This window comes from Bos indicus x Bos taurus, chromosome 7, assembly GCF_003369695.1.
Source record: "Bos indicus x Bos taurus breed Angus x Brahman F1 hybrid chromosome 7, Bos_hybrid_MaternalHap_v2.0, whole genome shotgun sequence".
Classification (NCBI taxonomy): domain Eukaryota; kingdom Metazoa; phylum Chordata; class Mammalia; order Artiodactyla; family Bovidae; genus Bos; species Bos indicus x Bos taurus.
Window position 1 is genome coordinate 61,280,713 of NC_040082.1, and position 288,358 is coordinate 61,569,070.

Sequence of the window (288,358 nt, forward strand, 5' to 3'; positions counted from 1 at the left end):
CAGGCTCCTCTGTCCATAAGATTTTCCAGGCAAGGATACTGGAGTGGGTTGCCATTTCCTTCTCCAGGGGATCTTCCCAACCCAGGGATCGAACCCAGGTCTCCTGCACTGCAGGCAGATTCTTTACTGACTGAGCTACAAAGGAAGCCCTATAATATATAATTTATTTATAAATATATATTATTATATAAATAATTTTATAAATAAATTAATCAGTCGTGTCTGACTCCTTGCCACTCCATGGACTGTACAGTCCATGGAATTCTCCAAGCCAGAATACTGATGTTGGTAGCCTTTCCCTTCTCCAGGGGATCTTCCCAGTCCAGGGATCAAGCCCAGGTCTCCCACCTTACAGGCGGATTCTTTACCAGCTGAGCCACAAGGAAAGCCCATTTATTTATAAGCTTAACTGTAAGTTTATATACTTTAACTTTAATAACAACTGTGTTTAACAAGCAGTTTGCAAAATTCTGGTCTGTGTTGTTGTTTAATCACTAAGTCGTGTCTGACTCTTTATGACCCCATGGACTGTAGCCCTCCAGGTTCCTCTGTCCATGGTATTTCCCAGGCAAGAATACTGGAGTGGGTTTCCATTTCCTTCTCCAGGGGCTCTTCCCCAACCAGGGATTGAAACTGCATCTTCTGCATTGACTGGTGAGTTCATTACCATTGAGTCTCCAGGGAAGCCCATATCTGACTATACTGTAGAACATCAAGCGGTAAGTGGGATGCAATTAGTAAATGCACTGTATTCCACTGGAATGGTATTCATAGAGCTAGAGAGGAGTAGGACAGGATAATCCTGAAGGCCCCTTCCACCTCACGTTCCAGGATGTTGAGATTCCAGGAGTCTCAGGGGAGCACTGGGGGCAGTAATCAATGAGGAGTAAACCAGAGTCACCCTTGCTGTGCCCAGCTTTCAGGAAATCTAGAGACTATTTATAGAGCCACAGAGTGTCTAAGCTATAGGGCCCCATTTTTACAAGGATATAACTGAGGCCCAGAGAAAGAGAGAGAATTTACTCAGGGTTACAGAGTGAATTGGAGCAAAGAGACCTTGAGGGTACCATCCTGGATTGCCCAGGATTGAGGTGTTTGCAATGGTGTGGGACTTTCAATGCTTAAACCAGAACAACCGTGGGTAAACCAGGACGGTTGTTCACCCTTTGGTGACTATAGTATGTATCCTAAATTAATGCTTTCTCTTAATGTGCTTTCTCACTAAACTCCCCAAATCCCTAGTTCCCCCTCATTTCTTTTCCGGGCTCCTTTGCCAGGACTCTGAGATTAGAGGGGCTGTTTAGACTGTGGAGCAAGTTGTGGGGTGTATGTGTGGGAGTTGAGTGAGAGGGTGGAGGTGGTTGGAGAATACCAGAAGAGAAAGAGATAGGATTTCTGACTTTTAACACTCTTCTGCTAATTAGATAAGGGGCGGAGGTGGGGGTGTGGAGAGAATGAGCCTCCATGCATATTCTTCTGAGCAGTGACACTGAGCAGACCTCAGGAATTTTTAATCTCTGATCTCCACCCCTTCTCTCTGGAAGCTTGTCTCTTCCCACCCCCTGGTGACTCCCAGTCCAAATGCCACAGCTGCTTGACCCTCCCTTTTAGCTCCTGATCCCCCAGTTTAGCCTCAATGACTTGCAAAGTTCCTCAACAATATGCCCAGGGAAGGAAGAGGAGAATATTTCAGTTTTCCCTTTGAGATCTCGGGTTCCAGGTGTGGGGAAGAAAACAGGCCTTCCTGTGTGGAAAATGGGAGCAGTTGCTGGAACACATGGGCCTGTGAGGGCTGGGACATGTGAGAGAGGATAAATCTGCAAGCCGTTACTGGATGTTTCTAGCCTGAAGATGTATTTCTTTCATCACTTGGGAAGCTCCTTAGGACTTAGCATTGTCAATCCCAACCATATAGGAATCTCTTCAAGGATAGTAGCACATTCTCCTGTCAAACTGAGGTGCCCAGATGGCAGAAGCTGCATCACCTCAGTTCAGTTCAGTCGCTCAGTTGTGTCTGACTCTCTGTGACCCCATGGACTGCAGCATACGAGGCTTCCCAGGCACCAACTCCCAGAGCTTACTCAAACTCACTGAGTCAGTAATGCCATCCAACCATCTCATCCTTTGCCGTCCCCTTCTCCTCTCGCCTTCAATCTTTTCTAGAATATGGGTCTTTTCCAATGAGTCAGTTCTTCGCATCAGGTGGCCAAAGTATTGGAGTTTCAACTTCAGCATCAGTCCTTCCAATGAATATTCAGGACTGATTTCCTTTAGGATGGACTGGTTGGAACTCCTTGCAGGCCAAGGGACTCTCAAGAGTCTTCTCCAACACCACAGTTTAAAATAATCAGTTCTTCGGCACTCAGCTTTCTGTGTAGTCCAACTCTCACATCCATATATGACTACTGGAAAACCATAGCTTTGACTAGACAGACATTTGTTGGTAAAGTAACGTCTCTGCTTTTTAATATGCTGTCTAGTTTGGTCATAGCTTTTCTTCCAAGGAGCAAGTATCTTTTAATTTCATGGCTGCAGTCACCATCTGCAGGGATTAGCCTGAAAAGATTTGAAATTGGAGGGGCTCATCCTAGGAGAGATTTCAGTTTATTATATCTTGTATTATCTCACTGTTCAAAATGCCCATCTCTGGACATTGGATAAAACACAGAAATTCCCAGTTAATGTTTCTTGATTGATTGTTGGGGAAGAAAGTATGGAGATGATTGGGGGATTTTATTAGTTTTCTGAGAATATACATCCATCTGTTTATTCTAAAGATAACTGCCTACTTAGTTCTGGCTAATATTCCACAGTTATGGTCTAAGATGAATTATCATTACTTGTTTTTTATCCTGGGGGAGCTCTTAGTGTGGTCTGAGAGAGAGGGGTTTAAACAATTCATACTAATACAGTGAGATAAAGTACTCTGGAAAGGTTTGCAGGGAGTAGGGATAATCAGTTAACGCCATAGACAAGGACTTCTGATAGAGACCTGCCATCTGGTGGCAATGAATGGTATAACATGGCTTTGCTGCTCTGATGAGGGATCAATTCAGTTCAGTTCAGTTCATTTCAGCTGCTCAGTCGTGTCCGATTCTTTGCGATCCCATGAATTGCAGCACGCCAGGCCTCCCTGTCCATCACCAACTCCCGGAGTTCACTCAAACTCACGTTCATCGAATCGGTGATATAGGACCTCAATTTCAACCTTTACTGAGCACCTGCTTAATGGGTAGCCAGCCCAATGGTTGGCAGTGTGAGGCATATACATATGCATATTGTTTCTAAGATGACATTGGTCTTTAAAAAATTTGCAGTGTGCTTGTTGATATAAAGTATAATTGAAAATGTTGTCACTCAAATAGCATTTTTATACATGTATAACACTTGATATACACACATGAACAAATGTACTTTAAATAATATATGTGATTAATACTTGTTACCAAAAAGATAAACAAAATGGAAATATGTAATGTAAAAAATGAGAGTCTCCCTGTCCCACTTCCTGTGAGTAACCATTATCAACAGTTTAGTATGGATTCTTTTCTCTGCGTATACAATGTTTATAAATACATACAAATTTAAAAATAGAATTGTGCTATAATTCCTCAATTTGGTTTTTAAGCCTTTTTAATGTTTATTTATTTGGCTGCACCAGATCTTAGTTGCAGCATGTGAGATCTTCATCTTCATTGTGTCAGGCGGGATCTTTGCTTGCGGCATGTGCAATCTAGTTCCCTGACCAGGGATTGAATCCAGGCCCCCTGCCTTGGGAGTGCAGAGTCTTAACCACTGGACCATCAGAGAAGTCCTGGTTTTTAAACTTTTACGTCATGGACCTTTTTCTGTGATACTACATATCAATCTAACTTGTTTTCCCTTAATTTTTATATTAAATCAAAAATTAAGCATGTTATAATGAGTAAATACTCTATAAGGTTTGTTAAGAAAAGCAGTGAAAGTGAAGTCGCTCAGTCGTGTCTGACTCTTTGCGACCCCATGAACTGTAGCCTATCAGGCTCTTGTGTCCATGGGAGTCTTCAGGCAAGAATACAGGAGTAGGTTGCCATTTCCTTCTCCAGTGGATCTTCCCGACCCAGGGATCGAATGCGGGTCTCCCGCATTGCGGGCAGTTGCTTTACCCTCTGAGCCACCATACCCCCATTGTCCTCTCAAAGAGCTACAACTTTCAATTCTTTTATCTGGTGCTATTAGCATTATCTCCATATTTCTAAAACAAACCTATTTGTGTCCTATTTATTGATTATTTTTCGGTTTTAAGTATTATTTGTTGTCTTCCCACCATGGATGATGAGAATTGGCCTCTGTTAACTTTTTGCACTTATCAAATCCAAATGCATCTTTCTCATCTTTTCTTACCCCATGGACTACTGTAGTCCACCAGGCGCCTCTGTCCATGGAATTCTCCAAGCAAGAATATTGGAGTGGGTTGCCATTTCCTTCTCCAGGAGATCTTCCTGACCCAGGAATTGAACCTGGGTCTCCTACATTGCAAGCAGTTTCTTTACTGACTGAGTCATCAGGGAAGCCCTCATCTTTTCTAGTTTAGTTAAATTGACTTAGGTCAGTATTGAGTTATTTACATTGTGATCATGTATACTATTTAGAGGAGAGTCATGTAACGAATCAGGCTTGCTGTTCTTTCTCTATATGTCTTTTTATTTTCCCTGGAATTAACAATACCATTTTTTGTTGTTGTTTGCTTAGTTTTCTATGTAGTTGTCAGCACTTTAGGCCCAAATTCTGCCCTTAGCTAAAAGACCTCTTGTTTAGCTCCTGGACTTGCTCTAATCTGGCTTAGTTACTTCTCTATATATTGCATAGCTATCACCTTAGTGTCTTCTTTCACCATCAGGATGAAGGTTCAGTATATTTCTTCACTTTGTTGCACATCTTGTTTCTTAAATTTTGTGTCTTTCTACTTTTGTTTACTCCCTCATTTTGGTGGATAACATTTTGGTAGCTTCCTGAGAAAGGGTCATAGGAAGCAAATTTTTTGAGAACCCACATACCTGAAAAATCTACTCTCACTTGATTGATATTTAAAATCTTTAAACTACTATTTTGGTAGAGTTTAGAATTATAGATTGGAAATATTTTCCTATAGAATGTTGAGGTAATTGTTCTAACGTCTTCTAGTTTTCAGTGTTGCTGTTGAGAAATCTTGTCTTGGATGCTAGTCTTTTGTAGCTTACCTGTTCTTCTCCCCTCCCCTACCCCTTTAGAAGCTTTTAGAAACGCTTTGTTTAGCCCCAGCACAGTGAAATTTCCCAATGATGTGGCTTTGGTTTAGAACTTTTTAGTTTCTCGTGTTTAGTACCCCTGGACTCTTCCAGTCTATAAAAATATCTCTGTGGCCTGATAAACTTTCTGCATCTGGGGTGGACTGAGTAAGATCGATTCCTGCAGTTGCTTAGCAGAGACCATCTTCCAGCAGGTGACCTCAGGTCCTCCTGCCCAACTCGGGAAGTAGAACCAAGGACAAATCAAGGCAAATAACGAAAGGACCATTCTTAAATACTTGAAAGTATTGAAAAATGGAGTAGATAAAATATTTTGGTATTAACATTATAGTGAACAATGCTTATATCTAAATGTTTACAAACTTCTCTTAACTTTTTCTTTCACCCTCACCCTCCCATTGAAACTGCTTTGGATTACCAGTGATCTCCATATTGTCAAATCCAGATTGATGTAGATGATGTAGATGATTCAGTCTCCAACTTGTAACTTCTTTTTCTTGCAGCTTCCAGGACTTCAGAGATGATTGGTTTTCCTTTTACCTCTGGGTGCTCTGTTTCCATCTGCTTGTTACTCATCATTTCTCTGACCTACTAATGTTGGAAAGTCTTGAGGCTCCTTCCTCAGACATTCTCTATTTTTTATCTGTATTTACTCCCACATGGTGACCATCCCAAAATTATATCTTTTTTTTTTTCTTAAATTATCCCCTTTTGCCTTCAAGAGTTAGCCCTATTCTTAGGGCAGACCTCCTGAGAGGGAGATTGATGCATGTCCTGCCAGACTCCAGAGTTAAATCTTTATACCTCACCTAAGTTATATGTTTATAGCAGACCTCATCTAAGCTCTAAACTTTTTTTTTTAGCTCCAAACTTACAAAAAAATTTTGTTTATTTATTTTTGTCTGTGTCAGGTCTTTGTTGCAGCACTGCCATGTGAGGGCTTCTCTCTAGTTGGGGCTCTCTCTGTGGGCTCCAGAGAGCATACAGTTTGTGGCATGTGGGCTCTCTAGCTGAGATATGTGGGCTCAGTAGTTGTGGTGCGTGGGTTAGTTGCCTCGAGTCATGTGGGATGTTAGTTCCCTGACCAGGGATTGAAACCCCACATTGGAAAGCAGATTCTTAACCACTGGACCACCAGGGAAGTCCCTTTAAACTTGTATATCCAACTGCCTACTGGACATCCCCCTGGCTATCGAGCAGGCATTTCAAATGTGACATGTCCAAAACAGAGCTTCCTGTTCTCTTCCTCCTCACTCTCAATCTGATCCTCTAACAAGTCTTCCCATCTCGGTAAATGGCAACTTTATCCTTCAGTAGTTAAGGGCAATTCTAGACTCTTTTTCCTCACACCCAACATCTACCCGGATAGCAAATCTCAGCACTAACAGGCTAGATATTTTACATGCTAATCTTTATTGTCTGTTTCCTCTAACAGAATGTAAACATCATGAAAACAGAATTTTGTCTATTTTAGTCATGGTTGTATCCTCAGGGCCTACAATAGTGCTGGGAACATAGTTGACATTCAGTAGATATTTGTTCAATGAATTTTAAAAGATACACATTCTTAGGAATGTTTAAAAGTCAAGTTTAGTAAGGCATAACTTACACACAGTAAACTTTATCCTGTTTAAGTATTGCTATATAAAAAGTTCTGACAAATATACACGGTTATGTAGTAACCATCACAATCAACACACAGAACATTTCCATTACTCCAAATTCTTCTGTGCTCTTTATAATCAACCCCTCCCCCATCATAGTCGCTGGCAACCACTGATCTTATTTCTGTGTGCATTACATATACACATATGTAATATTTTTTAAAGACTTAATTTTCTTAGGGCAGTTTTAGATTTACAAAAAAATTGAGAGAAAAGTACAGAGATTTCCCATATATCCCCTGTCCCTGTACACATGTAACTTCTGTTATCAGTATTGCTTACCACAATGATACATTTCTACTTACACTGACCCTTTGTAATCACTCAAAGTCCATAGTTTACATTAGGGTTCACTCTTGATGTTGTTCATTCTATGGGTTCAAACAAATATATAAGGACATGCATCCATCATTATGGTAGCAAACAGTATTATTATTGTCCTAAAAATAACCCACAAGAGACTGACCCAGACTTGCCGGTGAGTGTCCAGGAGTCTCCAGTGGAGGCAAGGGTTAGTGGTGGCCTGCTGCAGGATTAGGGGCACTGAGTGTAGCAGTGCATGCCTGGGATCTTTTGAAGGAGGCCGCCATTATCTTCATTATCTCCACCATAGTTTGGCCCCAGATAAATAGCAGGGAGGGAACACAGCTCCACCCATCAAAAGATCTTTGGATTAAAGATTTACTGAGCACAGTCCTGCCCATCAGAACAAGACCCAGTTTTCCCCTCAGTCTCTCCCATCAGGAAGCTTCCATAAGCCTCTTATCCTTCTCCATCAGAGGGCAGACAGACTGAAAACCACAATCACAGAAAACTAACCAATCTGATCACATGGACCACAGCCTTGTCTAATTCAATGAGACTATGAGCCATGCCATGTAGGGCCAGCCAAGACGGACAGCTCATGGTGGAGAGTTCTGACAAAATGTGGTCCACTGGAGAAGGGAGTGGCAAACCATTTCAGTATTCTTGCCTTGAGAACCCCATGAACAGTATGAAGAGGCAAAAAGATAGGAGACTGAAAGATGAACTCCCCAGGTCAGTAGGTGCCCAATATGCTACTGGAGATCAATTCAGTTCAATTGCTCAGTTGTGTCTGACTCTTTGTGACCCCATGGACTGCAGCACGCCAGGCCTCCCTGTCCATCACCAACTCCTAGAGTTTACTCAGACTCATGTCCATTGAGTTGGTGATGCCATCCAACAATCTCATCCTCTGTTATCCCCTTCTCCTCCTGCCTTCCATCTTTCCCAACATCAGGGTCTTTTCAAATGAGTCAGCTCTTAGCATCAGGTGGCCAAACTGTTGGAGTTTCAGCTTCAACATCAGTCTTTACAATGAACATTCAGGACTCATTTCCTTTAGGATGGACTAGTTGGATCTCCTTGTAGTCCAAGGGACTCTCAAGAGTCTTCTCTTTGAACATCACAGTTCAAAAGCATCAATTCTTCAGCGCTCAGCTTTCTTTATAGTCCAACTCTCATGTCCATACATGACTACTGGAAAAACTATAGCCTTGACTAGACAGACCTTTGTTGGCAAAGTAATGTCTCTGCTTTTTAATATGCTGTTTAGGTTGATCATAACTTGTCTTCAAAGAAGTAAGCGTCTTTTAATTTCATGGCTGCAGTCACCATCTGCAGTGATTTTGGAGCCCCCCAAAATAAAGTCTGCCACTGTTTCCACTGTTTCTCCATCTATTTGCCAGGAAGTGATGGGATGGGATGCCGTGATCTTTGTTTTCTGAATGTTGAGCTTTAAGCCAATTTTTTCCACTCTCCTCTTTCACTTTCATCAAGAGGCTCTTTAGTTCTTTGCTTTCTTCCATAAGGGTGGTGTCATCTGCATATCTGAGGTTATTGATATTTCTCCCAGAAATCTTGATTCTGCTTGTGCTTCATCCATCTCCACTGGAGATCAGTGGAGAAATAACTCCAGAAGGAATGAAGAGATGGAGCCAAAGCAAAAACAATACCCAATTGTGGATGTGACTGGGGATAGAAGCAAAGTTTGATGCTGTAAAGAGCAATAGTGCATAGGAACCTGGAATGTTAGGTCCATGAATCAAGGCAAATTGGAAGTGGTCAAACAGGAGATGGCAAGAGTGAACATTGACATTCTAGGGATCAGCGAACTAAAATGGACTGGAATGGGTGAATTTAACTCAGATGACGATTATATCTACTACTGTGGGCAGGAATCCCTTAGAAGAAATGGAGTAGTCATCATAGTCAAATAAAGAGTCTGAAATGCAGTACTTGGATGCAATCTCAAAAATGACAGAATGATCTCTGTTCATTTCCAAGGCAAACCATCCAATATCATGGTAATCGAAGTCTATGCCCTGATCAGTATGCTGAAGACGCTGATGTTGAACGGTTCTATGAAGACCTACAAGACCTTCTAGAACTTACACCCAAAAAAGATGTCCTTTTCATTATAGGGGACTGGAATGCAAAAGTAGGAAGTCAAGAGATACCTGGAGTAACAGGCAAATCTGGCCTTGGAGTACAGAACGAAGCAGGGCAAAGGCTAATAGAGTTTTGCCAAGAGAATACACTGGTCATAGCAAACACCCTCTTCCAACAACACAAGAGAAGACTCTACACATGGACTTCACCAGATGGTCAACACCGAAATCAGATTGATTATATTCTTTGCAGCCAAAGATGGAGAAGCTCTATACATTCAGCAAAAACAAGACTGGGAGCTGACTGTGGCTCAGATCATGAACTCCTTATTGTCAAATTCAGACTTAAATTGAAGAAAGTAGGGAAAACCACTGGAGAAGGCAATGGCACCCGACTCCAGCACTCTTGCCTGGAAAATCCCATGGATGGAGGAGCCTGGTGGGCTGCAGACCATGGGGTCGCTAAGAGTCGGACACGACTGAGCGACTTCACTTTCACTTTTTCACTTTCATGCATTGGAAATGCATGAAATTCCTTTCATGAGAAGGAAATGGCAACCCACTCCAGTGTTCTTGCCTGGAGAATCCCAGGGGCAGGAGAGCCTGGTGGGCTGATGTCTATGGGGTCACACAGAGTCGGACACAACTGAAGTGACTTAGCAGTAGCCGCAGGGAAAACCACTGGCCCATTCAGGTATGACCTAAATCAAATCCCTTATGATTATACAGTGGAAGTGAGAAATAGATTCAAGGGATTAGATCTGATAGACAGAGTGCTTGATGAACTATGGATGGAGGTTCGTGACATTGTATAGGAGACAGGGATCAAGACCATCACCAAGAAAAAAAAATGCAAAAAGGCAAAATGGCTGTTTGAGGAGGCCTTACAAACAGCTGTGAAAAGAAGAGAAGCAAAAAGCAAAGGAAAGATATACCCATTTGAATGCAGAGTTCCAAAGAATAACAAGGAGAGATAAGAAAGCCTTCCTCAGTGATCATTGCAAAGAAATAGAGGAAAACAATAGAATGGGAAAGATGAGAGGTCTCTTCAAGAAAATTAGAGATACCAAGGGAACATTTCATGCAAAGATGGGCTCAATAAAGGACGGAAATGGTATGGACCTAACAGAAGCAGAAGATATTAAGAAGATGTGGCAAGAATACACAGATGAACTATAGAAAAAGATCTTCGTGACCCAGATAATCACGATGGTATGATCACTCACCTAGAGCCAGACATCCTAGAATGCGAGGTCAAGTGGGCCTTAGGAAGTATCACTACAAACAAAGCTAGTGGAGGTGATGGAATTCCAGTTGAGCTATTTCAAATCCTAAAAGATGATGCTGTGAAAGTGCTGTGGCCACAGGACTGGAAAAGGCCAGTTTTCATTCCAATACCAAAGAAAGGCAATGCCAAAGAATTCTCAAACTACCACACAATTGTACTCATCTCACACTCTAGTAAAGTAATGCTCAAAATTCTCCAAGCCAGGCTTCAACAGTATGTGAAGCGTGAACTTCCAGATGTTCAAGCTGGTTTTAGAAAAGGCAGAGGAATCAGAGATCAAATTGCCAAAATCTGTTGGATTATTGAAAAAGCAAGAGAGTTCCAGAAAGACATTTACTTCTGCTTTATTGACTATGCCAAAACCTTTGACTGTGTGGATCACCACAAACTGTGGAAAATTCTTCAAGAAATGGGAATACCAGACCACCTGACCTGCCTCTTGAGAAATCTGTATGCTTGTCAGGAAGCAACAGTTAGAACTGGACATGGAACAACAGACTGGTTCCAAATAGGGAAAGGGGTACGTCAAGACTGTATATTGTCACCCTGCTTATTTAACTTCTATGCAGAGTACATCATGAGAAATGCTGGGATGGATGAAGTACAAGCTGGAATCAAGATTGCTGGGAGAAATATCACTAACCTCAGATATGCAGATGATACCACCCTTATGGCAGAAAGTGAAGAACTAAAGAGCCTCTTGATGAAAGTGAAAGAGGAGAGTGAAAAAGTTGGCTTAAAGTTCAACATTCAGAAAACTAAGATCATGGCATATGGTCCCATCACTTCATGGCAAATGGGGAAACAATGGAAAGAGTGGCAGACTTTATTTTGGGGGGCTCCAAAATCACTGCAGATGGTGACTGCAGCCATGAAATTAAAAGACCCTTACTCCTTGGAAGAAAAGTTAGTTTGACCAACCTAGACAGCATATTAAAAAGCCGAGACATTAGTTTGCCAACATAGTCAAAGCTATGGTTTTTCCAGTAGTTATGCATGAATGTGAGAGTTGGACTGTAAAGAAAGCTGAGCACCGAAGAACTGATGCTTTTGAACTGTGGTGCTGGAGAAGACTCTTGAGAGTCCCTTGGACTGCAAGGAGATCCAACCAGTCCATCCTAAAGGAAATGTTCATTTTAAGAACTGATGCTAATGCTGAAGCTCCACTACTTTGGCCACCTGATTCAAAGAGCTGATTCAATGGCAAAGACCCTGATGCTGGGGAAGATTGAAGGTGGGAGGAGAAGGGGATGACAGAGGATGAAATGATTGGATGGCATCACCAATGCCATGATGGACATGAGTTTGAGTAGGCTCTGGGAGTTGGTGATAGACAGGGAGGCCTGGCATGCTGCAGTCCATGGGGTCGCAAAGAGTCGGACACAAATGAATGACTGAACTGAACTGAACTGAATAGTCACTTAGGTACATTAAAACCCCAAAAGGGATTCAGGGTGAAGATTAGGATGAGGCATTCTATGCTCTGGGAAAAGTGACGTAACAGGCTTTAGATGGTTAGATATTTTCAGGATACATTTTTTATGAACCTGGATTCTTGGTTCTTCCCATATTTAGAAAAGTACTAAAACTACTAAGATATCTGTTCCTGTTACCTAGCAGCAATCTTCCACCAGACTTGTGTGCTTGCTTAGAGGTGACTTTTGCCTGTCCTGTATATACTAACTGCATCCCTTATTCTTTGAAACAGTCCTCGGAACTCTCTGAGAAACTCTCTCCCAGGTTATAATCCTCAATTTGACTCAAATAAAATTTTCCATTTCTTTCTTAGATTGCCTATTAATTTTTTATTGTTGTTGATAGTGCTTACCCTGGTCCCTCATCCTTGATCCCCACCTCAGTGTCAGCATTTCCCACCCTTTGTGACTGGGGAGAGGCTGACGGTGTCAACCTGGGAAGTCAGGGCTTCACTTGATGAGAAAGGTGATGGCAGCAGAGCCCCATGGAAATGTTTCTTTGGTAGGTGGAAATTTGGTTAGCAGCTGGGGAGAGAGTACAAAATTTTGAAGGTCTTGATTTGGGAGTCATCTGTGGGGAGGACATAGCTGAAGCTGTGAGACTGTGTGAGGCATCTCAGAGACGGAAGGAACTGAGACAAAAGAGCAGAAGGCCAAGGACCAGCTCTCAGCGAAGTGACACTTGCAAAGGAAGCAAGAAGATGAATAGGGAGTAAGGTTGGGCTACCAGGGCAGTATGGAATCCCAGGACAATTTAAGTTGAGGGGTGGAATGCCAGCTGAACGATGAATGTCGTAGCTGTGTCACAGGGAGGAGCCATGGTGAGCTGCAGTACTCAGGAAGGCTTGTGGCAGAAATAGGACTTGAAAGATAGATAGACTAAGTGGGTGGAGAAGAAAGTGGGGGAGCCATCACTGGCTGTGAAATCCCACCTTTGCAGGAACTGTCTACCTATACAGAGGCCAGTTCTTACCTTCCATGGGCTGTGAGGGACGCTATTTCACTCGCTGGATATCATTTGGACCAGTCAGGTTTTCTTGGATTTCTAGAGATGAAATCATTCTCTCTTAGTTCCTAAACGACCATCATCCTACTTGCCCTGCAAACTCTGCTTTCCCAGAGAAAACAAGAGAGAGGGCATGAAGAGGAATGGGCAATATAGTAGGAGGACTCAGTCTTAACAATTCTGTGTGAAACTTGAAAGGGAAGTCAAAGGAAACAGACGAAGGTTTTTCCTGAGGCTGGGGCCAGGAGGGAATGATGCAGCATCATGAAAATATTTTAAGAAGCAGTGGATAGCCAGAACTAAGAGTCAGAGTGACCAACTCACCCTGCTTCTCCCTCAGCTTGCCCTATGTTACACCAGAAGTCCCACATTTTGGGAAATTTGGGACAGTTGATCATCCCGTCAGGAGACCTCGGCTTTAGCTTTGTATCTGCCATTAACTTCATTCCCCTCTGAGCCTCAGTTTCCTCCTCAAGTGGTAAAGTAAGGTACCTGGGCAAAATGATATCAAAGAGCCCCTCCAATCCTGATGGAGGAATCTGAAAATTTGCCCAAGCGGCCTTGTCATCCAGACTTTTTCTTGGAACCTGCCTTGAGTTTAGGCAGAAACATTCTCACCACAGAGGGTGCACCTGAAGGCTCCAGGTACAGCAAATTCCTATACAGACTCCAGATCCTTCTGTTAGTGACATAAGTTAATGTCAGCATACAAAGTACATCCCCAGCTGGTTCAACTTAAGATTTTTCGACTTTACAATGATGTGAAAGCAATATGCATTCAGTGGAAACTGTACTTTGAATTTTGCTCTTTCCCCAGGCTACTGATCATACTTCTTATGATGCTGGGCAGCGGCAGCGAGCCATAGCCCTGAGTCAGTCACATGATCTCAAGGGTAAACAACTTACAACCATTCTATACCCATACATCTGTTCACTTTCAGTATGATCGTCAATACACTACAAGAAATATTCAACACTTTATAAAATAGGCTTTATGTTGGATAATTTTGCTCAACTCTAGGCTCATGTTAAGTGTACTGAGTGCGTTTGGGTAGGCTAGGCTAAGCTATGATGTTCAGTAGGAAGATCCATATTATAATTGTTAGTTGTCACGTACAAAATAAACTGAAGGTGATTATTCCAGTTGTCAGATTTTCTCAAGGAATGTAAACTATATATAAACCCAAAATAAGAAACTTAGTAAGAAAAAGAAATTTCTTAACGCTCCCAACTGGTACTATATTATTGAAATTGTACCCTATACAATCATGCTGGAATGAAATGTGGTTATCATTTCTATTTAGAATTTAACTTGGCTACTAAAAGAATGTTTCTGTCTTTTGATTTCTATTAATATAAAACAGAAAATGTTTCTCTGTGTTGTAAATCTTCTCAGTACGTACTGTTCTGAAAGTAGCGTTTTATGTTAGCTTTACAAGGTCATCATCTTTTGGCAAGAATTTTGAAACCAATAAATTTGAAAATATTTACCTTGGACTTTTCCAGAGTCAGTGGCAGCACAACATAAGAGCCTAGACCTTGAAACCAGAATGCCTGGGTTTGTATCACAGGTTTGTATCAAGCACAATTTGGTGTTTCTACACCTCTATCTTCAGCTGTAAAATGGGAATGCTGTTAATAGTACCTACCTCATAGAGCTGTCATGAGGATTAAATGAGTTGATATATCTACAAGTGCTCAGACCTCTTCTTGGCACAAGGTAAGCACTAAGTAAGTGTCCCAGTGCAACGCCAGATCCTTCAATTCAGAGATTTTCATCTGTTTTGTTCACTTATATATCCCCAGAACTATGTGTTCTATATGTGCCTAGAAGTATGCTTGGCTTGCAACAAGCATTCAATAATAATTTGTTGAATGAAAGTATGTGTCTTGGTAATAGGTATTCAACTTGTGGCTATTCATGAGGTTTTTTAAAGTCCATGGGATTTATCTATTTTAAACCTTTGATTTTTACAAAGGAAAACTGAGGCCCAGAGAGAATGAATCTTTTCAATGTCACATGAGCTTTGCTGGCAATAAAATTAAACACCAAATACTTGTCATAAGAGAAACACACTAGATAGAACCTCTGTTTTCCCTCTTCATCTTTTTTTTACCAGGTGCTCCTGTCTCAGTAGTTATCAGAACGTCTTACATAGAGAAACTCAGCTTTTATCTGAAAGGATGCCATGGTACCTGAAGGCACAAGATCTGTTGCAGCAGGCAGAATCAGTTTATCCCACGAGAACAAAGTGCCTTGCACTGAAAGGATAAGGGTAACTATGTCCATGCTGTGTTCTTGGCTCCTGCCTGCTCCTCTTTCCTTCCTCAACAAGCTTGGGACTCACATGTGTAGCTGAAACTCCCACAGCCAAGCCAGAAGCAAGCATGACACTGGTTTTGTACTAATCCTGGTTTCAAATCCCATTTCTGCTACTTACTACCTGTTGTGCTACTTGTGACCTTGTTGTGTAAGTTATTTCACTTCTGTAGTCTGTGCATCTCTAAAATGGGTATGTCAACATACAGTGGAGGTAAATGTTAGCAAGAATACAGGGCCTACTGATTTGTTCAACATGATGGATGCAAACAAGACCCACAGCAAGGCTTGTTGTAGTTGCACGTTGGGTCCTCTGGGAGGAAACTCTCTGATGAAGGGCAGGACACTTAGGAGAGTGCTCTTGGGATCATTGTCTGTGGAAGGAAGGGGAAGGAGAGGGCAGAGGAAGCAGTTGGGCTGTGGTTCAGGCCCAGTGAAGACCTTAGCTGACCTCTCACAGGGAGCTCTACAGCTGGGATGGGTCTGCAGAATTGTCGCCAGTTGAGGTGAGAAAGCTGGACCGTCACCCTTCCCCTGACTTGTTGTCAGTTATTTGATACAGTCTGGTCCTGGACATTTTCTTCAGCCAAGGGATTCTCCAAAGAGGGCTGAAAGCTGAGGATCATGGCAGCATTCCCAGAAATTGGGGCAATAACTGTATTCTGAAGGGGTATCTGGTTAGTGCTACCCAGCTTCCATCACTTCCAAACTCCAGAACCAGGCATAAAGAAAAGATCCTGAAAGCTTCTAGATGGGAAACACAGGGCATCCACAAAGGAACAAGAATAAGAATGACATCAGAAGCTTTAAGAGCACATTAGAAGAGGCAATAAAGAAATGCCTTCAGACACTGCATAGAAATGAGTTTCTAAACTAGAATTCAATTCTGAGCCGAACTATCAAATTTGAGGATACAATAAAGACATTTCAGACATGCAGTTTTGACTTTTGACTTCCCATGCACTGTTCCTTAAGACGGAATTGAATAAGGGATTCAGGAAGAAGAGGATCTTCCAAGAAGACTTGAAGGGAAGTCTGAGTAGAAGTGTTGAGCCACAGCCTAGAGACAACAGGAGAGCCTGGAGTGGGAGGCTGGACCCTGGAGGGAAGCTGTTAGTAGTCAAAACCACATTTTTCTTATGAGTGTCAATAGTTGGTAAATCTGTAAAGAAAAATAAAGAAATGATGATTATAAAAGTCAAGATAGAGTTCACCTCTAGAAAGGAAAGTGAGGGGAGGAAGAGCTTCCAAGGTGGTGATGTTTTGTTTTTTGATCTGAGTGATGGTGATATTTGCTTTATTTGCTTTATTAGTGGTGGTATAACAACACACACACACACACACACACACACACACATATATATATATACATACACACATATATGTGTGTGTTTTATGCCATTTTCTATGTATATATTTTACAATAAATTATTTTAAAATATTAGAAGAATATAAATAATAAGGGTAGCCCTCAACACAGTTCCTGTTGGAGCTGTGTTCCTGGCCTCGAGCACATAGTACAAGTCCAGTAAGTGTTAGCTGAATATCATCATTATCATCATTATCCTGCTATCCATTCCTGAACAAGTACTTTCAGTTTTTGGTTTCTATAAGGGTGTGAGACATATTCCAAAAGAGCATGCAAAAGAGTGGACGATTAACACTTGGCCAGGAAATAGTTTTATGTTTGCACTAACAAAGAAACAGGGCTTCCTGTTCTGAAAATGTATCACTAGCAGAGACAAAATTAAGATATTTTCTATTTCCCCTGCTTCTTCTACAGCTGTCAAATGGACAGGAGGATGGGAAGAGTTACCTCCTGTTTCCCCAACAACAGCCTCTGACCTTTGGTGGGCACATCCTTTGCCTCTGACCAAAGGTGAACCCCAACATGCAAACTTATTATGGGGCAGATGTGTCTTGGACTCACTGTCGCCTCCTCTTACACTCATCTATTAGGAAATCAGGCTGATTGGATAGAGAGAGCTCTCCATCAGGAGTCTGGGGGCCTGGGCTCCAGCTTAAGCAGTGTGCATCTTCGTTATCTGTAAAGCCAGAGTTCTGGGGCTAGGTCACCCCTGAGATTCCTTCCAGCTCTGATAGTCTATGATTGTAAAATATCCTTCAAAGGTAGTGAAAGAGGAGAGAGGTAGCATAGCTAAGAGGAAGAGCATGTGAGTTTTGAGTCAGGCAGACCTAGGTTTAGATCCCAGCGCCACCACCTACTACTTATGTGAACTTTGTAAATCAGCCTCAACTCCCAGATCTATAAAATTGGAATAGTACCTGCAATGCAGAAATGTGAAGATGAAGTGAAATGGTGTATGTCCATGGTTCCCAAACTGTATGTTGAAGCTCCCTAAGGCAATGCAGTGAACTTACATGGGTACCACCACTGGATATTTAAAAAACTAAGGGAAACACAGTGATACATGTTGGGTACCAGAAGAAAGAGCTTAAAAATTAGGTTGGCTACATTCTGTGATGTCTTATGTTGTACCCTCGCAAAGCTGGGTTTTCAGTGTGATAAAAATCAAGTGCCATGTAAAAATCAGCGTGGAACACTAAGTACGAGTGGTGGTGTCCCATCTGACTAAGACGTTGAACAGTGTGAAATAGGTGCACACGTCTCACTAATAACTAGGTGTGGTTATTTAAGAAGGAAATATAGACAACAGTTTCCTTTCAATTTTCACGTATCATTTTTTCAAACAACTTAATTATTAGCATATAAATGCCTCTTTGCTTCTTTTGATGGAATTGTTTAGTAAATGGAGCTATTAGGTACTTCTTTTGGCCTAAGGGAATGGTGGAAAGCTTCCTGAGACACTGTGGGCTCTGGGAAAAGAGAAAGTTTGGGGACCTCTGAACATCATTCTCAGTGAATGATATACATTCATAAAAAGCAATATAATGTTCGTATATAATAACATAACTATACATTCTTACGGAGAAGGCAATGGCACCCCACTCCAGTACTTTTGCCTGGAAAAGCCCATGGATGGAGGAGCCTGGTAGGCTGCAGTCTATGAGGTCGCTAAGAGTCGGACATGACTGAGCGACTTCACTTTGACTTTTCACTTTCATGCATTGGAGAAGGACATGGCAACCCACTCCAGTGTTCTTGCCTGGAGAATCCCAGGGACGGGAAGCCTGGTGGGCTGCCGTCTATGGGGTCGCACAGAGTCGGACACGACTGAAGCGACTTAGCAGCAGCAGCATACATTCTTAAAGCAGTTCATAGTATCTCTTGATATTACTTCAAAAACACAGTTTTTACAACCACATTCTTATCTTTAGAAATTCACCCAAATAAATAATTTTTAAGGAATCAAAATTTGTATATATCAAATTTAATGAGAAAAGCAAGGCTAATTAAACAGTAATGCCTCTACAGCAGTTTACTTACAGGAGTGTGTCTTTGTTGTGATGGCCAGTTTGCCCCTTTTTCCTTTCCTTCATCTTATTTTGAGCAGATTTTGGTATCAATCATACACTTATTAATTTATTTATGTACCTACTCCCATAAAATAATTTCAGACAATTTATATTATTCCCAAGAATTGATGCTTTTGAACTGTGGTGTTGGAGAAGACTCTTGAGAGTCCCTTGGACTGCAAGGAGATCCAACTAGTCCATCCTAAAGGAGATCAGTCCTGGGTGTTCATTGGAAGGACTGATGTTGAAGCTGAAACTCCAATACTTTGGCCACCTCATGTGAAGAGTTGACTCATTGGAAAAGACTCTGATGCTGGGAGGGATTGAGGGCAAGAGGAGAAGGGGACGACAGAGGATGAGATGGCTGGATGGCATCACCGACTCCATGGACATGAGTTTGAGTGAACTCCAGGAGTTGGTGTTGGACAGGGAGGCCTGGCGTGCTGCAATTCATGGGGTCACAAAGAGTCGGACACAACTGAGCGACTGAACTGAACTGAACTGATGTATGGAAAAGTATTTGGTACACAGTAGGTGCTCAATAGATAGTAGAAATTATTAAGGAATCTTGCATAAAGGAACACTGAGTTGTCTTTTATAGTTTATGTAGTAGTGATGGGAGCCAAACTTGAATCAAGAGAAGTTGAAACATTTTTATAATAATAGCACATAGAAGACATTGATTAAAGGTCAGCTGAATGAGTGAAGATGTCAGATAAAAGGTTTTACAAGGCACCTGAGACATGACTATCAAAGAGAATAACCCATTTTTTTCAGAGTCCTTTTGTGTCCTCGTCATGGCCTATACATGAATAATTTGTCCCCGAATCAGAATCCATTCTCTCCAGAGGATTTTGGTCTTTAGTCCCATTTTAAACATGGGTAAATTGCTGGTATAGAATTCCAGTGTGAAGACTTTGCCACAGATTTCAACATGTTTGGAACCTGCTGATTACAGTCTAGTCTGGGCTCAAAGTAGGACTGGCTACAAAGCAGAAGAAATCTTGAGTGTGAATTACGTCATAGGTATGGTAAACTAGTCACTGGTTCAGACTACTTCACTAAAAAATAGCTGTTTTAAAGCCCCCAGGAAAACAACTACAAACCACAACAAATCTGCCCCTTACAGTCCATCAATTTTAAGTCTAAATCAGTTTAGAATAAAAGATTTAATTATGTTCCCAAACAGTCTGCCTAAGAGCTTCCCCGGTGGCTCAGCCTGCAATGCAGGCAACATCCACAGTTCGATCCCTGGGTGGGAAGATGCCCTGGAGGAGGAAATGGCAACCCACTCCAGTTTTCTTGCCTGGTAAATCCCATGGGCAGAGAAGCCTGGTGGGCTACACTCCGTAGGGGTCGCAGAGTCGGACATGACTGAGCACACATACGCAGCAATAATATGGAAACAGAACTCCCTTCTCAAATAGTCAACTCTCAATATTTGAAATTAGACTTGTTTTCATGGCATTCTTTATAGATCAGTTCTTAGGTGACAGCTAACTTTTATGTGATAGAAACAAATCTTAGATGTGCCTTCCTTTCCCTTTAACCACTAAATGCAAACAGTTTCTGAAGCACACATAAAACAAACTTTTGTTCTTGGTTCTGTTGAATATGGGATTTTGATAGTGGGAAGACAGGTCTACTGAGAGGTTTATTTATTACTGGATTTAAATCACAAACTAGAACTTTTGCTACTAATATTTATTTGCTTTAACAAAAAAACCAGGATAACTTTTGGCAGTTTTCATTAAAAATGCAAATTGTAGCTATGAGGATAACTGTAAAAATAAGTTGCAAAACAAGTCAGTGTCTTGTCAGTCTGCTCCAAGGTGTTTCAATTTTCCTTTTTCTTTTTGTTTCTTTGTCCCTCTGACAGCTCCCTTTCAGGTTCAGAACACAACTGATAATTCACTCTCTTTGCCGCCTCCTCTCCCACGCTCTCTTACCAATCTGTTGCAGGTGCTCCCCTCCCTTTTTTGTGTGTCCAAAAGGCACTGAATAATAATTTTGGGGGAGAGAAGAACTAAACCTTCTCATAACCATTGAATGCTTATGAAACATGTATGCTTATGAAACATGTTAGGCAAAGGTCTGTTCCCCATCTACCCCTTTTCTTACTTTTAAAATAAGAAGCAATAGGGAAGGAAAAGGGTCCCCAGTGGGGTATGAGTTCCCGACAAGGGTTAATTTACTCCCATGAAAGCTTTGCCAATAGTAATTTCAGCCAATGGGAACTCACCCTGATGAGGTAATGCTTTCAACCCACACTTGATTGGTTGGTCTCTTTCTTACTTGGTGTACTCCCAGAGGCTGAAAAGTGAGGCTGGTTTGTTTTAGGAATAATGTGAGCTTTTTCCTCTGGCCATTCACTCAGCTCCACTAAATCTTTCTGTAGCATGGCTGGTGCAGGGAGCTGCTGAAAACAGGTGGTGCTTACAGAAATGCTTCGAGCCACTGGGGAAAATCTCAGGTTCTCCTTCTCAAGCAATTAGATATCCTGCAACTTGAGCTAGCTCTTTTACCTGGGGCTATAGGGGTGTCTTCTAGTCTGGCCCTTTATCCCCATCTTGTCAGTGACTAGAGTTCTCAACAATGAGAATGTGAGTGAGATGAGGCTGATGCTAGACTGTGAGGAGCTGAGAGAAAAGTCAGCCCATCCTGGGACAAATATATCCCATAATGCTTGTCACACACCAACTGTGGAGCGCAGCAGTGCTTCACTTCTTAATGTTCTTTGGCTTGGGAGCAGTAGTGCTGTCTGTGAGTCAGGCTGATTGCCTCTTTAGCTCCCCCACAATGCTAAAGGGGTGAGATTAGGGAAACTGGGGCTTCTTTCCAGCCATCTCACCTCTGTCTGTTGCTTTTTACTATGTTTAGCTCCAGAAACAGACCACTCTTGGGTTTCCCTTATGGTTCAGATGGTAAAGCATCTACCTGCAATGCAGGAGACCTGGGTTCGATCCCTGGGTGGGGAAGATCTCCTAGAGAAGGGAATGGCAGCTCAAACTCCAGTATCCTGGAGTATTCCATGGACAGTGAGGCCTGGTGGGCCACAGTCCTTGGGGTCATAGAGTCGGATATGACTGAGCGACTAAGGTGCGCATATTAAGTATGGCTAAGCTCTCTGAAATTTTTCAGGGCTAACTGGTTAAGAGGAAGACATTTGTACACATGAATAGGACCCTAAAACCACATGGGGAGAAATTAGTGGGGAGAAACTTTTAAAAGAGAATTGAATCAGAACACATTCTGTGGATTTTCAGAACTGAGGCTAACAGCATTCCAAAGGTAAATGTATTACTTGGAGAGCTCTGTGGAGAGGGTAATCAATCTGATTTGAAACATAATTTTGATATAAGCATCAGTCCTCTGCTCTTTGTATTTGAGCTTCATGGAATAAGATTCTAGAGTCAGAAGGAATGAAATTTTACTCCATTTTGTTATCTAATCCTGGGAGAGTAGCTCTTTTTCTGTGACCCACTTTAACAGTCTTCAAAAAGGAGTAACAACCTGAATTCAAGGGAAGATTTTTTGAGTGAAAGGTTCACCCTAAGTGTTTAAAAGGGTGGAGATGGCACATAAGATTCTGATAATATTCTCTGAAACACCCTGAAACTAACTCCACCTACGTCCTTATCCACAGGATAAAGGTCTTTTCCTTATCTTGCTCACCCCTCCCACCCCCAGCCATTATCCATCTTGTTAGAGACCGGACCCTCTAGATTAGATTTATCCCAGAGAACAAAGACCAGGAAGAAAAGGAAGTATAAAAAGTAGGAGACTTCCAGGTTCAATTTGCAATTATGGTATGTTTACAGAATAAAGCAGCTAACACATATGAAAGTTAACATGGTAATGGGAAGGATTACTGCTCTCAGAAGAATAGGAGCTATGTTCTATTCATTGCTAGATATTCAGTGCCAAGCCCAATGTCTGACACGTAGGTTTTTTTTCTTTTTAATTTTTTTAATATTGCAAACTTTTAGTTACACAAAGTGAGACAGAATGGTTTACTGCATTTCCCTGTGGCCAGTTTCAAACTGTTACCAAGTCATTAGATAAACATTTAATTAATGTTTTTTGAAGGAAGGGATTGTTGAAATTTCTTAGATTTAATTTACCCCATCCTCCTTTTCTTTAGAAGATTATGGTCAGTATCAGAATGAACAGTAATATCAGAAAATCATATTTCCTATAGTAGTTCTCATTATGTTAATCACATCTAAGAAAAAAAAGGGCAAAAGTCTTAGGGATACTTTTCCTTCTAGGTTATTTGATTAAGGAATTAAAAAATAAACATCTTGATTTTATAAAGCACAGAGCCTCAAGCTACCTGCTACTCATGCTTATTATTAATAGTTCATCCAGCTTCAGAGTTTTAAAAATGTTTTGGCATGGGAGGTGACTGAAAATTAAACCAGGGCTGACTTGTAGGGCGATCAGCTCTCTGCTTTGACTGTGATATGGATGGAATGGGGCCAAGGTCTCCACGTTTCTTAGTGTTTCTATTTTATTTATCTTCAACCCTTGTCCTGTGGGTTCTTTATCCTTAAGGACACAGATAACAAGCTGCTGAGTCTAACATGTTTGCTTGAACAGCCTTTTGGCAGTCTTCAACTTAATTTTCCAGGAAGACCAGTAAAAAGCCCACCAGTGATCTGAATTGAGGTGATCATCCAAGATACAAGACTGTGAGTGTTTGGGTAAGTTGCTTCCCTTAGGGGTTTCTATGTTTCAGTAAAATGAGGCTTTTTGGTATAGTGATATAGCGCAGAAGGTGCAGCCTTTAGAGTAAGAGAGACCAGTGTTTGAATTTCCTCTTCATGTTTTTCATACTCTTCATCTGTAAAATGGATTATTTCAAGAAAAATATTTATTTGAAAGCACCTACTACAGTGGCTGGTACATAGCCAAGTACTCAATGTATATACTCTTATGATCAAAATGAAGAAGTTGCAAGCAGAAAAATAGGAAATGGAAATGGATAGGTAATTCACTCAATAAGAAATACAACTGGGCAGGAAGCATATAGTACTTCAACCTCACTAGTACTGTTTTTGCTCATCAAATTGAACAGAATAAGAATATATACAATGTCCACTGTTGGTGAAATTTTAAGCAAATAAGCATTTTCCTATATGTTCATAAAACCTCTTCTGAGGTACTTTTGGTAATACCTATCAAAATCTAAATGCATTACTCTTCATCTCAGCAAGTTTGTTTCTTGGTATCTGTTATATACAAATATACATGTGAGTATACAAATCTTTATTGCACTATTGTTTTTAATAGAGAAAACTGGAACAGCTTAAATTTACTAATATGGACAGATTTCTATGGAATATTATGTGCAAATATTTATATATAAAATGTATTATAGAACATTATAGTATGATCTTATTTATGTAAAGAAAAGAATGTGTGTATTTAATAAATGTGTAAAAAGAGGTCTGGGAGGATATACTTCATAAGGTTTACCTTCAGGGAAGGAAGTAAGATTAGGGAACAAAGAAAAAATTTTACTTTCTATTCTTCTACATGTTTTGAATTTTCCCAATGACTATATATTATTTTTTATTTGAAAAAATAATCTGAAAAAAGGGCAATGGTATGAATTAGACCGTCCCTCAGCCCCATGGTGAGTACTTGTTTGGATCCAACTTTAGAGATGGGTAGAGTCAAGCACTTCTTAGATCTGGAAGGGTGGGCAGAACTTGTATTTAAGAAGCAAAACTTTCTCTTTATGGTTTGGGGTTTGGATTGTTGAACCACTGAACCCAAGTGACCCTTTCTGAAGACAGTAGGACTGCATGGGAGTGAGGAGACATGTTTCAGGAAACTTGTATCCTACTCAAGGTGCTCTATTAAAAAAAAAAAAGATAAAAAGAAACAAAGAAAGGTCTTGGGCTTCTTTGGAAGAGCTCAGCCCCTCAGAGTCCAAGACTCCTGGGCTGGCACAGAACCTTCCAAGTTCATCTGTCTTTCTGCTTCTTCACAGGTCAGCATGTCAGGCATGCCAGTTCCCTAATGATGAAATTTCTCTTCAGGTCTTAGGGAGCTTTCTGGGATTACTGGAGCCCACCAATGTCACTGTGGTTGCATGTTTAGTTCCTACCACTGTGTACAATACCTGGGTGAGAAAACGGATAGGGATAGGAGGGGTTTCTCTGGTGGCTCAATGGTAAAGAATCCACCTGACAATGTAGGAGACATGGGTTAGATCCCCGATCCAGGAAGAACCCACGTGGAGTAACTAAGTCCATGCACCACAACCACTGAGCCAACTCACTAGAACAGACCCTGATGCTGGGAAAGATTGAGGGCAGGAGGAGAAGGGGGCAACAGAGGATGAGGTGGTTGGATGGCACCACCGACTCAATGGACATGAGTTTGAGCCAACTTCAGGAGACAATGAAGGACAGGGAAGCCTGGTGTGCTGCAGTTCATGGGGTTGCAAAGTTGGACACGACTGAGTGAACAACAACAAACCTTCACCCCGCTTAAGAAGTAGAATATTATAAAAGTTGGGAAGGTCCATGGTGGGGCTGCCAGCACTGTGGTACGAACTGAGCACTGCACAAAGGTCTTTGCCAAGGTGGGGTAGATTCCTCCTGGAGGATGGGACCTTTGCCTTGGGTGTAAAGGCTCTGCTGCTGCTAGGCTGTGGGCCCACAGAGAATGATCCTTTTTCTAGTTCCCAAAGAGACCACTTGCAGGCTTCTGCAGCCTTGTTCTGGGGAATGTTCTGCCTGTGTGCTCCATATCCTCTACTAGAAGCAACAGTTATACTGAATTTTGGAGTAGTTATTCTCTTATTTTTATTTAGCATTTTAGCATATGGGTATGTGGGAGTTCCCAGGTGGTGCTAGTGGTAAAGAACCCGCTTGCCAATGGAGCAGACATAAGAGACGAGGGTTCGATCCCTGGGTTGGGAAGATCCCCTGGAGGAGGGCATGGCAACCCACTCTAGGATTCTTGCCTGGAGAATTCCATGGACAGAGGAGCCTGGTGGTCTATGGTCAATAGGGTCTCAAAGAGTGGGACATGACTGAAGTGGAAGCGTGCAGTCTTACCCACTGGACAGCCAGGGAAGTCCAAAAGTATATGTATTTTTAAAAAGGCATTAACTAGTAGCATAAGGGGAGCTGAGAACCCTCTGTTCAGTCTTTGTAACTTTTTGTGTAAATCTAAAATTAAAAATACTATCTTATAGTTCTGTGGCAACCAGTATCTTACAGTTCTGTGGCTCCTGGTGGCTCAGAGGTTAAAGCGTCTGCCTGCAATGCGGGATACCTGGGTTCGATCCCTGGGTTGGGAAGATCCCCTGGAGAAGGAAATGGCAACCCACTCCAGTATTTTTGCCTGGAGAATCCCATGGATGGAGGAGCCTGGTCGGCTACAGTCCATGGGGTTGCAAAGAGTCAGACACAACTGAATGACTTCGCACACACACCTTACAGTTCTGTGGGTCCAAAAGTGTAACTTGGGTCATGCTGGGCTAAAATCATGACTCTAGGGGAAAATCTAGGAGTCTCTAGAGGAGAGTTAGACTTTGGTGGCTCAGTGGTATAGAATCTGCCTACTAAGCAGGAGATGCAGTTTCGATCCCTGGGTTGGGAAGATCCCCCTAAGGAGGGCATGGCAACCCAATCCAATATTCTTGCCTGGAGAATCCCAAGGACAGAGGAACCTGGTGGACTACAGTCCATGGGGTCACAAAAAGTTGAATGCAACTGAACAACTAAACAAGCAGAAGCAGAGGAGAATTATTTTCCTTGCCTTGCTTTGCTCCTAGAAGCTGCCCAAATTCCTTGGCTCAACGTCCCCTTCTTCCTCAAAGCCAGCTGCTAATGTTGAGTTGAGTCAGTCCCACATCTAATCACTCCAACCTCTCTCTTCTGCCTTCCTCTTCCGTTTAAATGTAAAGACCCAGATAATCCAGGATAATCTCCACATTTCTGAGTCTGTTGATTAGATACCTTTTCTCTCCTTTGCCATGTAACCTAATATATAGGTTCCAGGGAGTAAACTGTGAATACCTTTGAGGCATTGTTATTCTGCCTCCTACAATCATCTTTGTGTGCTCCTTTGTCACATGCTTGTTCTGCCCACCATCTAAAAGACTATTATTCTTTTGTTTCTTTTTTACAAATAGCTCGTTCCATATTTGTCTGAGTTGTTTTCTGAACAAGCGAAGAGAATAAATACTCTTATTGTGATATATTGACAGTGTTTGGACACAAAATGTCATTAATTATACTCTCTGGATGTTAAACTCTGGGCATTTATCAATACCTTCAAGTCTGAACTTGAAAAGCAAGTAAGGTAATTCAGATACTACCAGTTAAGCCCCCTGTTGTTTCCAACTTTTTAAGTTGCAAAATGAATACATGTAAATAAATTTTAAAAAGAGTGGAAACCATAAATGTACAGTGTGAAAAGAATTCTAAAGCAAACACATGTAGCCAGCACCCAGTTTAAGAAATAAGACATAGACAACACCTCTTCCCCAAAGTTGCCCTTGTGATTCTTGTTTATCCCTTACCACCTCCTCTCTTCTTAGAGATAAACCACTACCCACTTTTATGGTAATAAATTGCTTGCCTTTTTTTTTGTAGTTTTACCACCAAAGTATGTACCTCCAAACAATATACAGTAGTTGAGTTTTGTCTCATTTTAAACTGTATAAAAGAGTCATACTCTGTTTCTTTTGTGGTTTATTTACCTTATATATTATAAAATTCAGCCATGTTGTTATCTGTAGGTTTAAGTCTGATTCATTCATTTTTCATTGCTGTATGTATTTCATTGCATGGTCCATTCTTCTGTGGCTGATATTTTGTGTTGTTTCTACTGGGGCTATCACAATATATTTTTTGCATATATATTTTTTGCATATATATTCTGATACCTATATGCACATAGTTATCCAGGGTGTGCATTCAGGAGTAGAAATGCTGAGTCAGAGTTTTTTGGTCTTCAACTTTAGTGGATAATGTTAAATTTTTTTCCTGCTATCAGTGAATGACAGATTCTGTTGCTCTACGTCCTTGCCAACACTTGGTATTATCAAACTTACTAATTTTAGCCATTCTGGTGGCTGTATTGTTGTGGCTGTATAGTTGTATTTCATTTCAATTTGCTTTCCCCTCATTATTAATATCATTAACTATTACTCATATTTATTGGCCATTTAGATTTTCTTATATGTGCAGAACCTATAAAAATATTTCTTCTGGTATAATTTTATATTGGATTGTCTGTCTTTAAAATTTATTTGATTTCTAGGAGTTCTTTATATAACATGGATAATACTCCTTTTTGGGTTGAATGCTTTGTAATTAACTTTTCCAGTTCTTTGGCTTGTGTTTTCACTCTTTTTATGGGGTCAAATATAATGTAGTTGAATTTATTATGCCTTTCTCTATGGTGAGAGAATTTGTCTTTAAACAATTGTGAAGACATTCTTGTATAATTATCTTTTTTGAATATTGTTTTAAAATGTTTTTATTGTGAAATATTCATATAAAAAATGCCCCAAAGATATATACAGCTTAATAATAATTTATTACAAACACCCATGTAACTACCTCTCAAATCAAGAAATAAAACATTGTTTACAACCCAGACAACTCATTCTTGCTCCTCCCTTCCAAAGGAGCCATTATCATGACTTCTATGTTAGTCACTTTTTGGCCTTTTTTTTTGCTGTGCTGGGTCTTTGGTGCTGTGCGTTTGTGGCGAGTGGGGGATATTCTCTAGCTGTGTTATGTGGGCTTCGCATTGTGGTGGTTTCCTCTGTAGTGGAGCCTGGGCACTAGGGTGCTTGGGCGTCATTGTCTGCGCTCTTGGGCTCAGTAGTTGTGGCACATGGGCTTAGTTGCCCTGCAGCATGTGGAATCTTCATGGACCAGGGATTGAACCGTGTCCCCTGCATTGGCAGGCAGGTTCTTAACTAGTGGACCACCAGGGAAGTCCTAGTCTTCTTTTTTAAAAAACCTTTTTCTATCTTAGTATGTACCCTTAAAAATGATGATCCTCTAGCTTTAATTTTAAAAAATGTAGGGAGCTAATTTTTATTTAAAAAATCTTTGAAGTATAAAATACATACAGAAAAGCATTAAAATCATGACAGCTGAATAAACTGTCTCTAAGCAAATATACTTGTATGATCGCCTCCTAAATTAAGACATAGAGTATTTCCTTATGACTCCTCTCCCAATCATTGACTCTCATCCTTGAAATGTTGTTTCACTGAATTTGAAGTTGATGGCAGTTTTCTCTTAATATCTTGAAGATACATTCCAATGTCTTCTGACTTCTGCTGTTACTATTGAAAAATCAGCTGTTGGCCAAAATGTCATTTCTCTGAATATTAATTTATCTTTTCATCTGCTTAATTTTAATATCTCCTCTTTCTCTGATATCAGGAATTTTCACTATAAGATGACTTAGTATGGATTTCATTTAAATTTTTTGGCATTGAAGTTTTTCATCTTTCAGAATTTAGAATATTTATCATCAATTCTGGAGAAGGCAATGGCAACCCACTCCAGTACTCTTGCCTGAAAAATCCAACGGATGGAGGAGCCTGGTAGGCTACAGTCCATGGGGTTGCAAAGAGTCAGACATGACTGAGCAACTTCACTTTCACTTTTCACTTTCATGCACTGGAGAAGGAAATGGCAACCCACTCCAGTATTCTTGCCTGGAGAATCCCAGGGATGGGAGCCTGGTGGGCTGCTGTCTATGGGGGTTGCACAGAGTCAGACACGACTAATGTGACTTAGCAGCAGCAGCAGAATCATCAATTCTGGAAAATGTTCAGCCATTTATTTCTTTGAATACTGCCTTCCTCCATTCTATTATCTCCTTCTTGAATTTTAATTAGACATTGTTGAATCTTACCCTATAGGGCCTAGATCTGATAGATAGAATGCCTGATAAACTATGGAATGAGGTTCGTGACATTGTACAGGAGACAGGGATCAAGACCTTCCCCATGGAAAAGAAATGCAAAAAAGCAAAATGGCTGTCTGGGGAGGTCTTACAAATAGCTGTGAAAAGAAGAGAAGCGAAAAGCAAAGAGAAAAGGAAAGATATAAGCATCTGAATGCAGAGTTCCAAAGAATAGCAAGAAGAGATAAGAAAGCCTTCCTCAGTGATTAATGCAAAGAAATAGAGGAAAACAACAGAATGGGAAAGACTAGAGATCTCTTCAAGAAAATCAGAGATACCAAGGGAACATTTCATGCAAAGATGGGCTCGATAAAGGACAGAAGTGGTATGGATCTAACAGAAGCAGAAGATATTAAGAAGAGGTGGCAAGAATACACAGAAGAACTGTACAAAAAAGATCTTCATGACCCAGATAATCACGATGGTGTGATCACTCACCTAGAGCCAGACATGCTGGAATGTGAAGTCAAGTGGGCCTTAGAAAGCATCACTATGAACAAAGCTAGTGGCGGTGATGGAATTCCAGTTGAGCTATTTCAAATCCTGAAAGATGATGCTGTGAAAGTGCTGCTCTCAATATGCCAGCAAATTTGGAAAACTCAGCAGTGGCCACAGGACTGGAAAAGGTCAGTTTTCATTCCAATCCCAAAGAAAGGCAATGCCAAAGAATGCTCAAACTACCACACAATTGCACTCATCTCACATGCTAGTAAAGTAATGCTCAAAATTCTCCAAGCCAGGCTTCAGCTATACGTGAACCATGAACTTCCTGATGTTCAAGCTGGTTTTAGAAAAGGCAGAAGAACCAGAGATCAAATTTCCAACATCCGCTGGATCATGGAAAAAGCAAGAGAGTTCCAGAAAAACATCTATTTCTGCTTTATTGACTATGCCAAAGCCTTTGACTGTGTGGATCACCACAAACTGTGGAAAATTCTGAAAGAGATGGGAATACCAGACCACCTGACCTGCCTCTTGAGAAATCTGTATGCAGGTCAGGAAGCAACAGTTAGAACTGGACATGGAACAACAGACTGGTTCCAAATAGGAAAAGGAGTACGTCAAGGCTGTATATTGTCACCCTGCTTATTTAACTTATATGCAGAGTACATCATGAGAAACCCTGGACTGGAAGAAACACAAGCTGGAATCAAGATTGCCGGGAGAAATATCAATAACCTCAGATATGCAGATGACACCACCCTTATGACAGAAAGTGAAGAGGAACTCAAAAGCCTCTTGATGAAAGTGAAAGTGGAGAGTGAAAAAGTTGGCTTAAAGCTCAACATTCAGAAAATGAAGATCATGGCATCCGGTCCCATCACTTCATGGGAAATAGATGGGGAAACAGTGGAAACAGTGTCAGACTTTATTTTTTGGGGCTCCAAAATCACTGCAGATGGTGACTGCAGCCATGAAGTTAAAAGACGCTTACTCCTTGGAAGGAAAGTTATGTCCAACCTAGATAGCATATTGAAAAGCAGAGACATTACTTTGCCAACAGAGGTCTGTCTAGACAAGGCTATGGTTTTTCCTGTGGTCATGTATGGATGTGAGAGTTGGACTGTGAAGAAGGCTGAGCGCTGAAGAACTGATGCTTTTGAACTGTGGTGTGGAGAAGACTCTTGAGAGTCCCTTGGACTGCAAGGAGATCCAACCAGTCCATTCTGAAGGAGATCAGCCCCAGGATTTCTTTGGAAGGAATGATGCTAAAGCTGAAACTCCAGTACTTTGGCCACCTCATGCGAAGAGTTGACTCATTGGAAAAGACTCTGATGCTGGGAGGGATTGGGGGCAGGAGAAGGGAACGACAGAGGATGAGATGGCTGGATGGCATCACTGACTCGATGGAGGTGAGTCTGAGTGAACTCCAGGAGTTGGTGATGGAAGGGAAGGCCTGGCGTGCTGCGATTCATGGGGTTGCAAAGAGTCAGACACGACTAACCAACTGAACTGAACTGAACCCTATCCTTCACGCATCTTAACTTCTTATATTTTCCATTTCTTTGCTTCTCTGTGTTATATTTTGAAATTCTTCAGATGTATTCTTTGGATCCCGTGATCTTCCAGAAAACAAATTCTTCCTTCAGCTGTCAAATCTGATAGTCAAGTTGTCCTTTGAGTTTCTGCTTCAATTGCCATTTTAAAAAAATTTCTGTAGGTTCATTTGGCTCTTTTCAAATCTGCCTGATCAAGTTTGATAGCTTCTTATTGCCTCATTATCTTTATTTCATTTAATTCCTTTAACAATATTAATAAAGGAAAAACTTTCTCTACTCTTAACACTTTTGACACTAAACATATGGGTTTTCTGCACAAAATAATTCTTCAGTTCTCAGCAGACATCAACTGGGTATCCTATTAACACTATCTGGAGTTAACACAAACTTCATAGGTTAAAGGCTCAGTCCCACAAGATTGCTCACCTCCCTTCAGATACCAGTCACAAGTAGTGGCTCCTCAAGTTACCCACACTTTTGTCTGAATTGGCTACAAATGAGCGGTTCCCATGACCCGCTTCTCAAGTTTAATAATTTTCTGCAATGGCTCATGTAAACCAGGGAAACACTTTATTTTCTATTACTGGTTTCTTATCAGGGATATTTTAAAGGATGCACATGAACAGCCAAATGAGGTGCATAGGGTGAGATCCAGAAAGCTCTTGAACTTAAGAGATTTTGTTCCTGGGGAGTTGGCAGTATACCATTATCCCAGCTCATTAATGCATCCACCAACCCAGAACTTCACCAAATCTTGTTCAAGAGTTTTTATAGAGCTTAATTTCCAGCTCCCCTCCCTCACAGGAGGTCAGCTGTAGGGTTGAAAGTTCCAACACTCTAATCATTTGGTCTTTCTGGCATCAGCCCCATCCTGAGGCTATAGGGGCCCCACCATAAGTCATGTAATTAGCACAAACTCAGAGATGATGAAAAGGGAGTTGTTACAAATAACACGGAGGCTTCCCTGGTGGCTTAGACAGTAAAGAATCTGCCTACAATGCAGGAGACCCAGGTTCGATCTCTGGGTCGAGAAGACCCCTTGGAGAAGAGAACGGTTACCCACTCCAGTATTCTGGCCTGGAGAATTTCATGGATTTCGCAGCCTCTTTGACCTCGTCTAGGCTGAGTAACACATCCCCATTCTCCTTAAGGGGGGATCCCCCATCGTCTTGCCCTTATATCACATTGGAAACCTCCCCTAAACTAACACCTCCACAAAGCTGAAGAGCTATGTCCTCAACGGGAGGTGATTTTCTGGGTCACACAGGTAGTTTGAAATTCTCACCCCCACCTCCCAAACAGTATGCTTGCAAACTTGTTCAGGAATATCCAGAGGAGAGTTCTTTTTTCCTATTCCATGCACAGTTAAAGTGGAGACAGTCAGGTATCCTTTCCCTTTCCCTCTGTGAAAGTGAAAGTCACTCAGTTGTGTCCGACTCTTTGCGACCCCACAGACTATACAGTATGGAATTCTCCAGGCCAGAATACTGAAGTGGGTAGCCTTTCCCTTCTCCAGGAGATCTTTCCAACCCAGGGATCAAACCCAGGTCTCCCACACTAGGTCAGGTTTTCTCCCTCAATCTCCCATCGAGGACATAGTTCTTCAATTTTGTGGAGGTGTTAGTTTAGGGGAGGTTGCACTCCAGTACCCTTGCCTGAAAAATCCCATGGATGGAGGAGCCTGGTAGGCTGCAGTCCATGGGGTCGCTAAGAGTCAGACACGACTGAGCGACTTCACTTTCACTTTTCACTTTCATGCATTGGAGAAGGAAATGGCAACCCACTCCAGTGTTCTTGCCTGGAGAATCCCAGGGACGGGGGTGCCTCGTGGGCTGCCGTCAATGGGGTTGCACAGAGTCGGACACGACTGAAGCGACTTAGCAGCAGCAGCAGCACTATAACACTTCTCCCCTGCTTACACAATTTAGTTTCTCTCTCACTAGGTATAAGGCAAATCGTTATTCCCTTGTCTTTAATGGAAAAGACCAGTCAGGTGTAAACTATAAAAATGTGGTTGCAGTTTGATTGCAATGTGCAAATATTTGGGCTATCAGTTTGCCACAGAAGGTGTGGTCCTCATGAAAGGAGTTTGAGGAGCCAGGCTGGTCAGATGGTATGAAGGCTCAAAAATGTAAGGCCTCTAAGGAAGAGGTAGGGTATGCAGTATGGGAAGACCTTCCTACTTGAGTTTCTGGCTAAAGGGGCAACAGAAGGCCCCCGGTATTGTAAAGGCCCCAGTCTTTTTTCTTTCCTTTATGTGGATGTAGGGAGAGGGAAGAGGAGAAAGGAATATTCTTTATTTTTTCCTTTTTAAACAATGAAAGTTCCAATTGTGGAAAGAAAATCTAGTTGACTATAGGAATTTAATCAAGAAACCAAAACAATGTAGTCTTATAGATGATGATCTCAGTGACTTATACAACTGTCATATACTGAACTCTGAGATATCAGGCCAAAAATGTGGACTTGGCAAAGATGAGAGTTACTGTCAATTGTTCCAGCTCCCCAAACTGGATGGCATCAGTGGCTGTGTGAGTGATACAGAAGTTCAAATCAACATCATGCTAACTTCGGTTCTATTCTGAAAACATTCTATTTCAGATATATGTAAAAGGAAGCTTTTTCAGGGCAGAGATCATGGTTATATCCCGCAACACAGTGCCTGGTCTTTAATAGTTGCTCAGGAAATATGTGGTGAATAAATAAATGCACAAAGGTTACTCTGGGTTGCTAAGATCAGAACAGTATTTGCCATTATTTTGGATTTGGCGTGGGATTCGTACACCCTGGAACAGTTTCTTCTTTTTTCAGCTAGTAACATTTTTTTTTTGTTTATGAAGAACAAGCATACTTGCGCACTGGCACAGTGGTCCTGGGGAAGGGGGCACAGACAGACTTCCACTGTATTCTTTAGACGACCCAGCAATACCACTCTCTAATGGTGAGTGCTTCTTTATCAGAAGATTTAAATTTTCTTGGGGGAGAGGGGAGAGGTTTAGCCTTTTCTTTTTTTCCCAGCAGAGATGAATACTTCAAGAACAAAAGAATGAATTGGCCAAGTTTGATTGAATTTGATGGCATTTTACTGCTCTGGGGGAGTCAGGGTAGTTACAACCTCATCTCCCTGTGCAGTAGCTGTTCCCACACACAAAACTGCAAGTATCTTCTCATTCTTATCTACATGTATGTCTAATTCTCTTAGTGGGCACTGTAAATATGCTTTTAATTAGGGAGGAGGTGTGCTTGTATTTATTGTAATTCTCAAGGTACAAAAGATGTAAAAACAGTATCAAGAGTTTGGGAGTTTTGGGTGGTGCTTGGTTTTCATTTAAAAATAAACAGACAAGTATTTAGCGACTTCTGCTAAGGAAAATTTCCACAGAGGGCCTCATCCCTGACAATAAAAACCCAGATATGGTGGCAAAACATTTCCAGACACTTCTTTAGGTCTCTGAAAACAGTATAGGAGAGAGGAGTCAAAAACCTGTAGTATACACTTTTATGTATGCCAATTTATTTCAGTATTCTTCTTCCTGTTCTACCAATGGGGCTCTAAGGTACGTTTAGGTTAAGCACCTTGACCAGAGTCACATGACTAGTAAGGACAGGGCTAGAACTCAAATGTAGGTTTTCTTATTACAAGGTCAATGGTGTTATTCCAAGGCCAACATTCGTAAGTATTCAATGTTTGTTGTGTCCATTTATAAATAATATCACTGGTAGGGGAGAAGATGATTGGACATGTCTCCCTGGGTCTTGCTGGCTAGTGTGGCTCAGTTTCTTAAGACCATTGTACTAAAAAAGATGATAGCAGCCTTGACTGAACAAATGTTAATTGATATGATAGTACTCAAATAGCCTTGGTCAAAGATGAGATCAGTAAGGGTGAGGAGGGCACCTGAATAATGAACGTTTCCTTATTGATAGCACAAGAGATGGACTCACATCTTGCTACATCTAAAAGAGCCAAATTTAATCAAACTAATCCAGGTAGGGTTGGAACGGTAGGCAGGAAAGAAGACCATTTGCATTCACTTTGAGTAATAAGGGTATCTGTTGTAAAGTGACTACAGAGAGCTACTCCCTGACTTCAAGTCTCATCTCAGTGACACTGGTGACATGGGGGAGGCACACATGCTGAAGTCTTCCTGCGTATCTAGGACATCGTCTGGGGTTGCAGGAAATATATTTCTTTTATAGGGATGTGACCCATGACTTGACTTCTGAGAAGCATAAAGCCTCTGATCAGACCAGCTGGGTAAAATGTTTGTTTCCTTGGGCTATAAAAGTCATCTTGCAAAGAAATAACTAAAAAAACAAAAAAACCCCCCAAAACTCAACTCAAGTAATAATTTTCCTGGCAGGCCTAACCTTCAGGAGAAATCTTGGAAATATACCAGTCACTTCTTATCTTGGCCAAACAGCTATCTGAAATGCTGTTTCTAACACTAGTTATATATTAAATTGTGACCTCTACCCCTACCAGTAAAGCATTTGTAGGAGAAATGAAGAAAAAGTGATATAATCTTAAAGTAGTCTCTTAGTGACTGCCAAATGTAGACATTCTATTTGTTATAAGATATTAAATCTGAAGTTATGTTATCAGTCAGATGATTCTTTGTTGTGGAGAAGGCTGTCCTGTGTGTGGTTAGGATGTTCAGCAGCATCCTTGACCCCCATCCACTGGATGCCAAAAGTACTTCCCAGGTTTTTTTCCCCCCAATAATTTATTTATTTATTTTATTTATTTTTTTCCCCCAATAATTTATTTATTTATTTATTTTGTGCTGGGTCTTCGTTGCTACTCCCACGCTTTCTCTGGCTGCAGTGAGTGGGGCTACTCTTTATTGGGGTGCATGGGCTTCTCTCTCTGGTGGTTTTTCTTGTTGGGGAGCATGAGCTCTAGAGCATGGGCTCAGTAGTTGTGGTGCAAGGACTTAGTTGCTTCACAACATGTGGAATCTTCCCAGGCTAGGGACTGAATCTGTGTCCCCTACATTGGCAGGATTCTTATCCACTCACCACCAAGTAAGTCTGAGTACCTCCTGAGTTTTGACAACCAAAAACATCTTCAGACATGGCCATAAAAATTATCCCCAGTTGAGAACTACTGCTTTAACCAAAGCACTGGAGCTTGTGGTAAAGAATCTGCCTGCCATTGCAGGAGACTCAGGAGACATGGGTTTGATCCCTGAGTTGGGATCCTTTGGGAGTAGGAAGTGGCAACCCATTCCAGTATTCTTGCCAGGAAAATCCCATGGACAGAGGAGCCTGGTGGGTTACAGTCCATGGGGTTGCAAGGAGTCAGGCATGACTGAGCATGCTTGCACCAAGGTATTGCAGAGAAAAAAAACCTCTTTCCTCCCCTCCAAAAAAACTCTAAAGTGAATTCTGAAATGGACTATCCCTAGAAATGAGAGGATTCAGACAAAATTACGAGATGAATCTAAAAACTCACAAGTTGTGAAAGGTCAGGTGAGACTTACTGAGTGTTGTTTTGGAGACTGTTGCTGGTATGCTATGACTCTTAGCATAGATGCCTGCCTGCCTCTTACCTCAAGCTAAGTGAGAGGGATCTTCAGTGGAACTACTCAAAGTACTTGAGCTGTGTCTCTAGCAGTTAAAGGAAGCATGGTAGACTTGTGGTTGTCTCCTGCCTGAAAAATAGAGGACAAGAGACAGGCTGGGCTGACAGCTGGGCTGGTAGCTGTTCTGGCAGCAAAGAGGAACGCTGAAACTGCACTGGAATTAGCCTATTTTTCCAAGTTTGTTTGGGCAAGAAGTACGTGAGAGCTTCATGTGGACCAGGTGTGTGGACCTTACAAAGTTGGACTAGCCTAAACAGTGCCATCAGAAAAAAGCTCCCCCTCCTCCAGACACCTTACTTCTATTTGGAAAATACTCCCACTAATTTGGTTTGGACCAAACACTTTACTGCCACCTACTGGAAAATTGTCAAAATAAATATACAAATCCACAAGGATGATGTGAATGGCATTCCCTCCGGTAAGAAGTGTATAACCTTGCACAATGTGGGGTGGTCCCAGAGCCACTTACAAATGGGCCAGTGTAAGAGCTACCTTAGATCCTACCTGACAGGGTCCTAACTGAGAAAAACAGTTTCAAGAGACAAGAAGTTGGAGGTGGGCTTCCATGGTGGCTTAGATGGTAAAGAATCTGCCTGCAATGTGGAGACCCAGGTTCGCTTCCTGGGTCAGGAAGATCCCTTGGAGAAGAGAATGGCTACCCACTCCAGTATTCTTGCCTGGAGAATTCCATGGACAGAGGAGTCTGGCAGACTACAGTGCATGGGGTCCAAAGAGTGGGACACGACTGAGTGACTAACATTCACTTTTACCAGATTCTTAGGGATGGAAAGAGAGAGTAAAGAACTGCCAGAATAAAACGCTTTTGTTCAGATCAAGGTTACTGTGATAACCACCAAAGAATGGAGATGGTAGTGGTTTCTGAAAACCATCAAGCATCCATTAGAAAAAAAGGCAGCTTTAATCACCTGCCAGGCCCAGAGTGTGAAACCACCACATGGAAGTAAAAGTTACAGATTTTCCTGCTACCCAATCTTTCCTCTCTCTTCTTCCCTTTCTTGGTTTGTAAGCTGGGAGAGAACAAGAAAGACCAGGCATAATGCCTCTGCAGGGCAAGCAGTGAGCCAGCTATCCTAAGACCGAAAAGATTCACTCTTTTGTGACTCAATGACCACAAGACTTTCTATTCCTAATAGGAACCACAGAACTCATGGAACCTGAGTCAGGTATATGACAGATCGACTCCACTGCACAGGTTTAAAGGGATGATGAAATTTAAAAAGAAAGCTCTTTTGTTCTGTTTTTTAAAGTTATACCCCTAAACTCTGTATGTTGAACATATTGATTACTTAAAGTAGGATCTGGAAAAGATATCTTCCAAGGACATGCTCTTGAGTGTTATGGGGAAAATGGTCTTTGAATCAGTTCATTTGTTGACAGCCCATACTTTGGGAGTAGGGCACATGAGCATGCAAGGGACTCTGTGTCATCTGGGAGCTTGCAGTCTTGGGTTTCATACTCAGAGTAATGTAACTATTAATGTCAGTTATGTCAACAAGAGCCTGTGTTGCATAGGCAGAGCAGGTTCAGGAGGGTTTTTCCTCTAATGATTTCCTCTCCTATGAATTTTTTACTCACTTATGATTAAGCTTTAGAAGCAATCATGTTGCCCCCGTTCTTCAAGCATGGAATCACAGGTAAAGCTTCCATTTAAGATATTTAAAGAGAGGTGCAAGACTGAATGCATATAGGCTGCATCTTGATTGGGCTGCTTTGAAACCAGAATCTGCCTGGCCCTCAATTTGGCAGATTCAGACACTTATATTTCAATTTACTCAGGCTAAATTAGGCTCTGGGAATTTAACTTGGATAAGACAACTTCATAATTCACCCCAATGAATGGAAGTTGATTTATGAACCATGATGTGAATATACTGAGAAAAGCTGTATTGCTAGTGTCACTAGTACCAGTCATGTGCTTTGGACAATTGCTTCTTACTGGGTTTGTTGATTTAGTTGAGATTTCCTAAGTGATGGGAAGATTACCTGATGAGTGTGGAATCAGAGCATGGGTATTTGTGTGTTCTTAAAGGCTAGCTTTAACTTGTTTATTAGGATATAAACTCAATGACAGGGCTCTTATTTTCTGATGTATTCTAAGAGACTAAAATATAATAAGCATTCAGTATTTGTTGAGTGAGTGACTGAATCTGACCTAAGTTTTTTTAAACTGTTCTGTTAATGGATGGGTTATTGGTCCTGGTCATTAAAATCATAGCCTCTCTCCTAGACAGAGAGCCCACTGCTGCTGCTGCTGCTAAGTCACTTCAGTCGTGTCAGACTCTGTGCGACCCCATAGACGGCAGCCCACCAGGCTCCCCCGTCCCTGGGATTCTCCAGGCAAGAACACTGGAGTGGGTTGCCATTTTCTTCTCCAATGCATGAAAGTGAAAAGTGAAAGTGAAGTCGCTCAGTCGTGTCCAACTCCTAGCGACCGCATGGACTGCAGCCCACCAGGCTCCTCTGTCCATGGGATTTTCCAGGCAAGAGTGCTGGAGTGGGGTGCCATTGCCTTCTCCCAGAGAGCCCACAATACATTCTTATTCAGATTCTGTAGGTTCTAGACTCTTCATGGACCCCACCCCTCTCTTATGACAGCATCAATTGGGCATGTGACACTTAGGTGACAGATGGTTTATTTTACTCTAATGAAATTTGGGAGCCACCCTGTTCTTTATAACACATTTACAGATCATCTCACAGAGTGACTTTTCTTTTTTGTTGTTCCTTTTTTTTTCTTGGCCAATCTTGTTCCAAGTTCTAAGAGGTTTCTTCTTTTACATTTTCTGGGTTTCTGACTTCCAGCTCAGGCAGGTAGGGTAAAACTGAATTGTAGTGGTTTATATTTTCACAGGGGCCTCTCAGATGGCTCAGTGGTAAAGAATCTACCTGCCAATGCAGGAGATGCAGATTTGATCCCTGGATCAGGAAGATCCCCTGGAGAAAGAAATGGCAACCCACTCCAGTATTCTTGCCTGGGAAATCCCATGGACAGAGGAGCCTGGTGGGCTACAGTGCATGGGGTCGCAGAGTCCGACACGACTTAGCGACTAAACATTTTTACTGACACCCAGAGTTCTTTGTGCGGGAGTGATCTACCTACCGGCTATCAAGGAATCTAAAGGCAGAAAACTGCGTTTTACTCAAAGCCCTTAACAGACTAAAGCAAAAAAAAAAGAGAGAGAGAGAGACCGGCTGAATATTCATACCTTTGTGAAGGCGGTATGAAGGAAGGAACTGCACGGTCGATCTGGGTGGCTATGCAAGCAAGTCCAGATTTCCTAGGCTCAGAGAGCTCCTCATTCTTTCTGCCTTTCAGCTCTGCCTCTCAAATTCTGGATCAGTATAGGAAACTCTATGTAAGCATATGGTCTCTCGACTTTCATATTCCCCGATGCTTTCGGCACCAAAGGCATCTACATTATCTCTGGAGTCTAGGTCGTGTCCTTAGGTGAAGAGAAAGGGTGCGGGCGGACAAAGTCCCCAGTTTAATCTCCATCGCTGAGAAAGAGAACGTGAGTCACCGCTTCAATTTGCCCGGAGGTTTTCTGTTCAAGTCTCCGCGCTCCTCACCTAGATAAGGGTACCCGGGTTTTTCTGGTTTCCTGCAAAGTGGCATGTTCCCTCTGCAGAGACCAGGAGTGACCTCGGGCTGCGGAATTTGCCCTTCATGACTCCTACGTCCCCTCCCCACTTTCCTCTTCTTTCCAACCTCTCCAGACTGAGGACCCCTAGACATCTCCCTCGGGTCCGCGCCCTGCTTCTCAACTCTTAACTCAGGGCCCAAATTTGGAGTGAGGGAACCCCCTTCACCCCCTACCCGGGCTCTTAAGTGCACAGACTTCAGAACTGCACCCAGCGTCTGTGGCGGGGGGGGGGGGTCCCCAGCTTTCACTGCGCACTCGCCCCGCCCCCGCCCGCGGGCCCGCCCCGCCCCCTCCCACGCACGTCACGTCCGGCCCGGCCCCATCCCGCCCTGCGCCCTGCGCCCTCCGCCCTCCGCTCTCCTCCGCTTGCTGTTAGGGAGGCTCTGCGCCTCAGTCGCTGCCTCCGTGGCCGCTCCCGCCCCGTCTTCCGCGTCTCCGCCGCCGCCACGGCCGGGGGCATCCGGGGGTCGCCTACCGGGCTGGCCCCGAGCCACAGTCGTCGCCTCAGCCTCCCGCCAGTGGCCGCCACAGGAAGAGGCTCGCCGGTCGCGGAGTCACTTGGGGCCTCAGTTCTCGCCCTCTTGCAGTCGCCGCAGGTCCTGGAGAAGCGGCCGCGGCCGGGGAACGGGGCGTCGCGGTTCCAAGGGTAGGTGAACGGGCGGGTACCCCTATCTGCGCATGCGCCGGTCCCGTAGCCGCGGCCCTCACCCCTCTGCCGCCCCCCGGCGCCGTGTCCCACTCGCGCTGGGTTCTAGGGCTTTGCCCCTCTTGGTGCGTGGGAGACCGGGCAGAGCCCTAAAGGTGCGTCATTCGTAGAGAGGGCCCCCTTTCTCCTCTAGCAAAATACGGTGAAGCTGTGCCCCTGGCTTCCAGGGGGTGTGGCAGTCTTCGATATTTTCAGCCGCTGCGGTGCGCGTGAGCGGGTGTGAGTTCTCACCTCCTAGCTCCCGCTAAGTGGAAGCCACAGCTACCTACGCTTGTTTGCTAGCCTCCCCTGCACACCGGACCTGCGCCGCCTCCCTACCCTTTTCCTTCGTGCTGGGCAGTGAAGTTGATGCAGAAAAAAAAAAGTGTGGTTTAATCCGGGCTCTATTGCGCCCCTTTTTAAGATCACGTGAGATGAGTGGTTGCTTACTTCCTTAAATCGTTCGAGAATATAGCCAAAATTGGGCTGTTGGTGCACTGGGGACTTGTCTAGAATGCACTCTGCATAGACCAGGCTAGGGAGGGTATAGCACTGTCTCAGGGCGCCTGGTTTCCTAGATAAGGTAATGGGAAATTCAGTCAGTTGACACACATGCCCAGTGGGAAGTTGGTATACTTCAATTAAATGTCAATTAAAAACCAAACTGACATTTCATTCGGCTCCCCATTATGCCGTCTGATCATTGAAAAAAGTACCTACGATTGGGCACTTACCTTATTTTCAAGTTGATGATAATCTAAAAATGGCAACTGGGACCTCAGTAATGCAGATTACGAAGGCTAAATAACTGAGGTGCACTTACCTTAAAAGGCGGGCATTAAAGGGTGGTGTTGAATTACTGACTTTCTGGGTTAATGTGGGGCTGTGTCTTCAACTTTCGTTTTTGTAACCTTGCATGCAATACTTGATGGCCTGGGTGTCTCTCAGGTACTGTGCTTTTAGTAAGTGCCCGTACTTGTTGAATGGAATTAATGAACTGCTTCTCATTTGTATATCTGTCGGTAGCTTCTTACTTTCTTAATCTCTGCTTCTTCTAAAATTTGGGCCGTATTTTCAACGATTTAATTGTGTTACCGGTTAGGGATCTGGGACACTTCTTAAATTCTGGGAAAGATGTAGAAAGGTTTATCAGTGTCGTAAAATTCTTCCTTAGGTGAAGTAAATGTTACGTTGTATATGTGTTTTAAACTACATATATACTGTTTTATTTTTTGGTATTAATATGAGTATAGAATTCTCGCATTTTCTATGTCTTTAAAATTTTATTTATTTAAAAAATTAGTAGGCTATTTTTAGAGAAGTTTTAGGTTCACAAAAAAATTGATCATAAAGTACAATTTTGCTATATATATCTTTTCTCCTGAACACAGTTTTCCCTACTCTTTATTGTTTTTATTAGAATGCCGTTTGTTTTAGGACAGAGATAATGACTGAAATGAGTGTATTGTGCCATGTCAGTTTCCCCCACCAATAAAAGAGCTATTTTTATTATCATCTATGAATAACCTCAGTCTGAGCATGGCTTCCCTTGTTTAGTTGCTAAGTCATGTCTGACTCTTTCGACCCTATGGACTGTAGCCCACCAGGCTCTTCTGTCCTTGGGATTTCTTAGGCAGGAATACTGGAGTGGGTTGCCAAAGCCCCTCCCTCTTTGTTGTACCCTGACTTTAATATTGGAGAACATAATAATATAAATTGTAGCTATATTTTGAAAAAAATTGTAATAAATGTGTATAATGTAAAATTTACCATTTCAACCATTTTTAAGTGTACAATTCAGTGGCATTAAGTACATTCTCAGTGTTGTACAACCATTGCCTTCATGGGTGCTCAGTTGTGTCCAATTGTTTGTGACCCCATGGACTGTAGCCCTACAGGCTCCTTTGTTCATGGGATTTCCCTGGCAGGAATCCTGGAGTGGGTTTCCTCCTCCAGGGGATCTTTTAAACCCAGGGATTGAACCTGTGTCTTCTGTACTGAAGGCTGATTCTTTACATTGTAGGCTGAGCCACTGGGGAAGCCTTTGTGCAACCATTGTTAGTTTCCATTTCTAGTGCTTTTTCATCATTCCAAACAAACTGTAGGCAGTAATTCCCCATTCCCGCTTCCTTCTAGCCCCTGGTAACTGCTCTTCTTCTTTTTGTCTCTATAATTTGCCTATTCTAGGTACCTTACATAGGTGGAATCAAATAGCATTTGTCCTTTTTTTGTGTTTGGCATATTTCATTTAGTACGTTTTTCAAGGTTCATTCATATTGTAGTGTGTATCAGAATTTCCTTCCTGTTTAAGATTGGATAATATATTCCATCGTGTGTATGTATACAACATTTCGTTTATCCATTCATCTCTTGATCAGTATTTCGATTGTTTCTACTTTTTGGCTTTTGTGAGTAATGCTGCTATGAACATTGGTGTACAAGTATCTGTTTAAGTTCTTGCATTTGTCACTCCTAGGTATATACCTAGGAGTGAAGTTGCTGATAATTCTGTGTTTAACTTTTTGAGGAACATCTAAACTGTTTTCCAGAACTGCTGCACCATTTTACATTCCCATTTAGCAATGCACAAGGGTTCCAGCTTCTCTCCATCTCTTCAGCAGTTGTTACTTCCCTTTCTTTGTTTGTTGGTTTATTTGGTAATAGCCATCCTAATGGGGGTGAACAGGTATCTCATTGTGGTTTTGATTTGCGTGTCCCTAAGACTGATGCTGAACATTTTTCATCTGTGTATCTTTGGAGAAATATGTTTAAGCCCTTTGCTCAATTTTTAAAATTGACTTTGTTTCTTTGTTTGAATTACTTTGAAAAAGTCATTTTGTAAATGATTTAAATATTTTATCTGAAAACTTTAATGGTTCTTAAAAATGAAGTACTGAAATTAAAAAAAATAGAAATTGGGGAATTCCCTGGTGGTCCAGTGATTAGGACTCTGTGCTTCCACTGCAGGAGGCATTGGTTCGATTCCTGGGTGGGAAACTAACATCCTACATGCCACAAGGCACGGCCAAAAAAAAAAAAAAAGGAGGGGGGAGAATTTCTGTTTACAGATGGATAAACAGGGAAGAGATTTTTCATCTGAAAAAGGTTTCCAATTATTTAGTAAGTCACACTGCATTAAAAAGATCTCAGTTAGGTATATATCAAGATGGAGAACTTACTTGTATAACCTCAGCATTACAAAAGTGATGCATTAAATGAAGATCCTGTCCTCTCCAGTGAGTAGGGTTAATGCTCTTAAACTTTCCTTTCTTTATATTCTGTTAACACAGCTAGGAGCAGAGGAGGGGATTACTGGGTGGAGAAAAAGAAAGTGTAGTATGTACACATGAACTTGACCTGAAACAATGTTCTCCAAGTGATGCAGTAGGCTCCTATGTGGGGTGGTTCACTTTGGGACGTAATAGAAGAGCTGACTTTGATTGGAAATGGGAATAATGAAGGATTTTTAAAATAGAATGTAATAAAGGTGGGTTTAATGCACCAACTCCCAATCACATAGTACACTGTAACTGTACTGTAAGTCACTTCAGTTGTGTCCGACTCTGTGTGACCCCATAAACGGCAACCCACCAGGCTCCCCTGTCCCTGGGATTCTCCAGGCTAGAACACTGGAGTGGGTTGCCATTTCCTTCTCCAGTGCGTGAAAGTGAAGTCGCTCAGTCATGTCCGACTCTTAGCGACCCCATGGACTGCAGCCTACCAGGCTCCTCTGTCCATGGGATTTTCCAGGCAAGAGTACTGGAGTGGGGTGCCATTGCCTTCTCCACATAGTACACTAGATAGGTACGAATTGTAATGGTATGAAGGATAATTCATTATCAGATTTATTTATTCACTCACTGGATATTTTTCTTTTTCTAAATGTAAGCTACACGAAGGAGCAAAACCAGAGCAGTTACTTGATCATAGTTGTATAACCGTACATTTATTAAACATTGAATTATGCACTTGAAAAGAGTGAATTTTATGATATGTAAATTATACCTTAATAAAGCTGTTTTTTTAAAAAAGCAACCCACCAGTGGACTCTAAGGAACTTATATATTCTCTTGGGGGAAAGAGACTTTAAACAGACACGGAAGGGGATATATAATAAAACTTATGATGATTGTTTTAGAGCCGAGGAATAACGTGCCCTAAGAAAATTAACAGGGGATATCATTAGGTTAGATGGGTTGGAGAACCCCCTCCAAGAATGAGACTTGAGTAAGAGTGGAAGATGAGAAAGAGGAAGTAAGGGACAGTGTTTGGGGTAAATGAACCAGCATGTATAAAAGTCTTAGGTTGAGGGATATGCAGTGGGTTGACAAGATAATTTAATGAAATTTATTAGATTTCTACTAGAGAAGTAAATACCCTAAATCTTTTTGGTTGGGTTTTTACCTAACTTCAGTATATTTTTTCTTTTGTATATGATGTGTAATAATTCTATTCTCTGTGGTTTTAAGCATTTTTCAGAGAAATGTATGTCTGGTTTCTATTATTGCCCTTTTCTGAAATGGAAAAATAGAAAAACTTGAATTGTTTACTTAAAATATGTATTTTTGTTTTTGTGTAGCAGGCTGCTGTTCCTTGTAATTGAAAAGGAAAAGTGAAAATAAAGCTCATATCACTTGCTGATTGACATAGTAGGTGCTTCATATTTGGGGGAAAGACTAGGGGGAGGTCTTTTGGATACCAGTCAATCCGCCTGCCAATGCAGGAGACTCAGGAGATGTGGTTCGATCTCTTGAGTCGGAAGATTCCCTGGAGGAGGAAATGGCAACCCGCTTCAGTTTTCTTGCCTGGAAAATTCCATGGACAGAGGAGCCTGGTGGGCTATAGTCCATGGGGTCACAAAGAGTTGAACTCAACGAGCACCACACACACACAGTGGATGAAAAATTTGGAAAAGTGAAGGAGGGCAAATTAAGGATCAGATAAGAAAATATTTTTATGTTAAAAGCAGACTATATTGTGGTTCATTGTAGAACCACTTTTGAAACTAATAATTTCAAAAGATATATATACAAGTGTTGGCATAATGGTTTTTGAATAGCAAGTACAGAATATTTGCTTTATGAATTACCTTTATGAAGTATCATTTCATACATTTCAGTAAAACTTCAGACAGTATTTTCAGTGTTGGCTGCAGTCATTGTTGTCTAACAGCGCGTTAACTAAAAGGCAGCAGACTAGAGCTTTACTGACTATTTTAGTGACCTACTCACTAGTCAAGTGACTTTAAACCAGTTTCTTAAGCTCTGAAATTTTTTTTTTGTTATTCTTTTGAGAAAGAAAACGATAATCTACTATGCTTATTTCACAGGGAATGGTTGTGAAGATTCAGTTGGATAGTGAACTGGAAAGTATACCAGAAATGATAGCATCATTTCAGATATTAGAATTCTGCTGTTGTATAATATTCACAACCTGGGAAACAAAGTTGAAATCTTTTTTTTTTTCCTCTCCAAGTTCATAATTAAGTGGAAAAGACGTATACAAAAAATAAGTATAATCAGTGCTTTTTTGTTTGTATGTCACTCTTGCCCCATATCCCCCCAGCAATTTTTACACAGGTCTGTGCAAAAAGAGAGAAATGTTCTGCTCTCAAGGGATCCATTTGGTTAGAACAAGTTGTGGAATTACTTCCAATGGTTTAAAAAAAAAAAAGAAGTATATTGTAGTTTGTTATTAAAGAGCAGCAAGAAATGATATGCTAGTCTTAAGATCATACTCATTAGTAGGCCCAAGGTGAGCATGTTTTCAGTGGAGGAACGTGAAAGGTGAAAAGTTACTAGAACAGAGGAGTCTTGAAGAGTCAACATTTGTCACAGTTGAGATCATATGCATGATGTGATTGACTAGAATGTGTTCTCTTTAATGCATATATGCTTTCTCAGATATTTTGTGTCATCTTCTAAATTGTAGAGCAATTTTTTTTTTTTTTTTGAAAGGCTCAGTCATGTTGGTACTTAGTCAGAAGAACTAATTTAACATTTACTCAGTTTGACTTAGTAGAAAATCATGCTAAAGTAGTAACCAGTGACCTCGGAGTGCACGTAAAGGAATATTTTGGGAGCCAGCTTGCTCTAGCACACACTTAAACCGTTTCATGAGGAAACGTCATTTAAAGTGTCACATTTTCTCATACGTTAGGATTAAACATCACTCCAGCACTCTAACCTGTTTTTCATGCACTGTTATGTGAACTTTATAAAACTCAAGATCTGACTCCTGATAAATATCTTAAAAGGTCATCCTTTGAGGAAATTTCTTCATCTATCTTGGAGACTAACTTCAGGTACCTTATGGGTTCCTTGGCTTTTAAAATCAGATTTGTGGCTTATTTCCAAGTAGATGTGAGAGTAAATCTTTTTGCCTGTATAATACTGCTCATTTTCGTGTTCTAGTTTCTTAAGACTTAAATTACTTCTATTAGATTTGGAGTTAGATCCAGCAGCACATTCTAGCATCATTTACAAATTTTGAAGTTGAGCTCAGTGCCTTGAGGCTCAGTACCTGTAAAAGGGGAATAGTGCCTTTTATATTAAAAAAAAATAGCATTTTTTACGTATGAGAAATAACTTATGAAGTGCTTATAGATATAAATCAGAGTTTCTTTTCATTCTTTTAAAAAATTATAACTGATTTACAGTATTATTAGTTTCAGATATACAATAGTGATTGTTTCGTAGTTTTATATATTATACTCTAAAGTTATTATAAAGTGCTTTTCTTTCTTGCTTTGATTATCTTTGTTGCTGGAAGGAAATACGGCAGCCACTTTTGATGTTTTATTTAGTTTTTAATCACTTAAGGAGATGTTCAGTTCTTATTTATCTTCTTTGTGTAGCCAGTGTTATTCTTATTTATGTTTCTTATTTATGTCTTTATTCAACATATATTTTAAACTTTAGATTATGTGTTAGGGATTGTATGAGGCTATACAAAGATGAAATGACAGGGTCGCTACCTACAAGGTCCTCTCTTGAAAAAAAGAGACAGACGTATTTTTAGATTCTATGGAATCATTGCTAAAAAGGTAAGAAACACAATAGGAGTAAAAGAGGAGGAGAACTGTCTGCCTCAGGAAGTCACGGAGGGTTTGACAGAGGAAGTAAAGTTGAGACTTGATGGTGAATTGGAAGTTTGATGTACAAGATGAAATTTGTCATGGTGTTGAGTTAGGGCTCCAAGACAGAAAACAGAACGCACTCACAGCTTGGGAGGTGTGGTTTGTGAATTTCAAGTATTTAAATATTGTTGGAGAGTAGAGTGAGGTGGTGGAGAAGGCAATGGCACCCCACTCCAGTACTCTTGCCTGGAAAATCCCATGGACAGAGGAGCCTGGTGGGCTGCAGTCCATGGGGTCGCTAAGAGTCAGACACGACTGAGCGACTTCACTTTCCCTTCTCACTTTCATGCATTGGAGAAGGAAATGGCAACCCACTCCAGTGTTCTTGCCTGGAGAATCCCAGGGATGGGGAGCCTTGTGGGCTGCCGTTTATGGGGTCGCATAGAGTCGGACACGACTGAAGCGACTTAGCAGCAGCAGCAGCAGTGAGGTGGAGGAATGTCAGGAAAGGAGATTTTAGGTGAAGTACTTGTAGGCCGTGCAATAGAGTTTGCAGTCTATGGTGTATGTCAGAGGTTCATAAAACTTTGTATGTATTACAGTCCCTCAAAGAGCTGATTAAACATACAGAGGCCCTGGCCAGGTTCTCATGGATGCTAGGTTGGGGTTGTGGCTGTATACTGAATATCTGTGTATTGAACAAACCCTTCCCCATCCCCAGATGAAGTTAGGAAAGCAATGCTGTAGGTCGCTGGTCTCAAAAGTGAGGTGCTGGCACTTTGAATGGGCAGGATGATCTGTTAAAATGTGTGTGGAGGTGGAGGAATACAGTTTACATTTCTGTTTATTTTTAATGTTAATTTTTTTTTTCCTTTTGCTGAGTCGTGCTGCAAGCAGAATTTTAGTTCCCTGATCAGGAATCAAGCTAGTGCCTCTTGGGTGGAAGTGCAGAGCCCTGACTACTAAACTGCCAGAGAATTACCTTTAAAAATGTTATTAGAGTGTTATGTTTATTATGTTCATAATATCTTAGGGTATTCAGTATTTTACCTTAGATATACATATGTATGAGAGGTATGGTTGTGATCTTTTTCCTGATTGAAAAATTTGGAGCCCAGGGCTCTAGGCATTGGAAAACAATTGAGGAATTTTGTGCAGGGAATTTAGTAGATTTGAGTATTGAGGATATCAGTAAGGAGAATAGATGAGGGGACTTAGTCACAGGGGATTTTATCTCCCTTTGTCTTTATTACTTTTCTTCTGATTTAAAAGTTTGAAATCATGTAGATTATAAAATAGTTGACTGTGGCCATGAAACCTTTTTGAGAGTTACTCAGAATGAATCAGGCTATTTACTAATAGATTTTCTCTAGGGGCAACCAGTTTTTAAAAGAGGGGTAAATGAGCTGTCTTAAGGTGAAATGTTTTGTTTAGTGGGTTGCAGTTAGTAAAATATATGTGTTGCATCTAGCTCCATGATTTAGCGAGTGTGGTTATACAAAATATACTCGATTTCATTGCTCATTGTAGTTCTGAAATCACAGAGGAGGGTTGGTTGGTTATTAGATGTCTTGTCCCTGAAGTTAATCTCTCTAAAAGATCTTACATAACTTTGAAGTTGTTTTTCATGTAAGAGACTACATGTTTTAGCAGGCATTTCAGGATGTTTTAGAAGTAATCGTCTACTAAACATTTGTTGTGGGAATGTGGTTTTCCTTCCCCTCCGTTTTTAATGTTCCTCCTGGAGGTATGTGTTACTATTAACACATTTTTGAAAACCACACTGTATGATAATACTCTTCTGCTTACCTGAACCCTCTTGAGCAGGGACCTGCAGTGTACTGAGCTTATTAGAAGATTTTACATAGATTATTAGAATTTATAGAAGATGATGAGACCAAATATTAAACACATTGCCAACAGGTTTTCCCTGCCCTTCTGTCTCTCCACAGCCTCTTTTGCTGGCCTTTTAACAGTATGTAAAGAAAAGAAAGAAATTGATTTTCTTTCTAATGCATGCATGGATTTTCTCAGTAAAATGTAACATGTGTAGGTATTTTTTATATAAGGAAACCTAGGCTTAGCAACATGGAAGCTGTTTAGCATCACATCTACAGAGCTAATATTTGAATATGCACCTTTCTAGTGCTGTGTATACACGTTGCATATGCACTTTCTAGTTCTAGTTGGAAAACTCCTCTTTTCCAACATGCACTATTGCCTCTTCAAATTAGAAGGTGCGTACTGCTGTGTTCTGGATAACAGAATGTATCTTGTATACAAAGTAAAGTATGTAAGTGTGGTACCAAGCTCAAACTCATGTCTTTCACTCTGATGTAAAAGTGCTTCCATGTTTAGTTCTGAGTATATGAGTAAGGATGGAATAGGACTGGGTGGGATGTGTGTGGGTGTGTGCACAAATGAAGGGTCCATTGAGGAAAAATGTATTATGAGAATGGTGTAATCCCTGAAAATGTGTGCTGTCAAAGATTATCCTGTGCAATGCGTTTGTTTATCTTTAGCAGAAAGATTCATACCCAGGTTAGCCATCATAATTTGAAACCTTGTGTAAGATTTTGCCTCTTGTTCTCAGATTTTTTTAAAAATTATTCATCTATGTGGCTGCATCAGGTCTTAGTTGCGGTGTGTGGGATCTAATTCCCTGACCAGGGACTGAATCCAGGCTCCCTGCATTGGGAGCTTGGAGTCTTAGCCACTGGACCACCAGGGAAATCCCTCTCAGACAGATTTTTTTTAGGCAGAAGAATGCTTTTTGTTTTAGTCACCTTCCTGAATAGATTCACTGCTTATTCTAGTCTCTTCTCACAGTTAAAGATGTTATAGGAAATTAAAAGAATTTTTTTTTTTTCTTCTAGATTAACTGCTGAAGTACTGATCGAGTTCTGCGTTTCTTCAATGAGGAACTATAGGCTGATCTTCTGCCATAATCTCAAACAGCCATAAATGACAAAAGAATGCTTGCTCAGTGAGGGTAGCTGGTGCAGAAACCATTTTTTAAACTTAGGTGTTTAAGTACTCAAAGGTAAGTTTTCACAATAGTAATTATCCCATGCTTATATATCCACAGAGATTTTGGAATTAATTTCCTATTGCTGCTATTGACTAGTTAACAGGTTTTGTAGTTATTAGCTGACATCAGATGTGTTAAAGAATGGATTTTGCTTGTCTGAAACTGTTTACATTTATGGCATTTTGCTGTCCCTAAGTTAATTTTTACTATTTATATAAGTTTCATTTGTTCTCCAGTGGGTTTACCTTTTGTACATATGGACATATACATATACATTTATTTGTGTAAACTTTTAGAATATTGAGCTTTTTTTTGTTCTGCTCTTATCTTTCTCTTGTAGTGTGAAAGGAATTTTGTCTCTGGGGTGATGAAAAAAGCTCAGTTGGTGTCTTTTTGTTCATTATCAATTTTTGAAAAAGGTTTTTCTTTCCTTTATCCATGTAAATTAATAAATTTTTATTTCATTTTTATTTTTTATTCCTTTGGCCATGCTACATGGGTTGTGGGATCTTAGTTTCCGGACCAAGGATTGAAACCACGCCCTCAGCAATGAAAGCACAGAGTAGTAACCACTGGACCACCAGGGAATTCCCATAAATGATTATTTTAGAAAATGAATATTTATTGAGATTATTTGTTCTTTGATGATTCAGAAATTGGAAACATTGTTTTTGCCCACTGATTCTTTATTGATCACAAGTCCTACAGAGTTAAGATGAATTATTTATTTCTTCTGGACTAGACAGACTGTGGAAGTTTTTCTTTTGAATAATTATGAAGCAGCAGGATTGATAAAAGAACATTCTCATTAAAGGTAGATGCCTAGAAGAAGAAGTGAAGTCACTCAGTCGTGTCTCACTCTTTGTGAACCCATGGACTGTAGGCTATCAGGCTCTTCCGTCCATGGGATTTTCCAGGCAAGAGTGCTGGAGTGGATTGATATTTCCTTCTCCAGGGGACCTTCCCAACCCAGGAATCGAACCCAGGTCTCCCGCATTGCAGGCAGACGCTTTACCGTCTGAGCCACCAGGATGCCTAGAGCTGAAGAATTTCCTTTGTTTATAAAAACATGGCTGCTCTGTCATGTAGAAGTAAGAACTAGTTAATCTTGTTCTTATTAGCCTATCATTTTAAAAAAAGATTCTCTCCTGTTAGGTTGCTTATGAATTGAGTGGTTAGATGAGCTTCATATACCAGAGTCCAGAAATGATTAGGTTTGACCTTTTACTTGTGTCATTATTAAGCTTGGTCAGTAAGGTCTTATTGGTGCAAAATTTGCCCCTTAATTTGTCATTGAGACATTAATATCCGTTGCGAAGTTCAGTGATCAGTTTTGCCATTGTTTGATAAATAGGCAGTCATGGCATGGCATTAGTATTGGCTTCCCTGATGGCTCGGCTGGTAAAGAATCTACCTGCAGTGCATGAGATCCCAGTTTGATTTCTAGATTGGGAAGATCTGCTGGAGAAGGGGTAGGCTACCCTCGCCAGTATTCTTGGGCTACCCTGGTGACTCACCTGGTAAAGAAGTCTGCCTGCAATGTGAGAGACCTGGGTTCGATCCCTAGGTTGGGAGGATCGCCTGGAGAAGGGAAAGGCTACCTGCCCCAGTATTCTGGCCTGGAGAATTCCATGGACTATACAGTCCATGGAATCGCAACGAGTCAGACACGAGTGAGCAATGTTCACTAAAGGGAGCATTCAGAACTGACTTCACATAGTAGAGAAAATGTTTAGATGATTGTATTGAGCTTTAATTGTAGAACACACTTTGGGCCTGGTAACTGGAACATATTTAATAGATAAGAACACGTTCATGTGTAAAGCCTTCTTCTTTAATGTATGTAGTCATATTGCCACCAGTTAATCATTATAGTCTTTTTTTTTTTTTTTCCTTTCATTTGGCAGAAAAGACAGCTTTGATTTCTGGCTGCAAAAAAGATATGAGGAAGAGCTCCTCCCCTTCCTTGAGTAACTGCAACTCCGTTCTTGCTAACAAAATATTTGGAATTCCACTTGATGAGCTGCAGCAGGGAGGACATCCAGACAATGAGGTTCCGTTCATAGTCCGCCATGTAGTGGACTATATTGAGGAACATGGTATATATTTCTTTACTTTGAGGGCTAGCCTCTGTTTTAATAGACACAGCTTATCCCTTTTGGACCTTGGATTATTTTTTTCCTCAGTACTCCATGTCTACAATATTGTGAGGAAAACTGATGGAAATTATTTTTTTTTAGTGTATCTTTCATTTAAAGTTATATGTTCAGATATGCCTGATTTAGAGCATATTTTAGTGGGAGGGATGATAAGAATATTTTTTAACGAATATAAAAGGGTGGGATAAAGTACAATATCCCTCTAGACAGAGACAGTGTGTGTTTTTAGATGTGTGATTTGAAGGTGTTCAGCCCAATCGGGAGACAAGAATGGCTTTCTGAAAGTATGAATATTTTAAGTTCACTGGAGAATGAATATATATAGTAGTTGAAACTTACTTAATTTTTGTCTTGAACTAATTAATGTAGGAGGTCTGGAGCAACAAGGACTTTTTCAAGTCAATGGAAATGCTGAGACAGTGGAGTGGCTTCGGCAGAGATACGACAGTGGAGAAGAGGTGGATTTGGTTAAGGAAGCAGATGTTCCCTCAGCTATTAGTCTTCTTAGGTTTTTCCTTCAAGAACTTCCTGAACCTGTTATCCCTGGAAGTTTGCATATTCACTTGATGCAACTTTCTCAAGGTAACATAATCTGAATCTTACCAATCAATCCCTTAACATTTAATTTCAAAATCTTTATCTTTTAGAAATCTTGACATGTAAGCAGTAACTATAGTAATTCTGAGAATAATTTCTTAAGTTCCCATTTGAATACATATGCTCTTTGGGGCTGTATTGTCTAGTTAAAGGAATGGCAACCTCTTAGATTCCTGTAGTGATGTTTACTTTTTATGATTGGTCTTAGTGAGCCTAAGATATAAGATGAGAAGGAGGAAAAGCAGGAGATAAGAACAAAGAGAAAAGAAGGAACAACAACAAAAAAAGATGTGTGGCAGAAGGTCCCATAATAGCCAGTGATGTTGGTTAGTGGTGATGTTACTATGTTTATCCTTGGTTTGATTGAATATTCTAGCAAAAGCCAGAAGATAGCTTTGATTCTAAGTTTGGACTATACCTAAAACTTGTTCTTGGACGCCTGAAGGAAAGTGAAAGTCTCTCGGTTGTGTCCGATTCTTTGCTACCCCATGATAAAATATCAAATTGGACATCAGATTGCAGACCAAGTCAAGAAATTCATTGGTCTCTGTTGGGTTAATTTTTTGGTGGTGACTGAAAGTAGGGCTTAGCTGGGATGGATAAGAAAAATAAAAGTGAAGTATGCAGAAAGGTAAAAGAACCAAGAAGCGATGAGGTGCTTCTGTTTCTTGAGCCAAATGGTATTCATGTGTGTATAATAGTGTGACATGTTTCATTACATAGGAAAATTTATGAAGTTGACATGTAATACAGTTGACTCTTGAGCAACATGGGTTTGAAGTTACATTTTTTGTCAAAAAATTTGTACTACGAAAAAAAAAAAAATTTGTACTACGGTACTACATGATCTACGGTTGGTTGAATCGACACATGAAGAACTGTGGACTTGGTGGACCTGCTATAACGTTACACACGACTTTTCAGTCATGTGAAGGGTTGGCACCCCAACCCCTGTGTTGTTCAGGGATCAACTGTATTATCCATTTCCTTAGATTTTTTTTTAAATTTATTTATTTTAGTTGGTGGCTAATTACTTTACATTATTGTAGTGGTTTTTGCCATACATTGATATGAATCAACCATGGGTTTACATGTGTTCCCCATCCTGAACCCCCCTCCCTCCTGCATCCCCATCCCATCCCTCTGGGTCATCCCAGTGCATCAGTCCTGAGCACCCTGTCTCATGCATCAAACCTGGACTGGCGATCTATTTCACATATGATAATGTACATGTTTCAATGCTATTCTCTCAGATCATTCCACCCTCGCTTTCTCCCACAGAGTCCAAAAGACTGTTCTATACATCTGTGTCTCTTTTGCTGTCTCACATATGGGATTATCGTTACCATCTTTCTAAATTCCATATATATGCGTTAGTATACTGCATTGGTGTTTTCTTTCTGGCTTACTTCACTCTGTATATTTTTTTGGCTTTTCTTTGTATTGTGGAATCTCTTTAAAATTTTTTTCGAAATGGAACTTCTAGAGAAATTCAGTGATAGTAAGAAATTATAACTGCTTCCTTAATTCCTACTTGCTGTGAGAGCTGGATATTTTGTTTTATATCCTTAAGTTGTATATGGTTAGAAGAGGAGGATTTCTTTTTGAGAGTATTTTTCCATTTTATTTTTTTCTTAAATTTATTATTTTTTTTAAATTTAAAAGCAAGCCTAAGTTAATAGATGCCTCTTATTTATGTGTTAAAAGTCAATACAACGATAATTTATGATCCTGTTATGTATGTTTTTCTCTATACAGCTAGATGATTGAGCTCATTTTATACTTGATTTATTCAGGAATGGTTAGCCTGATTCAGTTTTGTTTCTTTATTGTGCCACCGGGATCAAAGAACAGGTTTCAGAATAAAGTATCAATATCGTCACCTTTTTTCAAAGTGTAATTTTCTTTTTTTGTCCCAAGAAATATTATTTTTGTTTTGAATTTCTGAATCTATTTCAAATTTCTTTTCTTGGAAGTAGGTATTTTTTCAAATGTTTATATTGAGTCATCTAATAAGCATTTTTGCACCCATTAAATATATATAATGAAAATGATGTGTTAGAGTTTTTGGAGCTTTTTTTATGTCTTTAGAGCCATTCATTTTGTTTTTATAATGATAGGATTCCATTTTCCCTGTGTTATAGAATTGTAAACAGGTCTTTTAAAGTTCTACGAATCTGATAATCTTTCAGTTTTGACTGAAAATTTATAAATGAATAAGTGGAATGAGATTTAGTGATAAAAAAGTTACTGCCTCTCACTGATGCTACCAGTCAGAAGCTGTTCTGTCAGTGAGATTGTCATTTTCACTGTTACTCATTTAAAAGTAGGACAGTATCATGTACTGTGTTACTGATGGAGTTACAATATATATCTTACTAATTATTCTGTGTCAGTATTCACTTGTGAAGGAATTTAAGATGTGCAGAAATGCTTTTGGCCTGTTTTCAGAAAACCACCATTCGCCTCCATTGCCCATGTATATAACCATTAGCACACACACCCATATACACACACACATGCATGCACACACACCCATATACGACACCCATTTCTTTAATAGGTATGCAGGTAGGTGTGGCGGTACTTGAGGTGATATTTGTAATTCTGTTGTAATAAAATCTATTCGTTCATCCTTTAATCATTCATTTGGGAAGGTGTCTGGGTCTCTGGACAGAATTCTCTCCATTTATCGTAGGTAACTCTTATGTTAATATTTTAATATTTCACAACCTTGGTACTCCTAATATTTTGGGCTAGGTAATTCTTTAGTATAGGGGCTATCCTTGAATTTTAAGATATTCAGTAGAATCCCTGGACTCTGTCTACTAGATCCACTGGTACCCCTTTCCCCCAGGTTATGACAATCATTCCACTCATTGGCAATGTTATCAGCCATTGGTTTAGCTCATGATAGTTTGTCCAATTGTTTATACATCATATTTTGGTAGAAAACACAATTCACAATTCTGTGAATTTGTTGTTACATTAAAAAAAAAACTGTTAACAATGGTTAAAAGATTTCCTAGTCAGGGGAATCTTCTTTGATATGTACATATATTTTTCTTGGTTATGATTTAACTAGGTAGTAGGCTTAAAATGGGGGAAGGCGGTGGCACCCCACTCCAGTACTCTTGCCTGGAAATCCCATGGACGGAGGAGCCTGGTGGGCCGCAGTCCATGGGGTCACTAAGAGTCTGACATGACTGAGCGACTTCACTTTCATTTTTCACTTTCATGCATTGGAGAAGGAAATGGCAACCCACTCCAATGTTCTTGCCTGGAGAATCCCAGGGACGGGGGAGCCTGGTGGGCTGCCGTCTGTGGGGTCGCACAAAGTCGGACACGACTGAAGCGACTTAGCAGCAGCAGCAGCAGGCTTAAAATGGCACCCCACTCCGGTACTGTGGCCTGGAAAATCCCATGGATGGAGGAGCCTGGTAGGCTGCAGTCCATGGGGTCACTAAGAGTCAGATATGACTGAGCAACTTCGTTTTCACTTTTCCTTTCATGCATTGGAGAAGGAAATGGCAACCCACTCCAGTGTTCTTGCCTGGAGAATCTCAGGGACAGGGGAGCCTGGTGGACTGCCATCTGTGGGGTCACACAGAGTCGGACACGGCTGAAGCGACTTGGCAGCAGTAGAAGCAGAAGTTTAGAAGAAAACAGAAATTCAAAAAAACATTCATTCAGGGACTGTTCCAACCAATTATAAAGACAGAGTACCTGGGCAGTCGATAATGTTATGTAATGTAGAAGAATTGTTACTGGTTGCATTTTAAATTTTAAGTAAAATTCATATGACCATAGCCGTTTCTGGTAACTTCTTAGAGTTGTGTTATTTTGTAGAGATGACCAATATCATGGTCATAACCTTTTACCAATAATTTTTCCCCCCAATAATTATTTTTAAATTAATTTTAAGGACCTCAAGAAAAATACAGAATGAAAGATAATTGGGTTAATTTTCCCTATTAGAGCAATTAATTACTTCATTTTGAGGTACTTCTGAGAAATTACTTCTCCTCTTTGGGACCCTCACCAGTCAGTGGGTTGATACAGACCTAATTTCTGTTAATGAAAACTTATTGACGTAAACACAGGACCTGTCTTCTGGTAGCTGAAAATTCACTTGGTAAACCGAGAAGAGGAATTTGGGTTTTGTTTTTTTTTTTGCTGCATCATGCAGCATGTAGGATCTTAGTTCCCTGACCAGAGATTGAACCTCCTGCATTGGAAGCCTAGAGTCTTAACCACTGGATTGCCAGGGAAGTCCTGGAATGCATCCTAATTTATTGATAGTTCTGTTGATATTGCTGAATTTAATTGTCCTTTTCAGAATGTTAAAAGAAGAAAGTGTTTTTTTACTCTGTTTCTTCCTTGTTTTTTTTTTTTCAGATACTGTTAGCTGGTTAAATTGCTTCTCATTTTTGCTTACTAGTGGTTGGTGTTGAATGGTATTGACGAGTACGTTTTGACTTCTTAGAGTTGGCACTAATTTGGAAACACATGTACAGTCATGCAAAAGACAGTATTTTGAGAATTAAAATAAGCTCTAGGATTGGAGCCAGTGAATAATAGATGAAGAAAACATTCTCTAACAGTTGAGGGGTTGCATTCCTTCTCCAGTTCTTCCACTTAATAAGTGAAATGCAGAGCCCTAAGGCATTTGGCCTCTAGTAGAGGAAGTGAAGAGGTTTTGAATTGTTATAGTAAACTGGTGATGAAGGTGGAGTAATGTGAATCTGGCAAAATATCTGAGCTTTGCTTTTGCTTCATTAAGAAAAAACCCTGTCATTATGTTTTATAGATTATAATAATGAAGATGAATTTGGAAGAAAGTTGAGGTTCCTCTTGCAACAGCTTCCACCTGTTAATTACAGTTTGTTAAAGTTCCTGTGTAGATTTTTAGCCAATGTAGCATCACATCATGAAGAAATTTGGTCAGCAAACTCTTTGGCTGCTGTCTTTGGTCCAGATGTCTTCCAGTAAGTTTTTCACAAATTTTTGTTTTATTAAATAACATTGTATTTGTGAAATAGAATCATCATACTATCTCCCAAGGGTCATAGGTTGCTTGATGAACCATCATTTTTTATAGTAGATCTGATTAATCCTCCCAGTATTTCTGTGAACAAGGTACAAATTAGGTTGGCTTTACAGATGTTAAAACTGTGGCACAGAATGGTGGCATAAATCACTCAGGTCTATAAAGTGACTCAGTTTCTTCAGACTTTATCTGTGATGGATTTAAGGACTCTCAATTCAGTTTGGACTTTTCTTTTAGTATTTACACAGATGTGGAAGATCTGAAAGAACAAGAAATAGTAAGCAGGATAATGGCTGGACTTCTGGAAAATTACTATGAGTTTTTTGAGAATGAAGAGGAAGATTTTTCATCTAATGATTTGAGTTCAATTACTGAACAGGTGAGACTATTTTAAATATTCTACTTGGAGGGAGGTTTTTTTCATTTGGTAAAGAATATGCTCTTAAAGGTTTGGCCCAAAGTTATGTGGACTTTTTAAGTACTAAAAGTTTAGGACGTAATTTTCTTGGTTATTATACATTATCATAGGTGGTATTTCCATGTAGTATATGAATGTGATTTTTTTTCTGAACAACTTCTTGTCGTCAGTTTGGATAATATGGAAAAGGAATCGAAACCAGAGATACGCTAGAGCTTTTGTGGGTTTTCTTGTGTTTTTCTTTTGTTAAATTAAGCATTGTTTATTTTGTAAGAGTAGTGTGTTTTTGTTTTTGCAAAGAAATTGCTAGCATAGAGGAATGTAGGCAAAGGTTGAGAATTAGAAGGTAGAGGGAAAGGTGGTATATAAAATTGACACAAACTTTTAAAAATGTTTTTTTGATTGAAGTAGCAAGTCAGTGCAGCAGTGTAACCATCATCATATTAATTCCCATTAGGGAAGCATCAGGAGAGTAATAGTTTAGGTTGCAGATGTTTTAAATTTTGTGGCTCTTGAATATTAAAACCCATTTCTCAACAGTGTATTTTGTTGTTACTGTTATGCCTTAATGGTTGAGACTATAAAAGGGTCCTCATTCATTTCTTCTTTATGAAGTGAGAATATTGATTCTGAGTAATTGTTTTTGACTGTAAAGCCACATTAATCCAGACTTCTCAGGTTTAGAATTCATGCTTTAGGTCTGTCTGGAAGTTTTTCTTGTGTACTTAAGTGAAATGATTTGTCAAGCAAACTTTTATATTAAAACCTATAATGTTATTTATATTTTGAGTGTGGGGTGGGGCTGCTACCTTTTTAAAAATAATAATTCACCTGGTTAAAAATAAATAAGGTAAAATATATAGTAAAATGTCCTATTCGTACCTGTGCCCATCCTCTCCCTCTCATTGGTTTTTGAATGTGTTTTTCCAGAATTTCTTTATGCAAATGTAAGTAAATATTTCTTAGAATTTTTAATATTTTTAATTTAATATTTTAATTTTTATGGAAAGTAGCATACTTTACATAGTATTCTACACATTGTTCTTTTTTAATCATTTGACAATGTATCTTGGAGATCTTTTATTGGAATGTAAAGAACGTAGTCTTTTTTTTTTTTTAATATCTGTGTGAGTAAGTTCTCTATTGTATGAATATAGCATATAATTTATCTGATTCATAGTATCTGTATCCACTTGAAATGGTGATAGCACATCCCAGTTTTCTCAGAGGCATCGTAGTTTATATCTGCTTTCTAATGTAATTATTAGAAAGAAATAATAAAAAATTATAATATAATATAATCAAATAATAAAAATTATTGTTATTTTAGTAGCTTCCCTTTTCACTTTCAAATGTATCCAAGTTTAGATGATAAATTATATGGTTATGCTGTTTATTGATGGACAATGGATTATTTCCCTTCATTTGTTCTTAAACTATAAAGCAGCATCTCTTGAATGTTTATCATACATATTTTCATTCATTCTTATAGGTGTTGGCTTTGATTATGTGAGGTAGGAGTTTTATTTCCTAGGTAGCCCAGCTTTTATTTAAAAGGGTTTCTATACCGTTGTGAACTTTTATAGATAAGTCTTTTTAATAATTGGGAATTATACTTTGCTTAGGTTTGTTTTGTGTTTTTAAATGAAGTTTAGTTAATTTACAGCATTGTGTTAGTTTCGAATGTACAACATAGTGATTCAGTTATACATGTTACACATTCAGTTATGTAGCTAACTTTTTTCAGGTTCTTTTCTCCTTTTTCAGGTTCTTTTCTCTTATAAATCATTATGAAGTATTGAGTATAGTTTCCTGTGCTATATAGTAGTGGTACACAGTTGTCCCAAACTCCTAATGTATCCCCCCCCCCCCCCACCACCTTTGGTAACCATAAGTTTGTTTTCTATGTCTGTGGATCTATTCTATAAATATTTATTTTTTTTAAGATTCCATGTATAAGTGATATCACATGATATTTGTCTTTCTCTTTCTGGCTTACTTCACTTAGTATGATAATCTTTAAGTCCATCCATATTGCTGCACATGGTATTATTTTGTTCTTTTTTATGGCTGAGTAATATTCCATTGTGTGTGTGTGTATGTATCAGTTACATGTGTATATATGTATCAATCACATCTTCTTTATCCATTCATCTGTCAGTGAACATTTAGATTGCTTCCATATTTTGGCTGTTGTAAATGGTGCTGCTGGGAACACTGGGGTGCGTGTATTTTTTCAAATTAGAGTTTTTGTCTTTTTCAGATACATGCCCAAGAGTGGGACTGCTGGATCATATGGGACTCTATTGTTAATTTTGTAAGGAACCTCCATACTGTTTTCCATAGTGGCTGCACCAGTTTACATCCCCACCAAGAGTGTAGGAGGGTTGCTTTTTCTCTACACCCTCTCGAGCATTTATTTTTTGTAGACTTTTTGATACTGATCATTCTGACTGGAGTGAGGTTAATACCTCATTGTGATTTTGATTTGCATTTCTCTAATAATTAACGATGTTGAACAGTTTTTCATGTGCCTTTTGGCCATCACATGTCCTCTTTGGAGAAATGTCTGTTTAGATCTTCTGCCCATTGTTTTTGTTTTTTTTTTTAATTTTTATTGTACTGTATGAGCTGTTTGTGAATTTTGGAAATTAATCCCTTGTGAGTTGCATTGGTTGTATTCCACCCCCCGCCCCCATTCTGTAGGTTTACTTTTGTTTTGTTTATAGTAAGTTTAATTAGGTCTCATTTATTTTTGTTTTTACTCTCAGAAATGAAGCCAAAAAGCTATTATTACAATATGTGTTAGAGAGTGTTCTGCCTCTGCTTTCCTCTAAGAGTTTTATGGTATCCAGTCTTATATTTAGGTCTTTAATCCATTTTGAGTTTATTTTTGTGTGTGGTGTTAGAGAATGTTCTAATTTCATTCTTTTACACGTTGCTGTCTGGTTTTCTCAACACAACTTATTGGAGAATTTGCCTTTTCTCCATTGTTTAGTCTTGTCTCATTTGTCATTGATTAGTTAGCTGTAGGTCGGTTCCTTAAATTTTTTATATTTTCTTCATGTAACCATTTTTACCATTGTCTGACTTTCCTTCCCTCTTTTTCTTCTTCCTTTCCTTTCTTCCTCTCCTCTCTGTTTTCCAGTATCAGAAACTATTAAGAAGACAGTAATAGATATCAAATTATAATTTACCATGTATAAACTGAGGATGAATACATATGTATACACACACACATATATATATGTTATATATGTATTTGTGAGATAAATCAAGTCCGTAGAATTTGTAGCCTGAAACAGTGCTCCATGGAACTTCTGGCATATTTTTTTGAAGGTTTCCAACTATACAGTATGTGACATAAGAAACTTGATTAAAATAAAGAACTGACACAGCTGTTCAGAATTATTTTTGCTGAAAAGAAAATGACAAGAAGAGGACAAGTGAATATATGTGCCTTAAATGTTTAATGCTTTTTGATATCCATATGAACTCTCACCTTTGGGGGATTCTGTGTGCCACCTTTCTTTTCATTTTAGTTCAGTAGTTAATTTTTTAAAATAAAGTTAATGGCTGCTGAAAATGAAACAACATAACACACATTTGTGTTACTCATTTTCTACTTTTCTGAGATGATTTGACTTATAAGAAACTGATGATGCCAATTTGATCTAAAGTTTGTATCTTGACTCTTCTAAAGTCTGCAGGGTATATTTTGATTATGTTTTACATTGTGGTATAATTCTCTGATATTTCTATTATCCTGCAGCTTTCTTACGTAAACTGAAATATATTCATAGCTCACATATATTGCATTTATATTTCTGTATTTTTTTAAGCACTATAAAAACTGACTCAAAATATATTGTGCTTTACATTAAATAGTTGTGGTCAATTAACACCTGTAAATAATGTTGAATTCTGCAGATTTGACTGTGAATAGAAAAGAGGATATTAGCATATTGAACAGAATATGCTCAAAAAACAGGGTAGTGTAATGAGTCCTGAGAGACAGCAAGGTATATCACTTATCTTGGCTCATGTTGCTAATCACCAGAATCTATTGTCTACTTTTCTTACAGTTTGAATTATAACTGGATTTCAATAGTACAGATTTCTGAAATTTCTTTTTTAAGGTAGATTTCATATCTTTCATATTTGACTTGTGAAGCTGAATTGATCAGATACTGAGTGAAAGTAAAATCTCCTCAAACTCAGCACCGTTTGGTTGCATTTTAAAGTTGTTATAACTTAAATGCTGCTAATTTGTTATCCACATACATAAAGAGGTGGGCAGACCCGGCCTGTCCTGGCAGTGCATTGGTTTTCCCCCTGATTTTGATATTTGAGGAAAGCAAAACTTATTTAGCACTCTCTACTTTCAGAGTTTTATCCCATTAATGCAAGTATTTGGCCATTAGGTCCTTTTCAAGGTAGTAGATTTTTTTTTTTAATAGTATGAGAGGTCTCCTTTGATTGGAGATGTTGAATAGGAAGTGTTTGAGTAATGACTCAGAGTCAGAGAACAGATTCTGTGTATGGGATCCTTAAATGATTGCAAATCCAGTAGAGTGGTTTGAAGATGTAGGTGATAATTATGTTTCTTTATACGTTTGAGAAGGCAGGTAGCAGCGTTCTCCACAAGCTGGAGTCTGGAGAGCAGGCATTTCACGAGGTCCTAGAGAAGGGAATTACAGCAGTCAAAGAAGGAAGAGATGTAAGTATGGCTGAGGGTTTTCCATAAGTGAAGTTGAGTCAGGTGCCTATATAGGGTAGGTTCAGAATAACTTATGAACAGAATATTGATAAGCAGAAGGTCAAGTTGATAAGAGGATCAAGAAGAACTTTTGAAGCTAAGTTGTGGAGTGATGGAGCATTTTTATCTAATTTTTACTCTTACCCAAACCAATTTAATGAATTTTTACTGCAAGAAATTACACTAGAAGGCCTGGGGTGAGGGGTGGGGGAGTGAGAAGAAAGACCCATAGGCAATTGATTGTGTTCATGTCCTATCTTAGTTGATGGTTACTGGTGAAAATGTTAGGAAATATCTATTAGTTTACATAAAGCTTATTGAATCAAATATATATTCATTATAATTGAGTGTAAAGTTTTAATGGAAAGAGCTATTGACCGTAGACAAACTGATTTTAAAATCGGTGATGTAACATTAAAATTGCAGTCCTTCTGAACCAAAAATGTGTGTACTGAATAGTTATCTATTCTCAGTTTAAATAGTCACGTTACTTTTTTTTTTTTTTTTGCAGTCATCTAATCTTGTACTCAAACCTAAGAACAGTATTTTCTTGCCAGTTTTTTTCCTTGGATTATCAAGTAGATATTAATTAAATACATTCTTGATTTTAAGTAATTTATTAAATACATAGATAGAGAAAGAGAGTAACTTTCCATTTCATCCAGTTTAAAAACTGACCTGTCATTTGAAATTTTCACCTTTATGTATAAATCTAACTTCTCAGTTAATCATTTCTGTGTGTGTGTTAGTCGCTCAGTCGTGTCTGACTCTTTGCGATCCTATGGACTGTAGCCCACCAGGCTCCTTTGTCCAAGGGATTCTCCAGGCAAGAATACTGGAGTGGGTTGCCATGCCCTCCTCAGTAACCACTTAGGCCAATGATTTTCAGTACTTGTTAATTAGGAGTTGGTAGAGTATCAAAGTATAATTACCCTCTGATTCAAATTTTCATTTCTGAGAATCTTGTAGCAATTGTTGTATTTGCCTGTCAGGAAAAACACTAGTGTTACATGTAGCAGTAATCATTCTAGGTATTGTCAGCCCATTTGGCTAGAATGGATAGAACTATTTATGTTTACTGTTTAATGTTTTTAATGACTAGTATTAATTTATAAAAAATGGTGTGATTTTATGGCTAGTTTCTTCTATGGGATAGCTTAATAAATGTTTTTCATTTGAAAATATTTTGTTCGTTTTCCTTCTTAGATATTTGTGTCTTTTTAATTAGAATGATTATTTACTTATGTAGCCAGTTTGATAATAGAAAATGTTTTACAGCCCCTGACAGAAAGAGAATTATAACCTTGAGTTGTGCTTCATGGTAAAAATAGTGAGTTCTTCCTTGTTGTAAGGTCCAGTTTCTGCATGAAGAGTTGAGTCTGAACCATTTAGAAGTTAGCCATCATTTTCTAAAACATAGTTAAGACCTTAAGGCAAAATTTCTGTGCCCTTTTTTTTTCTACACTTATTCTGTGTTAAAATCACTTGTTCAGTGCACTTGGAAATTGGAGAGGTCAGTTGAAATCTTCGTTGTAGCTCTTAGATTTACAAATCTGATTGGTTAGGAAATGAAGCTTTTTAAATGTTATAGTGTGCATGCTTTTTCATAGTTTGCAGTCTTATTCGTATTCCTAGTGATATACTAATATAATCATTACCTTCTGCTTTAAAAATATTATGTTTGGTTTGAAATTTTACTCTAATGTGGAGAAGTTGGCAGATACTTTGTAAGGGAAATTAGTCTTAAGGAAATGAAGCTGAAAATGAGTTGTGTTTAAATTTTTCTTAGAATAGTATGTTTTAGATATCAGTTAACAGTTTCATTAAATTTTAATTCTCGGTTTCCTCTTACTTATATAGGTTAATGAACTTTCTGAGGAAGAAGAAGAAGATGAAAAGCTGGAACATATAGAAGAACTTCCAGAAGAGGGTGCAGGAAAATCAGATGACATGCCAGAGGTGGTACAATTAAGGATGACTGAAAACATCCTGGAACCAAATAGTGTTACAGCATCAACAAGGTAGTATTTCATTTGAAAGGACTAATTTTTGAGCACTTCATTCTGGTTGTAAATTTACTCAAGCACTAAATTACACAGATTATAATGATATATGAAAGATTAATTTGTATATGAAAAAGAACAATAAGAATGTTTTAAAGAAATAAACTGGTTAAGGCGTTTTCAGCTATTAATACCTTCTAAAAAATAATCTCTTATGTATATTTTCTCTTAAAGTTAATTTGTTTTTGTATTATTAGTGTATTAGTTGGGTTGTGTAAAATTTCAGAACCTTTGAAAGTAGAATTGCTAGAGAAACATATAGTGGTTGAGTTGACTATATTTCCAGCTCCTAGGCACTAGATTGAACTAGGCTTTGAGAAGAGGACTCTGTGATTCTTTAAGATGGTGCTTTCCAATCCTTTCATGTGTAAAGTGCTATTAAAGATGGTAGGCTGGAGGCACTATCGTAGCACATGGGTAGGACCATTGGACACAATGTTTAGGAAGCATTAGAGAATTCAAGAACGCCCCATTCATAGCTCTAGGTTTGGTAAATTCTGTCCTAGTTCTCTGTAAAGCTCCATGGTTTTCTAATTAGGGGGACGGTTACTTGTTTAGGCCACTAGATGTTTTTCATTAAATTTGTGTTCAATAAAATAGTGATTTAAAAAGTAGAGAAAATAATTTGATTAAACAAATATTTAATTATTAATTTAAATATTTAATTACTAATTAATTCATTTAAATAGTAATTTAAGAGACAACAAAATATTTAAAAAATAACTAGTAATTTAATGAAAGAACTATTCATTGTCATCTAGAAAAATTATAAAGTAGTTTAAAGTGTATACTTCTAAACTTTTGTTTAGTTGCTAGGTCATATTTGACTCTTGTGATCCCATAGACTGTAGCCCGTCAGGCTTCTGTGTCCATGATATTTCCCAGGCAAGAATACTGGAGCAGTTTGCCATTTTCTTCTCTAGAGGATCTTCCCAACCCAGGGATAGAGCCCATGTCTTCTTTATTACAGGCAGATTCTTTATCACTGAGCCACCAGGGAAGCCCATACTTCTAAATACAACTATTAAATGTCTCTTTGGGACTCTATATTTTTATATTAGTTATAGTTTCTTCAGACAGGAAGATAATTTTGGTATATTAACATGTTTATTCACCTTTTTGGTTGTGGTTTAGTTGCTAAGTCGTGTCCAACTCTTAAGACCCCATGGACTGTATGTAGCCTGCCAAGCTCCTCTGTCCTTGGAATTTGGAATTTCTCAGGCAAGAATACTGGAGTAGGTTGCCATTTTCTCCTCCAGTTCACCTTTTTGCCCCTGGTATAATTTTTTGTTTGTACTTTTCTGTTTACATGATATTCTTAATTCTATGTTAGATATATATGAAAATACTTATAAGCTATATGCTAAAGTATTTAGCTATGTCTTAATTATGTATTTACTTTAATTCTTTTTTCTGATCTTTGAGTTATTCCAGCTTACTCTACAGCTTTTGTTCTTAGGTCCTTTTATCCTTCTTTTGGCTTTTTCCAAATAAATTTGGAAAATTCATTAGGCTCAAAGAGAAAATTTTCCTGTGACTTTTGATAAGTATTTCCAGACTGCTTAAAATACTTGTCTCAGTTTTCATTACTGTTAGCAGTATTTTCTTGAGCACCTGAAAACAATAGATTTAAACTGGTGTTCTTTATTTTCTTTGAGTTATGCTTGCCGATAATGTAACCTCTAGCTACATGTGGCTATTTAAATTTAAACTTAATTAAATAAAATTTAAAAAATTTCCACAGTTGTGCTAGTCACATTTCAAGTGCTCAATAGCCGTATGTGATGAGTGGCTAGCATAGTGGACAGTGCAGATATAGAGCAGTTCTATCACTGTAAAAATTTCTTTTGGATAGTGCTCATTTAGAGAGGTGAATTCGTTAGGCATATTATTTGTTTACCAGCAAGGTTAAATATTGTTTGAAATGCATGCTGCTAATAGTTTCTTTTTTTGGATCATCTGTCTAGCTTTATAGAGGATCCTCCTTCCTTCCAGCACAGCCATTTTTAGATGGAGTCATTGGAGATTTGAGGGTAGTCAGGATTCCTTAATTGCAAATCATAGAAACAGATCTTGGCTAATGGAAAGAAAAAAGATAATTTATTAGAAGAATGCTGGATAGGTACCAGATTTGAAAGGAAAAGCAGAGAGAAGAACATGAGAGCTCTAGAGAATTTAGTATAAAAGGGTCATGGAAGAATCTCTTCAGCATGTGGCTGTTGCTGTGAGATTTCAAACTACTTCCTTGCATCTGTCATTCTGCTCAAGATCAGATTCCTGTCGGGTAACAGGGGAGAGGATCTGGCATAAATTGGATTGTGTGTCCATTCCCCAACCAGGGTAGAGGTGAGTCATTGTAAATTATGCATGTATCAAGAGCATTGGATGGAGGGAAGAACTAGTTTGCCACTGAAAAATGGGGCTAATACCAAAAGAAAGGGGTCAGGGTATCAGGCAATACAAATAGATGTGTCTGTCACAGTGGTCTTCTAGATTTAGTGCTGACCCCTATAAATTTCAGTTAGTATTTATACATTAAATTTTAGGTTTGGCTGATTGAGAGCATAAAGGCAAAGAACACATTCATCTTAAAAAAATTTTTTTTTTAAATTTTGTATTGGGGTATAGCCGATTAACAATATTGTGATAGTTACAGGTGAACAGCAAAGGGACACAGCCATACATATACAAAAATACATTCAACTTTGATGAAAGAAAGGTAGGCAAGAAATATCCTAGAATGCATAGGACCTAGAAAATAGGGAGCTCTTAATAAATTCATTTTAGGGAATTAATGGATACTGTGTTGCATGAAGCTAGTGATTGAACTTTTGCTAACTAAATGTCTTGTCTTTTTTTTTTCTTATGTATTTTATGTATTTTGACTTTGCTGGGTCTTTGTTGCTGCACATGGGCTTTCTCTAGTTGTGTGCAGGGGCTACTCTTTATTGTGATGTGTAGTCTTCTCATTGCAATGGCTTCTCTTATGCAGAGCACGGACTCTAGGCTTGTGGGCTCAGTAGTTGAGGTCTGTGGGCTCAGTAGTAGTGGTTTGAGGGCTCTAGAGCACTGGCTCAGTAGTTGTGGCCCATGGGCTTAGTTGCTCCATGGCATGTGGGATCTTCCTGGATCAAGCATCAAAGCTGGGTCCCCTGCATTGACAGATGGATTCTTAACCAGTAGACCACCGGTGAAGCCCATTAAAGTTTTGTCTCTTTGAGTTTTCCTCTGAGGTAGCTTACAAATATTTTATGGAAGTATTAGATAGCCGACTTTGTATTTCTGTGGGAAGATATGTTAGAAACCTCAGGGAAATAAACATTAAGTGACAATTGAGCAATTCTTAAACATTTTGGTCTCAGATGTTATACTCTTACAAATCATTAAGGACTCCAAAGACTTTTGTTAATGTTGATTTTATACCTTTGGATATTTACCATATTATAAATTAAAATAGCATAAACTGCTGGGTGTATTCTTTGTTGAGTTGTACTTTGAAAGATGCTTAGGATTTGTAGCTGAAGTACAGCTATTTATGATCCAACAGGTTTTGTTGTTGTTGTTGATAGATTTCTCCTCCTTTGTTAGTTTTAAGTCATTGATTCTCAGACTTTTTGGTTTAGTTTGTGGACCACAAAGAATTGTTACTATGGGTTATAGCTATTGGCATTTACTCTTTTGGGAACCCAAACTGACAAATTTCTTAAAGTAGTAATGAACTCATTACATGTTAATGTAAAACTTTTTAATCAAAAGTAGCTTTTTCAGAATCTTCCAAGAATCTTTAGTGAGAAATTTTTTAGTGGCATTGTTTACATTTTTACAAATCTTTTTCATGTCTAAGTTGATAGATGGTAGCTAGATTCTCACATTTTCTTTGGCATTTAATTTGTTGCCATCTGTTATTTCGGTTTAAGTATGTGAAGAAAATCTAGCATTATATAAGTAGGTAGCTGGAAAAAGGTAGAGAATTTTTATAGTCTTTTCAGATAATTGTGGATATTCTTTGACAGTACACCAAAACTCAATAAGTTGTAGTTTATTAAAGGTTATTTGTAATGTGGAACCCGAAAGCATATCTGAATTTTTCATACTCTGATCCATTGGTCTCTCCTGTACTTTGAGAGAATCTTTTAGCCATGCTTGATTTTGTAATATGGTATATTGGTATTTTGAAAAATACTGCCTTACTGAGTTATTCAGAGTTTCCAAATAGTGATATTATATCAAAATATATATTCTTTAATATCACCACTGATTATATCAAAAGTATCTTTAAGTATTAGTATGCTATTAAGCTTCTGGTGGAGGATACAGATTTTCCAGAATTCTAATTTTTGTTGGAAAACCCAAATTTTATTAGTTCTGTCTTGCTTATTTTTGAGAAAATTTCTACCAGATATTCAAATTGGAATAACTATAATCTGTCAGTCTATCTTTCAAGTAAAAATGAGTGTTTCATGCTAAAAGTTAAGCTCTCAACTCAAACAAGACAAGCATCATTCCAAGCTGTGCAGCAGAATTTGCTTTGTGTGTACTTCCTATTTGTCACACCACATATTGAAGTATGTTCAAGGGCTGAGATAAAATTAATAATATGTATTACTTCTTCATCAAGGACTTGTTCCTTTTAAAAAAAGATTGCAACTGAGTAGTGTTGAGGAATGCACTGGGCATGGTTTGTTTGGTACCACTTGCCTGAACCTTATGCTAAGACCCAAAGCAGTGTTCTTCTACCATTGATTTTGCATCATCATGCAAATATCAGCACAGTGAAATGTTATGAAAAAACAGTTTTGATCTTTGGTTCACAGACCACTCTTACAGAACCAGTTTAAATATTTTCTACTACTTGGTTTAAATATTTGTGTATGGGTTGTACTGAGTGACTTATTTATGCATCTGTTATTTCTATACATTGTTTGCCATTAGCCATATTTTGTTAAGATTGAGCCAAGTGCAGAGTGGGAAAAATGGTGGGATTTAGGGTATGGGTAACCTAGGTTACACAAAAAAGCAGTTTTGGTTACTTCTGAGGCTCAGTCTTACTCAAGAAATACAAGGAAATCCCAAGCTTGTTTCTAAAGTGTGTTGTATCTGTTTAGATGAAAAATGATTGCTTTATATTCACACGTTTATATACGACTTGGCTTTATTTAGATATTCAAATGTTAGGGGACTCTTTACCTTTTAATAGAAAATAGAGAGTTCTGTAAGAGTTCTTTATTTTCACTGTGCTTTTCACAGTCTGTTTCCTAGACTGTATTGAAAAGGTTTATTTTGGCTTGAGGTTAGTTAACTTTTAATTTATATTGCTTCTAGAACTACAGATCAAAACCCCAGCTAATTGGCATTATTGTAAAGTTCATTTAAAATTGTACTTTTAATGCCTTGCTAAAACTTGGAATTTATAAAGAATAAAAAGTTTGATGCTCTTTTTCATGTGCTGTTGCTGCTAGGGCTTCATTTTTGTGAGCTCAGTAGTTTATGATGGTTTGATTTTAGGTGTAATGCAGGAAAGAAGATGTAGTGGTTAAGGAAGAATCCAAGTTGAGGAGTTTGAGACTGGTTTGCACTTCATTCTGTGGATACCTTATATGTTGAAATCCCATGGACAGAGAAGCCTGGCAGGTTGCAGTACATGGGGTCGCAAAAGTCAAACACAGCTTAGCAACTAGCACTTTCCTGTTGTTGAAGAAATGTCCCTTCAGCTGATTATAGGTGCACAAGAAATGTAGTAGTTACTTTTTCCTTTAAGCCCAGTAACTAAGCAGTTTGCAGAATATTTCAATTGGTAATCATTTCACCACATTTTCGCTAGCTAGGTTCCACTTAAAAGGGAAAAGAGGAAGAAAATGTACTTGGTGGGAGTGTCAGAAATGTTGGGTGGAAAAAAGTAAAATTTATGCTTTGGGTCAATAAGATAAATTGTTAAAGTAAAACAATTTTTGAAGTTTCAGAGCATAATAAGAACCAGACAGGTTCTCTTCCTCCTTCCTATTGCCCTGAAAATGATACATGGTATTTTAAAGACTTGGGGTTGTTATAACTTACTAACTTTCTAATAGTGAGGAATCTTTTCAATTTACTGTTGTCATAGGTATAGGGTATTCCCAGATTGATGGGGAAAGTGAAGAAATGGATTTTGCTTTTGATTGGAAAGGAATATGGGGCTTTTGTTTTGTTTTATATATTTACTTTCCAAAACTATAGTTTTTGAAATAGTCATTTAGTGGGGCTCTGGCATAAATTATCTGGAAATCATCCTTATTTTAGATTGTAAAAATTAACCATTAATGCCTTTCTGATTTGGATAATGAGTAGTAATAGTTCTCTATTGTTCATCTGTTTTAGCAATGTCGTATTTGTCATAATTTATAGCTCTTGATATAGTAGTGATTAATGAAAACAAACAGACTTTTTTCCTTTATAGTAGGTTATGCTTAAATATTTTTATAGAATAAGCCAGATTCAGAATTTTGTCCCCCTTTCCCTACCTCCCACCGAGTTGCATAGTACTTGGGAAAAAATTTGTGGACTGTTGATTGGGTCCTTGTCAATAGTGACCTCATGTTGCAGCCTGCTTCCGTTTAGACTGCAGCTCTGATGGCTCAGCAATTTTTGTAAGCCCATCACCATCGTTTATGGTATTTGAAGTTGCTTTACTTGATGTTTTTGTTAGGAGATTCTACCGTGTTCAGAATGGCTTGCAAGGCTCTGTTGCCCAGGTAAAGTGATCTTTTATCAGATTTAATTGAAACAGAGCTTCAATACTTTTATTGAAGTATTATTTGTAGTATTAAATATTTACAGTTGGGAAATTAAAATAGTAGTAGTTCCCTATGATAATTGTATTTGATTACAAAAAATTAGTAATTGGAATAAATGGCTGCAAGATTGATTTTATATTCTCAAGAAGGTCCTGTGATTCTAGGCAGATTTTAAAATAGAGTTCACAGCAGAAGGGAGAAAAAAGGTCAGAGAATCACTATAGTCTTCAGCGTTACACTTAGTTGTAGCCTGAAATAACGTGTGACCCTTGTGATTTATTGTTTGTCCTTTTTGTCTGATATTCCTTGTCTGGTGGTTTAATGAAAAGAGATTTTTAAGTGGTCTTTATGGCATCTGTCTATAGTACCTGAGTAATTTGACCTTGAATTTGTCAGCATTTATTCTTTGTGTATCTTTACTAATCAGAATTCACCTACTCAACATTATTTTGCTTCGGCTGCAGATGCATAGCCATATTGATAAATCTTTTTTTTTTTTTTTTAGCCATAGGTTTGTGTTAGCTTTGGTTTGTACATAAGTACTTTATTCCCCACAGAACGTGGCAAAAATCTGAAAATAAAGAATAATTAAATTCTTTGAAATATGAAAACTAAGTCAGTCCTTTGCTCTTGAGGAATTTTGAAAACAGTTTTACAGTCAACTTTGTAGCCTCAATCTGACTCATTCAGTACAAAATCTATGTATTTGATTTGTTTACTATAGCTTTTTGGGGGTAGGGAGAAGGTTCCTATTGAAAATAGCTATTTATTTGATTGTTCTAGCTTGTTCTTCAGGGCCAAAGAATCTTTACTTTCATTCTAATAATCTGGCTTGCTGATGAATATTTTTACATATATTTTAATTCCAATAGCGTTTAAAAAGGAAAGGAAACTGAAAGATCAAATCCTCTGGCTGCCCTCCAAATTTAAGACCATTAGAACTTTTTTTCTGTTTGACTTCTTTGGATAGGTGGAAAATATGATTAAAGTTTAATCTTTTGGGAGGCTAGATAGCTCTTGGCCAGTGTTTCTTACATTTATTAGTATGGATAAGAATCATCACTGATGCTTCTTAAAAATGTAAACTCTGAGGTCCTACCTCAGGTTTGGAGAGGAACTGAGGAATCTCCTTTCCTTTTTTTTTGGAATCTCCTTTCTTAAAGCTTTTTTTTTTTTTTAACTGAGAAAGAAATCAAAGTTACAGAAATGGGTGTAAAACAAATGTATATCAAAACAGGTTAGTAAGAGCAAGTATTCAAATATTCTAGAGTTGGAAATAAACACTGAAAGCACCCCAATAGCTCTCACAATCCTGATCTCCTTACTTTTATGGCAATCACTTTTTTCTATATTTTGGAGCTTCATGAAAATTATATCTTGCTATATATGTTTTCTTGATCCAGCTTCTTTCACTGAACATTTTATGAGAGATTTCTCTATGTGGTCACATGTCACTGTGGTTTATTAATTTCATTTGTAAAGTATTCCATTTTATGATTACACCATAGTGATTCAGTTTACTGTTGCCGGGCAATTAGATTATTTTTATTTTTGACAATTGTGAGTAACATGCTATGTACATTGTTGTACACATCTTCTGGTACTCACATGCATGCACATTTACTGTCTTTATACTTGAGTAACTATTGATGAATTGTTTTTCATGGTGCTTCTCCAGTTCACATTCCCATTAACAGTGTGTGAGCATTCCCATTGCTTCACATTGAGTGTTTCATTGTCATTTTAATAAGATTAATCCCCTTTTCATATTTGTGAGGTGCCTGGTCAAGCCTGTTTCCTATTTTTTATTGGGTTTTCTTTCTTATTGAAAAAGGAGCCCTTTTTAGGAGCCCTTAAAAAATAAGTGTTGTATTTTTCTCATTGTGTTATACCTTTTCCTTCTCATATTGTGCCTTCTGATGAATAATTCCCAATTATCTGCTAAACTGCTGCTGCTGCTAAGTCGCTTCAGTCGTGTCCGACTCTGTGCGACCCCATAGACGACAGCCCACCAGCGTCCCTGGGATTCTCCAGGCAAGAACACTGGAGTGGGTTGCCATTTCCTTCTCCAATGCAGGAAAGTGAAAAGTGAAAGTGAAGCCGCTCAGTCGTGTCCGACTTTTAGCGATCCCATGGACTGCAGCCTACCAGGCTCCTCCATCCATGAGATTTTCCATGCAAGAGTACTGGAGTGGGGTACCATTGCCCAATTATAATTGTAGATAAAAAATTCTGGCAGAATTCTGTTCTTTATTTTATGGCTGAGTAAGATTCCATTATATATATATGTGTGTATGTATGTATACATGTACCACACCTTCTTTATCCATTCTTTTCCCTTTGTGGTTAATGCTTTTTGTTCCCTGTTTAAGAAGTCTTTTCCTAACTATATACTCCTGTCTTGTAAAAGTTGCATCTTTAATCTTCCTTGTTTAGGTCTGAAATCTACCTGGGATTGATTTATCTGCAGTGTGTGGCAGATGCCAAGTTACCTTTTTCATCTAGATACTGTTTTTTCCCTGCTTTCTATAGTGGCGCCTTTGTTCTAAATCAGGCATGGGTCTGTTTATATTCCGTATGTCTGTTCTTGTGCCAGTGCTATACTGTCTTATTTACTTTGGTTTTATGGTTATTTGAAGTCTAGAATAGGGTCCAAATCTCCAATAAAATAACATTGTCACTTCAGGAGAGTCTGATATAAGAAGCCCATGGATTACATCCCTGTTTAAGGGGTAGTTAGAAAGCTTCCATATTCTAGTTTAATCTTTTATTAGTGTATGTGTATAATTATAAATAATTATAATTATAAAAGCATTTATTAAATATAAGCATTTTGATACATGGTTGCACACATACTTTATGTACTTTCTCATGTTATGTTTCCAAATTTTATGAACATTAGTAGTTTAAAAATGATACATTGACTCTGTGTAGCCTAGTCCATTTTATATATTTATTTGCTGATATTTCTTAAAAATAATTATGCAAATATAGTAAAATTTTTAAAAGTTTTTTATTGACATATAGTTGATTTATAATATGGTGTTTCAAGTGTACAGCAAAATGATTCAGTTATATGTATATATATTTTTGTCCAGATTTTTTCCTGGTTATTACAAGACATTGAATATAGTTCTCTGTGCTATACAGTAAATCCTTGTCTGTTCTATATGTAGGGTTGTGTATCTGTTAATCCCATACTCCTAATTTATCTGTCCGTTCTCCCCTTTCCCCTTTCATAACCATAAGTTTGTTTTCTGTCTGTGAGTCTGTTTTAATTTTATATATATATTCTTTTGTATTATTTTTTATATTCCACATATAAGCGGTATCATAATAGTATTTGTCTTTGTCTGTATGACTTATTTCACTTAGCCTAATGCCCTCCTAATCTATCCATGTGCTGCAAATGGCAAAATTCTTTTCTTTTTTTATGGCTAACTAGGATTCCATGTGTGTATGTATGTATACATGTACCACATCTTCTTTATCCATTCATCTGTTCATGAACCTTTAGGTTTCTTCCATATCTTGACAATTGTAGATAATGCTGTTATGAATATTGGGGTTCTTGTATCTTTTGAAATCAGGGGTTTTTTGTTTTTTGTTTTGGATATGTACCCAGGAGTGGAATTGCTGGGTCATATGGTAGTTCTGACTTTTAGTTTTTTTGGCATCCTCCATACTGTTTTCCATAGTGGCTGCACAAATTTACATTCCCACCAGCAGCGAGCTGTTGTTGTTTAATCGCGTAGTTGTGTCCAACTCTTCTGCATTCTCATAGACTGTATCCTGCCAGGCTCCTCTGTCTGTGGGATTTCCCAAGCAGGAATACACGAGTGGGTTGCCATTTCCTTCTTCAGGGGATCTTCCCAACACAGGGATCGAACCCACATCTCCTGCATTGACAGGCAGATTCTTTACCACTGAGCCTCCAGGGAAGCCCTAATAGTATACTTGGGTTCCCTTTTCTCCTCATCCTCACCAATATTTGTTCATTTGTATTCTTTTTTTGTAAATTAATGTATTTTTTATTGAAGGATAATTAATTTGTATTCTTTTTGATGATAGCCATACTGACAGGTATGAGGTTTCTCTTTGTGGTTTTGATTTGCATTTTGATCAGTGACATTTTACTGAGTGATTGTTTATCTTTTATTTGATTCTTTGTGAAGTGTCTGTTGTGCACATATCCACTAGTATTCCATTGATAACCTAACCTAATAAAAAAGAGGAAGAAAATCTTTCTGGGAGGATGAATAGATAGCTAACAGTGGCAAATTTGGAAAAATACAGGAATGTAAGCCCTATGAAAAATTAAAACATGGCACAAGGCTTTAGTAACAGATTGATGGAGTAAGCAGTTGAGAATTAGAACTTTTGGAGAATTTGTTGTAATATAAAGAAGGAGCTCACCAGAAATCACAAATTAAATGGCAACAAGAATGATGTTAGATTTATAAATTTTCTTCACATCAACATATATCAACATGTCAGTTGATATATGTTGGTATTAAAAGTATTAAAAGGTATTAAAAGTAAAACGAGTGTTTCTAGATAGGTCAAAAATTTACTAAACTTAGAGACTGCTCATCTTACTGAGAAAAATATACCAGATTTAACTTTATGAAACAGCAACTCATAATCAATGAAAAATCAACACATCATTGTAGTGGAATGTCAGAAAAGTATCTGATATCCTAGTTGACATTTAAACACTCTTTGGGGAAAGCTTGATTTGCCATATTTGGTTTTTTTTTTTTTTCCCTGTAAGTCACTAACTTTCAGCTCATCTGAAACTGCTAGGAAGAAACTGATGGCTACACTGTTCTTTGTGCACATATATGTGATTCCCACCCCCCACCCCAGCTTTTCCTGATTTCAGAAATGAAAATGATGAAATGATTTCATTTAAATATAAAAAAAAATTAGTTACTTTACTTGAGGGTATCAGCATGAAAGCATTTTGCTAAAAATAATTCATTCATGAATAATAGATTCAAGGGATTAGATCTGATAGACAGAGTGCCTAAAGAATAATGGATGAAGGTTCGTGACACTGTACAGGAGGCAGAGACCAAAACCATCCCCAAGAAAAAGAAATGCAAAAAGGCAAAAGGTTGTCTGAGGAGGCCTTACAATTAGCTGAGAAAACAAAAGTGAAAGGGAAAGGAGAAAAGGGAAGATATACCCATCTGAATGCAGAGTTCCAAAGAATAGCAAGGAGAGAGAAGAAAGTCTTCCTATAAGTGATCAACGCAAAGAAGTAGAGGAAAACAATAGAATGGGAAAGACTAGAGATCTCTTCAAGAAAATTAGAGATACCAAGGGAACATTTCATGCAAAGATGGGCACAATAAAGGACAGAAACGGTATGGACCTAAAAGAAGTGGAAGAGATTAAGAAGAGGTGGCAAGAATACACAACTATACAAAAAAGATCTTCATGACCCAAATAACGTTGATGGTGTGATCACTCACCTAGAGCCAGACATCCTGGAATGTGAAGTCAAGTGGGTCTTAGGAAGCATCACTATGAACAAAGCTAGTGAAGGTGAAGGAATTCCAGTTGAGCTATTTCAGATCCTAAAAGATGATGCTGTGAAAGTGCTACACTCAATATGCCAGCAAATTTGGAACTCTCATCAGTGGCCGTAGGACTGGAAAAGGTCAGTTTTCATTCCAATCCCAAAGAAAAGCAATGCCAAAGAATGTTCAGACTATGACACAGTTGCACTCATCTCACATGCTAGTAAAGTAATGCTCAAAATTCTCCAAGCCAGGCTTCAACAATACATGAACCGAGAGCTTCGAGATGTTCCAGCTGGATTTAAATAAGGCAGAGGAACCAGAGATCAAATTGCCAACATCCAGTGGATCGTTGAAAAAGTAACGGAGTTCCAGAAAAGCATTTACTTCTGCTTTATTGACTACGTGAAAGCCTTTGACTGTGTGGATCACAGCAAACTGGAAAATTGTGAAAGAGATGGGAATACCAGTCCACCTTACCTGCCTTCCGAGAAATCTGTATGCAGGTCAAGAAGCAACAGAGAACTGGACATGGACCAACGGACTGGTTCAAAATTGGAAAAGGAGTACGTCAAGGCTGTACAATGTCACTGTTCATATTTAACTTATATGCAAAGTACATCATGTGAAATGCCCGGCTGGATGAAGCATAATCTGGAATCAAGATTGCCAGGAGAAATAAGAATAACCTCAGATATGCAGGTAACACCGCCCTTATGGCAGAAAGTGAAGAGGAACTACAGAGCCTCCTGATGAAAGTGAAAGAGAGTGAAAAAGCTGGCTTAAAACTCAACATTAAAAAAACGAAGATCATGGCATCTAGTCCCATCACTTCATGGCAAATAAGATGGGAAAACAGTGGAAACAGTGAGAGACTTTAATTTTTTGGGCTCCAAAATCACTGCAGATGGTGACTGCAGCCATGAAATTAAAAGACACTTGCTCCTTGGAAGAAGAGCTATGACAAATCTAGGCAGCATATTAAAAAGCAGAGACATTATTTTGCCAACAAAGGTCTATCTAGTCAAAGCTGTGGTTTTTCTAGTAATCATGTACTAGAAATGTGATGATGTGAGAGTTGGACCATAAAGAAGGCTGAGCACTGAAGAATTGATGCCTTTGAACTCTGATGTTGGAGAAGACTCTTGAGAGTCCCTTGGACTTCAGGGATATCCAACCAATCAGTGCTAAAGGGGAGCAATCCTGAATATTCATTGGAAGGACTGATGCTGAAGCTCCCGTACTTTGGCCACCTGATGCGAAGTCTCATTAGAAAAGACCCTGATGCTGGGCAAGATTGAAGGCAGGAGGAGAAGGGGACGACAGAGGATGAGATGGTTGGATGGTATCACTCACTCGATGGACATGAGTTTGAACAGGGTCTGGGAGATGGCAAAGAACAGGAAAGCCTGGTGTGCTGCAGTCCATGGGGTCACAATGAGTCGGACATGGCTGATCAACTGAACTGAACTGAATTCATTCATGAAAAATAGCATAATATTGGCAGTTAAAAAAAACTTTTTTTTAAACTAGAGAGGTTATGTGTGCCAAACCAGGTTGGTTAGTGTTGTCTGATAAAGCAGTTGTGCAATTTGCTATTAATGTGTTTAAGGGAGACCTGAAGATTATTGGATGAATGGTAAATGGTGTTCATTTCGTTTCCTACAGACAATCCTGATAATATTAACCTCTGATAGACCTTCTTTCTTCCTCATGTTGGTTAGAGTTTGTGTTGGCACATTTTACAGAGTATTTTCATAGAACTGATTTAAATTTACTTTTAAAAATGATTCTTTTCATTAAGGAATCACATGCATACAGAAAAGTTCACAAATCATAAGGTCATTGAATTACCAGAATGAACTCAACTTGTATAATCATAGCATGGGTTCTTGCTTCTGTCCCTTCTCAAGTGCTACCAATCTCTCTTCTCCCACAGTAGCCACTATCTAACTTTGATTATTGTACATTAGTTTTTTTCCTCTTACTGACTTTTTTCCTTAGAAAATTGACTTTACTGAGACATATTTTTCATACAGTAAAATGTATTCATTTTATAAGTGCTGATAGTTGCTCAGTCATGTCCGACTCTTTGCGATCCTATGAACTGTAGCCCACCAGACTCTTCTGTCCGTGGAATTCTCCAGGTAAGAATACTGGATTGGGTAGCCGTTCCCTTCACCAGAGGATCTTGGATCTTCTCGACCCACGGATCAAGCCCAGATCTTTTGCTTTGTAGGCAGATTCTTTACCATATGTGCCATGGATGTATCTATTAACAACCATAGCATTCAAGATAGAGACTGTTTCTGTCTCTTCCCTTACTTCTTTATAATTGTACTCCCCCTGCTCCCTGCAATTTCTGGCCCCAGGCAATTACTGATCTGCATTCTATCACTACATAGATGAATTTTGCCTGTTTTAGAATTTCGTATAAATAGAATCTCACAGAGTAGGTACTCTTGTGTCTGGCTCTTTTTGCTTTGTATAATGTTTTTTGAGATTCATGTTAATGCATGTGTCAGTTATTCAAGACTGAATTCAAGACTAGAATTAAAAAAAATTCTAAGTATATTCCATTGTAGGGATATTCCACACTTTGTTTATGCATTTACCTATAGGTTGTTTATGCAATCAACCTATAATAGGATTGATGACTATTTTTGGCTCTTTTGAATAAAGCTGCTATGCTTTATTCATATATGTAGATATGAATAAATATATATATATATGTATATGTATATTTACATATACATATATTTATTTATATGTAGAAGTCTTTGTGTTGACTTAAACTTTCATTTCTTTTGAGTAAATACCCAAAAGTACAATTGCTGTGTCACATAGTAGGGTTTTTTTTTTTTTTTTTAATTAATTAATTTTAATTGGAGGCTAATTACTTTACAATATTTTAGTGGTTTTTGCCAAACATTGACATGAATCAGCCAGCCACAGGCACACATGTGTTCCCATCCAGAACACCCCTCCCACCTCCCTCCCCATCCCATCCCCCAGGGTCATCCCAGTGCACCAGCCCTGAGCACCCTGTCTCATGCATTGAATCTGGACCAGTGATCCACCTCACAATATGATAATATACACATTTCAATGCTACCCTCTCAAATGATCCCACCCTGGCCTTCTCCCACAGAGTGCAAAAGACTGTTCTTTACATCTGTGTCTCTTTTGCTGTCTTGCATATAGGGTCATTGTTACCATCTTTTTAAATTCCATATATATGCATTTGTATACTGTATTAGTGTTTTTCTTTCTGACTTACTTTGCTGTATATAATAGGCTCCAGTTTCATCCATCCCATTAGAACTGATTCAAATGCATTCTTTTTAATGGCTGAGTAATCCATTGTGTATATGTACCACAGCTTTAGTATCCATTTGTCTGCCGATGGACATCTGGGTTGCTTCCGTGTCCTGGCTATTGTAAGCAGTGCTGCACTGAACATTGGGGTACATGTGTCTCTTTCAGTTCTGGTTTCCTTGGTGTGTATGCCTAGCAGTGGGATTGCTGGGTCATATGGCCGTTCTATTTCCAATTTTTTAAGGAATCTTCACACTGATCTCCATAGTGGCTGTACTAGTTTGCATTCCCACCAACAGTGTAAGAGGGTTCCTTTTTCTCCACACCCTCTCCAACATTTATTGTTTGTAGACTTTTTGATAGCAGCCATTCTGACTGGCATGAGATGGAACCTCGTTGTGGTTTTGATTTGCATTTCTCTGATAAAGAGTGATGTTGAGCGTCTTTTCATGTGTTTGTTGGCCATCTGTATGTCTTCTTTGGAGAAATGTCTGTTTAGTTCTTTGCCCCATTTTTTGATTGGGTCGTTTATTTTTCTGGAATTGAGCTGCAGGAGCTGCTTGTATATTTTTGAGATTAATTCTTTGTCAGTTGCTTTGTTTGCTATTATTTCTCCCATTCTGAAGGCTGTCTTTTCACCTTGCTTGTAGTTTCCTTTGTTGTGCAGAAGCTTTTAATTTTAATTAGGTCCCATTTGTTTATTTTTGCTTTTATTTCCATTACTCTGGGAGGTGGGTCATAGAAGATCCTGCTGTGATTTATGTCAGAGAGTGTTTTGCTTATGTTTTCCTCTAGGAGTTTTATAGTTTCTGGTCTTAGGTTTAGATCTTTAATCCATTTTGAGTTTATTTTTGTGTATGGTGTTAGAAAGTGTTCTAGTTTCATTCTTTTACAAGTGGTTGACCAGTTTTCCCAGCACCACTTGTTAAAGAGATTCTCTTTTCTCCATTGTATATTCTTGCCTCTTTTGTCAAAGATAAGGTGTCCATAGGTGTTTGGGTTTATCTCTGGGCTTTGTATTTTGTTCCATTGATCTATATTTCTGTCTTTGTGCCAGTACCATACTGTCTTGATGACTGTAGCTTTGTAGTATAGTCTGAAGTCAGGCAGGTTGATTCCTCCAGTTCCATTCTTCTTTCTCAAGATTGCTTTGGCTATTCGATGTTTTTTTGTATTTCCATACAAATTGTGAAATTATTTGTTCTAGTTCTGTGAAAAATACCATTGGTAGCTTGACAGGGATTGCATTGAATCTATAGATTGCTTTGGGTAGTATACTCATTTTCACTATATTGATTCTTCTGATCCATGAACATGGTATATTTCTCCATCTATTTGTGTCCTTTTTGATTTCTTTCATCAGTGTTTTATAGTTTTCTATATATAGGTCTTTTGTTTAGGTAGGTTTATTCCTAAGTATTTTATTCTTTTCATTGCAATGGTGAATGGAATTGTTTCCTTAGTTTCTGTTTCTGTTTTCTCATTGTTAGTGCATAGGAATGCAAGGGATTTCTGTGTGTTAATTTTATGTCCTGCAACTTTACTATATTCATTGACTAGCTCTAGTAATTTTCTGGTGGAGTCTTAGGATTTTCTATGTAGAGGATCTTGTCATCTATAAACAGTGAGTTTTATACTTCTTCTTCTTTTCCAATCTGGATTCCTTTTATTTCTTTTTCTTCTATGATTTCTGTGGCTAAAACTTCCAGAACTATGTTGAGTAGTAGCCGTGACAGTGGGCACCCTTGTCTTGTTCTTGACTTTAGGGGAAATGCTTTCAGTTTTTCGCCTTTGAGGATAGTGTTTTCTGTGGGTTTATCATATATGGCTTTTATTATGTTGAGATATATTCCTTCTGTTCCTGCTTTCTGGAGGTTTTTTTATCATAAATGGATGTTGAATTTTGTCAAAGGCTTTCTCTGCATCTATTGAGGTAATGATACAGTTTTTATCTTTCAATTTGTTAATGTGGTGCATCACGTTGATCAGTTTGCGGATATTAAAGAATTCTTGCATCCCTGGCGTAAAGCCCACTTGGTCATGATGTATGATCTTTTTAATATGTTGTTGGATTCTGTTTGCTAGAATTTTGTTAAGGATTTTTTGCATCTATGTTCATCAGTGATATTGGCTTGTAGTTTTCTTTTTTTGTGGCATCTTTGTCTGGTGTTGGTATTAGGGTGAAGGTGGCCTCATAGAATGAGTTTGGAAGTTTACCTTCCTCTGCAATTTTCTGGAAGAGTTTGAGTAGGATAGATGTTAGCTCTTCTTTAAATTTTTGGTAGAATTCAGCTGTGAAGCTGTCTGGTCCTGGGCTTTTGTTTGCTGGAAGATTCCTGATTACAGTTTCAATTTCTGTGCTTGTGATGGGTCTGTTAAGATTTTCTATTTATTCCTGGTTCAGTTTTGGAAAGTTATACTTTTCTAAGAATTTGTCCATTTCGTCCAGGTTGTCCATTTTATTGGCATATAGTTGCTGATAGTAATCTCTTATGATCCTTTGTATTTCTGTGTTGTCTGTTGTGATTTCTCCATTTTCATTTCTAATATTGTTGATTTGATTCTTCTCCCTTTTTTTCTTGATGAGTCTGGCTAATGTTTTGTTTATTTTATTTATCAACCAGCTTTTAGCTTTGTTGATTTTTGCTATGGTCTCCTTTGTTTCTTTTTCATTTATTCCTGCCCTAATTTTTATGATTTCTTTCCTTCTACTAACTGTGGGGTTCTTCATTTCTTCCCTTTCTAGTTGCTTTAGGTGTAGAGTTAGGTTATTTATTTGACTTTTGTCTTGTTTCTTGAGGTATGCCTGTATTGCTATGAACCTTCCCCTTAGCACTGCTTTTACTGAGTCCATAGGTTTTGGGTTATTGTGTACATAGTAGGTTTTATAAGAAGGCTGCCCAACTGGCTTCCAGGGTGGTTGAAACATTTTACATTCCCATCAGCATTATGTGAATGTTCTATTTGCTTCACATCCTTACCTACACTTTAATTTTCAGTATTTTAGTAGTATATATATATCTCATTGTGGGTTTTAAGTTGTATGTTTGATAGCTGTGGTAAAAATGAGTCTATTATCTAGGTTTTTATAGGTATCAGTAGATACTGTGGTATAAAATTTGCTAAGGAAAATGTTACCAGCACAGTGAATGATGTGGCCTGAATTTTTGTTTCTAATTTGCCTTTTCATTTTGTAGCTTGAGAATATCCTCTGAGTAGTAGTGTGTACTATTACTTTTGGCACGGAGCACAGGCCAGCATTGAGGCCTCCATACTGTCCTAGGTGAATACTTTTGTTTGGCCCAGAAGTCAGTTTTTTTTTTCCTTCAGGCTTAGAATAGGTCAGTGTTTTTCCAGGTAAGCACCAGGTGAAGTAGTTGCATGCCCCTTCCCTCCCCCCCTCCCCCCCAACACAAATGAACCAACACACACAGACAATACGTATTTTAAGGGTCTTCTGTGAGAGTTTCTTTGGAAAATTAGAAAAGTAAAACTTAGTGCACACTCTCCTGGGTGTATCAAGGTAGTGTAAATGTGGAGTTTTTACCACATTTTGTAGTCATTTAGTATTGAAAATTTTACAGCTAATTTTTTTCTTTGATTACAGTGCCCATACATCACCCATCAGCATGTTACCAGCCTCTGCAGAGTAAGTAGTATACTTATAGAAGACAGCTTAAAAAGCTTTTAAAAATATTAATAAGCTGTAGAAATTAAAAGCATGTATTTATTGTAAATACTTACTTTAGAGGAAAGATTGTACATAAGGTAGTGAAACTGGTTAGTATTTTATGTACTTTAGTCAGAACAAATGAAGAAGGAATGCATTGCACTGATACACAAAGATGAACTTTTTTTCAGATGATTTTTTTTTAATCTTCTGAAATGACTGAACAATGCCAATAGAGCTTTTTTTTCTAGTAAAGGTTCCATGCCCCACCCACTCCCCCCACAAATGGCTGCTTTATTAATACTGGCTATGGTGCATGGCATGTGGCATCTTAGTTCTCCAACCAGGGATTGAACCTGTGCCCCCTGCAGTGGAAATGCAGAGTCCTAACCACTGGACCACTGGGGAATTCCCTGAGAAGTCTTTTTAAATGGCTTTGTTATGTTGTAGGGAGGAATGAATTACTGGGACAAGTGATCATTCCTGCGTCAGTAGTAGTATTGACATGATTGATTTGTGTAATGTCTGGGCAAATTTCATTTTAAAATTTAAGCAATTATCATGTATTCCTTTTCTGTATTTCTTTTTCCACTCTAGCCTATTCATTTGAATACCATTGTATATTTTTTTAAACTGGTTGTACATTTTAAAGTTTGTGTTTATGTGACCAAATAACCTAGTTAGGGTGACTGCTTCTCACTAAAATGTGTTCTGTTTTATAGCATTTTAGAAAGAACAATTAGAGCAGCTGTGGAACAGCACCTTTTTGATCTGCAGAGCAGCATAGATCATGATCTTAAGAACTTACAGCAGCAAAGTCTCGTGTGTAATAATGAAGCAGGAAGTGTTAATTGTGATGGGGAAGGATCTAATAACCAGTAAGAAACTTTTAAAACATTTGACTATTTTTTATTGAATTATAAAATTGTTTCACCTTTTAAAAAACAGTTTTTTCTTTAATGATAGTGTCTGATCTTACTTGACCATTTCTGAAAGTCAGTGTGAAAAGTGACTTTGTATATACTTGCTTATAAATTGTATATACTTCTTCACATTAAAAATCTCATAAGTCTTCTGTTAAGATAGTAGACATTGAGTCCAGCAAAGTCTGTGAACACCAGATGAAGTAGCGGGCTTATATAATTACCTTTAGGATCTATGTTATGTGAAAAATAACTTTAAAAAGAGTAGACCTATATTCTGTTTTCCAGATGGTCACACCATGGCATGTAGTTTTCCAGATAGATAGGTACTGGGACAGCAGATTGACATCACTCCTAGTGCACATGGTCATTGAATGAATTGGTGAATGGAATCATCCTTTGCTATTTAACTTGTTTTCCTGTCTCCAGGCTTTGCCTTCCCTACCCTCTGTTGTTTTAGGTTAGCTGTTAATAATTGGATTTGTGCAAGTTAAAAGTACCCCATGTACTGTGTGGTGTGTGATGTTACTCCACTCTTCATCTGACTTGTTATCTTTAGGTGACGAAAGCTTCATATCCTTTCCTGTTACCTCAGCCCTAGAGGTGCTTTCTTCTGAGTCTACAGATGATTTTTATAGTTTGCATTGGTCAGTTTTTGTTTTGGGGACAAATCTATAGAGCAGCATAGATCATGATCTTAAGAAAGACGTACCCAAATTTGGAGAATTCATAGGAAGGCCAAAAAAAAAAAAATAGATGACTAGGTAGAATTTTGTTTTTGTGTTAAGAATTAGATTTTTAAAGGCCAAATATGTCAAATACACCAGACTAGCTATCACATGTGGAATGAAACTGAGAAATTAATAGCTATAAATACCAATGCTGGGACTATGTTTATGGAATACCGGATTGTACAACTGCAGGTGTGCCATATAATCTGCATGGATGGCATCACCGCCAGCCTGTGCAGTGATGTGATGGCCCCGATTTGTGTGCTTTGAAGGCATTATTTGAACTATACAGGTGGATCTGTAGGAAGTATTTGAGTTGAATATGAAGGAAAGAAGCAGTATCCAAATGGTAGAAAGAGAAAAATGTTTCAAAGGATATAATATAAGCAGATTTCTTGGAGTTTGCCCTTTTGGCTTAGCTAGAGATCCTGAAAACCTATGTCTATGCTCAGATATTATTATAGAAATAACTCATATTCTCATGGTAGAATTCTCATATTGTCTGGTTGGGGTATCATCTTTATAAACAACCTGCAGTGTTTTACATATTCTAAATTATGTAAGATGAAAAAATCTGCAGTAGGAAGCTATTCCTGTTGTACTTGAAAAGGTGTTAAACACTGTTGCCCAGTGCTAGACTTGGGTTTTAATCTGCAGACAGGTCGTTACTATGATTTAGCATGTGCATTTGTAAGGGAGATCACTGTTTTGACACATAAATTATTTTTAAAGCCATTCATTTGCTGTGAAAATATTCAAAGTGGATAATAAATTAAGGTCCTTACAACATCCCATGGAGGGACAGAAATAAACTTTGAATCCTTTATAATCTAACTTGACATGCTAAATAAACTGGATCTTTATGAAAAAGATATGTTTTCTACTATGAGAAAAAGTTTCAGATTGTTACTTTTATTTATTTATTTTAAAGGCATTACATATTCAACATGTGGCTTGATCTGACTTTTTAATCTTCATTACTAGGGTTGATATTGCTGATGGTATTATTAATGCCAGTGAACATAACAGAGACTGTTCAGAACCTGTGGCTAGCACTAATTTAGACAATGAAGTTATGCAGCAAGATTTTGTATTTGAGGATGAAGAAAATAACCAGGTAAGAAATGTAGAGACTTAAAAATCTCTGTGTTAAGTGTACTAGATCAACAGTCCCCCACCTTCTTGGCACTAGGGACTAGTTTCATGGAAGACAGTTTTTCCATGGATTTGGTGGGGGGTGCTGGTTCCGGTGGTAATGAGAGCAGTGGCAGATGAAGTATTGCTCGCTTGCCTGCCTGCCTCTCACCTCTGCTGTGGGCTGATCCTCACAGGCCAGGATCCTAACAGACCGCAGCCCAGGTGGTGGGAACCCATGTATGTACTAGATTACAATTCTGATTGCTTTATGTGTTCCTTTGGTACCAGAAGCCTTAGTTCACTTTCTTTGCTGATACATGTGTTTGTCTTGATTCCAAGTCCCAAGAACATACATTGTTTCAGTGGAGATCAGGAACCATCATTGAATAGAGAAGTAGATGCAGAATACCTTATTTTTAAATACTTTTCTGGAAGGAAACAAATTACAGTGTCAGCTGAGGTGATTGTTGGTTTTATGGTTGAATTTTGTTCTTTTTAAAAGCCATGTATGTCCCAGATATTTTCTGAAGAACATGGACTCTTTTCATAATTATGGAAAGCCCATGAACATCATTTAAGAAGTAAATTATTTTCACTGTCAACATTTTTTAGTAATAACATTTAAAAAATAATTTCAGTGAGTGTACAAAGCATTTTTCTAAGACGTGTTTCAAAGCTTTGTTAACACTTTTTAAAATAAGATACTTAATGGATGAAGAAATTTTCTTCAGCATGTTTTCATTCTAAATCATATGCTAACATACATATTGTAACGAATCAAAGATTTGTGTTTAGGCTTTCCCTCTTAATAGCAGTATAACTTTGACTAGTTACCTAACTTTTCTGAATTTTTGTTTTTTGTTTTTCTTTATATAAGTGGGAGGTAATACCCACTCTAGAGGTTTGTTATAAAGATACAAAGAAGTAAAAGTACAAACCTATTTTATGAACTGGAAAACATTTCACAGAATTTAAGCTGCTCCTGGACTTAGTTTTATTGGACTCGTATGTAACTAATATTCTTACTTTCTTTCACTGGCATATTAATCTTTTTTCATCTGTTCATGGTTATTGATTCTGTTCTTGTCTCTTTGCTCCACTGATACACTTTCTTCACTTAGCTTTCAGGATATCTCACTCCTCTGTTGTTTTTTTCCCTCCTTGACTGGCTGTTGTATCCCTTTGCTGATTGCTTTTTGTGTTCTGAAATTAATATGGCCCAGGGCCCAGTTTTCTCAAGTCACTAATTTTCATTACTCCAGTGGTAATCTCATTTAGTCTAATGGTTTTAAATACCATCTCTCAGCTAAAGGCTCCCAAGTTTATACTCTAGTCCAGATCTCTCTCTTAACTTTAGATTCCTATACCTAGAAGCTCTGCTCAGCGTTGAATATCTTTGTTGTTGTTCAGTCGCTAAGTCGTGTCCAACTCTTTGCAACCCTATGGACTGCAGCACACCAGGCTTCCCTGTCCTTCACTGTCTCCCTGAGTTTGCTCAAACTCACATCCATTGAGTCAGTGATGCCATTCAATCATCTCATCCTCTGTTGCCCTCTTCTCTTCTTGCTCTCAATCTTTTCCCAGCATCAGGGTCTTTTCAAATGAGTTGGCTCTTCATATCAGGTGGCCGAAGTATTAGAGCTTCACCTTCAGCATCAGTCCTTCCAATGAATATTCAGGGTTGATTTCCTTTAGGATTGACTGGTTTGATCTCCTTGAAGTCCACAGAACTCTCAAGAGTCCTTTCCAACACCACAATTCAAAAGTATCAATTCTTCAGCGCTCAGCCTTCTTTATTGTCCACCTCTCACATCTATATATGACTACTGGAAAAATCATTGCTTTGACTATATGGATCTTTATTGGCAAAGTGGTATCTCTGCTTTTTAATACGCTGTCTAGGTTTGTCATACCTTTCCTTCAAAGGAGCAAGTGTCTTTTAATTTTGTGGCTGCAGTCACCATCTACAGTGATTTTGAAGCTGAAGAAAATGAAATGTCACCATTTCTACTTTTCCTCCATCTATTTGCCATGAAGCAATGGGACCGAATGCCGTGATCTTCTCTTTTTCAATGTTGAGTTTTAAGCCAGCTTTTTCACTCTCCTCTCACTTTCATCAAGAGACCACATTCTGCCATTAGAGTGGTATCTCTATATCTGAGGTTGTTGATATTTCTCCTGGCAATCTTGAATATCTTAACATCTTAATTAAACATCTTAATATCTTAAAACATCTTTTTAAAAAAAAAAAAACTCATTTATTTGTTTGTTTTGGCTGTACTGGGTCTTTGTTGCTGTGCAGGCTTTTCTCTAGTTACCAAGTGGGGACTGCTCTCCAGTTGTGGTGTGTGGGCTTCTCCTTGCGGTGGCTTCTCTTGCTGCAGAGCATGGATTCTAGGGCGCACAGGCTCCAGTAGTTTCCATGTGTGGGCTCAGTAGTTGTGGCTCTCAGGCTCTAGAGCTTGGGCTCATGGGCTCAGTTGCCCTGAAGCATGTGGCCTCTTCCTGGAGCAGGGATTTTATCTGGACCACCAGGGACCACTAGACCACCAGGGAATCCCTGATAAACATCTTATAAACATTTTATAATAAGCATCTTAACATGCTTAAACAAGCTGCATGGCAAGGTTTAAAAAAAAAATTCTATACCTTTATTATAAGCTAAATGCTTGCATAAATTTTATTATAAACTAAATGCTTGCATAAATTTGGCTGTTTCTCTTTCCTTCATCAACTGTGAATGATCCTTGCCAGTGTTTGGGATTTTGGCCATGCTAATAGGTATCTAGTGTTATCTCATTGATACAGTTTACAATTCCCTCATGACATAGGGTTCAGCATCTTTTCTGAAAATATGCTTATTTTGCCATCTGAATATCTTGGCTGAGTTCAGGTCTCTTGTTCATTTTTTGATTGAGTTGTTTACTGAGTTTTAAAAGTTCTTTACTATTTTGAGTAAGTCTCTTATCAGATATAAAATATCAGGTCTTAGGAAATCTTAAGGATTTTTATATTGATATGATGAGATTGATCTCTTAAGTTTTTAGTTATAACAAGTTCTATAGTAATTTGTACTGTTTGAGGGTGGAAAGTGTCGGTAAATCAGTAGCCTGATTTGAGTTCATATCAAAATATCTGATGTTATCAGTAAATTTCTCACATCGTGCCGTGCCAAGATGCTTCAGTCATGTCCGACTCTTTGCGACCCTGTGGACTGTAGCCTACCAGGCTCCTCTGTCCATGGGATTTTCCAGGCAGGAATACTGGAGTGGGTCTCTGTGCAGAGGATGTTCCTGACCCAGGGATTGAACCCACATCTGTGGCTCCCACAGTATAGGCGAATTCTTTACTGGTGAGCCACTGGGGAAGCCCAAATTTCTCATAAAAGCAGTTCATTTCCGGATTAGCAGACCTTCATGGCTGGCACCTTGCCAAATTTGCAATTATTTATATCTTCTGAACCCTATTTATATCTTCTGAACCCTGAGAAATTGCTGGAATTTAAGTACCTCCTTTCAGAAGTGAAGGCCAGAAGTATTTGGGAAGCTCTAGCAGACAACCAAGAGGAAGAAATAGCTATCAGTTTGACTTGAATTGTTATGAGACTCCACTTTCTTTTTTTAAACAGAAATACTCAATACCTCTGACAGGCAACAACCATTCAATAATGTGTTGTTTTTTAAATCAGTCTCTCTTTTTAAAACAGTCTCTCTTTTAAAATTAAAAAAATTGAGGTATAGTTGACATATTACGGTAGTTTCAAGTGCATAACATTGAGTACCTGTATATATTGTGAAATGATCACAAGTCTAGTTATTAGTATCTATTACCACACAGTTAAATTTTTTTTCTTGTGATGAGTCTTTTAAGATCTACTCTCAGTAGCTTTCAGATATGCAATATAGTATTATTAACTATAGTTATGATGATGTATGTTATAGTTCTATATCTTATTTATTTTTTATCTAGAAAGTTTGTACCTTTTGATTACCTTCACCCATTTTCCCCACTACCAACCCTCACCTCTGGCAACCACCAGATATGTTTTCTATATAGATGTTTGACTTTATCTTATAATTCCACATAAAAGTGAGATCATATGGTATTTGTCTTTGTCTAACTTATTTCACTTAGTCATAATGCCTTCAAGGTCCATCCATGTTATTGCAAGTGGGGATGCTGGGTTTTTTTTTTTAATGGCAGAATAATATTGCATTGTGTGTGTGTTACATGTATACACACCCACACAGAAAATTATTCAGCTGTTTATCTATTGAGGGACACTTAGGTTGTTTCTGTATCTTGACTATTGTAAATAATCCTGCAGTAAACATGGAGGTGCACCTGTCTTTTTGAGGCAGCATTTTTCTTTGCTTCACATAAACATCCGGAAATGGAATTGCTAGTAAGCATGGTAGTTCTATTTTTGATTCTTTGAGGAGCCTCCATACCATTTTCCTTAGTGGCTGTACCAATTTACATTTCCATCTCCAAAACACGAGGTTTCCTTTTTATCCACATCCTCACTGGCACTTACTTTGTGTTGTCTTTTTGGTGATAGCCATTCTAATGGGTGTGAGGTAGTATCTCACTGTGGGTTTGATTTGCATTTTCCTGATAGTGATGTTGAGCACCTTTTCATGTACTTGTTGGCCATCTGTACTTCGTTTTTGGGAAAATGTCTATTTAGATGTTCTGCCCATTTTTTAATTGTATTATTTATTTTTTGCTATTGAGTTTTATGAGTTCTGTTTATATTTTGGAGATTAACTCCTTATCCAGATACATGATTTTGCAAGTATTTTCTCCCATTCTGTAGGTTATTTTTTCATTTTGTTGATGATTCATCTGCTGTGGAGACCTCGTCAGTTTTGCCCACATTAATTCAGTGAAAGAAATTGGGCTAGATTGAAGAATATTTAATGTATTTTTATAAAACCTTTAAAAATTGTGGATCATTGTGCTATATATATGAAACTTATATTGTATATAAACTATACCTCGATTAAAACATTTTTTTTAAGTCTTCATAACCTAACTGATGGGGCTTCCCAGGTGGCGCAGTGGTAAAGAATCTGCCTGTCAATGCAGGAGACATAAGAGACACAGGTTTGCTCTCTGAGTCGGGAAGATCCCCTAGAGTAGGAAATGGCAACCCACTCCAGTACTCTTGCCAGGGAAATTCTATGGGCAGAAGAGCCTGGCGGGTTACAGTCCATGGGGTTGCAAAAAATTGGACATGACTGAGCACATACCTTTCACATTTAATCTAACTGACAGAAAAATATAATGAGTTGGCACTCATTTAAATGGAAAGTTGTTGTTAATTAAAAAGTTTTTTTCTGCTTAACACACAGCAGATTTTTGCTCCAATGTGTTTTTATATCTGTTGAACTATAAAATCAAGTTGGAGACTACAGTTTTAAGTTTTTCTGGGTAATCCAAATTTTTAGATTCTAAAGTTCTGTAGCTTTATTTCTGCCATCTGGTGGTTGAAAATGCTTTAGTAAGTTTTCTTATAAGCAGATGAAATGTGTAGAATAAAGCAGGGATAGTTAGCTTATCTAAAAGAAGTAGCTGCCGTACTTGAGCAAAACTAGGTCAGCGGAGATGGAAGGATGAGCGACTAAGCCATGTGGAAGTATCGTTGTGGATGGCTAAGGAATGGATGGAGACCAAGGAAATTACTGGTCTTTAATTAGCTCCTGTCAGGAAGTCCTGACAGCCCCTAATACCTTGGCAATATGATTGTGCTGTAGCTGCTGCTCCCACTGTTGCTGCCATTGCCACCACCTTTTTTCACCAAAGGGCTCTAGCTTTCCTGAATTGAGACCAGCGTGCCTTAGATGTCCTTTATGAGGACTCTGATGTTTGTGGAGAAGGGAGGGAAGACAGCACAGGCTGCTTTGTCATCTGATATTTTAGAAAAAAGAGCTTTTTTCTTCTTGTGTATAAAGGATTAAATATTTTATCTGGAATGAATTCTGAGAAAGTAAAATTTTTCTAAGTGATGAAGTATATTTTAGTTTCTAAGGAAAGTATTGCATATTTCCTGTATGTTAAATGAAGACTGGCTGTATTCTAACATGACTAATAACTTTTATTTTTCTTTGTCCTGAGATATTGTGTAGAGCACAGTTCTGCACTCGACTCTGAATTTCATCTGTCTTTTCCACTGCTGGGCTGTCAGCTTTTGCTGTTGTCACTACATTTTTTTATATTATCCCTAATTGAGATCTTGTTTAATACTTTTCACTATTTAAGAATTATGTTGCCTAAATCTGGGTGGAGGATATGTGGATATTAGTTATATCAGTGATCATATTTTATTTCAGTTATTTCATAGTAAAAAGAATTATAGGTTAAGTTAAGGTTGGTCATGTAATAGTATGCTTTATAATAGAGCTTTACAGTTTTTCTTATAAGCTCTTTCTTTTGATTCTCTGACAACAACCATAAGATAGGCACATAAGTGATTGTTACTGTCTTATTTTCCATCAGAAGGAAAGAACTGGGACTTGAATTTGGTGGAGTAAAGCAAAAAGGCTCGTTTTAAATATTGAATCTGTATAATGGTTTTTCACGGTTCCCGAAACCCTCATATTTAAGAATGTAAAGCTATATTCCAGAGCATGGACGTTGTTGAAGTCTGATTTTTAGATCAGTGGTTCTATACACTTTGGGTCCCAAGGACCTCTTTATACTCTAGAACTCTAAATTATTCAGGGTCCCAAAAAACTTTTGTGTACCTAGGTATGTCTATTAGTATTTAGTATATTAGAAATTAAAACTGAGCAATTAAAATATTTATTAATTCACTTAACATAATAAACTCACTCAAGGTGACATAAATAAGATTGCTTTTTTTTCTTAATAAAAAGCAGCTATTTTTAAAAGAAGTTATTTTGAGGCATGGCATTGTTATACATACTTAGCGATCTTGCTACTGTCTGACTTAGAAGTCAGCTGGATTCCCATATGTGCTTCTGCATTCTCTCTGTTGCTATAGATTCTTTTGTTTCAAGTGCATGAGGCTAGTTAGCTTCACAGAGATACATTCAAAAAGAGAGTATTTTAATAACTTTTTACAGACTGTCTTTCACATTAAACAAAACTGCACAAGTAGTAGTTTCTTAATCTAGGAAGATCAAATCTTGATTTCTGAGGTGATCATCAAAAACACTAAAAGGTTTACATAGTTTGAAGTATGCACAGGACATTTGTATTAGACTTGATAGGTATTTATTTTAGAGAGGAGTAGGCATGGAATGGTATCTCAGAGCCCATTGGAAAATTAGGGAGCATTCTCATGTGCTTTTGAGTTTCAGAGTTGTTATTTCAAATATATGTCATAAAGGGATCTGGTGAACTGTGTGACTCCTCTGCTACCTGTTAGGAAGTTAACCAACTTGTATGTTCATTGCTGACGAGAAAGAGTAGTAGCTGACCATCATTTTTAGAGGAGAAAATTCTAAGGAAGGAAAAAGAATGTGATAGTAGTAGCAGTAGCTCTTGCCCAGTAGGGTAGTAAGAAAAACAGGGTCCTCATTTTATACACATGCACCCCCATACACACAACTCAAATTTTGAGGAAGGTCAATTACTCTCTAAAAAAGGACATTAACACCTGCAGACTATTTTAAGTAGTAGTTAAAAGAGGGGCATTTGACTAATTTATAATCTAATATCCTAATTTGGATTGGAAACTTCTCAACTTTAAGGGGATGGGAACTCCTTAATAAGTGGTGTTCTTTTTGTCAGTGTGTAGGTATATTGTTAGAGCCATGCAGTGACCATGGTGATGGTGAAGATGACTGTCTTGAGAGGTAAGCATTTTTTCTTGTTGTTGCTAATTAACTATTCATTTTGAAAATTGGAGTTCTTTACAGATTCTGGGGTGAATTTTTTAGATGAAGCTTTCTGTTACAACATATATTTTAGGTGAGCAAACAAAACCAAACATCTTATTTTGATGATAAGTATACAGCATATTAGAGCTTCCCAGACGGCTCAGTGGTAAAGAATCCACCTGCCAAAGCAGGATACTCAGTTTGGACCCCTGGGTTGGGAAGATCCCCGGAGAAGGAAATGGCAACCCACTCCAGTATTCTTGCCTGGGAAATCCCGTGGACAGAGGAGCCTGGTGGGTTACAGTCCATGGCGTCACAGAGAGTTAGATATGACTGAGCTACTGAGCAGCAGCAGCAGCATAAGGCATACTAAATGTCCATAAATATTCAGAGTAGATACAGGTTAAGACAGGTGTTATAAATTGGAAAACATTCAGAAATTAGAACACTGCCTTCTTGGAAACACTTCAAACTTTTCACTTGATTTGTAGAACAGTTCGGGAGTTTATTGATACTCTGAATACATGCTTCAGTGAGTTAATTCAGAAGTCTTGGAACTGTCTACAGCTAACTGAAAGATTGTAACATATTTGCCTGGACAAACATATAGGGATTTTTTACTCCTATTCCAGTTCCTCTGTGTGTCCTAGTACAGTCCGACGCAGTTAGTGCTTGTTTATGTCCTTGGCTTGCAGTAATGGAAGGGGGCATTCCCTAGGCAATAAGTCTTTTACGAAAATGGCAACCCACTCCAGTACTCTTGCCTGGAGAATCCCATGGACGGAGGAGCCTGGTGGGCTACAGTCCACAGGGTTGCAAAGAGTCGGACACAACTGAGCGAATCCTTAGTCACCATAGATACTTGATAGAGTCCCTTTGAACAGAAGCTTTCTAGAATGTTTTAAAGTTTTGGATATCATTACTCTTTTTATGATTTGTTAAGACATTGCTAAAAAATGTGGATAATTTTCTTAAGAATGACGGTTTGATCTTCTGAAAACATCAGTAATGAAGTTGCAGATTAGACTGTTAATACCGAGAAATCCCATACAACGTTACTGATTTGGTGGTAGCCTGTTGGCAAGGGTAAACTTGCATTAATGTTGTTATCTGTCTTAATTGTGAGTAGAAAACCTGTTCTCTTAGGGCAAGTAAATTCTTTGGAGCCGTATCTCTGAAGCATCCCCCTACACTGAAGGTCCACAGATTGCCTGCTTACAGCAGCTCCTTGTGCTTCCTTTCAGGAGGCAGGAATGATTCTCTTCCAGCCCAGGGAATATTGGAGCTATGGGCTGAAGATAAAAGATTAACAGCATTAACAGGCATCCCCAAAATGATGACATCTGGATTTGATAGAACAATAAGGATCCAACTAGTGAGGACTCAAGCTTTATCGAGAAAGCTCTTTCCTCTTCAACTTACGTGTAGATTAGCAAGCTGCTTTTTAGACCAAAAGATTTTCTTGGTTAGGTAGATTACATTTTGCTTGTTTAACCCTCATGTTTCTAAAATTTAGATGATTAGGTCTTTTAATCTGTTAGGCTAGAATTTAACTCATTCCCTCATTTGTTCCCACTCTAAGCAAAAGAGAGCCTTTGCTTGCCAGGGAATTTAGTTTGTTTTTCATGTTTAGCAGACAAGGTAATTATATATATATGAGGAGCTGACTTGCCACATTTAGATCAAGACCTGTCTTCTGAGTGCACACTTTTATGGCAGGGGAGGAGCAGCACCTATGAGTATCACTGTAGATTGCATTATCACAGTGTCTTTGGGGAGGAGAACATTCCTACAGTCAGCATATTGATAACTTACTGTGATACTAGATATTCTGTTGAGGTCAAGTAGGTAGAGATGATTTGTGACAGCTTGCTTTAACACTTGTTCTACATAGGGATTAGTTTTTATAGGGAAATAAATGAATTGAAATTTTATAAAATTTCCTTTTTATGTTGTTACCATTATGTTTTGAAGAAGGAGAGGTTTAGAAGTAGTAACTTTGTTTTGATTGTAATAGAATACCATCAGATTTAAAATTTAGGACATAGCTATACTTTAAAAAAAAATCTTTAAATGGAAAAAGATGTCCTAGAATATGGAAAAATGAAGTAAATTGGTTAAAACTATTACTTATTTTATAGAATCTTTTCCATTATATATTCATTTCTTTTGTTTTTTATTTATTGTGAATTATATTTTTCCTTTTAAAGTGTTTTTCATTTTGGGGAGTAGATGTGTAAGGGAGTGGTGAATGTACTTAATTTTTCTGAACATGAACTGATTCTCTGGATATTTTCAGTAGTGTGTGTTTTTCAGATATAGGGCTCCAAAGAATGGGCATATGTGCAGGTGTCGTTTTCTTTTCTCACACTGTAAATGCTAACTGTATGAGGAAGAGAGGAATCTAGATAAGAAATATGCAGTGATAGTAACCAATTTATTCTTAAAAGACTAATAACTTTACTTGATTTTTAGGAAAGAATATTTGTCATTTGACAGTGATAAATTGTCACACTTGATTCTGGTAAGAATTACTTTTCTTTATGGTTCTTTGAAGTTTGACTAGGTTTAACCTACCAGTTATGGTATCTGGCCTTTGACTCTTGTGTTTAATAGGTTTAAAGGAGATTTAAATGCAAATACTCTTAACCAGTTGTTTTACAATCAAGCAGCAACTTGATTTGCCACTTTTGGTTTGTTTTTGCTTTTGTTTTCTAATTTGCCACTTTTGATTGCAAGAACAATTTCCTCAGTTTGGGATCCAAACTTTGTCTTGAATGGTGGGACTGGGACAGTTGCCTATGTAGGCACGGTAAACTCATGAGGACCACGCAAGAACATAAGCTGGTTGTTTTTAAATAGGGCATGGAAAGCTTCTTGTTTGTGAAATGTATTCTTTATTTTAAAATACAGGATTCTAGTAGCAAGATATGTGATTTGAATGCCAACACTGAATCAGAAGTGCCAGGAAGTCAAAGTGTTGGTGTTCAAGGGGAAGCAGCATGTGTCCAAATTCCACATTTAGATCTGAAGAATGTTTCTGATGGTGATAAATGGGAAGGTAATTTTACCCACACACATTATTTTCCTGATAATGTTATTTGTAACTGAAATTACCCAAGGCAGTAATGAGATTACTGCCCTTTTCTGAGCAACCTTATTCGTTTTTATTTGATTCATGTAAGAGTGAGTGACTATTTTTACTCAAATGCGCTAATGAAATTATGGGGCAGTTATCTCATTTGAATTAATTTTTATCCATTAGCTCTGAGGATGGATGTTAAAATATAAAGAAAATAAAATCAAGGGTAGGCTGTTGTTAATTGTTAAACCAAATCAGGTGCTATCTCCCAGTTTTTGAAAGTCCAGTATGCTAGGGTTTAGGGATCTCACCACTTTAAATAGAGAGCCTAGAATACAGCTACCTTTTCTTTATAATCATCAGAAATACATTTAAAAAGAAATTATCTTCAGAGGTATTTGTAAGCAAATATTGTACTATGTCCCTGTATCTCTGTTAGGTTTTGAAGGTATGGGAGCAGGGTCCTAACAAGTTTTACAAAGGAGAGTAATTTTAATTTTAACTTAAAAGGCAAAACCACATGGGTTAAAACTCACAGATGTGTATTTAAGACCTTCATTTCATTGTATGTAAGTTTTTTTTTTTAATCAAAAGGAGCAAAAACTATAAATAAATAGCAAACTTCAGTGAATGATCAGCATGCAGAAGGGTTTATGGAGGAGTATATGAATATCTACTGTTTACTTTGAAATCCATGAAGAAAACAAGATGGTTAATGGAATGGAAATGTTATGAAGCAAGTATAGTGAAATGTTAGTAGTAGAATCTAGGGGATTGGTATATGGATGTCCTTTGTAAAATTCTCTAAAAACTTTGCTGTGTATTTGTAAACTTTGAAGTAAAATGTTGCAGTTGAGAAGTAGAAATAAGAAGCATATTTGGATCCAGGGGGGCTTCTGGATCATATCCTGTCCTATGTAAAGAGATAAGGAGACCACTCAGAAATCTTAAAGTTACATATTTGTTCTCTTGAATGAAGATCCCTTCGTAATCTCACCTTTGGCAAGTTAGCCAATGACATATGAGGAATTGCAATGCCAATATCATGTGCTCCTTTTGCCACCTCAAGTCTGCACACCTGATCACAGTTGGAGCATTTTTATTTATTTTTAAGGTATAGCCAATATTTTAAAAGCCCCAGCCAAGTCATTCTGCCAATCTTTACTGCTGTCTTTCAATCCCTACTCCTCCTCCCTTTTTGGTCTAGATGTTTGGCATGCCCAGCGGTGTATTATGTGTCATAACTTAGACTAAATCAGGAAGTTATCTTCCATTTACTTTGTTCTGGGTTATTCAGGATGTTTGGGATTTATGAAGATGCTCCCCCAGGGTTAGGGATATATTAGCATTCTGGTGGCAATGAAGATCAAATGTCCCTTTAAGTTACTCATCCTGGCGTAGTTACTGAGAAGGAGTGGTGGTCATCAGAGCATCCTTTGAGCTGAAAGTTAGGAAAGGAGTCTCTGAAAGATGAAGCTGGGCTTCTGACAGAGTATTTAATGCTGTTGCTTTTTGGAGGATGCAGATAAATAGCCCTTTATAGTCCTTGGCCTGAGGGTCCTGATCTTAAGTTTTAAGCATAGAAGACCATTTGTTTTCCATTGTCTGAGGAGATAGGACATTCTCTGTCCAGCTTCAGCTTTCTGAGGGCTTCCCTAAAGAGAGCCTGATGCTAGGCTCTCTTTTGTTGCCTTGTTGGAATCCACTGACTCTTTACAAATTGTTGTGGTAGGGAAGGGAAGGTCACTCTGTACTCCTGATCCCTGATTTTCAGTGTCTGAGCTGCCCTGGCTCAACAGCTGTGACAAGTCCACATAGACCTCCTCCTGGCTTTTCCAGGAATACGGGTCAGTGACTTGCAGAGAGCCAACAACAGTCGACACCTGAGTGAACTTCTCAGCCATGAACTCTGCATGTGCTTGGGAGAGTGGCTGTTAGCAGACCATGTTGCTCCTTCCACTTGTGCCCACAATACAGAGACTGATTTTCCATAACTGGGAGTTTAGGATATTCTAAAATAATAGTCTTCCTCAAGAAACCAAATTACTTTAGATCTGCATACCTTGGAAAAAGAGATGTACCCCATTTGAAATGACTCTTAACAGAGAAGTAGGGTGACTTCAAATGGAGGACCATCTCATTCTTCCTAAGTATATGGGTCTTGGGTTTTTGTATTGTTCCAAGGGTAGTTAGCAAAATGCAGTTAGTGAATGGGTAGCACATGTCTGCCACCAGTATGCATTTGTAGCCATCCAAAGGTCTTGGTTTTTAATGGAAGTGGACATCTTCAGATTCTTACCTGCTGGCTCTTGTATGAGATAACAGTAGAATCTTTTTGCAGAGCAAACTAAGGGAAATATTTTTCTGTCAAATTGTTTATACTGAAAAGCTTCCACAGTACCTGATTAAGTTTCCATTTCTTCAGTTTTATGTTTGAGTTTTAATAGAACAGCACTACTTTAATTTTTTTGCCTTGCTTGCTGAAATGGAAATGTATGTTTGTGTTTGTTTTTAAAGTTTGGTTAGTAGTAATTTCTTTGAATAAAGTTTTTGAGCAGAATGCCTAACAGGTTTTAGGGAAATGTTTTTGGTATCTTTGGCTTTGTGTTAGTTATGTGTATGGTTTGTTCTGACTGTGCTGTGTGTTCACTTTAGTATTTTTTGCCATTTTTTCCATTTTATTAGCGTCATGCCCTATCACTTTTCCCCTCATTGATTTCAAAACAATGCATCTGCAGAGAGATGGGGAGGGTAAGTATGGTTCACCATAGTTTAGCTTTTTTGCCTTTTTATGGTTCACTTTGTTTGCCTTTTTATTAGCCCTTCTCCTGCTGTCCCCAAATATTAGGAAAACTGTTCTGGGTTAAAAATGATACCCAGAAAATACTGTTTTTTGTTAGTTCCCTCTTTTTCTTAAAACAGGAGATTTCTCATAAAATGTTTATTACCAGTTACTTATTTTCTGGGAAGCAGGTACAAGGGTTGCTTTGAAAATCACTTTATTGCTGGGTTTATTACGGGATTGCACGCTATGTACCCAATTTTTAGTTATCAGATAGATCTGGGCTTTAAAAAACGAAGTTGATTATGTTCTTATTATCCTGAAAAAATGTAATGCTTTAAATTGCTAATGCATAAAGTTAAACTAAATTAGTAGCAGTTCATAGGTATTGTGCAAAAAAAAAAGTCATTCTTGCTTTTTGACACTGTCAAGCCAATTTTTGCATCCTAAAATATTTAACTCATTTTTGCTATTAAAAGCCATAGCATCAAAATTTACACTATAGTCATATATTAAGTTACTGTGTAGATGGAAAAGTCCCTATCCCCTCCCCAAATCAAGGGGGATACTTGAAGATAATTATGTATTTGGAGTATATTTGTGGGTTGTGTGTTTATCTGTATGTGTTCTGTATGTAATCAAGCCTTATTTGTGCAGAGACATCAGATACCTCAATATGGCTTCATATGAGAACTTATAGGATAACTCCAATAAAATAAATGTACTTAAGAAGGAGTACTGCTGTTAAATTTTGTGTTGTTAATACTTTTGGGTTTAATTATTAAAATATGTATTATACACAGAAATCCTGTAGCAGAAAATAACCACCTCTGTTTAATGTTAGAGTCCTGGTATTGTCAGGTGAATTAGCTGCTTGTTTATAAATCTAACAATTCTTTTGTTGGAGTCCAAGAGCCATTTGCTGAGTATTCTGAATAGCATGGGGAATAGCTTCCACTTCTTAACATAGTCACTTGACAGGGAGGGACAATTTATTCATCTGGCAGCATTTGGCTCAGTTCAATTCCCAATTAAGGACTGTTAAATGTTTACTGTTTCTAAATGAAGACTTTTCCCTACTGGAAAAATAGCATTTAGTATAATTTTGAAGAGCTTGACAGTGTCCCTTCTTGCTTTGTGACTGGGTTCAGAAATTTAAAGTGTAACTCCTTATGTGAAATTAGGACTGAAGTAAAAAGTGAAGCTCAGACAACTTTAAACAATAGTAGGCTGTATGAAGATCCTAGGAGCCCATAAATATTATATTATATGAACCACTACAGAATGATATGGTTTAAAGAACATATAGCTGATACTGTGTGACTTTTTTTCATACAGAACCAAGAGACCCATGGTACTATTGTTTATGTTTGTTTTCCAGAGCCATTTCCTGCTTTTAAGTCTTGGCAGGAAGACTCTGAGTCTGGAGAAGCTCAGCTGTCTCCACAAGCTGGAAGAATGAATCATCACCCCCTGGAAGAAGACTGTCCTCCAGTGTTATCACATCGGAGTTTAGATTTTGGGCAAAGCCAGCGTTTCCTACATGATCCAGAAATGTTGGATTCCTCATCTAAAGCACTTTCTTTTGCTAGGTAAGTGATGTTTATGTTTTTATGGGCAGTGAATCCTATCACATACCCAGGTCCTTTGAGAGATTTTAATCCTCTAGGCCTATAGTTGAAAGCTTTCTTCCCAATTTCATGAAGCATGCTTTTGTGGTTTATTATTTTGAGTGCCCCCAAATTGAGTTCTTTGAGCGTCTATTAAGGTTTGCTCTCTAATAGACATCTTTCCGTGATGTATTTATTTATTCATTCATGACTGAAATTGATCCTGAAAGTTAAAACGTTTCCTTTACAGTTTGGACACCAAAAGAGCTCTAAGCTGCTTGGTGTCTCTGTGTTTTATCTGCATTTGCCCAAGCGCCTTTTGAATAATTCCAGATTGTTTTCATTGCTACTGTGTTAGCTTTTTGTGGTCTCTAGCGTAGTTCAAGTTTCTTTCTACCATTTGTCCTTCAGTGTTAGGGGTTTAATTGCACTTAAAAAATTTACTTCTTGATAATAGTGTGATGTTTTATCAGGGTAATAGGAGAGATGGTGTTGATAACTTGAAAATTTAACTACAGTGTTCACCTCTTGTTTTAATTCAGGATTCGAAGATCATCCTTTAGTTCAAAAGATGAAAAAAGAGAGGACAGAACACCATATCAATTAGTCAAGAAACTTCAGAAAAAAATCAGACAATTTGAGGAACAATTTGAAAGGGAAAGAAATGGCAAGGTGAGTTTGTAACACTGCCCATTGTAAAGTAGATCTGTTGGAACTTAGAGGACATTCTCCCATCTCTTACCTGGGAGAGAGAACTAATCTAAGACGTCCAGAAAAATAGCGCTTATATAGATCTGAGATTATATAGTTCCTTGTCACCCCACTCCAGTACTCTTGCCTGGAAAATCCCATGGATGGAGGAGCCTGGTGGGCTGCAGTCCATGGGGTCTCGAGGAGTTGGACATGACTGAGCAACGTCACTTTTCACTTTTCACTTTCCTGCATTGGAGAAGGAAATGGCAACCCACTCCAGTATTCTTGCCTGGAGAATCCCAGGGACGGCGGAGCCTGGTGGGCTGCCGTCTATGGGGTCGCACAGAGACTAAAGCGACTTAGCAGCAGCAGCAGCAGCAGCAGCAGCCGCCGCCTTCTGATTCCGGACTAGTATTCTTGCCATTGTACCACTGAATTTTTGTATTCCTGTTGGAAAAGAGCTGGTTGAATTTTAAGGCAAATACTTTACATTGACAAATTATATTAATGCTATTTCTGCTCCCTCAAAAACCACAGGTAGCCAGGGGAGGTGGGCGTGAAGGGGTGAGATATTTAATCGTTAGAACATGTGAAGTAGGTAAAGTCTTATACTTGAAGTCAGAAGACGTTTAGTTAGATCTGCTTTCTGCCAGTTGCTAGACCCTCCTCTGAGAGAGCTTTACTTAATATCTTGCCCTGTCTACTTAAAGTAAGATAAATGAAGATTGAGTGAACTCTCTGCTGTGAACACTGTCAAATACTATTTGAGCAGAAATTAAAATAACCTTTGGGACTTCCTGGTGGTCCAGTGGTTAAGACTCCACACTTCCATGTAAGGAGGTGAGGGTTCCATTCCTGGTGAGGGGACTAAGATCCTGTATGCCACACTGCATGCTGCAAAAAAAACTCAAAAAAACACCCCAACAATAACAACAACAAAAAACCCCACGTTACATACCCACAAAGATTTTAATGATTGTTTCTTATATATTTTTTAGGATCTCATTTATTAATTTTACTGAGGTATTAACAGATTTCTTAAAAACATTATCTTTATGAAGAAACAGTGTCAGTCTATGAGTAGATTTATAGTCGTAGAGTTGTTGTAGGTTGGATTATCTGGGAAGCATGCTGCGACAGAGATATCAGTGCATGCCATTTCCAAGGGAGTGTTTAGGGAGAATTGCAGCTGTAAGGAGTAAGGCAGCATGGTTGAGAGGAGAATGTAGACCTGGGATATAGTTGCATTCATGGCCTCAGCCTGATTCCACAGTGTTTCCAACTAGGATGGCTGAATTAATATGATTCAGGATTGACTGAATTAAGATGAAGAAGTCAGGCCTTTTTAATCCTATATAACCAGTCATGGATATGAGCTGCTCTGGAGGAGGGGTTTGTAACCTTGGGCCAGGCAGCTCATGTGGGCAAAGGCAATTCCTAGAGAGGGACTTAGCACAGACAGGGGTTGATAAGTGCATAATCTGTGATTCTGTTTTTCTAATTTTTCAGCCCTCCTACAGTGATATAGCAGCCAATCCAAAGGTATTAAAATGGATGACAGAGCTCACCAAACTGCGAAAGCAAATTAAAGGTATAAAATGGGCATTTTTTCAATATAATTGCATTTTAAAATATTCTTTATAATAATATCTGAGCATTATAGTTATAATTTTTGATAACTTTAAATCTTGAACACTGGCAAAATAAAAGTTCTCTTATTTTTTTAATTAGTTATAATCAAAGTTTAAATACTATATTGTATTCTTCCAAATGTCTTTCCTCTTCTTTGATTAATAATAGTCTTTTGATGGGTGCTCTAGATGGTATTGTATTGTGATGTTTGTATGAGTATTTCAAATATTAAGCAGTTTTGAGTTTGGGTAGGTATTAAGAATTTTTGATGGGTATTTCATCTAAGATTGAGAATATCTAATCATCAATCATTTATACTACAAAGACTAAATTATAAGTTGTGTTGAATCAAAAACTGGGTCTTGTGTTACTGGGTGTCAGCCCAGTATAGCAGTTGCTAAGATATATTTACTTTGTGGGTATTTAGTGAATATGCTTTTTAATGATTGTTAATACTTAAAGAATTATCTGTACCAAGTGTGGATGTATAAGATGGAGTATCACATTTGGTTTACTCATTTGAATTTATAAAACAAAAATTTTAATGTCTATAAGTACCAAGTACTTGAAGACATCTGAGGTTGTAGCGGTGAACAAGACTGAGTTCCTGTTGTCATTTGAGTTTATTTACATTCTTATGGTTAATTAAGTTCTCCTACCTATTTAGAATTTTCCTTTACAATTCTGTAAAAAATTTTCTCATTTAACACCAGTTTCCAACCATAAATGAAAATCACTACTTTTAATGTATTACTAATGAGTGTTATTAAATTATTAGCCTCCTAATTTCCCAGTTTTCTTTCACTCTTACTGTCCTACAGTAAGTGCATTCTCTGCATCCAGAATTATTTTTTATTAAAAAACTATGTACTGTCTTATTTATAGCTCTTCAGTGGGCTTCCTTTTCCACTTAGAACAAAGTTCAAACCCTTTGCTGGCTTTCAAGGCTTTTTATACTCTGCCCTTTCCCCCCATTTTATCACTTTTCCTTATTTTCTGTTTTTTAAAATATGTCATGGTTTAAGAACATTGGCTTGGCTGTTGCCTCAACTGAGCAGAAATGTTCTTCCCCTAAATCTTCTATACTAGGTTAGTCCCTTTTTATTCCTTGTTCAGCTAGGATGTCACCATCTCAGAAAGGCCTTCTTTATCAGTTCCATCCAAAGGAGTTGCTCTTTCAAAAAGCATGTCTCTTTGACATTGTGACATCATTCTGTTTTATCTTCTTTATAGCACTTAGCACTCACTGAAATTATTTTATGAATCTAATTACTTAGTTTTTATTTTTTACTTCCTGAGTATATGACAACAGAGACCATGTCTGTTTGTTTACTGCTGTTACGCTCATCAGAGCATCTTACTCTAGTAGGCATTGTATGAATATTGGTTGAAAGAAAAATCATACAGTTCTCCTGGTATATATATAATTTAAATATTTCATGTGATCTTGAAATACCTGAGCCTGTGTGTTGTCGATGTATACTTTCCTCTTGTATGTCTTGCGTCTCTTTTGATTTAGTTGAATTTTAGCTAAAATCAGTGGTACTGATTTATCCTCTTGATTTTAAAACGTAGATGCAAAACACAAAACTTCTGATGGAGAATTTGTACCTCAGACACGTCCACGTAGTAACACTCTTCCAAAAAGCTTTGGCTCTTCTCTAGACCATGAAGATGAAGAGAATGAAGATGACTCCAAGGTCATTCACAAGGAGAAGAAGCCATCTAAGGAAGCAACACTTGAACTTATTCTGAAAAGACTCAAAGAAAAACGTGTCGAGAGGTGTCTTCCAGAAGATATCAAAGTAATCTTGAGCTGTGGTTTTTGCCCAGGCTAGCCTTTAGAATCACTGAAATAAAATAATTGAGATAGAGGCATAATGATGTCTAGGTAATGTGCTGCCCTGAGTCAACAAGTTTGCAGTTAAGAAAAATGTTTTTATCAGCACAACATAAGTGCCTGAGTCACAATAATAAAACTAAAAAAACTTGAATGTGATCTGTTCACTTACATTGGAATCAGTTAGCAAGATGAGTGTGTTTGATATACCTGAGTTTGAATCTTGGTCTTGTATCTTAGTAGTTGCATGTATTAAACTCTTAGCTTATTATGCCAGTTTCTGACTGTGCATTCTTCCAGTGAATCCCTTCAGTAGCCATGTGACTGTGATTATGTCCATTAAAATGACACAGTATACAAAACGCATTGCCTAGGGTAGTCCTGGTCAAGGCACTTGGCACCCAAGATCATTTATCAGATGAAGTTTGCTGAAAGAGTGCAGAGGTAGATTGCTTGAGGTGAACTTTTAGTGATGAATCTTGATGTGCACCCCTCTTGACAACAGAGTACACCTCATGGTCTCAATATTAGAGTCTTTCTCCCTTCAAACAGAGCTGGCTTAGAAATTCTAGTAGCTGCCCTCCCCAGTTTTTCTTGGTTTTGCTTTTATGTTATACCAACCTCCTCTCCTCCCCACTCCCTTTCCTATAAATGATTTTGATTGGAGAAGGAAATGGCAACCCACTCCAGTGTTTTTGCCTGGAGAATCCCAGGGACAAGGGAGCCTGGTGGGCTGCCGTCTGTGGGGTTGCACAGAGTTGGACACAACTGAAGTGACTTAGCAGTAGCAGCAGGAGCTTTATTCAGATTCATTCTCCTAGGTTTAAGATTTAAACTTGAGGTTGTAATCAGTGTTTTACAAAGTTTACGCTACTCAATGTACTTAATATAAAATTCTTGTTATAGAAAGTACGTATCCTCTGAATTTTTTCTTTTTACCTCTTATTTTCATTCTGGTGGTAAACAGGGTCGATGTAACCACTCCTGGTAGTAACTGGAAGGCTTCCCTGGTGGCTCAGTGATAAAAAAATCTGCCTGCAATGCAGGAGATGTGGGTTCGATCCCCGGGTTGGGAAGATCTGTGGAGGAGGACTTGGCAACCCACTCCAGTATTCTTGCCTGGAAAATCCCATGGACAGAGGAGCCTGGTGGGCTACAGTCCATGGGTCACAAGAGAGTCAGACATGGCTTAGCGGCTAAACAACAACAGAGAGTAACTGGAGAGTTTGTTTGATTTAAAGTATAGTCTGTGGAACATTGGTTCATTGGTATGTTAAAGGTCATGCTGTCAAACAGAGGGAGAGGGGGTTATGGACAGATAAATTTGGGGCTCCTGCCTACTACCATTGGAGTACTAAAAAATGTCAGAAGAGTATCTTATTTTCAGTATTAAAAAAATGCCTGGTGAAGGGGAGCAGAAATCATAGCGTAGAAGTCTAGGGTCACAAATCGATATTGTTGAGCTCTTTTCAGGAGCTTTCCACTATACTAGTACCAAATTTTCTTAATAGTTTAGGAGAAATACCAAGTTATAAGATCTATACTTGTGTATGCATGCATTTTGAATATGTGCTCACACACAACAAAATTATAATGCTAATAAAAGATTATGTGCAAAATTAAGATAATAGGCATTTATTTTGTTTATTGTATGCTGAGAAGGCACTGTGTAAATGCCTTTACAATGTATTAACTTGTTTAGTCCTCATTGGAATTCTATGAGGTAGGTGAAAGTGAGAGAGGTGAAAGTGAAAGTTGCTCAGTCGTGTCCGACTCTTGGAGACCCCATGGGCTATACAGTCCATGGAATTCTCCAGGCCAGAATACTGGAGTGGATAGCCTTTCCCTTTTCCAGGGTATATTCCCAACCCAGGGATTGAACCCAGGTCTCCCACATTGCAGGCAGTTTCTTTATCAGCTAAGCCACATGGGAAGCCCTATGAGATAGGTGATGTTATCCCCATTTACAGATTAGGATATTGAACGAAAAGAAGGTAACTAACCCAAGGTCACTAAGCTCTTGTGTTCATAACTTATTCAGATAAAATATAAATCAAACCACCAGAGGGAATTGGTACCTAGTTACTAGAAGACCAGATTCTCTAGGAGACTGAAAAGCGTTGCCTACAAATCCATAAGGAAAAGATGTGTTCTTATTAACCTAAGGGCTGATCCTTTCAACCAAATTACTTACACTGCTGAAGGGAATGATGTGGCTAATGGGAGGGTTTTTTTTTTTTTAATTCTAGAAAATGACAAAAGATCATTTGGTAGAAGAGAAAACTTCTCTCCAGAAAAGTCTTCTTTATTATGAAAGTCAACATGGAAGGCCGGTAATGTTTCTCTTGATGAAAGGATTTGATTTCCTGTCTTAAAAGAACATGAATCACTTTTGTGGCCCACATCTTCGAGCTGTTTCATAGAGCATTGTTTCCTACATTTGGATGATTACCTGCCTATTTAAAATAACTTTTTAAAAATTGGAGGGAAAGTCATATTGCCTAATATTTTAGAAATTTTAGATTTCAGATAACTAGGTGATTTCCGTTTTTCTTGCTTCAGGTGACCAGGGAAGAAAGGCATATTGTTAAACCTCTCTATGATAGATACAGACTTGTAAAACAGATGCTGACAAGAGCTAGCATCACTCCTGTCCTTGTAAGTAAAACATGCGAGTATTTATCTAGTTCATTTTACCAAGACCCACTCTTTGCAAAAAAGTCCATACAGTAGTATATTGGAGAAATACACAGCCAAGATAACAAGGATTGTGTATGTAAGGTGAGGTTACTGTTTTTAAAATAACAGGAAATTAATAAGTGCCTACTACTATCTCCCAGGCACTCTTACAAGCATTTTAATCTATGATTATGTTATTAAGTCCTGACAAGTTAAGTTACAACAGATAGAGGATGGTAACCTCATTTCACAGGTGATGAAATTGAGACTCAGGAGTGATGTGCCCAAGGTCATCTACTTATAGAATTAAAAACTCAATATTTCAGACCCTTGCCTAATTTCTTTCCATTTAAATTCAAGTCTTTGAAAATACATCACTCTTGTGATGGCCATCAGTTCCCTTAACTGCAGAATAATATAAACCTATTTGTTCATCTTTTTAAATAAAAAAGTCTATTAAAATAATACGTATTCATATATGTGTGCATTTTTTTTAAAAGAAAATTCTTAATAACTTCGTGCATATTGAGTGCTATCTCCAAGTTAACCATTAGATGGTAGGGCTCTAGCTGTGTCTCAGGCTCAAATAGAAGACAGCATGTAGCCCATTCTGCATCAGTGAATTCATTCTTCGGAGCTTATAGTTTATGTAAACTTGCTGGCCATTTTTATGTTGATGGCCTCTTGAATAGCGGTTCCCTTTAGGCTTTTATATTTAACCCTTACAGAAACATTCTTTTTTAAACTGGCCATTTTTTTAGTTGGCTGTCACTCAACAGAACTTTATTTAGATATAAGCAGTTTTCTTTGAACAATGAATCATGTATAGTGTATACTCTTTTTCACACATAGCTAGTTTATTTAATACTGGTTTTATCTTTTGATTACAAAGTGTTTCTGTGTGTCTCTGATGTTTTCATAATTCCCTAATAGTATAAGTAGTCTTTGAATTTATTTATGAAAATCACCTTAGAATTCCACAGGTTTGTCTTTAAAAACTGAGTCTATAGGAAGCATTTCTAGATCTTATGGACTCCTAAATTTGACTATCATAAAGAGAAATTTGGAGTCTAAAAGTTAAGCCAAGAGAATAGGAGAGAATCGTTTTTCCAACAAATGGTGCTGGCAGTTCCTCAAAAGTTTAAACATTGAGTTACTGTATAACATAGCAGTTCTCTTCCTTGGATATACCCAGGAGAATTGAAAACATTTGTCCACATAAAAATTTGTAGGCATGTCTTAAAAGTAGCATTATTCATAATAGCTAAAGTGTAAAAAACTGTCTAGATGTGCAGCCAACTGATAGATAAACATGATGAGGTATGTCTGTATGGTGGAATATTATTTGCTATGCAAAGGGATGAAGTACTGGTACACACTATAACATGGATAAATCTTGAAAAACACTTAGGTTAAGTGAAAAAAGCTGGACACAAAGGCCACTTAGTATATGATTCCGTTTGTATGAAATATCTAGAATAGACCAGCCCACTGAGACAGAAAATAGATTGTTGTTTGCCATGGGCTAGGGAGAGAGGGCTAATGAATACAGTTTCCTTTTAAGGTGATGAAATGTTCTAGAAACAGATAGTGGTGATGGTTGCACAACTTTGTGAATATACCAAACACCACTAAATTGTATACTGTAAAAGAGTGAATTTTATGGTATATGAATTACATCTTAATGAACTGTTATTTTTTTAAAAAGAAATATAAAGGGGTCCTCAGACCAAGAAAATTGACCACTTTGTTAAAAAGAAAAAATGTTCCCAATTAAATTATCAGTGACACTTCTTTAGTTAGAATTTTAAAAGCATTTATTGAATGAGCTCTTTAGAATTACCTAGACATAAATTATCATTTATCACTCTTATGCATGCATAACAAGTAAAAAGCAAAAATATAGTTAGAAATTCCTACAAACTTTTAAAGCATATGGTTAGGATTTTGAAAATAAAGTTTAAGATCTGTTAAAATAAAGTTTAAGATCTGTTATACTTTATCTGTAATAGCAAAGTGAATTTTCCTTGAATAATAAAAATGTGTATGTTTATTGTCACAGGGATCTCCATCCACCAAGCGAAGAGGTCAGATGTTACAGCCGATCATAGAGGGAGAAACTGCACATTTTTTTGAGGAAATCAAGGTAGTCCTTAAGAGAAATAATTCTGTGATCTTTTTCCTAAAGGAAAAGTTGAAACCATGGCATATTTGATTCTCTGTTTGCATATATATATTTAGGAAGAAGAAGAAGATGGTGTTTGTCTGTCCTCTGAGTTAAATGATATCTTGAAAACTGCTGTACAGGCACAGTCATCATTGGAAAACTCAGAATCTGATGTTGAAGAAAATCAGGAAAAACTGGCTCTAGATCTCCGATTGTCAAGTACTCGAGCAGCTTCTATGTATGTATCCTGGTTTGTGATTTTAGTCTATTTATGTAAGAAATACTCAAAAATTTAGATGCAAAGAAATTTCAGTGTTAAATAATTGAATACTTGGAGAGAATGAATGCAGTGCTCAAGAAATAAAATGATTTTAGAAAGTGTGCTTTACAAAATGTGTTGTCATTCACATTTTCTGAATTGAAAATTAGTGTGTGATAAAAATTGAAAGAAACTAAAGTCCTGCATTTGCTGTATGACAAAGTGCTGGAACCAGCTGAGAGTTATCTGTTCATTTATGCTCTGTCAGCTTCTTTACCTGATGCGGCCTTGGATTCTAATTCTTAGCCCTGGCATTACTTTAGGATCGTGTGGGAAGTTGTTTTGTGTTTGTTTTAAGTACTTATGCTGAGCCCTACAAGCAGCTATTCTGATTTAATTGTTCTAAGGTGAATCTTAGACATTGGTTATTCCAGAAGCCCACCAGCTGAGTTGATTTTGCAGCCAGGGTTAGAAACACTGTTAAGAACATGGTGAATTTAAAGTACCCTTTCAGATGTTTTCTTCCTGTTTGAATTTTAGGCCGGAATTGCTGGAACAACTTTGGAAAGCCAGAGCTGAAAAAAAGAAACTACGTAAAACATTACGGGACTTTGAAGAAGCATTTTATCAACAAAATGGAAGGTTTGTTTGAGCATCACAAAATTTAATCCTCTTTCTTCTTAAGTCACATGTCCTGCCCATATGTTGAAATAAATAGATAAGAATAGAAATAAATTGTGCATATAAGGATGCTAGCATTGAAAATAAAAGTAAAAAACCTTCCTTTATTCCTTGCGGCCCTGCTGTTAATGGCAGAAAAAGCTAGAGCTGGAATAAACAACATCTGACAAAACAAATCAGTATTGTCCTAGAGAGGTGTGGTTGAGTGGCAGTTATTTTAGGTTTCTTAATTCAGTATCCACCCTTTTGGATGGAGAAGGCAATGGCACCCCACTCCAGTACTCTTGCCTGGAAAATCCCGTGGATGGAGGAGCCTGGTGGGCTGCAGTCCACGGGGTCCCTAAGAGTTGGACACGACTGAGCGACTTCCCTTTCACTTTTCACTTTCATGCATTGGAGAAGGAAATGGCAACCCACTCCAGTACTCTTGCCTGGAGAATCCCAGGGACGGGGAAGCCTGGTGGCCTTTCATCTATGGGGTCGCATAGAGTCAGACACGACTGAAGCGACTTAGCAGCTTACCCTTTTGGAAGTGTTTGTGAATGAGATCTCCTTTTAGAAAGGGTCCCAAGTGTGTGTGTTGTTCTCAATTAGTTTGGATTCTTCTATTGAGACCATGGCTGCTTAGGTTGTGTGTTGTCTCTTTCTAGGACACATACTTCCAAGGTGTGTATTACTGTGGCAGTCTTGTGGCTCCTGTAATACAGTATGGCCAGTGCCTTTATCTAACTGGGTAATGCACAGTTGACCCAGTGGGACTTTTTTAAAAGTAAGGGAAATACATTCTAATTCAGATTATGGCCAGAAGTGACAATTAATTTATCTCAGGGCTCAGAAGAGACAATTTATCTCAGGGCTCAGAAGAGTTTTTCCATGTTACCAGATGATCTTACCAAGCCATTAACTCTATAGTAGTTCTCCCGCATCAGTTTTATGTCTGTTTCAGTTACACCATGATTAACTGTGGTCCAGAAATATTAAATGGAATGTTCTAGAAATGAACAATTCGTAAAGTGTAAATCATGTACTGTTTTGAGTAGTGTGATGAAATCTTGTGCTGGCCCACCCAAGACGTGAATCATCCTTTTGATCAGCATATCCTGCCCCTTAGTCCTCAGTATCCATTTCGTTTATCAGATTAGCCAACACAGTATCTCAGTTCTTGTATTCAGTTAATCCTTATTTAACTTAATGTGTCCTAAAGCACAAGAGTAGATGTGTTAGCAATTCGGATATGCCAAAGAGAAGCCATAGAGTACTTCAAGTGAAAAGAGGGAAAGAAAAGTGAAAAGAGGGGTGAAGATACGGAAAGAAAAAGAAAATTCTTAACTCAGTCAAGGAAAAAAAAAATCATATGCTGAGGTTGCTAAGAACTATAGTAAGAACATCTATCCATGAAATTGTGAAGAAGGAAAAATAAATTCGTACTAATTTTGCTATCATACCTCAGACTGTAAAAGTTATGGCCCAATGCATGATAAATGTTTAGTTATTAATAATATAAAAAAGGCTTTAAATTTGTACAATAAGATGTTTGAGAGAGACCACATTCGCATAACTTTTATTAGAGTGTATTGTTATAGTTATTCTGTTTTATTATTAGTTATTGTTAATCTCTTACTGTGTCTTAATTTATAAATTAAAATTTATTATAGGTATGAATGTAAAGTATATATAGGATTTGGTTTCAGGCATCCACGGGGGTCTTGGAATGTATTCCCATGAATAAGAGGAAACTACCATATTAGAGAGTCTTCTTTGTAGGGTGGCATATATGGTTAAAAAAAAATCTCAAGTGCATTTTCCAAGTGCTTTCTAATTCTTTGTCTTATTGGGAAAAAAACCTTTGCTTATAATTAGTATAATTCAATGTTTTACCTGATTATTAAACTGAATTGCATTGGATCCCTAATATAAAGTGAGAAAGACGACTTTTTTGCTGCCAGTAAGATGTTTTACATCTTAATTCACTGAAGCCAGAAACGACTCACTGTAATTCTCTAGAACTTATAATACACTTACAGACCTGACAGAGTCTAGCAATGCATGTCTTATTAAAATATTTGATTATGTTATAACCTCCAATTATCATTGATACTGATAATATCCATTAATGTATCAACACATTATATCCAAACACATTAATGGATATTATCAGTATCAATGATCAGAATTCAAAGTGTTTTAGGACTATTCTGTTGGGTTGAAGGGAAATAGTCCAATAATCTTTTCTTCTTGCAGAGCAGTTTTTTATTTGAGCTTATATTGGGTAATATTCTGCCTCACATTATGACAGCTTGTGGGATTTTATTTTCCAGATGATCTCTAAGTTTTATTTTCTCCCCTAGGAATGCCCAGAAAGAGGATCGTGTTCCAGTGCTTGAGGAGTACAGGGAGTACAAGAAAATTAAAGCCAAGCTTAGGCTTCTTGAAGTTCTTATCAGCAAACAAGATTCTTCAAAATCCATATAAAATATGGTCCTTGAAAACATCATAAAATCAGTTGTATTCCCTGAAGCTATCATCGTGTGTACTTGGCTGGTTCTTAAGTTCATTCTGTCAGGCACTCAAGAGAGTTTCATTTTATACTTGCTGGTGGTGCCACTAGAGAAATGATGGGAGGGTAAGTAGACCTTATCTAGGGAGTGCGATGTTCCATATTAACCACAGACTGTCCTCTCTACCTTTAGCAAACATCCACTTTTCTTCATTGTTTTGTACTGCAGATACATCGTGTTATTAAAAGACTAATATTTTATCTTTTCAACTTTAAGAACTTTGAAGATAGAAGCTTTTTGTTATTACCAACTTTATTATTTTGTTTCTCATTACTCAAGAAAATTGAGAGGAAAATCTTCACATTGAATTCTTCTTCGGTTGCCTTTTTCTTACAGAATGACTGAAAATTTGAAAGAAAAGCCTATAAATGTGCACATATGCAACTATGTTCTATGTTTTCTTAAAAAACCAAAATCAACTGAAATTTCAAGTCCTACAATGGAACATATTTCTGTTAAATGCCCAAAGTGACGCTTTCTCATCCATAGTATGTTAGCAAAATTTTGCAGTTCAGTGGTCACACAGCTCCTGGATGAAGATAACAATGGCTAGACCAAAAAGTGACCTTGCTTATTAGTGTAGTGAAAATACACACCACACATCACACACAGAACTGAATTATATCACATGCTGCCTTTGGGACTTAAGTTACTCTTTGTTTCCTCAGTTGCAGTTTATCAGTTGGTGATGATGTGATTTGTCTGGATTAGATCCTTCATTTTTTCCCCCCTACCCACCTCCAGATAATGTGAGAAAATAGCCTTGTCAGCATGTAGGAACTGATGGTGCTCAGATTTGTGTGTTCAATCAAATGGGCTTAAATTGGCAAAAGAATCATTATGCCTGAAGTGACTCTCTTCTTAACAAGGGCTATACCACTGCATTTTTTCTTGTACCTTTGTGGGGAGGGTTGCATCTTTTTTTTTTTTAAATTAGCAAAATCCATAAAGAAAACATCCTCTAAAGGGATTTGCTCAGTCACATGCTATTTAAAGCACCTGGCTATGTGATTATTGTGGTATGCCCCTTGTCATACACTCTAAGCATATCTTTTTTTCTTTGGGTTTGCATGGCTTTTCTTCAGGTTCTTTCCTGATATAATTCTCTAATTAATTTCACAGAACAGTGACTTTATTTGTGCTAACAATGTAATAGTCATTAACAGCATATTCTGATCAGGCTTGATCTAAGTGTTAATTTTTTTCCTGGTGCTTTTTTGGATTGATGTGTGTCTCACTTTGTGCCCATGTTTTGCATGCAATGACTCATGCATGGTTTTCTTAACTAGCTAATATTCATAATTTGTTTCATACAAACACAGACTTTTGCAACATCCTTTAATAAGGTGAGGGAAGCATGAACCTCAGACTCCTGGCACTATTACATAGCACATGAAGTAGCTTGATAATAAGTAGCATTTCTAGTACTTCACATTTCACCTGTGTGTGCAATGCCTTTTTTGGGGGGAGGGAATGTTCCTTGGTAGTGAACACATTGGGGAATAAAGCACTAAATCCAGCCCTTTTCATGTGGTTTCCTTTTGATACAGCTTGGTTATTCATAATGTACACCTAGAATCGTGAAATTGAAAATACCAAAAGATGTTATCACTTTGATTTTGAATTCATCATGCAGTGTGCATTTAGTTAATGTTTTTTAGTCTCCACACAGGAGTATATCCAAACATCTTATTTAATGTGCACTGTGTATTGTTTTATATGAATGTTTTATTTTATATACCACATGCAAAAATGTCCATATGCACTATTTAAATGTTTTAAATAATATATTCCTTCTTTATAATGCTAAATCTATATTAGTACCATATTTTTATAAGTCATTGGCCTGACTGGTTTCATTTTAGAATTAACAGCTGCTTCATGATGTTGGTTATTCACTGTTAGTGTTTGGCTGTGAGTAGAATAGATAAAAAGTAGCATAGCAGCACGCATGCTGTGTGACAGTACTGTGTGTCATAGTTCAGCAGTAAGTGGTAGAATTAGGCGGTTTGTGATAATTTTACTTTGGTACAAGTAAAAACTGTATATCTATATACAAATAATATATAGATATATATGACTGTAAGTATCATTGCATTGCTGTGTCTGGCACCTCATTGTATAGACTTTTGTAATAAAAGAACTTTAATGTTCTAAGTCTCTGTAAATGTTTTTTGTTTTTTTCACTAGATGTTAAAAAAGAAAAAAATAGAAACCTCAGGTATTCCCTTGCCTTAATGTTCTTAGGCTCTGTTTGAATGACCCCAACCAGAAACCGTGTGGAGAGACTGCAGGGTTACTAAACCACGTGACTGACTATAGCTCTAGGGAGTGGTAAGACAAAGAAGAGCCATGTTGTTGATTCTCTTTGGAAATCTAGGGAGAAGATGCAGAGAGAATAGTCTTCATTTCTTGTTGCAGTCAGTTATCTTATTAAGAAAATTTGAAATACAGTGTTTAAGAGAAGAGCTTGGTTTGAGGAAGGTGAGTATATTTAATTCCTTGGAGTTTCACAGTCCAGGGACTATTGAGCACAACGTGGGAGTCTATGGTCAAACAGTGTTGCTTAGGTTAAGAGAACATGTGGCTCTTCTAGGAGGGCTTAGGTAACCTCTATTAGAAAAGTTTCCTTGCAGTTTCCCAATGCCAGCCATTCACAATTTCCCAACCATCCAAACAGTGCTTTTGCAGCACCTTTATTTATACTTTCCAAACATGACTTGCATTTTTATAACCCTAAAGCTCCTGCTTTGCTCTTTTCTTTTCTTTTTCAAGGATATTTTGCTTTATAAAGTAATTGATGAAGCACTTTTGAGAAATTTCAAATGTGTTACTTTAGACTGTCTAGATGAATTTGTCATTTGAAGATATTAGTGAAATTTCTGTAGGTGGTTGGGATGTTTGTTCTGCACTTTGCCTTTTTCCAGGAGACTTCCAGCTAGGAAGAATGGAGGTGAGATTATTTTACCTGGGGTCTTATATATTGGTTTTTTAGGATTCTAAACGTTTATTGGCCCATGAAGTTAGAACATGGTGTGTGATGAGAATACCAGCAGTTCTTATACTCTGTGTAACACTGTGAAAAGTGTCTTTACTTACTAAACCATTTACTTAGAGACCTGCCCCAAGAACTAAAAGCAATATTATTTTATACTTTGCATTTTCATTCCTAGAATTTAATAATAAATCTCATTATAAAAGTCTTTACCTGTACCTGTGTGTATGTATTGTGGAGGCATATTGTAATGTGCATAGATTGTATATTGTGTCCCATTCCTAGAAATAATTTGATGATTATCATTGACCCTGATGATAGTTTGATGGTGGCTGGTTTTGTGCTTTTAAAATGTACCCGAAATGGGGACAAATTTAGGAACTGACTCAGTTCAGGAATAAATTGTGAGAAATGCGCCATGATTGTACCACAGATTCTCACCTCCACTTTTTTTCAGTATTGTAGAGCTGAAACCTTCCTCATCACTCGGTTTAGTTTTAAACTGACATAGTGTAATTCTTTCTCCAGCTCCACAGCATATAAAAAGAGGCTAGAGGATAATTTAGAAGGAGATAGAGAATGAGTCAGTAACATTTTTGTACCTAAGGAGACAGTAGATTATTAGTGCCTATTGTGAAATACTTTGGGAGGATAGTATTTTAAGGTCCCAAAACATGCCTAGTATGGTCAGTTACAGATCTAATATTCTAAAGCTGTGTGGAGCACAGTATTTGCTATGCATGTCAAGTATAAATGGCATTTCCTGTTATTTAGATATGTTAAGGACAAAAGCAATTGGTCTTCCTCTCACCTTCCATTTAAATAAATGGAGTCTTATGCTTTCTATGTTACTTTAAAATTGGGTAAAACTGGGGAAAAATGTGGCGTCTTAATAGAATAAGATTCTGGGTTCAGGAAAATTATGGGATGTCCCCAGTCCTCATATCGTGATATTCCATAGTACCCTGGTTAGAACAAATGCTTACTCTCGGAATTCTTGTTGAGTGACAGTCTGGTAGTCATCTTGAATTTCTGTAGAATAATACTTTTTCTCAAGCCTCTCTTTCCATTTTTTCATCTGCTCTGCACTTTGAATCTCCTGTAAAGTTAGAGGAAAAGCATGTGCTGCAACCTTTATATTTTTCTCTATTTCAGGCCTATGGCATATAAGCATCACAGGGTTGAGAATCTTAAACTTTACTCTCCAGGGCTGTGATTTTTGAGCTGCTCTGGCTTTTTTTGCCCTGCCTGGTTTTGAGGTTTATGCATAAGCAGAGTCACCAAGAGAACTTGGTGTTAAAACTGGTTAGCAGGGTTAGGGGTTTTTAAAATTATGAATATTGGCTTATTCCCATTCCACTTCCTGGTGAAATATACATCCTTCAAATCCTTCAAAAAACCCATCTCAACCATCAGTTTTCTATGAAGCTTTCCTTGACATTCATAGATAAATAATACATTTCCTCATAGAGCAGCAACTAGGTGGGGGCATTTGCACAAGCTCCTAGGTTCTAGTCACTCCACCTCTTCCCTGTAGGTGATAACTGCTTAGAATTGTTTGTGGATTAATTGGGCGTTCCACAATGGTTCTTGCAGTTCTTTCATGCTCAGAAATGAATTCTGTGATGTAACCCCTCTTTTTGAACTACGTAACATGTTTCTGTTTTTCGGACTGGACCCTAACTGATGACTGGTTGGTAACTGAGAAGGTCTAAAGAAACAGACCCTTGTAGATTGTGTACCTCCACCAAGGGACACAGTTGACTTGAGTTTTAGATCACCACCCGGCTATTTGGGATTCCTCAGGCTACTGAATGAGCAGGCAAAGAAGTCACTGAGGTGACTCATCCCAGTTACCAAGGAGAAATTGGTGTTGCTACAAAATGAGCTGAGAGGGCTGTGTTTGGAAGCCAGGGAATTCTTTGAGCAGTGCCTCTTAATACTTCCATGTCTAAAAATAAACTCGTTTAGTTTACACATTGAGTTCTTAAGGAATTGTGATCCGAGTTGAAAAGATCTTAATGTCATCCAGAGGTGGCCACAGTTACTCTTGGTACTTTGCTTCTCCCCTTCTGGGGAAAAAATAAGAGTGCTTTCATTTGTATATAGGATAGTTCCATCTTATTAGATGAAAACTAGAAATATTGTCATTTTATGGAAGTTCAAGTGTGTACTAAATTGCCAAAGGGGTGAATTGGGCTGACCATTCATCTAATATCTCTCAACTGAAAATTTGCCCTCTTATACTCTTACATATGCTCTTTTATATGCTTTGATGCTGGGTCTCATGCTTTGCAAACCTCATTCCCCAGACTCTCTTGCTACCAGATTTATTAGGTTCTGCCTTATTGGGTGATGGCAGGGAGAAGGTTCTTGTTTTCTATCAGCATTGCTTCTGCATGTGATAGTATGGTTATCTCCAGCAGTGTTTGGCTCCAGGCTGCAATGGTCCAGCTTCTTTTGGCTTCCCCAGAATTAGATTCATCACACTCCCTAAGAAGTATCAGGAGCAGTAGAGGTGGGGTGGAGGTGACCCCAGAGGCCTGAACAACAGCTCCAGGCCCCTTCTTAAGTGTCTTAGGTTCTGATAAACCCACCTTTTGTAACCTTAGCCCTGGGAGTGTAGTATCCTTCTACAGTTATTATTTGTGAGTTGCTTCAGTGTTTTTTACTGTTTCTGTCTTCCAGTACCTGTGTAACCAATTCTCTGTAATTTTCTCTGTTTGAAATACATAGTATCATTTCCATTTTCCTGACTAGGTCCTCACTCATACATGTAGTATGTCATTTGGTAAGGTGTTTTTTGTTTTTAAGGAATGTTTTCAATTTTTCCTTATCTTGGTTTTTAAATGTTTAAAAATTAATCCCTGGGCATTTTTATTTTGTTGCTCTTATAGATTCTTCTATTATTTAATGAACTGATTGATGTTTGCATATATGACATGACGACTGTATTTATGTAAATTATTTTTTCCTACTACTTAATGATTTTGTCATAATTTTTCAGTTCATTGTATACCTGAAAAAGAGAATCATATCTCAAATAGAGATAGTTTTTACTTTTTCCTTTTCAACTCTTGTACTCCTCGTGTAATTCTCCTGCTTAATTCTTCTGACTGATCCTTCTTTTTTTTTTTTTTTGAGCTTTTTTTTTTTTTTTTTTCTTCCAATTTTATTTTATTTTTAAACTTTACATAATTGTATTAGTTTTGCCAAATATCAAAATGAATCCTCCACAGGTATACATGCGCTCCCCATCCCGAACCCTCCTCCCTCCTCCCTCCCCATACCATCCCTCTGGGCCGTCCCCGTGCACCAGCCCCAAGCATCCAGCATCATGCATCGAACCTGGACTGGCAACTCGTTTCCTACATGATATTTTATATGTTTCATTGCCATTCTCCCAAATCTTCCCACCCTCTCCCTCTCCCACAGAGTCCATAAGAGTGTTCTATACACTCCATAAGAGTGATCCTTCTAATACATCTTTGTCTTGTCCTTGACATGTCCAGTGTTTCCCTGTTAGGTAAGGTGCTAGCTTTGGGGTGAGGTAAATTTGTTTTTATCATGTTAAGTAAGAGTCCGTTGATTCCTGTTTTGTTTTCCCGCTCAAAATTGATGTTGAATCTTATCAAATACCCAGCATCTATGGAAAATAATAATGTGATTTTCCTGTTTTGATTTATAAATAGAATGAATTATGTTACTTAGTTGATTATATAGTTTTAAATCATCTTTACATTCTTAGAATAAATCCTATCTGAGTCATATGGTATTCTGTTGGATTCTGTTTGCTAATACTTATCTAGGATTTTTGCTTTATGATATATGTGATATTTTTTTTTCTGTTTTGTTTTTTGAAGAATACAACCTTTACCAGTTCTTAGAATCACTATATAGTTGCTTTATAAAAATAGTTTAGAAGTTTTCAGTTTTCTCTTCACTCTGAACAAATCAAATAACTTGAAATTATTTATTCCTTAAAAATTTGGTAAAATTCCCTTGTGAAACCATCTGGGCCTGAATTACTTTATTTATTTATTTATTTTTAAATTTTATTTTATTTTTAAACTTTACAGTATTGTATTAGTTTTGCCAAATATCAAAATGAATCCGCCACAGGTATATGTGTGTTACTTTATGTGTGTTACTTTAGAAGTAGTTCTTTGATGACTTTATTTCTTCTATAGAATGGATTTAAAAGTCTCTTTTGGGCTCAGTTTTGATAAATTTTCAATTTATTGAGGTTTTCTCTATGGCCCAAAGTATCTATTTTCATGAGTGGATTTTTGAAAAACCAGGTATATCTTCTGAGAGTACACAGGTTAATACATAACTGTACAATCACTTTATTCATCACATACGTATCTTTAAATCCTTTCATTTTTTTTTTCTTGATCTATTCTCTACTTTTAGTGCATTCTTAAGTGTTTTCCATTTTCTTAAGTCTAGTAGTCTTTATGGAAGTTGATGCCATATTATTTGGTGCATAGATAATCATGACTATTAAAGTTGATCTTAGCCTTATAAAGTGCCCTTTGTCTCATTTAGAACTTTTGGTTTAGAATTCTACCTTGACTTATATTATGTTGTATCTGCTGATAATTTTGCTTGCCTTTTTACCTTGGCTCATGCTTTTATACTTAACTATTCTAAGTCACTTTGTTTTAGGTATATATTTTAGGCTATAACATAGAATTAGGTGTTGCTCTGTGATTCAATCTGAAAACATTTTCTTTTAAAGTAAATTAAGCTTATTTGTCTTTACTGATACATCAGATATATCTGGTCACAGTTATATTGTTTTAAGGTATATTTAAAATCTTACCATGTGATATATCTTCAGTTTTGGTACTGCTTCCTTTTAGGAATGTATGTATTTTTGTTTTTGTGGTCATGTATCTTTTCATACATCCTAGGTCATCCCTTTCTTGTTTTGGTTCCCTCCACAAGAACCAAAGAAGTTCAACAAAAATTGGGTTGTAATTTCTTCCTCTTCATTTCTTTCCTCTCTACTTCCCAGATATATTTAATCATATTACCATATTTTGTTGTATCTAAGAGATGGAGTCTATCATAAAACCCATTACACCATTCTATGTGCTATTTAGGAAAAATATTGCCACCAGCTAAAATATGGCACGTTATCAATTATAAGGTACATCTTAATTTCAAAGATATTAAAATATGGAAAAATGTTTTAAAATTAATAAAACAATATCGTATTTACTACTATACTCTTAAATATGTAAAGCTTCTTCTTTTTGGTTATTAACTCTAAATGAGAATTCTTCAGCATTTTAGCTATTACATATGAAATAAGTAGTCAGCTTTTTCTGTGTTGTATCTTCTCCCTTCTTTTTCTAAAATATCTCAATCATCTCTTGTTTGGCTGAAGATGATCCTCACATAGAATCCTCAGGAATACAGTGGTTTTCCCCAAGTTTTTACATTTCAAAACTGTTGGAGCCTTTCTACTTGAAGCACAGCTTTGCTGGATATAAAAAAATCCTGGCTTACATTTTCTTTCCTTGCATATATTGTAGGTGTTTTGTTGATTTATGGTGCTGAATGATGTGCTAATCTAATTTTCTTAGATTTCTAAGTAAATCTAAGTTTACTTGGATAAGTCTCATGTTCATTTTAGGTATTTTTTCCCAGGTACACAGTAGATGTCTTTTAAAAGTTTATGTTGTCTTTTATTTCCGAAATGGCTTGCTGAATGATAGTTTTGTTTTTTAAAAGAATCTCAAACTTACAGAAAAGTTGTAAGAACAACACAAATACTTTTTATCCTTTGAAGTATTTAACGTTGCCAACACAAATGCCTTATTACCTCTGAATACTTGAGTGTGTATTTTCCTCATATAAGGACATTCTTCTTTAGGCACACAGTATAAGCATCAGAGTCAGAAAATTAATAGTGATGGATTATTACCATCTAAATCCTCAGTTCCCCATTCAAATTCCCCAGTTGTGCCAGTGATGGCCTTTATAGTAAAAGGATCCAGTCCAGGATTATGCACTGTGTTTACCTGTTTTTTAATCTCAGTCTGGTGTAGATCCTCAGCTTTACCTTGACTTTCATGACCTTGACACTTCTGAAGAAGATACGCCAGTATTTTCTAGAAATGTCCCTCAGTTTCTTTTATGTAGTGTTTTGTCATGTTATGCATCTCTGAAAATTTTGTAGAAGAGATTGTGTTTTCTCTCAGTGTTTTATCAGGTGGCATGTGATTTTAGTTTAGTTCTGGTACTGTTAATGGTACTGATTCCAGACTTCTCTACCCTAACATTATTCCTTTTCTTTTGGTACTAAGTATTTTGTGGAGAGGTATGGAAATGTACTGTTCTTCCTCAGACTTTTATTCATGTAAATATTTAGATCAGTGTGGACTCATGGAATCCTCTTTTATTCATTTCAGTGCTTAAATAGTCCCAGACTTGGCCAGTGGGAGCCCCATCCACATTGACTTTTTGTGTCCTTTTATGAAATCTCCATCATTCTATGTGGAGTATATAGTACAAAGCACCTGTACTTTCCAGTCCTGGAATTAACTGTATTTCCAAGGAGCACTGGTTCCTTTTAGAGGAGCATGGTATTTGGAAACCCAAGGTCTGGACACTTGTGTCATCGCTACTAGGATGTCACTCTAGCTTTCTCAATGTACAGAACTAGAAGATACATTCACATATAGACAGACACTCCTGCGATTCTAATCCAACACAACGTTCATTTTAACCTTCAACCTTTCCATTTGTGCAATTCCATTGTCTGATAATGAGAACCCTCACTCTAGCAGTGTACATACTTATCTCTCAATCTTGCTGTTCTCTTTCTCAGTATATTGGAGAGTGGGAAGCATCCAGAAGTAGAGCAGTGTTCTATTTTTTCACTTGGGTGGTAGTGGTATGTGAAGATTTGCTTGATAATTATTTAGTAAACATATATATGTTGTCATTTGTTGAATAGATACGTTACAACTTTGAAACACAGCAAAAATCATTGAAGTGATTCATCACATTAATGATTATAAGAGAATGATTACATAATTATCTCAATAGAATATACTCATTAAACTCTGTGTGCTAATCCCACAGTGAAGGGTACAGCTATAGGATGAGGGTGTCTGGCAAAGAGCACCGATAAGGGAGAAGGAATATCTGGAATCCAAACAATTTGTCCTAAATAAAAAAGGATCTAGATCCTGGGAAAAATCTGGAGGTAGCAACTACTGCTCTGAAGAAAGCAAATCATTCAGTTCTTAATAAGAACTTTTTCTAATAAAGCTATCACTTCTTTATGAAAAAATTAAAATCTTACTTTTTCATCAAAACCTTCTCTTCTGGCTTTTTCGGCCAAATCTTTGTTTTCCATACTGAGAATATGAAATAAAAAACAGAGGCATATGTTAGTAAAAAGGAAAATGACAGTATAAAATACTGCCAGATCTATATTAAGGGTGAATTACATTTCTGTTCTTTCTGATAACACTAATTATTTAGACAGTGTTGTCATTAATAAGTTCTCTAAAGTATCATATCTCTGGCTGTAAAAACATGTTTATATTATGTCCCACTTCCAGAGATCTGTATTTGGGAAGCATTTTGACACCAAAATGATGAAATAAATGTAAGTATATTCTTAAATATTTTGTGTAAAAATTTCTTTACTTCAGTAGCTAAAAACGTGTTAATGTGCATGTACTAAAATAATTTCTTACCTTTTTAAGAGGAACATTACTTTCCTATTAAAGGTGTTAAATCCTGTTGCTATCTGTTAAAGCTTTCTCTGAGTGGCATGGCATGCCTTATATTCATTTTAAATTAGTTTAGAGTTTCATGACACTCAGAAATTATGAGGTGCTACTGATGTCTTAACAACTTATTTAGAATCAGCACATCAAATGGTGGTTGATAATCAAAACCTTACTCTCACTGTAAGTTTCTAATATAGAGCTTTAAAGTGGTAAGTTAAAAATTGAAGAAAAGTCATCTTACCGTTTCTTGTCTTCATCTGTTTCAGGTTTTTTTAGTTTGAGTTTTTCAAGAGCATTGTTGTAACTCTGGGCATAATTTAAAATAGTTTAAGAGTTCATAAGAAATATATTCTGTAGTTTTAATTTTTGTCTAAGGTAAAAGAAAGAGGGAATGCTTGCCTTTAGGGGCTTGCTGCCCTAAGAAATGTAGAGGCAAAGACTATGGTTATCCTTCTTTCACCTTGTCACTACTTACAGTTTCTGCCTCTGGTGAAAAAGTTGGCATCACACTTGAATTTTGGGGAAAATCTTTTAAAAATACTATTGTTTATTGCATTGATGATATTAATACTTTAGTGCACATAACCAACATCATAATCAAGAGATAAAAGATAAAAACCCCACAGTTAAGCTCACTGAAATGAAGTGAAGTGAAGTGAAAGTCTCTCAATCATGTTTGACTCTTTGCCACCCCATGGACTATAGTCCATGGAATTCTCTAGGCCAGAATACTGGAGTGGATAGCCTTTCCCTTCTCCAGGGGATCTTCCCAACCCAGGGATTGAATCCAGGTCTCCCGCATTGCAGGTGGATTCTTTACCAGCTGAGCCACATGGGAATCTCATTGGGGAACATATTAATAGATTACTTTCACAGATAAGTTCTTGGACAGAGTTCTTAAGCGCCCCTGAACCCCACAGCTAATAGGACATTTTGAATGTGAAATGCTATGGTTAGAGCTGAGGATGTGCAGAGATAGAATGGTATACACATGACTCTGCTACAATTCATAATACATGTTGAGAGGAAAAGGAAGATTCCTCTCTGACAGGGAGAATAGAATGTCAGTGAGAGAGCAGAGGGAATATTCCTGCAATGTCAGGGAATGACATGAGCAGAGGCCCAGAGGACACAATGAGAGCAAGCATGTGCTCAAAATATTAGCTGGCGCATGCAGTGCTGTAAATGGAAGCATAGAAAGTAAAAATTGTATACTTAAATGATAATGAATAAAGATACATTGACACTTTGAGACTAGAGAAGTCCCTTGAATGTTTGAATAAAGAATTTGAACTTAATTTTGAGAAGCCCAGGGAAACTTTGAAGAATTTTGAGCAGAGAAGTGATATGATCCAAACTGGGCTGGCAAGGAAAGAGGCTAGAACTGATAAGAAGATATTTCCATACAGAAAATAGCGCTTTGCATTTAGTGATCAATAGCTTTTTGATATACTTGAACTCTGAAATACTTTCTGGTCACATTTTTAAAGCCAGAGAACATTTCTCCTGGTAGTGAAACAGTACAAATATGAGTAACACTGCTGCTGCTGCGTCGCTTTAGTCGTGTCCAACTCTGTGCGACCCCATAGACGGCAGCCACCAGGCTTCCCGTCCCTGGGATTCTCCAGGCAAGAACACTGGAGTGGGTTGCCATTTCCTTCTCCAATGCATGAAAGTGAAAAGTGAAAGTGAAGTTGCTCAGTCGTGTCCAACTCCAGCGACGCCATGGACTGCAGCCTACCAGGCTCCTCCGTCCATGGGATTTTCTAGGCAAAAGTACTGGAGTGGGGTGCCATTGCCTTCCAAAGCAAAAACCCAAAACCCCTCCCTGCACTACCACTTGGGGTATCAACCAAACAAGATTGGCCTCAGAATTCTGATGAGGAGCATTTGATATACATACCTTTTTAATCATTTTACCAAGTTGAAAATCTGGCCTTCTGCCTATTGAATAGTCAGCTTTCACTTCAGAATAGGTATCATTAATTATTGCCAAGAACATGTTCTGAGGAGAAATAGTCAAATGAAGTATTTCAGTAAAAATTTAGTTTAAAAGTTAATGGCTTAGACAGGTGCTGGGATTTGTAAAATTAGATTTAAATTTTAAAAGTAACATGCTCAGTAAGAGATGGCTCTCAGACTATATATAAAAAATGTAGTGGAATGGGAAATATTTAGTGTGTGGATATGGGCAAGTATGTTTATGATAAATGGGAAAAACAATGTAAAATAGTGCATATAAACTGGTTAATATATAGAAATTTATTAATGTTAGATATCAGAAGAAAACTTAGAATAATATGTGTTCATAGGGTTTTTTTTTTTTTTTTCCTTTAAAATTCTGTAGAGTGTTTAAATGTACAATTTTACTAGGGCTCTTAAAACTACCAGTGTGCAGATTAACACAGAATTGTGGAGAGAGTATTCTTAATCTCAAGCCCACCTCTCCACATTTCTCTGTGGCCCAGATCTGTTGCTTTGAGGACTCCTGCCCACCATCAGGGTATAACTGCTGTGCATGACCAAAAAAAAAAAGTTGTCATGGAGGACAGTAGCAGTGCTTTGAGTAGAAAAGCAAGTTCCTTGATTAAGAAGGCCAAATAGGTTTGTCCCCAGCACATGTGAGAGACTCATAAATTCTGGGGACTCATAAAAATGACAGAGGTGTGAGCTTTCAGCCATAAGGGCCAAAAGCTGTTGTGATGGGCAGAATATGAATGACCTGATTCATACTTACTGGTGTGAAATATCCCAGGCTGGAGAGACCTGGGACATTCAAGTTATATGTGTAAAAGATTTAGGAACTCTTGGCATACGGTAAACACTCAGATGGTAACTATTATGGTCACATTCTCCATTGGACAACTTAAAATCACTTAGACTTGCTGGATTACTAGAAATCTACACAGTTCTTAATAAATGTAAGTGTTCTGACAACTAAGGAGTGATACTGTAATTTCTTCTAAATTAGTAATTATGTTTTTTATTCTGAAAAATATAAGCAAAACAAGGGAGTATATTCGATCTTTCTTACCAGCAGGACAAAGAACACGAAAAAGATGAAAGTGATGAAGTAAATGGGTCCCAAGATACGATTGGCTTGCTGAATGCCAGCAAAATTAAAATCTCCAAGAACTATACGAAATTGCGTGAATCTTTTATGGGGATAAAGAAAAGCATTAGAAAATATTATATCTCTTCATACATACATGACAACTAATGGTTACTAATGTGTCTAGGAAAAATACCTAACTGCATAAATAGTATGTGCTTTCTGGCTTTAGTTTTGTTAGCATACAATTGGGTGTAGAAAATTCCCCTGAAGGCAAGACTTAATAGCTGAACAGATAGTTTAGGAAATGATGGGGCTTCAATTTATTTAACCAATGTGAACCCAGTGTTCACCTCCAAGATTTGAACCTTGAGATTCCTCCTTACCAGCTTGTCTTGACAGTTACCTCCTTAGCCATTCCTGTGCCCTTATAAAACTTAGGATACTTTGACCTTCCCCAAAAGTGACTTTCATCTTGGAAATAGACCCGAGAACCCTACAACTTCTTTTATCAATGATACGCTTAATTTCTGCTGCTCCTCTACTGAAGTGTAAGGATGCCAACAATTTATCACTTGTCGAGTCTCAAGCAAGTGCTGGTAATGATCCTCAAACATGAGCCTGAGTTTTGTTTTATTTTCTCCAATAAATATAAAAACTTGGCTTTGATGTGAAATAGCATTGAAAATGTTATAAAGCTTCATTTTATAGATGGAAAAATTAAGAAATTAAGGCCTCAAATGAACAGTAGTAGGAGAGGTAGAATTAGGATTTCATAACCTGAAGTCTTATTTTCTCATCGTTAATTTGCAGTGGTATTGCCAGACATACCAGAGATACGTTAAAAATTATAAAAATGTAATATATATGTTAATATATATGTATTTTAAGGGGAAACCTGGAAAGGAGTTTTTACTAGTATGTAGACACTTTACTATCGTTTTTCCAGTAGTCATGTACAGATGCAAGAGTTGGACCATACAGAAGGCCAAAGGATTGATGCTTTCCAATTGTGGTAATGGAGAAGACTCTAGACAGTCCCTTGGACTGCAAGGAGATCAAACCAGTCAATCCTAAAGGAAATCAACCCTGAATATTCATTGGAAGGACTGAAGCTGAGGCTCCAATACTTTGGCCACCTAATGTGAAGAGCCAACTCATTAGAAAAGACGCTGATGCTGGGAAAGATTGAAGGCAGGAGGAGAAGGGACGACAGAGGGTGAGATATTTGGATGGCATCACTGACTCAGTGAACATGAGTTTGAGCAAACTTCAAGAGACAGTGAAAGACAGGGAAGCTTGGAGTGCTGTAGTCCATGAGGTTCCAAAGAGTTGGACAAAACTTAGTGATTGAACAACAGACACTTTGCATGATTTTTTTCAGTCAAAGGACTGAAAAAGAATGTTTCTTGTTTTTTAAGCCAATCACATGAAGGGAACCATAGCACCGTGTACAATAAAGGAAGAAAATGTATTCAAAGAAATCAGCTATTTGGAGTCCTAGGACTCGAGTTTTCTGGAATTTCATCCTTGGTACCTGAGACCTGACTAAATCATATGTAAAGTATTTATCTAGTTTCTAATACTGAATTCAAATGCTTTTTACATATGACAGAGAAATGCTGAATTAGGAGACCAAAGTTTCTTAGCAAATCAAACTTTTTTCTCTCTGGCATAGGAGAATATGAGGTTTTATTTAAGTGTTTTTAATTTGATTTTTTAATGCTTAAGTTGTATTTAAGAAATGATAAGTATTTGATACTTTTTCAAATATGCCACTTTTTACACTATCCTGTTCTCTAAAGATATTTTCTGACTTGTGTTTTATTTCTCTAAATATATTACTATTACTATATTTGAAGTCTATGAGTTTGTTTCTGTTGTCTGTTGTATCTGTTAGTTCTTATGATTTTTTCCTCCTTTTATATGAGGTTATCTTTGACCATGAGCAGAAAATTATACTTGAAGGACTTGGGATGAAGATACTATTTTCCAGAGAGATTTGTATATGTGTCTGCAGGTGTATATGGACATTCTAGCTTGGGGCTATCTTAAACCAAGTTCAAGATAATGAGCTTCCCTGGATAGGTGAAGCTCATTTAATCCCTAGGTGATTAAACCCCGACTTCAAGTCACTGAGGGATTTATTTTTAACTTGAGGCTGTAGCACTTCAGATCCCTGCTTTATGTGTGGCGAGGTTATCACACACTGCTCTTCTCCCCCTGCCCCACTTTCCAACACACACACAAAGGCTCTGGGTTTCTCTTCTGTCTCCTCCTTGAGAAGTAACTAGGGACACAATTTCTTAACTTTCTCCTGGATCAGCAAAAATGCCTTCACAATGGAGATTTTGGGGAAGATGGAGTAAGGAGCACTAGGAATCTGTCTCACCACCTTGACAACAGTCTCACTGGCACAATCTGATGTAACATTTGAAATGAACTCTGTAGAGTCTGTTGGCTTGCAACATCTAGGAAAGGACTGGACAATTTGAGTAAATTTAAACTTTTAGTTTGACAGCAGCTACCCACCTCCTAGGCTTCCCAGGTGACTCAGTGGTAGAGAATCCATCTCCCAATGCAGGAGACTCTGGTTTGATCCCTGAGTTGGGAAGATAACCCTCGGGGAAGAATTGGCAACCCACTCCATCATTCTTGCCAGAAAAATTCCATGGACAGAGGAGCCTGGTGTATAGCCACGGATTATAGTCCATGGGGTCGTAAAGAGTTGGACGTGACTGAGTGAGCATGTGTGCGCGTGCACGTGCACTTCCAATCCCTCAGCCCGTGGCAGGTGGCCCTGCGTGTATTCCTGGAGCAGCTTGTGCATGGCTTGTGGGAGCCAGGGTGGGCAAGAAGGATTGGATTGTCCAAACATCAGGGGTCTGTGTTCTGATTGCTGCTGCTGATGAGGCAGGTATCTCACTACATTGGTTGCAAGTCCCTCCCTCTCTGGCCGAAGCAATGTCCTTGGGATTTAGAGGCTCAATGCCCTTTCCTTCTTCATTTTTTTCTTTCTTCCCTTTGGGAACCAGACATTAAAGACTAGGACACTGAAAAAATAAACACAAAACCCCCTGCATATGTGGAGGAAATTAGAAAATCACTATGCATGCCCAAGGAATGGCACAGGTTCAGAAGAGACCTGAGAAGACCTTTTAAGTTTACACCTCAGGCTGATCCTCAGCATGGAGACAGTCAACAATGAAAAACCACAGCAGAAAACATAGCAGGCCCTGGGGAAGGGAAATCAACTGATTTCCAAAATTATCACATTGTTAGACTTAAATGTTTCAGTTCAGTTCAGTTCAGTCAGTCGTGTCTGACTCTTTGTGACCCCATGAGCAGCACGCCAGGCCTCCCTGCCCATCACCAACTACCGGAGTTCACTCAAACTCAGGTCCATTGAGTCGGTGATGCCATCCAGCCATCTCATCCTCTGTCGTCCCCTTCTCCTGCTGCCAATCCCTCCCAGCATCAGGGTCTTTTCCAATGAGTCAACTCTTCACATGAGGTGGCCAAAGTATTGGGAGTTTCAGCTTTAGCATCAATCCTTGCAATCAACACCCAGGACTGATCTCCTTTAGGATGGACTGGCTGGATCTCCTTGCAGTCCAAGGACTCTCAAAAGTCTTTTCCTATACCACAGTTCAAAAGCCAGAAGGAAAAACATAAATACAGTATACTAACGCATATATATGGAATTTAGAAAGATGGTAACAATAACCCTGTGTACGAGACAGCAAAAGAGACACTGATGTATAGAACAATCTTATGGACTCTGTGGGAGAGGGAGAGGGTGGGAAGATTTGGGAGAATGACATTGAAACATGTAAAATATCATGTAAGAAACGAGTTGCCAGTCCAGGTTCGATGCACGATACTGGATGCTTGGGGCTAGTGCACTGGGACGACCCAGAGGGATGGTATGGGGAGGGAGGAGGGAGGAGGGTTCAGGATGGGGAACACATGTATACCTGTGGCGGATTCATTTTGATATTTGGCAAAACTAATACAATTATGTAAAATTAAAAAAAAAAAAAAAAAGCATCAATTCTTCAGCACTCAGCTTTCTTCACAGTCCCAACTCTCACATCCATACACGACCACTAGAAAAACTGTAGCCTTGACTAGACAGACCTTTGTTGGCAAAGTAATATCTCTGCTTTTTAATATGCTATCTAGGTTGGTCATAACTTTCCTTCCAAGGAGTAAGCCTCTTTTAATTTCATGGCTGCAGTCACCCATCTGCAGTGATTCTGGCACCCAAAAAAATAAAGTGACAGTTTCCCCATCTATTTTCCACGAAGTGATGGGACCAGATGCCATGATCTTTGTTTTCTGAATGTTGAGCTTTAAGCCAACTTTTTCACTCTCCTCTTTGACTTTCATCAAGAGGCTTTTTAGTTCCTCTTCACTTTCTGCCATGAGGGTGGTGTCATCTGCATATCTGAAGTTATTGATATTTCTCCTGGCAGTCTTGATTCCAGCTTGTGCTTCTTCCAGCCCAGCGTTTCTCATGATGTACTCTGTATAAGATAAATAAGCAGGGTGACAATATACAGCCTTGACGTACTTTTCCTATTTGGAACCAATCTGTTGTTCCATGTTGCTTCCTGACCTGCATATAGGTTTCTCAAGAGGCAGGTCAAGTGGCCCATCTCTTTCAGAATTGTCCACAGTTTATTGTGATCCACACAGTCAAAAGCTTTGGCATAGTCAATAAGGCAGAAATAGATGTTTTTCTGGAACTCTCTTGCTTTTTCCATGATCCAGCGGATGTTGGCAATTTGATCTCTGGTTCCTCTGCCTTTTCTAAAACCAGCTTGAACATCTGGAAGTTCACGGTTCACATATTGCTGAAGCCTGGCTTGGAGAATTTTGAGAATTGTGCAGTAGTTTGAGCATTCTTTGGCATTGCCTTTCTTTGGGATTGGAATGAAAACTGACCTTTTCCAGTCCTGTGGCCATTGCTGAATTTTCCAAATTTGCTGGCATATTGAGTGCAGCACTTTGACAGTGTCGTCTTTCAGGATTTGAAATAGCTCATCTGGAATTCCATCCCCTCCACTAGCTTTGTTTGTAGTGATGCTTTCTAAGGCCCACTTGACTTCACATTCCAGGATGTCTGGCTCTAGGTGAGTGATCACACCATCGTGATTATCTGGTTTACAACAAAAAATGACAAGGCATACAAAGAAAGGAGAGTATGGCCTATTCAAAGGGAAAAAGTGAATCAACAAAAACTATCCCTGAGTGAGACCACATGGTAGACTCCTAGACCTAACCATTTTAAAGATTCTCAAAGAACTAAAACAAGTTGGAGAAAGTCAAGAAAACTAAGTATGAACAAAATGGAAATATCAGGAAAAAGAAAACCTCAAACCAAAAAGAAATTCTAGAGCTGCAAAGTACAATAACTGAAATGAAAATTCATTAGCGGGATTCAAAGGTAGATTTGCAGGCAGAAAAAAAAATTAGTGAATTTGAAGGTAGGGCCATTGAAATAACTGAGTCTGAGGAACAGAAAGAGAAGAGTTTACAGAAACAGTGAACAGGGCCTTAAGGGACTTAGGAGACATCATCAAGTGGGCCAACATATGCATAAGCATATGAAAATGCTCAGTATTGTAATTAGTAGAGAAATGCAAATCCAAGACACAATGAGATACTATACCTCACACCCATTAGGATGGCTACCATCAAAACAAAATAATTTTTGATAAGGCTGTGGAGAAAGTGAAACCTCTATGCACCGTTAGAAGAAATGTAAAATTCAGTGTCCACTGTGGACAACAGTATAGCAGTTCCTCAGAAAATTCAAAATTACCATATGATCCAAAATTCTACTTCTGGGTATATACCCAAAAGAATTCAAAGTAGGATCTCAAATCGATTTGTACACCATGTTCTCACCGTAACATTATTCAGAAGAATGAAAACATGGAAGCAGCTCAAGTGTCATTGACAGATTAATGGAAAGCAAAATGTGATGTGTGTGTAACACACAGTGGAATATTATTCAGCCTCAAAAAGGAAGGAAATCCTGACACATTCTACAACATTGTTGACGATATTATGCTAAGTGGAATAAATTAGAAATGGACAAATAGTGTATGATTCTATGAGAATTACCTCAAGTAATCAAAATGAGAGACAAAAAGTACACTAATGGTTGCAGGGGCTGGAGTAGGGGGAGAAATGGAGAATTCCTGTTTAATGAATATGAGAGTTTCAGTTTTGCAAGATAGATTTCTGGAGGTGAATGATGGTGATGATTGAACAATACGAATGTACTTCACTCTTAGAAATTGTTTTAAAAGTAGTTAAGATGGTAAATTTTATAACAGCTTAAAATCTTTATCAGCTTTAAAAAAGCCTTCAGGGAAGAATAGCTTTGGATGCTGGAGCTACTTCTCTGGGTTCTTGCTTTCTGATTTTGGACACTCATAAATTGTGAAGAGATTGATTTGAATAGCCTTGCACATCATTACCAAAAGCAGAAGTTCCCTCAATCCATTCTGAACCTTTCTGTCTGCTTAATTTGTGTCTTATACTTTCTTTCCTCCCATTATCCAAGGTAAGACACATTTCCAACCTGTAGATTATTACATTCATATTTAATGTCCAGTATTAATTAGTTTTATTACTACACTTAAGATCCTAGGAAGGGACCAAGAAGTTGTTGAAACTGCAAACATTGACTCAGGGTAAACTAGTTACACTTCTCATTTGTAGTTGGAAGGGACCTCTGGGAGAGATTTAGTTCAGCCCATTCATTTACAGACAAAGAAATTAAGATCTAGAAAAATTAAATAGCTAGTGGCAGACGTAGAAAGTAGAATTCTATCCTCTTGTTTAGTAAAGGATTATTTCAGAAAAAATGTTATTAAATTTCAAACAGTGGTACTTCAATTATTTACATGTGGATAATGAGATTTTCCCGACTAAATTCAGTTGCTCAGTCTTGTCTGACTCTTTGTGATCCCATGGAATGCACTAAAATTTACTCCCAATTGAGTAAAAGGACCATAGACAATTTGAGGAATTCTGAACTGAAGAAAGTAGTACAGTTTTTCTCAGAGCCCTATGTTACCATGGACTACAAATTTCCAAGAGTGATGGGAAATTTCTTAAACTTTCTTAAATATTAAACTATTTCCCCCAGAAAATCTTAGTCTAGATTGTACAGAACACATTTTTGAGACCTGATATTTTAGACCAGCAGAGCCCAAAGTATTTGGCACCAGGGACTGGTTTCGTGCAAGACAATTCTTCCATGGACTGCAGAAGCAGGGGTGGCTTCAGGAGGATTTAAGCACCTGGCATTTATTGTGCATTTTTTTTCTATTATTACATGAGCTCCATCAGATCAGAGGTTGGGGACCCCTGTGTTAGACAATCTCTCTCTCTCTCTCTCTCTCTCTCTCTCACACACACACACATATAATTATTTTTATACAGACAACTTGTTTTACCTACTCAAAAATGGAAGTCAATTTATTAAAATTACTCACTTCTAAAGAAGAGCCTGAATACTTTTCTAGGCATTCTACCTAGTCAGTTCTATAAGTTAGTTATCTGCTAATTGCTTTATGTGTATAAAGCTATTTTTAAAATTCAGCTTTGCCAGATCAGCAAAGGACAATCAAGTCAATATCAATGAAAGGATTCTAAAGATGCCCTCTAAAGGAAACACTTCTTTTGCCCAGAGAATAGATACTATGGAGAAATGGAGCCAATATTTTTTAACTTAGATAAAACTTTCACTTCTAGAATAGTAAAAAATTATTTTTCTAACTTGACCTAGTGAAGAGTGGATAACACCTTCAATTTGGATCTTTCAATGTCTAACTGCACTTTGAGTATAACAGATATTTAGCCATCAGTGAAAATATCAAACCATTTTAAAATTTATTAAAGCTTATGTCACTACTTATAGGCATATTCATGATTTTTTGTTATAAACTGGAAAATATATTTATACTAAGAGCTTACATGGCATTTTGAAAAGTGGAAAAGTCGTCAACCTGTGATCCAAAAACAAGAAATCCTAACTGAGCGTAAGCAAAGAATATTATAAAAAACATGATAGCAAATCCTATTATGTCTTTGATACATCGTGACAAGGTTGATGACAGCTGAGACATTGTCTTATTAAAGCTTATGAATTTGAATATCTGAAAAAGAACAAAATTAATTGAGATAGAATACTAAAGATTATACTTAGAGTAAGTTAATTTCAGAAGAAATCTGCTTCAAATTAAGAGAGATGCTTAATGATGGTCAAGGATGTTTGAGGATTTGCCAGCAATCATCACAAAGCCAAACTACTTTTAAAAATTACTGTATAGTTAAGAGTATCTTTTTTTTTCCCCATAACTTTGTAGTTTGAGTTCTTATTATCTAATGTAATAAAGTGAAGTCGCTCAGTCATGACCAACTCTTTGCAACCCCATGGACTGTAGCTGCCAGGCTCCTCCATCCATGGGATTTTCCAGGAAAGAATACTGGAGTGGGTTGCCATTTCCTTCTCCAGGGGATCTTCCCAAGCCAGGGATCGAACCTGGGTCTCCCACACTGCAGGCAGACTCTTTACCATCTGAGCCACCAGGGAAGGCTTTTATCTAATGTAATAAAACATATCTAATCTGTTACATCTGATAAAATATAAATACCTTTATCCATGCAAAGAAGATGGTTATGGCAATTATGTTGTTGTAATAAATGTGCCAGTATGCAAGAAAATAGAAATCTGAATATTTTTCAGTATTTCTTAACAGTCGTCCAATCATGCGATAAATTTGCATATTAGAGTATAAGCTGAAGAAAACAGTCGAAAAACATAACTAAATGGGAAAATAAGAAGAGTTAGATATCATTTCTACCTCTAAATGTGTAGCCTATAAACAAATACATGAAAAACTTCATCAGAAGTTCAACCAAAAGGAAAGGATAAGACAACTTTATTTATTTATTTATTTATTTTTTAACCCCATGGACTGTAGCCCTCCAGGCTCCTCCATCCATGGGATTTTCCAGGCAAGAGTACTGGAGTGGGTTTCCATTTCCTTCTCCAAAGACATAACTTTAATGTAGCATAATTATCATAAAAGTAACAAAATATTGGCTATATATATTGGAAAATCTATATGCCTTTTTGTTTCTTTGAGGCATAAAACACAAATATATAAAATGATTATATAATTCTGACTAGGCTATAAGAGTTTTTGCTCCATTTAACTACATGATACCTAAGAGTTTAATTTTTTTCACTCTTAAGAAAAATTTTTTTACAGTTCCAAAAAAATAACCCCCTTTAGGACTCTTTAACAATGTTTTAAAAATTAAGTTTTTATTGAAGGATAATTGCTTTACAGACTTTTGTTGTTTTCTGTCAAACCTCAAAAAGAATCAGCCATAGGTATACATATCAGTTCAGTTCAGTCCCTCAGTCGTGTCCAACTCTTTGCGACCCCATGGACTGCAGCATGCCAGGCCTCCCTGCCCATTACCAACTCCCGGAGTTTACTCAAACTAATGTACATCGAGTCAGTGATGCCATCCAACGATCTCATCCTCTGTTGTCCCCTTCTCCCGCCTTCAGTCTTTCCCAGCATCAGGATATTTTCAAATGAGTCAGTTCTTCGCTTCAGGTGGTCAAAGTATTGGAGCTTCAGCTTCAGCATCAGTCCTTCCAATGAATATTCAGGACTGATTTCCTTTAGGATGGACTTGTTGGATCTCCTTGCAATCCAAGGGACTCTCAAGAGTCTTCTCCAACACCACAGTTCAAAAGCATCAATTCTTCGGTGCTCAGCTTTCTTTACAGTCCAACTCTGACATCCATACATGACTACTGGAAAAACTATAGCTCTGACTAGATTGACTTTTGTTGGCAAAGTAATGTCTGCTTTTTAATATGCTGTCTAGGTTGGTCATAACTTTTCTTCCAAGGAGCAAGCATTTTTAAATTTCATGGCTGCAGTCACCATCTGCAGTGATTTTGGAGCACCCCAAGAATAAAGTCGCTCACTGTTTCCATTGCTTCCCCATTTATTTGCCATGAAGTGATGGGACCAGATGCCATGATCTTAGTTTTTTGAATGTTGAGTTTTAAGCCAACTTTTTCACTTTGATCAAGAGGCTCTTTAGTTCTTCCCTTTCTGCAATAAGTGTGATGTCATCTGCATATCTGAGGTTATTGATATTTTTCCCGGCCATCTTGATTCCAGCTTGTGCTTCATCCAGCCCAGCATTTCTCATGATGTACTCTGCATGTAAGTTAAATAAACACGGTGACAATATACAGCCTTGATGTACTCCTTTCCCAACTTGGAACCAGTCTGTTGTTCCATGTCCAGTTCTAACTGTTGCTTCTTGACCTGCATATAGATTTCTCAGGAGGCAGGTAAGGTGGTCTGATATTCCCATCTCTTGAAGAATTTCCCACAGTTTGTTGTGATCCACACAGTCAAAGGCTTTGGCGTAGTCAATAAAGCAGAAGTAAATGTTTTTCAGGAACTACTTTGCTTTTTCCATGATCCAACAGATGTTGGCAATTTGATCTCTGTTTCCTCTGCCTTTTTAAAATCCAGGTTGACCATCTGGAAGTTCACGGTTCATGTACTATTGAGGCCTGGCTTGGAGGATTTTGAGCATTATTTTGCTTGTGTGTGAGATGGGTGCAGTTGTGCACAGTTTGAGCATTCTTTGGCATCGCCTTTCTTCGGGATTGGAATGAAAACTGACCTTTTCCAGTCCTGTGGCCACTGCTGAGTTTTCCAAATTTGCTGGCATATTGAGTGCAGCACTTTTATAGCATCATCTTTTAGGATTTGAAATAGCTCAACTGGAAATCCATCACCTCCACTAGCTTTGTTCGTAGTGATGCTTCCTAAAGATCACTTGACTTCACATTCCAGGATGTCTGGCTCTAGGTGAGTGACCACACCATTGTGATTATCTGGGTCGTGAACATCTTTTTTGTGTAGTTCTGTGTATTCTTGCCATCTCTTGTTAATATCTTCTGCTTCTGTTAGGTCTGTACCATTTCTGTCCTTTATTGTGCCCATCTTTGCATGAAATGTTCCCTTGGTATCTCTAATTTTCTTGAAGAGATCTCTAATCTTTCCCATTCAATTGTTTTCCTCTATTTCTTTTCATTGATCACTGAGGAAAGCTTTCTTATTTCTCCTTTCTATTCTTTGGAACTTTGCATTCAAATGAATATAGATTTCCTTTTCTCCTTTGCCTTTCACTTCTCTTCTTTTCACAGCTATATAAATAAGACCTCCTCAGACAGCCATTTTGCCTTTTTGCATTTCGTTTTCTTGGGGATAGTCTTGATCCCTGTCTTCCTGTATATCACAAGCCTCCATCCATAGTTCTTCAGGCACTCTGTCAGATCTAATCCCTTGAATCTATTTCTCACTTCTGCTGTATAATCATAAGGATTTGATTTAGGTCATACCTGAATGGTCTAGTTGTTTTCCCTACTTTCTTCAATTTCAGTCTGAATTTGGCAATAAAGAGTTCATGATCTGAGCCACAGTCAGCTCCCAGTCTTGTTTTTGCTGACTGTATAGAGCTTCTCCATCTTTGGCTGCAAAGAATATAATCAATCTGATTTTGGTGTTGACCATCTGGTGATGTCCCTGTGTAGAGTCCTCTCTTGTGTTGTTGGAAGAGGGTGTTTGCTATGACCAGTGTGTTCTCTTGGCAAAGTTCTATTAGCCTTTGCCCTACTTCATTCTGTACTCCCAAGGCCAAATTTGCCTTTTACTCCAGGTATCTCTTGACTTCCTACTTTTGCATTCCAGTCCCCTATAATGAAAAGGACATCTTTTTTGGGTGTTAGTTCTAGAAGGTCTTGTAGGTCTTCATAGAACCGTTCAGCTTCAGCTTCTTCAGCACTTCTGGGCAGGGCATAGACTTGGATTACTGTGATATTGAATGGTTTGCCTTGGAAACAAACAGAGATCATTCTGTCGTTTTTGAGATTGCATCCAAGTACTGCATTTCAGACTCTTTTGTTGACTATGATGGCTACTCCATTTCTTCTAAGGGATTCTTGCCCATAATAGTAGATATAATGGTCATCTGAGTTGAATTTACCCATTCCAGTCCATTTTACTTCACTGATTCCTAAAATGTCGATGTTCACTCTTACCATGTCCTGTTTGACCACTTCCAATTTGCCTTGATTCATGGACCTAACATTCCAGGTTCCTATGCAATATTGCTCTTTACAGCATTGAACTTTACTTCCATCACTAGTCACATCCACAGCTGCGTGTTGTTTCTGCTTTGGCTCCGTCTCATTCTTTGTGGAGTTATTTCTCCACTGATCTCCAGTAGCATATTGGGCACCTGCTGACCTGGGGGGTTCATCTTTCAGTGTCCTATCTTTTTGCCTTTTCATACTGTTCATGGGGTTCTCACGGCAGGAATACTGAAGTGGTTTGCCATTCCCTTCTCCAGTGGTATACATATATTCCACCCTTTTGAAACTCCCTCCCACCTCCTTCCCCATCTCACCCCTCTAGGTTAATACAGAGCCCCTGTTTGAGTTTCCCTAGCCATATAGCAAATTCTTGTTGGCTATTTAATTTACATATGGTAATGTAAGTTTCCATATTACTCTCTCCATACATCTCACCCTCTCCTCCCCTCTCCCCATGTCTATAAATCTATTCTCTATGTCTTTTTCTCCACTTCTGCCCTGTAAATAAATTCTTCAGTACCATTTTCTAGATTCTGTATATATGCATTAGAATACAATATTTATCTTTCCCTTTCTGACTACTTCACTCTGTATAATAGGTTCTTGGTTCATTCACCTCATTAGAACTGACTCAAATGCATTCCTTTTTATGGCTAAGTAAGATTCTATTGTGTATTTGTACCAAAACTTCTCCATCCATTCATCTGTCGATGGACATCTAGGTTGCTTCCATGTTCTAACTATTGTAAATAGTGATGCAATTAACAATGGGACACATGTTTCTTTTTCAGTTTTGGTTTCCTCAGGGTATATGCCTAGGAGTGGGATTGCTGGGTCATATGGTGGTTTTATTCCTAGCTTTTTAAGGAATCTCCATACCGTCTTCCATAGTGGCTGTATCAGTTTACATTCCCACCAACAGTGCAAGAGTGTTCCCTTTTCTCCACACCCTCTCCAGCATTTATTGTTTGTAGACTTTTTGATGATGGCCATTCTGACCGGTGTGAGGTGATATCTCATTGTAGTTTTGATTTGCATTTCTCTAATAATGAGCGATGTTGAGCATCTTTTCATGTATTTGTTAGTTATCTGTATGTCTTCTTTGGAGAAATGTCTATTTACGTCTTTCTCCCACTTTTTGATTGGGTGGGTTGTTCTTCTGGCATTGTGTTGTATGAGCTGCTTGTGTATTTTGGAAATTAATCCTTTTTCAGTTGTTTCATTTGCTATTATTTTCTCCCATTTTGAGGGTTGTCTTTTCACCTTGCTTATAGTTTCCTTTGCTGGGTAAAAGCCTTTACGTTTAATCAGGTCCCACTTGTTTACTTTTGTTTTTATTTCCATTACTCTAGGAGGTGGATCATAGAGGAGCTTGCTTTGATTTATGTCATTGACTGTTCTGCCTATGTTTTCCTCTAAGAGTTTTATAGTTTCTAGTCTTACACTTAGGTCTTTAATCCATTTTGAGTTTATCTTTGTATATGGTGTGAGGAAGTGTTCTAATTTCATTCTTTTACATGTAGCTGTCCAGTTTTCCCAGCACCATTTATTGAAGAGGCTGTCTTTGCCCCATTGTGTATTCTTGCCTCCTTTCTCAAAACTAAGGTACCCATAGGAGCATGGGTTTATTTATGGGCTTTCTATCTTGTTCCATTGGTCTATATTTCTGTTTTTATGCCAGTACTATACTGTCTTGATGACTGTAGTTTTGTAGTATAATCTGAGGTCAGGAATGTTGATTCCTCTAGCTCCATTCTTCTTTTTCAAGACTGCTTTGGCTATTTGGGGTCTTTTGTGTTTCCACATAAAATTTTTTGTTCTAGTTCTGTGAAAAATGTTGGTAAATTGATAGGGATCACATTGAATCTGTAGTTTGGATTTGGTAGTATAGTCATTTTCACAGCATTGATTTTTCCTACCCAGGAACATGGAATATCTCTCCATCTGTTTATGTCATCTTTGATTTCTTTCATTAGTGTCTTATAATTTTCTGTGTACAGTTCTTTTGTCTCCTTAGGTAAGTTTATTTGTAGATATTTAATTCTTTTTGTTGCAATGGTGAATGGGATTGATTCCTTAATTTCTCTTTATGATTTTTCATTGTTGGTGTATAGAAATGCAAGTGATTTCTGTGTATTGATTTTATATCCTGCAACTTTGCTAAATTCACTAACTAGCTCTAGTAATTTTCTGATCCTATCTTTAGGGTTTTCTATGTGCAGTATCATGTCATCTGCAAACAGTGAGAGCTTTACTTCTTCTTTTCTGATCTGGATCCCTTTTATTTCTTTTTCTTCTCTGATTGCTGTAGCTAGGACTTCCAGAACTATGTTGAATAGCAGTGGTGAAAGTGGACACCCTGTGTTGTTCCTGATCTTAGGGGGAATGATTTCAGTTTTTCATTATTGAGAATAATGTTTGCTGTAGGCTTATCATATATATGGCCTTTAGTATGTTGAGGTAGGTTCCTTCTATGCCCATTATTTGAAGAGTTTTAATCATAAATGGGTGATGAATTTTGTCAAAGGTTTATTCTGCATCTTTTGAGATTATCATATGTTTTTTAATCTTTCAGTTTATTAATATGGTATATCACATTGATTGATTTGCATATATTGAAGAATCCTTGCATCCCTGGAATAAACTTAACTTGATCATGGTGTATCAGCTGTTTGATGTGTTGCTTAATTCTGTTTGCTAAAATTTTCTTGAGGATATCTGCATTTATATTCATCAGTGATATTTGCCTGTAGTTTCCTTTTTTTGTGTTGTCTTTGTCTGGTTTTGGTATCAGGGTGATGGTGGCCTCGTAGAATGAGTTTGGAAGTGTTCCTTCCTCTGCAATTTTTTGAAGGAGTTTTAGAAGGCTAGGCATTAGCTCTTCTTTAAATATTTGATAGAATTCTCCTCTGAAGCCATCTGGTCCTAGGCTTTTGTTTTCTGGGAAATTTTTGATTATAGCTTCAATTTCAGTGCTTGTAATTGGGTTGTTCATAACCTCTATTTCTTCCTGGTTCAGTCTTGGAAGATTGAACTTTTCTAAGAATCTGCCCATTTCTTCCAGATTATCCATTTTATTGCCATATAGTTGTTCACAATAGTCTCTTATAATCTTTTGTATTTCTGCATTGTCTGTTGTAATTTCTCCTTTTTCATTTCTAATTTTGTTGATTTGATTCTTTTCTCTTTTGTTCTTGATGAATCTGGCTAAAGGTTTGTCAATTTTGTTTCTCTTCTCAAAGAACCAGCTTTTAGTTTTATTAAACTTTACTATTGTTTCTTTCACTTCTTTTTCATTTACTTCTGCTCAGATCTTTATGATTTATTTCCTTCTACTGATTTTGTTGTTGTTGTTGTTTTTCCAGTTGTTTTAAGTGTAAAGTTAGGTTGTCTTTTCAATGTTTTTCTTATTTTTTGAGGTAGGATTGTATTGCTATAAACTTCCCTCTTAGAACTGCTTTTGCTACATCCCGTAGGTTTTGAGTTGTCATGTTTTCATTGTCATTTGTTTCTAAAATTTTTTTAACTTCCCTTTTGACTTCTTCAGTAACCTGTTGGTTATTTAGAAACATGTTTTAATCTCCATGGGTTTGTGTTTCTTACAGTTTTTTTCTTGTAATTGATATCTAATCTCATAGCACTGTGGTCAGAGAAGATGCTTGATACGATTTCAATTTTCTTAAATTTACTGAGGTTTGATTTGTGACTCAAGATGTGATCTATCCTGGAGAGTGTTCCATGTGCACTTGAGAAGAAAGTGTATTCTTCTGCATTTGGATGGAATGTCCTGAAGATGTCAATGAGATCCATCTCCTCTAATGTATCATTTAAGACTTGTCTTTCCTTATTAATTTTCTGTTTTGATGATATGTCCATTGGTGTGAGTGGGGTGTTCAGAGTCTCCTACTATTATTGTGTTACTGTCAGTTTCTCCTTTTATGTCTGTTAGTGATTGTCTTATGTATTGAGGTGCTCCTATGTTGGGTGCATAGATATTTACAGTTATGTCTTCCTCTTGGATTGATCCCTTGATCATTATGTAGTGTCCTTCCTTATCTCTTGTAATCTTTATTTTAAGGTCTATTTTGTCTGATATGAGGATTGCTACTCCAGCTGTCTTTTGCTTCCCATTTGCATGGACTATATTTTTCCATCCTCTCACTTTCAGTCTATATGTGTCTTTAGGTCTGAAGTGGATTTCTTGTAGACAGCATGTATATGGGTCTTGTTTTTGTATCCATTCAGCCAGTATCTGTATTTTGGTTAGAGCATTTAGTCCATTTACATTTAAAGAAATTATTGATATATACATTCCTACTGCCATTGTCTTAATTGTTTGGGGTTGATTTTGTAGATCTTTTTCCTTCTCTTGTATTTCTTGAGTATATAAGTCCCTTTAATATTTGTTGTAAAGCTGGTTTGGTGGTACTGAATTCTCTTAACTTTTGCTTGTTTGAAAAGCTTTTTATTTCTCCAACAATTTTTGAATGAGATCCTTGCCAGGTATAGTAATCTTGGTTGTAGATTTTTCTCTTTCAGTACTTTAAATATATCCTGCCTTTCCCTTCGGGCCTGCAGAGTTTCTGCTGAAAGTGTATAGGGTTTCTGTTAAGCGAATGGGGTTTCCCTTGTATGTTACTTGTTGCTTTTCTCTTGCTGCTTTTAATATTCTTTGTGTGTTTAGTCTTTGTTAGTTTGATTAGTATGTGTCTTGGCCTGTTTCTCCTTGTGTTTATCCTGTATGGGACTCTTTGTGCCTCTTGGACTTGATTATTTCCTTTTCCATGTTGGGGAAATTTTCAACTATATAATTTCTTCAAAAACTTTCTCATACCCTTTCTTTTTCTCTTCTTCTTCTGGGACCCCTATAATTTGAATGTTGGTGCATTTGGTATTGTCCCAGAAGTCTCTGAGACTATTCTCAGTTCTTTTCATTCTTTTTACTTTATTCTGCTCTTCAGAAGTTATTTCCACCATTTTATCTTCAGCTCACTGATTCATTATTCTGCTTCAGATACTCTATTGATTCCTTCTAGAGTATTTTTAATTTCAGTAATTGCGTTGTCTCTGTATGTTTATTCTTTAATTCTTCTACATCTTTGTTAATTGATTCTTGCATTTTCTTCATTTTGTTTTCAAGGTTTTTGATCATCTTTATTATCATTATTATTCTGAATTCTTTTTCAAGTAGTTTGCCTATTTCATCTTCATGTATTTGGACTTCTGTGTTTCTAGTTTGTCCTTTCTTTTGTGTAGTATTTCTCTGCCTTTTCACTATTATTATTAATTTTTTTTTAAACTTACTGTATTTGAGGTCTCCTTTTCCCAGGCTTCAAGGTTGAATTCTTTCTTCCTTTTGGTTTGTGCCCTCCCAAGGGTGGTCCAGTGGTTTGTGTAAGCTTCATATAGGGTGAGATTTGTGCTGGGTTTTTTTGTTTGTTTTTTCTCTGATGGGCAAGGCTGAGTGAGTTGGTAATCTTGTCTGCTGGTGATTAAGTTTGTATTTTTGTTTTGTTTGTTGTTTAGATGAGGCGTCCTGCACGGGGTGCTATGGTTGGAGGATGCTGGGTCTTGTATTCAAGTGGTTTCCTTTGTGTGACTTCTCACTATTTGATACTTCCTAGGGTTAGTTCTCTGGTAGTCTAGGATCTTGGAGTCAGTGCTCCCACTCCAAAGGCTCAGGGCTTGATTTCTCCAAACTAGTTCTGAAATAATGGAACATGGAAGAATGCTGTCATCATTTGGGATTCAGTGGTTTATGGCAGGTCTGGGCGGTTGGAAACCACCAAGTGGGACTGGAGGAAGGCAGATTTGGTTGCAGCTCTTTCCAGATGCATTCCAGGTAAACAGGTGTGTGTTGGGGCTGAATAGTGAAGGGCCATGCTGGGACATCGCGATCCAATTCTTTCTTCCTGGCTTTATCCCAGAGTTTACAAATACCCCATGCAGCACACGCCACCTGACTCTGGAGGATTCTGGAGCAGGGGGTGTGCAACTGCACTTACGTGATCCAGCTCTGGGCTGGCGGCTGTGTCTAACAGTTCTTTTAGGAGAGGATTTTAGGACCAGATTATCTTTTGTCTATTATTTATCTATTATTATTATAAAGCTATATGACTGTTATAACTATTATGAAAAATTTCCTTTGACTTCTTTTCCCTAAAATACTCAGTTAAACATTTAATGCTTATGCCCTATGTTAAGCATTATTGGGGGGGGTACCAGAAAAACTTTCAATTTGGTTTTTATAGATTTTATAAAACAGATTTTATATATATGTATACACACACACACACACCAGGTAGAAGGCCTGGCAAGTTTGTGAAGTTCTGCCATTGGGAACAGGTGACCTGGACCTGTCTTGTCACTGTCAGGCTGAAATATATACATATATATTTATATATAGTATATATACACAAATACATAGACACACACACTCAATTGGCTATAACTAAGGGCCAATAAGAGTGAAAGATCAGATTGTATAAGCCCGAATATTTGCTCATTGTTCCTAAAACCAAAATCTTACAGTTTGTCTCACTCTGCCCTCTACGTTTATTTTAGTATTTTCTAGTTATAAAAACTGGCAGTCTTTGGAGCTTCTTTCAAGGACTATTCCCCCAATCCTGGTGGCACCTCTGCACCTACAAGCTACCCCTTCTGGCTTCTCAAACCTTATCCCCACCTTCAGTATTCTGCCTAGGCTTGTCTTTTACCTGTTTAAAAATTCAGGATAGCAGATTTAGGCAATGTAGAAGAATACATTTTGAAGGACCTTTCCCCCAAATAATCTTTATTTTCAACACATTCCTGTAAGGAATACATATTTTTGGGTGGGAATAGGGAGACTTAACTGTGCCAATTAAATCATAATACCTATGAAATCACCTATTCCTCTAGGTTTATGCTAGTCCTCACAAGGACCAAATCAGAGAAAAAAAAGACTTCTACCTTTTGGAGGCACACCATTAATATCTACTTTGACAGTTCATTTTATGGTTGATACTTACAGCTTTTAGAATAAATCCAAGATGAATAGAAAATTCTACTTTTTATTTTTTTTTTTACAGCTCCCTCATTTGTGAGTTCAGATGTGATTTCTATCAACCATATCTGTGAAAATATACTTACCACCAAAAGTAATAATTCTAGCCAGTTCCAAATACTTTTGAAATAGGCAAATTTAAATTCTTTCAGTTTTTTGATTTCTTGTATTGTGAAGACAATAATAAAAATACAAAATATGATTTCACAGGAAGCAATAAAATAATCATAGAAGCTAACGTATCTGAGGAGCTTCACAGAGTAAAACTGCCATGAAGTAAGTATTCCTCCAGTTGCAGGGAATTCTGCCACCAATCTGTAAAATGAGGTTTGTGAAAGTAACTGCATTTCAAGAATTTATATTTCAGTACCTAACTCGATTGAAATTTCCAGTCAGTGATGTTGTATACTTTAATAGTTATTTTGTACAAAATATGTTTTCTCAGGGTAACAGGCTCAAAAAATTCTTGTGGATTTACTTCTTTTTTAATGCTCCACTTTTTTTTTTTTGGTGTTCTGAAAATTTACAGTGGTCAAAGACCAGTGTAAATGAGAAAGAAAGAAAGATGTGACGTTACATTCATTTTACTCTATGTTTTGATTGCTCATTCATAACTGGGCTGCTAATTTATCCCCACAGAATGAGGGGTGATGTTCAAGAACATGCTGTACTGTTAGTTACTGTTATTATTCAGGGCTCCCCAAATATTTAAGAGGAGGGAAATACACTCTCCCCCTTTAGCTTATCAGAGATACTTCTTGCTTCTAAATCTCAAGATAACATACTATACTAAAGCCAATGTTTTCTTTTTAACTTTAGGCATTGGATTTTGGATGCAAAGGTCTATATACAAGTAGAAGTATAAAAATTACTTCAGTACCAAATATAAAAAGATTTTTAGGTAATTCCCTGTATTCCTAGTTTTTTCCATAACTGCAGGTAATTAAGAATTGGCAGTAATTCAAGGAACCCGGGATCTTTATCACAAATTCATAATGTAATTATTCCTACCTGAAGGTGTTAGCAAATCTTATTGGTACAGGAATAAGGTGCTGTCCCCCTCAACCCCAAAAATACCTCACCAAAATCAAGAACAAAACATCCAGTTAACAAATAGAAAACAGGAATTTTTTTCACCTTGCATATAGTCAGTGTACAAATTTGAGCAAGTGAGTGAAGTGAAAGAAACTTAGTATTTTGACCTGAAGTGTAGACTAGTAAACAAAAAGCAAAAAATGATGAGCATTTAGTTTGCCAGATATGTGTACAAAAGGAAAATAAGTGGATAAGGTCATAGTGTAAGCAATATGCTCCCATACAACTATTGATTATACTACCAGTTAAAAGTTTCAAAATCTGCTGAAATTTCTAAAAAACATTTTAAAAGATAAATAAAATAAGCATGAAACCTAGAGACAGAAAATATGGACTTAATGTAGTATTACAAGGAGTTCTTCGTATGACTGTAAGCCAATTACCCCATTGTTTCTATTCTTATTTAGGACATTGGAGTGATTTGTATTCTTTACTTTATCCCTACCAGGACTATTGGGAAAGGTGAATACTGTTGGTAAGAAGGGGATTCCCTGAAAGAAAATACTATAACATGCTGCTGACAGTAATTCATTTGCTTTCATTTTATACATTTTAAAGGCTGTGACCATCTTTCACCATCACTGTTGCACAAGGGCCAAGTTCCCCAGTCAGAGTAAAGGCTGATTCCATATTCCATTCAGAAGAAAAATGTAAAACTCAAGAGAAAAAAGTGGCTTACTGACTTCATTATCCTATTCCTTATTATCATTATCCTATTCCTCCTTTCTAACAGAACCTTAATTGTATCAGGCATTCACCCATTCCCAGATGGCTTAGAAGCCAATTCAGTCCCCAGGCAGATTCAATCACAGTAATGGTATTTGCTTTGCCAGTCCTCAGGCCTAAGCCAAATAGTATGGTCCGGGTTAGGCGGATTATCTAAGATAATCAGACCTACAGAAATAATTTTTTTCTCTTCGGCTGTTTCCTCCTCCTCCTCGTGAGAGGGGATGTCTCTCATTCTTTTCTTGGGTCCAACGGGTTAGCCCTGGCATGTTATTCTCATGCAATAGCAGGAGTGCGAGAGAGCAAGTTTTAATGTACAAACCCCTTTCAAATTTCTGCTTGTATCATGCGTGTGTGCATGCTAAATCACTTCAGTTGTATCAAACTCTTTGTGACCGTATGGACTGTAGCCTGCCAGGTTCCTCTGTCCATGGGATTCTCCAGGCAAGGATACTGGAGTGGGTTGCTATGCCTTCCTCCAGCAGATCTTCCCGACCCAGGGATCAAGCCCATGTCTCTTATATCTCCTGCATTGGCAGGCGGGTTCTTTACCACTAGTGCCACCTGGGAAGCCCTTGCTTTTGTCATATATGCTGACATTCCATTGACCAAAGAAAGTCAAATGGTTGAGTCTAGTATCTAGTTCTGGGGTATTTCACCCTGCCCTGGGTGACAGGGTACTACAAGTTTACATGGCAAAGATGTGAAGAATTGGGGCCATTTGCAAATCACTGTCGGCTATAATCATGTCTAGGATGTTGGCTGCTGTTATATATTGTTTGAATCTTAAATTGTTCATTCTTGAGACAAAAATTAATAACTTAATAAAGAAGCTTATTGTGAAAGGAAATCAACAGATTTGAATGATCTGATTTAAAGGAAGAAATCGTTAGGGCTAAATCTTAGATTTGTTCAGCTGCAGAATGACAAGAAATAAGGCTATATATTCTTAAGTAATATAAAACTAACCTACTGTATGTAATTCTTCATGTTCTGCAATATATCCTGAAAGAGTAAAACAATGAATATGATATTGCTTTTTCTTCATCATTATTGGAGGAACTACATTATATTTATATTGGAACTTATGATTTTAATCTCAGTACAAACATGCACAAACTGGAAACTCTAATGAGGGCTCTGGATGCCTTTTAAATTCAATATACTAAGAGGTCTTGAGTCACTCACCTGATAATGCAGAATAGATTTACATTAGCATTGTATACTGAAAAATCAATAAAAATAACTCGAGTCCCTCTTGTGATCCAGCTGTTCATTCGGAGGTTAATGAACTTGTTTAGGGTTTCAGATTTTGATTTTGATAAAGTGAAAATATACCCCCCATTTTGGTAAACACCAACAAATCCCCAGTGCCAAGGGGAGTTCGTACGAGGAGAAGAGTACTTCCATCTGTTAGACATAAAAAGAATAATGGAGAGATGAGAAAGCTTGTCCGAGAATAAGATTTTAAGTTAACTTTTGGTTCAAAAGTAGTTTAAAAAAAGTAGTACTAAGTTCATAAGCATTACAGTAATTTTGAAGCAAGGTGGTGAGTTAAGGATTAAGCCAAAAGAATTAAGGTTGCATATGTTTTCATTTTTTAGTGCTTATTGTGGACAATACAAGTGCTATGAGAAAAAAACATTTTAATCCGTTGCCTCAGGGAACTTGAAATCTATAATACGATGATGAATTTTTTTGGTTAACATGTCCTTGTTGTCTTCAGTCTTTGAGGAGGACAAGAATATCCAGGGTTTTAATTCAGAAATGTCTGTCTCAGTGTGGGGAAAAAGATGCTTTACAGTTTGTCTTCTAACAATCATATACCATTTACAAATGTCCAATAAATAAAAACTTTATTACAATGTCTGTGTTGCTATATAGGTATCTTATTTTAATGAAAGTACACAAAGTACAATCTATATAAGTAAATTTTGTTTCCATTCTTTCTACTTTTAACTTAGTTGTGTGTGTGTGCTATGTGTGTTCAGTTGTGTCCAACTCTGTGACCCTTTGGACTATAGCCCGTCAGGCTCCTCTGTCCATGAGATTCTCTAGGCAAGAATACTGGATTGGGTTGCCATTTCCTCCTCCAGGGTTATCTTCCTGTCTCAGGGATTGAACCTGTGTCTCCTGTGTTTCCTACATTGCAGGCAGATTCTTTACCCCCTGAGCAGTTCAGGAAGCCCAGCGAACTTAGTGATGGGATATCAAAAAATTAAGCTTTGATTCTTCATTTCAGTTCCTATTTAGTCTCCCCAAAAAGATTTGAACAATTATCCAAAGATGCTCTGCTTAAACTTGTTTTCCTATTAGTAATACCATGTTTGCTTTCACCAGAGAAGATAAAAATGATTACACTAAGAAAAAATACTATTTAATGAAAATTCCATAGTTGTATGTTTGCACGTTTTCCACATGATTGTTAAAATGAAACAAGAATGTTTGTTATGCTAACCCTCTCCTACTTCCAATTTTTAATACTAGTTTTAATTAATGAATGTTACATTTTAGAAAGAAATTGATTCGTATTTTGGTTGTTAGGAAATGACACATATTAAAAGTCTAAATCCATGTTAATTTTGGAATGTAAATTATTTGTAGTTGTTATAATTTGGAATGTTAGAATACCTAACAGATTAGTCTTGAGACCAAATTAAAATGTGTAATTAAATAATTGACTTCTCATTTTTTATTGAAAGGGAAATAGTGTGTAGTACTATTATAGCAGTATAATATTTAAGAGAATGTGTCACCATACTTAAGAACTTACATACAAAACAAGAGAATTATACAAGCACATTGTGGCCCTCAAGAACACCCAAAACTCATACAAAGAGAAAATAAGTTAACAAATCCACAAAGCAATGATCAGTCCTAGGGATACTGGGGAAGCTACTTAAGAAGGGAAATGTAGTTACTGTATTTATATTTATATAAATATAAAATAAATATTGACTAATGATTAACAAAAATTATGGTATAACCATAGGCTAAGAGGAATAGGAAGTTGGTTGGAGGAGGGAGTGGTATAAGAAGGATATATGACACACATTTTCTGTGACACAGACGATAGATATACAAAACTCTATGCATACTACATATAGTATGCATATAGTTTTATATATGTATAAAATAGTATACATATAGTATGTATATACAAAACTATATGCATACTACATACTACAGTAGCATATGCATACTATTTAGAAATATGAAGTATATATAAGAAGAAACAACTAAAAGCAGTTGCTTGTGGAATGGAAATTATAAGCAGGAAAGTGTGGACCTTTGTAAATGTTTACATCACTTTGATAAATATCAAATTCTAAAAAAGATACTTTGCCTTTATGATTTCATATGACCTTAAATGCAATGATACCAGCACCTTCCATGTTAAGGGTAGGTAGTGTCAGTGGCATTGGCAGTGGCATTTTCAATATAAAGTGTAGACATGAGTCTACTAGTACTAACCACAGCCACTTTGGAGAACAATGGCCAAAATATCTTTGGCAGGGATCATCCGATGCAGTGTCTGTAAACCTAACTGCCCCTTTTCGAGATGCTGTGCTGTGCTGAGTCGCTCAGTTCTGTCCGATTCTTTGCAATGTCATGGACTGTAACCTGTCAGGCTCCTCTATCCATGGGAAAAGTACTGGAGTGGGTTGCCATGCCCTCCTCCAGGGGATCTTCCCAACCCAGGGATTGAACTGGGTCTCCTGCATTGCAGGTGGATTCTTTACCAGCTGAGCCATTAGGGGAGCCCAAGAAAACTGGAGTGGGTAGCCTATCCCTTCTCCAGTAGATCTGCCTGACCCAGGAATTGAACCAGGGTCTGCTGCACTGCAGGGGGATTCTTTACCAGCTGAGCTACCAGGGAAGCCCTACTGGCAACAATACAAGATATCACTGAAGTAAGCCAGAGAGTGAGAAAGCAGCAGAGTACTTCAGAGACACTCCCTAGGAATCCCAAAAAGCATTTGGGATGTGTATGAGAGCATCTTGCCAGAGCCAGAGAAGCTGATTGAGTATTATAAAAGCAAAAATGGGCACTTTGCCTTGTGTTCAATATGAGTTCCAGAAAAACATCTATTTCTGCTTTATTGACTATGCCAAAGCCTTTGACTGTGTGGATCACAATAAACTGTGGACAATTCTGAAAGAGATGGGAATACCAGACTACCTGACCTGCCTCTTGAGAAACCTGTATGCAGGTCAGGAAGCAACAGTTAGAACTGGACATGGAACAACAGACTGGTTCCAAACAGGAAAAGGAGTACGTCAAAGCTGTATATTGTCACCCTGCTTATTTAACTTATATGCAGAGTACATCATGAGAAACGCTGGGCTAGAGGAAGCCCAAGCTGGAATCAAGACTGTCAGGAGAAATATCAATAATCTCAGATATGCAGATGACATCACCCTTATGGCAGAAAGTGAAGAAGAACTAAAGAGCCTCTTGATGAAAGTGAAAGAGGAGAGTGAAAAAGTTGGCTTAAAGCTCAACATTCAGAAAACTAAGATCATGGCATCCGGTCCCATCACTTCATGGGAAATAGATGGGGAAACAGTGAAAACAGTGTCACTTTATTTTTCTGGGCTCCAAAATCACTGCAGATGGTGATTGCAGCCATGAAATTAAAAGAGGCTTACTCCTTAGAAGGAAAGTTATGACCAACCTAGATAGCATATTAAAAAGCAGAGACGTTACTTTGCCAACAAAAGGTCCATCTAGTCAAGGCTATGGTTTTTCCAGTGGTCATGTATGGATCCGAGAGTTGGACTGTGAAGAAAGCTGAGCGCCAAAGAATTGATGCTTTTGAACTGTGGTGTTGGAGAAGACTCTTGAGAGTCCCTTGGACTGCAAGGAGATCCAACCAGTCCATCCTAAAGGAGATCAGTCCTGAGTGTTCATTGGAAGGACTGATGTTGAAGCTGAAACTCCAGTACTTTGGCCACCTGATGTGAAGAGCTGACTCACTGGAAAAGACCCTGATACTGGGAAAGATTCAGGGCAGGAGGAGAAGGGGACGACAGAGGATGAGATGGTTGGATGGCATCACCGACTCGATGGACATGGTTTGGGTGGACTCCGGAGTTGGTGATGAACAGGGAGGCCTGGAATGCTGCGGTTCGTGGGGTTGCAAAGAGTCAGACACGACTGAGCGACTGAACTGAAGTGAACACTTCATCTACCACAGCTACGGGGGAAAAACCCACTTTGTATCCTATGGTAAACAAAAAATTAACAGGTTTACTCTTCCTTTTCTCAACACTGCATCTCTGAGTCTTCCTTTGATACTATTATTGAAAGAGTTTCCTTACCTGCCATCTCTCTTGGTATCATTTAGAAAATAAATATATTTTCACAGTTGTTTGAAGATACAATGCTAAGTGCTACAAAAGTTATGTGTAATTTTACAGTACTTACTCAGTATGCTGTTTAAGGCCAAAATCAGCCGTATCTTCATTTTTAGAAGTGTATTTGTCATAACATTCATCCATCAAAGACCGAAAGAATGAATGGACCTTGCATGTGCCATTGCGGACTTTTAGTTGACGGACTCTGGGGAGTCCTAAAAGTATGTTCTCATAGTAGATGCGACTGCTGTTCTTTAAATCATACAGATTCTCATTATTGTACCATGAGTCCCAGTACAGACCATCCAAAAGGGGTCCTTCCATAAACTTCATATAGAAAAATACATGTTATGGGAAAAATATTTTCATATCAACTGTGAACACAATCTACATTCATAATGTTATCCATAAGAATATAAAAATCAGTGATTTTGAGGACAAGTATGAAAATTATTAGCCAAGCCACCATTAATAATGGTAATGGTAGATGATGTTGATTATAATGAAGATGGTTAACATTTACTGAGTACTTTCTATGTACTGTTCTAAGCACTTAACAAGTATTAACTCATTTCTATAACCTTTCTTCTCTGAGGGGTATACTGAAAACCCTTTGCCACAACATGGGCAAAGAATTTATTGGCAATTCAAGGAATTATTAACAATAATTTTCACCATATACAATTTTAAAGTTGTAAGAACTATATCACACTGAGAACACAGGTTCTCAATAAACACTGGTTGATTATAATAGTTTGAAGAAGTGACATTTATTTTTATTCATTCCGTCAATAAATATCAAAGTCCCTATGATGTGTGCCAAAGGCTTTTTTATGCAATACCTAAAACTATTTCATCCAATCACACCTTACCTTCCAAAAGTCAGTTATGCTGCGAATAGACTTAAAGTTGGTTCTTTCTTCACCAGCTACAGATGTGTCCAAAAATAGAGATGACATAACTTTGTTTAAGTAATACATATGTGGGTTTACCATCCCAAAAGTCACTAAGGAAAAGAATTTTTTACTTTAAAATTTATGTTAAAAGAACTCAAGTTTTTATCAGGATAAAAATGTACTTGTAATTTGTTCCTAATTTTGTTTTGAAAATTCAATTTTATTTTGCTAACTATAAAAGCAACAATAAAAAAACTAAAATATAAAAATACAAAACAGGAAGAACTTTCCTTTAACCCACTACTTAAGAGTTAGGTTTGGCATATATTCTTCAGATTTTTCTAAATGCATACACAGTATAGAGAAGACAACTTTAGTTTTACAAAACTGAGACTACATTTTACATACTATCATGCAAATTGGCTTTTTTTCCAACACTGGGAGTATGCAACACAATATAGTGAGTAGTTAAGGATATGAACTTTAAAATCAAACAGAATGGTTTGAGTCCCACCATAGGGATATTTCTAACATTTTGAGAAGTGAGATAGTTCATGTGGAACACTTAAAACTATGTTTTGGCACACGATAAGATTGAAAAGAACATTAACTAGTATTCTTTCTCACTCTTTCTAGGGTAGGTGGGTAGGTTTTAGATCAGTGAAAGTGTTAGTCACTCAGTTGTGTCCAACTCTTTGCCATCCCATGGACTATTAGATCAGGATATGGACTAAATATGTCTTTCTTTTTTGCTATAAGACCTTTATTTTTAGTAATAATACATCTTCCAACATTATTCCATGGCAAACATGAACCCGTGCCATTCTTTAATGTTGCACATTATGTCATTATATACACCAAAATATTTTAAAAATCCTCTGTTGGAGATTTGTTTCCCATTCTTCCTAATTATAAAAAGGTGTTTTCTTTTTAAATCCCTGAATAATGTGATTGAGTGATTTTAAATATTTTCCATTCCCCAAATGTTCTGTAATAAGCATTTAAAAACTAATCTAAAATAACTTATGAGATGGTTAAAGCTGTTTTTTAATCAATATCTGACTCAAGCTCACTCCCACATACCAATTAATTAGTTAACTGATAAATACCGGCTTGGCCAAAAAGTTTGTATGGGTTTTTCCATATCATCTTACAGAAAAACGTGAATGAACTTTTTTGCCAGCCCAATAACTGCCATACCAACATAAGTCCAGCTTACATCTACTGTATACTGGGTCCTATAAAGACAAAATGCTCTTTAATACTGATCATGCTATTAACTCACAGATAGGAGGAATGTAGGTTGAGATGTTTTCCTGGTCCTCCCTAAAGATTTGCACTGATTTCTATCTCCTGTAACTCAGAACTAGCATATTTTACTATTAACTGTGTAACATGCTAGGGAAAAGATCAAAGTAGACATCAAGACTAACTTCTTAGGCCTTATTTGTTGTCTGACCCATTTGTAGTCTGACTAGGGTGAAGCTGATGTATCTGTATGGCTCTAAAAGAAATCAAGAATTGGCAACTCAAGGGAATAATTATATTCAAGATAGAATTGCCAATAGGAGTAATTGACTCAACCAAAGTTGAGTACGAAAGCTTTTTATTACATCTGTGACTTAAACTTGTGCCCCTTAAGAAATATGGACATAGTGTTGATCTAAATGAATTTAAAGTGTTTAAAATGTGTCAGAAATCCCTTGCATTCCTATACACTAATAATGAGAAAATAGAAAGAGAAATTAAGGAAACAATTCCATTCACCATTGCAATGAAAAGAATAAAATACTTAGGAATATATCTACCTAAAGGAACTAAAGGCCTATATATAGAAAACTATAAAACACTGGTGAAAGAAATCAAAGAGGACACTAATAGATGGAGAAATATACCATGTTCATGGATCGAAAGAATCAGTCTAGTGAAAATGAGTATACTACCCAAAGCAATTTATAGATTCAATGCAATCCCTATCAAGCTACCAACGGTATTCTTCACAGAGCTAGAACAAATAATTTCACAATTTGTATGGAAATACAAAAAACCTCGAATAGGCAAAGCTATCTTGAGAAAGAAGAATGGAACTGGAGGAATCAACCTGCCTGACTTCAGGCTCTACTACAAAGCCACAGTCATCAAGACAGTATGGTACTGGCACAAAGACAGAAATATAGATCAATGGAACAAAATAGAAAGCCCAGAGATAAATCCATGCACATATGGACACCTTATCTTTGACAAAGGAGGCAAGAATATACAATGGACGAAAGACAATCTCTTTAACAAGTGGTGCTGGGAAAACTGGTCAACCACTTGTAAAAGAATGAAACTAGAGCACTTTCTAACACCATACACAAAAATAAACTCAAAATGGATTAAAGATCTAAACATAAGAACAGAAACTATAAAACTCCTAGAGGAGAACATAGGCAAAACACTCTCCGACATACATCACAGCAGGATCCTCTATGACCCACCTCCCAGAATATTGGAAATAAAAGCAAAAATAAACAAATGGGGCCTAATTAAACTTAAAAGCTTCTGCACAACAAAGGAAACTATAAGCAAGGTGAAAAGACAGCCTTCAGAATGGGAGAAAATAATAGCAAATGAAGCAACAGACAAACAACTAATCTCAAAAATATACAAACAACTCCTACAGCTCAATTCCAGAAAAATAAATGACCCAATCAAAAAATGGGCCAAAGAACTAAATAGACATTTCTCCAAAGAAGACATACAGATGGTTAACAAACACATGAAAAGATGCTCAACATCACTCATTATCAGAGAAATGCAAATCAGAACCACTATTAGGTACCATTTCACGCCAGTCAGAATGGCTGCGATCCAAAAGTCTACAAGCAATAAATGCTGGAGAGGGTGTGGAGAAAAGGGAACCCTCTTACACTGTTGGTAGGAATGCAAACTAGTACAGCCACTATGGAGAACAGTGTGGAGATTCCTTAAAAAACTGGAAATAGAACTGCCTTATGATCCAGCAATCCCACTGCTGGGCATACACACTGAGGAAACCAGAAGGGAAAGAGACACATGTACCCCAATGTTCATCGCAGCACTGTTTATAATAGTCAGGACATGGAGGCAACCTAGATGTCCATCAGCAGATGAATGGATAAGAAAGCTGTAGTACATATACACAATGGAGTATTACTCAGCCATTAAAAAGAATACATTTGAATCAGTTCTAATGAGGTGGATGAAACTGGAGCCTATTATACAGAGTGAAGTAAGCCAGAAAGAAAAACACCAATACAGTATACTAACCCATATATATGGAATTTAGAAAGATGGTAACAATAACCCTATATACAAGACAGCAGAAGAGACACTGATGTATAGAACAGTCTTTTGCACTTTGTGACAGAGGGAGAGGGTGGGATGATTTGGGAGAATGGCATTGAAATACATATAATATCATATATGAAACGAGTCGCCAGTCCAGGTTCGATGCAGGATACAGGATGCTTGGGGCTGGTGCACTGGGACGACCCAGAGGGATGGTATGAGGAGGGAGGAGGGTTCAGGATGGGGAACACATATATACCTGTGGCAGATTCATTTTGATATATGGCAAAACCAATACAATATTGTAAAGTTAAATTAAAAAAAAATATAAATGGGGAAAAAAAATAAAATGTGTCACTATGTTTTGAGAGGTTTCAGTAGTCTGAAAGCCTTTTTTTTTTTTTTAAATAAAACCCATGTTTTATTTTTCATCTGCAGATAACTTTAGTTCAGTGTCTTCATCTACATCTGTGTACTTACATATACATAAGTTTATTAAAAAAATAGAGTACAGTAACAACTCCTGAAGTGTGGTTCTAATTTCTACGTCCTCTCTGTAACGCAGTTTATGTTTCGGAGTTCCTGTGAGACATAAAACAAAAATGTTCCTTAATTTATAATGTATGTAAATCATAGGGATGGAAAAGCACAGGCAATTTTAGCTGTTTACACTGTGAAGGAAAGCTCCAATAGCTTCTGGTTATGTTTTTACTCTCACTTTATGAAGAAGGAATAATTAGTAAATTTTCCCATGGTGATAGTGGGCAATCATTTTATGACTGTTCATAATGAATTTTATAACCCGGATGTTTCCTCACCAGTCTTATTTTAAACTGAAAAAGCAAAATACAAACCAAACAAAATCCCCTCATCTGTCCCTAATCCTTTTTTGCCATCCGTCAACACTGCTTTGGGATGGCTGGCTCCTGTTAGAGGAGGAAAAAGGACTCTGCCTGGGATTCTGCTAAGGTCACTACTCCTTCGATCAACAAAGGCCTTCTAAGGCTGGCTCAGCGAAGGCCAATGTACAGCAAGTGGCTGCACCCAGATCCAGCTTCGTGCAAGGGCAAGGGGTGAGATGTCTCCTAGAGGCTTCACTTTTCCTGTCACACACAATGAGCCTCTCCGATTCTCAAGAAGAAGCTATGAAGGGTAACCGATCTGGAGATTATATCTCTCATCAGAAATCATGCGGGGTTACAAACTTTCTTGCAGGGTATTTCGAATTGCCAGTTCCGCCCTGCCCCACCCTAGGAGCGCCCCTCACCGCCCAGATGCCACCGGGAAGCCTCAGCCATTGCGGACTTGGACCACGACGCCCGTTTCGCCTTCCTAGGCCTTCAGAGCCTGCGCGATACTCTTGTGCACGTGCGCCCTTAGCTTGTGTGCCTGAGAGTCCTCTGACAACGCGCGCATGCGGGGCTTGAAGATGCGAATGCGCGTGCGCACTGAGGGCTGCGTGGAAGGGCTTGGCATGAGGTATGATGCCGGCCTACGCATGGCGGCGTTTGTCTCCTGTCTGTTGTCGATTTCTAAGGCAAACTTGGCGTTAGGCCTGGGCATAATCATAAAAGTCGTAGTAACTAATTATAATGGGCTACTTTTTCTTGACTATTTAATATCTGCTGGCTTGTTTAGTCTTCATACTGCCCCTTCCTGAAAGGTAGGTGTTTTGTCCTCGTATAGAGTTGAAGAGACTGAGGAGAGTAAATTACTACCAAAGTCGCATTGGGGCAAGGTTTGCTCAACGCCAACGCCCGAATTGTAACGGAGACCTCTGTCCGCCTCTGCAGCTTTCAGCAACCGATACTTCCTAATTGAGAGCTGTTGCTAAAAATAGCTTCCACCCCGCTTTCCACCCAATATGGTTGAAGAGAACGTTGAAATATATATATTGGGGGAAAAAAAATCTGTTTAGCAGTGATGATGTAAAAGAGTAGGCCGAAACAGTAGTTCTTGGGAGCCCAGACTCATATCTGACACAGAAGCTTTGCAAAATGACATTTGTAAACTAGCTATAGATAGAAAACAAATTTGACTGTAAATTAAGGCATCCACAAGCCCGCCAGAATGTGAGACTGGAGGGGATTCTCACGTTGGTGAAAACGAAAATAAAAAGGAATAAACTGAAAAGCCCCAGGTTAGCCAGCTGAGAAACCCGTCAAGCTGTTTTGAAAGTAAGAAGTAAAGCCACTTTTTGTTATTCCTCTGGAAGAGATATAGAATAATGTTGATAAATGCTGTTTCATGTCAGGTAAAAAGGAAAACTAGGCCACACAGCAGCAGGGGTCAAAGACTATCAATGATAAAAGGAATAGGAGAGGTCTAGCAGAGGGCCAGCAGCCAGTGGAGTAGAGACCCGAGAAAAAGAGGGCTACTGGCCTAACTTAAAGATATACAGGATTTGCTCTTTCCTGTACTGGGACTCTCAGGCTGGAAAAATTATGTTTTCTAAAGTAATAGGTTATCTGAACTAGAAATGGAGGAGGAAACCCCCCTCCCATGTAAGTATTCAAATTTACATGAACTATAAGAATTAGGCAGAGGACTGCAGACTATTTTTAATCCATTGAGCTCAGTAATCTTGAAAAATTAGAAACCTATTTGGTTAAAACAAAACCACAATTTCAGGAGAGATAATATGCTTTAAGTTATTGTGATTGCCTTTGAGGTGCAAACATAAAAAGTCTAGTTTTGTATCAGGAGGAATAAACTGAGCTGGGAGCTTCACCAAGATAAACTGTTCTAGGATATAGTGTTGTTGCCCTTCTGGAGCTTGTTATTCACAGGTTTTGCTGAGTGTCATAAACCAGAAGTTTTATCTTAAAGATCTAGACTTTTGTGAAGAGGAGACAGTCTGTTTTAAATATTTGAAATTTTATTCTGTTTTGACATAAAACTAAGGAACACTCAGATAATCTATACCATGTTAGTATTCCCATCAGAAAAAACAGATAAAACAGTATTTAGAAAGCAGTATCAGTAAATCTTATTAAGCATTAGATGTGTTTAAAATGTTGATATTAATTTATAACCTGTAGGTGTGTGTATGACTTAAATGTTAAAATCTCACATTTGTCAAAGATCTTCTACAATTACAAATCCAGATTTTCTGTAGGCTTCACAAACCAGAGAGGTAAATAAATGTGCAGGAATCAAAGGATAAATGTATTATAAATATATATTAGTTGTATTACCTAATTAAAGCCATAATCTGTTAATACAGCTATGGATTTATTTCAAAAATTTAATTGAATATATTATTGATAGTGTAGTTGTTGTGTTTTCCAATGTTGGTAGAGTGGTTAAAGTTCTTCACTTTCATAGAGTCCAGATTGAGCTGCCAGCCGCTGAAACTCTCCTTCAGGGTTAAAAGCTTGTTTCACATTCAGACCTTTCCCGTTAAGTGCTAAATATTTGCTGAAAGTTGGTCGGACACGTAACTGTTTAGGAGCTGGAAGAGTTTGGTTTGGACGGGCTGAAATAGATCAAATAAAAGTTAATTTAGAAAACTTGTTCTAAACACATGGGTCGCACTAGGTAGTCATTATGAGACAGGAAAAGAAAAAATAGAAAACTGACTATGTATGAGAAGAATCCCTCAGATTTTATACTATGCTGGAATTTGTGTTTCTTACTAAATCTCAGTTAAGTTCTTTGTAACACTTGGCATAGCACTTTATAAGAGCGTGACATACCTGTAACATCTAATCTTGTGTTACATGTGGTCACTCCAGCTTCATTAACTGCAGACACAGTATACCATCCAGCATCTTTCTTGTTTACATCTTTTATCAATAAAGTAACTCTTCCAGAGTTATCATGATATAAACTGGAAAGAGATAATTACAAGTTGAAAGTAAAGGAATTAGTTTTTCTGTGAGAATTTACTTATGATGTCTCTGACCTACAGAGTCAGACTAGCAAGAAGAAAAAAAAGCATTTGGAAATTCTGAGTCTGTAGCCAGTCATTGCATAACTACTGCTTTTCTTGAATTAAACATCCGCCTCATCTTGTTTGTATCATCTATTTCCTTGGGTAATCTTCTTTTATTGTTAGTAAAAAGGTAAATCCTAGCCTACTTTAACTGCTAAATTTCTGATTAGTGCAATCTAGCTTAGTGAGGCTTATCATATTTCTATATATTTTTAAAGATTGAAGTATAGTTGATTTACAATATTGTGTTAGTTTCATTTATATATATATTTTTAAAATTAGACAAATTGACGTCACAAATGCATGCCATTTATAATGCATTTCAAAGGATAACTGGATTCACCCAAGCACACTGTAGTTAGTGTAACTAACTCTCAAAATACTTATCCTACCTTATTCGATCAGTGTTGAATTGTACCATTTCATTATTTCTTTTCCAGAAAAGCTTTGGTGGAGGTACAGCCGAGATCTGGCATTCTAGCTTCACTGATTCTCCCTCAAACACTTTTTTACTCTGTGGTTTGTAGATGAACATTGGTGCTCTTCTGTGTTCTTTTGCTACATATTAATAAAAAAATTCATGTATTTGAAATATTATAAAAATATTAATGAAAAAGTATTGTGAAGTTTGTATGCTGATATAAAAGTTTTAGAAAGTACTAACAACAGAAATGGAAGGTTTATGTTTCAGCTTTAGTTAAAATAATATGCAATTCTGTTGTATATTGTGATACTGTTTATAATTCTAAAACAGTAATGTAATGATGACTTTATAATCATGTTTCATTTGAAGAATTTAAGTTACATTGTCATATCATCTTACCTATTGGGAGACTGAGTGGTGGAAAGAGAACCAACAACTTGGGTCCAAATTCTGTTTGCCCCACCAGCCATGCGCATTGGGGAAAATTTTGTTTAGTTTTTCTGAGACTAAATTTTATTTATTATAAAGTGATACCCAAGTAATAGTGACTGCTGTGCCCACACCAAACCAAATTATGTGAGAATCAGTTGCGGTTATGAATGAAGAAGCACTTTGTAAACTATAAAATAATATACAAATGCCAGTAATTATTATGTCTTTACTTTTCTTCAAATACCTGAGGGAAAAGAGTAATTGGTACTATAATACTATAACTCTAGCTTTTCTGAAGGAGAAATGAGGAGATTGGATGAATGCCAGCTGAAGTCTTTTTCAGCTCTAACATTATAGTATTTTTGGAGCTATTGGCATAGAAAGGTTTTGCCCAAAGCATAATCCCTTGGATTCTGTGTGTGGTATGTATGTGTTTAAAATTCCTAGATCACTAGTTTTTCCCTTAGTCTGAGGTCCCTTATTATATCATAGAATAATCTTACAGCTTTTTCATTCATCTGGATAGAATACAAATTCAGGATTGCCCATCCTTTAACTTGGTCAAGCTTTTATACAATAAACAGTGAATTATAGCAAAATATCTCTGATGCAGTATATCTTAAGTCATTTCAAATGTGACATATTTAAAGCAGTTAACTTGTAATATTTTAAAACAGGGCATTAGTTTTATGAAAACTACTAAAAACAAATTTGAGACATGGGTTTTATTCTACTTTTTTTCTAAAGCAAGTCAGCTTATTTTTGTCATAATTAAAGACTAGTTTCTGGTAAAAAGTGCATAGCCTAAGGCTAAAAGTTAACATTTACTCTTCAATTTTAAACTATGTGTGATTATAACAACCTGTGAAAATGTGAATCAGATTGATTATTTTAGACTATAGACCAGAAATATGATTAGATTAAAAATTTTCATTTTAATGTTTGATCTACAAATACTGTACATCTAAAAATGTAACTAGAGTATACTGCCTTCTTTGGTCTTTCTGAAATGTTACCTTATTTCTCTTCCAGAAAAGCTTTAGGGGTAGATCTGTCATTCTAGTTTCTTTGAGTTTCCCTCAACCTCTGCCCACTGTGGCTTTTACATAAAAATTGATGTTCTACTAGATTCTGTAGTATAGACATGAACCTTAAATGTAAAGTCTTTTTCAACAGTTTCTTTTTTGATTTGACATGTTTTTAAGGAGCTCTCTGGTATCTCTCTGAAAGCTTACCCAGGACGTCCAGTTGCACAGTAAAGGTGGCTTCTCCTGCTCTGTTCTTGGCAACACATGCATAAGCCCCTGCATCTGAAGCTCTGACCACTTCAAAGATGAGTGAATGAAAACCCTTCTCAGACACTATCATTTTGTGAAAATCATCTGATTGAACTGGTCGTCCATTTAGATACCATGACACATCAGGAGCTGGTAGTCCACTCACCTAGAAAGGAAAATACAAGATGATAGAATTTTAAATTACAGATCACTGGATCCCCTTTGTCCATTTATGAATTTTAACAATTCAGTATCTGAGTGGGTTTGTGATTAAAAATGCAAAGTACGATCTTAAAAGATATTTTCTTTCAATAATTTTTAACAAAGTAGTAAAAATGATAATCCTTGAAATTAATATAGTATTTTCAGACTATCTCAAACCACATCTAGCTCTTTCATATACAACCTCAGGCCCCTTAAGATCTCTTAATTACTATATTAAGGACATTAATTTATGTTATATTGATTTCCACAAGGAATATGGAAGTCATATGGATTTTCTGGATAATGGCAAGTGCAAATGAAGTCCTAAAAACACATATATATGAATCTTGCTAATCTAATTAGTAACCTTTCCAAAATAGAGTGTTCTTGAGCTATAGTTCTGGTGTATGAATGACATTTTTTAAGTGTTTTCATATAAGCCTTAACAGTCAAATCTGTACACTGAATTTCACTCATAAGGAATCTGGAAAAATATTTTATGAAGAAAAAGTTCTCCAAAATGATGATAATAAAAATGTACGCCTTTCTAATAAGTTATTTTAGCCTGAAGAATTAATTCTTCCAGGCCAAGAGAGGGCAGGGTAGCTTGAATTTCTTGAAGAGGCATTTTACTTAGGAAATCCTATTGTTATGAAAGCTTCACTTATACAGGGTATTAGGTGTTCGGCACTGTTGTAAGTACCTTATACCTATTTACTCAGTTTATCTTCAAATAGCTTTATGACATTGGTACAATTTTTATTCCCATTTTACAGGGAAAACAAAAGGGTAGTGATATTAAATGATTTGTCTCAGGTTACACAGCTGGAAAATGGCAGGGCCAGGATTCGAACCCAGGTAAACTTATGTATAGTGTTCTTATCCACTATACGTATTACTTGGGCTTCCTTGGTGGCTCAGACAGTAAAAAATCTGCTTGCAATGCTGGAGACTTAGGTTCGATCCCTGGGTCAGGAAGATCCCCTGGAGAAGGGAATGGCTACGCACTCTAGTATTCTCGCCTGAAGAATTCCATGGACAGAGGAACCTGCTGGGTTACAGTCCATGGGGTGGCAAAGAGTCGGACACGATTGAGTGACTAACTCACACACGTACATACATACATACTACATACTACTTCTCAGGCTGTGTAGAAAGCTATGAAGAGGAGGAGACATTTTTCAGAATACTATCCCATTGTTTAATTTTTCTCCAATATTTTTGAACTTTTTTCTTACTTTGAAGTCCATTCTGCAGAATCTTCCTTCTTCAATTGACATGTTCTCTGGCACTTGAATGAAGCGAGGTGGGTAAAATTTCTCCTGGATTGCATCCTGATCATTCACGTCTCCTCTTGAAGATGATCTGCTTCTACAAAAACATTTTAATAATCATTGTGCAGAAGAATTGTCATTGCTCTTCCTTTCATGCAAATATGATTTAGCCATCACATTTGAAACCCCAGAGGCTATGCTGTTTGATCTGATAGTGTAGTAACAATGGAGAGAGGCTGCAGAGCTGTATTTATCTGTGGCATATTTGAGGACTGTTAGAAATGGTAGCAATTTAGAAACATCTGGGACAAATGATACGTCTTTGTTTCTTTTTTTCAGTGCCATGAATTGATGAAGAAACTAATCTATTAAAATGCATGGACAATTATAGTCACATGCAAAGACTGTATAATTAGGATTGGGTTTTCATTATGAGAAAGTTTAGTATGGAAACATGGTCCTGGCTTATTTGACCAAGACATTTAAAAAATTTCCTCTGAGACAGTTGTGATAATTAACAGATAAAATTTTTATTGTCATCTTGGACGTTAGAAAATTCACATTGTTCTTCTCTGTTGATTCCAAAGCAGTATAAACATTTTCTTTTTTATAGCCATATTTTTTATATGTGTGTTAGTTGCTCAGTCGTGTCTGACTCTGTGACCCCATGGACTGTAGCTCGCCTGTCTCCTCTGTCCATGGGATTCTCCAGGCAAGAGTATTGTAATGGATTGCCATTCCCTTCTCCAGGGGATCTTCCCAACCCAGGGATCGAACTTGGGTCTCTCGCACTGTGGGCAGTTTCTTTACCACCCAAGCATAGTTAATTTACAGTGTTGTGTTAGCTTTAAGTGTATAGCAAAGTGATTCAGCTATATACAGATATATCTTTTTCAGATTCTTTTCCATTGTAGGTTATTACAAGACATTGAATATAGTTCCCTGTACAACAGGTCCTTTTTGTTCATCTATTTTGTACCCAGAAGTGTGTATATGTTATCCTAAATTCCTAATTTATCCGCCCGCCAACCCGCTAATTCCTCCAGTGACACTGTTTTTTATAAAAGGTTTGTAAGAAACTTGAGGATTTTGTAAATATTACATTTAAAAAAATATGAACATGTTTTAGGTAGCAAAATACATACTTCTTTAAAATTAAAAACATTTTTTTACCTTACTTGTGATGTAGGAACTTGCAGTCGTGCATGTTCTATATTGTGCTGCTTGAAATTAAAACAAAGTGATAATGTTAACATGCCACTGTTAGCTTGAAATTAAGCAGAATTTAGTAGTTGAACATTTCTGTTGTGGTTGTGTTTGTATTGTCATATATAGTTCTATATATTTAGCTGTTAAGCATTTAAAATATGGTATACTAACTTTCTAGTATTCTAGCAAGAAATCTATACAGTTAAGACTATTCACTAGATATGGTTTATGAAAATTAACTAAACTTTGAATTGATGGTGGTTCATTTTTCAAATGACTGTTTTTTATGTCAAAGGATGATGAATCCTCCTGGTGTATTTGAAATGGAAGCACATAGTACAGATTGTCCTTTGGTAAAACAGTAATAGTCATGAGGTCACTTGTGTTGGCAGTAGATAACAGGGTATTATGCTTACTACTCATAAGTGGCACCAATAGCAATAAACACGTATTAGACTGGAAAATACTTTTCTTTTTGGCTCAGGGCACAAAATCCTGATGGACACTCTGGAAGCTATGTGTAGAGCTATGAATAGCCTTTGGAAAACAATATTACTTCCTGCTTAATAATGATGTATTTAATTTAAGCAACCATCTTTTAGGATTTATATCTGAGCACTAGCAAATTATTCATATTTGAGGATGAAATCAGGAATTGATGAATATTATAATTAATTGGTAAGATATTGTGTGCCTGTTTCTCATATTTCATTGTGCTTGGTATAGTGAGAGATACAAAGAAGTAGAAAATATAGTCCTTACCTGGACATATGAAAAACATCTGTATAGCAACATAGCAAATAAATACAAATAATTTATTTTGGGATGAACTTTAATTTTGCTTGTGTTTTGTCACTCTAAAACAAAATTCTTATAACTCTGCAATGATTGTTGGTGAGGCTTTGAGTTTGTCTAAGCAAAGTGTCAAAAGAACAATCAGTATGGCAGAAACCAACACAATATTGTAAAGCAATTCTCCTCCAATTAAAAATAAATAAAATATAAAAAAGAGCAGTCAACTAATTTTTTAGTAAAAAAACAAATCCACTTAAAATCATAATATCCAAATTAAGTTTTTTACTTTTTCCTATAGTGGTTTGAATATATATAGATTTGTATTCATAGGTATGATATTTTTGGTTATATGTACTGCATTGGCCAAAAAGTTCATTCAGGTTTTTTCATACCATTTTAGGGAAAACCCAAATGAACTTTTTGGACAACCCAATAGTTTGATGACATTTTGTATTATTTAAGTAGACTATTTGAAGTGTAAAATTTTTCTTTTCTGATTTCATAATATATTTTGCTGCTATCTCTTTTCTTGGTACTATCATCTTCATTTTAAAGTTTTTGAAGAACTAATGAGAAAAACAATACATCTTTGCTCTTGAAATCATACATTGAATTTGTAAGATAAACCATCATCAATATGATGTTACTTTGAGTTATTTATTCTTATAGAGATATATTTATGTCTTATTCTTGCTTTAATCTCCTATTTCAACTCCAGAGCCCAACACACAGTAGATGGTTCATATAAATTAGTTGAATAAATGAGCATGTGAACGGTTTAGTAGCTAGGAGAGATTTAAGTTCTGTTTTCAGGTTCTAGTTACTTGCTGTGCTAGATAGACCCCACTCTATCCTTTTTAGTAGATCTAGTCACATTTGGTGAAAAAGTGAAAGTGTTAGTTACCCAGTACTGTCTGACTCTTTGTGACCCCACGGACTGTAACCCACCAGGCTCCTCTGTCCATGGAATTCTCCAGGCAAGAATACTAGAATGGGTAGCCATTCCCTTCTCCAGGGGATCGTCCTGATCTAGGGATTGAACCTGGATCTCCTTTGTGAATAGTGAGAGATCTGGGTTTGATCCCTGAGTTGGGAAGATCCCCTGGAGAAGGGAATGGCTACCCACTCCAGTGTTCTTGCCTGGAGAATTCCATGAACAAAGGAGCCTGGTGGGCTATAGTCTGTAGGGTTTCAAAGAGGGGGACACAACTGAGTGATTAACACACAGTCACACTTAATAGAAACAATCTTATTTTCCTCTTATGCTTTAGAAGGATGCTTTTTATGAGGTTGGAATTTTTGAATGCCTGGTTTCATCCCTTTTGCTCCCAGTTTCTGTGGACTTTTTAGGAAGGACTAAGAGATAACTACAGAAGGAAGACAGGAAGCAATAGCTGTTCATTCTGCCTCTCCAGCAGTACACTTCTCTTTGAGGTTAACTTGTTAAAATAAAATTGGTCAGGAACATGCCTGTGGAATATTCACTTTATGTTCTCCATAAAGTTAATCCCTTCTTGGAAAGGATGCTTTTGTTAATCCTGGAGCCGTTATTCATAAGGTTTTTGTTGTCTGTTTTGTTTTTAATAAGCATTTCAAAATACATGGAACATGTCAAAGGAATTAGATGTTTCATTAGTACACGAGTTTATTTTAAAACTTTGAAATGATAAACAGCTTATGAGAAAAGGTTGCAATTACTTTCTTCCGAGTTTTAACTTCCGTCCTGTTAAAGATTTACAACTCATAAATTTTCTGTCCATGTAGACGTTGTAGGGAGAGTCCTAGGTCTAACTGACCCCTAAATGTCTAGATGAAAAGTGACACCATTAGCCTTCTGGTATTTTGACTTTGTAATATTTCATATGCAGATATTAGAACCACCAGAAAATAGGGTAAAGTTAAAAATTTTTGTGTATGTATTCAACCAGTCATGGCCTGTCCTTTTTTATATCTAATGCAGCATGGAAGTAATTGACTTTTGCTTCAAATGCTAGTTATAAATATTTAGAAAAGCATGCATCTAAAAATCACATGAAAGAAAAGTGCTCCAGTTAGATAAAGATTAGTTTAATTTACCTGTGCTGAATCTTGTGCCTCACTGTCATTTTGACCTTGAAACACAGCAGCTGCATTCTGTGGTCCTAGCAATCTGCGAGCCATCTTCTCCTCATATGTTAGCCGCTTTAAAGAAAGAATCATAAAGGAGATAGTAATGAGATTTAATAAAAGTTGTTTATATGACTTTACCTTAAAACCACCAAGAATTATAACAAAGAAACATAATTATGCCTATTGAATGATAGATACTGTATTTTTAAGAAAGCATTTTCTTTCATTCAAAGCGTTTCCACTTCCTTCATCTGTAAATATTCATCTCTGTTTTCTTTTTTCTCCTAGGAAAGACAAACTTTGTTGTTGTTCAGTTGCTAAGTCATGTCTGATACTTTGCCATCTCATGAACTACAGAGCACCAGGCTTCTCTGTCCTTCACTATCTTCCTGAGTTTACTCAAACTCGTGTTTTTTTTTTTTTTCTTTCAAGAAGCCCAAACAATTTTTTTGGCCAACCCAACAGTGGATTAAAGGCACATAGCAGTACTGTTTCAGATATCAGTGACTAATAATACAATGTGCAAAATAAGAATTGTAGCTGTTTTCCATCAATAGTATATACCAAAGTACATGAAGAAGTCAGGTTGACAGTTATTTCCCATTAGTTATTTGGTCATCAGACATTTTTATGGAAGGGCAATGCTTAAAACAGAATTTGAATTAAGTCATTCAGATTGTTTTTTTTTTTTTTTTCCATTTGCTTCATTCTTTTACTGCTGAACTCCTAGAAGGGATTTCATGCAGAGAAATACAGAATAGGATCCAAATATTCCCTCTTTTTAGATAATCCTATCCCTTGCTAATTATATGGACATAGCTCTGTGAGACAGAAACAACTGTCTTACTGAGATTAGATTTTATAGTTCTCTTGTCTTTTTATACAAAATAGGCATCTTGCTTACTTGGTTTCCATTGTGAAGAAGGCTGTCCTTGCATTTTAGCTTTCTCTCCAAATCTTGAATAAGAGCTTCTTTTGATCCTTGTATTTCGTGGTCAGGAGTTTTTGGTGTGAGCTTAGCATTTGCATTTTGGGATGACTTAACATTTATGGGTTGGCCTACTGAGGGTTGTTGATAGCTTTAAAAAAAATAAAAGATTTTTTTTTATTTATTTACTTCACAATGCTGTATTGGTTTTGCCATACATCAACATGCATCCGCCACAGGTGTACATGTGTTCCCCATCCTGAACCCCCCTCCCACCTCCCTCCCCATACCATCCCTCTGGGTCATCCCAGTGCACCAGCCCCAAGCTTCCTGTATCCTGCATCAAACCTGAACTGGCGGTTCATTTCTTATATGATATTATACATGTTTTAATGCCATTCTCCCAAATCATCACCCACCTCCCTCTCCCACAGAGTCCAAAAGACTGTTGTATACATCTGTGTCTCTTTTGCTGTCTCGCATACAGGGTTGTCATTACCATCTTTCTAAATTCCATATATATGTGTTAGTATACTGTATTGGTGTTTTTCTTTCTGGCTTACTTCACTCTGTATAATAGGCTCCAGTTTCATCCACCTCGTTAGAACTGATTCAAATGTATTCTTTTTAATGGCTGAGTAATATTCCATTGTGTTATTTTTTAAAAATAAGATCTTTAAGAAGTGGTAAAATAGAATTGGCATCTTTTTGTCAGTCACCTTTAGGTAGGTTGAATTTACCACTTAGTATTGTGGGTGTTATTAAAATACCAATTGCCTTAGTAACAGTCAGGAAGAATTTTATAGGAATGGTTACCAGCTGTTTTTTCTTTTCTCTTTGTCTTTGCAAATGAAAATTAGGTAGCAGGAGGAGCAATTTAGATTAGACATAAGAAGAATGTTTTTCCCTGAGGATTTTCCCTGAAGAAGTGAGAGTGAGTCCGGTAAGTGGCAGCATGAGGGCTCTTCCAATATTCCAGTTGAATTTCCTAAGTTTGATTTATGAGTGGTTAGTAAGCATTAGTGTACTGGAGCTGACTCATATGGGCTTAAGAGAATGATTTTTAGTGTCTCTTCCCAACTCACTGTGATCTCATGTTGAAAGTCTGAAATTGATTGGTGAAAGTATATACACTAGGGAAATTGGTTAGTGCCACAATTACCACCTTCCTCCAGAGCTGATTGTTAAACATTTACCAGCATGACTACTGGTGTTCAATGAATATTCTCTTGCTTTGCATTGAATTTACAGTTTATATAATCTCTGGCTTTAATTTCTACTTCCTATTAATTTCATATTCTAGATAATCCAAGTATGGCACTATATAACAACTTCTAAAGTGATAGTTTCTTTAATGTTGCTAACGTGATTTTTAGAGAAAGAGATGATTAGAGGAGGAAGGAGAAAGAAATGTAAACTGAGAAAAAAGGAGGTCTGGAAAAAAACAAGTTTGAATGGCATTGGTTTAAATCCTTATTTCAAACTCCAATCCTAAATTTTATTCTAAGATGTCCTTGCACCTCTCAGAGTTTCCCTGCTGATTCTGATAGAGGACAGGGGTGGTGTTTAAGGAGTCCTGTATTTTTAGATCTGTTAGATAGCTTATGCTTTTATTCATATTTTACCTAGTTTACTTACTTAGGGTGCTGCAGGTGCTAGCTTATACCCGTTTAGTATAATAGATATTATATTGTGTGGGAAAATGGGCCACTGCCCTCTGAATATTTTACCATTATCATAATAAACATTCTGCAGATATCCAGATGAGGAAGCCTTGGTCTGTTCTCTGATATGTTCGTGTTCAAAAATTCTCAAGGATCATTAAAAGAACTTGTAAGCTAAGGGGAAATATATTTCCTCTGGAGCCAGAGATTTAATTTTTGCAGACTTTGGGAACTTGGTTAGTAATCTCTAGATTGTAAATATACTGAGGGAAAAAAGATGTTTTATTACTCACTGTTGTATTATTTGTATCTACTAACCCGAGGCTTTCAAAATAGTGAAGCGATACTATTATTTCAATGAATGAATATTTTTCATTGTATTCAAGATACTCTATTGAAAGTTGAATATATACGTTTTCCTTTGTTGTATTCCAGATATTCAGGATTGCCTATATCAGTCCTCAACTAAAGTCTGATTTGGTCCGTGAAGTAAATAGCCAAACAAAATGTTTAAGTAAATAGTAAGGTGGTTTTGTTTTAAGATTGAATTCCCAGGTCAAAGTGTTAAAGTTCCCTTGGTTTTATAGATCTACTGTTTCTTCAAATGTATGAAGTTAGAATAGTCTGCCTGTTTTGTTTTTGTTTTTTTTTGAGCTAGCCTATCATTTTTTAAAAAGTTACATGTGTTTGGTAAAGTGAGTTAGCATTAAATAATAATTTTGTCACACTGTCATAGTGTAATATGTCTGAGAAATCCTAAAGGACTGTTAAAACCAAGGCTGAAAATTACTTATATGTATTTATGTAACTTCAGTCACTTTGTTCACTGAATACCTGCATTATTACCATTTTATATGGTTTAAGGGTTAGGACTTGCTATCTATTCATAATTAGAAACTAACATTATACTTGCACAGTGCTTTATAGGGTTTTCTCCCCCTAACATTAATCACCCAAATCCTTAGCTTTCGTTATAGATCAACATACTGAATCACCTAATAGGTAAGGTAGTCATGCTGAATGTCACACAGCAAGCTTTTTGAAAGGAGTACTTAAAGGGTTCCTCTAAATTTCCAGTCTGTTGGTTCGAGCAAATGTATGAAACGTTTGCTTAAGGGTTCCTTACTGATGAAAAGCTAACTAAAGCTTTCAAGCTTCTCTAGGTCAGAATCCAAGGAATTATTTTAGAAGACAGGGCAAACTTAAGCCCATCATAACAATGAGGGAGTTGTGCACAAATGTTCAAAGGGCCAAAGCTTTCCACCTTGTACAGCTGGACACTGAATGGGTATCAAGTGGCTGTGGGAAGATTAAAAGAGTTATCTATGATTGCTGAAAATGGAACAGCTAAAGCTGGATCTTTGATCTCTAGTTTGGGGTCCTTCTATGCTTTATTTCTCATCCTCTCCATTTCATCCTTTTTTCCTCTCTTTAGTTCTATGCACAGAACTAAGTACATGGCCATGGCTCGCTAATATTTTATGGCCTTCTTTTCTGGACAGGAATTTGGAATAGGATTAAACACTTTACTAAGAAGAATATAGTAGTCAGAAAAGGTTATTTTAGATTTAAATATGCTTATACAGCAAATTTAGAAATAATTGAAAGCTAGATGGAAAAGATTATCTGGGTAAAATGTAACTAAGAAAAATCTACAATGTGTGATAATGGGTATAATGGGAATTTGGGATGGAAGAGGAGAAGAGGGCTCTTAATTCCTGAAGGCATCTTTTAAAATTTTTAGGCCAAACCTGTGAGAATGCCTTTTTGTAGGTTAAAATTTTTGTCAGCCATTTCAGATGATTCTACCTAGTATCTGTAGGATTCTAACAAATGTGTTTGACTTTCTTGGTTTTCATTTTTAAAAATATTGAAAAATTTTCTTTGCAAGTTGATTTGCTGTGGTTAGACCACTAACAATTGGAATCTTTTGAAAAATTAGCCTCTAGAGAAAACTGAGAAATTAGTGAATTTCAGCATATCTGTTGATAAGCCTGTAACCAACAAAACATATTCCATCAGTTTTTCAGATGCCTTTGATTTAATTCTCTTGATGTTCTAGCCAGCCGAGGAATAGGAAAACTGATAGCCCAAAGTTTGCATAAGCACAAAGTATTTAGTTCATGTTTTAAAAAAAGCACAACCACTATGTCCTTCTTCATATCAGTTTCTCCTCGGACAGTTTTAGGGCTGTGGAAATAGTACATGCTTGCATAAGTCTGCAGGTATTCTTCCCTGTATTTAGATTGGTCCTACCAGTTGGAACAAAGTGTGGTTTTAATGATCTTCGAAACTTTAAGGTCACGAACCTTTAGCTATTCAAGCCTTTTTTTCTGATCATCGGGAACATTTACATACTTTAGTGTCTGAATCCCATATTTTCTTTTTAGCCAAGTGGATATTCAGGTTCAGAGGGGAAGACGGATAGTAAGAAAAGACTAAAACTGAGAAGAAACTTAATAGCTTCTGCTTATGTGAGAGGAAATCCTATCTGAAGAAGAGCAGACAGGTGTTCACCTCAGCTAAGCTTAGAATCAGAGGGATCAAATTTACAGCATGAGGAACTTAAAGCTGGGGAAATAGTTCACTGTTCTTGGGTATGTTAGAAATCTCTTTTGGAAGATGGAAAATAATAGGTAAGTCATTACCTATTATGTATAATATGTATAATTCAAGTATAATATGAAGTAAGAGGTGATTTGGGTTTAACTCAACCTGAACACTGGAGAATGGGTCAGATGATTTATTGCCAGTACCCTGGTTCAAGGTGTTCCAGGAGAAATATGGAATGAGACCATGAAGTCACATTGACTTTTTAGATAGTGAAGAATGACGTACATAACCCATCCCCCTTCTCCCCCAGATACTAGCTCCCAGGATTCACAGTTTTATCTAACTATGTCTCTCTCTCTCTCTTTATATATATATATATATATTTTTTTTCTTTTTCTTTTAAGCTCACTTACTTGGAGTCCACCGTGGAAGGGTTTTTACTGCTGCTGTAATCAGGCTGTGATGGTAATATGGAGCTGAGGAAGCTGGCTGGAGACTGGTTATAAGTAGCTGTAACCCTTTGGGCTGGGTTGGAGCCAGCAAGCTGCTGAGGAGAAGCAGGGAAAGCAGAGGAGGACATAGTGATGTGAGAGCTCACTGTTGAGGAGGCAGAATATCTTTGCTCTGTGCACTGGCGGGGTTGGATGGTAATGGAGGACTGTTTGGTCTGGCTAGAGTAGCTGGAGATTTCCGGTCCGGGAGGCTGAAGTCTGGAGCCACATGGATTTTGGGATTGGATGAAGTGTTTTGGACGTTCGTAGTTAAACATGTTTAGCTGGTTTATGGAAGTTGAAGGCAACTTATTATTGTAATGACTTGCTCCTGAAGGGGTGGGGTCCTGAATCTGGGTCTGCAAGCCTGGAATTACAGAAGGTTGCAGTGAATCAGAAGCGACCTTGGTCTGTGCCTCCTTGTTGAGATCCTGGGGATACAGTGCTCCTGGCTTTGATGGAGTCGCCTTCTCTTGAAGAATATTGTTCCTTCAAAAGAAGAAAGTGATTCAGTTACAGTATTTGCATAAAAATGGTACTGTTTAAGATCTTTAGGAGTTTATGTGCTTTATTTTTTTTTCTTAAACTTATGTACTTCCATTCCTTTATGTGTTGTCTTTGCACAAATGACTTCCACTTGAGAATAAGAAAAAATAATTCATTAGTGTTTGTTTGCCTCTGGGTGATTCTTCAAGCACACCTGGGGGCTTCAAGATGTAGGAAAAGTTTTGATTTTGAGTTCGCCAAGTGTTTGTTTATGAAAAGAAAATTTGTGATGTTGTTCAGTGTGTTCATTTTATTTCGTGTTTAGCTTTTGACAAAAGCCTGCAGTTTCATTAGCCACAGAGAGTTACTGATTTAAAATTATTAGCAGTTAAATATATTAGCTTCTATTCAGTTTGAATTCTTCCCATTGCTCATCAATACCAATGAACAACTCTTCTGATGCATCGTTAATTCATGCCTTGGTGATCTGTGATGAATGACATGGTGAATCAAGGTGAGCAGTGTGCTTCTTTTCTAAAGAACATTACTGTCCGTATTTGCTCCTTCATCCTTTTACAATTTCACAAAGTACAGCAAATGCCCGTACTTCACTGTTGTCAACCATGAGTGGATTTCGTTTTACCTTATAATTCACTGGCTCTTTTTCTCCCTTTGATTCCCAATTGACCATAGTACCAAACTAGAAGATAATTAAGGAGTGACTGCATTCAAGTATCTCTCTGTATGTATATAAATTACTGTATTCCAGAACCCTTTGTAGTTTTTGTTATTTTTTGATTTTATTGGTTATTGGTTTTGCTGTTCTCTTAATTATTTGGTTTCACTTTAAATTATTTTTGTGTTTAGTATGTATTTTAGACTAAATTTTGAAATTGCTTTCATTCCTGTATTATTTTTTCTTTTGAAATGGCAAACAGTATGTACAGAAGGAAGTAAGGCAGCTTTGAAGCTAGCCTATACTTTTCCAAGAAAAGATGATTGCCATTTCTCATACTCAACACTGCATTGGCACTCCTGACTTTTGACAGTAGGTCCCCATTTTTCCTCTGATGGATCATTTGCCACTAAAATCAGCCTCAAAGAAATATTTTCACCTGATTTTTTCCATTAGTATGGTAAATCTGGGAAGGACTATATATATACTTTACACAAAAAGACTAGCCCCATAAATTGTTTTAACATTGATTCTGTCTTTATTCAAAATATCAACTAATTTAATTCAGAATATGTTTAGTTTGCTTCATATAGTATAAACCAACACTGAGGTAATGATAAATCAAACTTGTAGCTAGTAAAATTAACCAAATTGTCATCATTGAATCCTAGTCTTATGATTATTTAATGTCCTCTCTTGAATAAAGTATCATTTTTAATGAAAAATTTCTAAACCCATCAACTTGATTCTCAGGTTGTATGTATAGTTTAGAGTTACACAGTTTTAGGAAAGAACAAAAATGCAACTAAACAGCCAAGAGAAAGATTCTATTGAAAAAGGCACTTCAAAAGTCATACATTTCTTAATTTTGAGTTTATGAACACAAGCACATTCAACTAGGGTGCACTTTAGTAATTAACTATATTAAGCCTTGAAATTACTGGAGAAAAACATCCAAAAGGAGGCTTTAATTAGATATTCTTAAAAAAAGAGATTATTTCAAGGCAAGTAGTTTTATACTATGGGTTTACTCCATTGCAGAATTGAATCCAGTGTTTGATTTTAAATTCCTTTTTGGGCTGACAGATCATTCAGATTAATTTCAAATAGCAAGGAATAAACTGTTAAACAAATAGCCAGTAGATATTTTCCAGAAAGTTCCCTGTTTTTCTTTATGTGTATTTTTAGAATGTCAACTGTGTTGTACATTTTGATACCAGCTTACATAGTTAACAATTACTGTTATTTTTTAAAAAATTCAATTAAAAATATGTTCTTTCAAATGTTTCATTTTCATGTCTGAAGAAAATTTTGTACATATGTTCATGCAGATAACTCTGGAAGGTTTTTCTTCGTGTTTGTAGTTACTGTTCAACAATCAGTTCTATAATCCTTCTGTTTTATTTACAGTATCATTGTATTCCAAATAATGTTAAATAAATTTCAGAGATTTTATGAATAAAGTTCTATTAACTCTCCTGTTTAGAAAAATCTTAACTCTCCCCCCTATCTCTAATATACCACAAACTTAAACAGAAAACTGAGGGTATTTTGAAATATAGGACATTGCACAGTTACAGTTAGGCCAGGTGTCCTTTTTCAAAGAAAACTGATGATTGAAAAATAATGACACACAACTATCTTTCCTTCTACCTTTTTTAATGCCTTATAGTTTCAGTGGAATGAACAGGTCTCATTCTTTTCAAATCTTTGTGTAATGCCATTATGATCTTGTGGCTTTTGAACGTTTTATCTGAAGATCACCTTTTACATACTGTTCTGATTTGGACAAAAAACAAAAACAAAACCCCAAACTGAAGCAGGAATAAAGAAGGGACTTACCCGAGTTCCAGAGAGTGCCAGCTGGGTTAAACCTACTACTAAAGGGAAGGAAGAGGCATCCCCTTCCCTCGCAGACTAATCTAGTGGCTCTGTGCTTAGTATTATAGCACCACTGACTTTTATCAGCTGCCAAGCAGTGACATCTGATGTGCTTGCCTGTCCATCTACCTATGCTGGCATGTCAAAGTAAGAGTCCATGATCTAAACAATATCTCAGATGTCTTAGTGATATTTAAGGAGTGGGATTACATGAGCTTCTCTTGCAAGCCTCTTTATTTTAGATGTGAACTTTGACTAGGAGCTTTAGTAAGCACATGTAGGGGGGACAGCAAAGAACTGAGAAATGGGAAAAGGTGTAGAGAAAACTCATTTTCTCTTTTTGTGAAGGGGGCTTTGATCTTCCTTGTTGAAAAAAGGACTGAAAGGGAAATAGTATTCTAAGACTGACATTCTGACTACTAAGACTTCTCCAGAAATAAGACCACTGACGGGTGGGCTTCAAATTGATTTCTGTTAGATAGCTATTCATATGAAGACCTCTTTTTTTCCTCTCTTGCCAAATGGAAGGAGGGGTAGAGTGGGATTCAAGCAGTTTGCTTCAAGAGAAGGAGTGTGTCTAGGCAAAGGCAAGAGAGCAGAATGATGGTGTTATGTCACTGGGAAGGTGGGGAAGTGGAGAAACATGATTTGGTCTGTATAGCAAGTTCTCTGAATCTGTATGGCATACAGATCCTTGACCTTATACTTTTAATGACCGTATACCTTTATACTTTTGTTCTAAAAGAGTTGAAACACTTAAGAAACTACCCATCAAGCAGTGTTTACAATTAGGGCTCTGTCCTCTAGCTCTCTCTATCTCCCTTACTCCTTATAGTTACACAATTTCCTTTCTCTTTTCACCAAGGAGACCATCTTAGCCTTTTATGTTTCTGTGTGTGTGTGTGTGTGTGTGTGTGTGTGTGCAGAGAAGTATATAATTAGGAAGAAAGCTTCAGATCAACAAGAGGTGGTAGAGAGGGGTAGGTGACATGAGGATCAGGCTAATCAATTGGAATTATCCATATTTAGTGGCTTTAGCTTGGTGTGGTTCTGTTGTTTAAAACATAATTATTTATTCCCCTCTCTCATAGTCTTAGAACAGGCCCTGATTCTGGGAAAGATTGAGGGCAGGAGAAGGGGACAAGAGAGGATGAAATGGTTGGTTGGTGTCATTGATTCAATGGACATGAGTTTGAGCAAGCTCTGGGAGATGGTGATGGACAGGGAAGCCTGGCGTGCTGCAGTCCATGTGGCCACAAAGTGTTGGACACGACTGAGTGACTGAACAACAACCCTCATGGATACTCCAGCCTTGGTGTAATTGCTGTGTACATCAGGGTCCAACAAATAGATAATTGAGCACAAATGAGCCACTTAAAATTCTTCACAGCTGACCATGTAGGTGTAACTTCCTTTGGTGTTCAGAGAAAGTTTGATGACTGCCACCTTAGTAGAAAAAGCATTACTTAGTAGAAAAAGCATGCTTGACTTGATGAATAGGCATTTGTTTACTTATTGTAAGGAGTCTTATTGTAAGTCATTTTATAAGGAGTCACCCAAAATATTTCTCCACTTCTGCTCACTGATATTTCAGTTTACATTAATATGGGCAAAGCCTTCAATCCAAATTAGACTTAAAATGTAAGTGCAAGTGACAATAATAAGAATAATAGACACATATAGCCTTTAGTTTGAGCAAGACCCTATTCTAGGCACTTTAAATGTGATGTATGTGACTGATACTTGATTCTTTCCAAGAACAGAGTTTGATTGAGATAAGCCCTACCAGCCAAGTGTGGTAGATGCCCAGGACAAACTTAAATCCCCAATTTTCCCAAGGGCAGATTCCAAATGTTCCATAGTTGAGGAAGAATTTTAGTTTTTATTTATTCTTTATCATTTACACTTTTCCTCTTCTTTTCCCTTGACCTTTGTAAGAGAAACTCTCATTACAGTGTGGTAGCTCCACGGTACATTGAGACTAAGGTTCTTGCTACAATTAGGGGATCAAGAGATGGTTTTGGAAAGGTAGATAAGGTGTTTTATAACACCATTCTCAAAAGTTAAGGGTCTATATTCAGTAATTTACCATGAATCTGTTTTTCTGCCTTTTGATATTTGGTGTGCTTTTTTAAATGGTGTTTTATGTTTTCTCACAAATATGGCTGTTTGAATGATTTGATGCTTATTTGAGAAAAATCATCCTAAAACTGAAAGAATTAAGATGTCTGGTGGGTGAACCATATTACAGCTTACCCACTAAAGACAACTTTCCCATTTCTGTCTCTAAATTATCAGTAAGGGCCTCTAGTAAATCATTCTAATACCTCACAAGATGTATGTAACTTCCTACTGTTGCAGGTGTTTCCTACTGAAATATTTCCTGCTACATGTCCAGGAAATTCCTTGTCTCATCACCAGTGGGTAGCTGTTTAACTGTCACTCATTAATCTCTTGTTTTTTAAAATGCGAAGTATATATGTGATTGTAAAAATGGTACTTTAAACTTCTGACCTTCTTCAGAGGTCAGATGTGTGTGATGAGGCTAATTTCTATCCTTGTCAGCTATATCAACTGAGAAGGAAAATGTCATATTGAAGATGAAAGGACAAAAGAATGAAGAATGTTTTATTGATTTTTCAGGTTATGCATTAATCACTGTGATTTTTGAAGTTCTGCATAGACATATAGCAAAAGGGAATCGCCTTGGAGCAGTGGACTCAGTCTTATTCTTCTCAAGAAATAATGATGGATACTCCACTGGATTTGGAGTCAGACAGTACAAATGATAGTATTAATTTGGTTAATGCTCTGCAGCTTTCTAGACACATTAACCTTTTTATTATCGATTTTGGAGACCTGAGTGTAAGTACTCACTCTACTGCATATCTCTGAACTTTAATAATTAAGTGAAAAACAATGATAGTATCTATTTTACTAAATCAGTGTTGCAGAGACTCAAATGAAACAAGAAATCCTACAGTGGACTATTTTGTGGTATAATGTATCTCTTCAACTAGGTTTTTTTCTGAAGAAGGAACTCTTTATTACTTATTTATCTTGTCTAGGAGAGTATAGCTCTTGGTAGACATTCAGTAAAAACCTGCTAACATTCATGGAACTTTTACCTGATAATTTTCCCCACAAATGATTTTATTAATGAAAAAGATAGTAGTCTTAAATGAAAGATACTAATAGTAAATTCAAGGCCTTTTTAAGTCCTAAAGGCTCACTGATAAACACAGGTACTTATGGAGAAAAACTGTGGATGTGAGTATTGTCCATTTTACCAAGGCACAGAAACTGACAAACACATACAGTGTGCTTAACAAATGTTTGTTGAATAAATTGCGGTCTTATTTATTTTTCCACACACCTATTCTTCCTTGATACCGTGAGGAATCTATTTATAGGGGTAGCTACTGCCCAGACGACTAGTGATCCCATTAAGCTAAGGGGATTCCAGGAGACCAACTGAGAATTCACAGTTGTAGGCTGTTGCTGGAGATAACACTGACCTTGATATAAAGACAATGCAGTGAAGTAATAGCTCCTATTTATTGAATTCTTACTATGTGTTTCACACATTGTTTCAGGTCTGTTAGTTTCCAATGACTTTTAAGTATCAATTTTTAGGTTTTTAAAAAATCAGTATTTTGGTTTGGTGTTTGTGTTTGGGGGCTGGGGATGGTGATGGATTGTGTTGTTTTATTTTTAACTTTTTTAACTTTTTATTGTTTATTATTTTATTTTTTTTTTTATTTATTTTTTTACTTTACACTATTGTATTGGTTTTGCCATACATCAACATGCATCTGCTGTTTTAAACGTACAGGCTGCTTGGAAAGTTCAGGTACTGATATATCTTTCTATTTATACTTTTGTCCTTTATATGCAAGGACAATTGTGTCTGTATTCTAAGACTGCTGCTGCTGCTGCTGCTAAGTTGCTTCAGTCGACTCTGTGTGACCCCATAGATGGCAGCCCACCAGGCTTCCCCGTCCCTGGGATTCTCCAGGCAAGAACACTGGAGTGGGTTGCCATTTCCTTCTCCAGTGCATGAAAGTGAAAAGTGAAACTGAAGTCACTCAGTCGTGTCCGACTCGTAGTGACTTGACTTGAGCCTAACCAGGCTCCTCCGTCCATGGGATTTTCTAGGCAAGAGTACTGGAGTGGCTTGCCATTGCCTTCTCCAATTCTAAGACTAACCATGTAGAAATCTGTATCACAAAATGTTTTACCTGTTTGTATTGAGATAGGACATTGAATTCTAATTTGGGAAAAGACTCCATTCTTCAGAAACTTTTGCCATTTCAGTGTTGTTGTTGTTTTTTCCCCAACAAGTCTCTGTAGCAAACCCTTAAATATGTATCTAAGACTTATTATTTCTTAGTATTTCTAAAACTTACATGACTTACTGTTTCAGCCTTGGTGAAATGCATGGTGGAGAAATGGCAGAGGTAAAGTGATTCATCCATGCAAGCTTGCCGAGGGCAGGAGCTTTGTCATGTTCACTGTTCTTTATATAGAGCCAAAAACGTTTGTTGGATGTGTGAATGTTAGGTCTGTCTGCCCTTACCATTGTGGTTGTAGCTCAGAAGAATTTTCATTGATGGTGCAGAACTCCTCCTTTGGAACCTGGATCTCATGTTCATTGTGACTGGCTGTTTCAGGAATAGTTTGCATAAGGTTTATTGGAGTATTGTCTGGATTTTTATCCTTTGTGTGGCTGTCACTGCTCCAGGGAGAGGAGACCAGTTTTGGAGGAAATTTTCTTGTGGGTGACTTTTGAGAACCCTCTGATTTCTCCACTTCTGAAAAATAGAATTAGTCACCAAAGTTCAGATAGAAACAGAGAGAGTCTTCCTCTTGGCTCAGGGCTGAATTTGAGCAGGGTGATCCTGGGGAGTAATTACCTGGAGAAACAAAGAGTCTTGCTGTGGAGACTGCAGTCCCAGCCTCATTTTCTGCAATGCACTTGAAGTCTCCAGAATCTTCAGGAAATGCTTCTGTGATAATTAAGGTGCACACTTCCTCTGGAAAGGGGAGAGATTCAACTTGAGCCGAGTATTTAGGTGCCCCAAATTAACAAACAGTGTGGGAGGATATCAGGGAGAGTAGGTATTGGGAATAAGTAGTGTATTCCTGAGATTAAAAAAATAATCCCTCTGATTAGATTTTTATCTTTGAGTGGGCTCATGAAGATAAATCCTAACAATGCAACCTGAAGTAACCCCAGCGTGGTCCCTAACACCTACTTCTTAGACACATCTGTTTTCTCTACTAGACTATCAGCTTCTTAAAAGCAGGGATTACACTTTACCTCTTGAATTCTAGATTTCTGTAACTTTAGTGCTTAGCATAAAGGTCCTATAAGGATGATTTTCTGAACTGACCTAAATGTTGTTATTGCCGTGGTAACTAGGCTTGATGGTAGGATAGTGATGGCCACTGTGTGGTGGCCATCGCATGTACTTCTTGGACAGCCAACAATTTAGATGTTTGATGTCAGGACACCTTCTTTCTGCCTCTGTGTGTTGCTCATGAGACACATGGAATAAGAGGACATCAAATGGAATTAGAGGAAGAATTCATGCCCTGTGAGGTCAGGGATTCCTCAGTGCCACGAATGGAACCTGGCCATTGCCTGTATCTAGTAAATGTTGAATGAATGAATAAATGAGCAAATATACTGATAAATCCCAGTATTCTTGCTTCTTCCATTGTAGAAGAGTTGGCATAAGGTAGCCTCAAAACTGTTTCTGAAGGCAAAAGTAGTTTAGGAGACAAAGTCTTCTGATGCTTATTTGGTTTAATTATTTATTATCAAGATGTTGAAAAATTGTGCTTACCAGGAATAGATGATAAACAAGTTTCTGAAAGAAAAAACAAGAGAATAGAAAATTTAAATTATGGCAGTTTAGTTGAGAGAAGGTGCCATGTGTATGCAAGAAATAACTTGAAACAAGTACAACATTGACTGAAATCTTGCATCACAGACCGTAAATTGTGTAGAAACTCAGAAAAGGTATGGAATGAATACTTGGCAGGATGCTAGAGCTGGAAAAACCGTATTTCAGTCCTGTTCTACAACTAGCTTGCTCTGTGACTTTGTGAAAATTACTTCTCTGGGCCTTAATTATTCATCTTTAATATGAGATAGGAACAGCTGCATCTCTTCTCTGAATGTAAACTGTTGCTGAAACATTAATCCTGAGGTGGCCTTTTTCTCCCAAGAAAATCCTTTTCTTTTACTCTCTCTAATTAAAGTTGAATATTACAGAAATACTGTAGTATTACTGCAGAAAAATACACAAAAGATTAATAATAGTTTTCTCTGGGTGGTAAGAATGTAACTTTACGTTTCTTCTAGATTTTATATATTTTTTATATTTATTGTAATAAATTTTATTACTTTCAAAAAATGCAATAAATGTGACTTTTAAAAGAAATACCATGTGGCATAATAGAGGTGTTTCTTCCTAAATGTGATGTGCAAATGTTCAGTTGTTTTGAATTAATATTTAAGAGAGTATATTTTCTTCACTTAGTGTAAGAAATATCTTTGGCTTGAAACTTGACTATAGCACTTACTAGCCTTGTGACCTTTGGCAAGGTGTTTAGCATTTCTAATTTCAGTTTTCTTGCTTATAAAATGGAGATGATAACACATACCTCAAAATACTGATGTGAGGATTAAATTAGAAATTGTTTATGAACTCAGTGTTTAGCATGTCGGACATGACTGGAGTGACTTAGCATGTATGCACAGGAAACTTAAACTGTAAAGTTTTAGAAAGCTATGCATCAGTTTTCATTTGTGTTACTCTTTAAAAAGTATGTTTATTCTCACATTTATTTTCTTGTTTGTATGCCAAGAACTCATTGGGAAAATAATTAAGATTAATCTGTGAAAACAGACTAGTCTTTTTTACAGCTATTAAAACTATTATTTCATCAGAACAAAGCAGCTGTCTTTTCTTTTTTGGTTGTTTATGTTGAGGAATTATTTGTATTTAAGTAATTGTTTAGCAGTAGCAATCTCTGAACCTGTAACAAATCAGTTATTAAACGTTAAAACATGAATTAGATTTCAAGGTAAATTGGAATAAAAAGTAAATTATAAAGCTTATCACTGTACTTTTTCTCAGAATTCGGAAGTCATCTGAGTCGGCTATCTGCTCTTTCTCTCTGTACCAATGAACTTGAACTGCGGCTGTGGCCTGGACTCGGCATTCAAACACGACAAACTGACCTCTGGTTGTAGAGATATCTTGAAGATGCTGAAGAACAAACACAGAATTCACAGAATGGAAGAAATTGTTTCACCATATATTGTGATTTGGGGTGTCAGTTGCAGTAAGTGTGCATGATTTTCATCATGATTATTGACAACTGATTATACCTTAATCAAAATAAGGAGCTTGCTGGGTATCTTTTGTGCTTTATAGTCAGCTGTATGTCTTTATCTCAATTTCATGGAGTTGTGTTTAATGAGAAAGCTTTTATTCTTTTCCCCCAAGAACCACTTTTCAAAATAGAAAACCGATTAGTTGAGAGGTCTTCACTTTTTTGTGTTATTTTTTTATTTAGTACCTATGAAGGTACAGATTTAATCTTTATTACTGGTTGAGCAGCATGGGAAGTATTGTAATTTGTTAATGATTCTGAATCATGACTTAGAGGAATTGGGCCAAAATCACAACTTTTCCACTAGAGGGTTGAAGCTCATCATAGGAACTTGGAAGACTTTAACCTTTGTGGAACTCCTGTTCTTTTTCTGTGAAATAGGGGTAGCAAAATGCTCAGCATACTTGAGGTTTTGAGGCTCATTTCAGAGACATAATCTGAAAACTTTCTTTAAAGAATGAAGAGTTATATTGATATATAAAAAGTATTTATTAACAACAGCTAGTACAGTCTCACAATTCATACATGAACAAGTGGCATTTGTGGTAAGTTTACTCCTTAAGTCCTAATCTCCCTCCTCTCCTGTTCTCAGCTCCAGGGTCCTCTGGAATCTGGAATCACATTTCAGGTTATAACTTGGCCCTCAGACCAAAGAGAGAGGACCTGAGGTCCTTCTGCCTGGTGAGACCTAGGTAAGACATAATGATCACCAGCCCAGCCCTTGAGCCTGATGTCCAGGGCTGCATATTATAAGAAGGAATGCAGCAGGAGAGAAGACTTGTGCCTAATAGCATCTGCTGAAAGTGGGCTTCCAGAATTGATAGCACTGCTCCTTATTCATAATGACATTGTTTCCTATGTCTCCCATCCTGTATCTGGGTAAGTTCCAGCTGTACTTCTCATACCTTAGGCCAGCAGTGGCAATAGTTCCAGTTCTGTTAGGTTTGAAAACTGGGAGACGGCCTGCAGAAGATAGCAACCTTAGCTTGGTTTGACTTAGCTGATTGAATCCTGCTGTTTCCAGTGAATGATAGAGGAGGCATCTAAATCCTGATCTCTGACTGTGACCCAAGCCAGAAATAGATATGGTTTTGCTTGTTGACTTCTTCAGAAGGGCATCTTGTGGCCAGTTAAGAGAATGTGATGAATTGAACCTTGAGGTCAGGCAGAGCATTGTCTGCTTGGAGAGAACCATCTAAGAACTGCCTTCCAGAGCTGGAGGATTGACATAGAGCAAAAGTCTAAAGAGCATAGGATGAACCATGAATTGCCCTGTGACACTGAACAATAATTTCATGTTTTCTGGGACTCAGTTTTCTCATATATAAAGAATTGTAATCCCTGAGGTCCTTTCTAGTTTTCTCTTTTCTTCTTCTTATACCTTTGACAAACCCTACAATTTGTCTATAAAATCTAAACTCCATTATGCACTGTGCATAGATTACCTTGGTAAACACAGGGGCTACAGCACAAGTGGATCCCAACAGGCTGCTGCAGGGACTCTGCATCTGGTTAAGAAACAGAAGAGACACTGTCATCCATGTTGTCAAGGCTCTGAAACCTTAGTTGAATGGTGGCCATGGGCTAGCTGTTACCACCCACACTATAAATTTACTTTATGAAAGGGGTGATATTCCTAAATTAAATGTCAGTTTGGATATCTGCTCCAATGCCACCCATTTTTCCTCTCTCCTACAGCATTCCATTAGTTGAGATGGTAAAATACAACACTAGGTGATTACATTTGAGAAATGAGTATTGGTGATTATTTAGAGACTGTACATTAAAGGTTTAAATAACTTCTAAATTTTACTCACTAGATTTTTTCCTTCCTCCTTACAGTTGTTCTTGTATCTTTTAGGTTTTTGAAAAACAACCCCCTCTCCTTTTTTAATTACAAGGGAATTCATTCCTTGGATAGTTGGAATATTCTATTATGGGACTGAGCTCCTAGAAACCAACTGTCCCTTATGGTCTGGCACACAGACAAATGGCCAACCCACAGAACTACCATGGAGTTATTTCTGAGACCCATAGATTTCTTTCTTGTTCCTTCTGAGGTCATGCAGCTGGAAGCTTTCCCTGTGTATACTTTTCAAGAAATTGCATTGATTCCTTCCTCTCTGGGACTGTGTCTCCATTACTGAAAGCCCTCAGAAAGCTTTTAAAGTTGAACCTACCCTCTGGGGCTCAATACACAGTGGTTGAACTAAGGTAGAATAACTTGATCTGGTGTTAGAGGCTTCATTAACGGGGGGACTGATGGTCAGAGACACTCTAGTGGTTTTCTTCTTTATTCTGTAGGGGAAACAAAACCGAACACAATCCAGTTAAAGAAAGATTAGAGCTGGCTTTGATACAAATGCCTCACTGAATACATGAGTATATACTAAATTTATGACATTTTTACCTTGAATTCTTATTTTTCTTTTGGTTTGCATAATAATTCAAGTGTTTTCTCTTTGAGCAAGTATTAGTAGATTATGGCTCCTAGTCGTTTTGGTTTAGATTTCCTTTGTCTTTTCCTCCAGCCCATAATCAGTGGGCTCTTACTGAACACTTACATTGCAGAAGAAAAAACTTCCAAAGCAAATAATCAGATTGCACTTTGGAAAGTTGATAAATAGATTGGTATATTTTTTTAAAAGTAGAATTCCCCCTATAGTCATACATGACAAATGCACATTCACATTTTGTACTTACTCTGACATTTCTGTCACATATGCCAAGCATAATCCCAGAGAAAAAACGTTTTCTCACTTCTCTGGGTACTTACCTATAAGAAAGGGAAAAAAGAAATTCTATCTAAATCTGCTGGGAATTTAATGAAATGTAGTTCAAGTATATTATATTCATACTAGGACCAGCAAATTAATTACAAATAGCAGATCTATCCAAAACATCTGAATTCTTGACTAAGGATGGAACTATTTTAATATCTGCAGTGTAAAAATTCCAGATGTTTGCCTTTATGAAGTTATGATGCCTGTACCCAGAAGAACTGCTGACTTATTTCCCAAAAATGTCATTTCAGAGGGCATATATTTGTATCTCTGAATTTGCATTTTGGTTTGAAGTCCTCAGCATATTTGTTATGATAAAAAATCCATTGAACCTAATTATACTTAAAAGCTTTCGCACAGCAAAGAAAATGGTTGATGAAACAAAAAGACAACCTACTAAATGGGAGAAAATGTTTGCAAATGATATGACTGATGAGGGGTTAATATTCAAAATATATAAGAAGCTCATACAGCTCATCAATAAAACAACTCGATTAAAAAATTAGCAGAAGACCTGAATAGATATTTTTCCAAAGAGGAAACACAGGCACATGAAAAGATGCTCAATGTTGCTAATCATCAGGCAATGCAAATCAAAACCACAATGAGGTATCATTTCATACCTGTCAGGATGGCTATCATCAAAAGAACCCAAATAACAAATGTTGGCAAGGATGTGGAGAAAAGGGAATCTTTATACCTTGTTGGTAGGGTATACTATGGAAAATAGTATGGAGATTCCTCAAAAAACTAAAAACAGAACTACCATATGACTTAGGAATATCCACTGCTGGGTAGGTATTTGGAAAAAACAAAAACAACAGTTGCCAAGGTATGTAAGCAATCAAAGTGTCCATCAATGGATGAATGGATAATGATATATATACATGGAATGAAAGTGAACGTGAAAGTGAAGTTGCTCAGTCGTGTCCGACTCTTTGCGACCCCACGGACTGACTGTAGCCTACCAGGCTCCTCCGTCCATGGGATTTTCCAGGCAAGAATACTGGAGTGGGTTGCCATTTCCTGGAACACTCAGCCAAAAAAGGAATGAAATTTTGCCATTTGCAACAACACGGATGGACTTGGAGGGTATTGTGCTAAGTGAATAAAGTTCAGACAGAGAAAGACAAATACTGTATGGTGTCACTTATATGTGGAATTTATTACAGAAAACTAGAAGGCGATGGCACCCCACTCCAGTACTCTTGCCTGGAGAATCCCAAGGACGGAGGAGCCTGGTAGGCTGCAGTCCATGGGGTCGCTAAGAGTCAGACACGACTGAGCAACTTCACTTTCACTTTTCACTTTCATGCATTGGAGAAGGAAATGGCAACCCACTCCAGTGTTCTTGCCTGGAGAATCCCAGGGATGGAGGAGCCTGGTAGGCTGCAGTCCATGGGGTTGCTAAGAGTCAGACACAACTGAGCAACTTTACTTTCACTTTCATGCATTGGAGAAGGAAATGGCAACCCACTCCAGTGTTCTTGCCTGGAGAATCCCAGGGACGGGGGAGCCTGGTGGGCTGCCGTCTATGGGGTCGCACAGAGTCGGACACGACTGATGCGACTTAGCAGCAGCAGCAGCAGTGAATATAACAAAAAGGAGGCAGACTCACAAATATAGAGACCAAACTAGTGATTGCCAGTGAGGAGAGGGAAGGGGGAAGGGGCAATATAATAATAGGGGATTAAGAGATACAAGCTATTATGTATAAAATAAACTATAAGGCTATATAGTACAATACAAAGACTGTAGTCAATGTTTACAATAACTATTAATGGAGTATAAGCTTTAAAAATTGTGAGTCACTATATTGTACACCTGTAGTAGTTTAGTCGCTAAGTTGTATCCAGCTCTTGTGACCCCATAGACTGTAGCCTTCTAGGCTCCTCTGGCCATGGGATTCTCCAGGCAAGAATACTGGAGTGGGTTGCCATGTAACTTATATAATATTCTACATCACTTGTAACTCAATTGAAAACAAAACCCTTTGAAACACATTGCTGTGTTTACTATAAGGAAGGGATGTAAATGATCATATTATCTCTGTGAAGACTTAGTAGAGAAATACATCTCAGTTCTTAGAATCAGGAATAATTGGGCTTCTCCTGTGCAACTGGTTTAGTTTTTCCTCATAGATACTGTGGATCTTAATATTGGTTATATTTCCCTCTGCATTAGCTACCTGAAAGTCTAATGCTCACTTCATGAAAGCCAGTAATTCAATAGCAACTAGAGTCAGAATCTTCTAAATCTGTAAGCTGATGCTTTTGTTTTTTTCATTTTATCTATGCTGACAGAATGTGGTCCACTGGAGAAGGGAATGGCAAACCACTTCAGTATTCTTGCCTTGAGAACCCCATGAACAGTATGAAAAGGCAAAATGATAGGATACTGAAAGAGGGACTCCCCAGGTCAGTAGGTGCCCAATATGCTACTGGAGATCAGTGGAGAAATAACTCCAGAGATGCTAAAGCTGAAACTCCTGTACTTTGGCCACCTCATGCGAAGAGTTGACTCATTGGAAAAGACTCTGATGCTGGGAGGGATTGGGGGCAGGAGGAGAAGGGGACGACAGAGGATGAGATGGCTGGATGGCATCACTGACTTGATGGACATGAGTTTGAGTGAACTCCGGGAGTTGTTGATGGACAGGGAGGCCTGGCGTGCTGTGATTCATGGGGTCACAAAGAGTCGCACACGACTGAGCGACTGAACTGAATTGAACTGAATGCTGATTATTTACCCACACCAGCATAGATCGCATGACCCCAACAAGAATCTTTATTTCTTGATAGAAGAGGTACATTGGAAGATGTAGAGTAGCTTGAATAACAAAATATTGTAATTTCCAAAAAGCCATTGGTTTATGGAAATGGGGTGAAATTGTAATTATTCCAAAAATCCAGGCTATATAGTCACTTTACACTACAATTCTTTAAGGGACATAAAATAGACTTAAAAAATCTTTTGCAGAAGTATTTGATACCATCATTAGGACTAGATTTATCTAATCTCCTTTTAAAAATCATTATTTATTTATTTATTTTTGGCCATGCTGAGTCTTTGTTGCTGCACTGGCTTTTCTCTAGTTGCAGAGAGCAGGGGCTACTCTCTGATTGAGGTGTGTGGGCTTATCATTGTGGTGGCTTCTCTTGTTGGGCTCTAGAGTGCGTGGGCTTCAAAAGTTGTGGCTTAGTCATTGTGGCTCCCAGGCTCTAGAACACAGGCTCAATAGTTGAGGCACACAGGCTTAGTTTCTCTCTGACATGCAGGATCTTCCAAGACCAGGGATTGAACCCATATCTCCTGCATTGGCAGTCAGATTCTTTACCACTGAGCCACCAGTGAAGCCCGTAATCTCCTTCTGATCTCACGATATAATACTGTAATAGTTGGTGTCTTTTTTTAGTCTTAAAACCCCCTTTATCATCTTAAGGTTTTATAATCATTTTAGAGTTAATTTACTTAAAACTTTTGATGATATAAAAGATTTGCTCTTTCATGTTTTATTTCCTATGGTGGATAATGGCTTCAGAGTATGCATTTTATTATTATTTAAAATTTACATATATATTATGTCTATTCCTTTCTATTTATATATAACAAATTCCTTTCTATTTATTTATATTATAAATTTGTAAACTTAAAATAAATCTGCAAACTGGAACTACTTTTTAACTGAGTTAGTTGTTTTTTAATTTTCAAGGAACAGATAGAATTTTTCTTTGGTTGTTCAGAAGATAGCTATGATTCTATGAGTGTATAAGGGCTGAAGGGATTGCAAACACACACAGATTGCCTTTATGTCCAAAACTGGGCACAAAAAGAGTCTCTAAATAGGGTAGAATCAAGTAGTGTTAACTGTATTTATTTGATTTGGATCATTTTTCTAATGAATGAAAGCTTCACAAACACTCAAACTTTTGAATTAGCCAAGACCCCAGGAGCAATCCAAAAGAGTTTAGAGTTAGCTGGCACAATAAAAGTATATGAAACGCTCAATACTGCAAAAGATACACGGTAATATAGGTGCTGTCTTAGTAATTTATTTAACTTACATGCAGAGTACATCATATAAAATCTCAGGCTGGATGAATCACAAGCTGGAATCAAGCTTGCCAGGAGAAATGTCATCAACCTCAGATATGTAGATGATACTATGCTAAAGGCAGAAGAGGAAGTAAAGAGCCTCTTGATGAGGGTAAAAGAGGAGAGTGAAAAAGCTGGCTTGAAACTCAGAATTCAAAAAACTAAGATCATGACATCCAGTCCCATCACTTCATGGCAAATAGAAGAAAAGTGGAAGCTGTGACAGATTTTATTTTCTCAGGCTCTAGAATCACTGTGGACTATGACTGCAGCCATGAAATTAAAAGATGCTTGCTCCTTGGAAGGAAAGCTATGACAAACCTAGATAGTGTATTAAAAAACAGAGACATAATTTTGCTGACAAAGGTCCATATAATCAAAGCTATGGTTTTTCTATCCATAGTCATGTATGAATGTGGGAGGTAGACCATAAAGAAGGCTGAGAGCTGAAAAACTGATGCTTTTGAATTGTGGTGCTGGGGAAGACTTTTGTCTTGGACTCAAGATAATCAAACCAGTCAATCCTAAGGGAAATTAACCTTGAATATTCACTGGAAGGACTGTTGCTGAAGCTCCAGTACTTTGGCTGCCTGATTGAAAGAGCCATCTCATTGGAAAAGACCCTGATGCTGGGAAAGATTGAAGGCAAAAGAAGGGGGTGGCAGAGGTTGAGATGGTTAGATAGCATCACTAACTCACTGGGCATGAATTTGTGTAAACTCTGGGAGATAGTGGAGGAGGGAGGAGCCTGCTGTGCTACAGTCCATGGTATTGCAAAGAGTTGGGCATGACTTAGCAACTGAACAACAGCAACAACATCCTAGTAATACCACAAGACATCAAAAACACTAATATCAGAAGACATTTAATAATGCCATTGACATCACAAGACAGCATGTAATCACCCCACAGGCTGCTAGTAATAAGTGCTATGATTTCAAAGGAGACAGGAGCTTGACTGGTATAATCAAGAACCCCTTATTGTAAAATTCAGACTTAAATTGAAGAAAGTAGTTTCCCTACTGGACCATTCCCCACTGGACCATTCAGGTATGACTTAAATCAAATCCCTTATGATTTTACAGTGGAAGTGAGAAATAAATTCAAGGGATTAGATCTGATAGACAGAGTGCCTGATGAACTATGGACAGAAGTATGTGACATTGTACAGGAGACAGGGATCAAGACCGTCCCGAAGAAAAAGAAATGCAAAAAAGCAAAATGGTTGTCTGAATAGGCCTTAGAAATAGCTGTGAAAAGAAGAGAAGCTAAAGGCAAAGGAGAAAAGGAAAGATATACCTATTTGAATGCAGAGTTCCAAAGAATAGCAGGAGATAAAAAGCCTTCCTCAGTGATCAATGCAAAGAAATAGAGGAAAGCAATAGAATGGGAAAGACTAGAGATCTCTTCAAGAAAATTAAAGATACCAAGGGAACAATTCATGCAAAGATGGGCTCAATAAAGGACAGAAATGGTATGGATATAACAGAAGCAGAAGATATAAAGAAGAGGTGGCAAGAATACACAGAAGAACTATACAAAGAAGATCTTCATGATCCAGATAATCACAGTTGTGTGTGATCACTCACCTAGAGCCAGACATCCTGGAATGTGAAGTCAAGTGGGCCTTAGGAAGCATCACTACAAGCAAAGCTAGTGGAGGTGATGGAATTCCAGTTGAGCTCTTTCAAATCTTAAAAGATGATGCTGTGAAAGTGTTGCACTCAATATGCCAGCAAATATGGCAAACTCAGCAGTGGCCACAAGACTGGAAAAGGTCAGTTTTCATTCCAATCCCAAAGAAAGGCAATGCCAAAGTATGCTCAAACTACCGCACAATTGCATTCATCTCACACGCTAGTAAAGTAATGCTCAAAATTCTCCAAGCCAGGCTTCAACAGTACATGAACCATGAACTTCCAGATATTCAAGCTGGATTTAGAAAAGCCAGAGGAACAAGAGATCAAATTTCCAACATCTGTTGGATCATTGAAAAAGCAAGAGCAATCCAGTAAAACATCTACTTCTGCTTTACTGACTATGCCAAAGCCTTTGACTGTGTGCATCACAACAAACTGTGGAGATTCTTCAAGAGATGGGAATACCAGACCACCTGACCTGCCTCTTGAGAAACCTGTATGCAGGTTAGGAAGCAACAGTTAGAAATGGACATGGAACAAAAAACTGGTTCCAAATCAGGAAAGGAGTACGTCAAGGCTGTATACTGTCACCCTGCTTTTTTAACTTATATGCAGAGTACATCATGAGAAACGCTGGGTGGGAAGAAGCACAAGGTGGAATCATGATGGCCAGGAGAAATATCAATAACCTCAGATATACAGATGACACCACCCTTATGGCAGAAAGTGAAGAGGAACTAAAGAGCCTCTTGATGAAAGTGAAAGAGAGATCAGAGATCAGTCGATCAGTCGTGTCTGACTCTTTGCGACCCCATGAATCGCAGCATGCCAGGCCTCCCTGTCCATCACCAACTCCCGGAGTCCACCCAAACCCATGTCCATCGAGTAGATGATGCCATCCAACCATCTCATCCTCTGAGGTCCCCTTCTCCTCCTGCTCTCTATCTTTCCCACCATCAGGGTTTTTTCCAGTGAGTCAGCTCTTAGCATCAGGTGGCCAAAGTATTGGAGTTTCAGCTTCAAAATCAGTCCTTTCAATGAATACCCAGGACTGATCTCCTTTAGGATGGACTGGTTGGATCTCCTTCCAGTCCAAGAGACTCTCAAGAGTCTTTTCCAACACCACAGTTCAAAAGCATCAATTCTTATGCTTTCAGCTTTCTTTATAGTCCAACTCTCACATTCATACATGACCACGAGAAAAACCATAACCTTGACTAGATGGACCTTTGTTTGCAAAGTAATGTCTCTGCTTTTTAATATGCTGTCTAGGTTGGTCATAACTTTCCTTCCAAGGAGTAAGTGTCTTTTAATTTCATGGCTGCAGTCACCATTTGCAGTGGTTTTGGAGCCCAGAAAAATAAAGTCAGCCACGGTTTCCACTGTTTCCCCATCTATCTGCCATGAAGTGATGGGACCGGATGCCATGATTTTATTTTTCTGAATGTTGAGCTTTAAGCCAACTTTTTCACTCTCCTCTTTCACTTTCATCAAGAGGCTCTTTAGTTCTTCTTCACTTTCTGCCATAACGGTGGTGTCATCTGCATATCTGAGGTTATTAATATTTCTCCTGGCAATCTTGATTCTAGCTTGTGCTTCCTCCGGTCCAGCATTTCTCATGATGTACTCTGCATATAAATTAAAAAAGCAGGGTGACAGTATACAGCCTTGACATACTCCTTTTCCTATTTGGAACCAGTCTGTTGTTCCATGTCCATTTCTAACTGTTGCTTCCTGACCTGCATACAGGTTTCTCAAGAGGCAGGTCGGGTGGTCTGGTATTCCCATCTCTTGAAGAATTTCCACAGTTTATTGTGATCCACACAGTCAAAGGCTTTGGCATAGTCACTAAAGCAGAAATAGATGTTTTTCTGGAACTCTCTTGCTTTTTCGATGATCCAGCAGATGTTGGCAATTTGGTCTCTGCTTCCTCTGCTTTTTCTAAAACCAGCTTGAACATCTGGAAGTTCACGGTTCACGTATTGCTGGAAAGATATGAGCATCTGGATGCAGAGTTCCAAAGAATAGCAAGAAGAGATAAGAAAGCCTTCCTCAGTGACCAGTGCAAAGAAATAGAGGAAAACAACAGAATGGGAAAGACTAGAGATCTCTTCAAGAAAATCAGAGATACCAAGGGAACATTTCATGCAAAAATGGGCTCGATAAAGGACAGAAATGGTATGGACCTCACAGAAGCAGAAGATATTAAGAAGAGGTGGCAAGAATACACAGAAGAACTGTACAAAAAAGATCTTCATGACCCAGATAATCACGATGGTGTGATCACTCACCTAGAGCCAGATATCCTGGAATGTGAAGTCAAGTAGGCCTTAGAAAACATCACTACAAACAAAGCTAGTGGAGGTGATGGAATTCCAGTTGAGCTTTTTCAAATCCTGAAAGATGATGCTGTGAAAGTGCTGCACTCAATATGCCAGCAAATTTGGAAAACTCAGCAGTGGCCTGTCTCCTGTACACTGTCACAAACCTCCATCCATAGTTCATCAGGCACTCTGTCTGTCAGATCTAATCCTATTTCTCTAAATCTATTTCTCACTTCCACTGCATAGTCATAAAGGATTTGATTTAGGTCATACCTGAATGGTCTAGTGGTTTTCTCCACTTTCTTCAATTTCAGTCTGAATTTGGCAATAAGGAGTTCATGATCCGAGGCACAGTCAGCTCCTGGTCTTGTTTTTGCTGACTGTATAGAGCTTCTCCATCTTTGGCTGCAAAGAATATAATCAGTCTGATTTTGGTGTCGACCATCTGGTGATGTCCATGTGTTGGACATCATCATTATTGTGATGGTGATTGCTATAGGTAGATCCAGGGAGATCCACCTGGATCTATAGGTAGATCCACCTTTCCTCAGAGGGTTTGAATCTAGTTGTCTTTGCTTTTTCTTCTCTTGCGAACTTACAATCCTTATATTAATAGTGCACTTCTGGTTTTTTTTGGCCATGCCATATGACTTTAAGGATCTCAGTTCCAAACCAGAGATTAAACTGGGGCCACAGCAGTGAAAACCTAGAATCCTAGCCACAAGAGAACTCCTATAATACACTTTTGTTTCCAGTTCTTTACTGTTGTGTACTTTCACCATATATCAGGTTCCTTAAGATCAAGTGTCTTTCCGTGTGTCTCCCATCCCCAAAGTATTTAGTCCAGTGTTGAAGACATAATAAGCACGGAGCCGATTGATTTTATAGATTATTTCATGAGCAGATGCTGTTAACAGTTGTCCTAGGAGGTGTGTGTTAGTTTGTGTTATTTCCCTCAATACCACTCCACAAATAAAAGCAGTTGATATAGAAAGATTCCTCCTCTTCCAGAAAAGGGAAACCTCTGGACTGTTGGTGGGAATATAAATTGGTATAGCCACTATGGAGAGCAGTATGGAGATTCCCTAGAAAACTAAAAAATAGAGCTACCATATCCAACAATCCCACTCCTGGGCATATATCCGGAAAAAACCATAATTTGAAAGGATACATGCACCCCTGTGTTCATAGCAGCACCATTCACAATAGCTAGGACATGGAAGCAACCTAAATGTCCATTGATGAAGGAATAGATAAAAAATATGTGGTACATATGCACAATAGAATACTACTCAGTCATAAAATAGAATGAACTAATGCCATTTGTGAGACATAGATGGGCCCTAGAGATTTTCATATTGAGTGAAGTAAGTCAGAGAAAAACAAATATCATATCATATCACTTATATGGGGAGTCTAAAAAAGTGGTACAAATGAACCTATTTACATAACAGAATTGAATCACAGACTTTGATAAACCTTATGGTTACCAAGGGGAAAAGGGGAGGAAGGAATACATTGGGAGGCTGGGATCGACATATACGTACTATTATATATAAAATAGATAACTAATAAGAACTTATTGTGTAGCATATGGAATTATATTAAATACTCTGCAATGACCTATATGGAAATAGAATCTAAAAAGAGTGGATATGTGTTTGCATATAACTGACTCACTTTGATGTACAGCAGAAACTAGTACAACATTATAAATGAACTATATTCCAATTTAAAAAAATGGAATATAGCCATCTTAGGTGAAGTTAACCAATCACAGAATTGCAGACTAAGACATGGGAAATCTTGTCTAACATCTTCAGAGAACAAAACTCTAAGGGTCCTAGAGGTTATGTATTTGCTGAAGGTCATGCAATCTGTTGGTGGAAGAGTCAGGATTAGAATCCAAATTTCATGTTTTCTAATGCAATCCATATAGGCCTGTAGCAAATGAACTCTATATTACTGTATAAATGTAGAACTGCAGATATTAGTCTGAGTAGTTGAGACGGCAGTGATTTTTTAATTTTTTTTTATCAGAATAGAGCATTTTTGTGGTTCAGAATTCAATGGGTAATGGAAATCATCTTTTTAATTTGTGTGTTAGCTTCTCAAAGATCTGTTTTGTTTACTCTTGTATCCCTAGTACCTACAATAGTGCCGGGCACATAGGAGATACTCAGTAAATATTTGTTGAATGAATACGTTTGTTAGCAATCTTGGCTGAGACATCAGTTGAGAATGTTTGTGACTTCTGGAGATTCTAACCTTTAAGTATCAGACCCTGAAAAGAAACCCTAGAAACAGCAGGGAAACTATGGCTGTGGCAGGAAGATAAAAATGAAATGCTTCCCCTCATGGGAAGAGAAGAATTAAGAGAAAGTGTAAGAAACATTTGGAACTTCTTGGAAGAAACATACCTTATAAATAAAAGGTCATTTGGTTCAAGAGGCTAGAATTTCGTTTAAGCCTCTTGGCATATTTTGAAGGAGAAGCTAGAAAACATCAGCAAAATAGTTTTGGTGGTGAATGAAATTCAAGTTTTTGCCCACCTTCAAATTGTCCTATGCTCCCTGGCTAATGAGAAAAAGAGAGGAAATCCAATTCTTATAAAGGGAACCTGCCCCCCCCCCCCACCCCCCGCCGCCCCTGCAACATCTCAGATGCTTCTTGTTCTAAGCATGAACAATGAAACTTCATGCACAAGGCACTAGACAGCCTGTGCTGTCATTTCATCAGGGGCATGAAGAGGCCAGGCAGGATTTCCCATCTTCTGTCCGTGATCTTCCAGCTGACAAAAGGAGACAGTGATAACTAATAGAGCCGTGAGATGTCCTGAATCTTACTTTGGGATATGCTACTGGTTAGCGTGAATTAAACCATCTGTGTCTGAAGATGATATAGAAATGGATAAAAATATAGAGACACCAGATAGTGTGGGAGAGAGAGCACTAATTCAGGATTGAGGAAGTCTGGATTTTGGTTCTAGATCTATCATTAATTAGTTATATGCCTTGGACAAGACTCTTAGGTGTATGCATGTGCACGTGCACTCAGTTGTGTCCACCTCTTTGTGATCCCATGGATTGTAGCTCACGAGGCTGATCTGTCCATGAAATTTTCCAGGCAAGGATACTGGAGTGGGTTGCCATTTCCTATGCCAAGACCCTTTGGGGTCTTGGTTATCACGTATCTAATAAGAAGTGAGAAGGTTTCTTCTAGGTCTGTTTGCATTTTCAAAATATTTTAGAAATTTGATCATAGCAAGATCCTCTATGACCCACCTCCCAGAGTAATGGAAATAAAAGCAAAAATAAACAAATGGGACCTAATTAAACTTAAAAGCTGTTGCACAATGAAGGAAACTATAAGCAAGGTAAAACAAGGTACCCTTCAGAATGGGAGAAAATAATAGCAAACAAAGCAACTGACAAAGAATTAATCTCCAATATATATAAGCAGGTCATGCAGCTCAATTCCAGAAAAACAAACGACCCAATCAAAAAATGGGCCAAAGAACTAAACAGACATTTCTCCAAAGAAGACATACAGATGGCTAACAAACACATGAAAAGATGCTCAACATCACTCATTATCAGAGAAATGCAAATCAAAACCACAATGAGGTACCATCTCATGCCGGTCAGAATGGCTGCTATCAAAAAGTTTACAAACAATAAATGCTGGAGAGAGTGTGGAGAAAAGGGAACTCTCTTACACTGTTGGTGGGAATGCAAACTAGCACAGCCACTATGGAGAACAGTGTGGAGATTCCTTAAAAAACTGGAAATAGAACTGCCATACGACCCAGCAATCCCACTGCTGGGCATACACACCAAGGAAACCAGAACTGAAAGAGACACGTGTGCCCCAATGTTCATCGCACTGTTTACAATAGCCAGGACATGGAAGCAACCTAGATGTCCATCGGCAGACAAGATGGATAAGAAAGCTGTGGCACATACACACAATGGAATATTACTCAGCCATTAAAAAGAATACGTTTGAATCAGTTCTAATGAAGTGGATGAAACTGGAGCCTATTACACAGAGTGAAGTAAGCCAGAAAGAAAAACACCAGTACAGTATATTAATGCATATATATGGAATTTAGAAAGATGATAATGATGAGAGACACAGATGTAAAGAACAGTCTTTTGGACTGTGTAGGAGAAGGCGAGGGTGGAATGATTTGAGAGAATAGCATTGAAACATGTATATTACCATGTGTGAAATAGATCACCAGTCCAGGTTGGATGCATGAGACAGGGAGCTCGGGGCTGGTGCACGGGGATGACCCAGAGGGATGGGATGGGGAGGGAGGGGTTCAGGATGGGGAACACATGTACACCCATGGCTGATTCATATCAATGTATGGCAAAACCCACTACAATATTATAAAGTACTTAGCCTCCAACTAAAATAAATTAATTTATTTTAAAAAATTTGATCTTTTAAAATCTCTGATTTTCATATTTATTGGAATAGATTTTCATATTTATGGAATAGATTCCATCAGAGGATGAGGGAAAGGAAAATGAATGTTTGCATTAAAGGCAAAACCAGTCAGCACTTAGGACTGGGGCTTAGACTGCCATTCCAGAATGCAGAAGTTTGAAAGATGAGCTGTGCTTTAGGTAACAGCTTAAAATGTGATTTATTTATGCAAATAAACCTTTCAGAACTCGTTTGGGTAAGTTATAAAACCAAACCAAGCATGAGAACCACCCCTCTTCCTTCCAGAAAAAGAATATTTCTAAAAGAAAGCTCACTCTTCTCTTGCTAAAGCCACTGTAGTCATTACATTTGATACTCATGTATTTTCCTCTAGGAGATAGAAAAGGAGGTTTTCAGGAAGAAAAACCCTTTTGCTCAACTGCTGTGAAATAATATTATACTCTAGAGTTATCAAAATGATATGGTGAATTCAGAATATGTGTGGGCCCTATGTGTGACCTGTCCTGAAGTGTTCCTTCTTGATTTTAGGTAGCGCTGAGGATGTCCTTGAGAGAAAAAATAGCTAGGGATTTCACTTTGGTGATGAGTTATGCTAGCAGGCTTCACATCTCACGTAAATGGTAACCTTTGCTGAGTGTAACCCTAGCTCTTTGTAAAGAGAACAGAATTAGACTCCACCAAATGAAGAGTCCAAGACCTTGGCAGTCTTACCCTGGAAAGATGACAAGATACATAGAGATCAGGAACAATGATGAGGTTCTCATAACACTGCCTGAATAGGATGTCTGCAGAGTTAAACTAGCTTCATGGATGTAATGTAAGTTCAGTGGTCTGAGAAGTAGAACATCAGGTTTGTTTAAAAGTACACAGTGAAAGAATCTGATAGTAGCTACAGTGAGGCAAAAATTGGGGAAACAGAAGGGAAGTCAGGCAGATTAGCAACATAAAATGTTTCAAAGTGTCACCTTAGTGGGAATACTTAGTGAAAATTCACACAATAAGCTTAATTTGGTGCATTCTTTTTAAGTGTTAAGTTATTTGATGGATCAGTTTGAATTTCCAGTTTTTTGTTTGCCTATTTTATTATTTAGTATATATTTTAAATAATAAGTTACCTTTATTTACAGAATGATAAGTAATATGAATTGTCCACAAGGGAACAGCTATTGTGGAAGACATGTATTTTTCATGCGTGATGAGGGAGGCAAAATAGTTGAGGAAGGAGATTACATGAGTTAAGTCAGAAAAGGTGTTGTGAATTGTGTGTGTTTAATGATTTCTGTCATTTTTGAACAAGTCTAGAGCTTCTATACTCTGTGGCCCACTGTTGTTAGTCTCTGCAAAAATGAATTTGACATATCAACATATTTAAGCTGTTTGAAGAGAGGATAGTATTTGACATAAACTGACCGTTTTGGTGATGGTTTTGAAAAGTTCCTGAGGATATTTTGGTACATAGGAAATTCTTTTTAAAAAACTTTTTATTTTATATGGATGTATAGCTGATTAACAATGCTATGATAGTTTCAGGTGAACAGTGAAGGGATTCAGCCATATATATACATGTATCCAATCTCCCCTAAATCCTGCTCCCATCTAGGCTCCCGTATAACATTGAGCAGAGTTCTTTGTGCTATACAGTAGGTACTTGTTAGTTATCCATTTAAAATGTAGTAGTGTGTACATGACCATCCCAAACCCCCTAACTATCCGTTCTCCCCATCCTTCCCCCTGGCAACCATAAGCTTGTTCTCGAAGTCTGTGAGTCTGTTTATCTTTTGTAAGCAAGTTCATTTGTATTATTTCTTTTTAGATTCCACATATAAGGGATGTCATATTAGTAATGATATTTCTCCTTCTCTGTCTGATTTACTTCCCTCAGTGTGACACTCTCTTGGTCCATCCATGTTGCTGCAAATGACATTATTTCATTATTTTTTACGGCTGAGTAATATTCCATTGTATATATGTACCACATCTTTTTTATTCATTCCTCTGTTGATGGACATTTAGGTTGCTTCCATGTCTTAACTATTGTAAACAGTGATGCAGTGAACACTGGATTGCATATTTCTTTTTGGATCATGTTTTCCTCTGGATATATACCCAGGAATGGGATTTCAGGGTCATATGGTAGCTCTATTTTTAGTTTTTTAAGGAGCCTCCATACTGTTTTCCATAGAGGCTGTACCAGTTTACATTCCCATCAACAGTGTAGGACAATTCTCTTTTCTCCACATCCTCTCCAGCATTTATTATTTGTGGATTTTTTTTATGATGGCTGTTCTGGCTGCTCTGAGGAGGTACACAGAAAATTCTAAAAATGCCCCTTATCATTTCTTCCCCAGCTGATCTAGACCATTCCTCAGTAACAGTGGGTTTTATTTTTCCAGATCTCTTGATCATTTATTATACTGTCTTTGTGTTTGGCTGTTTGTCTTTTGTTCTTTCTTGCTTTCTTTGTATGTATGTATGTATATATGTATTTTTAAATTTTATTTATCAACTTTGGCTGTGCTGGGTCTTCATTGCTGAGTGTGGGCTTTCTCTAGTTGCACGTGGAGGCTGCTCTTGGTTGTGGTGAGCAGGCTTCTCGCTGCAGTGGCTCCTCTTGTTGCAGAGCAGTCTCCAGGTGCTCAGGCTTCAGTAGTTTCAGCTCGCAGGCTCAGCAGTTGCAGCTCCCAGGCGCTAGAGCACTGGCTCAGCAGCTCTGGTACAAGGTTTAGTTGCTCCACAGCATGTGGGATCTTCCCAGACCAGGGATCAAATCCGTGTCCCTTGCATTGGATTCTTTTCCACTGTGCCACCAGGGAAGAGTCCTTTGTATTTATTTTTATGTATTTGTTTACTTGTTTATTTTGGCTGTACCACATGGTTTGCAGGAGCTTAGTTCCCCAACCAGGGCAACAGGGTCATGGCAGTGAAAGTACTGAGTCCTAACCACTAGATCACTAGGAAATTATCCCTCTCTTGCTTTTTAGAAAAATAAATCTCTTCTGTTTTCAACACACTAATGTTAAAGGTAGGATTATTTTCTAGATGACTGGAAATTTTACTTAATCACACTCAGTGTTTTACCTTTTCCTAATGTTTTGTCAAATTTCTCTATTTTATGCAGTGCCAAAGAGATTATCAGTTACGTTTTTTTCATGTTAAAGTAAAATACTCACTGTCCTGGTTCTCATGATTTCTCCAGTAGCTAAATGGTATTTTGATATAAACCTGTTTTAAAGGATAACTGTTACATGCTAGCTATACTTACCAGGTGGCACAGTGGTAAAGAATCTACCTGCCAGTGCAGGAGATGTAAGAGATGTGGATTTGATTTCTAGGTTGGAAAGATCCCAACTAGCATACATAACTAGCATACAGATTTCTATTTGGGTATCTGCACCATACTTGTTTTCCTATTGTCAAGGTCCACATTGTTCATGACCTTTCTCAGACTGCTTCTCCATCAAAGAATAGGATGCCTGATCATGTGTTAGGAATGTTACTACTTCTTCCCCCTGATGCTGAGAAGCTAAATGGGCTTGGAAACAACTGGGACTTATCTTGAAACTCTTGCTCACTGAGGTGCTTTTTTGGGGCATATGGTCTCTCTACTGTGACTTGATGTTTTAGGTCAGGAATTCAAGAAGCATCAACTGGGCAGTTCATCTCTGATCCATGTGTTTTCAACTAGGGCAGCTGGGCCTTGAGAGTACATTTATCCAAGATGGTTCCTTCACTCACAAGTCTGGCATCTTGGTGATAGTTGGCCTCTCTCTCTCTTTCCACGTGATACCTTTTCCTCTTGGGCTGGGCCTTTCTGTACGACTTGGGCTTTTCATAGCATAGTGACCTCAGGGTAGTTGGATTTCTCACATGGAGGCTTAGGGCTCTAAGAGCAAGTATTCCAAGAATATCTCTCTTTTAAAGAAAAAATTGGTTTTGTTTTTATTTCTTGGACCCTTATTTATGATGGTATAGGAACCAGTTTTAAAAGACCCAGTTTATAAAGTTCTTCTATACAAAAAATTCAGACCTTAAGGCTCAAATACTAAGATAAACAGATATTTGGTTTGAATTATATGGCAAACCACTTTTTACTTTGTTAGAGAATTTTCAAATTTAGCTAAAGATTGGACTTGACATTTTTTCTCTTATTTGAGGATAAAATACTGAAACAAGTTTTCAGTGGTGACAGAAACCTAGACTCCAGGAGAATAATTTGCAACACTTCTGGTCTTATTCTTCAGCACCTACAGTGACTGCTGGACAGAGATTGTTGCCGAGAGTTAAGAGTCCTACTGTTTTGTAAATAGCAACTTTCAATCCAGCTTTGGCAGATTGACAAAATTTGTATTTTGCAAACTCTCCTCACCCCCAGAACCCTTTTTTTTTTTAAATTTATTTTAATTGGAGGCTAATTACTTTACAATATTGTGGTGGTTTTTGCTATACATCAACATGAATCAGCCACGGGTGTACATGTGTCCTCCCATCCTGAACGCCCCCTCCCACCTCCCTCCCCACCCCATACCTCTGGTTGGGGTTGTCCCAGAGCACTGGCTTTGAGTGCCCTGCTTCATGCATCAAATTTGCACTGGTCATCTATTTCACATATGGTAATGTACTTGTTTCAGTGCTAGTCTCTCAAATCATCCCACCCTCACCTTCTCCCACACAGTCCAAAAGTCTGTTCTTTATATCTGTGTCTCTTTACATCTGTGTCTCTTTAAACCTAATGTTCTTTTCATCTGTGTCTTGCATATAGGGTCGTTGTTACTGTCTTTCTAAATTCCATATATTTGTGTTAATATACTATAATGGTGTTTCTCTTTCTGACTTACTTCACTCTGTAACAGGGTCCACTTTCATCCACTTCATTAGAACTGACTTGAATGCGTTATTTTTTTTATAGCTGAGTAATATTTCATTGTGTATATGTGCCACAACTTTCTTATCCATTCGTCTGCCAATGGACATCTAGGTTGCTTCCATGTCCTAGCTATTGTAAACAGTGCTGTGATGAACATTGGGGTACATGTGTCTCTTTCATTTCTGGTTTCCTCAGTGTGTATGCCCAACAGTGGGATTGCTGGGTCGTATGGCAGTTCTATTTCCAGTTTTTTAAGGAATCTCCACACTGTTCTCCATAGTGGCTGTGCTAGTTTGCATTCCCACCAACAGTGTAAGAGAGTTCCCTTTTATCCACACCCTCTCCAGCATTTATTGTTTGCAGACTTTTTGATAGCAGCCATTCTGACCGGCATGAGATGGTACCTCATTGTGGTTTTGATTTGCATTTCTCTGATAATGAGTGATGTTGAGCATCTTTTCATGTGTTTGTTAGCCATCTGTATGTCTTCTTTGGAGAAATGTCTAGTTCTTTGGCCCACTTTTTGATTGGGTCATTTATTTTTCTGGAATTGAGCTATATGAGCTGCTTATATATATTGGAGATTAATTCTTTGTCAGTTGCTTTGTTTGCTATTATTTTCTCCCATTCTGAAGGGTACCTTGTTCCACCTTGCTTATAGTTTCCTTCATTGTGCAACAGCTTTTAAGTTTAATTAGGTCCCATTTGTTTATTTTTGCTTTTATTTCCATTACTCTGGGAGGTGGGTCATAGAGGATCTTGCTGTGATTTATGTCAGAGAGTAGAACCCTTTCTTGTACACACTTTATAATTTTTTTTCTTTAGATTTCCAAAGTTATCACACCATCAGGGCACATCAACACTGACTTGTTTTATACCAATCCTTTGATAGACTGGTTCAGACAAAGACATAAACTTCTCTGTGAAATTTGGACATTCCAGTCCTCCCATTTGTCTTTAAACAGGAAGAGCCATTACTTTAACACAAATGACACCCTCTCCAGTGGTGGCACTCTGAAGCAGACAGGCCAGTTGTCGAGTCATCTTAGAGGTGGGGGAGATTAGATTCCTTCTAATGTCTTTCACATCCTGCTAAATTCATAAGAGACTGATATTTAATCCTAAAGTTTTTATTTCCTTTGATATTTAGCCTAAAATAGAAAGAGGATGTTTGTCCTTTTTGATACCATTGGCTTAAGTACATAAGTTTTTATGTTATAAGATCATGCTCGGTTTTTAAAAAAGGCTCTTCCATTTCTGTTTGTCCTCATCACACACATGCAGAGTTATTGCCAAGAGGAATGTTGTGTGCACAAGGACAGTTAAGACCACATACTGTCCTTAGCTGAGAGTCAGATTACCCACCACATGGACAGCAGCATGTGCTAGAGCTGTGTGTAACTAAAAGAGTCCCAGAGAGGAGAATCTGTAGCATTAAGCAGGCTTTGCAAATTAGAGAAAAAAAAAAAACAAAACTGATGAAACCAGATCATGTACAGTAGTCCTCTCTGAGCTTGATTTTAACAACTTAAAATGAGATTGATCACTAGCACTGTACTAATCACATTATATACATTATTACATTCACTCCTACAAAAATTCCAAGATGTAGACATATTTTTATATTGGGAAACATAAGCTTAAAGAGGTTATACACATTGCCCAAACCCACATAGCTGATAAACAGTGAAGTCAAGAATAAAATCAACACAGTCCTTTTCTAGAGCAGTGAGCTTTTAACCTCTACTATATGAAATATACTTTCTTGACCTGTGTACTTCTTGAGAAATAGGAGGAAAGGGGACCTAGGTTCCAATGAAAAGCCTAGCCTTTGTCAAAATTCAGGTTTGTTTTACTTGTATGAATCTATTTCATGATTTTCTCTTCTGTGTTTCTCTCTTCTAATACCCCCACTGTCTTGCTTATTGTATCTATATAGCTTTGGGTTTAGGAGGGACCTTATAAGCATATGAACAGAGATGTCCATTAATAATCTTCTCATATACAGGACACTGGGTCAGAAACTTAACTCAGACAGCGGTCTTGTTTATTAGAATAAACAAGATATATAAGAAATCTTAGATACATATGCTTAGATATATAAGAAATTAGATGTGGTGTTGAGATTAATCAAACTGGGTGGTGTATAAAAAGCTAATTCCAAAGTGTGAGAGAGATGTGTGGTTAACTGTATTGATTTCATTTGGGAGATATGAAATAGGTTTGGGTCAAAACTCCAAAGACCCATATCAGAGAGCTTGGGAGAGGCAGAGCTGAAAGTGTGTTCAATAAATAAAAATATTGAGACCCAAAGGACAAATTCTCACTAGGTCCAGTCCCTGCCCCAGAATATGGTATAATGATAGCCCAGGTCAGTTCTCTCAAGAAAATTATCAAAAATGTTTGCAAACAATGCAACTGAAAAGGCTTAATTTCCAAAATATACAAACAGATACAACTCAGCAACAAAAAAACAACCCAATCAAAAATTGGGCAGAAGCACTGAGAGACATTTCTCCAAAAAAGAAATGTAGATGGCCAATAGGAACATGAAAAGATGCTCAACATTGCTAATTATTAGAGAAATGCAAATTAAAACTACAGTGAGGTACCACCTCAGGCCGATCAGAATGGCTATCATGAAATGTGGGTGTGGAGAAAAGGGAACTCTCCTACACTATTGATGGGAATGTAAGTTGATGCAGCCACTGTGGAAAACAGTATGGAGGCTCCTCAGAAAACTAAAAATAAAATTACCTTATGAATCCCACTCCTGTGCATATATCTAGACAAAACGCTAATCTAAAAAGACAGTTGCATCCCATGTTCATAGCAGCGTTTTTCACAATAGCCAAGACATGAAAACAACCTATTATAAATGTTCATTGACGGATGCATGGATAAAGAAGATGTTGTGCAATTAATATGAAATCTTTTGAAGTAGAAAAGGTTGTTGTACATATATACAGTGAAATACTATTCAGCCATAAAAAGAACAAGATAGTGCCATTTGCAGCAACATCAATGTGACTAGAGATTATCATACTTAGTGAAGTAAGAAAGAGAAATACCATATGATATCACTTATGTGTGGAATTTAAAATATGACACAAATAAACCTATCTATGAACCAGAGACAGAATGAGGAACATAGGGAATAGACTGGTGGTTGCCAAAGGGGAGAGGAGTGAGAGAAGGTTGGGCTTGGAGTTTGGGATTAGCTGATGCAAACTGGTATATATAGAATAACAACAAGGTCTTATTATATAGCACAGGAAACTATATTCAATGTCTGGTAATCAACCATAATGTAAAAAATATGAAAAAGAATATATATATATATATATATGTATATTTGAGTCACTTTGCTGTACAACAGTAATTAACACAACATTGTGATTCAATTATGCTTCAGTAAAAAATAAAAACAAAGAAAGTTATCAAGGAATGCACAAGGGGAAGGGGCAAAGGTGATTAGCATAGGTTAATCAGGACATAGTTCTTCCCTAACTTCCTTATTTTAGCACAGTTTAATTAGCTTGTTGTCACCTTGGCAATGTTGAACCCTGTGAGAGACCAAGAAGCTGAATAGAGAGTAGGAGAAAGAAGTGTTGACAGTGACAAGCTCATGGAGGCAAGGGCAGTTAGACATGTCAGGAGATGAAGGTGTCAAGATAGTAGACACATGTGTAGAGCAGAAGTTTTAGAGGAGGTTATAAAGAAGCTGGGGTTTAGAGAGGACCGAGACAGGAAGTCAGGCTTTGCAGCTTCATACTTAATCTCAGGGCTGTCCTTGGTCCCTACAGTCACTTCTGGGACTGTAAAAGTGTTGTTCTCTGGAATCATAGACTATTGACCATGACCTGGGAGTACATCAAGTAAATCTAGCTGCTCAGTTTTAGTTTAAAGGGGACTTACAGTGGCTGTCTAATTGATCTCAAAACAATTTTGATATTCATGTCAGGCTTTAGCATACCTTTCTTTCTTTTTTTTTTTTTTAATTTATTTGGTTGCACCAGTCTTAGTTGTGGAATGTGGGATCTAGTTCCCTGACCAGGGAACAAACCCAAGCCCCCCACACTGGGAGTACATTCCCAGCCCCTGAACTACCAGGAAGTCCCTGACATTCCTTTCTTTTGCAATTTCCTCTCCTGCTAAAAATCCTATTAACAGAAGATCCTATGTGTGTATGTTCTTGTGTGTTTGTGTGGGTGTGTTGTTTGTGTTGGGTCTGGTTTGTCAGACAATAGAGTGAAGGAAGATGATTCTAGTTACCTTTTTAGCTGCAGAACTGACACCAAATTAGTCAATCCAGTGTAGTCCTTTGTTTCTGAGGGCTGAACAGCATGATTGGATAACATAATTTGGATAACCCTTTGCTTTCTAAGTGCATACGTGTTCTGTAGGGAAACAAATGATGATAACAGTTCCTTAAGCATCAGAGAAAAGCACTTTATAATTTTACAGTGGTTCTCAAAATTTAATGTGCAGATGCATCACTTGAAAATCTTGCTAAAATGCATATTCAAATTGAATAGGTTTTGGTGAGGACCTGAAATGGTGGTTTTCTCACAAGTTCCCAGATAAAACTGATTCTGTTGATCCATAGAGCACATTTCGACAAATAGCAGGGCAAGGCGTCTTAACATTGGTTAAAGTGTGAGGCATTCATAAAAAGTATGCTGCTGCTAAGTTGCTTCAGTCGTGTCTGACTCTGTGAAACCCCATAGACGGCAGCCCACCAGGCTCCCCCGTCCCTGGGATTCTCCAGGCAAGAACACTGGAGTGGGTTGCCATTTCTTTCTCCAATGCATGAAAGTGAAAAGTGAAAGGGAAGTCGCTCAGTCGTGTCCAACTCTTAGCGACCCCATGGACTGCAGCCTATCAGGCTCTTCCATCCATGGGATTTTCCAGGCAAGAGTACTAGAGTGGGGTGCCATTGCCTTCTCCGATAAGTATAAGTAAGTCTTTTGACCAGAGACAGAAAGTTGGAAGGATTGGTTAGTATCAAATCCCTTAGAGCCTTGAATGTCAGGGTAAGGTTTTAGATCATATAATGAGCTAAGAATCATTGCAGGTCTGTACTGGGTATAGAGTGACCTGATAGGACTTAAGGGAGATTTATCTGTCATCATGTATAGAACAGATGGGGTAAAAGTTTCTTATTGGGTATCAAGTAGCAGAGACTCAACTCTTGGCCCTTTAATGCTAGATGAAGAAGACTGCAAAAAGGAAAATGGAGGAGGTTGGCAAAAAGGAAGCCACTTGCTTAAAAACTGGCCCTGGGAAGTTTGTTTGGATCATAGATCTCTTTGTCCAAATTGCAAGAGATTCCCTGCCAATCCCTTCTTTATTTAAGAATGCAGCCATGTTATATGTACTTGGTAAATTTTTTGCTTGATCCAATTCAGCGAAAAATATATTGAGTGCCAGGTACAGTGCTTTGCTATCTCAGGTGTTTGTATATCTCTCATAATGTCTAATGCAGAGTCCTGCCCTTCATCAAATTCATTGTACTGTTAATGGATGAATGAATTTATTCTGCTTAATTTTCCTATTTTAATTTAAGGTACAGTAATATACCTTGATAAGACTGTTTAAAAAGTAAAGATGTAATACACACAAAAATATGATAGTGGTAACAATTGAGGAACAGTGAGGGGAAGAGATAGAGGAGGAGCACATAGATATTGTAAGTTATTGGTTTTATTCCAGTTCTTGGGTTGAGTAAAGGGTTTATAACATTAAGCAAATAAACCAGTAAAAAGATAAAGTAGAAGAGTACCATGTATGTTAATTCATAGTTTCAAAATATGAGTTATTATGTGTTATGCACCTGATGTCTGTTAAAAAACCACACACACACACACATATACTGAAAAGAAATAGAGAATCCATCCTATAGGGTCTTCCAAAGGAAATTAAAATCGCCACATCAGCCTACATCTGTGGTGGGATTTTCTCTGGAGTAAAATTTGAGTGATGATCCTATGTCCAGCCTAAGGCTTGGTGAAATCAGGTTAGGCAGCAGCCCCAACAAAATATTCTGACATTCTACTACCTAAATTTCTATTACATTTTGTAATCTACAGAGTGCTCTCCCACATCAGAACATGCTTTCTTGCCGTTTACTCAGTGTTACCTCCTTGGATTTTTGAACCTGAGATCATAGGTCCCTTTATGAATGTCTTTGGTGATTTAATGTGCTCAGAGTATTGTTATACTTAATATTCTTCTGAAATTAGATTGTGTGATACTAAATCGTTCCTAATCATTGAAATGACAACAAGGCATAAATATAACCTGGAGGGTCAAATCCATTTTCAAAATATAAGGGCTATATGAACACAACTCCCTCTTTGTTATCTGTCCTAGAAAGTGAATGAAATTCTGGCCAATTCTACCAAGCTATAGGAATAACCAATTTTCAGAGAAGCAGGATATACTAAAATGTATTGTTGTTTTAGTCTCTAAGTCATGTCCAACTCTTTGTGGACTGTATCTACCAGGCTCCTCTGTCTATGGGATTTCTCAGGCAAGAATCCTGGAGTGGATTGCCATTTCCTTCTGCAGGGAATCTTCCTGACCCAGGGATCCAACACGCATCTACATTGGCAGGCGGATTCTTTACCACTGAGCTACCTGGGAAGCCCAGGTGCTAAAACTACCTTGTTCACTTCAGTTCAGTTCAGTCGCTCAGTCGTGTCTGACTCTTTGCGACCCCATGAACCTCAGCACACCACGCCTCCCTATCTATCACCAACTGCTGGAGTCTACCCAAACCCATTTCCATTGAGTTGGTGATGCCATCCAACCATCTCATCCTCTGTTGTCCCCTTCTCCTCCTGCCCTCAGTCTTTCCCAGTATCAGGGTCTTTTCAAATGAGTCAGATCTTATCATCAGGTAGCCAAAGTATTGGGGTTTCAGCTTCAACATCAGTCCTTCCAATGAACACCCAAGACTGATCTCCTTTAGGATGGACTGGTTGGATCTCCTTCCAGTCAAAGGGACTCTCAAGAATCTTCTCAAACACCACAGTTCAAGAGCATCAATTCTTCTGTGCTCAGCTTTCTTTATAGTCCAACTCTTACATCCATACATGACTACTGGAAAAACCATAGCCTTGACTAGATGGACCTTTGTTGGCAAAATAATGTCTCTGCTTTTTAATATGCTGTCTAGGTTGGTCATAACTTTCCTTCCAAGGAGTAAGTGTCTTTTAACTTCATGGCTGCAGTCACCATCTGCAGTGATTTTGGAGCCCCCAAAAATAAAGTCAGCCACTATTTACACTGTTTCCCCATCTATCTGCCATGAAGTAATGGGACCGGATGCCATGATCTTAGTTTTCTGAATGTTGAGCTTTAAGCCAACTTTTTCACTCTCCTCTTTCACTTTCATCAAGAGGCTCTTTAGTTCTTCTTCACTTTCTGCCATAAGGGTGGTGTCATCTGCATATCTGAGGTTATTGATATTTCTCCCGGCAATCTTGATTCCAGCTTGGGCTTCTTCCAGCCCAGCGTTTCTCACGATGTACTCTGCATATAGTTAAATAAGCAGGGTGACAATATACAGCCTTGATGTATTCCTTTTCCTATTTGGAACCAGTCTGTTGTTCCATGTCCAGTTCTAACTGTTGCTTCCTGACCTGCATAGAGGTTTCTCAAGAGGCAGCTCAGGTGGTCTGGTATTCCCATCTCTTTCAGAATTTTCCACAGTTTATTGTGATCCACACAGTCAAAGGCTTTGGTGTAGTCAATAAAGCAGATTTTTTTCTGGAACTCTCTTGCTTTTTCGATGATCCATTGGATGTTGGTAATTTGATCTCTGGTTCCTCTGCTTTTTCTAAAACCAGCTTGAACATCTTGAAGTTCACAGTTCACATACTGCTGAAGCCTGGCTTGGAGAATTTTGAGCATTGCTTTACTAGCGTTTGAGATGAGTGCAATAGTGCGCTAGTTTGAGCACTCTTTGGCATTGCCTTTCTTTGGGATTGGAATGAAAGCTGACCTTTTCCAGTCCTGTGACCACTGCTGAGTTTTCCAAAACTACACTGAGTATAACTTAATTCTTTTGATTCCTAAAGTATTTTTAGGAACTTGGGATATTCTATGCAACTGAATCTTTCAGAGAATTGAAACAAACCTGTGAGTGCCAAAAGATTTAAAATGATAAAAGTAGTAGATGCTTAGGGCAAAAACTCTAAAAATTCAGAGTATAGAAAGTATAAAATGAAAAAATAAAAGTTGATCGTTTCCTCCTTAAACCTACTAGAGGAAGAAGAACAAACAAAACCCAAAGTTATTAGAAGGAAAGAATAAAAAAAGATAAGAGCAGAAATAAATGAAATAGAGATTGAAAAAACAATAGAAAAGATCAATGAAACTAAAAGCTGATTCTTTGAAAAAATAAACAAAATTGATAAACCTTAGTGAGACTTATGGAGAAGGCAATGGCAACCCACTCCAGTACTCTTGCCTGGAAAATCCCATGGATGGAGGAGCCTGGTAGGCTGCAGTCCATGGGGTCACGAAGAGTCGGACACGACTGAAATAACTTAGCAGTGAGACTTATTATGGAAAAAAGATGAGAAGCCAAATCAATAAAAGCAGAAATGAAAAAGGAGAAGTTATAACTGTCACCACAGAAATACAAAGAATCATAAATGACTTCTGTGATCAACTGTATGCCAAAAAAATGGACATCCTAGAAGAAATGGACAAATTCTTAGAAAGTTTAAGTCTCCCAAGATTGAATCAGAAAGAAATAGAAAATATGAACAGACCAATCACTAGTACTGAAGTTGAACCAGTAACTTAAAACCTCACAGCAAATAGAAGTCCAGTCCAGATGGTCTCACAGGTGAATTCTAACAAACATTTAGACAAGAGTTAATACCTATCCTTCTGAAAATATTCCAAAAAAATTCACAAGAAGGAACACTTCCAAACTCATTCTATGAGGCCACCGTCACTCTGATACCAGAACCAGACAAAGCTATCATAAAAGAGAAAATTGTAGGTCAGTATCACTGATGAACATAGATGCCAAAAATCCTCAACAAAATACTAGCAAACTAATTCCACCAATACAGTAAAAGGATTATACACCATGATCAAGTGGGATTTATCCCAGGGATGTGAGGGATTTTCAGTATCCAGAAATTAATCAATGTGATATACCACATTAACAAACTGAAGAATAAAAACCATGTGATCATCTCAGTAGATTAAGAAAAAGCTTTGGATAAAATTCAATATTCATTTATGATTAAAAAGAAAAACTCCAGATAGTTGGCATAGAAGATACCTGACTCAACATAATAAAACCCATATGTGATAATCTCACAGCTAACATCATACTCAGTGATGAAAAGCTGAAAGAATTCCCTCAAGAGAAGAATGCCCATTCTTGACACTTCTATTCAACATAGTTTTGGAAGTCTTAGCCACAGCAATCAGGGAAGAAAAGGAAATAAAAGGAATCCAGATTGGAAAGGAAGAAGTAAAACTGTCAGTCTTTGCAGATGACATGATACTATACATAGAAAATCCTAAAGCACCACCAGAAAACAAACTATCATCAGTTAATTTGGTAAAGTTGCTGAATACAGAATCAATATACAGAAATCGATTGCATCTCTGTACTCTAACAACAAAATAGCAGAAAGAGAAATTAAGGAAACAACCCCATTTACCATTGAATCAAAAAGGATAAAATATCTAGGACTAAACCTACCTAAGGAGGCAAAAGACCTGTATTCTGAAAACTACAAGATGCTGATGAAAGTAACTGAAGACCACACAAACAGATGGAAAGATATACCGTGTTTTTGGATTGGAAGAATCAGTACTGATAAAATGACCATTCTACCCATGGCAGTCCATAGATTCAGCACAATCCCTATCAAATTACCAATGGTGTTTTTCACAGAACTGGAAGAAAAATTTTTTAAATTTGTATGAAAACACAAAAGACCCCTGATAGCTGAAACAATCTTGAGAAAGAATGGAGCTGGAGGAATCAGGTACCCTATGGTTTTTCCAGTAGTCATGTACAGGATATAAGAGTTAGACCATAAAGAAGGCTGAGCACCAAAGAACTGATGCTTGAAAATACAATAATTAAAACAATATGGTACTGGCACAAAAGCAGATATATAGATCAATGGAACAGGATGGAAAAAGACCCATGCACTTTTGGTCAATAAATCTGTGGCAAAGGAGGCAAGAATATACAATGAAGAAAAGGTGGTCTCATCACCCTGATAACAAAACCAGACAAAGACAACACACACATACACAAACTACAGGCCAATATCACTGATGAACATAGATGCAAAAATCCTCAACAAAATTTTAGCAAACAGAATTAAGCAACACATCAAAAAGCTCATTCACCATGATCAAGTTGGGTTTATTCCGGGGAAGCAAGGATTCTTCAATTTACACAAATCAATCAATGTGATATACCATATTAACAAATTGAAAGATAAAACCATTTGATAATTTCAGTAGATGCAGAAAAAGCCTTTGACAAAATTCATCACCCATTTATGATTAAAACTCTTCAAAAAATGGGAATAGAAGGAACCTACCTCAACATAGTAAAGGCCATATGTGATAAGCCTACAGCAAACATTATTCTCAATGGTGAAAAACTGAAAGCATTCACCCTAAGATCAGGAACAACACAAGGGTGTCCACTTTCATCACTGTTATTCAACATAGTTCTGGAAGTCCTCGCTACAGCAAATTAGAGAAGAAAAAGAAATAAAAGGAATCCAGATTGGAAAAGAAGAAGTAAAGCTGTCAATGTTTGCAGATGACATACTGTACACAGAAAACCCTAAAGATACTATCAAAAAATTACTAGAGCTAATCAGTGATTTTAGCAAAGTTGTGGGATACAAAATCAATACATAGAAATCACTTGCATTTCTATATACCAACAATGAAAAATCAGAAAGTGAAATTAAGAAATCAATCCCATTCACCATTGCAACAAAAAGAACTAAATATCTAGGAATAAACTTCTCTAAGGAGACAAAAGAACTGTACACAGAAAATTACAAGACACTAATGAAAGAAATCAAAGATGACATAAACAGATGGAGAGAGATTCCATGTTCCTGGGTAAGAAGAATCAATATTGTGAAAATTACATCCAGTAAATGCCCTATCATTTCATGGCAGAGGAGATGGGGAATGGAAACAGTGACAGACTTTATATTTTTTGGCTCCAAAATCACTACAGGTGGTGACCTCAGCCATGAAGTTAAAAGATGCTTACTCCTTGGAAGAAATGCTATGACCAACGTGCTACTGTTAAGTCACTTCAGTCGTGTCCAACTCTGTGCGACCCCATAGATGGCAGCCCACCAGGTTCCCATCCTTGGGATTCTCCAGGCAAGAACACTGGAGTGGGTTGCCATTGCCTTCTCCAGTGCATAAAAGTGAAAAGTGAAAGTGAAGTCGCTCAGTCGTGTCCGACTCTTAGTGACCCCATGGAACGCAGGCTACCAGGCTCCTCTGTCCATGGGATTTTCCAGGCAAGAGTAGTGGAGTAGGGTGCCATTGCCTTCTCCTATGACCAACCTAGACAGCATATTAAAAAGCAGAGACATTGCTTTGCCAACAAAGGTCCATCTAGTCAAAGCTATGGTTTTTCCAGTAGTCATGTATGGATGTGAGAGTTGGACCATTAAGAAAGTTGAGCGCCGAAGAATTGATGCTTTTGAACTGTGGTGTTGGAGAAGACTCTTGAGAGTCCCATGGACTGCAAGATCAAGCCAGTCCGTCCTAAAGGAGATCAGTCCAGAATATTCATTACAAGGACTGATGCTGAAGCTGAAGCTCCAGTATTTTGGCCACTTTATGTGAAGTGCTGATTCAGGGAAAAAAACCCTGATGCTGGGAAAGATTGAAGGCAGGAGGAGAAGGGGATGACAGAGGATGAGATGGCTGGACGGCATCACTGACTCACTGAACATGAGTTTGAGCAAACTCTGGGAGATGGAGAAGGACAGGGAAGCCTGTTTCTCTGTAGTCCATGGAGTTGCAAAGAGTTGGATGTGACAGAACAGCAACAACAACTAACACCAAATACAAAAATAAACTCAAAACGGGTAAAAGACCTAAATGTAAGACTGGGTACTGTAAAACTTCTAGAGAAAAACTCGGACAGGACATTCTTTGACATAAATCACAGCAATATATATTTTTTGGATAAATCTCCTAGAGTAATGGAAACAAAACCAAAAATAACCAAATGGGACCTAATTGAACTTACAAGCTGCAGCACAGCAAAGGAAACCATAACAGTATAAAAAGACAACCTACACAGAGAAAACAAATATGAGAACATATTTGCAAATAATGCAACTAACAAGGGATTATTTCCCCAAATATACAAACAGCTCATGCAACTCAATATAAAAAACCAAACAGCACAATTAAAAAATGGGCAGAAGATCCAAATAGACATTTCTCCAAAGAAGACATACAGATGGCCAAAAGGCACATGAAAAGATGTTTAACATTGCTAATTGTTAGAGAAATGCAAATCAAAACCACAGTGAGGTATCATCTCATACCAATCAGAAAGGCCATCATCAAAAAGTCTACAAATAAATGCTGGAAAGGGTGTGGAGAAAAGCAAACCCTCCTACACTCTTGGTGGGAATGTTAGTTTGTGCATCCACTATGGAAAACAGTATGGAGGTTCCTCAAAAAATAAAAAAGTAGAACTGCCATATGATCCAGTAATCCCACTCTTGGGTATATATCCAAAAAAGATGAAAACTCTAATTAGAAAGGTACATGCACTCCAGTGTTCATTGCATCTCTACTTACAACAGCCAAGACATGGAAGCAACCAAAGTGTCAACAGAGGAATGGAAAAAGATGTGTGTATAAATATAACTGACTGTTACTCAGTCATTAAAGAACAAAATAATGCCATGTGAAGCAACATGAATAGATTTACAGATTATCATACTAAGTGAAGTAAGTCCACTAAGTGAAATAAGACAGAGAAAGACAAATATCATGTGATATCAATTATATGTGAAATCTAAAATAGTAATCCAAATGAACTTATTTATAAAAGAGAAATAGACTCACAGACATGGAAAACAAACTTATGGTTGCCAAAGGGGAAAGTGGGGGGAGGGATAAATTTGGAATTTGTGATTAATAAATACACACTATTATACATAAATAAACAACAAGGACCTACTATATAGAACAGGAAACTATATTCAATATCTTATACTGACCTACAATGGAAAAGAATCTGAAAAAGAAACTGAATCACTTTGTTGTACACCTGAAATATTGTAAATCACATATATTTCAATAAAAAATAAAAATTAAAAAAGCTTACCCCTTCTAGTCTCTCATTTTTATTTTTAACAGTTTTTAATATCCTTTATGTTCTGTGCTGTGCTTAATCATGTCTGACTCTTTGTGACCCCATGGACTGTAGCCTGATAGACTCCTCTGTCCATGGGGATTCTCCAGGCAAGAACACTGGAGTGGGTTCTCATGCCCTCCTCCAGGGGATCTTCCCAACCCAGGGATCAAACCCAGGTCTCCCGCATTGCGGGTGGATTCTTTACTGTCTGAGCCACTGGGGAGCCCTTATATATGTAACTATACATTCATACAGCTCTCTTTATTTATATATATATATAATTTCATTTTATTTTTTCATAAATGCAATCATACTATTTATAGTATTCTACACTTTGCCTTTCCACTTAATATGTCTGGGTCATCATTTGATAATAGCACACAAAAATCTAATTCATTCTTCTGAATTCCTACATAGAATTTTTATATGGTTTATAATAGTTAATCATTTTCCTGTTGAAGAATATCTGGATTGTTAAAAACAATACTTATATGAGCATCTTTATAAATACACCTTTGAATGCTTTTGTAAGTTTACTTATAGCAGTGGAATTACAGGGGAAAAATATGCATTTTGAAGTTTAATCAGTTCAGTTCCATTCAGTCGCTCAGTCGTGTCTGACTCTTTGTGACCCCATGAATTGCAGCACGCCAGGCCTCCCTGTCCATCACCAACTCCCGGAGTTCACTCACACTCACATCCGTCCAGTCAGTGATGCCATCCAGCCATCTCATCCTCTTTCGTCCCCTTCTCCTCCTGTCTGCAATCCCTCCCAGCATCAGAGTCTTTTCCAATCAGTCAACTCTTCACATGAGGTGGCCAAAGTACTGGAGTTTCAGCTTTAACATCATTCCTTCCAAAGAAATCCCAGGGCTGATCTCCTTCAGAACGGACTGATTGGATCTCCTTGCAGTCCAAGGGACTCTCAAGAGTCTTCTCCAACACCACGGTTCAAAAGCATCAATTCTTTGGCGCTCAGCTTTCTTCACAGTCCAACTCTCACATCCATACATGACCACAGGAAAAACCATAGCCTTGACTAGACGGACCTTTGTTGGCAAAGAAATGTCTCTGCTTTTTAATATGCTATCTAGGTTGGACATGGAGAAGGCAATGGCAACCCACTCCAGTACTCTTGCCTGGAGAATCCCAGGGACGGGGGAGCCTGGTGGGCTGCCATCTCTGGGGTCACACAGAGTCAGACACGACTGAAACGACTTAGCAGCAGCAGCTAGGTTGGACATAACTTTCCTTCCAAGGAGTAAGTGTCTTTTAATTTCATGGCTGCAGTCACCATCTGCAGTGATTTTGGAGCCCCAAAAAGTAAAGTCTGACACTGTTTCCACTGTTTCCCCATCCATTTCCTATGAAGTGATGGGACCGGATGCCATGATCTTAGTTTTCTGAATGTTGAGCTTTAAGCCAACTTTTTCACTCTCCTCTTTCACTTTCATCAAGAGGCTTTTTAGTTCCTCTTCACTTTCTGCCATAAGGGTGGTGTCATCTGCATATCTGAGGTTATTGATATTTCTCCCGGCAATCTTGATTCCAGCTTGGGCTTCTTCCAGCCCAGCGTTTCTCACGATGTACTCTGCATATAGTTAAATAAGCAGGGTGACAATATACAGCCTTGATGTACTCCTTTTCCTATTTGGAACCAGTCTGTTGTTCCATGTCCAGTTCTAACTATTGCTTCCTGACCTGCATACAGATTTCTCAAGAGGCAGGTCAGGTGATCTGGTATTCCCATCTCTTTCAGAATTTTCCACAGTTTATTGTGATCCACACAGTCAAAGGCTTTGGCATAGTCAATAAAGCAGAAGTAGATGTTTTTCTGGAACTCTCTTGCTTTTTCCATGATCCAGCAGATGTTGGCAATTTGATCTCTGGTTCCTCTGCGTTTTCTAAAACCAACTTGAACATCAGGAAGTTCATGGTTCACATATTGCTGAAGCCTGGCTTGGAGAATTTTGAGCATTACTTTACTAGCGTGTGAGATGAGTGCAATTGTGTGGCAGTTTGAGCATTCTTTGGCATTGCCTTTCTTTGGGATTGGAATGAAAACTGACCTTTTCCAGTCCTGTGGCCACTGCTGAGTTTGCCATATTTGCTGGCATATTGAGTGCAGCACTTTCACAGCATCGTCTTTCAGGATTTGAAAGAGCTCAACTGGAATTCCATCACCTCCACTAGCTTTGTTCGTAGTGATGCTTTCTAAGGCCCACTTGACTTCACATTCCAGGATGTCTGGCTCTAGGTGAGTGATCACACCATCGTGATTATCTGGGTCGTGAAGATCTTTTTTGTACAGTTCTTCTGTGTATTCTTGCCACCTTTTCTTGATATCTTCTGCTTCTGTTAGGTCCATACCATTTCTGTCCTTTATTGAGCCCATCTTTGCATGAAATGTTCTCTTGGTATCTCTAATTCTCTTGAAGAGATCTCTAGTCTTTCCCATTCTGTTGTTTTCCTCTATTTCTTTGAAGTTTAATAGTTAGGGCCAAATTCCCCTGTGCTAAAATGATACATTCTCAGTAGTGTTTTGAGAATCATTCCTTACAATCCTTATAATTTGACATATTATCATTTTGTAAACCTGCATTTCTTTAATCTTGAATGAGGTTGTATATCTTTTGTGTGTTTATTAGTCACTTTTGCTTTCTACTCTTGTAAAATGCCTGTTGAGAAATATGACCTTCCAAATTGCACATGGACTTCCCTGGTGGCTCAATCAGTAAAGAATCTGCCTGTAGTGTGGGAGACCTGGGTTTGATCCCTGGGTTGGGAAGATCCCCTGGAGGAGGGCATGGCAACCTACTCCAGGATTCTTCCCTGGAGAATCCCCAAGGATAGAGGAGCCTGGTGGGCTGCAGTCCATGGGGCAGCAAAAAGTCGGGCACAACTGAGCGACATAAGACATACAAATTGCACATAAAACATTAATGATGTGTTTTTACAACTATACTTTTACAGTTAGACTTCATTCAAAGAGAATATTTAATAATCTTTTAGAATCTTGAGATTATTTTTCATTATTTTTTTAATGCAATATGTTGTCATACTAAATGTCTAATGTCAAGATGATGACATTTAGTCTTTCTGTTTGATTTAATGAACAGTTGTATCTTACCCAGACTTCAATCTTATTTGAGCCTTGTGCAAGTTTGGAAAATTCCTGGAGTGGAAAGCTCAAAAAAAAAAAAAAAAAAAAAAAAGAAAAAGTAAGGGGGTGGGTATGTGTGATAGGTGACTTCATTCCCTGCTCTGTCAAAATGATACATACCTTCCTCCCGCTTTGGTGAGAAATAACCTTGGGAATAAATTTATACCCATGGGTACAATTCTGAGTTTAGGGCTTATGCCTTGTGTGGTGTATGCTGTTTCTGCCACACTGTGGCTTCTGAAGAAATGTCCAAGAAGAACAACAATAATGCTGGTATTTGGTTTGTCATTTGTGGCTCAGGGCATCAGTAGGGCATAGAGCAGAATTCTTGCTGAGGAATATGATCCTTCCTTGATTCTAAATTTATCTTTGTGGAGCAGCTTTTAAATATGAGGACAGCTGGTGTTGGATAAATCTGTCCTCACAAGCTGTATGAGATTGAAATAAAGTTAAATATTTGGGGTTAAATCCAAATGGAAAAATGTGGAAAGTACTGATTAATCTTTGATGCTTCACTTTCTGCATCTTGGTAAACAAGCACTAACTATTCATTGTGAACTCCTAGCAACAGTCCAATTTGAAATTTAAGATAGGGAGAATGTGTGCACTAGTTTAAGTTCTAACATTTCATAAAAGGTCAAACACAATTCTTTCTTTTCATGCCATCCTCTACCCTGCTAGTAAAAATGATAGGCTATCCATATCTGTTTTTGTTAGCTACCTTTCTTTCGTGTCTTTCTCCTCTGAGTAAAATATTGCTACCAATGATATAGTGAGGCCCACATTTCCACTTGGGTTAGGATAATAAGCCTCTGTGGCTTTTAAAAATCTGTGAGTGATGGGACCCCAAACTCCTAATAGATTCTCCCCAGGTGATTAAATGTCTTGCTAATTGCTAAGGGATAAATAAGGGTGGTGAGCTCAGAGAGCAGTCCGTTGCTAGCTTTTCTTTAGCTGACTGGATTACTAAGGTAGAAAAGCACTAAAAATAAGTCAGGGCACAGATTCTTCTGCCAGGGTTTGAGTATTGAGATAACTTGTCTTCTCGGCTGGTGTTGACATCATCTATTCTAATGTGCACTGGAAATAGGAGCCAGAATGAGAAACATATTTGGCCCTGGACTAGTGTCAGTAAAAGTCTGTAGCCCTGTACTTATTGCTGCTTCTTGTCAGACTTAATTAATTAGTTTCTCCAACTCCTGTGGGAGAGAGCTAAATACCTCAGGGTGAGAACTCGAAACAAACACAGGGCCAGTCTCAGGGGAAATCATTCAATCTCTTCCAGTTTCAAACATAACTTTGCTAGGTCTCTTCCATGTCAGTTGGGATTCAGTGTTTCGCCCAAGGTATCAGAGTCCACCAGGGTTGAAAAGTGGGAAGACCTCTCACATATTCAATTCTAGGACTTGAAGGTTTCACAATCACCAAATTACCTGACATGGAATAGATTCTTGATGCTGAATTTCTCTTTCTGTTGTTGCTTCAGATGTTTTGAGGAGAGAGCTTTTGCTGGTCAGAATTATTCTGTGGATTTTGTTTGAACTCAGATGGAGGGGAAATTCATGTAAATCACTACCTTCTTTATATTTATCCCTATTCTTTTTTCATTTTATAGAAAGTTGTCTTTTTGGAGTAATACTGGAATAATAACTGTCTCACACTCATTAAGTACTTGATACTCAAGAAACACTTTCACACATTTGTCTTGTGACCTTCAGAACAAGTCTTTAAGGACGGCAGATGTTGTTATCCCATTATTAACTGCTAGACTTAGAAAAGCCAACAGATTGAGACATTGGCAATGATTGGTATTAAGAGTCCAGGGAGCTCTGGAATTTCTTGGTCTACTCAGCAATGTGCAGACTGACCCAGGGCCCTTTCTCCAAGCCTGGAGATTTGCTCTATTTTTATAAAATAATATATTTAAATGTTTCTATAAAAATGCGTTTTAATTTTAGAAAACTTGAAAAATATGGCAGAAAAGTGAGAGAAAAAAATCAGCCACACACCCAAGTACACAAAAACAAATTCCTTTGGTTTCCTTAGGTTTTTTGACTAAATCTGTGGGCTGGAAGGAGAGATGAAACAGATATTCAGTAATGCTGATGTCTATCTACCCATTTCCCTGCATTTGGCATAATATATATTATAGACATTTTAGTTAATCTGCTTCCAAGGATCCTTTGCAGGCAGGTGTTTGTACTGAACATTTTGAACTGAGCTTTAAAAAGTGGCATCCCAGGTAGAGACCAGCTATTCACTGTTGTCCTTTCATTACTTTTTTTTTTTTTTCCCTCCACAAACCCTCTTCCTTTCCTCTGGCTATGTCAGTACAACCTCTCTTCATCTTTCCCCCTGCTAGTTGTCATTTCCAGTCTTAAAGTCACCAGCAGCATTTTTGCAGACATTTCTTCAAATTCTGCCTGGCTTCTTCAGAGTAGAGTGAAGGGCCAGGTAACACTGATGCAATGAAAGGGCTGTTCTTTCTCTGGTATGCCATGCCCTTGACCTGGCACTGAAAAGGTACATCTGACCAAGAGGACTGCTGGAAAGTGCAGGGACTTTAGCAGCTCCAGATGTTTGGAGCCAGGAAATGTTGAGTTCCAGTATATCTTTGAACCCTCTCCTGTGTTTTTCTTAGTGCTTTAATAATAGATTTTAGGCAGGTGTTCTTTGACAAGTGTATGAGTGAGTGAGTGAGTGAGTGAATATATTTGGTCCTGTGAGTTGAGATGGGAAGTCACTGTACTGACTTCCTATAAATTAAAAGCATGGGGATTATATTCCCCATGTCCTGAGCCCAAGGAATTAGAATACTTGATTTTCCTCATCTGTAGGATCACTATGATATGAGAAAACCCAGCCAACCAGCAGCCTTGGTTTCAAAGGTACTCACAGCCTCCACGTTGTCTGTCTGCTTTTCTTCTCCTGTTGTCCTCACAGGAAGAGCCCCTCGTGGCTGGGTTTGTTTGAGGTAGATAGATCCCTGCTCTCTGGCAAGGAGGGGCATAAACTGGGATGACAGCTGTCAGAAGAGAGGCTAGGGTATCAGCTGGAAGGACTGTGGAAGGGTCTCCCTATTCCACTGTATTTCTATTAATCACACTTGGGGAGTACCCATCCTTGCAACAGAAGACTGAAGAATATGTGACCCTGAAGTTAACCACTGATAGTTATACATCAAATCTAAATGGAAATCAGGGTATAAAAGACAGGGTAGAAGCCAAAGTCTCATGGTGAGTGAAACATTTTTAGCTGGAATGTAAAGAATTTTGGTATTGGCATTTCAAGGAAATTCAAGCTGCCCTTCCTCTCAATCCAGAAGACAGGAGATAGCTCACAGTTGCTTGGGTCAGGATTACAATTTTACTGATTTCAGAAATGTAATATTAATCTCAGTATTGACTTTGGTGGAGGATCTATGCAGGGGTTGTAGATCTTTTTGAGGTGGTATGTGAAACAGCACATATTTTCTTTGAAGCTTAAGACTTCTGTTTTACATGCCGTTTGTAGATATGCTTTTGATTGTGCTGGATTGATCAATATACCTAAAATACAATATAAAGAGTTTAGATCCAATAAATGAAGAAACTTCTTATTATCATGAATAAGCTGAAAATCTCTGTGATAAGTATAGACTTTCACTCTGTCATAAATTATGGTTAAACAGTAAGCTTTCTTGAGGAGCTGCTGTGTGCCCAGTACTGAGCAGCTAAATAATGCTATGGAAGAGCTAACAAAAGGAAGAAACATAGATGTCATGCTACATTTACAGTAAACTAAGTGAATCCCAAGTTCAGTCCTTAGTGTCCCTGAGTAAGTAATCCAAAAGTAAATAATGCAACAGTACTATAGTACAGTACAGTCAACTAGTAAGTACAGTTGATCGCAACTCCACATGCAGGGTATAAAATTTCCAAAGCCATTCAATTCAGCCAGTAGTTTTTGAGCATCTCATGTAGGTCAACTACCTTCTTTTCTTTTCATAGCTCTAGACTACTTCTCTGTCTAGTTTTATTAAGCTGTTTAAAAATTAAATGGTGCTTTTTGGTTGACAGAAGCTGGAGGAATTTAGTATAATCCTATTTCCAGTAGTAGTGCAAAAAGGCAAATTGTTTTGGAATGATTCATTAGAAATATGGTCTCCCTCATCAAGGGATGGCATGTCCCATCAGAAGGGAAGTAATTTATGTGATGTAATCATGAGTGCTGATGGCTTAAAGGGCTCTGTTAGCTGTAGGAATATGTGACTCAGCATCTGGCCCCTGGAAACTGGTTCTTACCAGGCTGTCAAAGATCAAGGCAAGCTTCAGGTCATCCAAGCCAACTCCTCTTTAAAAAACTTTTAAAAAACAGACAAGGGCCTCAAGTCCAAAGAAGAGAAACCATTTACCAAAGTAGTGAATTACCTTGAATGCCAGAAGAATGTCAGGAAAAATTATGAAATTTGTAAAAAAAAAATTACTGAGAATCCTTTAGAATGCTATACATTGACTGTACCTTCTTCCAGGTTATTTGCTCCTGTAGTGATTTGTACTTTTCAATGTCTTTGAACTGTTTTAAACTCTATGAAGTTGTAGAAAACTGAGGGTAATGCAAATTATTCTTGTTTATAAAGAAGTAAACCAATTTTGCTTTGTGGAGGTGCAGTTGACCACTCCCTTCAAGAGGCTAGTTTTGCTAATTAACAAATTAATTTCAGCATTTCTGGCTATCTCTAGAACCAGTTTTTTACATTTTCTGATTCTGTCTTTAATTAAGTAGTTAAAATCATTGACATATATTAATTTTATATTTATCTGAAAGTCATAATTTTACCTTATAATTATCCTTCATTAGGAAGGAACTAGGATTTTAGTAAGGGCTCTCTGTTCCTTTCCTGTGAATAGATGTAGGCCCTGTTTACATGGGTTTCTGAGATGGCCAAGCTATCACTTATAAATTCTTTTGGTCACATTTTTATGTTTAAAGGCCACTTGGATAACATCTTTAAAAAACCTCACTGAAATGAATTTCATATAACATAAATATAACTTTATTTTCTTTTTTAGAATGTTTGTTATAACACTAACCATTTAAAAATGAACAATTCATTGACATTTAGTACATTCACAGTGTTGTACAACCACACCTCTATCTAGTTCCACAACATTTCCATCACTCCAAGTACTGATAGAACACCTTATCTATTAACCTGTTTCCCCCCACTTTTCCCTCACCTTTACTCCTGGAAACTACAAATCTGCATTCTGTGTCTATGGATTTATCCATTGTATATATTTAATGTAAGCATAATCATATATTATGTGACCTTTTGTATCTGATTTCTTTCACTTAGCATAATATTCTGGAAATCTATCCACACTGTCCATATAATAAAAGTTATGGTTTTTTCAGTAGTCACATATGGGTGTGAGAGATGGCTGAGTGCTAAAGAATTGATGATTTCAAATTGTGGTGCTGGAGAAGATTCTTAAGAGTCTGTTGGATAGCAAGATCAAACCAATTGATCCTAAAGGAAATCAATCCTGAATATTCATTGAAAGGACTGATGCTGAAGCTTCAGTACTTTGGCCACCTGATGTGAACAGCCAACTCATTGGAAAAGACCCTATGCTGGGAAAGATAGAGGGCAGGAGGAGAAGGGGGCGACAGAGGATGAGATGGATGGTTGGATAGCATCACTGACTCAATAGACCTGAGTTAGAGCAAATTCTAGAAGATAGTAAAGAAGGTGTGCTGCAGTCCATGGGGTTGCAGAATCAGACATGACTTAGCGACTGAGCAACAGCAACTATCCATGTTGTAGCATATATCTCTAATCCATTCCTTTTTATGACTGAATAATATCCCATTGTATGAGTATTCCACAGTTTGTTTGTCCATATGTTTATTGATAAACATCTAGGCTATTTCTATGCTTTTGTCTATTGTGAATAGAGGTATTGTGAACATGCATGACCATCTACTTGTTTAAGCATCTGTTTTTAATTCTTTTGGGTATGTATCATGGAGCAACAGTGTATAACATCATATGGTAATTCTGTGTTTAGCTTTTTGAGGAACCTCCAAATTGTTTTCCATGGAGACTGAACTATTTTACATTCCTACCAGCATTGTATGAAAGTTCCAATTTCCCCACACCATCAATGACCCTTATTATTTTCCATTTTTAAAATCATTGCCACCCTACTGGGTATGAGGTGGTATCTCATTGTGGTTTTGAGTTTGATTTCCCTAATGACCAAAGATGTTGCATATCTTTTCATGTTCTTGTTAATTTTGAACAACAACATCATGTTTTGAATATGCTAGGTAAGCTGACTATTAAAAAGAAATCTTTGATAACTACCATTACAATGTAACTAATTATCCCTTAATTTATGTTTTTTTAATTTAAGATTTTATACAGTAAGTTTATTAAATGATTCTATAGAGAAAGTTATCATTTTTGTACAAAATTAGAGAGGATTTTTTCCGCTCCCCACATGATGCTGTTTATAGGGTGTTTTCACAGACCATGCCTGAACCTTCACAGTACCAAGCAAGAGCTCTTCAGGAACTCAGAGAAACGTTGCCATGGTGATAATATCTGTCCTTGTGAAACACCACCATGTGAGCTGTTTCATGCATTAAAGTGTTGCTTGGAGCCATCTCTTTGTAAGATTTATTTGCTAATTTGCTTTTTAAATGTGAGTAAGTAGTATATTTTAAATAATAACCATAACAATGACTAACATTTGTTGACTATTTATTGGGTACCAGACTCTCTGCTAGGTATTTTATGTAGATTATATCACTTAATCCTGGTGGATTTTAGCTTCTAAGAGTTGATTCTCATTTTTCTTGTCCATGCTTCTAAGAGCATCTAACAGAGTACCTGTTACAGAGCAGGTTTTCAACAAATGTCATTGAATTAATAAACAACCCTTTGAGGTAGTTTCTGTGATTATTTCATTTTACAAATGAGGAGGCTGAGACTAAGAAATGTAAAGCAGTTTTCCCAAGATCATACAGATGGGCAGTTCAGTTCAGTTCAGTCACTCAGTCATGTCTGACTCTTTGTGACCCCATGAACCATGGCACGCCAGGCCTCCCTGTCCATCACCAACTCCCGGAGTTCACCCAAACTCATGTGCATCAAGTCGGTGATGCCATCCAGCCATCTCATTCTCTATCGTCCCCTTCTCCTCCTGCCCCTAATCCCTCCTGGCATCAGGGTCTTTTCCAATGAGTGAGTTCTTTGCATCAGGTGGCCAAAGTATTGGAGTTTCAGCCTCAGCATCAGTCCTTCCAATGAACACCCAAGACTGATCTCCTTTAGGATGGACTGGTTGGATCTCCTGGCAGTCCAAGGGACTCTCAAGAGTCTTCTCCAACACCACAGTTCAAAAGCATTAGTTCTTTGTCCAACTCTCACATCCACACATGACCACGGGAAAAACCACAGCCTTGACTAGACAGACCCTTGTTGGCAAAGTAATATCTCTGCTTTTTAATATGCTATCTAGGTTGGGCAGTGGTGGAGCCTAAATCAGAACTCAGGCAGCCCACGCCAGAATCTATAGCAAGTTCCCTTTTAAGCCATAGTAATCAGAGCCCTACTTTCACCTCTTCCTTCCACATTCTACAGGGTGGCCAGGTATTTTTGTCAAACAGGGAGGAAGCAATAATTCATTTCAGTTCAAGAAGGTATTTATTAATAGCCATCTGTGTGCTCAGACATTTGTTGGGTGTAATGTTGAGAACTGGGGATTAAGAAAATGAGATTCTATTTTGGATTTTGACACTCACTTGAATAAATTATATACTCTTTCTAGATTTTGGATTCCTCATGTGAAAAATGGAACTAGATAATCTAAGTGTGCTCCTGCAATAAACTATGATAACTTTAAGAAATGGCACTGATAAGGCAACAACGAACTCGTTTGCTGAGGATAGGGGTAGTGGGGAATGTAATTGGTGTATATATCTTAATCTTTAATCAACAAGGAGTGAAAAAAGGGAAAAGGCAACAAGGTGATAGATATATGATGGCAGTGGCAGAGTGTATCATCTAGAAGAGAAAATAAGGCAACTATCCAAGTAACAAGGAAGCCTCAGCTTACCCTTTAAGATAGGATTTGTTTCTATCTTAACCCTTACCTTTGAGAAACATAATCAGTTCAGTTCACTTCAGTCATTCAGTCATGTCCAACTCTTTTCTACCCCTTGGAGTGCAGCACTCCAGACTTCCCTGTCCATCACCAACTCCCAGAGCTTGCTCAAACTCATGTCCATCGAGTCGGTGATGCCATCCAACCATCTCATCCTCTGTCGTCCTCTTCTCCTGCCTCCTTCAATCTTGCCCAGCATCAGGGTCTTTTCCAATGAGTCCATTCTTCACATCAGGTGGCCAAAGTATTGGAGCTTCAGCTTTAGCATCAGTCTTTCCAATGAATATTCATGGTTGGTTTCCTTTGGGATTGACTGGTTTGATCTCCTTGCTGTTCCAGGGACTCTCAAGAGTCTTTTCCAACACCACAGTTCAAAAACATCAATTCTTCGGCACTCAGCTTTCTTTATGGTCCAACTCTCACATCCATACATGACCACTGGAAAAACCATAGCTTTGACTAGATGGACCTTTGTCGGCAAAGTAATGTCTCTGCTTTTTAATATGCTGTCTAGGTTTTTCATGGGTTTTCTTCCAAGGAGCAAGTGTCTTTTAATTTCATGGCTGCAGTCACCATCTGCAGTGATTTTGGAGCCCAAGAAAATAAAGTCTCTCACTGTTTCCATTGTTTCCTCATCTATTTGCCATGAAGTGATGGGACCAGATGCCATGACCTTAGTTTTTTGAATGTTGAGTTTTAAGCCAACTTTTTCACTCTCCACTTTCACTTTCATCAAGAGGCTCTTTAGTTCCTCTTCATTTTCTACATTAGGGTGGGGTCATCTGCATATCTGAGGTTGTTGATATATCTCTTGGCAATCTTGATTCCAGCTTGGGCTTCATCCAGCCCAGCATTTCATATGATGTATTCTGCATTTAAGTTAAATAAGCAGGGTGACAATATACAGCCTTGGCATACTCCTTTCCCAATTTTGAACCAGTCTGTTGTTCCATGTCCAGTTCTAACTATGCTTCTTGACCTGAATACAGATTTCTCAGGAGGTAGGTAAGGTGGTCTTGTATTCCCATCTCTTGAAGAATTTTCCACAGTTTGTTGTGATCCACACAATTTAAGTCTTTGGCATAGTTAATAAAGCAGAAGTAGATGTTTTTCTGGAACTCTCTTGCTTTTTCTGTGATCCAATGGATGTTGGCCATTTGATCTCTATTTCCTCTGCCTTTTTAAAATCCAACTTGAACATCTGAAAGTTCTTGGTTCACATAATGTTGAAGCCTGGCTTGGAGAATTTTGAGCATTACTTTGCTAGTGTGTGAGATGAGTGCAATTGTGTAGTAATTTGAAGAATCTTTGGCATTGCCTTTCTTTGGGATTGGCATGAAAACTGACCTTTTCCAGTTCTGTGGCCACTGCTGAGAAGCATAATAGCCTACAGATATTCAGTATTTTATATAGCTTCTTAATGCTTTCCTTTCCTTTGTGTCTTATAACATTGCTGAGAAGTAGCTTGGTCCTTGGACTGCAAGAAGATCAAACCAGTCATTTCTAAAGGAAATTAACCCTGAATATTCATTGGAAGGACTGATGCTGAAGCTCCAATACTTTGGCCACCTGATGTAGAGAGCCAACTCACTGGAAAAGACTTGATGCTGGGAAAGATTGAAGGCAAAAGCAGAAGGGGGCGACAGAAGATAAGATGGTTAGATAGCATCACCAACTCAGTGGAGTGAATTTGAGCAAACTCCGGGAGATAGTGGAGGACAGAGGAGCCTGGAGTGCTGCAGTCCATGATGTCACAAAGAGTTGGACACGACTTAGTGACTGAACAACAGCAGAGGATTGGGGATGATAGTTGGGAAAACCAAGGGCCTAGCCAGGTTTATACAGTTGTTTAATGATTCTCAATCTTGAGTTTTTGATACTACCTTTTCCTGGGATTTGAAGAAAATGTGAAATTATTAATTTTTAATAATGTGAATTTTTAAAAAATCACTTGATTAAAAAAATATATAAAATGTATGCTACATGACACTTTCCCTTTGGTTTCTAAAAACAGAGGATATTGCCTAATAAAACATAATAATAGAGTACCCAAACTTCCAAAACAATGTGTTAACTTTTTAGGGAAAAGATCTTATAGACAAAAGGCTTACTTAAAGGTTCACTTGTTTTATACTTTAAATTGGGTCAAATGATCATATTACTTATTCTGCAAAGTTTAACCAGTAAAGGCACTAAACGCTCATCAGATACCTGCTGTGTACAAAGCACTATGTTAGATGCTGAAGAAATTCCAAGATGACTCCTTCCCTCAATCTTGTAAATGTTATGAAACCTATACAGCTAACCACAGCATATGATATAATATCACGAGTGCCTGAAGCTAAATCTGAAGTGTTAAAGGAAGTAAAAAAGACACCCCTTTAAGCTATAGTGATTTAGAAAAGCCTCTTGGAAGGGAAGATATAGAGCCAAGTCTTGAAGGATGTATATATTATATTAAGATTAGAATGAGAGAAAGAGATGGAAAGAGAGAGAGAGATTAACAGAGGGAGGGAACAGCATGAAAATTGCTCTGGAGGAAGAATATTCAGGGTGTATTTGGTAGTTTATGGGAGTGGAGGAAAGTTTAAAAAGATGCATAGTGGGAAGTAGTGGGAAAGAGGGAGAAGAAAAGAATTTGAAGTTGTGAACAAGTTTGTACACCCTGACAAAAACGGATTTTTCCACCCATTATTTCTCTGTGTGCTTATCAATTTTTCTTTCCCATTCCTGCCCCACACTAATAAAACTAAAGAACAAACAGTTAATCCCTTCATTGAGCAAATATTGTTGAGTATTTCCTCCGTCCCAGGTGTTATGTTAGGAGCATAAGCTATAAACTAGACACAGTCCTGCCCTCAAGGAGCTCACAGTCTGGTGGGGAAGACCAACTGTTGGTTAGAAAAGGGGTACAGTCAAAGTGCTCATTATATTTGAAATGGAGCCACCTTGAAAAAGAACGATGTTGGCTGCACTGGGCTAATCGCCTGAACTCTGTTTTTAGCTCTTGGGAGCAACCTCAGGATGTGTGGCATACCAGAAGAACAGCTGCATACTATATTCTGAAAATGATGAAAGTGACGCTTCTGTTTTTCCAGACCCAGAGCAGTGACTCTGAGAAGGAGAGCCAAACTCTTTCTTTCCTGGCTTGTGATAGTGGACACATTGTTCCAAATATTTTTGAGGGGAAGTTTCAGATTTTCCTGCCTTTGTCCCAAAGAAAGGAGATAGAGAGAATGAAAGGATAAGGGAATAGTAAAGTATAGAGTCCTTTCATTAAGAAAATAGAACTCGTCTATTGGTATTTCTTAGATGCAGCAATAGATGGTAATAATAATGATAGATGATATTTATTCAGTGCTTACTTTGTGCCAAGCACCATGATGTGGGCATTAACAGAGTAATTTAACTAACACAGTAGTCCCAAACACCAGCTACTTATTTTCATCACTTTTTACAGATAAGGAAACTGAGGTGTAAAAAGATTAAAGAACTTTCTAATGTTACGTAGCTCATAAGTAGATATATGGAAAGTATATTGGAATGGGTTTTACATTTCATATTGTGCAGAGAAAATTAAAGCATAGAGAGAAGAGATTGGTCTGTAGGTGTAGAGCAGAATGATGTCAGAGCCAGATATAGAACTTGTATCTCAATTTTATGTCTTAAAAAATTTTGTAATTCTTTTGTAATAGAAAATGTTCAATTCAGTTCAGTTCAGTCTCTCAGTCGTGTCCGACTCTTTGCGACCCCATGAATCGCAGCATGCCAGGCCTCCCTGTCCATCACCAACTCCCGGAGTTCACTCAAACTCATGTCCATCGAATCGGTGATGCCATCCAGCCATCTTATCCTCTGTTGTCCCCTTCTCCTCCTGCCCCAATCCCTCCCAGCATCAGGGTCTTTCCCAATGAGTCAACTCTTTGCATGAGGTGGCCAAAGTATTGGAGTTTCAGCTTCAGCATCAGTCCTTCCAATGAACACCCAGGACTGATCTCCTTTAGGATGGACTGGTTGGATCTCCTTGCAGTCCAAGGGACTCTCAAGAGTCTTCTTCAACACCACGGTTCAAAAGCATCAATTCTTCGGCACTCAGCTTTCTTCACAGTCCAACTCTCACATCCATACATGACCACTGGAAAAACCATAGCCTTGACTAGATGGACCTTTGTTGGCAAGGTAATATCTCTGCTTTTCAATATGCTATCTAGGTTGGTCATAACTTTCCTTCCAAGGAGTAAGCGTCTTTTAATTTCATGGCTGAAATCACCATCTGCAGTGATTTTGGAGCCCCCAAAAATAAAGTCTGACACTGTTTCCACTGTTTCCCCATCTATTTCCCATGAAGGGATGGGACCAGATGCCATGATCTTAGTTTTCTGAATGTTGAGCTTTAAGCCAACTTTTTCACTCTCCTCTTTCACTTTCATCAAGAGGCTTTTTGATTTGAGGCAAATACTAAAGATTATATTATTTCATCTGTAAATATACCAGAATGTTTCTCTAAAAGATGAGTCATTCAGAGAGCATAATCATAATACCATTATCTATATTTAATAATTTAGGTGAACCAAAATTATTAATATTTTAACTATGAAATATTTATATAATTATTTAAATATAAAAATACTTAAATTAAAAAATTGGTAATATTTTGCAAACTAAAATTTGAAACTATCTTGTCTGAGTTCACACTTCCAATTGTCTGTAAAGTGTTATAATTTTTTCTTACAGTTTGTTTGCTTAAATCATTATCCAAATAAGGTTTACACATTACAGTAGATTGATGTACTTTTTAAGTCTCATTTAATCTATAGCTTTACTTTCCCCTTTTAAATTTTCTCATAATTCATGTTGTTGAAAAAACTCTCCTAGAGTTTCCTGCAATTTTTATTTTGTTGATTGTATTTCTGTAGTTTAAGATATTCCTTTGTCTTCTTCATTTCCTATAAATTGGTAGTTGGATCCTCTTCTTTTCATCCTTGAATCTCTTATCCACTCTTAAAGGGGACTCCATTCCCTCCTCCACTTGTTGTTGTTGTTCTGTTGCTCAGTTCAACTCTTTACAGCCTTTGGACTGCAGCACGCCAGGCTTCCCTGTCCTTTACCATCTCCTGGAGTGTGCTCAAATTCATGTCCATTGAATCAGTGATGCCATCCAGTCATTTCATCCTGTGTCGTCCCTTTCTCCTCCTGCCTTCAGTCTTTCCCAGCATCAGGGTCTTTTTCAATGAGTCAGCTCTTCCCATCAGGTGGCTAAAGTATTGGAACTTCAGCTTCAGCATCAGTCCTTCCAATGAATATACAGGGTTGATTTCCTTTAGGATTGACTGGTTTGATCTCCTTGTTGTACAAGGGACTCTCAAGAGCCTTCTCCACCACAGTTTGAAGCATCAATTCTTTGGTGCTCAGCCTTCTTTATGGTCCAATTCTCACGTCGGAAAACCGTAGCTTTGACTCTAAGGACCTTTGTCAGCTAAGTGATGTCTCTGCCTTTTAATATGCTGTCTAGGTTTGTCATAACTTTTCTTTCAAGGAGCAACTGTCTTTTAATTTCATGACCGCAGTCACCATCTGCACTGATTTTGGAGTCCAAGAAAGTAAAGTCTGTCATTGTTTTCATTGTTTCACCATCTATTTTGCCATGAAGTGATGGGACCAGATGCCATGACCTTAGTTTTTTGAATGTTGAGGTTTTTTTTTTTTAATTTAAAAACAGGTGCAGTGATCACTGCAGTTACAAAGCACAAGAATATTCTTTATTTTGCAAATTAAAACTCTGAGTCTCAGGAATCAAGAGATTTCTAGGACTTTGTTTTTTGTTCTGTTTTGTTTTTTTTTTTAGTGTAAATTTATTTATTTTAATTGGAGGCTAATTACTTTACAATATTGTATTGGCTTTGCCATACATCAACATGCATCTGCCACAGTGTACACGTGTTCCCCATCCTGAATCCCCCTCCCACCTCCCTCCCTGTACCATCTCTCTCGGTCATCCCAGTGCACCAGCCCCCAGCATCCTGTATCATGCATTGAACCTGGACTGGTGATTCGTTTCCTATATGATATTATACATGTTTCAATGCCATTCTCCCAAATTGTCCCACCCTCGCCCTCTCCCACAGAGTCCAAAAGACTGTTCTATACATCTGTGTCTCTTTTGCTATCTCACATAAAGGGTTATCGTTACCATCTTTCTAAATTCCATATATATGCATTAATATACTGTATTGGTGTTTTTCTTTCTGGCTTACTTCACTCTGTATAATAGGCTCCAGTTTCATCCACCTCATTAGAACTGATTCAAATGTATTCTTTTTAATGGCTGAATAATACTCCATTGTGTATATGTACTACAGCTTTCTTATCCATTCATCTGCTGATGGACATCTAGGTTGTTTCCATGTCCTGGCTATTGTAAACAGTGCTGTGATAAACATTGGGGTACATGTGTCTCTTTCAATTCTGGTTTCCTTGGTGTGTATGCCCAGTACTGGGATTGCTGGGTCATAAGGCAGTTCTATTTCCAGTTTTTTAAAGAATCTCCACACTGTTCTCCATAGTGGCTGTGCTAGTTTGCATTCCCACCAACAGTGTAAGAGGGTTCCCTTTTCTCCACACCCTCTCCAGCATTTATTGCTTGTAGACTTTTGGATCGCAGCCATTCTGACTGGTGTGAAATGGTACCTCATAGTGGTTTTGATTTGCATTTCTCTGATAATGAGTGATGTTGAGCATCTTTTCATGTGTTTGTTAGCCATCTGTGTGTTTTCTTTGGAGAAATGTCTGTTTAGTTCTTTGATCCATTTTTTGATTGGGTCATTTATTTTTCTGGAATTGAGCTGCAGGAGTTGCTTATATAATTTTGAGATTAATTCTTTGTCAGTCGCTTCATTTGCTATTATTTTCTCCCATTCTGAAGGCTGTCTTTTTAACTTGCTTATGGTTTCCTTTGTTGTGCAGAAGCTTTTAATTTTAATTAGGTCACATTTGTTTATTTTTACTTTTATTTCCAATATTCTGGGAGGTGGGTCATAGAGGATCCTGCTGTGATTTATGTCAGAGAGTGTTTTGCCTATGTTCTCCTCTAGGAGTTTTATAGTTTCTGTTCTTATGTTTAGATCTTTAATCCATTTTGAGTTTATTTTTGTGTATGATGTTAGAAAGTGTTCTGCTGCTGCTGCTGCTAAGTAGCTTCAGTCGTGTCTGACTCTGTGCGACCCCACAGACGGCAGCCCACCAGGCTCCCCCGTCCCTGGGATTCTCCAGGCAAGAACACTGGAGTGGGTTGCCATTTCCTTCTCCAGTGCATGAAAGTGAAAGTGAAGTTGCTCAGTAAGTGTCCGACTCTTCATGACCCCATGGACTACAGCCTACCAGGCTCCTCCGTCCATGGGATTTTCCAGGCAAGAGTACTGGAGTGGGTTGCCATTTTTCTAGTTTCGTTCTTTTACAAGTGGTTGACCAGTTTTCCCAGCACCACTTGTTAAAGAGATTGTCTTTTGTCCATTGTATATTCTTGCCTCCTTTGTCAAAGATAAGGCGTCCATAGGTGCATGGATTTATCTCTGGGCTTTCTGTTTTGTTCCATTGATCTATATTTCTGTCTTTGTGCCAGTACCATATTGTCTTGATGACTGTGGCTTTGTAGTAGAGCCTGAAGTCAGGCAGGTTGATTCCTCCATTTCCATTCTTCTTTCTCAAGATTGCTTTGGCTATTCAAGGTTTTTTGAATTTCCATACAAATTGTGAAATTATTTGTTCTAGCTCCATGAAAAATACCATTGGTAGCTTGATAGGGATTGCATTGAATCTATAGATTGCTTTGGGTAGTATACTCATTTTCACTAGACTGATTCTTTCGATCCATGAACATGGTATATTTCTCCATCTATTAGTGTCCTCTTTGATTTCTTCCACCAGTGTTTTATAGTTTTCTATATATAGGTCTTTAGTTTCTTTAGGTAGATATATTCCTAAGTCTTTTATTCTTTTCATCGCAATGGTGAATGGAATTGTTTCCTTAATTTCTCTTTCTATTTTCTCATTATTAGTGTATAGGAATGCAAGGGATTTCTGTGTGTTGATTTTATATCCTGCAACTTTACTATATTCATTGATTAGCTCTAGTACTTTTCTGGTGGAGTCTTTAGGGTTTTCTATGTAGAGGATCATGTCATCTGCAAACAGTGAGAGTTTTACTTCTTTTCCAGTTTGGATTCCTTTTATTTCTTTTTCTGCTCTGATTGCTATGGCCAAAACTTCCAAAACTATGTTGAATAGTAGTGGTGAGAGTGGGCACCCTTGTCTTGTTCCTGACTTTAGCAGAAATGCTTTCAATTTTCACCATTGAGGATAATGTTTGCTGTGGGTTTGTCATAGATAGCTTTTATTATGTTGAGGTATGTTCCTTCTATTCCTGCTTCTGGAGAGGTTTTTATCATAAATGGATGTTGAATTTTGTCAAAGGCTTTCTTTGCATCTATTGAGATAATCATATGGCTTTTATTTTTCAATTTGTTAATGTGGTGTATTACATTGATTGATTTGCGGATATTGAAGAATCCTTGCATCCCTGGGATAAAGCCCACTTGGTCATGGTATATGATCTTTTTAATGTGTTGTTGGATTATGATTGCTAGAATTTTGTTAAGGATTTTTGGATCTATGTTCATCAGTGATATTGGCCTTTAGTTTTCTTTTTTTGTGGCATCCTTGTCAGGTTTTGGTATTAGGGTGATGGTGGCCTCATAGAATGAGTTTGGAAGTTTACCTTCCTCTGTAATTTTCTGGAAGAGTTTGAGTAGGATAGGTGTTAGCTCTTCTCTAAATTTTTGGTAGAATTCAGCTGTGAAGCTGTCTGCACCTGGGCTTTTGTTTGCTGGAAGATTTCTGATTACAGTTTCAATTTCCATGCTTGTGATGGGTCTGTTAAGATTTTCTGTTTATTCCTGGTTCAGTTTTGGAAAGTTGTACTTTTCTAAGATTTTGTCCATTTCTTCCAAGTTGTCCATTTTATTGGCATATAATTGCTGATAGTAGTCTCTTATGATGCTTTGTATTTCTGTGTTGTCTGTTGTGATCTCTCCATTTTCATTTCTAATTTTATTGATTTGGTTTTTCTCCCTTTGTTTCTTTATGAGTCTGGCTAATGGTTTGTCAATTTTATTTATCCTCTCAAAGAACCGGCTTTTGGCTTTGTTGGTTTTTGCTATGTTCTCTTTTGTTTCTTTTGCATTTATTTCTGCCCTAATTTTTAAGATTTTTTTCCTTCTACTAACCCTGGGGTTCTTCATTTCTTCCTTTTCTAGTTGCTTTAGGTATAGAGTTAGGTTATTTATTTGACTTTTTTCTTGTTTCTCGAGGTATGCCTGTATTGCTATGAACTTTCCTCTTAGCGCTGCTTTTACAGTGTCCCACAGGTTTGGGGTGGTTGTGTTTTCATTTTCATTCATTTCTATGCATATTTTGATTTCTTTTTTGATTTCTTCTGTGATTTGTTGGTTATTCAGCAGTGTGTTGTTCAGCCCCCATATGTTGGAATTTTTAATAGTTTTTCTCCTGTAATTGAGATCTAATCTTACTGCATTGTGGTCAGAAAAGATGCTTGGAATGATTTCAGTTTTTTTTTAATTCATCAAGGCTAGATTTATGGCCCAGGATGTGATCTATCCTGGAGAAGGTCCCGTGTGCACTTGAGAAAAAGGTGAAATTCATTGTTTTGGGGTGAAATGTCCTATAGATATCAATTAGGTCTATCTGGTCTATTGTATCTTTAAAGTTTGTGTTTCCTTGTTAATTTTCTGTTGAGTTGATCTATCCATAGGTGTGAGTAGGGTATTAAAGTCTCCCACTATTATTGTGTTATTGTTAATTTCTCCTTTCATACCTGTTAGCATTTGTCTTACATATTTTGATGTTCCCATGTTGGGTGCATATATATTTATAATTGTTATATCTTCTTCTTGGATTGATCCTTTGATCATTATGTAGTGTCCTTCTTTGTCTCTCTTCACAGCCTTTGTTTTAAAGTCTATTTTATCTGATATGAGTATTGCTACTTCTGCTTTCTTTTGGTCTCTATTTGCATGGAATATCTTTTTCCAGCCCTTCACTTTCAGTCTGTATGTGTCCCCTGTTTTGTGGTGGGTCTCTTCTAGACAACATATATAAGGGTCTTGTTTTTGTACCCATTCAGCCAGTCTTTGTCTTTTGGTTGGGGCATTCAACCCATTTACATTTAAGGTAATTATTGATAAGTATGATCCCATTACCATTTACTTTATTGTTTTGGGTTCGAATTTATACACCCTTTTTGTGTTTCCGTCTAGAGAAGACCCTTTAGCATTTGTTGGAAAGCTGGTTTGGTGGTGCTGAATTCTCTCAGCTTTTGCTTGTCTGTAAAGCTTTTGATTTCATGGCTGCAGTCACCATCTGCAGTGATTTTGGAGCCCCCCAAAATAAAGTCAGCCACTGTTTACACTGTTTCCCCATCTATTTCCCATGAAGTGATGGGACCAGATGCCATGATCTTAGTTTTCTGAATGTTAAGCTTTAAGCCAACTTTTTCACTCTCCTCTTTCACTTTCATCAAGAGGCTTTTTAGTTCCTCTTCACTTTCTGCCATAAGAGTGGTGTCATCTGCATATCTGAGGTTATTGATATTTCTCCCGCAATCCTGATTCCAGCTTGTGCTTCTTCCAGCCCAGCGTTTCTCATGATGTACTCTGCATAGAAGTTAAATAAGCAGGGTGACAATATACAGCCTTGACATACTCCTTTTCCTATTTGGAACCAGTCTGTTGTTCCATGTCCAGTTCTAACTGTTGCTTCCTGACGAGCATACAGATTTCTCAAGAGGCAGGTCAGGTGGTCTGGTATTCCCATCTCTTTCAGAATTTTCCACAGTTTATTGTGATCCACACAGTCAAAGGCTTTGGCATAGTCAATAAAGCAGAAATAGATGTTTTTCTGGAACTCTCTTGCTTATTCCATGATCCAGCGGATGTCTGATGTTGGGAAATAGTGGAAACAGTGTCAGACTTTATTTTTTGGGGGGCTACAAAATCACTTCAGATGGTGATTGCAGCCATGAAATTAAAAGACGCTTACTCCTTGGAAGGAAAGTTATGTCCAACCTAGATAGCATATTCAAAAGCAGAGACATTACTTTGCTAACAAAGGTCCATCTAGTCAAGGCTATGGTTTTTCCTGTGGTCATGTATGGATATGAGAGTTGGACTGTGAAGAAGGCTGAGTGCCAAAGAATTGATGCTTTCGAACTATGGTGTTGGAGAAGACTCTTGAGAGTCCCTTGGACTGCAAGGAGATCCACCCAGTCCATTCTGAAGGAGATCAGCCCTGGGATTTCTTTGGAAGGAATGATGCTAAAGCTGAAACTCCAATACTTTGGCCACCTCATGCGAAGAGTTGACTCATTGGAAAGACTCTGATGCTGGGAGGGATTGGGGGCAGGAGGAGAAGGGGATGACAGAGGATGAGATGGCTGGATGGCATCACTGACTCGATGGACGTGAGTCTGAGTGAACTTTGGGAGTGGTGATTGACAGGGAGGCCTGGCATGCTGCGATTCATGGGGTCGCAAAGAGTCGGACATCACTGAGCGACTGAACTGAACTGAACGCTTTTGATTTCTCCTTCATATTTGAATGGGATCTTTGCTGGGTACAGTAATCTGGGCTGTAGGTTATTTTCTTTCATCACTTTAAGTATATCCTACCATTCCCTCCTGGCCTGAAGAGTTTCTATTGAAAGATCAGCTGTTATCTTTATGGGAATCCCCTTGTGTGTTATTTGTTGTTTTTCCCTTGCTGCTTTTAATATTTGTTCTTTGTGTTTGATCTTTGTTAATTTGATTAATATGTTTCTTGGGGTGTTTTGCCTTGGGTTTATCCTGTTTGGGACTCTCTGGGTTTCTTGGACTTGGGTGATTATTTCCTTCCCCATTTTAGGGAAGTTTTCAACTATTATCTCCTCAAGAATTTTCTCATGGTCTTTCTTTTTGTCTTCTTCTTCTTCTTGGACTCCTATGATTCGAATGTTGGGGCATTTACCATTGTCCTGGAGGTCTCTGAGATTGTCCTCATTTCTTTCTTTTTTTAAATTTATTTTATTTTACTTTATTTAACTTTACAATATTGTATTGGTTTTGCCATATATCAAAATGAGTCTGCCACAGGTATACATGTGTTCCCCATCCTGAATCCTCCTCCCTCCCCATACCATCCCTCTGGGTCGTCCCAGTGCACCAGCCCCAAGCATCCAGTATCTTGCATCGAACCTGGACTGGCGACTAGGTTCGATGCATGATACTGGATGCTTGGGGCTGGTGCACTGGGACGACCCAGAGGGAGGGTGTGGGGAGGGAGGAGGGAGGAGGGTTCAGGATGGGGAACACAGGTATACCTGTGGCGGATTCATTTCGATATTTGGCAAAACTAATACAATATTGTAAAGTTTAAAAATAAAATTAAAAAAATTAAAAAAAATAAAAAACACTGCCCTCATTTCTTTTAATTCGTTTTTCTTTTTTCCTCTCTGATTCATTTATTTTTACCATTCTTTCTTCTACTTCACTAATCCTATCTTCTGCCTCCATTATTCTACTATTTGTTCCCTCCAGAGTGTTTTTTATCTCATTTATTGCATTATTCCTTATATACTGACTCTTTTTTATTTCTTCCAGGTCCTTGTTAAACCTTTGTTGCATCTTCTCAATCCTTGTCTCCAGGCTATTTATCTGTGATTGCATTTTGATATCAAGATTTTGGATCATTTTCACTATCATTATTCAGAATTGTTTATCAGGTAGATTCCCTATCTCTTCCTCTTTTGTTTGGTTTGGTGGGCATTTATCCTGTTCCTTTACCTGCTGGGTATTCCTCTGTCTCTTCATCCTGTTTGTATTGCTGTGTTTGGGGTGGCCTTTCTGTATTCTGGCAGTTTTCTCCTTATTGTGGAGTTTCCTCACTGTGGGTGCGGTTGGACAGGTGGCTTGTCAAGGTTTCCTGGTTAGGGAAGCTTGTGTCAGTGTTCTGGTGGGTGGAGCTGGATTTATTCTCTTTGGAGTGCAGTGAAATGTCCAGTAATGAGTTATGAGGTGTCAGTGGGTTTGGAGTGACTTTGGGCAGCCTGTACATTGAAGCTCAGGGCTGTGTTCCTGTGTTGCTGGAGAATTTGCATGGTATATCTTGCTCTGGAACTTGTTGGCCCTTGGGTGTTGCTAGGTTTCAGTGTAGGTATGGAGGTGTTTGATGAGCTCCTCTCGATTAATGTTCCCTGGAATCAGAAGTTCTCTGGTGTTCTCAGGATTTGGACTTGAGCCTCCTGCTTCTGGTTTTCAGTCTTATTTTTACAGTAGCCTCAAGACTTCTCCATCTATACAGCACCGTTGATAAAATATCTATGTTAAAGATGAAAAGTTTCTCCATAGTGAGGGACACCCAGAGAGGTTCACAGAGTTACATGGAGAAGAGAAGAGGGAGGAGGGAGTTAGAGGTGACCTGAATGAGATGAGGTGGAATCAAAAGAGGAGAGAGCAAGCTAGCCGGTAATCACTTCCTTATGTGGGCTTCACAGTCTGGACCGCTCAGAGATGTTCACGGAGTTATACAGAGAAGAGAAGAGGGAGGAAGGAGACAGAGGTGGCCAGGAGGATAAAGAGGGGAATCAAAAGGAGAGAGATCCAGCCAGTAATCGGTTCCCTACGTGTTCTCCACAGTCCGGAACACACAAAGAGATTCACAGAGTTGGGTAGAGAAGAGAAGGGGGAAGGAGGAGATAGAGGCGACCTGGTGGAGAAAAAGGAGAGTCCAAAGGGGGAGAGAGCAGTTAAGCCAGTAATCTTGCTCCCAAGTAAAAATGGGTACTGACGGTTGGGTTCTTAAAGGTACAAAATTTATAACAAATACCAAAAAACAAAGATTAAAAATCTAGAGTAGAGGTTGGATTTTCAAAAATACAATATTAAAGAAAAGAAAAGAAAAAACAAAGTCACAAAAATTATAAAATATATATATATATGAAGTTTGCTTTAAAAAATAGGGTCTCTTTTTTTTTTTTGCAAAGTAATAATAGGTTATAAAAATGAATAATAACAGTAATAGAGGACTTAAAAATATTTAAAAAAATTTTTTTAAATGATAGTAAAAATATATCTAGGACTTTCTCTGGTATTGTGGGCAGTGTGGGGTCAGTTCATTTTCAGATAGTTCCTTGGTCCGGCTTATATTTTTCAAGATCTATAGGCCCCTTCCTATGTAGTCGGTGCTAACTATAGGGTTTTAATCTATTGCACCTGTCACTTCCAAGGCGGTTCCCTCTGTTTTAGCTTCTTCTGTTTGCTGGTCTCCTCAGTGTCTGATTTCCGCCCTGACAAAAGGTGGGCAGTGGTGGACACTTTTTTAGGCTCACTTGTTCAGTCACACTGTGGGGAGGGAAGGATGCGCAAACGAATTACAGTGGCATGTGCTCGCAGTGTCTCAGCCACACTGGGCCTGCCCCGGCTCACGGCGCGTGTACCCTCCCTGCCCACACTGCTCAGGCTCTAGGTTGCTCCTCTGGGAACTGTCCAAGGCTGGCCCTGGGCTGCATGCACCTCCCAGGTCTAAGCTGCTCAGGTTCAGGCACTCAGGTAGTCCTCAGAGGCGCAGACTCCGTTGGGCCTGTGTTTTGTGCCCTTCCCAGGTCCGAGCAGCTTAGGTGATGAGGTGAGGTGTTTGGTGAGCATGGTTGCTGCGACTTTCGCCTCCCCTGTCCCTGCTGCTCAGTTTTCTGAGTGTACAACCGGCGCACCTTCTCAGGCAAATGTTGACCGACCAGAACCCCAGGAAGTCTTAGTTAGCAAAGAAGTCTGCTTGCAGTTTGGTAGATAATCCCTCTCTGGGGCTGCGATTGCCCCCTTCCGGCTCTGGATGCCTGTCACTGGAGGGGATGGTCTGCAGCTGGCCAGCTCTGTTCAGTCCTTTGTTCTGTGAGCGGGCCTGACGATGTCTTAGGTTAGGGCTTTTCGCGTGGTAGCTATCCCACAGTCTGGTTTGCTAGCCCAAGTTAGTTCCCTCAGATTGCCCTTGGGGTATTCAGGCCCAGTCCTTAGTCTAAGCAATGCAGCCCATGCCTCCCTGCCCAGCCCCTGCTTACTAGTGGCAGGTGCAGGCGTCTGCGCTGCTTCTACACTGGGGGAGTTACCGTTGGGCACATAATCTGTGGGTTTTAATTATTTATTTATTTTTCCTCCCAGCTATGTTGCCTTCTGTGGTTCCAAGGCTCGCCATAGACTCGGCAGTGAGAGTGTTTCCTGGTGTTTGGAAACTTTATTTTTAAGACTTCCTTCCTGGGATGGAGCTCCGTCCCTACCTCTTTTGTCTCTTTTTGTCTTTTATATTTTTTCCTACCTCCTTTTGAAGACAATGGGCTGCTTTTCTGGGTGCCTGATATCCTCTGCCGACATTCAGAAGTTGTTTTGCGGAATTTACTCAGCGTTTAAATGTTCTTTTGATGAGTTTGTGGGGGAGAAAGTGGTCTCCCTGTCCTATTCCTCTGCCATCTTAGGACCACCTCCCTAAATGTTGAGTTTTAAGTAAGCTTTTTCACTCTCTTCTTTCACCTTCATCAAGAGGCTCTTTAGTTAGTCTTTACTTTCTACATTAGGGTGGTGTCTTCTGTGTATCTGAGGTTATTGATATTTCTCCTGGCAATCTTGATTCCAGCTTGGGCTTCATCCAGCCCAGCATTTTGCATGATGTACTCTGCATATAAGTTAAATTAGTAGGGTGACAATATACAGCCTTGATGTACTTCTTTCCCAATATTTAACCAGTCCCAATTAAACCAGCGATATTTAACTGATCTCTTGAAGTATTTTCCACAGTTTATTGTGATCCACATGGTCAAAGGCTTTAGCGTAGTTAATAAAGCAAAAATAGATGTTTTCTGGAATTCCCTTGTTTTTTCTATGATCCAATGGATGATGGCAATTTGATCTCTGGTTCTTCTGCCTTGTCTAAATCCAGCTTGTACTGAATTTCTCAGTTCACGTACTGGGTGAAGCCTAGCTTGATGGGTTTTGAGTGTGACCTTACTAGCATGTGAAATGAGCACAATTGTGCAGTAGTTTGAACATTCTTTGGCATTGCCTTTCTTTGGGATTGAAATGAAAACTGACCTTTTCTAGTCCTGTGGCCACTGCTGAGTTTTCTAAATTTGCTGGCACATTGAGTGAAGCACTTTAATAGCATCATCTTTTATGATTTGAAATAACTCAGCTGGAGTTCCATTACCTCTGTTATCTTTGTTCATAGTAATGCCTCCTAAGGTCCACTTGACTTCACAGTGCAGGATGTCTGGCTCTGGGTGAGTGATCACACCACTGTGGTTAACTGAGTCATTAAGACCTTTTTGTATAGTTCTGTGTATTTTTGCCCCCTCTTATTGATATCTTCCACTAAAGACCCCCAAACTGCCCTTGGCTACCTGGGGAAGTCCCGCACCTGTTTCTTGAGCATCCACCTGGGCTCCAGGCTTCTTCTATTCATCTGTGCAGCCACCTCAGCCTTAACTAATGAAATTTTGACCCACTTTGGTCCAGTCAGCCTATCTTAAGGATGGTGCTTGATGCTCAGTTCTAGTTGTTTCCAGTGGTTTAGTGTACAACATTAATAGGTTAATATTCACATTTAAAAGTCCATTCAGAAATATGCTTTAATTCTTACTTATTTGTTTAATGTCCAGTTCAAATATAATCTTATTTATTTAACAATAATTTCTCTAGTGGACCCATGAGTCATGTATTATGCTAGGTGCTAGGGTATAATGAATAAGACCTAGCTTCTGCCCTCTGGAGCCTCATATATGTGAAAGACAGACTTATAAACAAATACAGGTTGACATCATATAGTCAAAGCTGTGGTTTTTCCAGTAGTCATGTACCAATGTGAAAGTTGGACTATAAAGAAGGCTGAGCACTGAAGAACTGATGCTTGAGAACTGTGGTGCTGGAGAAGACTCTTGAGAGTCCCTTGGACAGGCAGGAGATCAAATCAGTCAAGCCTAAGGAAATCAGTCCTGAATATTCATTGGAAGGACTGATGCTGAAGCTGATGTTTCAATACTTTGGCTGCCTGACACAAAGATCTGACTCATTGGAAAAGACCCTGATGCTGGGAAAGGTTGAGGGCAGGAAGAGAAGGGGGCAACAGAGGATGAGATGTTTGGATGGCATCACTGACTCAGTGGACATGAGTTTGAGCAAACACTGGAAGATAGTGAAGGATAGGGAAGCCCGGTGTGCTGTAATTCATGGGGTTGCAAAGATCGGACACGACTGAGCCACTGAACAACAGGTTGACTTCACAAAAACAGGTATGAATGAAGGTTCATCTCAGTGAGGTACAGCTAGCAGGATCTGGGGCACTCAAGAAAATAGACTTTTGTGATGGATCTAAAGGAGAAATAGGGGTAAAACAGTTGAGAAGATGAGGAGAATCTCGGGCAAAGAAAACCAGATCAAAGGCACAGAAATAACTAACAATATTGATTGCTATGTTTTTACCGTTTGTCAGGCACAAAGTTAGGTGTCAGTTGACTCTTACAAAAACTGTTTAAAATGAGGATTATTGGTTTGGCGAAAAAGTTCGTTCAGGTTAAGATGCTTGTGAAAGTCACTCAGTTGTGTTAGACTCTTTTTGACCCCATGGACTGCAGCCTGCCAGGCTCACCATCCATGAAATTATCCAGGCAAGAATGCTGGAGTGGGTTGCCATTTCCGTCTCCAATATGATACTTGGAAAAACCCAAACAAAGTTTTTGGCCACCCCAATATTATAATATCCATTTTGCAAATAAGGAAACTGAGGTTGGGAAAGTTCCAGCCTTGCCCAAGATTGTCTAATGTGCCAGAGATGGGATTAGAACCCAGATCTATCTGATTCCAAAGGCTAAACCCTTAATCCTTAAATTACTGAAGATATTTACGTTCAGAATATGATAGGGTAGGAACAAAGTCATAACTGGAGAGAGGGCAGGGAAGGTTTGTAAAGGCCAGACTGCAAAGGTTTTTGTGTTCTGTATCTGTGAAATTATTCTTTATCCACTTTTTTATTGCCCCCAACCCCCTAACAACCAAGCCAAAGGAATTTTATTTTTCCCTTTTAACCCCTGTGTACTTAATATTTATATCTCACATGCATTTATAATTATGTTTTTTCCTTATTTTCCTCTGTTCATCACTAGGCAACAAAGTCTTAATCAGAGGATTATCACAGTGCCCTACTCACTTGGTGAATGTGCTCTACTCATTTTGGGAGTGAATGAACCTAAAAGAATGCCTATGGTAGTGTAAGGTTTGGGCACTGGGCTTTGTAATTCCATATCAAAGAAGTTATGGTTGCCTTGAAGTAACTGGAAACTCAGATTAATTTTAGGCTATTCCTATATGCCAGTTGGTAAATCATATAACCCGAGCATTGCTCCTCAGCTTTCAGTGAGCATGACATCATTATGAGACAAGCCAATTGGCTTCCCATGAAAACTTACAAGGAGATTTTTGTCTGAGCCACAAATTTTATTAGTCTAACCCAGGGACAGAGTGGTGTTCCCAGTAGTTCTTTGTGATTTCTGGATGTTGTGGCTCCCTTGCCTGGGATCTATTTGGTGCTCAGCATTTAGCTATAAATAAGTCTTGAGCCCCAGTGTCTAGCCTGGGGTTGGGGAGCAGAAGGAGGGAGGACAACTGGAGAGGCTAGAGGTGTTAACAAGAATGTGAAAGCCAAAAAGGAAGACAGGAATCCAGTCTTATTTGCTTGCTTTTTTTCTGTAGACATACAGCCTGATTGTAGCCTTTGGCCAGTTGTGTCTGCAGAAGAAATTGAGCTTTCCTTTTCCCAAGTCTCTCTCTCTCAAAACCTAAACCTGTTTCATAGCCACTCCCTGGATGGTGCTAGTGATTTAGAAAAACCTGCCTGCCAATGCAGGAAACATAGGAGTTCAATCCCTGGGTCGGGAAGATCCCCTCTGGAGAAGGATGGCAGCCCATTCCAGTGTTCTTGCCTGGAGAATCCCCTGGACAAAAGAGCCTGGCAGGTTATAGTCCACAGAGATGCAAAGAGTTGGACACAACTGACGTGACTTAGCACAGAACATACCTAAACCTGTTTCATCCCTGCCCCTACACAGTAGTGAATGAATTGCCTCATTTAGAGTCAGGAGATGTATGTTCAAGTCTTGACTGCCGATTTCTGTGACTCCAGGTAAATCACATTGTCTGGTAAAGTGGTGTTATACTTCCTTCCTGTCACTCCACATAGTTACTGGGAGAATAAAATGAATCATAGGGTTGAAAGTATTTTGTAGGTTATCAAGCTCTGTGTAATTGTAAAGGAGAAAGAAGACGTGTTTTTTTTAATTTTATTTTATTTTTTAACTTTACAATATTGTATTGGTTTTGCCATATATCAACATGAATCTGCCACAGGTATACACGTGTTCCCCATCCTGAACCCTCTTCGCTCCTCCCTCCCCATACCATCCCTCTGGGTCATCCCAGTGCACCAGCCCCAAGCATCTAGTATCATGCATCGAACATGGACTGGTGACTCATTTCATATATGATGTTATACATGTTTCAATGCCATTCTCCCAAATCTGGCATTTTAAACTAAGGAATCCAGATTGAATAAATTTTTCTGAGCTGTCCAGTGTGCCACAAGGTGGCAGCAGGAGCCTGTCTTAGCACCTATCCTTAGCAAAGGGGGAAAAAAGGAAAGATTTGGATGCTGCTTTGCCCTTTTCTGCAAAGTTGAAGAACAGGATTTATTCCTTTATCACTGCCTAAATTCCTAGCTCCACTAAATCCTTCAAGTCCATATTAAATAATTTCTCAGAGGGCTTGTATCCCGTTTTTTTTTTTTTTTTTTTTGGTTCTTGGCCACACCATGTGTGTGACCAAGGATGAAACCCATGCCTTCCTGCAGTGGAAGCACAGCGTACTAACCACTAGACAACCAGGGAGTTCCCTGACTTGAATTCTTAAAGCGAAATCCCAGGGCACTTTCCTTCCTCCTTGTTGAAGTTAAACCAGCCCTAATAGGTTTCAGTTAATGGTTGCAAATCTGTTCTGGGCTTTGGGCTTTCATACAACTGTCTCCCCACCCCCACGCCTGCTAGGGATGGCAGTGCTGTAGACTCCAAACTCACTTTAATTTTCATCCTAGAGTCAGCTCTAGTGGACCTGGAAAACCATCTAATCCAGCTGCTCATTTTGAAGAATAGGAAACTGAGGCACAGAGAGGGAAATAATTTGTCCAAGATGAAATAAGTGATCAGTTTATTGAAGAGTGAAAACTTCAATCCCAATTTCTTCCTGTGGGTTCAGTTTCTTTATAAACGTGAATATTTCCCAGGTGTTTTGGGAGGCTCAAAGCAGCTTTTGTTTCGCCAAGTGGTGAGAATTTTGAGCACTTTCTGAGGTAAAGGGAAATAGGAAATCTTTTGGTAGCAAACATTTGAAAAAATCTTCAGAAGAAGAGTTGCCATAAGCACCTGTTTTAGGAATCCCCAACTATCTGAAAGGTAGGCCTTAGAGACTCTCAGGTACACATGCTTGAAGGACTATGACACGTAACGCCTCTGGAGAAAGAAAATCATTTTAAAGGAAACATTTCAGTCTATGGGCTTTCATGTTAGGCTTGCCTTCCCAGTTATATTCTTCTCAGAGCCATATGTTAAAAGACAGTTCTCAGTATCCCCTGAGTTATGGAAAAAGGCAAGAATGAGGGAAGCCAGCCTTAACCATTTGCTACCTATAAAGGGCATTCTCTGTATGCAGAAAATCCACATAAAGCTGGCAGAGAGGTAGAACAAAATAATGTGGATTAAGAGTCTAAGGTATTGATTCAAAGCCTGCCCCAGTTAGTTACCTTTATAGGCAATTTTCATTAAGTCTCAATTTTCTTATCTATACAATAGATATAATAATATCTACCTTATTAGCTATGTAACCTTGGACAAGTTCTTTAATCTCTGTGTACCCACTCCAGTATTCTTGCCAGGATGATTCCATGGACAGAGAAGCCTGGTAAGCTACAGTCCATGGGGTCGCAATAAGTTGGACATGACTGAGCGACTGAGAAACTGAGCATGCACTCACCTCCATTATATCATCTAGTAAAATGAGGATAATAGTAAAATGAACAGCCCTATTTCATAGGTTTTATAATGATTAATGACTAATAAATTATTATCTACAACCATGCATGGCACATAATAAACAGTTTGAAAAGTATTAGTTATCACTGTTCTTTTTATTAATGCTACCACCATACAGGGTTGTTGTAGTGATTAAATTAGTGTATGTAAAGGTTTTCTAAAAAGAGAATAGGCGCTCAATAAGATGGTATTTATTTTTATGTGAAAGGTCCTCTGGAGAAAGAAATGGCAACCCATCTAGTATTCTTGCCTGGAGAATCCTGTGGACAGAGGAGCCTGGTGGGCTACAGTTCATGGAGTTGCAAAGAGTTGGACATGACTGAGCAACTGAGCTTGCACATGCACCATATGCAAGCCGGTCTTGACAAATATATTCTTCCTGTACGTTTTTCTCCTTATTCTTCTCTTCTTTCTTTGGCCTTAGCATAAGCTTGGATTCACCCCTAGAGTGTAGGGTGAAAGGGTTGTAGAACTATGTTTCAGATGGAGAGGTGAAGGAGAAGAAGGGATAAACTAAGAGATCTGTACAATCTGTTCATCATCTCCATGGGTGTTATGCTATCTGCACAGGTTTTCCCACGTCCACCTCTTAGCCTACCTACGGAGACCTTCTCCTGACAAGGCTGTGAGTGGTGACTGAGCAGGAGAAAGCTGATCTGTAAGCTTTGACACTTAAATTCATGGTCAGCAGAATTTCCAGTGGCTCTGACCCTGGTGTTCACAGAATTGCTTTGAAGGCTCACTATGGAGGAATAAACCAGCTCATCCAGCTCTGTTTCATGTGAAGTTTCTGTGTGAATTTAAGAGTCCTCAACTATTAATCACTAAAGTCAGCTTAGGTAGGGGATTAATATTGTTATAATGCAGTTTACTCCAAAAATATTTCTCAACAGAAGTCAGGGGCCAGCGTGCTCAATTAAGTTCTGCCACTGACAAGCATTGTGGTAGACAGCAAGTCACTTCCCTCCTTGAGCTTCATTCCTCCCAGTAGATTGTTTCAGCCCTAATGTTCCAAAGTTCTGAGATGAAGGTGTGTAGAAGAATGTTCCCAATTTGGGGGCTGAGAATTCTAGAGAGAGAGAGTGAAGAGAGTTAACTCTGATCCATGCTTTATCTTTTGGTTCTTCGCACTATCAGAGGCTGCCCTTGTTTCCTCCCCTCCCTCAGAGGATGGTAACAGGGCAGTATGTTCATGAAATTGCTTTCAAGCTTCCTCTCTGGAGGCTTGAAGTGCTTTGAGGACCTGGTTTCATTTGTCTCTGCCCTGTCCTGTGCCTGGCATTGTTCTTGCCACAAAGTAGATGCTTAATAAATGTTTGCTGACTTGAAATGGAGTGAATACTTTGTGTTCTTAAAATTTTTTTGAGGTATATTAACATACAATACATACATTTAAAGTGTGCAATTTGATAAGTTTTGACACACAGTGTGTCTGTGAAACCATTAGTGCAGTCAAGACAATTGACATATTCATCACCCCCCAAAGTTTTCTCATGTCTCCATGTGTAAAACCTCGCTTTTATCCTGTATCTTCAAACGACCACTGACTGGCTGTCAGTGTAGTTTAGTTTGCATTCTCTAGAGTTTTATGTAAATGGCATGTAGTATGTACTCTTTGTTTGGGGGGAGGATGTATCTTTTTTCACTCACTGTAGTTATTTTAAGATCCATCCGTATTGTAGCCTATATTAATTGTTCATTCTTCTTTATTGCCAAGTAGTATCTGTTATATAAATATACTGCATTTGTTTGTTTATTCATCTGTCAGACTTTGGATTGTTTCTGATTTTTGGCTATTTAATGTAAAGCTTCTGTGAACATTCATGTATAAATCTTTGCGTGGATGAATGCTTTTATTTCTATTAGGTAAACGCCTAGGAGTGGAATGGCTGCATCAAATGGTAGTTGTCTGTTTAACTTTTAAATGGTCAGTCAGTCAGTTCAGTCTCTCAGTTGTATCCGACTCTTTGCGACCCCGTGAATTGCAGCATGCCAGGCCTCCCTGTCCATCACCGACTCCCGGAGTTCACTCAGACTCACGTCCATCGAGTCAGTGATGCCATCCAGCCATCTCAACCTCTGTCGTCCACTTTTCCTCCTGCCCCCAATCCCTCCCAGCATCAGAGTCTTTTCCAATGAGTCAACTCTTCGCATGAGTTGGCCAAAGTACTGGAGTTTCAGCTTTAGCATCATTCCTTCCAAAGAAATCCCAGGGCTGATTTCCTTCAGAATGGACTGGTTGGATCTCCTTGCAGTCCAAGGGACTCTCAAGAGTCTTCTCCAACACCACAGTTCAAAGGCATCAATTCTTTGGTGCTCAGCTTTCTTCACAGTCCAACTCTCACATCCATATATGACCACTGGAAAAACCATAGCCTTGACTAGATGGACTTTTGTTGGCAAAGTGATGTCTCTGCTTTTGAAAATGTTATCTTAGTTGGTCATAACTTTCCTTCCAAGGAGTAAGCATCTTTTAGTTTCATGGCTGCAGTCACCATCTGCAGTGATTTTGGAGCCCCAAAAAATAAAGTCTGACACTGTTTCCCCATCTATTTCCCATGAAGTGATGGGACCAGATGCCATGATATTCATCTTCTGAATGTTGAGCTTTAAGCCAACTTTTTCACTCTCCACTTTCACTTTCATCAAGAGGCTTTTTAGTTCCTCTTCACTTTCTGCCATAAGGGTGGTGTCATCTGCATATCTGAGGTTATTGATATTTCTCCTGGCAGTCTTGATTCCAGCTTGTGCTTCTTCCAGCCCAGTATTTCTCATGATGTACTCTGCATAGAAGTTAAATAAGCAGGGTGACAATATACAGCCTTGGCGTACTCCTTGTCCTATTTGGAACCATTCTGTTGTTCCATGTCCAGTTCTAACTGTTGCTTCCTGACCTGCATATAGGTTTCTCAAGAGGCAGCTCAGGTGGTCTGGTATTCCCGTATCTTTCAGAATTGTTGTCTGTTTAACATTCTAGATCCCACCAACACTTTATAAGGGTTCAATTCCTCTACATCCTGGCTGCTCTTTCTGTGTGTCTCTCTTTTTAATTTTAGCCCTTCTAACAGATGTGTAGTGTTAGTATCATGTGGCTTTCATTTAAATTTTCCTGATGACTAATGAGCATGGGCATCTTTTCATGTTTTTATTTGTCATCTATATATCTTCTTTGGTGAAATGTCTCTTCAGTTTTTCTGCCCATTTGAAAAACTGGGTTGCTTTCCTGTTATTGAATTTTGAGAGTTCTTTGTATATTTTCAGCAGAAAGTCTTATATCAGATATGTGCTTTGCAAATATTTTCTCCCAATTTGGCTTGCCTTTATCGGTGCCTTTCAAGAGCAGAAGCTTTAAATTTTGATGCAGTCTCGTTTATCAATTTGTTCTTTAAAGGAGAATGTTTTTAGTGTTGTATCTAAGAAATCTTTGTCTAACCTAGGTTCTTAATTTTTTCCCTTGTTTTCTTCTGTAACTTTTAGAACTTCTTTTTATATTTAGGTCTACGATCAATTTGACTTTTTATATGGAATAAGGTATTGAATCACTGTTCTTTTTTGCATATGAACATCCAGTTGTCCCAGCCATTTGTTGAAAAGTAACTTTATGTATATTTTTTTCAGATTAAGAAAAATCTCTGTTAATCCAGATCATTCCATTTTACAGATAAGAAAACAGACTTAGAGAAGTGACTTGCCCAAGGCCACATTGTCAATTAGAGTAGATGTAGACCCAGAACCCGAGTCTTCTGATTCCCAGTCCATTAGTTTATTTACTATTACCGTCTTTTTACTTTACCCTTCTAAGGATGCTGTTCTTGAGTATTACCATTGTGCAATTCTTTAGGAGAACTGAGGCCTAAAAGAGGACTGTCACTTAAAGATCACATGTGAAGGTCCTCTCTTCCTGGACCTCATACTCTTATTATTCTCCCCTCACTCACTCTACTTCAGTCTTCTTGCTGGTCCTTGAATCCACCAGGTGTACTCCTGCTTTAGGGCCCTTACAACTTATTCTGCTCTCTCCCTAGACTCTCTTCACTCAGCTATCTGCGTGTCTTACTTCGTTACTTCTTTCAAGTCTTTTTCAAATGTCACCTCAGTGAAACCTTCCCAAACCACGTATTTAAAATTTTGCAACCCCTTCTGCCAACAACCTACATGCCCTTTCCCTGTAGTACTCTGTTGTCAGGATATGAAGCCAGGTCTCATGGAGTGACAAGAGTTCGCTTGTCAGAGTGATACCAAGACCATGGCTGAGTGAAGGTGGAAGGTCTTTTTCTATGTGCCCAGGGTTGAGGAAGGATACTGAAAGCAGTGTGGAATGGTCTGCTTTTTTCCCCCCATCATCTTTAGGATGTTAGATTCCTCCATAGATTTTATATCCCAATTCTCTGATTTGTAGGCTGACTCTGACTGGTGTGAATTTGTAGAAGAGTGCCCTCCTCCAGGTTTAAGTAGGTGTCAGAAATTTTAATGTTTCAGCTATTTCTTCAGTCCCTATTTGTGCCTGGAACCATGCATGTATTATCTTGAATCTTCACAACAGTCCTATAAGGCAGGAATTATTCTCTATCTTATATGTTTAACTCCAGTGTCAGAGATGTTAAAGCTTGTCTCATTTCACACAGCTGGTAAGTGGTAAGATCAGAATTCAAATCCAGGCATGGATGCCTCAAAACTTTTTATACTGTGCTTTGATAATGTGTTTCCCCTTTCCTGCTCATCCCTTTCCACCTGGGAGCAATATCATCAAGTAATGACTGAAGCATGGAGGTGTATATTCCAGTGCCATCTCTATATCTCTTGTGGAAAGGAAGGCAGCAGTAATCTTTGTCCATAGATGGCAGAACTGAGGTGGCATAGAGGGGTTATAACATGCTTAGGGCTACAGATAGGTTCTTGGAAGAGTTGGGGTGGGAGTCTCAGAAATCCTGGCTTCTGGGGGCATTGTTTGACAGTCCATGTCCCACCAACATCAGAGACAATTTTATTGTTAAGTCTGAATGTACGAGCAAGTAGCTGCTTCTTGTGGCCTTTCAGGAGGATGAGTAAACATCTGAGCTCTGTGACCTGTTTCCCACCAGCTGCTCTGAGGAGGAATTGAAGTCCCTCCACACAATACTGTAGGTTTAGGTTCCACTGAATCATTGACTCATGAGCTATATCCCAGACTCATTCTAACATATTATTGATAGATGGCCGAGCATTTTATTAGGCTCCAAAGTTAGATTTAACTTCTAAGAGATCCTGGTGGAAGCTCTTTTAGAAACAGCTCTGAAATCCTGTTTTGTAATTTCTTTCTCAACTCCCTGGAATCAGAGAGCGAGGGTATTTTTTTTTAAGAAGACATATGAAGAAGTAGGGGATTTGCCTGAAAACTTTGATGAAGTTTCCTGTGATTACAGCAGACATGATTTAGCTTCTACTTGTCTCTCTCTAGGAGCCCCTAATGCTACTGCTGAAGTTCCTCCTCAGTTTGAGAAGTGAGAGCATGCTTATTCTGTGTAGTAAGGTGCATGGGTACCATTCGGACACCCATTCCCCTGGAAAATTTTCATCTGAACACACTGGCCAAGTTTAATGGTATAGAAGTCTGAGTTGCTGGTCAGTGTCAGTCAGGGATGCCAGGCTTCAGCTACAGCTTTGCAAATTTTCCAATCTGTATAGTCTTTGTCAGTGATCATATATCCTCTCAGTGTCCTTGGGGAGCTAGAGAATTAGCTAAAAAGACACAGTCCCACTCTGTCTCTTTCTAAACTCTTAACCGTGTTGTAATTGTTTGGCTTACAGTGCACTCCTCAAGAATAGGGGCCCAATCTTAGTCATTTCTTTATGACCAATGTCTGGCAGAGAACTGGGTAGGTACTCATTAAATGCTAGTTGAATGATGAATGAAAGATGATAAAATTTTGAGCTGGATAGTTAGGATTTACTACTGTGTGACTTTAGGCAACTGTTATAACACTTTCCTGATTTGTAAACTGGAGTAACATCTACCTTCAAGAATGTTTTTTTGGGGGGGTGCGGAGATTAAGTGAGTTAATGAGTGAAGAGACAGAATGGCCCTCTGGACAGCTTAGAACACAGAATCACAGAATTACGAAGCAGCTTAGAGCATAACCAGTCTCATCCCTGCCTGGCTAAATCCTAATCACCCTTTGGATCTTAGTTTTAACATTTCTTCAAGGAAGATTCCCTTATCTACTTCCTGTTCCCATTGTGCCCCGGATGAAGTTAATTCCTTCTGCTACTGCTAAGTCACTTCAGTCGTGTCCAACTCTGTGCAACTCCATAGACGGCAGCCTACCAGGCTCCGCCATCCCTGGGATTCTCCAGGCAAGAACACTGGAGTGGGTTGCCATTTCCTTCTCCAATGCATGAAAGGGAAAAGTGAAAGTGAATTCGCTCAGTCGTGTCTGACTCTTTGCGACCCCATGGACTGCAGCCCACCAGGTTCCTCTGTCCATGGGATTTTCCAGGCAAGAGTACTGGAGTGGGTGGCCATTGCCTTCTCCATCCTTCTGCTAAGTGCCCTCTTAATGTTACATTTTCTCTTTTATATCACTTGTCACAATTTACCTTTTTAAAAAGTATTGTCTTTGATTATAAATTCCAAGAGAATAAAGAACTATGTCAGTCTTGCTCATTATTGTATTTAATCAGTTAGTAGATGCTTCTTAAATGTTTATTCAATGAGTGATGCATTTGATAGATGAGGAAACTTGAAACTTAGAAAGGATAAGCAATTTGCCCAAACTCCAAGCTAGGCCCATGTCTCTTAACTTCTTGTACCACATCTGCCTCATGGACAGTTACTTTGGATTCTTAGTTTTTTTTGTTTTTTTTTTTAAGGGTTTTACCTTTTCTTACCCATTTGAAAAAAATTGTACAAATAATGCATGTTCATAGTAGACTATTATAAATTATAGATAAGCAAATTGACCAAAAGAAAGAGAGGGGAAGGGAGGTTAGAAGATGGAACAAAGAAGATAGATGACCCCAAAGTCTTATCACCTGGAGATAAACACTGTTAACATTTTGGAGTGTTTCCCTTTCAGACATTTTTCTAAGTGCTGTTCACAAACGTGTGTGCACACACATGCAAATATTAAAATATTTGTTTTTTAAAAATATTTATTTATCTATTCATATTTGGCTGCACCTGGTCTTAGTTGTGGCATGTGGGTTTTGTTGCCCCATAGCGTGTGGGATCTTAGTTCCCTGACTAGGGATTGAACCTGCATCCCCTGCATTGGAAGGCAGATTCTTAGCCACTGGACCACCAGGGAAGTCCCTGTCTTTGTTATTAAATTGAGAAAATTTGAAGGGAATAGAAAGGTGTAAACTTGAATCTTCAGGAGATGACTGACTGGTGACTGTCTAGGAGTCAGGGACTCCTGCTGCTGTTAAAAAAATAGAGAGCATCTCCTGGGATTCCTGGATGACGAAGACTGCCTCCAAATCAGTAACGCAGTAACTTTTGCTTTTGGGTTTTATGTTCCCTTAGAGAAGAAGATGGAAAAGGACATGGCAACCCACTCCAGTATTCTTGCCTGGAGAATCCCACGAACAGAGGAGCCTGGTGGGCTGCTGTCCATGGGGTCTCAGAGTTGGACACGACTGAAGCGACTTAGCATGCATGCATGCATTGGAGAAGGAAATGGCAACCCACTCCACTATTCTTGCCTGGAGAATCCCAGGGATGGAGGAGCCTCGTGGGCTGCCATCTGTGGGGTCACACAGAGTCGGACACAACTGAAGTGACTTAGCAGCAGTAGCAGCAGAGAAGAACAACGTGGCTCATTGAAAAAGACAAAGTTCTGCCCTCCCTTGGCCTTTTATAGAGAGTATGGTTTTTCTTCTAGTAGTCATAAAGAGGCCCACTCTCCTAGAGGCTGGTTGCCATGGAAGACTTGCCTTTCATTTCTAAGAGCTGTTTGCTCAAAGAACTTTGCCAGTTTAGTTAATTGAAAGTTAATAGGGCATTTTCTTCCACCTGTAGGACCTTCTCAGTTAGCTGATTCTCTTTGGTACAACTTGTATAGACGAGTAACACGTGGGCCATAAACACGCATCTTACCCTTGAGGTTTCCCTGGAACCATGATGTTTATGTTTACTCTCCTATTCATGCAGATTTTCTGAGCACTGGCTCTTGTATTTCAGATAGAAGTTTGACATTCTGTTTCTTTAAGTACTGAGTTCCAGGAATACAGGCTCCACTTAGTATTCAGGTCCACACACCACTTCCAAGCAAAGGTTTGTTACACCGTGATTTATTCTGTCAATACATCTGCAGTTTGCAAATACTGATTGAACTCCTCCTTTGTGCCAGAGTCTATGCTTGGTACTAGAGCCCCTACTGTGAATAGGACCCAGTTTCTTCCTTCTGCAAGCTCATGTCTTGCAGATGTAAACAGGCCTTCATCATTCTGCATAGTAGCTCTCTATACATAGAGTACTGCAAGAGCAGTGACTAGAGGATTGTCACAGGCCTGGGTGGCTAGAGAAGATTTTTGAAAAACATTTAAGCTGAGACCCAAAGCACTAGGGATTTTGCAGTTTGTTGATATTACAATAGTTTGTGTAATGAGACTTATGTCTTTACACTCTCATTGGATAATTAATAAAACATAGGTTTGAGAACATTCGGGCATTCAATAATTTGTGAGTAATGACTGCCTACCTTGTGTTTTAAGAAATAATTTTAAAAATCTATATTAAATGCTTTTCCTTGCCTGTTGTTGTCTGCTAAGTCATGTCTGACTCTTTGGGACCCCATGGACTACAGCATGCCAGGTTCCTCTGTCCTCCACTATCTCCCAGAGTTTGCTCAAATTCATGTCCATTGAGTTGGTGATGCTATCTAACCATCTTATTCTCTGCCACCTCCTTCTCCTTTTGCCTTCAGTTTTTCCCAGCATCGGGGTCTTTTTTTTGCCTAGTCCTATCTTAAATACTCTGAGTGTGGGGCCAGTATAGAAGGAATAAAAAATGTAGATCAAAGTCTCTGAAAGTTCACAGTCTAGTTTAGAAGGACAGATTTCTCTACCTAAAAATAGAGGATCACAGAAAACGGTCAGTGACCAGATGGAAGATGGATGCGTTCCTGTCATCAGTACCACACATCCTTTTACTTCTCCCACAGGGCAAATACCATCCCAGCGTCAACAAAGAGTTTGATTTGGGCACATAAACAGGGGAAAGTGCCTTCCTTCACCCACTGGAAATTCTCATCTTCTTATTTCTCTGGTTTATTGCATGAGCACATTTATTTGCATAGGTGACTTCAGGGAGGATTTTAGGAATTCCTGGGCTTATTAGTCTTGAATACTTCTCCCTGACCCCTCTTCTAGAATACTTCCTCTTTTCTTCCCCAGTATATTCTTACTTAGGGCTTCCCAGATGGTGCTAGTGATAAAGAACACACCTGCCAATGCAGAAGACATAAGAGATGCAAATTCGATCCCTGGGTAGGGAAGATCCCCTGGAGAAGGGCATGGCAATCCACTCCAGTATTCTTGCCTGGAGAATCCTATGGACAGAAGAGCCTGGCAGGCTACAGTCCATGCGGTTGCAAAGAGTCTGACACAACTGAAGCGACTTAGCATATGCACACATCTCACTTATGGGTATAAAGATAAAATGAGTCCTTCTTGATATCAACTCTGCCTTCATTTACTCTTAACTTTTGTTTTGGCAGTTTTCTACTTGGCCATAAGGAAAGCCTTCAAAACCAAGACATGAAATTACTCCTTGGTATATTGTAAACTCTTTAAAGCCTCAACTAGATTATAAACTCTTAAAGCTGTGTCTTATACTTATTCTGTACCTAACACACTGCTAAAGACATAGTGAGGACTCAATATATTTTTTTGATTTATTATTCTACAAAAACAAAGCTTATAGGAAGAGAGGTTGACTTTTTACTGGGCTGATGAATTATATACTGTTCCTCGTGAGTACCGAGTAAGGAGCAGCTTCTTTAAATTGAAGCCTCTGTAATCAACTATACTCCAGTATAAAATAAAAATTAAATAAAAACTAATGACTATAAAAAAGGAAATACTAAAAGCAACAAAATGGAAAGGCAGCCTATAGAATGGAAGAAAATATTCATACATACACAAAAATGAAGCCTCATGCTTGTTACTCTGTCAAGTTATTTACACCTTTTTCAGAATATTACATTTCCTTTTTCAGAATATTATATGTTGAAAAATATACACCATATTTTATACCCACAGTTGGGTATAAAAGCCTGCATTTGGGTGTTCTTTATGTTGAATCATTTATGTTGTTGATTCTCTGTTAGAAATTGTCTGGGAGATCTTCAGAGGCAATCAGACAGAAAATCTACGGGACTCTGCTGCTGCTGCTAAGTAGCTTCAGTCGTGTCCGACTCTGTGCAACCCCAGAGACAGCAGCCCACCAGGCTCCCCCGTCCCAAGGATTCTCCAGGCAAGAACACTGGAGTGGGTTGCCATTTCCTTCTCCAACGGGACTCTGGCAGGATATATTAGCATTTTGTCATTCAGCTCTGGTTAAGTAGGCCGAAATGTACATCCCACTAATAGTCATGTTTTCTGGAAACTTTTAAAGATAAGATAAATTACTGTCAATCCAAAATGATTTGAGATCAGGAGACGGGAAAAGATACTTGGAACACTGGCTAGAGGGAACTGTTTTTGGACGTCTATCAGGCAAACACCATCAAGTTTCAGTCTCAGATAGATTGATGGCAAGGAGAATACAGGCACATCTGGCAATGGGGGAGAGGCAAATGAGAAAATGAGGTCTTATTTCATTCACCAAGTAGTTCAACCAAAGACCAGTTGGTATGCACCATCCACAAATACTGTAGAAACAGTATGGTGGACTTTTCTGAAATCTTTGTTTACTCTCAAAAATATGTTTTGTCTCCACTGTGGCCCCACAACACTTGGTTTTACTCTCATTATATCTTCCTAAGTAGCTACCTATAGACCTGTGCTTTCCCACTTCTCAGACGTGTAAGTCCCTTACAAGTAAAGGCATGCATTAAAACTAGTTAATTCACTACTTTATGAGATAAAAATAAGCCAAAGAAAGACTATTATTATTTTTAATTAAAATTTATTTTATTTTGGAGTATAATTGATTAACAAGGATGTGTTAGTTACAGGTGTACAGCATAGTGATTCAGTTATACCCATACTGATCCATTCTTTTTCAAATTGTTTTCCCATTTAGGTTATTATAGAATATTGAGCCAAGTTTCCTGTGGTATATAATAGGTCCTTGTTGGTTATCATTTTAAATATACTAATGTGTACATATCAATCCCAAACTCCTAATCTGTCCCCTCCCTTTCCCCCTGGTAACTATAAAGTCATTCTCTAAGTCTATGTTTCTGTTTTGTAAATAAATTCATTTGTATACATGATATCATGTAATATTTATCTTTCTCTGTCTGGCCTTCTTCACTTAGTATGATAGTCTCCAGGTCCATCCATGTCACTGCAAATGTTGTTATAAGAAAAACTACTATTGATATCATTAATGACTTTTGTTTCATTAAAGTTCAAGAAAATATCCAAAGTAAAGACAGAATGGACTTTTTAGGAGAAGGAAATTGTTCTTATCATGGAGCCAAAATGGACACTATAATATTTAGTAACAGACTGGAGATCTCTTTTGAGTGCTTGGGATGGAGTGCTAGGGTTAGAGAAGCCAGGGTATTTGTGTTTGGGTGAAGGGAGAGGGTGATATCAGAGTTTGATTAAAGTCCTTTCCTGCTTTCAGTGGTTTGGTCTAAATCTTTTTAGTAATGGAAACTAGTTTCAACATATCTTTATAAGTAAAATATCACATTGGATCTTAATTATAGTCTTAACCACTGTTTGTCAGAAGAGATAGAAATGGTATCTAGGGAGAGACGTTTTCTGGGTTAAGGAGCTGCATTTGTACTTTTAGGATTCTAAACTGACAGCATTTGAAGTTGGTTTTTAGATAAGAGGTTTTATCTGTAGCTAATACTGTGATGGATGCATGCTTGCGTGCTGAATTGTGTCTGACTCTTTGCAACCCCATGGACTGTACAGCCCGCCAGGCTCCTCTTCTCCAGGCAAGAATACTGAAGAGGATTGCCATTTCCTTCTCTAGGGGATCTTCCTGACCCAGAGGTTGAACCTGCATCTCAAGCATTAGTAGGAGGATTCTTTACCACTAAGTTACCTGAAAAGCCCAATACTGTGATACTGTTACATTTTATTTCCTCTAGTTATCCTGCTGTGCTTTCTTATTCATTTTCCCCAAAATGATGTAACAGAGAGACCAGAAATTCTGAAGACAAGGAAAAGCTAGATGGGGGGAAGAAACAGAGACAGAGGGAAGTAGAGGGGAGAGAGAGAGAAAAATTTTTCAGGAGGGAAAATATGGAGGCTAATGTGGAAACAATGCTCAAACTACCACACAATTGCACTCATCTCACATGCTAGTAAAGTAATGCTCAAAATTCTCCAAGCCAGGCTTCAGCAATACGTGAACCATGAACTTCCAGATGTTCAAGCTGGTTTTAGAAAAGGCAGAGGAACCAGAGATCAAATTGCCAACATCTGCTGGATCATGGAAAAAGCAAGAGAGTTCCAGAAAAACATCTATTTCTGCTTTATTGACTATGCCAAAGCCTTTGACTGTGTGGATCACAATAAACTGTGGACAATTTTGAAAGAGATGGGAATACCAGACCACCTGACCTGCCTCTTAAGAAACCTGTATGCAGGTCAGGAAGCAACAGTTAGAACTGGACACAGAACAACAGACTGGTTCCAAATAGGAAAAGGAGTATGTTAAGGTTGTATATTGTCACCCTGCTTATTTAACTTCTATGCAGAGTACATCATGAGAAACGCTGGGCTGGAAGAAACACAAGCTGGAATCAAGATTGCCGGGAGAAATATCAATAACCTCAGATATGCAGATGACACCACCCTTATGACAGAAAGTGAAGAGGAACTAAAAAGCCTCTTGATGAAAGTGAAAGAGGAGAGTGAAAAAGTTGGCTTAAAGCTCAACATTCAGAAGACGAAGATCATGGCATCTGGTCCCATTACTTCATGGGAAATAGATGGGGAAACAGTGGAAACAGTGTCAGACTTTATTTTGGGGGGCTCCAAAATCACTGCAGGTGGTGACTGCAGCCATGAAATTAAAAGACGCTTACTCCTTGGAAGCAAAGTTATGAGCAACCTAGATAGCATATTGAAAAGTAGAGACATTACTTTGCCAACAAAGGTCTGTCTAGTCAAGGCTATGGTTTTTCCAGTGGTCATATATGGATGTGAGAGTTGGACTGTGAAGAAAGCTGAGCGCCAAAGAATTGATGCTTTTGAACTGTGGTGTTGGAGAAGACTCTTGAGAGTCCCTTGGACTGCAAGGAGATCCAACCAGTGCATTCTGAAGGAGATCAGCCCTGGGATTTCTTTGGAAGGAATGATGCTAAAGCTGAAACTCCAGTACTTTGGCCACCTCATGTGAAGAGTTGACTGATTGGAAAAGACTCTGATGCTGGGAGGGATTGGGGGCAGGAGGAGAAGGGGATGACAGAGGATGAGATGGCTGGATGGCATCACTGACTCGATGGACATGAGTCTGAGTGAACTCCGGGAGTTGGTGATAAACAGGGAGGCCTGGCGTGCTGCGATTCATGGGGTCGCAAAGAGTCGGACACGACTGAACAATTGAACCGAACTGAACCAATGTGGAAACAAAAGGGCTTCCCAGGTGGCGCCAGTGGTAAAGCACCCACCTGCCAATGTAGGGGACATAAGAGGGTCAGGAAGACACCCTGGAGGAGGAAATGGCAACCCACTCCAGTATTCTTGCGTGGAGAATCCCATGGATAGAGGAGCCTGGCAGGCTACAGTCCATGGGGTTACAAAGAGTTGGACATGAGTAGCAATTTAGCAAACATGCATGTGGAAACAAAAACTATACACACAGTAGAAAGATGACCTTTTATTCAAAAGAAAGAAGACAATATATTGTGTGTTATATTTTTAACATACAAGTAAGGTGCAGCCCCAAGTTTAATAGTATAAAGAAGTATAAGGAATATGTATCCGAGGAAGAGATAAAACTGGTCATCATTTGTAAAAATCACTGAGCTAATTTGACCAGTAGCTTAGTATCCTTTCTGAAGACAGTCTAGCAATTCTCCAATAGAAATGACTCTGTAGGGATGAGAGATATTTTTTTAAATGTTTAAATCATAAGCTATGCAAGAGGTTTTAAAAAATCTGGAGCTAACTATGTGTGTTACTGATGAAGTTCATCAGACTCAATGATAGAGTTGTAATAACCCCTACTTAATACATATAAAGAGTTAGAGATAAAAAGTCATTTTGTAATGAAAGATATATCTACATTGGCCATTAATAGGTTAGTTTAAAACATAATTGGAGTGCTAAAGAGTTTGTGACCAATTCGAGTGGCACTAATAGCATTGTTAGTGAAGAAAATGTACTATTGCCATAAACTGGAGAATCTGACTCAGGCATGTGAATTAATTGTATTTAAAATGCTTAGTTTAAATATTAAGTGAAATCGACCATTCCTTCAACTTCCAATCCAAACTCAGTTATTTAGCTAATTAGTAAATTATAATGAGTCTTTCTGACATTGCTAATTAGTTAAATAGTTACATGGTTATAAGTTACAGTTTCTATTTCTGAAAGTGGAATTGCTTCAACACTAAGGAGATACAGCATTGTTTTTAGTGGACATATCATTAGTAATAACTTTTGTGGATATTCCATTGAATAATAATATCTGGGAATTTTGTTCCCCAGCCATCAGTGTTCCTTGTCTCTCTTGCTTTCTTACTGTTATTTTTTGCCACAAATGATGACAGCTGGGTGTTTGAGTTATTATTCTCCTAAGAGAATAGGGTGGAGAGAGAAAGAGAGAGAGTGTGTGTGTGTGTATATTTGCATTGGGTGGATATATGAGACATATAGATCTGGCCTAAAGCAAAACTGGTTAGCATAAAGTTACATTTTTTTCCTTTTTTAAAATTCTGGCTTCCTTGGCATCTTGCCCAGCTCCAGTCATTACCTCTCCATCTCCCATAAAAGAAGGCCTATGGCATTAAGTGTTACCAGTTCTTATCTACTTGTTGATGTATGGGCTAATCTTAATGATCCCTTGTATTCATCTGTGTGCACACTAGAGATGGCAATATTTTGATATCTTTTCTTAGGTGCAAATCACCAGCAGTGGTGAATTAGCAACAGCATGTCCTTCTGGAAATTTTTGTTGAGAAAGCCATGGAAGAGAGGATTTATACATGTAAAAGCCATAGCATTCAAGTGGCATGCTACAAACACCAGGTCATAGAGGCAGCTCATTGGATCTCATGATACCTGTCAAAGATGACATTGAAAATGTTCGAGAGAAGTCAGCAGACCCCAAAGGTTACCACAATAGAAATCAACATCATGTTGATCCTCTTGTTTTCCCTGAGCCAGCTCTCACTTTCTCTCTTCTTGTCTATTTTCCCATTTCTCCTGTGGAGACAGGTAACAATCTTCAGGTAGCAGACAAGGAAGAAGCTCAAGGGACACCATATTGCAGCATAAACAGGGAGGTGGTAAAGAGGAGCTGGTTCATTTTGGAGGGCTAGTTCTCTACACAGGCAACCCAGTGTGTGTAGAGGTCAGTGGGAAGAGAGAAGTTTTGAAAAGGCTCATTGGTGAGGAAAAAGGATAGGAGGAAGGAAATAGGTAATAGAAGGGAAAATAGTCAGATCAACGTGATAGCCCAGTAGGTGTGAGCTACCCTGATTTTCCAGCCCCTGGGTTTCATCAGTTTAGTTCAGTTCAGTCACTCAGTCATGTCTGACTTTGCGACCCCACAAACCACAGCACGCCAGGCCTCCCTGTCCATTACCAACTCCCAGAGTTTACCCAAACTCATGTCCTTTGAGTCGGTGATGCCATCCAACCATCTCATCCACTGTTGTCCCCTTCTCCTCCACTGTCGTCCCCTTCTTCTCCTGCCCTCAATCTTTCCCAGCATCAGGGTCTTTTCCAATGAGTCGGCTCTTTGTGTCAGGTGGCCAAAGTATTGAAGCATGAGCTTCAACATCAGTCCTTCCAGTGAACACCCAGGACTGATCTCCTTTAGGATGGACTGGTTGGATCTCCTTGCAGTCCAAGGAACTCTCAAGAGTCTTCTCCAACACCACAGTACAAAAGCATCAATTCTTTGGTGCTCAGCTTTCTTTATAGTCCAACTCTCACATCCATACATGACTACTGGAAAAACCATAGCCTTCACTAGACGGACCTTTGTTGACAAAGTAATGTCTCTGCTTTTTAATATGCTGTCTAGGTTGGTCATAACTTTCCTTCCAAAGAGTAAGCGTCTTTTAATTTCATGGCTGCAGTCACCATCTGCAGTGATTTTGGAGCCCTCCAAAATAAAGTCAGCTACTGTTTCCACTGTTTCCCCCTCTCTCCTCCACGAAGTGATGGGACCGGATGCCATGATCTTCGTCTTCTGAATGTTGAGCTTTAAGCCAACTTTTCACTCTCCTCTTTCACTTTCATTAAGAGACTCTTTAGTTCTTCTTCACTTTCTGCCATAAGGGTGGTGTCATCTGCATATCTGAGGTTATTGATGTTTCTCCTAGCAATCTTTATTCCAGTTTGTGCTTCCTCCAGCCCAGCATTTCTCATGATGTACTCTGCATAGAAGTTAAATAAGCAGGGTGACAATATACAGCCTTGACGTGCTCCTTTTCCTATTTGGAACCAGTCTGTTGTTCCATGTCCAGTTCTAACTGTTGCTTCCTGACCTGCATACAGGTTTCTCAAGAGGCAGGTCAGGTGGTCTGGCATTCCCATCTCTTTCAGAATTGTCCACAGTTTATTGTGATCCACACAGTCAAAGGCTTTGGCATAGTCAATAAAGCAGAAATAGATGTTTTCTGGAACTGGGGTTCATAGTCAGCTGATATCTTTCAATAGCAATTAACACAAGTGAGAATATGGACACACAGATGGAGACTCTCTGCACATAGGAGGTGACTTTGCATGTGATGTCCCTAAATATCCAGTGATCCATCAGAATGTAGATGATAGTAAAAGGGATACACATGACACATACTATGATGTCAGAGAGGGAGAGATTGGCGATCATTATGTTGATGGCATTCTGAACTTCTCTCTGCTTCATAAAGATGATAGTAGTGAGAGAGAGAGGTTTCAAAAAAAGTCCACAATTAAGACTACTGTAGAGACTATGAGTAATAGGAGCAAGGCTAGGAAGGGGAGCCTACAGGACTCAAAGTAGAAAAATGCAGAGTTGTTGCTCTTTATATTGGTTTTGGATAGTTTAGGAAAAGTTTCATCATGTCAGGGTTGTAAGAAGAGCTTTTCTAAGCTTACTTGTATTATGGCTGGATATTTTGACCATCAGTTCTTGGAAAGAACTTTGCTCTGAATCTTCCAATGAATAGTTATTAGGATTTAGTCTTCCTCTTTGTCTGCTTGATGGAAATGCATGAATGACTTGAGTAAGCTCTTGAATCTTAAAAAATTAAACAGAACCCTGAAAATTAATCCAAGTTCTTAATAACCTGGACAGTTCTGTAGGTGGAAGAATATCCCTCAGAGGAAATAGAATAGAGAGATATCCTTGCCTTTCTTTCATCTCAGGGTATTTTATTTGTCCCAACAGTATAGCCTTTAGAGATAATGAGGAAGGGAATGTAACATCATTCTGTTAGCTGTATAAGGTAGCTCAAAGGTATCTTTCCATCTGTATCACCTTCTGTCTTTTTTTTTTTATATATGTGTGCTGTAGAGGCCAGAGTACTATGTTTAGAATTGAATTCTACTTGAAGCATCACTGTTTGGTGTCTGTATGACTTTGACATAAGTTAACTACCCTTCTGGCTCCATTTTTAAACTCTATAAAATGAGGATAAACAATGTCTTTCTGAGTCGTTGTGAGGTTTAAATGAGATAACGCAACTGAATTTGTTGCTCACAGCCATCATAAAGCACGTAGTATGTGTTTAGTATTTGTGTGCAGAATAAAATTTGTCAGTTTCATTCCCTGCTACTGCTAAGTCACTTCAGTCGTGTCCGACTCTATGCGACCCTGTAGACGACAGCCTGCCAGGCTCCCCTGTCCCTGGGATTCTCCAGGCAAGAACACTGGAGTGGGTTGCCATTTCCTTCTCCAATGCATGAAAGTGAAAAGTGAAAGTGAAGTCACTCAGTCGTGACCGACTCTTAGAGACCCCATGGACTGCAGCCTACCAGGCTCCTCTGCCCATGGGATTTTCCAGGTGAGAGTACTAGAATGGGGTGCCAATGCCTTCTCCAGTTCCATTCCCTAGAGCTAATCTATATCCCTAAGTCTGGGGGTTAGACTCCGAGACCATGCCTGCTTATGAAATAGCATATGCCTTCCCCTCTTTTTCTTTCTTTCATTTTCTGGGGCTGGAGCCAGACTTGGCACAAGCAGTTCCTGGGTACATTACTCAGATTCTAGAGATCAAGCAGGGTAGGTAGTGCCTAGTGAGCTATTACTCAGAATTAACTTTATTTAGAAAGCATTCCTTTAGTTTCTTTTCCTTTGGGTCTCTTCCTTTTCTGACTTCTAGAGGAAAGAGGGTCCCTAATCCTATGGCTCAGCATAGCTTTAGGGTGATCATATTCAGTGAATTATTTATCCCAGGATACACAATAGGCATGGTGAATGCCCTGCCATTCCAAGTGGTGATACTTCTGGCCCAAAGAGAATGTGTTGAAAGAGAGCAAATGAAAAAAATACCCCTTATCTTGGTTTATTATTTAGAAATTTGAAGAAAACAGCATAAATGGTATTGATAAAAAGCTGAGCAATAGGAGTGAAAGAGAACAAATTTTTGTTTACTGTTTGAAATTACCCTGGTCTGCTCTCACGTTCTTTCTGAGTTCAAAGGCTTAGAAGATTCTTATAAGGAAAGAAATCACTGCAAGAATACTTGTGTCTGTTGTGGTTTCAACAATAGATACCCACAATGAGAAACCACAGATGAATTAAAAGTGTTGACAGAGACAGTATATTTGATATAGAAGGGCCCAAGGGGCCGATCTATGGCTCAGATGTGCTGTGGTGATAAGTAGAAATAGCAAAATTTGTAAATAGAGGTATTTGAAATGCAGTTCAGGACTTGGATGATTCAGGGGTTCAATAGAATTAGAGTTCACAGGTATTCCCTGAAGGGAAATGTCAAGATAGATTTAAGCCCTTTATGACAGTCAGTGGACTAGAACTATAAATGAGAAATAGAATACTTTGATTGTTTACTTGCCACAAAACAAGCTTTGCTTGGAGGAGGAAAGAAATGAAAAAGAAATAGGCAATGTACAGATACGTATGGGTATGCTAGAATGAGCACTGTTCTGTCAAGAGACTTGTCCTGCTGCTAACTAGCTTTTTTTGATATTGGGCAAGTCACTCCGCATCTCTGAGCCTCAATTTTTTCATCTGTCAAATGAGATTTTATTTTATTTTTATTTTATTTTAATTTATTTATTTTAGTTGGAGGCTAATTACTTTACAATATTGTAGTGCTTTTTGCCATACATTGATATGAATCAGCTATGGGTTTACATGTGTTCCCCATCCTGAACCCCCCTCCCCCCACCCTCCCCATCCCATCCCTCTGGGTCATCCCAGTGCACCAGCCCCCAGCATCCTGTCTCATGCATCGAACCTGGACTGGCAATCTGTTTCATATATGGTAATACACATGTTTCAATGCTATTCCAGCATCAGAGTCTTTTCCAATGAGTCAACTCTTCGCATGAGATGGCCAAAGTACTGGAGTTTCAGCTTTAGCATCATTCCTTCCAAAGAAATCCCAGGGCTGATCTCCTTCAGAATGGACTGGTTGGATCTCCTTGCAGTCCAAGGGACTCTCAAGAGTCTTCTCCAACACCACAGTTCAAAAGCATCAATTCTTCGGTGCTCAGCCTTCTTCACAGTCCAACTCTCACATCCATACATGACCACTGGAAAAACCATAGCCTTGACTAGACAGACCTTTGTTGGCAAAGTGATGTCTCTGCTTTTGAATATGCTATCTAGGTTGGACATAACTTTCCTTCCAAGGAGTAAGCGTCTTTTAATTTCATGGCTGCAGTCACCATCTGCAGTGATTTTGGAGCCCCCCAAAATAAAGTCTGACACTGTTTCCACTGTTTCCCCATCTATTTCCCATGAAGTAATGGGACCAGATGCCATGATCTCCGTCTTCTGAATGTTGAGCTTTAAGCCAACTTTTTCACTCTCCTCTTTCACTTTCATCAAGAGGCTTTTTAGTTCCTCTTCACTTTCTGTCATAAGGGTGGTGTCATCTGCATATCTGAGGTTATTGATATTTCTCCCGGCAGTCTTGATTCCAGCTTGTGTTTCTTCCAGCCCAGCGTTTCTCATGATGTACTCTGCACAGAAGTTAAATAAGCAGGGTGACAATATACAGCCTTGACGTACTCCTTTTCCTGTTTGAAACCGGTCTGTTGTTCCATGTCCAGTTCTAACTGTTGCTTCCTTACCACTAGTGCTGCCTTACAAAGTTAGGTCTGAATAAGAGTTTTCTCTTAACAGATGTGAAAATTCATACAGTTTGCAGATTTTCTAACAGATTGGTAGTAGAGATGGGAATAAACATTAGAAACCTTTGTGTTGCCCATTCTTATTGATCTGGGTTGTCTGGGCTGAGTGAATGAGTATCACTCACCACCCTGGAACGGCAGGTTTAAAACTTAGTAGAGGTCCCTCTACTCTCCTCTATAATGATTAGTTGCAAAGTATAAGTTCTCCAGTTTATAAATTCCTATGGAGGCTGGAAGCCTAGAAAAGCCAGAAGAAGGTCAGATGATCCTCATGTGGGAGGGAATTGAAGGGAAGTGCTGGAGTTATATTATCCAGTGCCCTTTGCACAATTTAGAGAAGATTAACAAGTAAATCCCCATTGTGGACTTTGAATGGCAATGTGGGATTTACACTTTATGTAATCGGTAACTATTAAGTTAAAACATTTAAATCTTGACTATCTGGAAACAATGTAATACTGGGCCTTGATTCATAAAAAAATTCTTGGAATTTTTGGAAGGGTCATCTTTGGCCTGTTTGGTTGGAAATGACCCAAAGATGTGAAATCTCAAATTATCAAGTGGTATTTTGCCCCCAAATATGAGTAACATATGGTAAAGATAGGTAGTCTTCAATCTTTCAGCTTGATTGTATCTAGATATGCTCATGAGGCACATGCCTTGAACTGGCTCTATTTATGCCTTTAAATGCAAAATTATAGCATTACATTACACATTTTTTGGTAATTTTGTGTTTTAAAGTTTCAAGGTGAACAAAATAAGAGCATTACTCTGCCAAAGTCTCCATATGCATATTTATTTCTATATCCAATTGTCTTTTTGTTAGTTTATGTCTTTGTCTCTATTGGTACAACTCTATTTGTGGCCGAGGAGAGTTGTTAGGGGTAGTTTATGTGTGTCTGCCCCTTGATCTCTGTGTGTTTTCTCCTTACCTCTAATCATCTTCCTTTCTTTCTGCCTATCTGCCTCATTGTGTTCTCTGCTTCCTCCTTTCCCTTAATTATCCACAACAAAGAAAAACTAAAGCATATTTTAGATTATCTCTTCTATTTCGTTTGGTGCTATTGTGCTTTGACCTAGAAGAAACTCTATAGGTATTTTAATACCCACCTCCAATTTGACAGATATTGTGACTTTGTAGTTAATTACTGGCAGATCAGGAACAACAGTCTTAGTCCCCTGCTTCTTGGAGAGTTTCATGTTCTTTCTATTTTCTGCCGCCTCCTATTTTATACTTCTTGAAGAAATTTCTGTATCTGTTGTTCTTAATTTTAAAAGCAGGTGAGTAGAACATTTTCTACTTCTTTTATATTAAACAATTTCCTTATGTAACTCCAAAGAGTCTGTGTCCCTGGGTAAAGTGAAACTTTACACTCCCTCACCCTCTAAGTATGTATATGAGGGTCCCAAAATAAGGCAGGATCATCCTACAGGAATTCTCTCTCCTTTTCCTTAAGCCTCTAGGAATATAGATTCTATGGGTGTGTTGATGCAAATAATATCTCACATTTTGCTTAGGGCTTAATTATTATAAGTACTGCATGCATGCATCCTAAGTTGCTTCGGTCATGTCTGACTCTTTGTGACGCTATGGGCCATAGCCCACCAGGCTCCTCTGTTCATGGGGATTCTCCAGGCAAGAATACTAGAGTGTGTTGCCATGCCCTCCTCTAGGAGATCTTCCTGACCCAGGGATTGAACCAGAGTCTCTTATGTCTCCTGCATTGGCAGGTAGGTTCTTTACCACTAGTGCCACCTGGGAAGCCCCATTTAAAGTACTACCCCATTTATTTATTCGCTCAAGAATTTACATGCTATGAAAAGATGCTCAACGTCACTAATTATAAGAGAAATGAAAATGAAAATCAAAATGAGGTTTGACCTCACACTTGTCAGAATGGTTATCATCAAGAAGTCTGTGCTGTGCTGTGCTGTGCTTAGTCACTCAGTTGTGTCTGAGTCTTTGCGACCCCAAGGACTGTAACCCGCCAGGCTCCTCTTTCCATGGGGATTCTCCAGGCAAGAATACTAGAGTGGGTTGCCATGCCCTCCTCCAGGGGATCTTCCCAACTCAGGGATCAAAGCCAGGTCTCCCACATTGCAGGCAGATTCTTTATCAGTTGAGCTACTCTGGAAACCCCATCATCAAAAAGTCTACAAATAATAAATGCTGGTGAGGGTGTGGAGAAGGTGGAACCCTGCTACACTGTTGGTGGAAATGTAAATTGGCACAGCCACTATGGAAAACAGTATGCTGCTAAGTCACTTCAGTCGTGTCCGACTCTGTGCGACCCCATAGACAGCAGCCCACCAGGCTCCCCCGTCCTTGGGATTCTCCAGGCAAGAACACTGGAGTGGGTTGCCATTTCCTTCTCCAATGCGTGAACGTGAAAAGTGAAAGTGAAGTCGCTCAATAGTGTCCGACCCTCAGCGACCCCATGGACTGCAGCCTACCAGGCTCCTCCATCCATGGGATTTTCCAGGCAAGAGTACTGGAGTAGGGTGCCATTGCCTTCTCCGGGAAAACAGTATAGAGATTTCTTAAACTAACAATACAGCTACCATGTTATCCAGCTATCCTATTCCTAGGCATATATCCAGAAAAGATAAAAAACTCTTAATTTGAAAACATACATTCACTCCAGTGTTTACAGCAGCACTACGTATGGCAGCCTAGAACTGGGAACAACCCAAGTGCCCATCAATGGTTGATTTAAAAAGATGTACATATATAAAATGGAATATTACTTAGCCATAAGAAAAAAATGAAGCAGTGCCATTTGCAACAACATAGATGAACCTAGAGAATATCATACTCAGTGCAGTAAGTCAGACAGAGAAAGGTAAATATCATTTACATGATAAATATCATGTAAAAAATAATGCAAATGAATCTATATACAAAACAGAAACAGACTCACAGATGTAGGAAACAATCTTATGGTTACCACAGGGGAAAGGGAGAGGGTGAGGGATAAATTAGGAGTATGGAATTAACAAATAAAACGATTATACATAAATAGGTATAAGTAACAAGAATTTACTGTATAGTACAGGGAACGGTAGTCAATATCTTATAACCTATAATGGAAAAGAATCTGAAAAAATGTTTATATGACTGAATCCCTTTGATGTATACTTGAAACTAACACAATATTGTAAATAAACTACACTTAAATTACAATTTAAAAAAAGAATTTAATGGCCAACAAGGTGGGCTGTTTTGATCTCAACAGCAGTCTTGTACTCTAGATCTGATTTTACAAACATGGCAACCAAGACCCAGTGACTTGCTTATGGTTACATTGTTAATAGCAGGGCCAGTAATGAGACTTCTGCTTTCCAAACCACACACAAAGTAATATTTCTAGTTTATTTTGTTCATTTCTTAAAAATCAATCAAATTGACTATTTGTGTTTCATGAAAATAAGTAGAACTAGAATCTTCATAAAGATAATCTTGGGCTTTCCCTAAGAACAAAGTACAGCATTAAGTAACCCCAAGAAACCGAAGAAACAAAAGTTTACCTTTTCACAGCCTTATAAAAGTATAATTGGCTTAGTTATTCTGTATTGTTAGGTCCATTCCATTTCTGTCCTTAAGTTGTGCCCATCTTTGCATGAAGTGTTCCCTTGGTATCTCTAATTTTCTTGAAGAGGTCTCTAGTCTTTCCCATTCTACTGTTTTCCTCTATTTCTTTGCACTGATCAGGGAGGAAGGCTTTCTTATCTCTCCTTGCTATTCTTTGGAACTCTGCATTCAGATGGGTATATCTTTCCTTTTCTCCCTTGCCTTTAGCTTTTTTTCTTTTCACAGCTATTTGTAAGGCCTCCTCAGACAACCATTTTGCCTCTTGGCATTTCTTTTTCTTAGGGATGGTCTTGATCCCTGCCTCCTGTGCAATGTCACTAACCTCCGTCCATAGTTCTTCAGGCACTCTGTCTATCAGATCTAATCCCTTGAATCTAATTCTCACTTCCACTGTATAATTGTAAGGGATTTTATTTAGGTCATACCTGAATGGTCTAGTGGTTTTCCCTACTTTCTTCAATTTAAGTCTGAATTTGGCAATAAGGAGACCTAACAGAAGCAGAAGATATTAAGAAGACGTGGCAAGAATACACAGAAGAACTATATAAAAAAGATTTTCATGACCTAGATAACCATGATGGTGTGATCACTCACTTAGAGCCAGATATCCTGGAATGCGAAGTCAAGCGGGCCTTAGGAAGCATCACTACGAACAAAGCTAGTGGAGGTGATGGAATTCCAGTTGAGCTGTTTCAAATCCTGAAAGATGATGCTGTGGAAATGCTGCACTCAATGTGCCAGCAAATTTGGAAAACTTAGCAGTGGCCACAGGACTGGAAAAGGTCAGTTTTCATTCCAATCCCAAAGAAAGGCAATGCCAAAGAATGCTCAAACTACCACACAGTTGCATTCATCTCACATGCTAGTAAAGTAATGCTCAAAATTCCCCAAGCCAGGCTTCAGCAATACGTGAACCGTGAGCTTCCACATGTTCAAGCTGGTTTTAGAAAAGGCAGAGGAACCAGAGATCAAATGGCCAACATCCCCTAGATCATCGAAAAAGCAAGAGAGTTCCAGAAAAATATCTATTTCTGCTTTATTGACTATGCCAAAGCCTTTGACTGTGTGGATCACAATAAACTGTGGAAAATTTTGAAAGAGATGGGAATACCAGACCACCTGACCTGCCTCTTGAGAAATTTGTATGCATGTCAGGGAGCAACAGTTAGAACTGGACATGGAACAACAGATTGGTTCCAAATAGGAAAAGGAGTACATCAAGGCTATATATTGTCACCCTGCTTATTTAACTTCTATGCAGAGTACATCATGAGAAACGCTGGGCTGGAAGAAGCACAAGCTGGAATCAAGATTGCCAGGAGAAATATCAATAACCTCAGATATGCAGATGACACCACTCTTATGGCAGAAAGTGAAGAGGAACTAAAAAGCCTCTTGATGAAAGTGAAAGAGGAGAGTGAAAAAGTTGGCTTAAAGCTCAACATTCAGAAAATGAAGATCATGGCATCTGGTCCCATTACTTCATGGGAAATAGATGGGGAAACAGTGGAAACAGCGTCAGACTGTATTTTTTTGGGCTCCAAAATCACTGCAGATGGTGACTGCAGCCATGAAATTAAAAGACACTCCTTGGAAGAAAAGTTATGACCAACCTAGATAGCATATTGAAAAGCAGAGACATTACTTTGCCAACAAAGGTCCATCTAGTCAAGGCTATGGTTTTTCCAGTGGTCATGTATGGATGTGAGAGTTGGACTGTAAAGAAAGCTGAGCACTGAAGAACTGATGCTTTTGAACTGTGGTGCTGGAGAAGACTCTTGAGAGTCCCTTGGACTCTAAGGAGATCCAACCAGTCCATTCTAAAGGAGATCAGGCCTGGGTGTTCCTTGGAAGGAATGATGCTAAAGCTGAAACTCCAGTACTTTGGCCACCTCATGTGAAGAGTTGACTCATTGGAAAAGACTCTGATGCTGGGAGGGATTGGGGGCAGGAGGAAAGGGGATGACAGAGGATGAGATGGCTGGATGGCGTCACCAACTCGATGGACATGAGTTTGAGTGAACTCCAGGAGATGGTGATGGACGGGGAGGCCTGGTGTGCTGCGATTCATGGGGTCTCAAAGAGTTGGATGCGACTGAGCGACTCGACTGAACTGAACTGAAGTACAGATTGCCTGAATTGGCTTTAATTTTCTATGAAGGTTAATGAATGACTTTTCATTATTGGAAATGTTGAAGTTTTTAATTCTTAAAATAAAAGTACATTAAATGTATCAAGAAAAGAGAGATAAACTCTTCCAATACATATGTTTACCAGTTTTAAGTTTATTACAAAAGATAAACAAAAAGTAGTTAAAACTTCATTTACCAATACTAACATTTGTTGATTTCTTTTGATAGTTTCCTTACAATGGTGCATTTTAAAGTTGTGGCGGTGTTTTTCAGATCACATGAGCAAGAAGACATCCAGTATAATTAGGCTCGAACATACAGCAGTTCTAATTTTTACTAATCCTCACATGTTTAAAAACTGGATTATTTTAACATGAAAAAAATATTTGAAAAATACACTTGCAAGATTTTTATTTAGCATTTTAGAGATTTGTTTCCCAGTTTCTTACCTGTTGGAAATTTCTGACTCTGTTCCTATTCTTTTCATCTTTTACATGTTTTCTTTCTTCATTTCCATGATTATTTTTCTAAGTTTATTTTTATGTCAAAAGATGACAGACATGTCAGCCACCTGTCCAAGTCATAACATCCCTATAGCTTCATTTCAGAAGCTGCTCCCAGAGTTGAAATCATTGTACAAAAGATCAAACTCTGGAATCCAGTAGAATCTTAAGAACTAGAAGGGAGGAATCAGAAATTGCAGCCCAGTGATATTAGATGGAACTGTTTATAAAATGTGTTCAAAATGTTACTTTTAGTCATCTTATGGAGATGATAATAAGAGTTCATGTTGATAATCTGTGGGATTTTCTGGCATATATATACATATATATATGTATGTGTGTATATGTATATATAATACTTAAAAAACAATTGGTTTTGCCAAAATCACAAATGTTTAAAAAAATGTGTCATTTTAGTTCCAGCACTCAGCACTGGCAGAGCATACCTTGTAATCCAAACATTTAAAGACTTAAGACCCTAACCTAACCCTAACCCTAGCTTCCAGTCCAATCCTCGCCCCTTCTGGTCTAGGCTCTGCCCCTTCCTGATATTGGTTATATGTGGAATCTAAAAAAAAAGATACAAATATCTAAAAAGATATAAGGAACTTATTTATAAAACAGAAACAGACTCACAGACTTAGAGAACGAACTCATGGTTACCTGTAGGGAGGGATAATTAGGGAGGTTGGGATTGACATGTATACACTGCTATATTTAAAATAAATAACCAACAAGTACATGCTGTATACAAAAAGTAGAAGGGGACAAGGAAAAGATACAGATGAGATGAGATTGGCCATGTGTTGATAATTCTTGAAGCTAATTGATGATTCATGGAGATTTATTATACTGCTTCTTGTTTTGTGATGCTTAAAATTTTCCATAATGAAAAAGTTAAAAAATAAGGTGCTTGTCTAGTCTAAGATGTTAAGAGTTTGCCACCTTTAACTAAGGGCTGGTCTTCTTCAAGTATATGAAAAAAATTTTTTTTTTGGTATGTAGGAATATATTCTTTGCTCTTCTCTGCCATCTGGTGGTATATGGATGGAACTTTGCATTTGGAGAGAAAATAAGGAATTTCAGCTATTTTGAAATAATATTATATTGAATATATATCATATGATACTGAAAAATATGTAACATAATAGTTACTATACTGAAAACATGTTATATACTGAAGAGAAGCAGTAAATTGTTGAAACCACCAAATCACAACGATAGTTTGAGGGCACAGAAATTTGTCTGTCTGTGGAATGTTTTGGCTTCTCTACCTGCTTTATTTTACCTTGCCGTGCTTCAGCATCTAGCATTTTCAACCTCAAATGTAGTGCTAAATAAACTGAGTAATCAAAGTTAAATTTTTCCTTCAGTGCCTCTCTTAATTAAATCAGTGTTGGCTTTATGACCTGTACAAATGTGTGGCCTCCTTTACTCCTCCCTGTGCTTGTTCTCCTCTTCTGTGTCTGTAGCCCTGTGCTAGGAAGAATAATGACCCTCCAAAGGTATCCACATCCTAATCCCTAGACCTGTGAATGTGTTACCTTACATGGCAAGAAGTACTTTACAGATGTGATAAGGTTAAGGACCTTGAGATAGGGAGACTATTTTGAATTTTCTGGGTGGGAACAGTCTAATCATATGAGCTACTTTGCTGGTTGTAGTCAGAAGCCACAGGGAGAGAGAGAAAGATATAGATAGATAGATAGATAGGACAGTGAAAGAAGCAGTAGGAAAAAATGGAAATGTGAAAGGAAACAGACTCACCAATGCTGGCTTTGAAAGTTGGAAGAGAGGGGCATGAGCCAAGAAATGTAAAGGGCCTCTAGAAGGAAACAATTTCTCCTCTAGAGCCTTCAGAAGGGAATGCAGCCCAGCTAACACTTTAATTTTAGTCTAGTTTTGACTTACAGGACAGTAAGATAATAAGTTGTGCTATTTTAAACTACTTGGTTTGAGATAATGTGTTATGGCAATGATAGATGTGAGTGAGCTCCCCTGGAAGCAGGTCTTCCAGCCCTGGCTGACATCTTGATGACAACCTCTTGTGAGACCCTGAGCCCAGATCACCCAGCTCAGTGCCTCACAAATTCCTGACTCACAGAAACTATGAGATAATAAATTTTGTCATTTTAAACTGCAGAGTTTAGGTGATTTGTCATAGGGAACTAATACAGATCTTGGCACCTGGAAGTACCATTCCTCTACCTAAAAATGTGGAAGTGGTTTAGGAAGCAGTAGGCAGAAACTGGACAGACTTTGAGGAGAATGTTGGAGAATAGTTGAAGTGTCTTGACTAGTTTGTTAGAAAAAGCATTATGGCCTTTCTGAAGACTGTGGGTGAAGTCTTAAAAAGTAAGGAAGGTATCAGTGGAAAATGAAGGAAAGAGGGTCATATATATGTAGGCAGAGAGTTTAGCAACACTGTCAGCAGTGTTAATGTGGAAGGTAACAAATTACATAAAGAACTTGTTAATTTAGCTAAGGAAAATTTCCAGGCAGACTGTTGAAGGTGTTTCCTGGTTTCTTCTTGCTGCATAAAGTAAAATGTTGAGAGAGAGAGGCTAAAAAAAAGCTGGTTAAACAGAAAGCATCCAGGACTTACTGGTCTTAAAAATATTTCTAGCATCTCCAAAAAGCAAATGATTCTAAGTTTAAGAACTGGCTTCTAGGTAAAATCAAATCTAGGAAACTGTGGGAAGAAAAACATGATCTCATGAGCTGCTGAGTTTGGGGGAGTAATTTTGTTATACAGAAATATAAGTAATATACTTTCACATCCTTACCCTAAGTTGGTCACCTTGCTTCAGGCCTCATGTAGAAAATAGCAGCACACCTCTCATCTTCTTAACAGTATCCACAGTCTACTGACATGAATGCCTCGGCTGTCTGCCTTCTTCCTGTTGAAGTCTGAAGGCATGCCAGCCTTCAGACTTTTGTGCTTTTTAGTCATCCCTTTCTCATGGACTTTGATTCAACAGTACACTTTCTCTCTTTCAGTACACTTTCTCTCCTTCCACATTGATTCATTCTCAGTAACAAACATGCGGCATTATCTCCCATCTTATGAAAACAAACCCTCTCTTTACTTCATATCCCTCTGTGGCATTAACCTGTTTCTCTGCAATCCTTAACAACAAAACTTCTTTGACTCTTCTTCCTCACTTCTTATTTCCTCTCAGTCCACCCTGTTTGCCTTCTGTCTTGAACACACCACTAAACATTTGTTTGTCAAGGTTACACATGACTTTGATGCTGATAGAATGGTCTCTACTTCATTCTAATCTTGGCTGATTTGTCAGCAGTATTTGCTTTAGGTAGCCTCTCCCTAATTTATATACCATGCTACTTACCTGTTTAAACTGTACAATTCAATGTTTTTAATATATTCACAGGATGGTGCAGCCATCACCCACTCTAATGTTAGAACATTTTTGTCTCCTCTAAAAGAAACCTGGGACCCATTAGCATTCACTCTTTATTTCCCTCTCATTTCCTGTGCCAGCCATAGAGAGCCAGTAATCTACTGTTTCTGTAGATTTGTTTATTCTGAACATGTCATATAAATAGAGTCATATAATATGTGACCTTTTGTATGTGACTTCTTTCACTTAGCAAAATGTTTTCAAGGTTCATCCATGTTGTACCATGCATTAGTACATTAGTACCATGCTTCATTCATTTTTATTGTAAAACAACATTCAGTTGTAAGAATATGCCACCATTAGATGATCTGTTCATCAGATAATCTATTTGAGATATTTAGATTGCTTTCATTTTGGGGTTCTTAAGAATAACACAGCTCTAAACATTTGTATTCAAACTTTCATGTGGACATATGTTTTCATTTTTCTTGGATTTATACTGAGGAGTGGGGTTTTTGGGTCATATGGTAACTGTATGTTTAACCTTTTAAAGAACCACCAGACCTTTCCACAGTGGCTGGACCATTTTACATTTTTATCAGCAATGTATGAAAATTCCAATTTTTCCACATCTTCACCAATACTTAGAGCAATCTGGTATATACTGAATATTTTGTCCTCAACATTTGTTCTTCCCCAAATGCATATGTGGAAACCCTAATTTCCAATGTGATGGTATTTGGATGTAGGGCCTTTGGGAGATAATTATGGTTACATAGATCATGAGGGTGGAAACCCCATGATATGATTGGTACTCTTGTAATGGGATGAAGAAATCAAAGTACACACTGTCTCTATCTCTGTGTCTGTCGGTCTCTCTCTCCTCCCCTCTTCTGCTCTCTCATCCAGTCATGTGAGGAAATAGGAAAGACTTGCACCAGAGTCCTCTCACCAGAAATCAACCTGATGGCACTCTGATCTTGGACTTCCAGCTTCCAGAATTATGAGAGATAAATTTCTGTTGTTTAAGCCACCCAGTCTGTGGTATTCTGTTACATCAGACTTCATTCTTCAAACATTTTCTTATTTTGGCTTCCGTGACATTACACGGTCCGGGGTTTTCTCCTGTCTCACTCCCTCTTTCTCGTACTCATTTGTGTGTTTACCTCATACTCCTCCTCTATTTTCCTTTTTTCTTCCACTAAACTTCTAAATGTTGAAGTGCCCTAGGTCTCTGTCCTGAGGTATCTTCTCTGTTTACATATTCTTGCTTGTCTCGTGTCATTAAATACTATGTACAAATTGCTTCCAAATTTATATCTTTAGCCCTGACCCTTCCCTTGTCTCCACACCCCTATATCCATTTGTTTACTTAACAACTCTTCCTAGATTTCTAATAGGAATTTCAGATAACATGTCCAAAAGAGAACTTGTGATTTCACCCGTAGACCTGCATCTTCTCCCAGTCTTCCAAATATCAGTAAGTGGGATTCTGTCTACATGCTTGTTCAAGCCAGAAGGCTATGAACCATTCTTGATGATTCTTACTCTCTTATACCCTATATCATGTCCATCAGCAAGTTTCTTTTAACTCTGCTACCATAGTGTATTTGAATTCAACTCTTTGTTTTCATGTCTGCTGATACTACTACTGGCCTAGTCTCAGATATCCTTGTCTCTTCCCTGGATTACTATGGAGGACCCCTACTGGTTTCCCTGCTTCTATCCTACAGTTCATAATTCATGTAGCCACCAGTCATCTTTTAAATTTTAAGTCGTCACATCATGGAACCTCCTTGTTTAAAATCTGTGAGTGGTTTCTATTGCTCTTAAAATCTAAACTTGTGTGCCTGGCTTATGGCCCTGCATGATCTAGCCCTTGCTAGATCTCTGTCCTCATTTCCTGCCACTCTTCTGTCAGCAGGATGCACCCCACTGGTCTTCTTTCTTCCTTGAGACCTTCACACTAGCTGTTCCTTCTGTCTGGAATGTTCTTCCCTGGTTCTTCACATGACTGGCTTCCTGTGTTTCTGTACCTATCATTTCTAATTTTTTTGTGTGTTTATCTGTTGTCTGTGTGCTCTCCCAGTACCTGCTTTACTAGCTGTAAAATCCTTGCAATCAGGGCTTTGTCTATCTTGTTCAGGGCTACATTCTCAGAATTTAACAGACACTTTTAAAATATTTGCTCTTAAAAAAATGTTATTGAGATGTAATTGACATAAAACATTGTACTAGTTTTAGGTGTACAATCTGTATGTGTATATTATGAAATGATCACCAAAATAAGTTTAGTTAATATCCATCACCACACATAGATACATCTTTTTGTTTTTTTTCTTCTCATGAGGACTTTTAAGATCTACCCTATTGGTAACTTTCAAATATACAGTGAGCTTCCCTGGTGCCTCAGATGGTAAAAGCGTCCGCTTGCAATGCGGGAGACGTGGGTTCGATCCCTGCGTTGGGAAGATCCCACGAAGAAGGAATTGGCAACCCACTCCAGTACTCTTGCCTGGAAAACTCCATGGATGGAGGAGCCTCGTAGGCTACAGTCCATGGGGTCACAAAGAGTCAGACACAACTGAGTGAATTCAGTTTTCTTAGGTGTCTCAGCAGTAAAGTATCCGCCTGCCAAGCAGGAAATGTGGGTTCGATCCCTGGGTTGGGGAAATGCCCTGGAGAAGGAAATGGCAACCCACTCCAGTATTCTTGCCTAGGAAATCCCACGGACAGAGGAGCCTGGTGGGCTACAGTCCATGGGGGTCACAAGAGTCAGACACGACTTAGTGAAACAACAGTTGTTAACTATGGTCACCATGCTACGTCCCCAGCACCTTTTGACCACTTTTACGTATTCCACTCTCCCCATACCCCCTACTTCTGCTGCTGCTGCTAAGTTGCTTCAGTCATGTCCAACTCTGTGCGACCCCATAGACG

General features: G+C 38.2%; 3 protein-coding genes, 1 long non-coding RNA gene and 2 other non-coding genes across 22 annotated transcripts; 2 read left to right on the forward strand and 4 right to left on the reverse strand.

The window, feature by feature from the left end:
- Positions 1 to 5,967: 5,967 nt before the first annotated feature.
- On the reverse strand, positions 5,968 to 6,102 carry LOC113896741. The gene has a single exon (XR_003512112.1).
- Positions 6,103 to 12,045: 5,943 nt separating this feature from the next.
- On the forward strand, positions 12,046 to 16,633 carry LOC113895323. The gene is made up of 2 exons (XR_003511812.1): positions 12,046 to 14,682; positions 15,232 to 16,633. It is a non-coding gene; the product is annotated as an uncharacterized LOC113895323 (long non-coding RNA).
- Positions 16,634 to 34,704: 18,071 nt separating this feature from the next.
- FAM13B (family with sequence similarity 13 member B) lies at positions 34,705 to 118,991 on the forward strand. 10 transcript variants are annotated; one of them, XM_027546406.1, is made up of 25 exons: positions 34,705 to 34,772; positions 51,724 to 51,890; positions 53,786 to 53,977; positions 54,407 to 54,619; positions 59,445 to 59,622; positions 59,922 to 60,063; positions 64,727 to 64,822; positions 66,722 to 66,882; positions 86,148 to 86,189; positions 86,933 to 87,088; positions 88,849 to 88,981; positions 96,763 to 96,827; positions 99,327 to 99,375; positions 99,765 to 99,912; positions 102,619 to 102,684; positions 104,097 to 104,307; positions 104,868 to 104,997; positions 106,528 to 106,609; positions 108,226 to 108,455; positions 110,740 to 110,823; positions 111,053 to 111,148; positions 113,232 to 113,315; positions 113,411 to 113,574; positions 114,136 to 114,237; positions 116,625 to 118,991. In XM_027546406.1, exons 3-25 carry the CDS (start codon positions 53,821 to 53,823, stop codon positions 116,746 to 116,748), a joined length of 2,913 nt encoding a protein of 970 aa, XP_027402207.1. In that variant the 5' UTR covers positions 34,705 to 34,772; positions 51,724 to 51,890; positions 53,786 to 53,820; the 3' UTR covers positions 116,749 to 118,991. The 10 variants fall into 10 exon arrangements, with proteins under 10 accessions (XP_027402207.1, XP_027402213.1, XP_027402206.1 ...); XM_027546405.1 differs by lacking the exon at positions 34,705 to 34,772 and adding an exon at positions 41,389 to 41,730; XM_027546411.1 differs by lacking the exons at positions 34,705 to 34,772; positions 111,053 to 111,148 and adding an exon at positions 41,389 to 41,730.
- On the reverse strand, positions 86,546 to 86,618 carry TRNAG-UCC. Its single transcript has one exon. It is a non-coding gene; the product is annotated as a tRNA-Gly (tRNA).
- Positions 117,069 to 164,072, reverse strand: PKD2L2 (polycystin 2 like 2, transient receptor potential cation channel). Of its 4 annotated transcripts, none has more exons than XM_027546422.1 (15): positions 162,570 to 164,072; positions 161,783 to 161,884; positions 157,967 to 158,022; positions 157,165 to 157,421; positions 152,922 to 153,143; positions 149,999 to 150,227; positions 139,320 to 139,490; positions 138,640 to 138,821; positions 130,624 to 130,744; positions 129,493 to 129,594; positions 127,831 to 127,895; positions 127,154 to 127,208; positions 120,816 to 120,928; positions 120,271 to 120,379; positions 117,069 to 117,175 (listed from the first exon to the last, which is right to left on the reverse strand). In XM_027546422.1, exons 1-14 carry the CDS (start codon positions 162,598 to 162,600, stop codon positions 120,283 to 120,285), a joined length of 1,803 nt encoding a protein of 600 aa, XP_027402223.1. In that variant the 5' UTR covers positions 162,601 to 164,072; the 3' UTR covers positions 117,069 to 117,175; positions 120,271 to 120,282. The 4 variants fall into 4 exon arrangements, with proteins under 4 accessions (XP_027402223.1, XP_027402224.1, XP_027402222.1 ...); XM_027546423.1 differs by lacking the exon at positions 117,069 to 117,175 and adding an exon at positions 149,717 to 149,720 and having other exon boundaries at positions 117,731 to 120,379; positions 139,320 to 139,416; positions 149,995 to 150,227; positions 157,967 to 158,100; XM_027546421.1 differs by lacking the exon at positions 117,069 to 117,175 and having other exon boundaries at positions 117,731 to 120,379; positions 157,967 to 158,100.
- Positions 164,073 to 164,160: 88 nt separating this feature from the next.
- Positions 164,161 to 228,752, reverse strand: MYOT (myotilin). 5 transcript variants are annotated; one of them, XM_027546416.1, is made up of 17 exons: positions 228,693 to 228,752; positions 191,756 to 191,828; positions 191,233 to 191,350; positions 190,498 to 190,560; positions 188,784 to 188,925; positions 187,495 to 187,518; positions 186,559 to 186,678; positions 186,222 to 186,456; positions 178,522 to 179,088; positions 173,868 to 174,042; positions 172,931 to 173,035; positions 170,024 to 170,070; positions 168,815 to 168,947; positions 167,331 to 167,538; positions 165,632 to 165,797; positions 165,001 to 165,134; positions 164,161 to 164,780 (listed from the first exon to the last, which is right to left on the reverse strand). In XM_027546416.1, the coding sequence occupies exons 2-17, from the start codon at positions 191,761 to 191,763 to the stop codon at positions 164,608 to 164,610; spliced, it is 2,418 nt and encodes an 805-aa protein (XP_027402217.1). In that variant the 5' UTR covers positions 191,764 to 191,828; positions 228,693 to 228,752; the 3' UTR covers positions 164,161 to 164,607. The 5 variants fall into 5 exon arrangements, with proteins under 5 accessions (XP_027402217.1, XP_027402218.1, XP_027402219.1 ...); XM_027546417.1 differs by lacking the exon at positions 191,756 to 191,828 and adding an exon at positions 225,764 to 225,821 and having other exon boundaries at positions 170,024 to 170,073; positions 228,693 to 228,741; XM_027546418.1 differs by lacking the exon at positions 191,756 to 191,828 and having other exon boundaries at positions 228,693 to 228,746.
- Between the last annotated feature and the right edge of the window lie 59,606 nt (positions 228,753 to 288,358).

Bases quoted from the DNA above. Each gene is read 5' to 3' on its own strand.
- FAM13B (XM_027546406.1), top strand. From the start codon at position 53,821: ATGAGGAAGAGCTCCTCCCCTTCCTTGAGTAACTGCAACTCCGTTCTT. The intron at 66,883-86,147 runs GTAGTATTTCAT...CTTTGATTACAG, and splicing joins AGTGTTACAGCATCAACAAG to TGCCCATACATCACCCATCA. The intron at 96,828-99,326 runs GTAAGCATTTTT...CTTGATTTTTAG, and splicing joins GAAGATGACTGTCTTGAGAG to GAAAGAATATTTGTCATTTG.
- PKD2L2 (XM_027546421.1), bottom strand. From the start codon at position 162,600: ATGGCTGAGGCTTCCCGGTGGCATCTGGGCG. The intron at 150,228-152,921 runs GTGAGTGACTCA...CTCATTTTACAG, and splicing joins AATCTATTCTGCATTATCAG to ATTGGTGGCAGAATTCCCTG. The intron at 127,896-129,492 runs GTATGTATATCA...AATTATGCCCAG, and splicing joins TTGGTAAAATGATTAAAAAG to AGTTACAACAATGCTCTTGA.
- MYOT (XM_027546416.1), bottom strand. The intron at 187,519-188,783 runs GTACAGTGATAA...TTTTTCTTTCAG, and splicing joins CTTCCGAATTCTGAGAAAAA to AAACTTGTTTATCATCTATT. The intron at 168,948-170,023 runs GTAAAAAAATGT...ATGTTTTTGTAG, and splicing joins GTTCCTACATCACAAGTAAG to AAGCAGATCATCTTCAAGAG.